This window comes from Neovison vison, chromosome 1, assembly GCF_020171115.1.
Source record: "Neovison vison isolate M4711 chromosome 1, ASM_NN_V1, whole genome shotgun sequence".
NCBI classification, from domain to species: domain Eukaryota; kingdom Metazoa; phylum Chordata; class Mammalia; order Carnivora; family Mustelidae; genus Neogale; species Neogale vison.
In genome coordinates this window covers 306,035,595-306,323,952 of record NC_058091.1, presented here as the reverse complement: position 1 = coordinate 306,323,952, position 288,358 = coordinate 306,035,595, and the positions used below count along the sequence as shown (strand labels likewise).

Below are 288,358 nucleotides of genomic sequence, written 5' to 3'. Positions count from 1 at the left end.
TTGCGTAAAGAGGTTCATACCATATACATATGCCTCTATGTATTTTTCAACTTGATAATATATTGTGGACCTCTTCCCGTGTCAGGACTCACAGACATACTCCATTACATATTTTTTCTTATGGTGTAGTATTCCACAATACGCGAGGACCAGCTCTGGCTTTGTTGTTGTGCTTGAATTATAAACAACAGCATAATGAATGTCCTGGTAAATGTATATATGAGTGTTTGTGCAAGTATAATGAAGAGTCCGACTCCATTTTTTGAGGTTTGGTTGCTGACGACTTTAAAGCCTCACATCACCCTCTTCTCTGGGGAAACGAAGAGTAAAGACCATGTTTCAGGGCACCCGGTGGTGCAGTCAGCTGAGCAGCCAACTCTTGGCTTCAGCCAAAATCATGGTCTCAGGGTTGTGAGATCAAGCCCTGAATGGGGCTCTGTGCTCAGTGGAGTGTCAATTTGAGATTCTCTCCCTCTGCCTCTGTCCCTCCCGCTCCATACTCTCTCTCTCTCAAATAAATAAATAAATCTTGGGCGGGGGGGAGACCATGCTTTCCCTTCCCCGGTGCTAGTAAGAAGTCCAAAACACGCACCTTCTGTCTCCTACACAAGCCCCCTCTCCCCAGTCCCACCCACTAACTACAATAAGAAGGAAGGCATGTGATATGGTGAGCGCTGTGAAATGTGTAAGCTTGACAATTCACAGCCACTGACTTCACTTTGCTCTCTCAATTCAGGAGTCTGCCCTGTTGTCCCTAGAAAGCCTGATTATGTGAGTAATAAATCTCTCAGTACATGTGTGGCATCCAGACATCTGAAACACATTTGGGTGGGTGGTTGAACATGTCCTTCCAGAGGGGAACCACAAGACAGTAAGTATTTACGTGGAACATATTTCTAGAAGTGGATTTCTAACACTGACAAGTTGTATAATGTCCCATTTTTCCACATCCTTAGTGTGTAATTAGGGTTTTTCATCGTTTGCATCTTGATAAGCCAAAAGGGAAAGTAAAGATAGAATTTAATTGCATTAATTTGTAATTCTCTGATTAGTAATGAGTTTGATATCCTTTTCATTTACTTCCTGGCCATTTGTGATTCTTATACAAAGTATTATTTGCATTCTGTTCTCATTTTTCTACATGTAGGAATACTTTATTAAGAATATTAATCTTTATCTGTGGTATATATTGCATGTGTTTTATCTCATCCTAATGTTACTCTTTTAACTCTGTTTATGGTATTTTTTCTGTAGACAATTTTTTTAAAATTTTATATAATTAAATCAATTAGCCCTTTTTGTTTTATCTTTCTGGTGCTCAGTCATGTTTAAGAAGGACTTCCACAAACTAAGATTATAAATTCGTCTCTCAAAGACAATCATCATATGCTCTCTCTGATAGGAGGAAGTTGAGAGGCAGGGCAGGGGTCTGTGGGGATGGGGAAGGAAAAAATGAAACAAGATGGGATTGGGAGGGAGACAAACCATAAGAGACTCTTAATCTCACAAAACAAACTGAGGGTTGCTGGGGGGAGAAGGGGTATGGAGAGGGTGGTTGGCTGATGGACATTGGGGAGGGCATGTGATATGGTGAGCGCTGTGAAATGTGTGAGCTTGACAATTCACAGACCTGTACCCCTGGGACAAATAATATATTATATGTCAATAAAAATAATCAATATAAATAAGCAAACATCTCTCTACATTTTCTTTTAGAATATTTGGAATTTCATTTTTTACATATATACATTTGAAACTAAAATGTAAATATCTGTGATATAATAGCTTAATTTCTTTCCTAATAAGTGCCTAGCTATCTTAAACCACTTATTAAATAATCTTAATTTTCTTTGCTAACTTGAAATATCAATTTTATCACATATAAAATTGCCATATTCCAAACACACACAATTTCTGTACTTTGTTTTCTTTAACCTATGTGACTATCTATTGCTTTCTTTGAAAATCTACCTTTATAATATAATCTTTAGGACATCCTTCCCATCCCCAGGATTTTTTTTTCAAATTTCCAAACTTTCTTGGCTATTCTTTACAATAAACTTTAGCATTAGTTTGTCAGATTCCATGCAAATTTCCTTAGTCTTTATTCTCGTATCATTGCCTTTTAAGATTAATTTTGAAAAAAATTAATATCATCATTATATCTAGTCTATCCCTCCAGGATCTAGAATAGATCTCCATTTATTTAGGTTCTCCACAATTTCTGCAATTAACTTACATATCCTAGATTTTAATAAATGCATATTTACACTTTACTGTCTCTGAATGCATAACCCATCACATGTATATGTTCATAGTAATATTTCTGTTTTTTCAAAGTGCCATAATTAAATTCTAGATAATCTGAGAGAGAGAGAAAGCCTGAGTAGGGGCAGGGGCAGATGGAAAGGGAGAAGCAGACTCTCCACTGGGCAGGGAGCCTGACATGGGGTCCTATCCCAGAACTCCAAAATCCTGCCCAAAGCAGAAGTCAGATGCTTAACTGACTGACCCACCCAGGCACTCCCATATATTCTTTATAATGCAGGCTTAACCTGCTATTTAAAAGAAGAATCTTATTTGCCCTTTGAAAGTTTCTTTGAACTGATGCCACAGGTGAGGTCTAGCCCTTAGGAAGTAATAACAAATCTAGTACGAAGTATTGGGAGGTTTCCTACATCTCACAATCCAGGAGTACAAAGGAATTAAATTGATAGCATTAACCCAGATATCTCAACCCCCTTGAAACTTCACTCCCAAGAATTTCTGGAGCTGGTCTCAACACTGTAGACATGAGTTAGTCCACTCAATTACACAGGATTTCCACTATCTCTACCATCTGCCTTTGTGGGACTCCATCCACAGTCTCCCTCCAGGACTGCCCTAGGTGCCCATGAGTTCCCAGAAACCAAACCTGTATGCCTGACAGTGAGCAGGGAGACTATGTTACCTTCTTGGGATGTAGTGGGTGAAATTACCTTTTCAAGAGGTTGAGATCGTATGTGTGAACAGGAACATATAGTGCGTCACTCAGTTCTAGTTCCATGCTTCCTTTTCTTTATGACCAGGCATTATTTTATCTAATAATTGCATTAAGTGCATACATGTTCCAGGAATTGGGCTAAGAAGTACAGATGCAAAAATGAATAAGACATAGGCTCTGAAGTCCAAAAGCTTATGGTCTAGTAAAAGCTGATGCCTGTGTCAGAAATTAAGTACAATATAGAAACAGACCAAATTGCTCAATTGTTTTTCAAATATTTGAAGAAATCATGTCATTTCAAATCATCATTGTCCATATTGTCTTGATGTAATATTTCTCTTGCATACATATCTCTCTTTTGGACCCTTGGGAAATACTACAAGCTATGGTACAATGCAACCTTCAAACTCAAATCTAGACTTGGGCTCCATTAATGCAGAAAAGAGAAAACAAGCCCATCCTGTTTGTCCAAAGCTCACCTCTTAAAGGCTTACCCTGCAATCAGGAATTGCCCAGAGAAAAGAAATAATAGTTAATATTTCCAAAATTTCTATGTTCTGATGCATATTTTCATTCTAAAATAACCTCTTTATTTCCATGCCCATTATTTGCTCGGGATATGGGTAAATGCTATTAAATGGAAAAACATAATAATAAAATGTGAATAATTAAAGAATATACCTTTCTGTAGTCACTTATACACTCTCTCTCTTTTAAGAAAACTGTTGATAACATATTAGGAAAAACATAAACAAAAAGACCCAGCAATCTTCTAGTATCCATTTCCACACATAAAGAGGTAAACAGGATAGCCTAGGCTCCCATTTTACCACTCTTCAAACCATGTTTAAGTGCTGACTCCAAATCTGCTGTTAACATGTTTTAAAGAACCGGTCTTTGCAGTTTAGTCTCTTGGCATGTGGCCTCTTCCAGATTCCTGAGATTCTAATTCCTAATCTGCAATGCAGCCTCTGAAGAACAATTGTCAAAGCTTCATACACACTGGAAAAGAGAGATTTTTCCATCTACTGCCAAATGAAAAATTCAATACCATGCCGAAATACATAGCAAAATCTTTTATTCACTAGAGGGCAAAAGTTGCTTTCAATACTTTATTTAAACTTACATATGTTATTACTGCTGGCACATAAAGTAACTCTCAAGCTTTCTAGATGTTTCCTTCTCTTCTTAGGGAAAAAAAAGGTCTATTAATTTTTTTCTCTCTTCCACAACAGCACCAGATTATAATTACACCAAACCTCCTTATGCTAGAACTAGGGGGAAAGAATGGGGGTGTTTACATGTTCAAATGAAAATCTTAAATCCTTCAAATTCTGCCACAATTCTGTACAATTTTTATTTCATATTCTAAAGTCCCCCATGACATATGTTACCTATGAATAATATTTTTAAACCCACATATGCCAAATATGCTGTTACTGTTCTCACATTATTAGCCAAGCAAAGTTCCTCACTAATTCTACATAACAAAATGTTCCCAACACTTGAAGACACTTGCAAAATTTCATAGTTTTACTTCTTTTTTACCTTGACGCTCACAACATTAATTTTTAATTTCCTTAGGGAAATCATGAAACCAAAAGCAGATTTAAGAAGCAAAATTTTGTAACACGTAATAGGTCTTTTAATCATTGCTCAAACAGGCTATTTTCATGCAATCTTTCCGTTCACTACTGCGTCAATGCATATTCCAAAGAAATGTTTTGCCTTCTCACTGGGTCTTTTTGCTGGCTGGTCTCATTTACATAACACTCCACAGTTTTTATTCCAGCCCATTTAGCCTCTAAAATTCCATGGAAACTCTAAGGGGACCATGGCTAAGTAAAGGTAAGATAAAGAACCAGACAGCTGGGACCCCCTCCTCTTTCTGCCACTCAACCTCCTCAAGCGGAGCCGCTTCTAACCCCTCTGAGCACCTCCTCCATGACGCCCAGTTTGGCTTTTCTCATCGGTCCATGTCTCTCTTCCTAATCCGCTGTCCTATTCCAACTTTTACCTCTTTACTCAATTCCTCTCCTTTTCTCCTCCCCTTTGAAGTGGAGGCACACAAAGAAGAAAGAGAGAAAATCAAATGTCTGTCCTAGGGCTATTCACTAAAGTTAATGGAGACTTTTTTTATTGTCCATTTGTTCCTTTTTCTCCCCCAATAGCTCTGAGTTTATATGCTGTTCGTTTTCTTGGGAGGAGGGAGTTGTTTTGGTTTGGTTTGGTTTGGTTTGGTCTCTCACTCTTTACTCACTATCCAGATCACTGAAAACTTGTCATATCTTCTCCTATCCCTGGAGGGTCACCTTTCATTATCTGTCCAGCAAATTCATGTGCTGGGATGAGGAGAAAGATGAGGCTAGGAAAGAAGACATGAGCCAGATGGTGAAGGTCCTTTCATACCAAGCCTCAGAGTCTGATTTTTATCTCAAAGACAATTATTTATGCTGAATAATTATAAAAGAAAATAGTATGGTCCCATGTTAGAATGTATTAAAACCGGTGCTACACAGAGTCTAAAAACACCATCCCTGAGGACACACAGATCTAGGTGTGCATTCCAGCCCCACTCTTGCTTATCCATGTATCTTGAACACATCTGAAGGGGTCTGATCTCTACTTCCTTCATTTATAAATGGCAACAGAACCTGCCAGGTTGTTCCGGGGATAAATGACAGAGGGAACTTAATTTAAAGCATCTAAAATACTACCCTGTGTGCTGCTGAGTCTCCACTTGCCCTCCCCCTCCCCCAGCTCCCATTCTTTCTCTTCCCTCGGCTGCTGGCTTTCTGCTCCAGAAGTCTGACCCTTAAAGACTCATCATCAGGGCTCCTTTGCTCTCTGCTTCTTAGCCAGTGGGAGGCACCAGCAGGAGAGGGAGGCGGAAAGACCGGGGCCGCTGCATCTCTTCTCTGTCCTTCCTACTTCCATTCTGGGGCTCCACCGGTGGCAGCATTCTCTCAACACCAAGGCTTTTTCCACTGCCCTAGTTCTTAGAGGACTCCAGGAGGATTCTTCCCTCCATTTGTCCTTCATAATTCTCCCTCTGCCTGGGTGGCCCAAATCCTCTTTCGGTTTCCTTAGCCTTGCCAGGGCTCTACAGTTCTCATTAAGATCTCTCTAGCTGATCACACTGAGCAGAATTCTGTTCCTTGACAGACTTCCAGCCGATGCACCTGGCTTGTAAAGTGCCAGTGACAACAACATTACAGAGAAGTCTCAAGTACCAAAGAGCAAAGCGAGAATGGCTTTTTTCCCATGTTCATATTCTCCAAATGGAAAGCAACATGATTATCTATTAGTAGCCGTATTAAATAGAGTGTTGATCCTTTTCTATTAGTATTATAAAGAATGGTGAGCCGTTGCTAAGCAGCTGGTATGAGCTTTGTTCTTCAAAACCCATTCCTTCTTTAATTCTGAATCTTAGAACTTTTTTTTTTTCCATGAAAAAGTGGAATAGCTCTATGTGGGGAGAGGAGAGTGTACATCTGCCATCACAGCTCTTTTTGGTGCCAAGTCCCTGCAGTGGGAAGACAGCAACCTGCTGTAGCTATTAATATTGCAGAAAGAAAACCTACAGTAGAAGGAATTTGCAGTCAAACACCCGAAAGTCAGAAGAAAAAAGTGAAGAAATCTTTAGCTATAGTAGTTCACCCATACTTTGCTGAGGTCTTAATTAAATCTTAGTCTAGATTTGGATTATTTTCACCAGGTTTTCACCAGAAAGACAATTTTTTATTTGGTAGCAAGGGAGGAAAAAAAAAAATTCTCTAAACCATTTATGAGCTTACACATTCAAGAAAAATTCTATTTCCCAAAATATTTTTAACCAAATGTAAGAGTAATAGAGCATTTTGTAAAATCAAGTATTGCCACTAATATAATGGCAGGATAAAGCACAAGATCTTCTTTCATATGAAAGCTGTCACCATGGAGAAGGATGGGCAATATGAATTTGTGACAATATTTTGGAGAGGCAGAGTACTTACGAATTATTTTTTAAGATCTTATGAATTTATTTTAGAGGGAGAAAGAGAGCATGTGCCCATGCAAGGGGGGAGGGAAGGAGAGGGAAAGGACCTCAAGCAGACCTCAAGCTGGGTGCAGAGCCCCACGTGGGGAGGGATCCTTCAACCCTGAGATCATGGCCTGAGCAGAAACTAAGAGTCAGATATTCAACCAACTGAGCCACCCAGGTGCCCCCTGCATGATGCTTAAAAATTCTGAAGATTGAAAAAAATTTGAGTAACCGGTTAATAATCAAGTAAACTGGTTAAAGCACAAAAGTGCAGCTACAGGCCAAGGAGATTCTTTTCTGTTATATCTAGTTTGTATTTTATAAGGAGGACTCACCATCTCAATAGCAAACCAGCATACCTTGTTTAAACAACAAAGCAACAACAGGGATAATCCTGATTGATCAACAGATTTGTAAACAATTAAATGAAGGGCTTCATCTTCACAATGCAGAGATTTGCCACTTTCCATAATGGGCTGCTTTCTATAATGTGTCCTCTTAGGTCATAATAGTGTTTTCTAGATCACTAATTACTTCAAAGATAAGTTTTGTTTTGAGATGAATGTTGACAAGATAGATACTGAAATACTGACTTTTGGAAGTTGCAACCAATAATAAGAAAGGCCACATGTAAGCCTTTCTGGAATTTAATAAAAATTTTGGTGAAAACAGGTTTCAAACAGCACACAAGGAGAAGGTCTCCTGTGCAATGTTCAGTACCACCAAAAACTTAAAGGAGTATTTAATTCAGATACTTTGAAAGAAAAGGGGGGGGCAGGCTTCCAGTACAAGAGAGCTGACGGATCATAAGCTTTCACCGCTCTTTGAAATCAGTATCCCACTGATGTAACTGAAATAAAACACAAAAGAGGCTAAATTAAAGCCAAATTAGAGAGGGCTTTACCAGCAAACCAAAACAAAGATTTCTCAGAGATTTCTCAACTGATGGAATCAAACTGATGACAAAGGCCCACAAAGAGAACCTAAAACACAGGATAAGATTGGACTAAGACAAAGAACATTTCCACAGAGAACCTGAGAGTAACTCCTATGGTCAAGGCGGACAGACAGAAGACTCTGGAATCGGAATGCCTGAATCCACATCCAGGCTCCAACACCTGCTGCCTGCCTCAGTGTTCCCAAATGAAGAACGCAAATGAGAGTAGTATCTACCTCATGAGCTATTGTGCAAGTTACGCAAGATAATGGAGATGAAGTGTTTCACAGACTGTCTGGCTTACAGGAAGTACTCAAGGATGAAGGACTTAACAAAAATGAGAATATGCAATATCAAAACCTAAGGGAGGCAGTTAAAAATAAACATCTCATTGTGTTTTTTAATAATGTATTTTATTTATCTCAGTGGTTCTTAGCCAGGGAGAGTTTTAAATGCCTTTATTATTCAAGAAGAAGGACTGAAATGCATAAACTAATTGCAGCAGATAGTGTGGGTTCTCTGCCCAGATCCTTAGGGATCCTTTATCAGCCATGAAGTGTGCTCTTCCTAATGACCTACACCTGTACACGTCTGCAGTGGGGTGCCCTTGGATGACTGCCTCCCCAGAGGTGCCTAGAGTTATGTCCCAGTTCCCACTGGCTTCACTGGAGCCAAAGACTGACAATAGTAGTCCCCCCTCTTATTTGCAGGCAGTATGTTCCAGGATACCCAGTGGATGCCTAAACTGTGGATAGTACTGAACCCTACACATACCATGTTTTTCCTACATGTACATACCTATGATAAAGTTTAATTTCTAAATTAGGCACAGTAAGAGAGTAACAGTAACTAATATAGTAAGAGAATGATTATAATAATAATTTACTATAATAAAAAATACATGAATATGGTGTTCTCTCTTTCTCTCAAAGTATCTCGCTATGATGTACTCACTCCTCTTCCTGGGATGGCGTATGATAAAATGCCTACCTGGTGAGATGAAGTGAGGTGAATGATGTAGGCACTGTGACATAGCATTAGGCTGCTACTGACCTTCTGATGATTTGTCAGAGGAGGATCATTGCCTCTGCACCAAGACTGACCACAGGTGACTGAACCGTGGACAGCAAAACCATGGATAAGGAGGGACCACATGTAATACTGGAACATGCAATATCAAAACCTAAGGGACCTGTCCTAAGTTAGGACAGGCTAATTCATGCTTCATTTATGCTGCAGAGGTTCCCCACCCCCCAGAATCAAGCTGAGTGGGATTAGACTTCAGTCTCTCCCTGCGACCCCACTCCCTCTAGGTTCTTGTGAGCACTTCTGGAACAAACAAACTTGACAGGAATCCCCATCTCGGGTTTTGCTTCTGGGGACCCAGCCTAAAGTACAAGCCTTCAGCTCAGAAACTTAGAACAAGTATCCCACCAAAACTAAACCAACATACAAATACAAGCCAATAATAAAATGAGAGTAGAAATTGTTTAAAAGAAGGGAAAATGTGAGCTCGAAAAATTGAACCAAGAATTTGAACTTTTGAGTACTTCTCAAATGGACCACTCTCTCCATTAGTCTTACAAATCATAGTGCTTTCGGTAAAAAAAAAAAATATATAGTTAATTTGGAACTCCAAACGGTTGATGTATTCTCATAAAAAGTCTTTATCCCTACAATAAAAGTTGTAAATGTATTCTTATATGTATATTGTTAGAATAAAATGGGTCCAAATATTGTATCTGTTGTTTGTGAACACTATTTCTTTTTTCAGTTAATCCCACTGAATTAGTGCGCTTCTATTCTACTCAAAAAAGACTTAAAAAAAAAAAAACATAAGAAAGGGAAATAACAAAGTATACACATACCTGCTTATTTGTGAAAGAATAAACCAGAAACCAATGTGACTGGTGACTGAGTGAAAACAGGGTGGAAAAAATGGGAGAATGGAGGTGGGATAAAATTCAAAGTGGGTAAAATTGTAAAGTGGGGTAACATCCTCTTGAGCATTCTGTTTTGCATAACTCTAACTTTTAAAACGATTTTCATGTTTCACAAGGTCAAAGATAAATTATTAAAATTGAGCAGAAAGTGTGTGTAGGGGTTGGGGTGGGAGGTGTGTTGGTACAGAGTCCAGGCAACTGGGCTTTGTCCTATAGGGTCCACCATGCCCGTGGGGAGGGGGAAGAACACAGTTCTGCTCCTAAAGTAGGCTGGGAACAGCCCACAGGGTCCTGTCCTATAGGATCCAAAGCTGAAACTTTGGATGGGGGGACAAGGCATCACGTCTTTGCTGCTCTTCACCTCAAATAGGGCAGGTAAAGTCAAAAAATGTTCTGTTCTGGGGAGGCGCCCAGGTGGCTCAGTGGGTTAAGCCTCTGCCTTTGGCTCAGGTGATCCCAGAGCCCTGGGATGGAGCCCCATGTCGGGCGCTCTGCGCTCTGTTCAGCTGGGAGCCTGCTTCCCCCTCTCTCTCTCTCTCTGCCTGCCTCTCTGCCTACTTGTAATCTCTGTCAAAAAAAAAAAGTTCTGTTCCAAAGGAATTTCTCTTCTTGGTCATCTGGCTATAAGGAATGGGCTCTTTCTGGGGCTTTTAATGTCATCTCCCATTGGCAATTCTGGCTTTCAGCTCTTTCTAGCACACAGGCATAGTTAAATAGGAAGCAAAAGAAAATTCAAAGAACTCACTGTCAGATCATTCTTGGGTCTAGAGATTCCCACCCGACGTTCCTACATTTTTCTACCCTATAGAGCCTTCTGATAGTTGTTTTGTTCATTTTAATCCAGGATTATTCATTGTTGCTAACAAGAAACAGGCTATAGGGTATACTTATCTTATATTACCTGGACCCAGAAGTCCAAAACTCCTGATTTTTTTTCCCCTTCAAAGTATCGTATTTCTGCTCTCTCTTATCTGGTTCTTTCTGGCCATGCTGTGGCCTCTAAATTAACTTTCCTGCTTCTTTTTTTTCTTAATAGAGCTTCCAAAGAATGATACTTAAACTCTATTATTCCCATGTCACTCGCTGAATGAAATTCTTCTCAAAACAAAACAGAAAAACAAACCTTTCTTTTATCAACTATTTGGATCCCCTGAAATACAGGATTTTAGGAAAAGTTAATGAATGCTTGATTTATTCCTTTATTTACCAGCTTTCAGAATAATGAGTTGTTCCTTAACATGCCTTAACAACCTCCAATGATGATCAATGAGGCTTTTATTTCAGGAGGGGGGCCAGAGAGCAATATGATGCCCTAGATTTTTAACCTATTTGAATTCATTGTATTTCAAGCCACTGAATTGAATCTTACTTCCAGCCTTTGTCATAATTATTCTTTTTTAAGATTTTATTTATTTATTTGACAAAGACAGACACAGTGAGAAAGTGAACATAAGCAGGCGGAGTGGGAAGGGGAGACGCAGGCTTCCCACTGAGCAGGGAGCCTGACGGGGGATTCAATCCCAGGACCCCAGGATCATGACCTGACCCAAAAGCAGGCACTTAAGGACTGAGCCACCCAGACACCCCATCATTATTCTTTTTGGTATACACATTGCCCTATTTTTGACTAGCAGGCATCCTTTCACGATGGCTTTATCCTGTGACACAAACCCCAGCAGTCCTTGATATCTTCCTTACTTCTCAATAAAACAAGAGGTTCTAGGCATATCTTGCACATTTTCTGGCCCCAAACCATCAATTATACATTTCCCCCGCAAGTTGTTCTAGTTAGCTTCAGTATGATATAGTATTTAGAAAATGGAGTCTAAGTGCTAGGAATGCTCATTGTTACTGAGTTGTTTGCAACTTCTATTTCTCTTCTCTGGAAACATACACATTGACAAAAATCATGAGTTAAGAGTGACATTTTTCATTTTATGATTGTATCTTTTTCTGATGACAAAATTATTAGATGCTAATGGCATTAATATAATTATATTTTTGCTTTATCATTGTATATATTTGTTTCAAAAAACAAAACTACTTTCCTTCTTCCTGTCTTCCTTTCCTCCTCTACTTAAGGATGGCCTTTAGGATTTTTAATTCATTTTTATTTGTAATTATGTAAAACATTTTCATGCTCCCAAAGTCAAAACTATTTCAAAAATAAAAAGATACATTTAGAGAAGTCTAGTTTCTTTCCACTGTCCTCTTTATTCTCTTTTCCTGTCTTAGTCTGCTCAGACTGCTATAACAAAACACCATAAACTGGATAGTTTAAAGAACAACCATTTATTTCTCACAGCCTCAGACGAGGCTGGAAGTCCAAGATCAAGGTGCCTTCTGCACTGGTGTCTGGTGAGAGCTCTTCTACCGGGTTCATAGGTGGCTATCTTCTCACTGTGTCCCCACATGGCTGGAGGGATAAGTGAATGCTCTGGGGTCTCTTTTTATAAGGGCACTAATCCTATTTATGAAGGTTCTACCTTTATGACCTAAGTAAGCACTTCCTAAAGGTCCACTTTCTTTCTTTTTTTTTTTTTAAGATTTTTTTAATTATTTATTTGACAGACAGAGATCACAAGTAGGCAGAGAGAGAGAGAAGAGGAAGCAGGCTACCTACGGAGCAGACAGCCTGATGTGGGGCTCGATCCCAGGACCCCGGGATCATGACCCGAGCCGAAGGCAGAGGCCTTAACCCACTGAGCCACCCAGGCGCCCCAAAGGTCCACTTTCTAATAGCATCACATTAAGGGTTAGGATTTCAATATATGAATTTTGGAAGAAAAAAATATTCAGTCCATAACAATCCCTCTCCTCAAACAGGTAACTGCCACTGTGTGGGTTTTGGCATGTTTCTCTCTCTCTCTCTCTCTCTCTCTCTATATATATATATATATATATATACACATATATATATATGTAGATGTTTTCCCCCCCTTTTCCTGAAATTAAAAGCAATATACTCTAGGGGCACCTGGCTGTCTCAGTCAGTAGAGCATGTGACTCTTGATCTTGGGGTCATGACTTTAGTCTCCATGCTGGGCACAGAGATTACTAAAAAAAAGCAATATACTCTATATACATAGTTTTTCTATACCATAATTTTTTTTCTACTGACCTATATATCCTGTAGACCATATATACCACTATGTGAAGATATTACTCATTCCTTTTACAGCTGCATTGTGTGCTTATTCAACTAGTCCATCAACTAGTCCTAATTATAGGACTAGTTAATAGAAATATGTGCTACTTTCAGGTGTACCTGCATGGCTCAGTGGGTTAAGCCTCTGCCTTCAGCTCAGGTCATGATCTCAGGGTCCTGGGATTAAGCCCCGCATCAGGCTCTCTGCTCAGCAGGGAGCGTGCTTCACCCTCTCTCTGCCTGCCTCTCTGCCTACTTGTGATGCTCTCTCTTGTCAAATAAGTAAATAAAATATTAAAAAAGAAATATGTGTTATTTTCAGTCTTTCACTCATGAATACTGCTGCAATAAATACTTTTCTCAGAGGTAAATTTGTGGTTTTTTTCCAGTGTATCTTCTGAGACACTGAATTCCACAGATATGAAATTGCTGGGTCAAAGGGTAAAGCCATATATGTACTTTTACTAGATATTGCCAAATTGCTCTCCATAAGATTGTCTATTGTTTCATTTCTACCAGCAATGTGTAAACATGCCCGTTTTTCATTTGCCTGCCAACAGAAGGTTTGTCAAAGTTGTAGAATTTGGTCAATCAATCTGATAAGTGAGAAATGGTATCACAGTATTAATTTATATTTTTATCCACCTTAAAATGAAAAAGTTGAGCATATTTTCATATTTAATGGCAACTTGCACTTCTTTGTCTATGGAACTTTGGTTCATATTTCTCGTTTATTTTTCGAAAATGGTGGTAGAGCATTTTCCTCTCAAGTTTTAGAAAAGCAGTATATATATGAGGGATATCAGCACATTTTCTGTGACTATAATATTTTTCCCAGTTTGTCACTTGTCCAAGATGTTCTTGAATGGAAAAAAAGCAAATGGTACAAAAGTGTGTAAAATATACTTCATTCAAAAAAACTTGTGTGGGGGCCCCCAGGTGGCTCAGTCAGTTAAGTAGCTGCCTTCAGCTCAGGTCATGATCTTGGGGTCCTAGAATCAAGCCCCACGTGGGGCTCCCTGCTGGGTGGGAGCCTGCTTCTCCCTCTCCTCCCTTCGTATGCTCTCTCTTGCTATCCGCTATCTCTCTCCCTCTCAAATAAATAAATAAAATCTAAAACAAAACAAAACAAAAAAACCCTCATGTATAGTTAGTCTATAGTTACTCTATTCATGTATGGTTAATCTATTCATGTATCTATCATTTATTCTATTCATATATATTCTATTCACATATTCTATTCATATATAATATATACCATACATTATTGTTATTTAACCCCTGACAGCTGGTTTCTCTTTTTTGTAATGCAAGTGCCTGACTTAAGTTTTGATAGTCAAGGCATCTATTTCAAAGAGGCATCCACTTCAAAAACAGCTAGGTGGAAAAAGCACATTGCCAGCCACAGGACTAAATCAAGAGCCACACCTCCTCCCCACCTGCTCGGCAACTTTCTTTTAGAGATCTTAGTTGGTTTCCATAACTGGTCATTTGGACTACTTATTTTTTCTCTTCTCACACTTGAAATTCCTGTTCCTCCATTTTAAATTCACCAATAAAGAGTAAACCCTTGAAACTCTAAACCCCCACCCTCAACCCCAATAGAAGCAGCTGCATGAGTTCCCAGTCCCATAAGTTCTCTCCATGACCTTGTTTTGTGGCCCCTAGGTGTGCCATGTAGTTTCAAAGACTTTTGAGTAATAAAGCTTTTTCTCCCCAGTGTTTCCTGATGGTTATTGCTGAGGGTGTCTTGCAATCATAAGAACCACAAGGGCCGGTCCAGTCACAAGTTGTTATCCATAGGCTGAGATCAGCATAAAATAATTATATATTATAGTACATAGTGTATCACATACACCATATACAATGTATACCATGATATATAGTACATTGTACATCCTATATTTAGAAGGATATACACTGACCTGATACTAGTGATTATCCTGGTGAATGGCAAAGGTAGTCAGAGAACAGAGGGAGAACCTCGATTTTCTACCATATTAGCGCTCTTTTGCTTGAATTTTTTCAATAAGCAAACATACATGTCTTTTATAGATTTTCAACCAAAAAGAGAGGAGAAAAAAATCCTTCGTTTCTAAGTTTTCTGGCAATACTTTGCCAATATCTAGTCTATTAATGTTGTTTGAGGAGAAAATTGTGCAAGTGAATTGCTTAGCATCCAAAGTCCGAAATAAAGAAATGATGTAAGAATTTCAAAAAAACAGAGGTCTCTTCTTGATCTTTATTCAACTGCTTAAAGAAAAGAAAATTATATTAATTGCTTTCCTGATACATTTGCCTTGATCCCATCTTTACAGAACACTGGAAACATCACTTCCTCGGTGTGTATTGTCTCTAATAGTTGCCTTCAGCAATGACTCTGAAATAGATTTTCATACAAAAGACCCAGTTCCTCTCTCCTAATTTGGTTTCATAAGACACAGAGGAGACAAGTAATTGTTCTAGTGATTTTATGAAGCTATGATATATTTTCTCAAATATGTAATTAAAATGTTTCCCTTTTATCTTGGTAAATAAGCCAGTCAACCAGCTCAATACAAATGATGAGAAATCCTAGTCTGTGATTTGGGTAAAAGCACATTAGTATTTCAAGACTTTATTTAATATCTGTCCATGGATACAGAATAACTAGGAATTACATAATACAATGTAATCTGTTTAGAATTTTGAAAAGAACTCGTAAATGTTCTAAAAATATAAGAGAAGTATAGATATGAAGCTTGAGGCATCATATCTACACAATGAATTGTCAATTCCTACAGCATTTCTTTCAGAGGTTATCAGCATTCTCTGTTGTATTTTCTGAGCTACTTTGCAAAGTTGGAATTGTTTTACAACATCAGCAACAAAATGACCAGGCTTTATCATGCATCAACTTGCATCACATTGATGCTTGTGAGCTTAACAAAAACTCAGTGAAAGACCTCATTAAGTTCTGCTACCTCCCTAATGTTTGCTCCAATGAGGGGGGTTTAAAATCACATCTGCACTTCCAGCATGGAAGGAACTGCATGAATCTGGCAGCCATTTCTACTAAAGGGTCACAGAGACCAGCTTCAGGGAACACACACTTGGTGTAACGCAGCATGTCAGTAATGGATTTGTGCTTCCTGGAGGGCTGGAGGAGCAGCTCTGTCAAGACACATACAAACCACAGATCAAACCACGCTGCCCTAATGTTTACCAGGAAATACTTGCCGTTGACAGAGCCACCAGACTTGCAGCTGGGACCCCAATTCTGTTATGTGAACATGACAAAAAAAAAGATACCTGAACAGTCCCAACCACTCCCTAAAAGCATTCTCCACACCGGTCATGTGCATTGCCTATGGCTCCACCATCATGATCTTTCCTCTAGTCTAGGACACAATACAGACACCCCTGGGAGAGAAGAGGTGGTGGGCATTCATCATCCCCTGGAGGTCAGTATGAAGCCTTGGCCTAAAAGCAGAGAATGTGGGTAGTCGGTACAGTTGATGTTCCACCCACACCCCGATCAGGCGGAAGACGGTGACGCTTTGAGTGTTGCCTGCTAATGGCTCACAGCTGCCCCTCCTGTAGACAGTCCTCAGTCTAATAGCAGTGGCCTTGCCGGAAAGGTTAGGCAGCCCTCACACCAGCTTGGGGAGCCCAGAGAGAATCACTAACTATACATGGTGCAAATGGCTGGCTCCCATACCTCAAGATGAAGTGAGCCTATGACGCAGGTCATGCTCCAGAGTCTCCAAGCCAACACCACATCCAACAGCATTTTCCCACACCTGGTCCTGCTTCCTCACTCTCCTTTTCCTGAGAGCTCAGTACATGACAGCCGTCAGTACGTGGCATGCATCTGAGTCCCTGGCTCTGCTTCTAGGAGCCCTGACTCAAGACACAGGGTGAGTCTTGGTGGAAGGAGAATGGAGAGGAATGTCCATGGCAAGAGGGGACATGACCAGTTAAGGAGCTATCAAGAGGCTTTTACCATGAGGCCTGAAGAAAGGTGCTGAGGAATGGACCCGTAAGATGGCAGAGAAGGGAGCTGGAGCAGAGGGAAAATTCGGCTGCCTCCTTCTCCTTGGGGCAGCCTCAGTGATCCCAGAGGAGAGCCATGTCATACAAAATGGTTTCAAGGACCAGAGAAGGTGCAGAGCCACAGAGAGTGGCAGGATTTACAAAGACCGTGAGGCGCCGCAGGCAGTGTGCACAGTCCACAAGAGTGAAGGGGCTGCCATTTGCGTTCCAAGTCCAATACATTTTGCTTCCACTGCAAATCTTTCTCCCCTGACTCATACTCCATCTTCCAGGGAAATTGCCTAGTGGCCTTCACCTCCCTAACAAACACTTTTTCCATGGATTGGCCCCTCTGGGATTGTGGTTACCATACAGAGAGTAAATCTGTTTCGCTTGCCATTCAAATCTGTACTTTGTATAAACCTGAATCTCTTTCATACTCTCCTGCCTTCACTTCATCTCCCAGGAGAAACATGCTGGAGGGCATGGCCATGGTGCAGGTGGATAATAACATACCTGGTGGCTCTTGACTTCCCTGTCTCTTGTCTTTGCCTTATCAGGCGTCTCCCAGAAAGGTGAAGAAACAAGGGAAATGGGAAATTTGAGTAAAACCTGAGTAAATTTCAATACATAAGTAGAAGAACTGGTCCAAGTTGGGCAATTTCCCTGGAGAGTTTGAGCAGGGGAACTGCTTAATGGGGAAAGCAATCAATGATTACCCTGAAGGTTAAAGTAAAATAATTGCAGAATAACAGAAATAAATGTATTCATCCCAAAGAACCCTTCCTAGATTCTTCCCTCGGGGTTCCTTCTAAAATCCTTGCTTATAGTTTATTAGCCTAGATGTACCTGACTTTACGAAAGAGAGAGAGAAAGACAAACAGATTTTAAAAATGTGAGTGAAGTGATCAAATTCTCTTCCAGGTACTGAAAAGTCATTCTTGAATTAAATCAAGAGACTGACAGCTTTGAAATGCAAATGATCACTCAATTTTAATTTACAGAGGTTCATTTTTCATCATTGGTTTGTGTGTTTCTATTTTCAGATGATAAACGTTTGTACAAATGCTGATTCCATGAGCCAGCTGGAGCTCAACATTCCAACATGGTTGTCCTTGCGGCTTTCTCCTGTTCTCACCCCATGGCCACAGTATCTTTCTGCATTACAAATACCATCATGTGTCTCTGGTACCTGAAAACCTTTCAGGGGCTTCCCACTTCTCACAGCACCAGATGGGTACCAGATACCTCCATAATCTTGCTTCACCTCTTAATTTCTGCTTCTCCAACCCCTCCACTTTCCCCCATATCATTCCCCAGATACCTGAAAAACACCAAGACCCCATGAAGCCTCACCTTGAACAGCTCCCTTCCATGCCTTTACTAACCACTCTGTTGTTTTCACTCAGCGATCCCGTTACTCCAACTAACAGGGCTGCAAGGACCTGTTCATATATTCTAGCCCCTTCTAGCCCCTCCTTAAAGGAGGAATTAGGTTTTGCAGTGGACTTTGTAGCCTCCGCCACAGTATGTGGCAATAGCTAGGTGTACAATAAACATCTGTTGAGTTAATTAATGCATTTCATATTAAATTGTAAAATATCTCCTTGTTTCAGGGCATCAACAGCAATACAGGATTAAATTCTATTTAACTTAATTAAGAGCAAAATTCAGGAAGGCCAACTTTCTGCCACATAGCCTTTCCATGCTAGAGCCTAAAGACTCAAATTTCCACCGAAAAAGTAAAAAGTAGAAACTTGACATTCTGGAATGATACATTGTTTGATGTTCAAAATCTTGCTGGAAAAAAAAAATCAAAGCTATAACATCAAAGCTTTAGCTCCTTAATTTCTAACAAATCACTGTGTTTTCAGTACTTCATCTTAATGGCAGTTTGATTTAACATATACTATAGTTCTCAAGATCAATCCTCAAGTATTTAAACCTGAAAGGAAATTTAGGGGGTATTCATTTTTAAAATGAAGAAATGGCGACAACTGATTTTAAGTGTCTCTATTCTATTTTAGGTTCTGTCTTTCTTTGTTGCAGGAATGTGAGGAGGCTTTGCCTTGTGGCTTTGGATTCAATAAATAATTGTTTTTGAAAGAATCTCACTGTCTGCTTGTGTAATTGCCCAACACAGAGTTTTCTGACAAAAATGGTGCCCAATAAAAAGACAGCTGGACAACACATTAAATCTATTCTCAAGTGCTACAATTTACTTCGATATGCATGATGAAATTCTAGCGAATTCAGAGTACTAAGCACTGCTCTTGAAGACACTAATGAGTCACATGTCAGTATGCCTGCTTCAGAAAATTCATGATGCTTAGTATCTCATGCTAGCTTAGAGAACTTAAGTAGAGACCTTAAATAGAAACTGTGATTATGTTCCTCAGTGTCTGTGGAACCATCACATGAATCCCTCACCACCTGTGATTAGCCTCGTAGTAGGGCTGTGATGAACATGTAGAAATATAAAATTAGACTTTGCACCAATACCACCAGTTACTATGACTTTGCAGAGACAAGTTCTCAAGAATAACATCAGAATAATAGTAGCTAAGATTTAATCACCACTTTTCCTACATACCAGCCACTGTACTGAAAGCTTTCATACTTTATCCCATTTAATCTCCTCAAAAATCCCATAGAGTAGATACTTTTAAATCCATACTTCCCCACTGAGGAAACCATGGCTTAGAGAGGCTGTATAGTTTACCTAAGCCTGGTTTTTTTTGGAATTTAGTTGAACAAATATGATGAGACAATAGAGGAACTCACAAAAATATAAAGGAGAAAATCTTACATTTTGAAAGTTATGAGGAAAAAAAAAATAAAGAGGAGAAAGAGGGAGAACAAATGTAGAACTGGTATTCCCAATATTACTTCTGACAAATCCCATGAAAGCTGCCAGGCTTCCCCCACTCAACCCAGGATGTAGGCAACCTACCATACACACTACTTAAAGAGGCTTCTAGGTTCTGGGAGAGGCTCAGTGTTGCCTGCACAAAATGCCTAACAGCAATCATGTACTTGTGTGCTGAGAGCATTCGATGAGCAATGTAGCCTTCCTAAAAACCAGGAGTACGTTAGGAAACAAGCCAAGCAAAGTCCCTATTCCAAGTAATCTCCTTTCTGGAAGGGTTAGGCCAGTGCTTGGCCCAGAATGTGTAAGCCTCTAGCTTATCCAATTTAGGGGGATCCTTTTAAAATAAGAGTACCAAAAGCTATTAATACAAAATTAGGAACAAATGTGAATATTAATTTAGAATGAAATAAATCTGCAACATTTAAAACCTAGCAAATACCATAAATCTTGAAAAATACATAACATTTTTTGAAAAACAGTGTAACATTTTAATTAATTTCCTACTTAATGCATAGCAGAGTATTTTTCCCTTACATTTTGACTGCATAATCTTTACTTTTCATATGACTTTTAAATATCTTTTCCTGTAAATAGAATAGGAAGATAACCTAGTCTTTCCTCTAGTGTGGCTGAAAATATTTGTGTTTGTATTTGATAGTTCAGCCAAAGTTTATTTCAGCTTCACAACTTAATATTGGGAATGACATTTTTAGTATTCTTGTCAATTTGGAGAAAACCTTTATCAAGCTTCTTTCACATATGAGCTGTTAGAGATAATTCTGCTACAGATGTTGTATGCTATGAACAGAAGGAATTCTGAAAATTTCCATATTGTGAGAGTACCATCAAAAAGAAGATACTATATGGTTTATCACTGGCCATAGTCCTGACAGGGGAGAACACTCATTTTAAAAGTTGATGAGAAGCAAATCTTCCTTTTAGAATTTTTCATGTTTGACAACTGGCATAACTTTCTACAAATTAGCCTCTTTCCTCTTTCTTCATACATTTCAAATCTTCGTACTGGGGGCCACAAGGACGTGTTTCTCTCAGGGTATGATATCTGGCCCTGAACCTCTGTGTGCCTATGCCAGGTAAGTCAGCACAAGGGGCTGTGGAAGTACTCGTGGAAGGCTCTCCTACACCAAGACACTAGAAATAACTTCATCCTCAGGGAATTTACCACATTCGCACATCCCTTTAAACTCAACTAAACCAATCTAGCTCAATCTCCGACATGCATTCGGACACTCCAACACAAGGTATCATGTGAGAAAATGTAGGGTGGGAAGAGACTCTATCCTTACTGATGATGGTTAAAGTATCTTATTTTGAACGACTTTACACATACTCCCCATATGAACACACTGTGGGACCCCTCCTAGGGCCTTGATAAAAAGCAGCTTGACTGGAAATTTAGTTAGCCCATGGGTTTGAGAAGAGGTTCTCAATAGGAGAGGAGGGTGGAATTCCCTCCTGGGGGCATTTGACAGGGACCTGAGACGTTCACTTTTGCTGGTCATAATGGAGAGGGGATAGGAGGGTGCTAATGGCACCTAGCAGGCTGAGGCCAGGGATGCTGCTAAACATCTTTCAGTGCACAGGAGAAACCCTCCAACCAAGAATCATCTATCCCTCGATGTAAACAGTACTGAGGTTGAAAAGCCCTAAGTTAGATTAATCAAACACAAGAAAAGAAATCAATGAACAAGATAATTCAAATAGAGATAAATACTGTAGATAAATACTGTAGAGGCATTAGGTTATACAGAATGTGGTGAGAAAGGTATCCCCAAAGAGGGAGAGGTGGCTTTTAAGCTGAATCTGAACAACACAGAGGGACCCAGGGTGAAAAGCCACAGAGGGAAAGCAGTATAGGCAGAGTGAAGGATTAGTGCATAAGCCCAAAGTGGTAATGAGCTTGGTGTGTCGTGAAACAGAGCAGACCGGTATAACTGGGTCCTAACAGGGAAATGATGCAATCCAAAAGTGCAGGGCCTTGGAGACCATGGCAAAAAATGCAAAAGGAAAGTAATCAAAGTGATCTGACTTACGTTGTAAAAGGCTATGCTGATGCTGTGTGGAAAATGGAGGACAGAAGGGCAACAAACTTTTCAGGGAGACAGATTAGCACTTTACTGCAGTGGTCTAGGCAAGTGAGGCTGGTGGCCTGGACCACGTGATACCAATGGAGAAGAAAGTGGTGGAGAGAAGAGGGGTTTATTTTGGAAGTTGAGCTTAAAGTTCTTGCTGAGGGATTAAATGTAAAGATGAAAAAGGATGCCCTAAAGAATGACCTAAAGGTGCTGTGGCTGAGCAACTGGATAGATGTTCTTGAGATTTTCTGAGATGGGGAAACAGAAATTTTGGAGGGTGGCAGAATCTAAAATTTCTATTTGGCCATTACACATTTGAAATGCCATTAGACATTCAAATGGGGATGTTAATGAGGCAGACAACTGGATGGTATTTAGAGCAATGAAAATTCCATCAGATATACAGGCTTAAAACTTACATTACAAAGAAACAAAAACAAAATTTACATTGCAACGAGCATTAACTATTATTTATTACATCTGACAAGTTTTCACCTGAAAGAATTTGAGCTGTGCTTAGCCAAAAACTATCAAATGACTCTGAAATTCCAAGGACTATATTCAGAGACAAAATATCTACCAAAAAATTGATAAGCACATTGCCAAAGACTTCATTCCCCTCTCAGGAATCAAGAAGCTAAAAATCCTGAAAACCCCCAAATATACACCCCTGGACCATATCCTTGCATTCCAAACCATTAAATCAAAGCAGTGACTCAACAGTATTCAGCATAATTGCCATTTTGAAAGATTTTCTTCATTCGCCAAGCCTGGGTCAATTCTATGTGTTTCCAAAATTACCAATGGAATTATTTAGAGCAATTCCACCTGCTATCAGGAAAAAAATGTAAATGTAGTGCTTACTACAACAACAGTAAAGCTGATGCTGGTGACTGTTAAGCAGAAAATGAGAAGATTCTGATCCATATAGTCCTGTAGGATTCAGACTCAAAGAGACCCCATCATTGTTAATATGTCACTTTCCAAAGTTACTTAAACTATGAGGCACACAGGAGATGGAAAGAGAGACCACAGAAAAGACAGGCAGGAGAGAGATTGTGAAGCAACACATATCACATCCAATCACATTCCACAGATGAGAACAAGCCATATGGTCATAACTACATTCAAGGAGACTGGGAAATGTAGTCTCAGGCCAATAGCCCACCTCCCAGCAGGAACCCTACACTACAGAATATAGATCTCTGGTGTAGACCTGTGCGTGTCTTCCACCCATTCACTTGTCTATGCCTACCTCTAAAGTGTAAGCTTCCTGAGTGAATGTCTTCCACCCATTTACTGGTCTGTTCCTACCTCCAGAGTGGAAGCTTCCTGAACATAAGACTATGCCTTATTCAGCATTATGTGCCCAGAAATCAGCCTAATCCCAAAGGAGGCATTGGTATATAGGTCCAAAGTATGGAGCCCAGTGATTACCTGAGCCCTAAATTACTATCCTATAGGCTCAGTATTGGATCTGTGGTTATAATTAAGACAAGGAAAAAATTACTGTCTATACCCTGAAATATCTAAAATGGCTGATCTCGGACTCATTCACCAGGAGCACTGACTCCAGCAGAAAACTTAAGGCTAATTAATGGCATTATTATGCATATTAAACTAAGAGTAAAGGGGTGACCAATGAAGAACCCAAGAAAGTGGAGTGGTTCCCAAACTATAAACACTAGTGCTCTTCTATGAATGGTGTCTTTGTGAAGCATGGCATGGCTTTCCCAAAGGGAAACTATCACATGACCTCTGTCATTCTACTCTTCCATGTAGCTTCTCTGTGCCTAAAAGCCTTGGCTGGAAGAAATGCCGGGTGGTCTGCACTGATTTTGACACCGAACACATTAAAGATGTGTAACATGAGACTGGATAGGCAGCATATCTCACCAGACACATCTGCTTTTCTATGTTAAGTAGCCAAGCAGTGCTCCCAAGAGTCCACACAGTCTTTGAAGAACCATTTCAGGTAAGAGGATCTTGTACGAAGATACTGCTTAGAACTGAAACCATGTGGTTCCATCCCAAAGCATACCTGCGTCTTAGTGACTGGCTTAATGTGAGTTGTCAGACATAATACAATCAAATAACAGGTTTCATTAAGTTAGGGTACCTGTGGGCAGAAACTTTAAGCGAACAGGAGAAGAAAGCAAATGTAAAGTCTTATTACCCTCAACCAAAAACGGTGCTGTGAGTTTAGGCAAACATTGAAGGGTGACTTGAAACACATTACTGAGTGAGATATGTGAAGTAGAAGTAGGCAGGCTTGGGCACAGAGAACTAGAAGTGATCCTGATTGAGCCTGCAAAATCAACAAGATAAAGAGCCTGGTCCCAGGACATTAAGTCACAGCCAACATCAGCATGAGTAGGTGGAGACTCAACAGATATGATGCTGCCAACATGATGCCACGGATTAGTATATAAAAATAACACATTATAATAAAAAAGGGCCCATCCATCCCTAAGGAGTTATGTAACTCCTCTGATCAAAGCCCTCCAATAGCTCACAACTCCACTCACATAAAAACCAAAGTGTTATCAAAGGATCTAAGGTCCTACAAGTCTGAGCTCATTTCCTTCCACTTGGACCACACCGGCCCCTTTGCTACTCTTTAAACTTGACAATCACACTCCCACCCTGGGCTTTGTTCTTTGCTTTTGTATTTTTTTTAAGTAAGCTCTACGCCCTGAGCATGGAACCTGAACTCACAGCCCTGAGATCAAGAGCCACACGCTTTACTGTCTGAGACATTCAGGTGCCCCTCTCACCCTGGGTTTTATAAGACCCGATCCCTCTGCTTATAAGGTTCTGCCACCAGAGGCCTGTGTGGGCTGCCTCTTTAATCCAGGTTTCCATTAAAGGTCACATTCCCCATGGGGTTCTCCCTGCCCACTCTACATTAAAACAACAGCTTCCCTCCATACATACCTCAGCACTGACCCTACTCTACTCTACTTGTTACCACCTGACATACTGCTAGTTTTCCTACAAATCTGTTTGTCTTCCTCCCTGCCTAGAATGTAAATCCTGGAGGAGAGAGACCTTGTTTTATTTACCTATAGAGCCCCACTGCAAGAACAGTGCCTACATTGGGATAAGAAATGTCTGCCAAATGCGCAGGGAGGGACTAGAGCCACTGGGTTTCAACTGGTTGTGAGAGTCACTTGTGAGTAGAAACAGAGTGGAGAACTATTCAAAATCAAAGTGCTTGTTAATTTTCATACTACTGTGGTTAGACATTGTTCCAGATATTATGCTAGGTGGGGCTTCCACAAATTCTATAAGGTAAGCATTACTGTATCTACATTAAAGATGTGAATATTAAGGTATAGAACAGATAAACAGTAAATGATAGAGCAGGACTAAGTCTCATGCCAGAATGACTCCATGGTAAGGAAATCTTTTTTTTTTTTTTAAGACTTTATTTATTTATTTGTACTGATTTTGTTTTATTTATTAAAACAAGCAAAGGGAGTGAGAGAGGGAGAAGCAGGCTTCCCTGACAAGCAGGGAGCCCAGTGCGGGACTCGGTCCCAGGACCCTGGGATCATGCCCTGAGCCAAAGGCAGACACTTATTAAAACCTACATAGATATACAGAAATTAAAATAAAAGGGCGAAGAGAGACACAGGGAGAGATCAACCCATTCTAGAACATAGAATGATATACAGCACCTGGTAGATCTGTAAAAGCTGATTTCCAAGAACCTGCAGAGAGGAGGAAACCAAAGATCAGAACGTCAGTTTGAGCCTGATAACCCGGAAAGGCTCAAGTATCAGAGCTGTCTGCTCTCCAGGGGATAAGGACAGGGCAAGGGGCTCAAGGCAAATGACTCAGTGGAGTGTCCGTATAAGGAGGCTCCCATACTGCCCTCTCGCAGCACAGCCTCCCACCGTGACTACCCTCCTCCAGCCTACCAGGAGGAATATTTTGTGGGAATACTGAACCAGAGGGGGCTTTAGACTGAAAAAACACCAGGAGAGAAGCGCTTTACTGACACCAAAAGAACAAGGTCAGGGAGTAATACAAAGGAAGATCTCCAGGTGCCTTCTCTCACTTGTCTCCCAGAGATGGCAGCCAGCTGAGGACTGTCTACTGAAAAGTCCAACAAGCACGGATTAATAGCCAGAAAAACCTCCGATCAACATGACTCACTCACATCCACAGAGCTTCAAATGGGATTTTTAGTACCTCAATCTTACTTATAAATAGACAGGTCAGGCCACCAGACAAGTGAGGGACATGACTGAGACCAACACAAATCAACATAAAAACTGAGAAGAAACAGATACAACATAAGATACAGAAGAAATATTCACTAAAGATTTAAAGAGTAAAAATATTCTTAAATATTCATAAAAATCAAGAAAATTCCCAGAAAAATGAGCTAGTTCACATGTGAAACTTGAAAAATATCATATATAAAAGAAACCCAAAACGCTCTTGGAAATTAATGATCATACAAATAGAATTACATACTAGAAAAAGTAGAAGGGAAAAGTGCCAAGAAAACATCATCAGATTAAAAAAAAAAAAAAGGTAGGAACAAAATCTGCCTAAGTTATAATATTTAAGAAAACAGAGACTATCAAATACATTTTAAAATATAATTTCCCAATTGAAAGGACATGACAAGTGCCAACCCAGTGAAAGAGAAGACCCACACCAAAACTTATCACCATGAAGGCCTAGAAAACCAAGGACAAAGATTGTCTAAGTTTCTGAGGGTTAGGGAGTTGGGGAAATTATTGCAATCAAAAAATTAGAAATCAGAGGGAAACTGAGTAACAAGCCTACAATTCCAAATCAACATGATTTCCAACCCAGAATTTTAGAACCAGACAGCTCCTAAACTGTAAAATCATTAAAAAAGACATGTTAGTTCTCAGGGGGGAAAAATGTATCTCTCAAATTTTTTTCTTCTATAACAAGACAAAAGATAATGTCCAAAACTGGTATATATGAGAACAGCAAGCATAAGCATTTTCTTTAGAAACAAAGAAATAAATGCCAGAAGGAATAAAGCACTACTGATTCAGAAATGGTTAGCCCTCTGAAGTGGAACTGGGGTTTGGGCAGGGACAGCTGTTTTTCATTAATCTCTTCCAGTACTATTTAACTTAATTAATCTTTATACTCATATTACAAAAACAAAAATGTTAATGACAAAATGGGCTTTCAGCAGTCAACTCTGCTGGATTTCTGACGAAACTAAGGTTTTAATTTTGGACTAAAACTATCCAGATATGGTTGACACATATAGAACTTGAGCATTTGTGCTACAGAAATTGGTCCCTGCTGAGAATGAAAGCATGGCTTTTTCTTCTTCTCAAAATGAGGCCCCAGGTCTCATCATCTGGAACAGATTCTGCATCATCTTTACTTTGACCCATGGTGAGAGGGCTCTGCCCAGCATAGTGTGACAACAGCAGAAATACCAGCTATATTCACTAAATCCTCTTGTGCTGACTTTTTATTCGTAACCACTGAGGACTCATAGAGGTTTCCTTTACCCAGTGAAATGAACAATAATTCTATAGCCCCTGGAAATTCTGATATGGAGACTACTCATACATCTGCACCCAACAGAGCTGCAAACTTAAAAGAGAACTATATGCTCCTTCTCATAGTTAACAAACGATAAGAAATCTACAGGAATTATTCTTCCATATGAGTGGTTGTACTGTATTTGACTTGCAATGGTTCTGCACCATGTGAGGAGATGGAGAGGGGTGGGGACACTTGAGTCTCTTTGGTATCTAACTGTAGCCATTGTTGAAAGTCTGCTTTCATGGTCACCTGTTTGTTTACTGTCACCTTGAGAGCCAGCAGAGGAGGAGGTGACAGTTTCTAAGACCCTGCTACATCACCATTTCTCTTTCCCTTGCTCTTAAGAATCCTGAGAAAACTTACACCTTTTATAGATATTAAAAACAGACATCTTTTCTGTCAGCTGCTCTCATAGGAAATGAGCTGGTTCCATGATCCCATCTCTTTGGAGAAGGAGAGATGGAAATCCTTTGGCTCCCCTTGGGCTGTCAGAACAAAAGGGGAAATGTGGCATACTACCAGCCTGCCATTGTTGAAGACTGAAAAGCACTGTGAATACAGGTGAAGAAACCCTTTCATCAGAATGAAATTGAGGCATTTCAATACGCTTTTTACCCTAAATTTCTTCCTCTTCCTAGAAGGTTGTAATCAAAACTATTATTTTATGAAAGAATTTAGAATCAAGTAAAAAGGTGTGAAAGAAGATAGCATTGATCAAACTCCTACCAAGATTAAAACACTTTACCCTCATTATCGCTCTTATCCTTAACAAAGACAGTCTATTATCACTAATTTAGAGAAAAGGAAACAGATTACCAGGTCAACTAAATCACCCTAGATTGCACCATCTAAGGGTAAATGGAGGACAGAACAAGCCCACCTTTGAAATATAAAAAAATGCAACTTTGTTCTTGTATCACCCTGCCCTTTTAAAATTTCCCTTTAAAATGGATGAAAAGTCAGGCAGACTCCCAAGACTTTGTTGGTCACTCTAAGGAAATTAAAGTCTTATAGCCAGTTGACAGTCACAATTTGGTAATCATATCTGATTGCTTTCCTAAGCAAGAAGCACAGAAGAAAAACCTCGACCTTCTCCTTTCCTGGCTGCTCTTTCCCCTTCTTCCTATCTACCAAGTGACCTACTACCTACACCATGCTACCTCTAGACTTCCTCTTGACCAGGAATAAGAAAGGAGGAGGGAACTTCCTACCTGCTGGCCTGTCCTATGCTTTCTACTAAGGACCTGGCGCATGAGAAAGCTGAGTCCATCTCCAGCATGCACCTTCAAAGACTTCCTGATATCTCCCAAAACCTGGGAGATGCATACCTTCCTCTTGGTGTTTCTTGGCCCTCCACCCTGGATTCTGCTGGTTCACTCTGTAGTAATACTCTGTCCACTCTAGTCTCATTATTCTTCAAAGAGGTCCTCTCAGAAAAAATGTGAAGTGATTCACCCTGGGACCACAGGGAAGACCCAAGAGAGCCCCTCTTCCATCAGTGCAGCCCTCAGAACACTTTGCCAGCCACTCTCTCTGGGACAAGAGATCTTTCAAGCAAGAGACAATCCAAAGCCACTGAGCCCAACTTCAGAAGAACTTCATGCCATTCAAGTGGTCATATTAAAGCCCTAAATAATCTTATTAATAGCTTATAGAATGAGAGTTGAGACTCACAGAACTCTAAGAACTTTCCTGAAAGGCATCCTTCTTTCAACTGTTCTCTTCTCCTTTTTCTTTTTTTAAAATCTTTTCATACCCTTCTTACAGGTGGTGAGTTTTGGGATTTGCAACTCTGGTTTCCATTAGAAATTTTCCTCTCTATATAGAAATTCCCTTTGGAAATTTTTTCCAGTATCTCTTGATGCTTCACTTAATAGGAAAAAAAACCTTCTATGACATGGGCAAAAGACTGAAACCAGGATTCAAACCTAGGCGTGGGAACTCCAAACCTGTTCTCTTTCCTGTAGGACCATAATGATCCTGGGAACTACACTGTCACTGAGGAGACCACAAGGACTCCTTATAACTGGCACAAATTTGCCAGCACAGTCTGTTTATTAACAGACAAATGTTCAAGGTATTTTAGATACAAAGGATAAAACAAGGTTGACATTTTAAGAAATATGAGTTTTTGGTAGACACAGAGACACATAATCTTTAAGGAAGTGTCAATGACCATAAAACAGTAAGACAACCAATATTCTTCATAGTAAATACACTAAACACAGCCTCATCAAATATAATCATCAATGGGCTCACGTACAGGAATTCTGAAATTCTGGTTATGTCATTTCATTAATTATGAGAATTTGAATATCCATTAGAGACCACCTTCAGCACCTTCATCTTATAGTGAGGAAATGAAGGCCCAGGCGAGTGAAAGATGGGTTCAATTAGCATGTGACAGAACCAGAACTAAGATTCAGAACTCAACATACTTATTCAATATCTTCATCTCTTTCACTCCACATTTGGTGTGGTTTCCCACCTATTTAAAAACAAGAACAAAAACCAAGGGATAGTAGATATGTTTTGAGAAGTCACATTTGCAGTAATGAGGCTCAATGAAATTCTAAATTATCATCTATATTTCCATTGAGTTTTGCATTATTAATATTATGCTGCCTTCTTAAGGTCAAGATACAAAAAAAAAAAAAGAGGTAACGAGGTAATACTTGCTAGATTTTTTTTCATATGTCACCTCTTCATTTTTATGCAAAAGCATCCCAAACTACTGCATTTGTCTATAAAGATAATTTCCCTAGGTGTTCTAAAAAATGAAGCTGAATGATCCAAAGTATCATTTATGCTCAGCATGACACACCAATATTCCACTATGCTTAGTTAAAAAATAAGCCTTTATTGCAGATTTTGTATTTTGGGCCTCGTTTACATATTTGTCTCCAATCTGTGAAATATTTGTCTAGTTAACATTGACATTTTCTGATGAAGCAATCTATTCTGAAAGCTAGACTAAAACATACAGGTGGGCCAAAATATGTGTTTTCAAAGGATTATTTAGATACAGGTGTCAATTCTATTGTATATGCTAGAATACTTACTATCCTGCTGCCAAACTTACTTGATTTCTCACTTCCTTGATGATTAAAGTGGCCACAGTAAAAAAGGGTCAGGAAATTAACAATTACATGCACGCACACACACACACACACACACACACATACATGTAAGCACATGCACATGTATATATATAATCAACATCCTTTAAATAAGAATGAGAAACCAGCAAAACTTTGTAATTACAGGAGAGCTTCTTACTATGAATGGGATAATGGGCTATATCTAAATACATATATTATTGTGCTTAGTAGGTGTGAAATAACTCTTCTAAGACAAATCATTGATAGTAAATGATTAAATAAGGGGAAGAGAGGTCTAGGGGAACCATATATTTAGCCTAATGTCTTTATTTTGTAGATAAGGAAAAATGAGACAGAAAGATATTAGAAAAGTTAGACCAAGTACACACAGAGTCAAAACTAGAGTCTTCTCCCTCAACCTGCATTGATATGTATTATCACTGAATTTAATAAAACATCAAGTACAGATAACAACCCACAAATTCTGTACCCATGGAATGTAACTTTTTAACTTTAATTCTACACTGTATTTAATTTCTATTCTAAATTTCCACTCTACCAGATGGTATAAACTAAATAGCAGCCAATTCAAGAACTTGCCCACGTCCCCAAGTCCCCAGAGTAGCATCTGTGTTCTGTAAGAGCTTTCACGATGCCAAACATGAGTGTGTGTGTATACAGTGCAGGGTTGTGAGCCCTGTTGGTCTTACTAATGTGGATTAAAACATCATTGTTCTGGGACGCCTGGGTGGCTCAGTTGGTTAAGCAGCTGCCTTCGGCTCAGGTCATGATCCCAGCGTCCTGGGATCGAGTCCCACATTGGGCTCCTTGCTCAGCAGGGAGCCTGCTTCTCCCTCTGCCTCTGCCTGCCATTCTGTCTGCCTGTGCTTGCTCTCTCCCCCTCTCTCTCTCTGATAAATTAAAAAAAAAAAAAAAAATCATTGTTCTGGTTGCTGGCCCAAGTTGGTCACTGTTATTCTTCTCCTGCTGACTGTGAGAACTCTCCCAGTCAAACTGCCTCTCAGCTGTTTGCAGGTCCATCTCTGTTAAAAGGAAAATACTGGGCTTCCATGTCTCTCTGAGAACCTGATTTAACCTTCTAAGGTTCTTCTGTCCCAACACCACACAACCATTTCTAGGCTTTTGTCCTTGTACCAGGGGATTCCTGAGATTCTGGGGTGTTGTCACCTCCCCAAGCTCCCCTTTAAAAAAAAGGGACATAGGCTCACCTCTGTTCCTGGGTTTTCCAAACCCATCTGGTGTCAGTACCACTACCACCTGTGGCCTGGGGTTAGAGGGCAGACTGAAACCAGGGGTTTGGGGGAGTTGAGCAATGAATTATAATGATACAAGCTGCATTTTAAAAGATCATTCTGACTGCTGTATAGAAAGTGGACTCTAAGGGACTAAAGGGAAATGGGAAAACATATAAGAAGGTTACCTGCTACTTATATAAAATAAACATGAATTACACCAGAGAAGTAGTGGAAAATAGCAAGGATATGATATGAGGGATAGGCTGGGCTAGCATAGATAGAATCGTGTAGGACAGGATAAAAAATACATTTTTGGAGCTGACCAAACATCTTGATAGATTAGACATACAATACAAATGGAAAAGAAGAATCTAGGATAAAATCCTAACATTTTGTGTGGTAGCATTGCTGAGGGAAAAAAAAAAAAAAAGTTTCCAGAAGAAAGAAATGGTCAACAGTGTCGAATGCTGCTAAGCAGTTCTGTACACGGTTGTACACAGGTCAGAAAACTGACCGTGGACCTAGAAGGATGGAGGGCATGTAATAATGACTTCAGAGGAATGGTTGGGTTGAAAAACTAATCAGAGTGGATTGAAGACACAGTAAGAGATGAGAACATACAGAGAACAAGTCATTACTGTTAAGGGAACAGAGAAATGAAGAGGTGGCAGAAAATGTGATGACAAAAATGTTTTAATGAAGACTGGCATATCTGTTAAAAAAAAAAGGGGGGGGGGCAATGAGCCAGTAAAAAGGAATACCTGTTGGGGAAAAGAGGTCTGGAAAGAGAGTAGGAGAGAGTGAAGAAGGCAAATGTGAGAGGGTAACAAAGTTCTTGAGAAATCAAGAGTTGACATGATCCAGAGCACATAACAAGTTTGATCTCAGGTAGAAGGCAGCATACCTGCAGGTCACTTCATTGCAAAAGGAAGTAAAGAACTGGTATTTACAAATCATATGGGTTAGTAAATTACGGATGGAAAGTTAACATTGTTCTTGTCCAACTAAATCCATTTCCTTTGTGAAGAATGAGAACACATCAGCTGAAAGGTTAGAGGATGGAGATAATAGAATTGAGAAAGGGAAAATATATGGGGTGGTTTTCTCAGAGAGTGTAAATTTTAAGTCTGAAATGTCCCTGAACATTACACAGCTGCCAAGGGCAAGCACCACTTTTGATGTTTAGAGAGAGTTGGGTACAATATATGTGGAGCTGAGAAAACCTTGACAGATCATCTATGTGGTTGTGAAAGTCCTGTGGAAAGATGAAGGAATGGACAGAGGAGGAGACAATAAGCCAGGTACTGAAGTCATCAATGAATGAGGCCAGCAGATGACAGAGACAAAAATCCTATACACCACACTTTAATGAATTAAGATTTCCAAAGGATAAAAAGAAAAAAAAAATTGAAAGCGGCAATAGAGAGCAAGGAGGACAGTGATCCCTCCATCAGATCCAGGGTACCTAAGGTGCCCAAAGAAATTACAGCCTTCTCAGAGACATGTCCTTGGAGGAGAGCCAATTTTCAGTCGGGGGGAAATGATGAAAGAAATTATCAGGAAAAAGGCTGTGCAAGAGAGCACAATGGGTGAGTTTGGGGAAGCGGAGAGGAGTATGAGCTAGGGCCAGATTCAGGGGTATACAGAGTAGTGAAAAAAAAAATGAATCTTGCAGTAACAGATGGTGTGAGAAGTAAACGCTTATAATGGTACTGAAACAAAAAATAAGTACTATTGTACAAATTCAATTGTTTTAAGGTAATTTCTAGATTAAACAAAGCAAACTAGAGCAAACCTGACCTATATTAATTAACCTATGTTAATCTCATCACTCTGATATTTATCCCATTATGTTGTGTGAACTATGAAGCTATGAATTTTTTAACTTATATGACACAAAAGTCCATTAATCATTAACATAGGATTATGTACAATTAAAGCCATATATTAACTTTTTAACATAATGTTCAATTAACTCATAACCTGGCCAAATAAGACAAAATGTGACAATGAGCATCCTGGAGATATTTAATCTCTGTCATAGGGATGAAGTTTAGAAAGAGTTAAATGGTTAAAAGCTTCCCTCAGGATGTAACTAAATCTTCCATTCACTCATAAGCAATAGAAAAAGCCTACAATTAGTACTTGTATTTATTTTCATTTATTTTATTTTAATTCCAGCTCTATATTTTAAAAATAAAGGGAAGAGAAGGGGAGATGAGCAAGGAGGGTAGAGAAGTGGGGAGGGGGGTTAGAACAGAGAAGAAAACAGAGGAAAAGGGAAGGACAAAAAGGAAAAAGACACAGAAAGGATGGTTAGAGAGGTATAGAGCCAGGAAAGGAGAACAGAGGAGAGAAGGGAAAGATGGAGCAGGACCAGAGGTAGGATGGCAGGGAAGGGGAAAGGAAGAGAAGGGAGGTGAGCAGGAGGTAGATCTTGGAATGGTTATTTCCTTACCAGAGAAATACTCATACCACTGCACAGAACTTTGATTAAAAGAGATGCACAGGGGTTAATAAAGCTTGGGTTTTCCTTTAATGTAAGAATTAAAGATGAACTGTGAGTACTTGGAGTAAACAAATATTGGAACTAGCTCTACTGGTAGCATTTAATTTGGCCAAAAGGGAAAACTGTAGGTCAAGCACAATGGGGAGACAGAAGAATATGCTCCAAAAGAAGGAACAACAACAACAAAACTCAGAAAAAGAACTAAATGAGAAAACAATATGCCTAATAAAAAGTAATTAATGTAAATTAATTAATTAATGTAAAGATACTGGGCTGGAGAAAAGAATGGAAAATGCAGTGAGACCCTCAATAAAGAAATAGAAAATATTACGTATTAAAAAGAACCAATCAGAACTGAAGAATACATAACTGAAATTAAAAAAAACACACACTAGAAGGAATCAACAGTAGATTAGAAGATGCAGAAGAATGTATCAGTGATCTTGAAGACTGGGTAATGGAAAGCACACAAGCTGAACAGCAAAAAGAGAAAAGAATTTTTAAAAAATAAAAATAGATTAAGAGATCTCTTGGACATCATGTAAACAAACACTTGTATTATAGGAGTCTCAAAAGAAGAGAGAGGGAAAAGTGTACAACACTTATTTTAAGACATACTAACTGAAAACTTCCCTAACCTAGGGAGGGAAATAGACATCCAAATCCAAAAAGCACAGAGAGCTCCAAACAAGGTGAAGGAGGTCCACACTATGGCATATAATAAATAAATGTCAAAGATTAAAGATAAAGAGAGAATCTTAAAAGCAACAAGAGAGAAACAAAAGTTACCTACAAGGGAAAACTTATATGTTTCTGCTGATTTTTCAGCAGAAACTTTGCAGCCCAGAAGAGAATGGCATGATATATTCAAAGTGCTGAAGGGGAAAAAACCTACAACAAGATTCTACCCTGCAAAGTTATCATTCAGATTTGAAGGAGAAATAGTTTCCCAGACAAGCAAAAGATAAAGGAGTTTATCACCACTAAATCAGCCTTACAATAAATGTTAAAGAGATTTCTTTAAGTGGAAAAGAAATGGTCATAAGAAAAATATGAATAAAAACATATAAAATGTGGGGCACCTCGGCAGCTCACTCAGTTGAGCATTCAACTCTTGATTTCAGCTTAGGGCTCAATCTCAGGGTCAGGATCAGTCTCTTCATTGGGGTGCATGCTCAAAAGGGAGTCCCTTGAGATTTTTCCTTCTGCCATTCCCCTCCTCTCTCTCGCTCTCATAAAGAAATCTTTTTTTTAAAAGATGCAAAATACGAGAGCATGTACATAAAATGTAGAAAAGGGGGTAAAAAGGGAAGAGAAGGGGAAAAAGAAAATGAAATTCTTTTCTTTTCTGTTTTTTTTTAATATGTTTAAATGTAAATGACCACCAAATAAATATGGAGTGCTATTTACTTAGGATGTTACATGTGAACCTCATGGTAACCACAAACCCAAAACCTATGCTAGATACACAAAAAATAAAGACAAGTAAAACACTACAGATACTCATCCATCACAAAGAAAGAGAGCAAAAGGAGAAAGGAACAAAGAACTACAAAAACAACCAGAAAACAAATTTTTAAAATGGCAACACATACTTATCAATAATTACTTGAAATGTAAATGGCCTAAATGCTCCAATCAAAGTACAGAATGGTGGAATGGATTTTAAAAAAAAATCCAAATCCAAAAATGCTGCCTACAAGAGACTCACCTCAAACCTAAAGATGCATACAGACTGAATGTGAAGGGATAGAAAAACATTCAACTCACAAATGGAAGTGAGAAAAAAAGCTGGTAAAGCAATATTTATATCAGACAAAATAGACTTTAAAACAAAGGCTGTAATGAGAGACAAAGAAGGGCACTGCATAATGATAAAGGGATCAATCCAACAAGAGGATATAACAATTGTAAATATCTATACACCCAAAATCGGAACATCTAAATGTATAAAGCAAGTATTAATGGACAAAAAGAGAGAAACTGATGGTAACACAATAACTGAAGGGGACCTTAACTTTTTACTCACATCAATGAACAGATTATCCAAATAGAAAATCAATAAGGAAACAATATCTTTGAATGACACACTGGATAGGATGGATACAACAGATATATACAGAACATTCTATCCAAAAACATCAGAATTCATAGTCTTTTCAAGTGCACATGGAATATTCTCCAGAATTGATCATATACCAGAACAAAACAAAGGCTCAATGAATTCAAGAAGACTGAAATCATACCATACAACTTGTCTAACCACAGTGGTATGGAACTAGAAATAAATCACAAGGGAAAATTAGAAAAAAACACAAACATGTAGAGACTAAACAACATGTTACTAAACAAACAGTGGGTCAATGATCAAAGAAAAAATTGGAGATAAATGAAAATGAAAACACAATGGCCCCCAATCTCTGGGACACACTTGAAAGAGTTCTAAAAGGGAAGTATGTAGCAATATAGGCCTACCCCAAAAAAACAATAAAAAACTCCAATAAACAATAAAACCTTACACCTAAAGAAAGGAAAAAAGAACACACAAAGCCCAAGGTTAGTAGAAGAAAGAAAATAATAAAGATCAGAGAAAAAATAAATGATGTAGAGACATAAAAAAAAATAGAAAAGAATCAATGAAACCAGGAGTTATTCCTTTGAAAAGAAAAAATTGACAAACCTTTCTTCAGACTCATCAAGAAAAAAATAGAAAAGATCCGAATAAATAAAATTAGAAACAAGAGAGAAGTAACAGCTGACACCACAGAAACACAAAGGACTATAAAAGCATACTTTGAAAAATTATATGCCAAAAAACTGGGCAACCTAAAGAAATGGATAAATTTCTAAACACATACAATCTTCCAAAACTGACCTAGAAAGTAACAGAAAATCTGAACAGACCAATTGCAAGCAGTGAAATTAAATCAGTAGTCAAAAAACTACCAAAAAAAAAAAAAAAAAGTCTAGGACCAAATGGATTCACTAATGAATTCTATCAGACACTTAAAAAAGAGTTAATACCTATTCTTCTTAAACAATTCCCAAAAACAGAAGAGAAAGAAAAGCTTCCAAATACATTCTACAAAACCAGCATTACCCTAATACCAAAACCAAAGACAGCACAAAAAAAGAGAACTACAGGCCTATATCCCTGATGAACATAGGTGTAAAAATCCTCAACAAAATATTAGCAAACTGTATACAACAAATACATTTAAAAGATCATTCACCTGGTTAAAATTAACAACTCAGGAAATGACAGATGCTGGTGAGGATGCACAGAAAGGGGAACCCTCCTACACTGTTGGTGGGAATGTAAGCTGGTGCAACCACTCTGGAAAACCACATGGAGGTTCCTCAAAAAGTTGAAAACAGAGCTACCTTATGACCCAGCAATCACACTAAGGGGTATTTACCCTAAAGATACAAACGTAGTGATCCAAAGGGGCACATGCACCCAAATGTTTATAGCATCAATGTCCACAATAGCCAAACTATGGAAAGAACCTAGATGTCCATCAACAGAAGAATGGATAAAGAAGATGTGGGAGATATATATATATATATATATATATATATGAATACTATACAGCCATCAAAAGAAATGAAATCTTGCCATTTGCAAGGACGTGGATTGAACTAGAGGGTATCATGCTTAGTGAAATAAGTCAATCAGAGAAAGACAACTATCATATGATCTCCCTGATATGAGGAAGTGGAGACGCAATGTGAGGGGTTTGGGGGTAGGAAAAGAATAAAATGAAACAAGATGGGATCAGGAGGGATACAAACCATCAGAGACTCTTAATCTCGCAAAACTAACTGAAGGTTGCTGGGGGGAGAGGGGTCAGGAGAGGGTGGTGGGGTTATGGACATTTGTGGGGGGAGGGGTGTGCTGCGGTGAGTGCTGTGAAGTGTGTAAACCTGGCAATTTACAGACCTGTATCCCTGAGGCTAAAAATACATTATATGTTTATAAAAAAAAGAAAAATTTTTTTAAAAAAAGATCATTCACCATGATCAGGCAGGTGGGATTTATTCCTGACATGGAAGGATGATTCAGTATTTGCAAATCAATCAATGTCATACACCACATCAAAATGAAGGATTAAAGTCATATGATCATCTCAATAGATGCTGAAAAAGAATGTGCTAAAATACAACAACCATTCACAATAAAACCTTTCAATAAAATGGGATTAGAGGGAGTATACCTCAACATAATAAAGGCCATATATAGAAAACCCAGAGCTAACATCATCCTCAATGGTGAAAAACAGAACTTCCATCTAAGTTCAGGAACAAGACAAGGATATCCACTCTCATCACTTTTATTAAACACAGTACTAGAAGTTATAGCCACAGCAATCAGACAATAAAAGGATGTAAGAGGTATCCACATTGGTAAAGAAGAATAAAAAGTCATTACTATCCACAGATGACATAATACTATACACAGAAAATTCTAAAGATTCCACCAAAAAACTACTAGAAGTAATAAATGAATCCAGTAAAGTGGCAGGATACAAAATTGATACCCCTAAATTGGTAGTATTTCTATTCACTAACAACAAAGTTGTAGGAAGAGAAATTTTAAAAACAACATAATTTACAACTACGCAAAAAGAATAAAATACCTAAGAATAAATTAACCAAAGAGGTATAAGATCTGTACTCCAAAAAATATAAAACATTGATGAAAGAAACTGAAGATGACACAAACAAATGGAAAGATATTTAATGCTGGAAGAATTTATATTTTCAAAATGTCCCTATTACCCAAAGCAATCCATAGATTCAATGCAATCCCTATCAAAATACCAACAGCATTTTTCTCAAAAGTAGAATAATACTAAAATTTGTATGCAACCACAGAAGACCTAGAATAAGCAGAGCAATCCTGAAAAAGAACAAAGCTGGAGGTATCACAATTCCAGATTTCAAGATATAATACACAGCTGCAGTAATCAAAAACAATATGATACTTGCTCAAAAAAAGACAAAGATCAACAGAACAGAATAGAGAGCAGAGACATAAACTCATATTCATATAGTCAATTTATCAAAGGAGGCAAGAATATACTCTGGGGAAAAGACAGTCTTTTCTGTCAGAATACTAGACAGCTACCTATAAGAGAATGAAACTGGACTACTTTCTAACACCATATACAAAAATAAATTCAAAATGGATTAAAAATATAAATGTGAAAATTGAAGCTATATAAATCCTAGAAGGGAACACAGGCAGTAATTTCTCTGATATCAGCTCTAGCCACATGTTTAAGATAAATCTCCTAAGGCAAGGGAAATAAAAGCAAAAATAAGCTATTGGACCACATCAAAATAAAAACTTTTGCACAGCAAAGGAAACAATCAAAAAAAAAAAAAAACCCTAATGAATGGGAGAAGAGATCTGCAAATGATATAACTAATAAGGGGTTAATATCCAAAATGTATAAGGAACCTATACAACTCAACACACACACACATACACACACGCACACACACACACACACACACACACACACAAAAGCAATCTGATTTCAAAATGGTCAGAGGACCTGAACAGACATTTTTCTAAAGATGACATACATAAGGCCAACAGATACATGAAAAGATGCTCAACATCATTAATCACCAAGGAAACACAAATCAAAACCAGAATGAGTTATCACCTCATACTCGTTACAGTAACTAAAATCAAGTCAAGAAAGAGCAAGGATTGGTGAAGTTGTGGAGAAAAAAGAACCCTTCTGCACCGTTTGTGGGATTGTAATCTGGTACAGCCACTGTGGAAAACAGTATGGAATTTCCTCAAAAAAATTAAAAAGAGAAGTACTGTATAATACAATAATTCCACTATGGGGTATTTACCCAGGGAAAACACTAACTTGAAAAGACAGGCACCCTTATGTTTACTGCAATATTATTTACACTAGCCAGACATGGAAGCAACTTGAGTGTTCATCAGTAGACAAACAGATAAGGAAAGTATGACATACATATCTATCCTTAGACACACACAAGGGAATATTATATGGCCATAAAAAGGGATGAGACAATGCCATTTGCAACAACATGAATAGACCTAGAAGGTATTATGCTAAATGAAATAAGTTATAGTTAGAAAGATAAATACCATATGATTCCACTTGTAAATAGGATCTTTTTAAAAAATGAATAAATGAACAAAAAGCAGAATCAGAAATAAATACAGAGTCAAATTGATGGTGGCCAGAGGGGAGGGAAGTAGGGGGTTGGGCAAAATGTGTGAAAGGGAGAGGGATATTTAGGCCTCCAGCTATGGAATGAGTAAGCCACGGGAATAAAAACCAGAAGGTAAGGAATACAGTCAATGATATTGTAACAGCAATGTAATGGGATGGGTGGTGGCTATACTTGTGGTGACCACAGCATAATATACAAACTTGTTAAAACACTAAGCTGTACACCTGAAACTATTGCAAAATTGTGTCAACTATACTCAAATTTTAAAAAAAAAACATACATTTAAAGCCCTTAAAAAAGAGTTGAACAAATTAGATCAAGAGAATACTTTAAAATGATGGCTTTATAGAAAATGTACATTCCCTGAGAACTTGTTTTCCATAAACTGCTAAATTCTTAGGGCATCATAGACAAGTTCTCCAATGCTTTCTGTCATTTCTTTTTTTTTCCCCCTTCATGTCATTTCATAGCATTATTTCCCACTTTTTTTTCAACTTCTAGTCACTTTTATTCCTTCTTTGTGAAATTTGTATTAGAAATACCTTAATTTTATAAAATTATAATAAGCCACATGAAAAGATGGACAAACAGTATAAACAGACATCATAGAAAAAGAAACACAAACTAGTGGTTGACAACATTAATTATCCTCCAACTTGTACAATTAAAAAAATTACACAAACTTTGCTGAATAATTCAGAGCAGACATAGGTGACAAAATTTATATTTTAAATTAAACTGACTGAGTACTTTTGTCATTTACAGTGTTACTTTCTCTTACTATAAAAACAGTGTATTTTATTACAGAATATTCAGATTAACAAAAAAAAATAAAGAACATCCATAACACCAGCCACTCGAAAGCATCCACTATGTACACCTGAAAGTGTCTTATACATTCCAATAATTGTTTCTACCAAAAAAAATACTGTTTTTACCAGATCACCTGGAGCCCCAGCTATTTATATTCAATGAATGCCAGCAACAATTTAGTCCATTAAATCTACAAATTGTTTTCTTGCTTCATCTTCAATCTGTAATTTCACGCTATTCTTGGAAGCATCAAGTCACTCTGATTCCTCTCCATGCACCCCCAGTATATAGGGCTGGCAGGAGAGCAGGCTGGGTGGTACCAGTTCATGAACCAGCTCTGGGGTGCTCCTGCAGGAGCTTTATCTCTAGAAATTTTAAACTTTTACTTAATTAGTAATTGTCGCCTTTAAGGATTTCAGTGTAGTTCCTAGCAGTAAAGACTCTTTGGAGAGGAGGGGAAAACCTTAGGATTTGTTTTTGTACTAGAGATAGACAGTAGAAGAAGTAGATAGATAGATAGATAGATAGATAGATAATAGAAGAAGCCTTCGCCTCCTACCATAGACCCAAAAACCAAAGGAAGTGAAAAATGAAGATATGGGGAACTAACAATAGAGTCAAGAATAGAGGCAAATTAAACAATAATAAGGATGAATTAGGATAAACTGGAAATGACCCGATGAAAGCCAAACTGTATTTAAATAATATGTGCTCACAGAAGACGATAAATAAGTGCCAACACCTTGATTCAGGCTTAGTCAAGCTTGGAGCTAGTATCCAAAGTCCAAACATGGAGCCCTGTGCTGGTCAAGTGGTTCTAGTCAAAGCTTTGTGAATATACTGCATGAACCAGCAGACTATGTGTGGCTGGGTGGCGAGATACTCATGGTGACGCTGTTTCCAAAATGTCCATGAAAATAACATCTCCTATTAGTTCCGTTTTCCAACCAAAGACAAACAGACTAAGTTGACTTAGTCACTTATTCATTCATTATAATTTCTGTGTTTTCAAGTACATGACTACTTTATGAGATAGCTCTGAGAGCACTTACATTTTAATTAAGACAAGAGCTTTACTATCTTACTGTACAACTTTAGCCCAATGAGACAATCAGTGGAGAATCCTTCAAGATCTAAATTTAGGGCAATGCAGTGCACTGGGTGTTGTTTGGAAATGTTGAATCACTATATTATACTCCTGCAACTAACATTACACTGTATGTTAACTAACTGGAATTTAAATAAAAACTCTAATAGATGGGCACATATTGCATGAAGCATGGGTGTGGTGCATAAACAATGAATCTTGGAACATTGAAAAAATAAAATTATATTTTTTAAAAAACTCTAAAAAATGAAAATAAATAAATAAGTCAATTATAGCAATGCATGATCCTGCAATCCCACTCCTGCTTATATATCCAAAGGAAATGAGAACAGGATCTGGAATAGATATCTGTACTCTCATGTTTACTGCATTATGCACAACAGCCAAGATATGGAAATAATTTAAGTGTCTGTCAACAGATGAAAGGATAAAGAACATGTCCTGTATAGAGAGACAATTCTGTAATATATATATTCTGTAACATATAGGAAGAAATATAATAATACATGCATTATACACACACACAGAGAAAAATTATTCAGCCATGAGAAGAAAATCCTGCCATCTGCAACAACATGGATGAAACTTGAGGGCATTACGCTGAGTGAAATAAATGTGACAGAGAACAATACTGTATGATATCACTTACATGTAGAATCTAGAAAAGGAGAACTCATAAAAACAGAGTAGAATGTTAGTTACCAGGGGCTGAGGAATGAAGATAAAGGGAAGATGTTGGTAAAAAGGTACAAACTTCTGGTTATAAAATGAGTAAGTTCTAGAGATTTAATATACAACATGGTGATTATAGTTAATAATATTGTATTATACACTTGAAAGTTGCTAAGAGAGTAGATCTTCAAGGTTCTCCCTACAAAAAAGATATAATAACTATGTGATGTGCTGAACATGTTAGCTAGCACTATGGTGGTAATTATTTCACAAAATACACATTGTACACCTTAAACTTACACAATGTTATATGTCAATTATATCTCAATAAAGCTGAAAACAATAAATTAATAAATTTGGGCAAAGCCATGTCCATTCATGATTGTTGTGGTGTCCAAGCCTAATCATCCCTAACGGCACATTAGCATCTTTGTATCATGCACCTTTCCTCTCTCACACTGACTACTACTCCTATAAGCCAGATAGCAAGTCTTTCTTTGCCCCACAACACTTGGCAAAATACCTGCCAGAAAACAGACTAATATCAGACGAATGTCAAGAAAACCAAACTATTCACTCTTCTACAAATGCTATGAGTATGGTACAATTTTTAGCTACTGACTGTAAAGGTAACTGAGATCTCCATGACAAAACCATGAACTAACCTGGACTGAAACATCCTAATGAATTTTAAATCATCAAAGGCATCCTATTTTTATCTTTCTTCCAAAACAGAGCTTGCGAGGCATTTACACAATTGAATAGACTTCTTATTTGCTTTTTCACATTGTTGGGTAAAAATGTGAATATAAGGTAATGGATTTCATTGATTTCTGTCAAGATGGGCAACAATTCATAGCATTAGTCTAGCCTTTCAGGAAGAAAGGTAAGAAAGCTGTTGTATCAAGCCTTCTTCCTTCTCAGCAAAATATTGGGAAAATATTACTCTGCATTGACTTTAAAAATGATGAGAGGTACATATCAGGATTCAAGCCACTAGTGGCTGAAGCCACTAGCAATACAGCTTGTACAAAGAGGGACTAAAAAGAACTCTCCCTTACCGGCTATTTCTAAGTAGACTGGGATGCTACAGGAAGTCCATCAACCAACTCCACGCAACTATTCTTGTTCACAAATGATTATCTGAAATTCCAGGGAAAAGATTCCCAAAGGCGGTTGCTGAAAGGCAGCAACACTGTGGGAACTGCCAGGAAGCAGTGCCCGAGGGACATCAGCTACCCCACCGTGTGGAGCACTCCCGGTAGTTTTAGACTCCGCTTAGACACCACTCCTTTCAGTCAAAGAACAGAAGTGCACTTCAGAGAGGATAATTCAGTTACTACTAGAAGATGATTATTATACTACTTTAGAGATCAGACAATTCAAGTTAAGAGGGAAAGGATTCCTGGGCCTTGTGGAAAGATTCTCAAAAATATATTCCAGTGGTGCAACATTAACCACAGCAGAAGGGGATTGTCACAAGTGCCAACACCTTGACTCAGGCTTAGTCAGGCTTGGAGCTAGTATCCAAAGTCCAAACATGGAGCCCTGTGCCGGTCAAGTGGTTCTAGTCAAAGCTCTGTGAATATACTACATGAACCGCAGACTATGTGTGGCTGGGTGGCGAGATACTCATGGTGACGCTGTTTCCAAAATGTCCATGAAAATAACATCTCCTATTAGTTCCGTTTTCCAACCAAAGACAAACAGAAAATCTGAAGTTCAATCAGGGCCAGAACTATATTTCTCTAAAAACAATACTTCAGGGGCACCTGGGTGGCTCAGTGGGTTAGGGCCTCTGCCTTCAGCTCAGATCATGATCCCAGGGTCCTGGGATGGAGCCCCACATGGGGCTCTCTGCTCAGCGGCAAGCCTGCTTCCTCCTCTCTCTCTGCCTGCCTCTCTGCCTACTTGTGATCTCTGTCTGTCAAATAAATAAATAATTTAAAAAAAAATAAAAACAATACTTCAAACTCAGCAAAATAGCAGAATCAGAAGTCCTCAGAATAATGCTCTCCTATGCATGACTCTTACCACTAAAAAACTACAGTTTGATAATTTTTCCAGTTTCCTGTACTCATTAGAGTAAAAGCCAGTGGAAATATACAGTCTCTTAATACACTTTGGAAAAAGGCAATCACACTAGAAAGTTTCATCCAAAGAGTCACACAGGTATTCCATGGAGTCACCTCCTGGGAAAGGATGGCCCAGACTTCTCCAAGCATAACACCCAGAGTTTAAAAAAAGACAGAGGTTGGGGGAGGAGGTGGAGTATAAGGACATTGTAGCTTTCACTGCTTTTTTCCCCAGGTCAAAATATCTGTGAGGATGGCGACTATACTTAATAATCCTGTATTATATCTTTGATAATGATGAGAGTAGATCTTAAAACTTCTCATCACACACACTAACTCTGTGCTGATGGATGTTAACAAGGCTTATTGTGATGGTCATTTCACTATATATACATATAACAAATCATTATGTTGTTCAAAAACTAATATATCATATGTCAATTTTATCTCAATAAAAAAATCTGTGATGACATATTCCTGGCAACTTGTACATGATTGATGCAACTTCTGTACTGAAGTATTCTACTCCCCTTCCCTTTCTGTAAACTTGGAAGGCAAGAGTTTTGAGTCAGCAGTTCTATTAGACACTAACTTCAGCCACTTCCTCAAGTTATGTGTGCATCTCTTGCCTCCTGGACTCTCTCCTCCAGGCCAACAAGTCCTTTGCCTTTTATTACCACAACAGCTTGCCCCATCAGCTTTGGCTGAAGTGTGTGCCCCCTGTGTGCTTCCAGGATTCAAACAACATGGCTTAGATGAGGCCACTGGTGATGTATATATAGCTTGTACAAAATAGGGAAATAAAAGGATGCCATCTCACAGGATGGACTTTGACATCCTTAATGGCCACAGGCAGAGTTGAACAATGCAACCCAAAGTACAAGGAAATGAACTCTCTGTTGAGTCAACTTTGAGCAATGGTCAGAAGGAAACAGGAGGGAACCAAAGCCTACCCCAGCATGGACTCCATGCTCTGTTCGCATGGGCTTCTTTGTCTTCTGGTGCTGAGGAAATGCACCTCCAGGCCCCGACTGTGTCTTTTCACAGCATTTTGTGATGCAGCAGCTGGTCTGGTAATGCATCCCTTCACATCTTTGCTTACTTTTCCCTCACTCTCACTGCCTCAGTGTTGCACCTCCTAAGTAATACATGAATACTTTAAATCCTTGCCTCAGACTTATTTTCTAAGAAACCAAGGGTAAAACTCAATCTATGAAGTTTCACTTAAACTTGATTTTTCAGTTATTTTGTTCACCCAAATTCTAGACTTAAAATATAACTAAGAGTAAGTTCAAATTAAGTGTGTCAAGTCCTTGGGGAAATACTGGGATATATATATATATATATATATATATATATATATATATACAAACTCACCAATTTTAAATTAAAGAAATATCCTTGGAAAGTTTATAATTAACTATCTTCCTTCAAGCACTCCAAACAGTGTTAATAAAGACTCACTCTCAAAAAATCGACAAAGCTAAAATCAAAGATCCATCTCTGAAACTGGGGTGAACAACCAAAAAATTGTCAAAGGTTATTACTTCTCTGCATCAACATTATAGAAATAGAGTATAGGTGACATGCACAATCCCCATTACAATGAACTTCATAGTCTTGACAAATTTATATCTTGGGGCCCAAAACCTGCACTTTTCTTACGTGGCTGGAATTTATATCCTCGGGCAGCTGGAGATAAAATAGCTATGTCCAAACTCTCTAAAATGAATTAGCAAACATAAACAACTGCTCTAAACACAGTTAAGAAGTTGAAAAATAACATGAATCCTCTGAACAAGTGACTCTTTGTACAAATTGTACAAATTGTGTAATTTTCTTTTGGAGGGTGATCAGGATACTTGAGAAGGAAGGAGATGATGAGAATCAGCTGTGCAGTGTTGGGCCCTGGGGATTCAGAGATGAATAATAAACAGTCCCTGCTTTTGATAGAGTCCGATAAAAGAAGAGAAGAGACAAATCAGAATTCAGAATTCATTGCAGTTAAGTATTGAAAGTAATACATTTCGTGTTATGGTAGCACAGATGGCAGTTGCTAATCCAACTTGGAGGAAGTCCGAGATATCAGTAGATGTTCTAGTTAACATGCTACTGTTAACTTGTTTGAGGTATGAATTTTCTCAAGGAAGGAAAGTAAGAGGTTTGGTTTGGGATATGTTGCCTTTGAGGTACCACATCCAGGTACAGACAAATGGAAAATCAGGCCTGATGTTCAGGAAATACTTCTAGTCTAAAGAAGGAGATGTGAGTAGGAAGGGTACAGACTAGCGTTGAATGCATACATGAGAACATCCAGGGACAGCATATCAAGAGAAGAGAGGGGTGGATTGGGAGGAGATCAGAGCCCGATTTTGGAACCCCCGCGAACACAGCTATTTAGGATGAACAGGGAATTAGAGAAAGAAAAGAGGGAAAAGTAGTCAAGATTTAGGAGGAAAACCAAAAACATACATTATCTCAAGTGAAAGTTGGAAAGTTTCAAAGAGAGAGAATGTGCTCAGCAGTTTCAATGCTGCTCCACTGTCCGCAGAAATAAGTGACCAGAGAAAAGTTACCGTTGGATTTGGCAGTGAGCAGGTCATGCTGAGAGGACTTTTTCAGCATCAGAACTGACCGAAGCCAAGTTGCAAATGGCTGAAAACAGAAAGGCAGGCAAGAGAGTGGAAAGGGAGATGAGTCACTCGTGTGAAACAGTGATACCACATCATCATGCTGGGTCGAAAAAGTAAACTGCATCAAATACAGCTGCTGTGTGTGTGACAGCTTGTTGTCTCTTCCCGGGCTCCGCATCACCTCAGCCCGTCTGGTCCCTCCTGCTGTCTGGTGTTCCTGGGTGCCCTCTGCTGGTTCCCACTTCAGTATCTTTAGGGGACCATTCTAGCTTCTGGGGCCAACGGGGATTTACACACTCAGCTCCCTTTTCATAGGCTTGAAGCAGGAGCACTGGGCTGGAGAACAGGACACAGGCACTCGTGGTCTGCCTCCAGTTTCCCAAGACAGTTTGCTGCTTCCTGCTTTGCCTCCTGTTGCCCTCCAGCTGCTGCCCCCTCCAGATGTTAAAAAACTGTGGCCACCATCACACTCTCCCTCTCCACAGCCCCCAGCCTGCTCCCCTTCCTGCAGGATGATGACAGGGCCCCTGACAAGAGAGGGACACACATGGGCCTCTACCAGGGACCGCGGAGGAGGAAGAAAGAACTTAGCTACAGGTGTCTAACCTCTGGTGTCGTTTCAGTTACTTTTCAGTATTATTATTCTCTAGTCCTTCATTTATCATCTACTAGCATTGTATCAAGTACCGTGATACGGAAACTAACTATTGCTTGGATAGAACAGAGAGACTTCATATATGGTAGGATATCATCCTCTACAAAACTGCCAGTTGTACGTCTCTGGCTGTCAAATCCATTTTCCACTCTTCCTCTAAGGAACTTCACTCCCCGGTTCCCCTTGGCACCTGGATTCCACATGACTGCAGCGAGGGAGAGGCCCCAGCCAAAGACCAGAGGGCAGAGGATAGAGCACGGGACTCTCTCCCTCTCTGGCTCTCTTCACGCAGTACCCCCAGCAGTGGCTGTGTCTTTCTTGTCACTGCAGATTCACCACGCCACTGCCATGGTTCTCTCTCCCTGAAGGTAAGCCTGGGTCTCAAGTTCTGGTCATACCACTGCCCCCCACTGTCTCTCCAGTCTTATGCGTGAGCACAGATCTCTGCTGTCACTAATCTTCAATGGATCAACTACCCCACTTGGCTTCTCAGATCTTCCACTACCCAAGAACAAATTCCCTAAATTAAACTCCTTTTGTTTAACCCTCTAGAATGGTTTCTGTCCTCTGATTAGACCATCACAGAGAAACCATCATAACCAGATGCAGAAAACATAGTTTTAAGAGGATTACTAGCAAATATAGAGGGAAATGTCTCTATTAGCCTTCATTATCACACTTCCCCACCCAACCCAAAGTGACAGAGAGTTCACAGTGTCCTCCCTAGTGAGAAAATGTAAATGGACTTAAAAGCAGGAAAACGTGAATTCAAGGAAAGACAACGCCATGAAGGACAGAAACACTGTGAAGTCAGGGCTCTCAGACAATGAGGGCTGGTGGTCCTAGATGCAAATTAGTTGAGGGAAAAGGGGGACATACCAGAGGCTGAGAGCTGTCAGAAAGGGAAAAGATGTCAAGATGAGATGCATAGGGAAAGGTGCAGAACAAAGTCAGAGGAACCGAGGTGATGAGACTCTGCTTAGTGAAGTTAAAATACCTGAGATCTGTGAGGTGAAAGGACACAGGGCTCCAGGGAGGGGCAGAGAGAAGGAAAGACTCTACTAGAAAATAAGGAAGGGGGTTAGTTTTGGTTTTTTTTTGTTTTTTTTTTTTTTTAACATCAAGAAGAAACAGCAAGTATACTAAATGGTTTAAGTTTCTGCAGATATAAGTGGACCAATGAAGCCTATGTTTAAACAACTTCACTCATGGAACCTTAAAAATAAAACAAAATAAAAACAAATTCCTGGACTCCCACTCCAGAATTACTGAAACGGACTGTCTAGGGGGTGAAGCTTTGACTCTGATTTTTAAAGAGCTCCCCACACAAAGCTGAGAGGCCCAGCTGAAAGGATTACCTGCAAGACCTCGTGGGCAGAACGAACACTAGCACAGTTGAATCATCTCCCAGCATGGAGTAGAGGGAAACTTCTTTAATAGAATTGAGGAAATCTGTCTGATACCAGAGATCCCAAGAATTAGAAGAAACATTTCACAATAAATGTTTCTGGATACTGTGGACAGTGATAATGGAAAGTTGTTTCCAGCAGACCTGGGTAAGCCTTCTGTTTGACCATTGCCTTGAGAGGAACCTGCCTCATTCCAGCCCAGAGTAAGAGTTTGGTATCTACGCATACTTCCTTGTTTAGGATGTACACGTCTATGGATCTCCTCCATTTCTTTTTCCTGCATTTGTGGTTTGGTCCTGAAAAATTTTACCCAACTTTCCTCACCATAACAGTTTCTTTTAATTCTCAGTTGGAAAGTTCTGGAACATTAACCAAAACAAAGAGGCTCTTTGAAAAATATTATTTTATAGAGCTATTTGCTGCACTTATTTTACACACAGAATGATGATTACTTCTCCGGGCTTTTTTTCCCCCTTCCTTTTTTTGTTTAGAGATAACTAGATAAGCAATTTTTAGAAAACAGTCACAGACACCCATTACTAAATGCCTAGCACATTCGGGGAAGCTTCAAGACCATTTGTAACACCACTGAAGACATTTTCAATAACTGGCACAATTTTGAAATGGAAATTGCTCTTGGTGTTAAATTTTAAAAGCAATTTTGTTTGGAAATATTAGTGCAGTCTACAAAGAAAAATCAAATCATACAGCTAAGGGGACTAACAGCCTTTGAAGCTTTAGCGGTAGACTGGAGATTTCTCGTTCTTTTCTTTGTGCTTGCTTTCCTTCCCTTCCTGTCTTCCTTCTTTCCTTTGTTCTGGTAGATATGAGGAACGCAGTAGTGAATAAAACACCTATTATATCGGCCTTTATGGAGCTATAGTCCAATGAGACAATTAGATAATAAGTAAAGAATTATATCCCAAAAAGTAGTTATAAATGTGAGTACATCTAAATGCAGGATTTTACATAGGGATGAGACGTTTCGGTGCCTTTCAGACGCATAGGAGAAGAGATAGGTACACGGGTGGTGAGAAGGTAAAAAGTGCAAAGACAGGTTGTGGTTAACAGATTACAGGCTGAAACTATCCTGATTCAACGCTATTTCCTTTGCATTATCATTTGAAATGGCCTAGATGAAATGTATTCTTTCAGGTAATAATCACTAAGTAGTTAACATAGCAGTAGTACATATGTGGTCTTCACTGGCCTGGTCTTTAGTGTGAGTGAAGGGGAAAGATGGGTATGTTCGAAATGGTTAAGTAAAAAGTCCTATGTAAATTCAAACCCAAGATGAGATCCGAGGCAGGGACTGATACCCGAGTCCGAAGGAGAAGATCAGGAGCCCCATGTACAGGGTTAGGAAAGGAGGAGGACATGGAGAGGAAAACGCATTCCGATGAGGGAACAACTGTGGGTTTCCCCAGCTGTCTGAAAGTGAAGCATTCTCACGAACCTTTCCTAAACCAAAATGGCATAAGGAAAGACGCAATTCCCATTAATTTAGATGGAAAAAGTTTGAGCATTCTCAGACCCCAAAAATCACCCCCTTTAGGTCTTTCTGATACCTTCGGTCACATCTTGCTAACGGACAGATGCACAAAATAAAAGGAGACAAAGCCCAGATGCTCGCAGTCACAGTTCAAAGCCCGGAGGCTGGAGGCCCGGACCCGGAAGGGGCCGCCTGCTCGCAGGTGCACTGCCTCCGCCAGGCTCGCTGCAAAACCAGCCAAAGCTGCGCGCCCTTGCCGCTTCCACCTCTCACCTTACGGGACAAGCCTCTTCGGATTTCTTACCCAAAACCAGTACGGTAGTCCCCCCACCCCTTACCGCGGGGAATACATTCAAAGACCCCAGTCAACACCCGAAGCCACAGATGGGACGGGACCTCCTGTATAGTACGTATTTTTCCCCAGACAGACGTCGGTGATCAAGTTTAACTTGTAAGTTGGGCACAGCAGATGAACAGCAGTAAAAGATTAACGTGCTGGACTCACCCTTCTTCTGGCGACGCCCCAGCCAGGAGATGCAGTGAGGGCGGTGACGGAGCCGCGAGCACCGAGCGTGGGTTCCCACTGACCTTCTGACGCTGCGTCAGGAGGCTCATCTGCTTCCGGGTCACGGTTGACAAGCAACGGAAATGATGGAAGCGAATCCCCAGATCCGGGGAGACTTCTAATGCAGGTCTTCTGTAAAATACAAGCGGCCTAAACAAACTTTCGAAAAGCGGGAATAACAGTTTACCAAAGCAAGTATCAGCAGAGAAAAAAGGCAGATCCTGGCGTAAATGGGGTGCTGTGAAGTCACTCAGGTCAGAGAGCCACTCAAGATACTGATCGAAGCCCACATCAGAGGGTGGGTCTATGTATATATGCTTATCAGTATATGCATATGTATACGTGTATAATAGACAAATATTTATTAATTAGTATGTAAGATGCAAAAATACTAAAAACTTTAGCTTAATCAGACTCATAGCATGAGAATAGGTAAGAAGTTGAGCCAAACTTTAGGGAATTTAGAAATTGAGAAGGTAAGAGTTTAAATAAAACTGGACAATTCCCCCCCTCCCAATACCCCTTTCTCTTGCAGCCTTCCAACCTTTCCCCACCTCTTGTTATTGTATTTCCCCAAAAAACTATTATTATCACCATAAATGGCCCAGACTATGACTCAAATCAGTTTTAAGGTATATAGAAAGTTGACTAGCAGTTCAAATTTTCTAATACCCAACTATCCCATTTTAAAGTAACCCTCAAGGAGGTGAACCATGAGAGACTATGGACTCTGTAAAACTATCTGAGGGTTTTGAAGGGGCAGGGGGCAGGAAGTTGGGGAACCAGGTGGTGGGTATTAGAGAGGGACGGATTGCATGGAGCACTGGGTGTGGTGCAAAAAACACTGAATACTGTTATGCTGAAAAGAAATTAAAAAAAATTTTTAAATAAATAAAAAATAAAGTAACCCTCAAAAAGAAGGGGAAAGTCTCATTACTGTGCATTAGTCCATTCAGGCTGCTGTAACAAACTACCATAGACAGGGTAGCTTAAACAACCAACATTAATTTCTCACAGTTCTGGAGGTTGGAAATCCCAGATCATGGGACCAACAGGTTCAGTGTCTGGTGAGAGCCTGGTTCCTGATTCCCAGATGCAAGTGCCCCCTACGTTTTCCAACGTGGAAGGTCCTAGCGAACTCTATGGCATCTCTTTCACAAAGACACTAATCCCATCAGGAGGGCTCCACCCTTAGAACCTAATTACCTCCCAAAGTCCCAACCACCTTGCAGGTTAGGATTCCAGTATATGAATTTAGGGGGAACACAAACATTATATACCTGAATTAAAATGAAAAAAAAAATGTATCTGCGTAGTATGATCAACATCAACTACAGTCACCAAATTAAGAATAAAGCATTAGAAATGCATCTATGTGTATTAAATACCCTTATCAAAGAAATAATCCATCATTAAGGAAAGTCTTTTACTATCATAGATAGAAATATGCTTTCTTTTTTGCTGGTGCATTTAAGTATTAGCTCTTTTGTAATTGTACACCTCCCAAGGCTACATAAAAAGTCTAATTATTCCAGAAGTAAATAAGACAGAAGGGTTTTCTTACACAAATGATTCTTGAAAATGACTTAAACTTCAGCACAGTTCCTTAATTATTCATTGTTCTTTGTTTCACTCATCAGCCCTTTTCTCTTTGTCTCACAATGAAGAGCTAACTTTCCAAAAGGGAAAGGAAAAAAAGCACTTTGGAAAAAGCACATAATTTCTCTGAGCATGGAGCTCCTCCTATGCAGAACGAGAGCCGCCCCGTTGGGGTATTGCCTGCCACCGTCAGGGGGCGCTCCAAGCAACTCAGTCTTCACAACTTGGAGGTGACCATCCTCCCATTACAGGTAAGGAAACTGCAGTTGAGCTACTTGCCCATCAACACAGGGGAAGGGAGGAGGACATGGGAAGGTTCAAGTTCAGGGACTTCAGCACCGTTTGTGCCATGTGGCATCGTCCTGTATAATCAACAAGTCAACCTCCTAGGATTCTTCTGCAGACCAAAACAGACAAATTACACGAAGCATTTATTACCTTTTAAAGGATTACGCAAAAGTAAGTTATCATTTTTATTTAAGTGAGTGATGAAATGAATATCCAAGGCTATTATGAATGAAATTACCTCAAGACCTTCACCCTTAAGTTGCCTGATTTGAGGGGCACCTGGGTGGCTCAGTCCGTTAAGCATCTGACTCTTGGTTTTGGCTCAGGTCCTGATCTCCGGGTCATGAGGTCAGGCCCTGCACTGGGCTCCACACTGAGCCGGGAGTCTACTTAAGATTTTCTGTCTTTTTCTCCCTCTGCCTCTCCCTGCTCACATGTTCTCTCTCCCTCTGTCTCAAAAATAAATTAATAATAAGTATAAAAATAAGAATAAGAATAAAATAAAAGTTGCCTGATTTGAGATGTCAAATGGGAGGGGAGCAAAAAAGATAGACTTTACATGTTTCACAATACTATAAAAGATTATTACTGACATTATATCTCACTATGAGTAAAATAAAGCCTTGAAAATATGCGATACCTTACAGCTTTGGTGGTCTGATTAAATCAGACATGAAAACAGTAATCTCTTTTGTGAGTAAGATTATATTGGGTCAGGCTATAAAATTTTTATTTTAACTCACTTCATATTTTAGGTCAGATATAAGTTACCTTTAATATATATTATCTGTCACTTCCTAAGAAATTTGAAATCATTTTTTCCTAATTCATTTGAAAAACTGTGTTGCAATGATCAAAACTAATCGTTCAATCTTGAATTTAGGTTTATTCTATCAATAAAGAAACATAGCCTTGTAATAAAGTTTGAAGTCCGGAATTGTGATGCCACCAACTTTGGCTTTGTTTTTCAATATCCCTTTGTCTATTCGAGGTCTTTTCTGGTTCCTATAAATTTTAAAATTATTTGTTCCATTGCTTTGAAAAAGATGGATGGTACTTTGATAGGAATTGCTGTCATCATCAAGACAGCATGGTACTGGCACAAAAACAGACACATAGACCAATGGAACAGAATAGAGAGCCCAGAAATAGACCCTCAACTCTATGGTCAACTAATCTTCAACAAAGCAGGAAAGAATGTCCAATGGAAAAAAGACAGCCTCTTCAATAAATGGTGTTGGGAAAATTGGACAGCCACGTGCAGAAAAATGAAATTGGACCATTTCCTTACACCACACACAAAAATAGATTCAAAATGGATTAAGGACCTCAATGTGAGAAAGGAATCCATCAAAATCCTTGAGGAGAACACAGGCAGCAACCTCTTCGACCTCAGCCGCAGCAACATCTTCCTAGGAACATCGCCAAAGGCAAGGGAAGCAAAGGCAAAAATGAACTTTTGGGATTTCATCAAGATCAAAAGCTTTTGCACAGCAAAGGAAACAGTGAACAAAACCAAAAGACAACTGACAGAATGGGAGAAGATATTTGCAAACGACATATCAGATAAAGGACTAGTGTCCAAAATCTATAAAGAACTTAGCAAACTCAACACCCAAAGAACAAATAATCCAATCAAGAAATGGGCAGAGGACATGAACAGACGTTTCTGCAAAGAAGACATCCAGATGGCCAACAGACACATGAAAAAGTGCTCCATATCACTCGGCATCAGGGAAATGCAAATCAAAACCACAATGAGATATCACCTCACACCAGTCAGAATGGCTAAAATCAACAAGTCAGGAAATGACAGATGCTGGCGAGGATGCGGAGAAAGGGGAACCCTCCTACACTGTTGGTGGGAATGCAAGCTGGTGCAACCACTCTGGAAAACAGCATGGAGGTTCCTCAAAATGTTGAAAATAGAACTGCCCTATGACCCAGCAATTGCACTACTGGGAATTTACCCTAAAGATACAAACGTAGTGATCCAAAGGGGCACGTGCACCCGAATGTTTATAGCAGCAATGTCCACAATAGCCAAACTACGGAAAGAACCTAGATGTCCATCAACAGATGAATGGATCAAGAAGATGTGGTATATATACACAATGGAATACTATGCAGCCATCAAAAGAAACGAAATCTTGCCATTTGCGACAACATGGATGGAACTAGAGCGTATCATGCTTAGCGAAATAAGTCAAGCGGAGAAAGACAAATATCATATGATCTCCCTGATATGAGGAAGTGGTGATGCAACATGGGGGCTTAAGTGGGTAGGAGAAGAATCCATGAAACAAGATGGGATAGGGAGGGAGACAAACCATAAGTGACTCTTAATCTCACGAAACAAACTGTGGGTTGCTGGGGGGAGGGGGGTTGGGAGAAGGGGGGTAGGGTTATGGACATTGGGGAGGGTATGTGCTTTTGGGTAAATTGGAAGGGGAGATGAACCATGAGAGACTATGGACTCTGAAAAACAATCTGAGGGGTTTGCAGTGGCGGGGGAGTGGGTGGTTGGGGTATCAGGTGGTGGGTATTATAGAGGGCACAGCTTGCATGGAGCACTGGGTGTGGTGAAAAAATAATGAATACTGTTTTTCTGAAAATAAATAAATTGAAAAAAAAAAAAAGAAACATAGCAACCACAAACTTTTACTTTTATTACCATTTCTTCTAACTTCAGTACTTTAAGAGATATTTCCAATTGTTTTTCTTTTTTTTTAATTTATTTTTTATTTTCAGCATAACAGTATTGATTATTTTTGCACCATACCCAGTGCTCCATGCAATCATGCCCTCTATAATACCCACCACCTGGTACCCCAACCTCCGACCCCCCGCCCCTTCAAAACCCTCAGATTGTCTTTCAGAGTCCATAGTCTCTCATGGTTCACCTCCCCTTCCAATTTCCCCCAACTCCCTTCTCCTCTCTAACTCCCCATGTCCTCCATGCTATTTGTTATGCTCCACAAATAAGTGAAACCGTATGATAATTGACTCTCTCTGCTTGACTTATTTCACTCAGCATAATCTCTTCCAGTCCCGTCCATGTTGCTACAAAAGTTGGGTATTCGTCCTTTCTGATGGAGGCATAATACTCCATAGTGTATAAGGACCTTAATCGATTTTATTTATTTGACAGACAGAGATCACAAGTAGGCAGAGAGGGAGGAAGGAAAGCAGGCTCCCCGCTAAGCAGAGAGTCCAATGCGGGGCTTGATCCCAGGACCCTGGGATCATGACCAGAGCCAAAGCCAGAGGTTTTAACCCACTGAGCCACCCAGGCATCCCTCAAATTGTTTTCCATCATTTACTTGTAATTGTGGCAGATGAGCCACACCCACCTAAAATATCATTGCATAACATTCATAAAAATAGAAATGTATGATACATAGTTAAATATTTATATGGATATATTAAAGTCACAAAACAAAATAAATGTTAGAAATTGTTCTATATCAATGTAAAGCATCATAGTTCTATTACTTTCAATCTTGGAAACAGTTTGACATCCATGAATCACTCATTCATGGATTTCAAAATAGTTTTATTCCTTATACTGTGTCATATTTTAGACATTTTATCTTCTTTTGCTATAACCTGCTTAAAGTCACCAAAGTAACTCGAACTTTGTTGAGTATTACTTTAATAAGCAAGAAGTTTGTGTGGCTAGTTGTGGAAAGTCTAATGGTATTCAATCAAAAGGACAAACAATACAATGTGGTAATATTGAAAGGTTCATGAAAGGTACATAATTACAAATCCTCTGGTGGTGTTGGTTCTTGGCTAAGTAATTTCATTTGTGGGTAAACCTCAGGTAAACTAGAAACATTGAAGAAACTGCAGAACCAGATTCCAACACAACAGTAATTATTTGAAAGGCTATAATATATAATTTTTTCGAGAACTAAATGATATTCTAATATTTATTATATTTAAGGATAAAGTAATAATTATAAGAAATTGACTGAATGGTATGTTTTAAGTACTTACTAAAGGCTTTATGCCCGTTATAGTTAGAAATAAAGAAAATTGATCAGTTGCACATACATGTGATTTACACAGAGTTAGGAAATGAAATGGGTCATTAGTAATCTGTGTTCAGTCTGGTGATGTTTGATGATATTTTATTCCAGGAAGCTAAGAATCCTCCTATTTGGCTTTTTCACTAAGGATAACAATGATTAATAGGAAAAGTGGACATGAAAGGCACGTTATTAATATTAGCCACTGCCTAAAACACTTCCAAAGCAAAATTCCTGGTGAAGCCCACACAGCTCAGGCTGAAACCTTACAAGGCCTTGATTTTCCTCCTTGCCTGGATTGCAGTGGAGCCCCCAGTGGTGGATGTAGTGAAGCACAGCAGGGAGAAGAAATAAAACAGACTCCAAGGGAACCACAAGTCACTTACTAATATCACAGAAGAGCTGCCAAAGAGGCAGAGACAAGCTATACCCATGTGAAATACCATAGAATAATGGTCATAAAAAAAGAAATGTGTAATACATATTTTAAAAATTAAAGCCATTTTCATTATGTTTTAATGTACAAATGACTCTTAATTTGGAAGAGTAAAGCAGCCAGAAATCATTCCATAGGGGTTCTGTCCTAGTTGGGGAAGTGTGATGAGTAACTTTATGTATCAACTGGGCCACACTTTGGTGCCCACTTCTTTGGTCAAATAGTCTAGATGTTGCTGTGATGTACTTTGTAGCTATGATTTTCATTTATAGTCAGTTGGTGTTAAAGCAGTGAGCGCCATCCAATCAACTGAAGGCCCTAAGTGCAAAAACTGAAGTTTCCCAAGAAGAAGGAATTCTGACTCAAACTTGTAACATAGAAACCCTGCTTGAGGGGCCCCTGAAACATCTGCCTTTAGCTCAGGTCATGATCTCAGGGGCCTGGGATCAAGCCCCACATCAGGCTCCCTACTCAGTGGGGAATCTGCTTCTCCTTCTCCTTCTGCCTCTCCCCCAGTTTTTGCATGCTCTCTCTCTCTTTCTTGCTCAGGCCCTGCAGATTTTGGACTTAAGACTACAACATAACCCAAATTTCCGTTCTACCTGTATTCCCTATAGATTTTGAACTTGTCAACTACACAGCCATGTAGGCCAATTCCTTTGAGTATATATCAATCAATCAATCTTTAAAGAGAAAGAGCAGAACTCTGAATTATGTGGAATGGTTAATTTTGTAAGGTACAGAAGGGGCATTTAAGAAATATTTAAATATTTAAAATATGTAAAAATATATTTTATAACCTATGGATGACATATTTATTTTCACCTGGTTAAAAAAAATTTGCTTAAAATGATCATATTTGTGACTGTAAAGGAATTCATAGTACATTCCCATTAGCAGAAATATTTCTAACTCACAATGCATTAAATTTGGTAATGTAAGAACAAATATGTATGAAAACTCAAAAGACAAAAATAATAAAGGTAAGTGATTATAATACAACCAAAAATCTCCTAAACTACTCCTAGATCAAAGAGGAAATTTACATCTCTAATTACAGAGATCTTTGAGAATGTGGTATATACCAAATGGATGTATTTGGCTTCACACTGAATGTGCCCCCCTAGTGTGGCAGTATTTGGCAGTGGGGCTTATGAGAGGTAACTGAATTGGAAGAGGTCTTGGGGATGGGACCCCATGAAGGGATTGGTGCCCATATTTGAATTGAAGAGACCAGAGCCCTTTCTTGAACTTATGCAAACACCATGAGAAAGTGGCTGTCTCCAAGCCAGGAAAAGGGCCCTCACCAGAATCTGACCGTGCTGCCACCCTGATCACATATTCTCAGCCTCCAAAACTGGGAGAAATAAGTATTTATTGTTTAAGCCACCCAGTCTATGGTATTTTGTTACCATACCAGTAATAACCCAGACTAAGACACAATCATCTTAATTTTCCTGCTGAAGTAAACCAACAAAGAGAAAGTGGCTGAGAAAATTGTATACCATTGTGGAAAAGTCAGGAGGCATTTTAATTTTGCATTGCAATGTCAAGAAATGATAACTTTTAAATAATGCAGTTAAAATGAGATTATGAGTAAGAAACAGTGTCAAACTCTTCCACCACTGGCCACGTCAGGAAGAGAGACCATTGAAGACAAACATCTACCCTGAATTGTTCCTGCAAAGAGAAATTACCTGGTCAAAAGTTAATTTTTCAGGAAAGAAAAATGCAAAATTGTACCTCTCATACAGGTGTAAAAACAAACACGTTATAGATTTTGTTTAACTCATTAATGAGGAAGCTGGAGAGGTGTCACAACCAGTTTCAGGAGTTAATATTACAATTCATTTACATGTGTACAGATAAGAATTCTTTCACATTGCTTCTAGTTACCTGCAACTCAAATAGTTATAACACAGCTCCCATAGAATCAGAACCATATGATGTCATATTTAGAAAATAAGTAGAGGGGCTCATGGGTGGTTCATTTGGTTAAGTGCCTGCCTTTGGCTCAGGTCATGATCTCAGGGTCCTGAGATCGAGCCCTGCATTGGGCTCCCTGGTCGTAAGAAGTCTGCTTCTCCCTCTGCCTCTCCCCCTAGTTTGTGCTCTCTTGCCCTCTCTCTCACAAATAAATAAAATATTTTTAAAAAGAAAACTAAGTAGATGCTCCAGCAAATCGTTTGTAGATGTTGAATTTAACAGCTCTGGTTATAGTGACTTCTATATAATATGAATCATATGCTACAGTAGATTTCTCTCATCCCTATTTAAAAGGTCATGATATTTATCCATTCAAGTTGAATGCGTTGATATTTATATTACAGGCTGAAGAGAAAACCAGAGCCCACTACAATGAGGCTCTTTATAATTTCTTTTTTTGAATAACAAGTTATCCTACATCCATCCTAAAAGTCTGCCCTACACCATATAAACTATACGGGAAAGCTGAGAAATCTTCAGACATGAAAAAAGACAAAAGAATGATAAAGAAAATTTATGTGGGAGCTGAACATCCTTCTCCTGTTCACTCTGGATTTAGCATTTTTTAAGAATCTGATATTTTTCCCCTCCACGTGCAAATTCTTAATGAGTGCGAGCAACAGCATTTGCTTCTTTTACTTGTCCTGGCCTGGATTTCTAGACATTTTAATATTTGCAATAAATTCCTTTAAATTGGAAGAGAGAGGTTTATACACATAGAAAAGGGTTCACAAAGGTCCAGACATCCTTGGTTACTTGTAACTATTCATGATTATATGTGGATAGTGGACTTACAGTTCTTCTTATTTTCTTATTTTTGCTTTATTTATTTCCCATGTTTTCTACAATGAAACTACCATGATTCAAATTGAGAATCAATAATTTTTATCTGAAAATTTTTAAAGGCCACTGGGAAATTTCTATATCTCTTAGAAGCTTATGTTTGTTTCATGTGAAGGTACTAGGCTGAAAGCCTTAGGCCAGACATTAATTGATGTACTACTCATTAAAGACCTGTATAGTTTATAATTCTAATAACTAGCTATACCCTTCTCATGCTCAGGGAACACAAGTCCCACTCACTCCACCTCCAAAAAAATGATGGGTGTGTTCCTTATGCACTTTCATCAGTTTCTTATAGTTATAGAATTAATCATCACCAACATCACCATCATAGCTAATTAATCACATTCTGTGTCTCAGACTCCATTCTAGCTAATTTATAGATAATTCACCAATCCTCATAACAATCCTACATGGTTTGTGCTAACATCAATCCCATTTCACAGATGAAAACATCAGTTTGGAGAGAGGTAAAGTTCCTTGCGCTAGATCACACAGCTAGGTAGTGCTGTAATTGAACTGGATACCAGATGAGCGACTCCAGATCCCACACCCCCAACTCCCAACCTCTCTGTATTGCTATTGTGTAAAGCAGATGAACAAAAAGAAGAGGTGGGAGCAGCACAAGCAACGTGAAGGTCACACACTTAGAAGCGAGCAGAAACAGGCAACATTCTCCTGCACGCTAAGGCTCCACTGATGACCTGTCCATCTTTCCTGGCATGAGTACCTGACAGTAGGCACCATATACCTTGACCTAGAGGTTTTCTGCTGGGTCATATTTATACATCAGACCAAATGGCACAGGGGTTAACAATGCTCTGAGTTTTTGAACAAAAACTTTATGTATGATATAGGCACACAGAATAAAAAGGTGGAGTCTATGATCAGGGAACACCCTGGGATTTTAGGGCACGTCTTGCCTTTACTCAACTACTATCTTCCTTCTAGCTCTGCTTGCCTTCTCCAACTTGAATGCCATTTTCAGTCACTTTACAACCTACCCAACCATGACCAACCACATCATCTTTCCACCATGCCCAACTTACCATTTACCGACCCCAGGAAAGCTGACCACGTTTCTTGTTTATTTCCCGCTCCTACTTCTGACCTGCCAGGAGTTATGAGAAACAGAATAAAGTCATGGCAACTGGCTTGATTAATCTCATTAATCAGATCTTTTTAAAATAATCTATATAATATGAATAATATACTATAGTAGATTTACTATATATACTATATACTATAGTGGAGTTCTCTCATCCCTATTTAAAAGGTCATGCTATTTATCTATTTTAGAAATGCTCACTACGTTTTCATTCAGTTCCTCATTATTTCCCTTTCCCATAGTAAGTAGCAGGTATCAGAGAACATTGCCCTCTCCCCACCTCCTTCCACCTTTACTTCCTCCTCCACACTCAGCGGATTGCCTGCATCCTGTTCTTAGAAGGTTAGGGCTGTCCAACTTGAGTCTCCTCCACTTCCATTCTAGCCACCACAAAATCTGTCTGGCATTCAATCTCTAGGTATTTTTGTCCCTGCTTTCAAGAAAAGCACATCAATCCCTTTGACTGCAACAGTCACCTCTAATTGAGCTCTTTGCCCATCATCTTTCTGTATTTCTTTACTTTACTCTTTATCCCTTTGCTCTTGGAAGTATGTATTGTCTCCCTCTTGACTTTTAAATTTGGCCATTTCCTGCTATTTAGGCCAAATAAGGGTTACTAGCTTTCTGGTTTTCTGTATCTGAACCTTAATATTTTTGCTCCAAGTCTTCCTCAGTCAACCAATTCTTTATCACATTCATTTATTCAATAAATATGGATGTGCACTCCTAGTATCCAACTCTATTCTAGTAAATAAAGTAGGCATAAATACCTGTCTCTTGACACTTACACTATAGGGGGGAAACAGGCAATAAAATGGACATAAAAGTAAAATATACCATATGTTAGATCATGCACGGAAGAAAACTAAATCAGGAAAAGGAGATCTAAAATATCAGGGGATAGGAGGTTGAAGTGATGGAGAGACTAAGGAAGAAGCACTGGGAAGGAGATTTTGAGTAAGAGCCTGAAGGATGGAAAAGAACTTGCTAGCAAACATTTAAGGCAGTGCTCCGGGTAGGGGGAGCAGCAAGTGCAAAGCCTTGAAGTTTGGTGTGTACATGATGTGCATAACGAAGAAGCCATGGGACTGGAATATAGGTTATGCAGGAGACAGTGGTAGGAGACAAGGTTAGGAAGATATAAGAGGAGGAAGAGGAAACCACATCAAATAGGGCACTATTGATCTACAGATCAGTGTAAGGTCCCACTTTGGCTCTGAAAGTCTGTTTCCTTTAGAATGGAGAGCTGACCCAAGGAAAGAGTGCATTCCCAAAATTGTGGGTTAGTTTTCTCATATATAACATCATGCAGTTCAGAGACAAAGAGTCCAGGACTGTCACAGTCGTAGGAACCCACGCTCCATTTATGTTTTTGTTCTGGTTTCATTAGCTTGTGACTTCTTTATATTCAAGACTACCTCATGGTAACGGAATGAATGCTGGAACTCCAGCCAATGCCTATATCCCATGCAAGGGCCACTCATAAGCCCTTTTTAAAGGCATTCTCAGAAACCTTCAAAGACATGTTCTGATATATCATTGGCCATCCCTACTTTATAAGAGAGGTTAGGAAGTGTTGAGTTTTAGCTAAATACATTGCCATCTCCCCAAATTAAGAGCGCATTAAAGGAGAGAGGAGAATGCGGTTGGAGTGGGCAACTAGCTGCCCTAGATAGTTAACATTTTTATAGCTTTTGATCGGAAAATGAAGAAGCTGGATAAATTTTTTAGAAGTGGAATTCTGAATTTGGCAGTTACTTTATTCACAAAATAAAGGTATGTAACAAAAATACTATTTAAAATAAGAAAGGAAACCAATATTTGAAGCAATTTCAGTGAGTATTTCATCAGTGGAAACATACTAAGGAAACTTGGAAAGCCCCCTTTTTTTTTTCTTTTTTTGGTGTGGGAATATAACTGAAAATATGACTCTCCAAGATAATTATGAGCAAAGAGGCACTCAAGAAGCCATGGATCTACTCTATGCTTACTATGGCAGAAAAACGTATTTCAGTTATGGGGAAACCATTCCACAAAATGCGGACCCTACTGGTATCCTCTGAAACACCGGTGTCCAGAAATCCTCAGGAGAGATTATGATGCTTGAATAGCATTCTGTGAACTTAAATGTTACACATTTGTGGGGTGTTAAAAACAGAGCTCAAGAGGAAAAAATAGATACAAGAGGTAAACTAAGTGTTCATAAAATTAAAATGTAGAGGCAATATTAAGAGAAAGTCATTGAGTATTTCTGCGGGCACGTTGAGTGGAGGAAGGAAAGAGAGAGATTTGCAATTTGAAGTGCTACCTTGACCAGAGAACTCATCCTTTCTAGGTTCCTTATTCCTGAGATCCTCTGTTGAGGTCATAAAATCCATGGAAGCCCTCATTGCTCCCATTTCCGGGTTAATGTATTTTATAAAACTCTTTCAAATCCGGGAAGGTGGTTTTCACTAAGACGGTACAACCTTCCAGCACAGGGGAAGCTTCGTTTCTGTCTTCAGGAAGCAGTAAACCCAGAGTCATTCTCTGTGGGCGCTAAATGAACATGAATTAATGATGAATGGAGGATACTTTGCCATCTGTTCAGCACTGATTCAAAATACACTGTTGTTGTTTAATTGGATTATTTTTAGGCTCCCAGTCTCAGCTGGGTGAACACTAATGGCTGGAACTGTGAGATGCCCAGGCAAATCATAACTCCCATTTTGAATTCCTTGTCTGGAAGGATGGCTAATTATTGAATGATAAGTACATCCGAATAGCAACGAAAGAAGGTCTTTTCTAACATTTGGTTTTCTGAAAGTGATAAAGCATCCCCTCTTCAGTAAAATAATTCAAGTCATGTATAACCAGTGACAGCCTGAAGGACTGGGAGCTAATGGAAGAAAGACAAGGAAAATGTATTTTTTTACAGGGGAAAAGAAAACAAATGGGATTTACATGCAGAGTAAATAGTAGGACATTGTCTTTTTTGCCATTAGCAGCCCTCCGCACACCCACCCACCGCACTCCCTAACCCCATCAGAGCTGCCGCGCGGCGCTACCCTGTGGAGGGAAGCCCTGGGATGCGCAGTGGGACCTCACAGAGGATTTCCGTTCAGTCATTTCATATTTACAATACAGTCGCCACTTCCTTGTGAAGGAGAAATTGAGCTGTTTTTAAAATTACCTAAGGCAAGAGGTTTCTGAGAGGTTACACGACTTTTTTTTTCAGACTTTCAAATTAGAATTAAGAATAAGAAGTAAAGGGGCGCCTGGGTGGCTCAGTGGGTTAAAGCCTCTGCCTTTGGCTCAGGTCATGATCTCAGGGTCCTGGGATCGAGCCCCACATCGGGCTCTCTGCTCAGCAGGGAGCCTGCTTCCTCCCCTCTCTCTCTCTGACTCTCTGCCTACTTGTGATCTCTGTCTGTCAAATAAATAAATAAATCTTTAAAAAAAAAAAGAATAAGAAGTAAAGATATTTACTTAGGTGAGCAAAGGAAGCTATGGTTTAATTTTAGTGTACTTTTTTCTTTTAGTTCATGCATTGCAGGCTAGAATAATCGATAGCCCCAAGTGTTTTATTTGCCCCGGTGAAGGACTTTATTAAAGGTGTGATTTTCCCTAGCTTGTTTTCAGCTGCTCCAACAACACAGCCATCTCAGATATCTCATGACGCAAGATATAAAAGACAATCACGATCGTGCTTCTAAGATGGATGGCCGGGCTGGCAGAGTGTATGGAGCACAGAGGTCAATTGTAAAGTATCATATTCCAGCTGCAGCACATGCCAGATACGTGACCTTAACCTCTAGAAGTTTCAGTTCTCCCTGAAGAAAAAAAAAAATGCCCATTTTAATAAAATCTAAATCACAAAGTTGTGTTGAGTATCACATTAAACGATACCTCTTAGGTATTTTGTACAGGGCCTGGTACTTCCCATGCTTTCTGTAGGTACATATAATATAGAACATGCTGACCACGCTTGCCCTAAGGGAAGCTTAACAGCTACCACTCATCCAGGCCCCTTCTGAAGAGTCATTTTCCCATGGATCCCATGATTTGAACCCAGGTCAAGGTGGATTTGACCAGAGCAGGGAGCCTAGTGCAAGGACAATTGATCTATGGGCTGATGAGAGGCCCACAAGGTAGCCTACTGCAAAATCTTTTCTCTACAGATATAACTGTAATTAACTGAACCAAGGGGGCAGAAATCCTCTTGGTCAAGAAGGAGATGTATGAACAGAATCCGATGATGTCTGGGGCAGAAGCTACATGACACATACGTGGGGAAATGCAGCAAAGGGACATGAAGCAACAGAACACACAGGTAAGCAGGAGCAAAAGGCAAGGAGTTTGAGCTGTGGCAGCAGAACTGGTAGGAGAGGCAGAGAGTGAAAGCATGAGTCGACATAGTGACCACAGGCAAGATAGACGCCTGTGACCCTGGGGGACAAAATATCCCAGTCCCTAGAGCCAGCAGCCTCTGGCTGGGTGCCTCCTGTCTGTGCCCAGGTAAGGGCCAAGAGGGTAGCAGGTGGCCCCAATGGATCAGAAACCAGGTCAGCTTCTACAGGGCACGAGGTCTGTGCTCAGCCTCTACTTCTCAATCCTCAGTCCCGGGGCTCCCACGCAGGCAGCAGTGCCAAAGTGCAGACACCTGCGTCTGACGCTAAAGCTGCCTGCTTTGTCCCCCAGGTGGACCTTGCCAAAGTCAGAAGGAAAAGCTACCCTTTCCACTCCTCCGAAACTACCTGGAAAATGCCGGCTGAAGTTTACCCTTTGTACCAGTCCCTTCACCGACTCTCTCGTTCTTCCCTGTTCCAGACCTTCCCTTCCTTGGCTCTTCTTACATCTGTGTGAGCTTTGCCGCAGCAAGCACCTCGTCCCCATGCTGTTCTCAGAGGGGCTGTTTTCTAGATTCTACTTCTAACCCTAATTAATAATCATCTCCTAAGCTAATAGCAGGGGGAGATTGAGTGTTTTTCTTCTACCAGACACTGGTCTGAGCCCTCCACGTGAATTAAACCATTTTATTCCCCACAACAGCTCAATCGGCTAGTAATGGAATAATCTTCATTTTATAGAGGAAGAAACTGAACGACAGTAATTCTAAGTAATTCGTTCAGCATCAGTCCCCTGACGCTTGTCAGTGTGGCTGTTTATGTTTGATTTGCTTCTCCCTATAGCATTGCAACAAAATCCGAATGCCCAGTTTAACATACATGTTGAAATAACATGGAACATCTATATCGGTTTCTTGAAGCATTTTTTTTAAAAGCCCAGCTAAAATTCCTTAATATATTTTTACATGCATGTGTCCTTAAATATTTTTCCTTTGGAAGCCAGAGTCAACACAAAGAGATTATTGTTTCCTGAAGCAGATTCATAAAGAACCACACTTGGGCCCAATACGAGCACGCTTGCTTTGGTTAGGAAACAGGGGCTCCGTGTGGTGTCAGAGACAGAGACAAGAGGAGAGCAAGAGGAGGGAAGGTCGGAGTGGTGGCTGGTGGCCAAATCATATAGAGCCTTGTAGGATGTGGCGAGGACCGTGGTAAAGCCAGCAACGTACCTGCAGTTCACAGGATATGAACAGGGGAAGGGCAGAACGTGGTCTGTGTTTTAGAATGATAGCCCTGGCTGTTGTTCGCAGGAAAAAAAAAAACAAACCCACAGTTGGAATGTGGCAGTAAAAGAAGGTAGACCAACCAGCAACCTGCTATAATTATCCAAACAATAAATGCTGGCAGCCCCAATTTGAGAAGAAGGGGGTCAGAGGGCAGAGAAGGCATGAGATTCTGGATATGTTTAGGAGGTGGCCGTCAGGATTTGCTGACGGACTGAACGTGACACGGGCATTTGTCTTCTGCTGCTGCACAAGGGATGACCACACAATTAGTAACTTAAAACGACAGTCATTTATCTCTCAGCTTCTGCGCATGGGGACAGCAGGCGTGGCTCGGATGAGCCCTGTCTTCTGGGCGGCACAAAGCCGAAATCAAGGTGTCCGGCAGGCTGTATTCCCATCTCAAGGCTCAACAAAGGAAGGACCCACATTAGAGCCTCCTCACGTTGTCAACAGAATCCCTTTCCTCGCAGCTGTCGAAATCGCCGCAGCCTGCTTCTCCAAGGCACCACAGACAGAAATCTCAGCTATTTAAATTCTCGGATTTCAGGAAATGTCTAGGTCCTTTAATAACAGACTCACCTGACAAGGTCAGGGCTAACCAAGATACTCTCCCCCTTTGACCAACCTAAAGTGGACTTATAGGGGATCTTCTCTTTTTATTTCTACCACATAACATGACATAATCACAGAAATTATATCCCATACACTATGCCATCTTCTATAGCATAGAAGCACATCATCGGGACACCCACAAGGGGAGGAGAGTGCACAAGGGTGTGCATACTAAGGTGCAGAAATCATGGAGGACACCCCAGGATATGTCTTTCCCCGCCCCCGAGAAAGTGTAAGAGAAAAAGAGGAGGTCTGGATGACTTCACATTTTTTGCCCAAGCAACTGGAAGAATGGGAGCGTTCAGGTACTAAAATAGAAAAGATAGGGTAGAAGGTTTGTTGGAGGACTGCAGAATGAAGAGTCTGCCTCCAGACATATTGTATTTGATATGTCTATTTGATATCCCCCTGGAGATGTCAGGGTGAGCATGTGCAAATTGCAGGTGACATGGGAAGACTGCATGATTGTCCAGGCGGAAACCAGCATGTGGCACCTGCCCGGCTGAATTTTGCACGGCACAGCTTCCTCGCCTTCCATCTCGATGGTTCTGAAATGGGATTGGCTCACTGCTCCATGGCTCAACACACTGGGTCTGCTCCCTCGTAAGAGATGAACGTAATAACAAGAACATATGATTCACCGCGGTGACGTCACAGGAAAGCAGACTGGATTTTCATATAAATACGGGGAACACTGCTGAACAAGTCTAGGGAAGCACTGCTAGTATTTGATCTAATGACTTGCATTTTTTCTATGAATCGGTAACTGGCCACCTCCCATGACCAATGCACACATTATTTCTTTCACTCAGAAATTTCGACCTCCACTACCACCATATAGTTCTGAAATGCGTGCTGAGTGGGACTACTCCCTGTCAAACATCCCTGCTTTGGTTGTTAAATGGGATGTTGTTCCAAAATATTAGATATTCGTTTCATAACTCTCCAAGAACAGTCTTTATCACCTCACTTCCCAGTTTCTTGAGGCTTACCTAATCATAGTCACATATGACCTGCTACTTAATGAGGTACGCATAATATCCAAATTTACTGATGAATATAGAAGCTCAAAGAAGTTAAAGGACTTCCTTAAGTCCCACATCTAGAAAGGATCAGGGAAATTCAAACTTGGGTCTAGAAAACCCCAAAGATCACGTTCTTTTTTAAATATCTGCATTTCTAAAACCGTGCTCTGTGTAGCTTGGAGGGTGAGGGGAGGAATAAGTCAAAGAATTGGAAACTTCTTCCTTCCTGTGTAGAGCAATTAGAAGTTAGGCGAATAGTCCTACAGAACAACTGTCTATATCATTTTCCCAATATATTTTCAATAAGTGAAATAAGCAGATTAATACATCTCCAAATCCCTATTTCCTCTTAAAATCACTATTGATCCTTCAATATCTAAGTTCAAATGACTCTCTAGTGAAGTCCCCAGACAAAATCAATAGCCTTCTCATAGTGTTCAAAACAGGAATCTATTTTAGTACCTTCCATATTTATTATAATTATTGCCCTTTCTGGCTGTCTCCCCAACCAGTCTAGGAGTGTCTTAAAGGTGGATGTCGTTTCTCCATCAGATTTATATCTTTGGCGCCTAGGACCATTCACCTAAGCCTAAAGGACGTTCAGGGACTATTGAATGAAGGAATAAAAGAATAAACAAATGAACGAGCAAGGGAATAAATGAATGTTTTATGACCCATCACTGTCACTGTGATTGCAAGAATATAATGCCTAGAAAAGAATGGCCCAAGATAGACTTCTCTTCTATTTGCTAAAGCCGACAACACACAAGTTAAATTGTAGATTCCAATTTTACGTCCTGGCATATGTATAACTTTAAATAATAAATAACAATGACTCTTATAATAATGGCTCTTATTAATAGAGTCCAGCTTCATTCTGGGCCAAACACTGTGTTATACTTCCTACATACATCATCAGTTTTGAGCCTGACAAAAGGAGGAAGAAGTGAGTACTCCTATCCCCATTTGCATATGCTGTAACTGGCATGAAACTATCCTGCAAAATTCACACCTTTAGCATTTCACACAGCCAGGATTTAAGCCCAGCCTGTCTGATTCTAAAGTTCACGCTCTTCCCCACGACTTTATAATACCCTTAAAAATGTTGCTAAATAAATCAAGGTCTGCAGTAATTCAATGTGGAAGAAAAAAATAAAACAGATCCAAAAGTGTATTGTTCTGCTTTAGTTTCTACGACTGTTCAGTGCTCCAGGGTGTGTATACCTTCGATAGCTAGTTTATTGGGGGACATTTAGAGTGACTCTGGAGAGTCTCTTTTATCACTGCAGCATCTCCGGTTGGCACCGGTTCCAGCTTGTCTGATGAAGCTGTTTCATCTGAGATTTCTTTGCATTTAATGTGCGTGTGTGTTTTACACTGTGTCCAACCATTCTGGTAGGAGCATATGGTTGGTTTTGTTAATTGGGCTTTTTGTTATGCTGTGTCTGCAAAGCTTCTTTTAATTTATATTCAAATGTTTGTCATCCTCTGGCAGTCTGTTTTGTGATGTCTGTGTTTGTTTTGTGACCCAGGACTGTAGCATGTTTTTCAAGCTGTGTCCTGGCACATTGTTTGAAGATGCCCACCATGTGCTGGCTTCGCGCTACAATATAATTCCTGCTCTGTTTCCCTAACGAGCCAGCGGAGTTGGCCCTTGGAGAGAGTAGGGGCGGGGTGGGGGAAGGGTGGTGTCACTGTTTCAGCCCATTCTAGGCAGCTACATTGTTAGGCATGATATAGATGCGACAACGGTTGGCCTGCTTATGAAATACACAATGCTAGATGGTTCCTGTAGCATCAAACATTCCTAAAATCCTATCCTTTGCCAGGCACTGTTCCCGGCTAGGCTCAGGAGATTCAGTAAAAGGTAAACTAGGGAAGCCACCAAGAATGGTACTGATCTGGGACGCCTGGGTGGTTCAGTGGGTTAAAGCCTCTGCCTTCAGCTCAGGTCATTATCCCAGGGTCCTGGGATCCAGTCCCTGCATTGGGCTCTCTGCTCAGCAGGGAGCCTGCTTCCTCCTCTCTCTCTCTCTCTCTCTCTCTCTCTCTCTCTCTGCCTGCCTTTCTGCCTACCTGTGATCTCTGTCTGTCAAATAAATAAATAAAATCTTTAAAAAAAAAAAAAAAAAGAATGGTACTGATCCCAGACTCTTGAGAACCTAACTGCCTGGGCTCAGATCCCAGTTCCACTGCTCACCAGCTGTGTGACCTTGGACAAGATACTTCACTTCTCTGTGCCTGAATTCTATCTATATGGTATGGAGAACAATATCTATTTCATAAAATCTGTGGAAATATTAATGAGCTAATCTTATAAAACACCTAGAATAATTCCTAATAATAATAATGCTAATAATGCTCAGTCCGCTGTCTACACGGAGATGTCCTGGGATGTAGAAACATTCAAGTGTTAACTATTTTTGCTATCATTGCTTTATATAATTTCTAATTAATATAGAGATCGAATTAGTGCAAGAGGCACTGGACATCAGAAATTAAAAGACCGGGATGCCTGGGTGGCTCAGTCGGTTAAGCTGCTGCCTTTGGCTCAGGTCATGATCCCAGGGTCCCGGGATAGAGTCCTACATGGGGCTCCTTGCTCAGCAAGGAGCCTGCTTCTCTCTTCACCTCTGCCTGCCACTCTGCCTACCTGTGCATGCTCTCTCTCTCTCTCTCTGTGACAAATAAATAAATAAAATCTTGAAAAAAATATATATTTAAAAAAAGAAATTAAAAGACCAAAGGAGTCCAACCAATATTTCTCAAACTGCACTCTGCAGAAAATTAATAAATTTAAGGAAAAAGGCTTCTGTGGTTAATATGAATAAGAAATGCTGAGTTAAACAGATGCCTATGAACTTCACAGAGCCTGTGTTAGGCGGATGTGGCTTGTGACTCTCCAAAACGAAAGCAAACACGCAGCCCCCAATCGTATTAAATACAGGCCCTTCATCCACACATGGGGTCTAGATGAAGGGGCTTGTCTAGTGTAACAGCCTAGTATTAAGGGACTAGTTTCCATAGAAAAATCTTTGGGAAGTTCTGATCTGAGGAAAAATGTGAACAGTCACAACTGGAAATTATAAGAAAGTTAAAGTTAAGGAGAGAAACCTTGTTCCTAACTGTTAAAGATCAAATTCTTGGAGATTTAAGTGCCAGTGCAGTAATGCAATTATGTGACACCACGCATGTGCACGCACACACGTACAGGGAACTTGTCCACAGCACAAAGCTTGGTATCACCATCAGAGACCAGCTCTTACAACATTTTTGGTACCTCATCCTTTATGAAATGATTTTTCTCAAAAGAGAAACCAAAGAGCCTCCAATCCCCCAGCAAGGGAGAGAGCTGAAATGCAGCTGGGATTTTGCTGACGACTGGCACTTCCGTGCTGCTCATGTGAAATTCTGAAGATGGAGAATACTGTCTCCCTCCCATTTTGCTTCTGAAAATGTAAAAATACACTAATTTGTTTGTGCTGTAATTTGTCACACGTATTTCTAATGGTGAACGACTTGGAGAAGACCAAGGGTAAAGAGGAGCCCCAAAGGAGGGGGATGGCCGAAGCCAGAAGGCAGTCATGTTGGGGCAACACCACTATACGGAAGCACTTCCTCCCAGCCTAAGGAAGCACTTCCTCCCAGCTTAAGGAACACTTATGTTTGACTCAAGAAGTTTTTACGGAAATATTTGACCAGTTTTAATGTGACTGTAATTCTTTAGCATGATTTCTACATTGTGCTAGATGGTAGGTGGGAAACGGTGGGTCTGACACAAGAGTCTCTTCGTGTCCTCATGGCTAATCACACAGGTGTTAAGTTAATTCGAAGCAAGGTAGCTCTGGGCTGAAGAGGTTCAGGAGCTGTAAAGACAAAGGGATGAGTCACTTAACTCCAGCCGGCTGGGGAAGAGGCGGAGTACTTCCAGGGGAAGTGGGAGTCGAGAGAGAACTGGAGTGAACAGGAGTCAGCAAGATGATAAAGCGTGGGTAAGAGATGAGTTTGACAACAGAGAAAAACCCAAAAACAAGAGAAAGAAGAGCAGAGCTGGGAAGCAGAAATCAGGTTACTATGGTTGCAGTGCAGAGTCCAAAGGAGCAGAGTGGTGAGAGATGAGAGGAGAGGTAAGTCAGGGGGCAGACAAATGACTTCACAAGTCAGGTTAAAGGGCCTGCAACTGCTCCTGAGGATTATAGGCAGCTATTGAACTCTTTAGAACTCTGTTCTAAACAGAGCAGGGACGTGATCAACTTGCCTTTCAGAAAGATAACTCCATCTGCTATGAGGAAAATCAGTTTGGTTAGGAACAATATTGATGGTCAGAAGACCACTTAGGAGTCAATATCTGTAAAGAAGGCAAGAAATAACAAGGGATGGAAAGATGTGAGAGGTGGAGGAGGTAAAATTTGTGACTGGCCGGATGTGGGAAATGAGGGAGGAAAATTCAGGATGGCTCAGTTTCTTGGGATGTGTGTGCCACTCATTGCTTTGGGAACAGAGAAGCAGAACAGGGTGGGGATAGTTAATTTAACTTTAGATATGTGGACTCTGAGATGCTCAGTCTGCTGTCTACACAGAGATGTCAAATGGCCAGTTGGATATGTGAATCTGGATTTCAGTTGTGAGTAGTCTATGCTGGAGATAGATGCAGGTGGTGTCATCATGGAGTAGATGCCTGGGGAGAGTATATGGAGAGAGGACCTCTAGGATAATTCTCTGGGAGACAACCAGAAGGCAAGGTACCCCCAGGGAAACTCAGAAGTCAAGGAAAGAATGGGGGAAGGAAAATCATCAAGAAAAATAGAGGCAGCCACCATCAATGCTAAGACATGACAAAGCTGAAGCCTGAGAAGCATTCTTCAAATGCAGAACCACCACCATTGTTTCAGCAGCACCGTGAGTATGCTGGAAAGGGGGTGAAGATGAGGAAGGGGGAGGAAAGTGTGCTCTTGAGGGCAAGTGATTTGATTGGGAACTGAAGGAGGATGCTAAGTCATGGAAGGACGTTTTCTCTTGGTACCATGTTCATCTAAAGAGAGGAAAGGGTTGGGTGTTTAAATTCTGATGAAAAGGAGTCAGTAGATAGGAAAAAATTATTTGGAACTATCAATTGAGTAAGGTCTCTGAAGAGGTAAGAAGGGATAGGAACCTGAGCTCACCAGTCCTTGGTTTTGTATTCATGCCCCCCAAAATCACAGGTATACATCTATCATATCACCGATCTTTGAGCCTTGTCAAGCTCCTTTGCAATAGCTGTGTATAGTGAACTCCATGCAGGCCGGAATTATGTCTGCCGTACTCATCACTGTATCCCTCACACCCATAGTAGTCAATCAGCACACATGTGATTTTTAGTATTTCCATAATGCAAATTTTCGGAAAGAAGACTTGGCATAAGGACTAGAGGCCACAGCATGTTCTTTCAAGGCCTTAATGTGTCTAAAATTTAGCAGTAGCTCAACAACATCCTTTTCTAACTGAAACCTTAAGACTTCATCAAAAGGCAGCATGGTTTAGCACATTGCAAGTCTGCTGCCTTTGGACCTAGCAGAACTGGGTTATTCAACTTACTAGTTACTAGTAATGGTGGACCTCAGACAAATTGTTCCACATCTCTTAACCTCAGTTTCTTGATCAGCAGAAGTGAGGAGGAAGATAGACCTGAAAGAGAAGGACAGGAGCTACAACAACCTCACAGAGCATCAGAAACTTCTACAGTTTGTTAGGGAGCAAATATTCAGAACAGATGTGTTCAGGGTTCAGTAAAGAAAAATCTCATGGAGCTCTGCCGGGTAGATATTTTTTTTGGAACTTGATTTGTTCATAACAAAGAATGATGTTTCATGTCAGCATTGAAATGGTACATGAGACTGTTTAAAACATGTGTTCTCTTAAGCTCCCTCATAGTAGACTGGTGGTCTACCCAGTCTAATAACACACAGCTTGCAATTAACAAAGCCAGGATTCAAGTATAGATCTAACTGAAAACTAGATCTCAAATCCCTCCCACAAACCTTTTAGGAAAATATAGACAATGCATGGAATAATGGACAAAAGACTAAAGAGGCACTTTGCCTCCCCCCGCCAAAAAAATCCAATAGGGTAATAAATGTATGCAGTGATACTCAACATCATTGATCATCAGGGAAATGAAAAGTAAATCCACAAGCAGATACTTCCAAACCCTGACAGAATCACTAAAACAGGAATTTCTGGATCAGCCAGGCATCTTATCTGCAGATCACAGGAGTCCTTTTGGAGTAACTGTTCAACCAGTATCTATAGTCTTATGTTGGAACGCAAAGATTTCCATGAACTGGAGGAAGGAATTTGAATTTGGTCTATGATGGAGCTCAGAGTTTGGCTTGACTTGGTTTGGTCCAATTTATCTATTTTTGCAAGTTACAGTGCAACACCTTTTGAAAAACTGATTTTTCTCCTTCATTTCTCAGTATTCCCTTTACAGTCTAGCTGCCAGCAGAGCAAATTCTATCTTTATTGCTATATATTTATATACTACATATTAATATTTGCATTTATATTCATTGGGTTCCTCAGTTACAACATGTACACTTTCTTGACCTATATTATATTTTAACATAAACTCACAAAAAGTAAAAAAAAAAAAAAAAAAAAAAAAAGACATGAATTTCCCATTCCCACTCTGCCTCTCTTCCCTTCATCTTCCTGTTTTTGTGTTCTGCCCTGCTCCACCTCCTAGCCCTGTGAACTGGTGGACACACTAGCTTTTACCTAAACCCTCCCCCAGAATGTGGATGCCCCGGAGTTTACACATCTCCCCCGAGAAAGCAGCTTTCATCTCCTACACCCACCCTCCCGCTTCCCACAGGAAACCCTTCTGGCTCTGCTGGACTTTCCCACACCCCTTATGGTGGTTCACTTTAGATTAGCCTTCTACACATTAGGTCTGTTTTTCTCTCATATGCTGTATACTTCAAAATGATGTCGATACAGGGTTGTGCTGTTTGTTTCAGGACTTTTCCATTTTTAAAAATTTTATATTTCAGGGGCGCCTGGGTGGCTCAGTGGGTTAAGCCGCTGCCTTTGGCTCGGGTCATGATCTCAGGGTCCTGGGATCGAGTCCCGCATCGGGCTCTCTGCTCAGCAGGGGGACTGCTTCCCTTCCTCTCTCTCTGCCTGCCTCTCTGCCTACTTGTGATCTCTCTCTGCCGAATAAATAAATAAAATCTTTAAAAAAAAAAATTTTTATATTTCAGAATGGGTTTTTTTATCACATGGGAGAGAAAGGAGTAGCGCTTTTTTTAAATCAAAAGTTTCTTTTGTTTCTTTCTTCCTTTCTTTTTCCTTTCTTTCCTTTTCTTTCTTTCTAGCTGTAGATACACTGAAATAACACCTTCCTCTGTACAGAGAAAAGTTCTTATAACTTACCTAAAAGTAGTTAGAAGCTAATATAAGAAGACCCCATGATTATTTTTAAGATTACTTTGCTGACACCTACTGGACAGGATCTCTTACACAAACATATAACACAAGTAAGGCAATCAAGAGTCCCTATTCTAATTATGATACATGAACTATTTTTTTCAAAGAATAAAATGGATGGGATTAACTGATTTTTAAACTCTTTGCATGGATCCAAGTTAAATTTTTTTCCAATTTATTTATTTTCAGAAAAACAGTATTCATTATTTTTTTACCACACCCAGTGCTCCATGCAAGCCGTGCCCTCTATAATACCCACCACCTGGTACCCCAACCTCCCACCCCTCCGCCACTTCAAACCCCTCAGATTGTTTTTCAGAGTCCATAGTCTCTCATGGTTCACCACCCCTTCCAATTTACCCAAAAGCACATAGTTAAATTTTTTATTCCCTTTCCTTCCTTTCTTTTCCTCTCCTCTCCTCTCTTCTTTCCTCTCCTCTCTCCTGCCTTCCCCTCCCTTCCCCCCTCCTCTCCTCTTTCCTTTCCTTTTCTTTCCTCTTCTTTCTTTCTTTTGACAGGGAATGGATAAAGGTCAATCATTTTCATCTTTTCAACTTGGAAAGAAATGATATCACTTTTCTTTAATACAATAATGTATTAAGAAAATCAGTACTTAACAAGCTATATCTAAATTGTAATAGCTGGTAGATCTTCCAGGTTAACAAAACAGATGAGATGAAAAAATATTTTGAAATTAATCCGCTGGTTTCCAACCAGAAGTTAATGTGCTCTCTTAAGGCATTTAATAAGGCCTTTTGAATCCCAAACAAACATTTATGAGCACTTGGAATTCCAAAGCAAACAAGAGTTTCATTTAATAGTTAATAGAGGTAATAAAGCTGTAATTCCTAGAGCTATAATTTTAAAGTTGTTAACAAATGTGTAGCCACAACAAAACTTAAAATTTATTTAAACATTTAATTTTTTAGTTGTACAGATAGTAGGGGGAGAGTCAAGAAATTGGAATTACAAGAAACATCAGAGTTGTGCCTAGAACCCAGAACCTGAATCCCAAGCCAGTGCTTCACGCAGTATCTACTCTATCCCTGGCCCTTAAATGTGGGCTATTTATCCTGTGAGAGCAACAATTTGCATTATATTATGGATCAACACCATTCCTTACTTCAATTCATTGATTAGATATTAACAATGGAGCAAATGATCTGGTGACAAATTTGGGGAAAGATGTGTTGATGCATAATCGATAACCACAAATTTAGTAGCTTAAAACAGCACCTACTAACTGTCTATAGTTTTCTATAGATATTTTCTGAGGTCAGAAGTCAAAACACAACTTAACTAGGTCTTCTGACTTAGTATCTTCTGAGGTTAAAGTCAAGATGTTAGCTGGCTATGGTCTCACCGGAGTTCAACTGGGGAAGGATCTGCTTCCACAATCTCTCAGGCTGTTGGTAGAGTTCGTTTCCTTATAGCTGTGGGACCAAAGGCCTCACTTGCTTATTTCATAGGTCAGAAAGTGCTCTCAGCTTCTAATGACTTCCTAGAGTTCCTTGTCATGTGGATTTCCCTAACAAGGTAGCCTCACTCCATGGAAGCTTGCTTCTTCAAAGCCAGCAAGACTCCACAAGACAGTGCTACAGTTTTATGAAAGACCACCACAGAATATATGGTGCTCATATAATCACAAACATCCCATCTCCTTTGCCACATTCCATTGGTTGGAATCAAATAATGTGTCCTAACTACATAAAAGAGAACACCAGGAGGCAGGGATCTTGGGGGGGCCACCCTAGAATCTTTACCCCACAAAAGAGATCTAAAAATACTAAACTCACATTTATATCCACCTTGCATTTTAAAACAGAAGAACACCCATATGTATAATTTTGCCTTGAAAATGTGAGTGTGTATCTAATGGAATATAAAACAACACTTAAGTGGTACAGCTTTTACCCTTCTACAAATGAAACAGCTCCAGTGAAGATTCCCAGAGTAAAGGGACCACTGGCCGGAAACCATCAAAAGGCCCAAGAATACTCCGGTCACTAAAATGGGGTTGTGAATGTTCTTCAGGGAGAGATGATAGATATGGAAGAGGAAAGCTTGTTTCAAAACAGCTACAAAATAGGAGGAAAAAAAAAGAGAACAAAATAAAATAAACCTCTTTGCATGAACCCTACAGACACATGACTGTTGTGAGCTCTAAAACTAATTCTTCCATAGGAAGTACAGCCAAATATACCAAGTATAGCACATTTTTCAACACCTATTTCAATTGTCTTGATTGCATTTTAAAATAACATACATTTGAGAAGCTTCTAATATGAGGCAGGCATTTACAATTTTGTCAAGTTATTTGTCCTCCATTAAATCTTGGAATTCATGGGCTTGGATTTGACTAGCACCATAGACAGCACTAGAACAGATGCGGGGAATGTTTTATTAACACAACGAAGCAATGCGCGGTTGTTTCCTATATTGAGAGAGTTTGGCTATAGCAATATGTGAAAGCAATTTTGCAGGCTCTAAAGATGAGTTACAACTAATTAAACATTGACTCAGCCATGTTAGCATACTGCCAGATTGGTAATGGGTATTCAATAAGTCTCATTTAATCTCCAAATAACCTTGTAAGTCACAGTATTACCCTTACTTTATAGATGAGGAAACCAATGCTTAGAAGTTAGGTAACCAGCCCAAGGTCAGGCAGATAATGAGTAGGAGTTCTCTAACTTTATACCTAGTGCTATTTCCATCATAAAATATCTACCTAATATTTGTATTTTAAATTAATTTTCTTATGTCCTAAAAGATCTAAAGGAAATATCTTTGCTTCCAACAGATATGATTTGTTGGAGTTGGTCAAAAAGCTTATACATACACCTATTTTAAGTTGAAGAATGTATGTGCTGCATATTTACACATTTTTTAAAATAATTCATGGATTTACAAAAATGAATGTATAAAAAACAAAAGGTCCTTGGCTATCCAAATGTGGCCATGATACTGGTCTGCTGGGACAGGAGATTTCAAGTTGAGCTCTTGGCTACTGGGATCTATAGATTGATTCCTTAGGGGCTGTGAGAGCTAATCCAGGGGGCTACCTAGAGAAGCTGTAGAGCTCTCATGACATGGGGTGCATTGTAACAAATAGTGGAGAGATCTGTCCTCTATTTGCTCTGTGTGTACAAATGGCAGTTTAGATTTCAAAAATAATATCCATTAAAATCAGTTGAGGAATGATAAATTACGCAATAGTTTCTGGGAAATGGGTTCGAAAGATAGCTCTATTTCACACCAAAAAAAATTCTTATCATATTAAATATAACTATAAAAACAGAAAAAATATTACAAACTTGTATCATGAAAAGGCTTTCTTAGCATATCACTTAGGTAAACAGTGCAGGGATACACACACACAAGCACACAAACTGTAGAGATATTCTATTGTTCTTTCTTGTCAGTGATCCTTCCTTCCTTTTTTTAGTAAGAAAAAACTTCTGAGGCTTTCAGGCACCATTTTTTCCTATTGCTCAGTGCCCATGACTTACCACCCTACCTTCCAGTTCTAGATCAAAACCAAACTGGCCCATCAGAGCCACGTGCTTCACATCACTTAACATTCATAGGCGTGTAATCTGTGTCAGCCCAGACAAAGTCTTCCAAAGGCTTTGTTGGAATTCTTGGGAGAAAAGACTCTCTCTTCAGGGTCTTGGGAACTGAAGATCTTGTAAGTCTGAATCTGCTAAAGGGGTGAAGGGAGAGGGGGAGGGGAGAAGAGTTCAAGCAGGAAAGACTGTAGGGAAAATGAAAGATGAGAGAGAAAAAGGGAAAGGCAATGATCAAGAATCCTCCCCATGCAACAAATCTTTAAAATAAATTGTTTTAGCCTTGAGATGGATTTGAACCCAAAAATTATTTTGAATTTTAGAACAGAAGGGAGTTACCAATTTTCAAGGGTTGAATTGCTTTAAATGGCTATATCCAATTTTGCTGTATTGGGAAGTCTGTCAAAATTAAAGCAGAAAAATGGCCTACTGATGGGAATGAAAAATACTTTCATTAAGAAAGGAAGCTGAGTGTGTGTGTTTTCCATTTTGTTGTATCCAATACAGGAGTTTCACTAAGAACTCTTCATTTCCCTTCATCACTCTTTATTGAAATTCATGGACTTTAACGGAACCTTAAGGATAATGTGGAGGATGTGATTTATTACTATTTAGAGAATTTTAATGATCAGAGAAACTGAGAGCTTATGTTAGCATAAAATACTTAACATCACATTCTGTAGTTACCAAAACAGATGCACAATTATGTCAACTAATTTCTACTTAATCCATTGTTGGAATAATTTATTTATGAAGATTAACTTGAATAGCATTGCAATCAGTAGGAGAACTGGAATGGGGGAAAGCATAAATAGCATAAATAAATAATGAAGTGAAATAAATAAATGAGAAGAAACTATAGAAACAAGTTAGTGCTATGTGTCCTCCCTTCATATGAGAGAAGGGTACAAAAGATCTCATGTGAAAATATCCCCTGAAATGTGGAATGGGCTGAGCTCCTGTTTCAGGGAATGCTTTATTTTACACCAACAAACCATTGTCGTCAAAAGATATTCTGTCCACATTGTGTCCCTTCCTTTTGCTAGTATTTGTGGAAGAATCCATTATTTTTTAGTCATTTTGTTTTAACACCTTCATTCAGGTAACTATTAAGGGCACACATTCTGCACTCTTCTCATGCCCAGGTGGAAGAACGTCCATTGAGATAAGCCCTCACTTGTCTCTTCTGCCCTCATTACTTCTTGAATAGCAGAGCAGTTGTCTAATACTGCCTGTGATTAAGTGGGGGAGTTGATTCTGGGATAACATTTGGCAAAGCTCTGTGGGGGCACAACAGAAGCCTCATTCTCCAACCAGTTTTATTTGCAAAAAGTTGAAACAATGATGTATCTTAAATTTCCTTCAGTCCAACTTTTGAATCAATCCATCAGTTGATACAGACAGAAATCAGACAAAGAGAGAAATTCAGTGTTGCCTTCTTGAATTCCAATTATTTTGTCCTTAGAGTTAGGGTCTAATACTATATTTAATTCAAAACCTCTCCTCTGTATTTACTCAGGCCTGACCCATTATCCACAAGCCTCCAGTGGGCTAAAGAGTGTGGTTCATTCTTTCACTCTTCTCCTCTACTCACTAGGCAATGTCCTCCTTCCTGACCTCTGTGATAGACCTCCTCAGCTCTCCTTCCTCACAGCCTACAGTTCCTTCATCTCAGGAAGCTTCTGCCTTGAGTGGATTCTTTCAAGATGGCTTGGGCCCACTCACCCACCATGAGAGGCAGTATGGCAGCCAGACTCACGGTATTTCATATGCCATTCACATGACCTTGAAAAAGTCTCAGTGACCCGTGTATAAAATGGGAAAGCTAAAATACCAGTATCATGTGGTTGCTTAAGGATTAAATGAGCTAATATACCTATTACTTTATACATACATACATACATACAGATATAGATATAAATCTAGATATAGCTATATTAAGGTATTCATTTGGAACAGAGTATGAAGAATTGCATACCAAAGTGTAAAAAGCAATGCAGATATTGGTGGTAAGTACTTAAGAAGAACCCATAGTTCCATGATAGTAAAACAAATAAAATGGACAAGCACAGAAGGTTAACAAAGCTAAGGAAAGATTGAAGGAGAATGCAAGGATCTCAACTCTGGGTGTTGGAAAGACTGTATGCACAGAAGAGATTGCAACCACTCAGGGAGCTATCAGAGCAGGATGTGGGATAAAGTATTCCCTAATCCACACAGAAAAGCATCAGCAAAGGGCAGAAGCCTTAGTGGTTCAAGAGGCTTACAAGGTTCTACATCTGACCAAACACTTACTAAAAAATAAGCTCTTTTGACCTAGAGACAAAATTTAGGAAGCTTAAATTAAAACTAAATGGCACTCCTTCCGGGTGATCTGGAAAACTGTGTGCATGCTCAAAACTGAACCCTCTCAGAGGTGACTAGAGAGGGAGGTTGCAAATGTCTAGACCTTGACAGAATGTGGAACAAAACTATAAAATCCCTAAACTGTGAACACTGTCTCCAAGCCACACAGACACGCAATGATAAAGCCTTACATATACATACAATCAGGAAATTCTAACTGGCTGAGGTGCTCAAGCGCAGCCTTCATCCAATGACTCAGGAGCTGGCTCAGGAACTACCCTAGGTAGCCACACTCGAAGACAAAAACAAGGAGGGGAAAAAAAACAACAACAACAACAACAACAAAGCAAACAACAAAGCAGGGACTTCAGAGCCTACATGCTCCTGAGCAAATAGACTGCACAGCATGCATTCAGCCAAGTCTCTAAACAAATAAACAAGTGACAAGACAAACAGCAAAAATAAGTCCTGTGGGGGAGATATGGAGTCAGTACCAAGATTTGTCACAATTTATTACCTAAAACTGTCTGGTTTTCAAGAAAAACATTATAAGGCATGCAAAGAAACAGGAAATTTAACCAATACCCAGAAAAAAAGAACAAACAATAGAAATTGCCTTTGAGGGGATCCAGATGTTGGACTTTAAAAGCAAAGCCTTCAAAGCAGCTATTGAACGTATGTTAAATCAATAAAGAAAACTCTATTTAAACAATTAAAGCAAGATATAAAAATTCATTAAGAAATTCATTGAGTAGAGAATACTAATAAGACAGAAATTGTTTAAAGAATCAAACAGAAATTATGGAGTTGAAAAACACAATGCTAAAATGAGGGGGAAAAATTACTAAAAGAGTGTGTATTCATTTGCTAGGGCTTCCTTAACAAGATGTCCCTGCATCTCCCTTTCCTTCTGCCTCTCCCCCTGCTTGTACTCTCTCTGTCTCTCTCTCAAATGAATAAATAAAATCTTAAAATATATATATATCAAAAACTGAGAAGCTTAAACAACGGAAGTTATTGTCCCACAGTTCTAGAGGTTAGAAGTCTGAGATCAGTGTGTCGACAGAGTTGGTTTCTTCTGAGGGTTATGAAGGAGAACTCTGCTCCATGCTTCTCTCCTAGATTCTGGTGGTTGGCTGGTGATTGGCTGGCAATCTGTTCCTTGACTTCTCCTGCATCACCTCAGTCCCTGCCTTCACTTTCACGTGGTGTTCTCTCTGTGGCATGTATCTATGTTCAAAAGTCCCCTCTTTATGAGGACTCCACATGTATTGGCTAAGGACCCACCCTATCGCACCATGACCTCATCTTAATTAATGACATCTACAACAAGCCTATTTCCACATAAGGTCATACTCTTTGCTACTGGAGGTTTAGGACTTTATACACACAATTCAACCTTTAACAGAGTGCAAAAACAAATTGATCTGATGGAAGAATCTGAAAACTTGAAAACAGATCAAAAGAGATGGTGAGATTTGAAGAACAAAGAGAAAAAAAAGAAATAGGAAAAATGAACAGAGCCTCAGAGAAAGGTGGGCATTAGCAAACAGGCCAACATATGCACAATGGAAGTACCAGAAGGAGAGGAGAAATCTATTCAAAGAAATAATGTCAGAAATCAATAAGAATTAGAGGGTTGGAGTGGTGAGTGAGAACGCTGATGGGAGGCAAGAAAGTAGGTGTGATAGAAATGTGACTAAAACGTGTTTATAGCAGCAATATCTGTTTGATTTTAATTTCTAATATATGCTGTACTTTGTTATTCTACCACCATATAACCCAACTCATCAGCAAAAATCTACTGTGCACAGCAAGCATAAGCCATAAGTGCTGGAAAAATTAAGGAAAAAACTACGAAGATGGAGAAGAAAGCACTGAGTACGGGTACTAAACAGAAGATCAAGAAATCAAAGCCAGAGTTGACTGAGCCGTAAGCAGCCAAGAATCATCCAATAAATTGCACGAAACTTTGGGCTTCACACTGCAAGTAAGATGATATTTAAGCCAGTTTTAAATGAATCTTCAGGGACAAAGAAAAACCAGCCAGGTTGCAATTCTTATTATAAATTCAAAAACGGATAATACAATTATTGCTCAAATTGTACTAAAAGGTTAATGGCTAAAGAACTTGGTCTTAGTTGCATTTTCTTAACTTGTTACACGGCTTTAAAATATATCTAAACAATGAGTTGTAGAGCATATAGACTCATATTGCTTGCCTCAGATAAATGTGTGCGTTCTTTTTCCTTTCAGGGTGATTTAATTCACATCACATTTTTGCATACCTAGGGGAATACAAGTAAGGTGAACTTTCAACTGTAATTTCTGCTGTAAGATCATTTCCCCATCTTTAATATGAATCTTCTCCGGTGGGGAAGGATTCCAAACTGTTTGGCTGTGGGCTCACTTCATAATACATCAAAGCCTCAGCTCTACCCCAGCATCAAGCCATTCCAGAAGGGACCTGTCATTCTCATCATCAGCAATGCCTCCAAAAATTGTGTACTCGTTTTGTTCAATGTGAACCCTTTGTATAAAAGATAAACACTTGAATGAAGACTCTGTGCATCTCCGATCTGAGAAAACTCTGAACTATAAGCAGCTGCATGTGAGTGAGGAGTGAGCTGAACTCATGGGAGTGTCTTCAACTGAAGAGTTTCATCACCAGGGATTTTATGTTTTTAATGACATGTACCATTGCAACTGTCTTCTTTTCCTCTATCACATGTAAAAACAGCCTTTTCCTTGAGTGAGTGATCCTAAGATTACTTTTCCTAGAGTTAATAAGCAACCTGTGGCTGAAACTCTGCAAGGCCAAAGCACGTCTAAGAAATGAGCCGTGTTGGCTCTTTGACCTGTGTGAACATGAAGGTCAAGGAGTAACCGACAGAGAAGCACTTGTGTCCAAGCTGACTTTCGGGGCAAGCTGATGAGGACTAGCTCAGATTAATGAAGGAGCTGTGGGACTGAATCCTGAGCTCCCAGGGAATGTCCATGAGCTTGAGAGCCAGGAGCCCTCCACCGTTTACTGGACGTTTCATCTTGGCCTGTGGCAAAGTGAGCTTCTTAGCCTCTTCATTTTCTCTTATGTAAAAGGAAGATATTACTTTTTAACCTCAGAGGGTTGTTCTGGGCTTAAATGAGACACTGTGGGTAAAACACCTATAGGCTGACTTGGCAGAGCGAGTTTTGGTCCTACTGTCATCCCCAATGAATAAAATAAGTCTATAATGCAATATTTACAAATAAGGATTGATAATTCTTCAAGAATATTTGTTTGAAGAACGGTGTTTTTGTTAATAAACATGATGTGGAGAATTCATGACCACAATTTTTGATGGAAGGAGGTCTGCAAGGAAAACCATTTTTTTTTAAGATTTTTTTTTTAATTTATCTATTCGACAGATGGCGATCACAAGTAGGCAGAGAGGCAGGCAGAGAGAGAGGGGAGAAAGCAGGCTCCCCAAGGAGCAGAGAGCCTGACGCGGGGCTCAATCCCAGGACCCTGGGATCATGACCTGAGCTGAAGGCAGAGGCTTTAACCCACTGAGCCACCCAGGCGCCCCAGGAAAACCATTTTTGAGCAAAGGACAGTGAAGGGAACACTCATGTCATCTAAGATGCATCCTAGCTCATATCACTTCCTGAGAAGTGATTCATTTAAATCAGTTAATACAAAGTTGCTGAGAGACAGAAAGTGCCCCAGAGCCCTTGTGTGTTCATAGACCACTGGCAAGATCCCACTCTCTTCTGTGCAGTGCCTGCCTGTCCTCTTTCTTATCTACGCAAATGAGCAGGAAGTAGATGGCAAGGGTTCCACTCTTGTTCCGATTCTAATTGGCATTTTCATTTCCTACAAAATAAGTCATTTCGTTAATCAACATGCAAGCAATTGACTAACTGCTCCTTTTAGCAGATCTATAGAATTTATCCAAGATGATACTATCCAGAAAAGCTTTTCTCAGGGAACCCAGTAGGACAGTATTGAGTAACTAACTAGCATAGAAAAGCCTGGAGTACACTAGAAACTCTAGGGACTTAAAGAGCTGCCAGAAAGTAGCTTTCCCTGTGTTTCTAATGAGTCAACAGCCACCGCTTGCTGTATGAAGAGGCAGGACATCAGGCAGGGTTAATGGTACCAGGTGCGAAAGGCAGATCTGGCCCAGATTATAGGGTCCACCCCTGCTGACTCAGTGGCTTTGAGCAAGTTACCCAAACTTTCTAAGTCTTGTGTTCATCATCTGTGAAACAGGTGCTGACAATAATACCTACAATAATGATGAGTGTTAAAGGCACTAATACAGAAAAGAACTTTGTCAAACCTTCATGTTCAAGCAAATCAATAGGAATCTTGCTAAAATGCAGATTCTGACCGAGCAGATGTGATCATGCATTCCTAACTGGCTCCCAGGTATTCGACTGCTGCTGGCACTACCATGATCTTTCTAGTAGCCAGTCTTTAAAGATGCTGTCTCCAGCTTGGCGCACTGTAAATATTCAGTGAGTTTTTACTTTATTGTTATGATTTTTATCCGTTAAAACCCCCTATCAAAGAGCCCTGCATACTGGTCTTCCTTTCAACTATGGAATGCCTCTGGAACTCTTAACCCTCAGGAACAGTGATGTTCAAGAAAAGTTTGTATACTCTAAAAGTAAAATAACACTGGGCAGTAGGCTGAATATTCCCACCCAACGACATTAGATCCTAAGACTTGGAACCTGTAAATGTTACTTTATAAGGAAAAAGGGTCTTTGAGATATATTTTCATAAGGCAAAGAGGCCTTGGGTCCATTTAGAATTCTGAAATGAGATTACCACGGCTTATCTAGGTGAGCTGTAAATCCCATTGCCAGTGTTCTTCTAAGGAAACGACTGAGAGAGATGAGACACACAGACAGAGGAAAAGGTAAGACAGAGGCAGAGTGGGGTGTCTGGGTGGCAGTTAAGCATCTGACTCTTGATTTCGGCTTAAGTCATGATCTCAGAGTCCTAAGATCAAGCCCTTTGTTGGCTCAGTGGAGACTCTGGTTGGGATTTTCTCTCTTCCTCTCCCTTTGCCCCTCCCCCTGCTCTCTCTCTCTCTCTCTCTCTCTCAAATAAAGAAATCTTTAAAAAAAAAAAAAAAAAAAAAAAAGAGGCAGGGAGTGGAGTAAGGTGGCCAGAAGCCGAGGGAAGCTAGAAGCCACCAAAGGCTGGAAGAGGCAGACAAGGATCCTCCCCAGAGCTTCCACTGGGAGCACAGCCCTGCCGGCACTCAGAGTTTGGACTTCCGGCCTCCAGAACTGTAGGGAATATATTTCCTTTGTTTTAAGCCACCACATTTGTAGTAGTTTGTTTCGGCCTTCATGGGAAATGAAAGTAACTGGTTTTAAGTAAATTGTTAATATATATACAAACGAGGCTGCAAACACCTCGAAAACTAAGCATTTTAACACAGCAAATTACTTTGTCTCTGCAGAAAGAAGGGTCCTGACTCTCACCGAAAGCATAAAGAGACTGAGGGCACATTAACACTGAGATTTTACTTTCAGAAACCAGAAAAACCCTATATTCTGCTCTTATGTAAAATGTAGAAAGTTTTAAAGAAAGTTGTCGCTGTTCTCACCATGAGAAAATGGTAAAGGCATAGATAGGTCAAAAAGAAAGGATAGAAAAACATAATCCACATAAGTCTGAGTGGGAATATTAATATCAAACAAAGAAACATCAGGAGAAGGAATATTAGCCACCTTAAAGAAAAACATTACATAATCATGGAGTCAACTCACTGCAAAGACACAGTGATCCTAAACGAGTACATATCTTTTTTTGGGGGGTGGAGACTTACAATATTTATTAGTACGAATCAGCGTGTGTTAAACCCCAAATAACACACACCTGGGTGATGCTGAGGGCAGTGCCTTACTATAGAACACAAGGTGGACAGGTCCTAATTGTCTGCAGCAGCATCTTCTATATGTGTGAGAACAGGGTCCAGCCCAGACAGAAGCCCTTCATAAAAACACAAGAAGAAGGAGCAGTTAATGCGACAGAGTGCTCACATTGGATCACTGGGTCCGCTTTCAACAAGGATGGCTGAAAAAGTAGACTCAATCCCGAATGGATCTGAATACAGCAAAGGTTGAAGACCTAACATGAACTTTGAGCCAACAGAAGGGCTGTGCCCCAGGGAGAACTGAATTCACCTGCGGAGGGAGGTTTGGATGACGGAAATAGTTCCCTTATGGTCAAGGACTGTGGTATGCGTAGGCTGAGGCCAAGCTCCTCTTGCGGGATTCCACTCGCTGCCATGCTTGCGGCCAGTCGAATTACAAGCTAGCTTATAAGCTAAACTCATATGTATTAAAAACAACTTCAAAATCCACTTAGAGATACACGCTGTCACGTAGGCGCCATTGGTACCATTGGGGAGCTTGCTAGACATGCAGAGCCTCGGGCCCCTCCCCAGCCCCACTGATTCTAATCTACATTGGTAACAAGGTCCCCCCGTGACTTGAGCGCATTTTAAAGTCTAAGAACACGGATAGCCTCGTGCCACACTTCTAATAAAGAATATATGCTCAGGTGGTGTATTTTCATAGCAGTTCTTCCCACAGGCACAAAAAAGAGGCTAACTCTGTGAGGGGATGGACACGTTGACCAACTTGATTGTGGTGATTGTTCCCAATGTGTACAAATACCAACTCATTAAGTTTCACACCTTAAAGAGACACAATTCTTAATTATCAATTAGTCCTCAACAAAGCTGAAAACAGTCAATTAAAACATATTTTGCCACAAACTCTCTAATAAATGTAAATAAAACCATTTAATAAACCTATAAACAATTCAGTCAAATAATTACAATTTCTTTAAATTTTTTAGAAAAGAATCTTTTTGCTTCTTGGGTTCATAGAGGATACAGAATTCAGCAACAATGTTTTATAATAAGGATTTGAAAGTTGGAGACTAAAATACAGTATTAACAGGAGAAACATCAGAGATGTCTGGGTGGCACAGTGGGTTAAGCGTCTGACTTTGGCTCAGGTCCTGCTCCCAGGGCCCAGGGATCAGGTCCCATGTCAGGCTCCCTGTTTAGCAGGGAGTCTGCTTCTCCCTCCGCCCCTCCCCCATTCATATTGATGTGTGTGCTCTCTCTCTCTGTCTCTCTGAAATAAACTAAAAATAAAAACATTTTAAAAATAGGGGAAACATTAAAAAAATGAGAAACATTCTAATATCATATTTTAAAGGTACTTTTAGCATTGCAACTCTCCAGTTACATAATTGCTCTAAGCTATTTGAGCCACAAACATTGGTGATGTTTGTGATCCTCATTGATGAGCATTAGTAGTCTGCAACCATTCATTCCTTCAACTAGTGGTTCTGGATCCAAGCTGCTTTAACAGGAGGCCCAGGCCCTTCCCCTAGATATTTTGATTTTAGTAGACTGTAGTAAAGCCCTGGCAACAACAGGTTTTTAAAGGTCCCGAAGTGACTCTACTATACCACAGGGCTAAAAAAAAAATACTTTAAGAAATTGAGGGATTTGTGGGTTTTTTTGAGAGACAGAAACAGCATGAGTGTGCATGTACACCAGTGGCGGGAGACCGAGGGAGAGAAAGAATCTTAAGCAGGTTCCACGCCCAGTACAGAGTCTGATAGGGACGCGTGATCTTCCAACCCTAAGATCACCACCTGAGCCAAAATCAAGAGGCAGACACTCAAACAACTGAGCCCTCTAGGTGCCCCACAAATTGAACTTTCTTTTAAATACACACACACACACACACACACACAATTAGTAACTGTGATTTCAACCCATGCATAACCCATGAACACTGTATGTGGCCTTATTAAAACTGACTCTTGCACAAGTAGTGGGGAAAACCTAATTACCTAATTGGCTTTCCAGGCAACTCTGTTTGTGATTACATTTGATATGAATGTTACGCGTATTAGCCTAAGTGAAGAAATACGTGAAGAAAGGTATTAACAGTAATCATAAGGCCTTACCAGAGCAGGGGCAGAGCTTCGCGCTGCACAATATGCCTTGGCTCTATCCACACGACACACAGCAAGGAACAGTAATGTAGAGCCCAGTGAAAAATGGCGTTTGGCATACAAATTAAAGACAGAACAAGGCTCCCGATCTTGGCCCCGTACGCGCCCAACATAAGCTCAAACTTGGAAACAATTAAGCTTGCCTATAAATCTGGAGCCTTGGGAAACTAAATGGAGTCTTAAATCAGAGAAGGTGCACAGAAGGCTAGGAAGAAGACTCATTAGCCAAATTCACACAGTAGTTTGATGAGTGTTCCTAAGAGGTGGGAGCTGATAGGACTTTTATAAAATCTCAGAGTCTACCCTTTGAGGCCCTGAAATTCTAATGTTAGAACATAATACCACTGGCATTTTGTAATGAAACCTTTGAAATCCAAGGGATAAAAAAAAAAAGCAAAATTTTAAAGGGCCATTTACTCGTTCATTGTCTTGATCACCAGAATTACTGCTAATAATTGCATTCTTTTTTTTTTTTTTACTTAATAATTGCATTCTAACAGTGTCTGTAAACAAATCTGACCCTCCTCCTAACCCACCACCCCACCCCACTCAGGGTACTTCATTCCACCCCAGGTTCCTTCCTTCACAATGAATCTCTATTTTTTCATGTCTTCTCATCCAGGTGAGAGAGTAGGATCCAGCCCATAAGTACTTTCTATCGGGCTGCTCTGCTGTATGGCCTTTCCAGCCTGATAAACAGAACCAGGAAAGGCCCTGTCGACAGATTGGGTCAACAACACATTCTGCTCTTGCCTGGGTCAAGTTCATTGGTTTTCACATGCAACACAGAATGGAACTTACCATTTAAGATAAATAAGAATGTGTTCATGGGTTCAGGGTCTTAGACAAGTTCCTTTCTGATTCTAAAGCTGACCTCGAGTTCTCTCCTCTTCTTCAACGTGGTGGTATATGCGGGTTCTTCAAATGCACATTCTGGATACGACAGATGTCAGTCAAATGACCAGAATGCATAAACTGCAAAAATTACCACAACTAAAAGCCAGAAAAATTACCAGCCTCATGTTTTCACAAGCTACTGATTTGTTTATTGGTCTTCCGAAGCATTTGCCCAATCTGGAGGACCATATTGTGAATAGAAGTAGACCATTTGTTTACCCTTAAGCGGTATTATTTTGATGGGCTGCTGAGGGCTTCCCATCAACGTCATCAGTTACACAATATAATTTTTAAAAATCACTCTGAGCACTTGCAAGAGAAAAGTATTTAAAATGTAAAAGCATTGGGAGATGGAGAGGAGAAGGGAGTTGGGGGGAATTGGAGGGGGAGACAAAGTATGAGAGACTGTGGACTTGGAGAAACAAACTGAGGGGTTTTGGGGGGTGGTGAGCCTGGTGGTGGGTACTAAGGAGGGCACGTTTTGCATGAAGCACTGGGTGTGGTGCATAAACAATGAATTCTGGAACACTGAAAAAATATAAAATTAATTTTAAAAATGAATAAAATAAAATGTAAAAGCAATTATGCACTTCAGCGGGGTCTGACATAGGAAAAACTATGTTGCAGAATCTGGGTGGGAGTGGAAATTCTATCTTCTAAGAGAAAACTGCTCATGTATATATTTTATTACTCTTATCATTACTAAAGATTTCTGTGCTGCAAAATATCTGTCAACTACATTATCAGCATATGGTAACATATCAATTTTTTTTGTAATTCTACACATTTGAGCGCAAGTTTTTCACTAATAAAGATATCGCCGATGCAGTGCATTTTGTATGTACTGGAGACTGCTGCAATCCATTTAACTACATAACACTTGTGATTTGCCTCATCCTGTCTCCTACTGTCGAATTCTTGACAAGACTTTTCCATCACAAATAGCGTTTAACACCAAGAAGTGCTTCTCACTCTAGTGACTTGGGAACACAGGATTTCCACGGGCCACTGCTCTGTAGCTGGCAGCCGTCAACCAAGGTTTGAAATTCCATTTAGGAAGCAGCCCTCCTCAGCCCTCCCACTCCAGGCTGGGTTTCCTGTCACCCTTCCTGTGCTCACTTCCTCTTATTAGGAAGCAAAAGAAGACTCCCCAGTACTGCCAGGTGGGAGAGGTTTTCCCTTGTCCTTCAGATCTAAACTGAGATGTCACCTCTCCAGAGCTGCCCTTCCTTAGGGCCGAGTCACATGAGGTCTCTGTAGGGAAACCACCCATGGTAGAGAGGTTGCTCAGGAACACCTGGGCTGTGGCTTTGCCACGTCCCGTGATGGGGACCTGGCTTTGCTGCTGCTGAATGGGTTCGATGCTTGCCAACGCTCTCTTTTTTTTTTTAAAAAAAAAGATTTTATTTATTTATTTGACAGAGAGAGATCACAAGTAGACGAAGAGGCAGGCAGAGAGTTAGAGGGAAGCAGGCTCCTTGCTGAGCAGAGAGCCCAACGCGGGACTCCATCCCAAGACCCCGAGATCATGACCTGAGCAGAAGGCAGCGGCTTAACCCACTGAGCCACCCAGGTGCCCCTTGCCAACACTCCCTTAAAGAGAAGCTCAGAGGAGACAGAAGTAAGTGGAAATCCCCACACATCAGGACAGTTCTGATGTAGCAAAGTGTTTTCTTTTGTCTCAATTCTGAGAGGACTTCATTTGCGTCAAGAGAGTCATCAATACCTGCCCCCTGCCCAGGAGAACCAGGGGACCAAAAAAAGCGTGTAATACCCAAGTTTTCGTGTCCAAGAGACCACCAAGGAGCCAACACCGATGCAATCACATGAGGGTTTATTTGACAAGCTTAAGCTTGGGCCCAAGTATACCCGACACAGCAGAATAGGGACTTGGACCCCGACGCTAGTTAAGGCAGAGGTTTTTATGGGTCATTACAAGAGGCTGGCGGGTGGGGAGTAGAAGTTTCAGACTTTTCTGCAGTAAGCTGATTAGCTGTTGCCGGGCTGTTTACAGGGTTAGGTACTTTCTTGGAAGTGTTTACAGTGTTAGTTATAGTGGTTTTTCCTGGAAGTGTTTACAGGATTAGGTATTCCTGTTACTAAAGCAGGGTGGGGGTCCCTGGAACTAAAGTAAAGTAGGGGAAAGTTCAGCCCTTGGTCACAGGGGCCTGAGATGGCTGCCGAAGTTAAGATGGCTGTACTTGTGCTAATGCTAAACTCGAGGTGGGATGGCCTTAATTTTCTAGGCCTCCACAAGTAGCTGCTTTGGCTCAGGGGATTCCTTGCTGCTGGTACACTTGGTGTCTTCTGTTAAACAAGGATGCTGTAGTGTGGCTTCTGCCTACTAATCCATGACACCTGAATGGCTGTGGTCTCCCTCGCTTCTAGCACCCTGCATTTTCCTTTGGAGTGCAGAACTCCAATCTCTATACGTCCCTCTATGAATCTCATACATGTGTCATACTATACATTCATACGTTGAGATCGTGTAAAGTTACATATCTGAATAGTCGCTTATTTTCTGTGTCTAGTCCTCTTACATGAAGTCCTTGAAGTCAGGGAATGTGGGCATTTTTTTTCCCACTGTTGTTCCTGACACACAGGAATCAGACACACTGAAGTAATTTTTTAAGTAAATCAATACTGAGATGATGACAAAGACTCAGCAATGATACCCGTACCCTCACTGCGTGTTGTCTTCTCCTCACACAAGCAGTTGGCGACTCTTCCCATCCCCGGGAAGAGTCAATGAGTTGGTTCTCTCTTGCCCCACACCCAATTCAGTAGAAGCCACGAACCTTCTGTGGGTGGGAGCTGCAGTGTGAGAGCTGGAGGTGGTGTGGAAAGGGGCATCATTGGCTCTTCACTTCTTCAGCGACATTCTTATTGAATTTGTCCCTAAAAATTTCTAGTTGTCTCCATGGTGTCCTTTCCCACTTTGGGTCTCAAAGACTTGTACTTACATACCAACAATTTTGTTTCACAAAATTAGATGAATTACGCATTTTCAACAAGTTAACTTGATAAGAAACCTCATTTTGAAAGCTTATTTCTGGACACTTAATGGCACTTGCTCCCTGGCTGAGAAATAGCAGTTATAATTTTGACATTCATTAACAGCTCTTTATTAATTCACGTCATTTCTACATCTTATTATTTGTTCTTCAAAATAAAATGATTGCTTTGCCACAATTCCCACAATCAACTAGTATATAGTAATTCAGACCAGCAGAAGCTGCTCAAATGAAAAGAGTATTGTCCAAGATGGGTGAGGTCCCATGAACCCTCCAGGCCTAGCTCTGACCATAATTAACATAAAATGAGAGGGACCCACACCTGCTTCCTTGCAGCCCCTCCTTCCTATAAAATGTTTTATCACCAGAAACGCAAAGTTAGACAGGAATTTAAGCAATCATTTGCAGACCACAGCTCTAATTTAATTCTGACCAAGTTTTCTAGTCAATAAGCTATAGATGAAGCAGTTTATAATTCACAACAGGATTTAAAATAAAAACATATGAAGAGTTCCACAGATAGTATTTTCTTAATTAATAAAAGACCCCCACACCAACTGACTTCTATTTTTTGCCTGGTCTTCCAATCATTACACCATTTCAAGTCAACCCGATATTTTCTGAGGTGTATCTTTCACCTCATACTACATGTTTACCATTTCCATGTTAAGAAAGCTTTGATCCTGTTTATCGTGGCTGCCTCACATCCCCTACTTCCGTAACTATAGACTTAGTACTGAACACGTAGGGTGCGCCCACTGTTTTCTGTTATTAAATACATTTTGATATATAAATTACTTCAGCCTCTTCAAATTGTTTTCTTGGTATAGATTTCCAGGAGAGAAGGTAAGACTCAAAGCATATGAACATTTTGATGGCTCTTTCTGTGCTTGGATATTTACTTATTTTACAAAAAGAACGGGTTGACTTCCACCGCTCTAGGAATCTCTAAGCATATCACTTTTACAAAGACCTCACCACAAGTCACTTCCAGCCTTCATATTTTTTATTATAACAAATATCAGTATCTCATTATTAATTATCAGTGGAGTTGAACATCATTCTATATGTTTACTCTCTAGGATTACATGAATTGTCTATTCATCGATTCACATCCTTAACCCAATCATCTACTTCCTTCCATTTTTTAAAAAGGTCTTCCCAAATGGCTGATTGAGCTGTGAAAACAAATCTCTTAACCTGACCTAAATGCAAAAGGCCATAGAAGCAAAATCGGCACAAACCTGCCTGTTCCCTTAGTGAACAGGGCTGTTTCCAGAACCACATTAGTGGAAGAATAATACGTTCAAGGAAATGTCTGCTTGACCTACCCTGTCTTTAGACCTGAATGCATTACTGTGGATTTGCAGGCCACAGTTCATTAGGGAGTTGTAAATTTTGCTTTTAAATCACCAAATAACTTTTCAATAAATACAAGGATTGGTCATTAAGGATGAAGCAGATTAAACGTGATTAAGCGTCCAACTAAGGAGCAGGGAAGACCTACACAGCTCATTAGCTGCGTGATCAACATTGTTCAGCGCTCACGGACAAATAAAGGTTAGGGTAATCCGGACCTGCATTTTCTGGAAGTTTTCGGGAAGGACACACCCCATGTTACTTGACATCGCAGAGAAGGGCAACCCCACGGAGCACCCAGTGTTCAGGGACCTGGGCTGTCCTGAGGTCCACAGCGGCGATGTAGTTCAAGTCTGTTCGAACTGGCTTCTTGTAAATGGGGCAGGAATAAAACCGAGGATCTCTTAAAGCTACAAAAAAATCCATAAAAAAAAACTTAGTGAATTTCAAAATTAGGCAGCCCCAACAGCACGCAGAGTCAAATCTGTGCATTTTAAAGATCATTCCAAAGTTTGGGTAGAATGAGAGAGATTCTTCCTGAGGTCAGCCCGTCCCTAGATGTGAGGCAGACATAACTGCACCTTTCCAGGGAGTATGACAAAACACCCAGACATCTTCAGGTTTATCCCTCTGGCCTCTTGTCCCCTGTCCTTGACGATAATCCCTGCCCACATGAAATGACAATGGACCTCCCACTGCTTCCTTTCCACCCGTCAGTTCAACATGGCCCCGCACTCTTCTCCTCTACGTCCTCACCCGATCTTATGCTTGGACAACACCCTCTCCATTTTTCTCTCAGGGCTTGCCTTTGACACAAGGCACCTGTCACTTTTAATCAGATGCCCAGCACCAAGGGTCACTAGTATTTCATTATATTAAGATTATGATTTCAAATCTCTGCCTTTGACCCTCTCTGCCATAGTCTAAAGGATATTCGAAATCACAGGACAGAGGATGCTCCCCACCCTTATCATGGGTTGTGAGTTCTCCATGTGTACAGAGGAAGAGAAGTGGCTGGGAAGAAGACAGCCATGGCACAGTTCAATTCCCTGAGATGCAATCTACCATTTTGGAGTAGATGAACACATGGAGTTTCCAAACTGCTTTTGCAACAAAGACAACTTCCACATATCCATCTTTCAAAGACCCTTGCTAATATATTCATCCCTAACCAAAGTTTCACATTCTCTCCAGTCTTGGAAACCCCATGATCAGGGACAGATCCACAGGTCTTACAGGTGGCACAAGGCTTTCGGAAAAAGAGTAAAAATTTACAAATACTAAATTGGGCTTTGGGAGTAGCCTCTGCATGGAGCAGCTTGGAACAGGAACTTGGTCAGCTTCTCCTTCACTCTACACTGTCCGCATACCTTATCTGCGCATCTCTGCATGTCCAACTCAGGAAGCAGTACTTTATTTTCTCTTCTCTTCCTAAACTGTTTCTGCACAAATGTGGTGTCTGCACCCATCCTTGTGCCCCTCTGGAAGACCAACATTGTACATAACCCTCAAATAAACATTCAGACCAAAGCAAGTTTAATGAAGAGGAGAACGCTGCTTTGGTGAATTCGTGTGATGCACACATGTGAAACTTGGAAACAGTAACTCTCAACGCTCTACGTGAGATGTTGACATATTGCTGAATTTATGTTCCAAAACTAACTTGCATGATAATTTATCTTTTTCTAACAAATTCCAAAAGCAAGTCACTCTCAAAAGTTAAGATCTCATTTTCTGACCCAGTAAAACCCTCTACCTGCTTTGCCATGTGTTTTTATACTCCACTGTAATTAATTTATTGGGAGAAATTAAACCCTTGAATATGATGATATTATACATTAGGTTTCAATATAAAGTAAATATTCTAAAGCAGTGATTCTTAACCAAGGATGATTTCATTCGTGGGGGACATTTGTACTATCTGGAGATAATTTTGGTTACCACAGCTGTGAGACCGCTACTGGCATCTAGTGGGCAGAGGCCAAAGATGCTGTCAATGTGCTATAATGGACAGGACAGCACCCCCTGCACCCCCCCAAAGGGTATCAATAATATCAAGGTCAGGGAACCCTGTTCTAAATTAAACTCATAGGTACTTTCAAACTATGGGTTTGCTTAATCCCATGAAATTAATCATGAGAGCAAATCTAAATTAATTTAACACCTAATTTTTAAATCTGGGTGTTGTTTTTTAAATTACCAGGAGACTATCACTCATAATAATTATTAGGCAAATATATCAAAAATTCTGATTAAACAAGTGAATCGCAGTGAATTCATGGAGTGTAGTTAATACTAATAGTACTGACTGATATCATCAAATCCTTTAATCCTGGGATCTGTAAATATATAATAAGTGTTAAATATTGTTCTTCTTGACGCAAATTTGACTAACGTTATAAATCTTGAAGGAACCCAGTATAGTCTCGCATTTGGCGCAAATGTAATTATAGTATGTATGTCATAATAAATATATGTAATTGTAATAATTACACCTTGGGAAGTATCGGACTACTTGGATTTTAAACCCAAAAACAAAGACAAACTGGGGGGTGGGGTGGGAAATAACATTCTTTTCAATAGACAGGTTAAAAAACAATCCTCTGAGATATTTATCCAATTTTGTTTATTTGAAGTTGTTGCAGAACTGAAGGTGCCCAAGCCACACAAGAGCAGGCAGCCAACTTCCGCAGCAGGATTAGAAGCTGCTGGAAGTGCCATTTCATGGTCAAAGTGCCGACAGACGCTAAACAACCACATCAACAGATGATTCAAAGCCATTAGCCCTAGTTAGACAAGTAACTTTGAAGACAAAAATAAATATTCTAGGTAGGGAAAGCAAATCAGCTAATCACGTGGAAAGCCTTAGGGTCCCAGAAGGAGGAGCCGAGACAAGAGGCTGTCTAAATCGGGGAGAGACTATGGTTTCGGATCTGAAAGGTTTAAACAGCTTGAGGGAATTTCACTTTCTAACTATGTCACTTCCCTCTCCAGCCTACACTTTTCATCCAGGTGCTAGTATATCACTGCATCATAACGTTCCTTCCGATATCCAAAACAACCAAGTTACATAGAGATTCCCTATATAACCTTTAAATCATTCCTTTGTTTAACTCCTCTTTGTGAATGACATTGAAGTGATTAAAAGGGGACTCTTAAATGTTTATTTTAATCCTGCAACAAACATGTGAGTTAACTTATTAATAACAGCAATAATAACAAAATGATTTATTGTATGTTAACTGGGTGCTAGCCACCTGTCAGTTTAATGCTCTTAACAGCCCTATGTGATGGGTACCATTATGAAATCCATTTTGCAGACGAGGAAACTGGAACACAGCAAGGTGAGCTATTCATCCAAGGTCACAAAGTTGTAGGTGATAGGAACCAAACCTGGCCAGAATGGGTCGAGAGCCTATGCCCTTAATCCCAGCAATAGTCAGAATGTAGTAAGTGTGTGTGCCGCTACATCTTAGCAGGAGGAGGTGAAAATGAACTGGAAATAACAATTAGATGTCTGACTTCAGCTTAAAGCATATTTGAGACTCCTTCAAAGTCACACAACTGGGGCGCCTGGGTGGCTCAGTGGGTTGGGCCTCGGCCTTCGGCTCAGGTCATGATCTCAGGGTCCTGGGATCAAGCCCCGCATTGGGCTCTCTGCTTGGTGGGGAGCCTGCTTGCCCCCCTCTCTCTGCCTGACTCTCTACCTACTTGTGATCCCTCTCTCTCTGTCAAATACATAAATAAAAAATCTTTAAAAAAATTTTTAAAAGCCACATGACTAATTACTGGAGTGATAAAATCAGAAGTACAAATCAAATATCCAGGCTCCTGGCTCACTGCCTTTTACCTGAGCCCATGTGCCCCGTCCCCCCCACCCCTCCAACCCTTGCCACCTGGCAGGGGAGGTGACCACATTTAGCCCTTTAGCCTGCAGCATGCAGAGAAGGCGGCCTCAGGAAGTGAGAGCTCTCATCCAGACGGGCAGACTCTGTGTCTACTTCACCATGTACCTGAGAAAAATAAACTCATGACTTCAAAATGCAAAGAAGCTGTCCTCATTTGTAATTTAGGCTTTGATTTGAAGCTTCAACCCAGACACCAGAGAGACTCCCTAAACGCATAGTCTGAAGTAGAACACAGGAGTTCCCAGAGGTGTGCATTCATCCCACATTCTGATACCAGCTTTGATAGCTGGAACCCCTAGGCCAGTTTCATCCATCTCCACCCCCTAACTTTCCCATCTGTAAAACAGGGATGATACAGCTTTCTGAGCTGTTGTAAATATTAAACAAATTAATATATGGGAAGGACCCCCCAAGCATAGCATAATACTTGAAATGCGACAGATGCCCAAAGTGTGTTAGATTTCTCCTTTCTCTCTCTCCACACACACACACACACACACATACACACGCGCGCGCACAAATCTACACCTACCTTTCTCCTTTTACTGAAAAAAATTCCCCAGATTCACCTTCCCCATGACTCTAAACGAGTCCCAGGTTTACAAACTGAAGGTGGCTTAAATTCCATGGGGCTCAGGAGTCAGGAGAACGCCACCTCCTGGTCCCCGCATGGGGCTATTCCCACCCCCAGCCCCATGACTGCACAGTGTTGGGTCAGGGTGCCTCACAGGGTGTTCTAGAAACACCCTCTTCCCCATTAGCTGTGAAGACCCTGAGATCCTTCTCACCCTACTGAGTACCCAAAGATACATATTAAGTCTTGCTTTGTCCCCCCAAGTTCCAGTTACCATTTTCCCATCACATTGTCTACAGCGCTGAAGTTCACTCTGTCTATATGGGGAAGCGTCACTCTATCTATACATAATCTATAGGGAGATAGAAATTTCCTATGTCTGCCTCTTTGCAACTTCCCTTGAGAGCAAAGGAGCTAGAGTTGATATGGGAGGTTTTGCCCTTTGGTGAATTTCATACTATTTGGGTGACGGTCTTATGATATCCTAAGCATTTGGGGACACACTATGCAATTTTTTAAACTTACAATAAATATCTAGATTTCTTTTTTAAAACAAACCAGTCTTATATGGAAAATTCAATGGTGAGTTATTTAAACTATTATTTAAACTAAAAGTTACCCTTCATGTCAACATAAAAACAATTCACTATAAGAATTTTAACCTTAAACTTTAAAGCTTTATTAACAAAGCTACACCCCTTTAGCTCAATTAGAGCCCTATTCAGTTATCAAAATTAAATGAAAATTAAGTTTATAGTATGAAAACAGCAATGGAATTTTAGCTTTTCATCACTAAAAAACACTTCTCTGACAACAAATCTATTTGGCAAAACAAGTTTCCACCAACTGCTACTGAAATCAAAAAAAAAAAAATGAGAGAAAGAAAAAGAAAAAAGAATGAAAGTTTTCCTTTTTTTTTTCAGTGCTTTGAAATTAGTCACTTTTTCCTTTGCTTATTCTATTTCCTCCCTTAACCTGCTGCTAATGAACCTCACCACTGACTAATTCCCAGCAGGGTGAGTATAGTTCTTCTATAAAAATGTGTTCTTAAATAATAAAGAACAGCCTGTATTATGAAATTATTATTTTATCGATACCATGCTGAGATGTTCAAAATCATGTTACAATGGATTTTTATAGTTTAGTCATAAGATATATACAAGTAACACCTAACTGAATATGAGGAAGATTTTATTTTGTTTTGTTTTATTTTATTTTATTTTATTTTTACTTTATAAGGGAAACATTTTTTGCAACGTGTTGACTGGGCCCAATGATATATTAAGCAAAATTTCTAAAATATTATCTTGGTTAAAAGAACACTTAATGACTATTTCTACAAAGTAACCACTGCCCCAGGTCTTCACACCACCCTAAGAGCCAATAAATCTGAAGCCTCAGGCAGCTTGCTTGCCTAGACTCAGCCAGACACATTTATCCTGTCAGATTCCCTTGGGGTACGTGGAGGACCTTCCTGTTTCTTTTCCGATGCGCCCTCTCTTCACAGACTCCTCTCCCTCCACGCACCTTCTTTCTGTTCCTCACTCACTGCAGAGCTACCTCACGCCTTTGCCTCTCACCTTTGCTCCTGGATATTCGCAGAGCTGCCTTCCGTCACCTGGATCTCAGCTCAATGTTCTCTCCTCAGCGAGCCTCTCCCCGAACCCCTAAACTATCCGTTCCCTGGCATGACACGAGTGTGTTTCCTTCATAGAAAAGAACTATCTGGAACCAGTATGTGCATTTAGAGTCGATTCTCATTATCATGGAACTTCAGTACGTAAAATCTCTAGGAACAGGGAATTAGCAACTATTAAACCATTGTTCCAAGGGTTTCCAAACAGAGGGCAGGTTTCCTACAAGCCTCTGGTCCCATTATGTTCATCAACCACTCACTACATAACCTTATTGTAGATGTGTTTTTGTTTAAAGGCACCTTTTTCATATACATTGTTGATTCATGAACATTGAACTCACGGCACTTAAAGTCACGCTTCAGTGAAGCTTGTGTTAGACACGTATTTTGTCCATGAGGCACATCACAGCCTTCTTCTGCCTGCAAATGACCATGTCTCATGCAGGGACTCGGGGGTTACAGACAGATTTTAGAGTACAGTGAATTCTGAAGTGCGGAATCCATGAGTAACAAGGACCAGCTGTGTCTGCTTCCTTTTTGCTGCCTGTCCCTCCTTGACACTGGGTTCCTTAAGAATGGGGATTCTGCCTGGTCTTTCTTCCCCGTTACGTCCCCAGCACCAGAGCAGAGCACACGGGCGGTCAATACCAGACAGATACTGGATGACCGACCTGGCTAGTGTATTTCCCTCTGCGAAGGAAAGTCTATCGCCCACTCCTCTCACACTCATTCTTAGCGTCAAAGTACACCTCGTTATCAAGTGCTTCGCAGCTCCCTGGGCGTTCTGAGTGTATCTCTATCTTAACATGTATCAAGTTCCATTTCAATTATTGATTTACTTGGCAGTCTCCCTAACTAGAGGGAATCCCTTCTGGCCTTGATCTGGTTCATCATTATCTTTGTGTCCTCTGCACCTAAGACAGTGGCTGGCCCATATCAGGCATCCAGCAAATATTGGCTTAAAAAATAAATATTCATGGTTTATAAACTCTCTTCCCTTGACCCATGTTCCCAAATGTGATATTTATCTAAGAGATGGGGATCCTAGAAGCTGTCTTTCAAAAAGAGATGGTCTATTCCTTACTTGTTTAAAGAAAAAACCTATTGTGTTTCTGTCATAAAATCAGTTTTTCCTTGAAATCCACTATCACGGCCCTCACCAAAGTGCATGGCTTACATGAATCATCTCACCACATACATGTATGTGTACATCAAATCGTCATGTTGTACACCTTAAGTATATGCAACTTTTATTAAAAAGATAAAATAAATTTTCTAAAAATGAGATGAACATTGAAGTCCCAGATGTGCTGAAAGGTGGTTATTGCTGAGGAGATATTAGCTGAGTGAGATGTAATAACAAAAGCCTCCAGAATACCTCAGGCCAATGATGGAAACCACTTTAGATCTTTTCAGTCTTACCACACAGAACTTTGTCAAAGTGCAGTAACGTTTGCTTCATACACATGCTATTATGTTCGTAGGCTGGAATATGCACCCAGGTTTTTACTATTAGCTACTGGATTCAGCCAAATGGCCCTGAATTCACTCTGGCTTTCACACCGTGGCTTAAATCTCCAAGCTGGTAGAGTCATCCCCTCCAGAGGGTCCTATGCTGTCCTGCCCAGAAAGCCTCCCTTGCACCACTCGTCCTACCTCATCTTATCAAACCTTCCGGGCCCTGTCCAGGCTCTGCTCCTAAGACCCAGCCCCTGACCACTTCTTCCCACTCCCATCTCCCCTCCTTTCCCATCCTCTGTTAACCATTCCAAACACTTGCTTCTTATCTCATCACCTAACATTCGTGGGTATCCCAATATATTTTTCCTGCTTTCGTAAATAGGCAAGAATGATCTAGATTCATGGCCTCCCCCGTAACACCCAAAAAAGTACCTAGCAATCAACAAGCACTCATTAAACGTGGGTGTGAATGTGAATGCTGATAAAATAGTAAAATCCTCATGCCATGATAATAAATATACGAGACCTTGTGTTTATAACATGATCCAATCTGATGCTAACCATCCCTAAACGCACAGGACAACTTACTGTTGTTTTCCGCGTAAATCCTTATGACAGGCATCAGCTCAAAGAGCACTTTTGGTTTTGATTCAATGAGCTTCATGTTCCTCTTGTCCCAACCAGCACCTTCCAGATACAAGCCGTGGACGTAGACACCCTCGTTGGGAGGGGCAGAAATGTCATCCTTCATCCACTTGGTGACTTCACTGCAAAGCACCATGTTGTCCAAGGCCCAGCCTTCATTGGCCCGCGTTATTTCCTGCTCAGGACAAGAACAAGAGCAAAGGACGAAGAGAGTGGTTAGAGGTTTATCTTAACATAAAGAGTGTAACAGGGATGAAAGGGTAACCCCCAATTACCCTAATTCAGAGGAAGTAGAATTGTACTTTTACAGTTACAAAGATGCTCTCATAAACAATACCCATCTCCTAATTCAACCACTGTATTTTACCAAAAAAAATCAAATTATATCAAATATAAAGATAACAAATAAATTCTTTGAAAGTCAAGTTAGCAGCCTGAGAACAAGCTGTTGGATTTCCTTTCAGGACAACGTAATTGCTGTTGGCACAAAGGGACAGCCATTCTCTGTCTCGTTATAGTCTTAAAACTATACTGACAGAAGAAAACCTTGTAAAAGAAAATCATAATAACACAACAGGTGTAAGTCGAAACTATTACCTGGCGCATTGCAGTTAAAAATCCTTGGGGGTTAAAAAAGCCTGTCATCCAGAAGCAGTGGGGTCGGCCGTTGAAAACCCAGGAGGTAAACTGGCAGTTTCTTTCTAGAAGTTCAGTAAACCAGAAACCCAACGTACTAGAAATCCATGATGCCTGAAATGCATACATTGAAATAATTAATTAATATAGGCTCCATTCTGCTGTGTGACTAGCTATGTGCACAGGAAAAAATGAAATACCAAATCACTTTTAGAACTTAAAAGTTCCTAAGACATGAATTTCCCTTGGGTTCTGACATTTAAGTTTTCAAATTATTCTTCCTCCTCCTGATTTTAAGATACGCTAGAATCAGCTCATCATCACATGAATTCCAGAACAATCTAGCACTCAGTATGCTCTTCAAGTACAAATATATTCACTACCAATTCTATTATAAAGCAGCTAAAATAGTTAACTGAATTAAATTTAGTAGGTCTCAACTATTTTTCCTTGGTTTACATTTTTTTCTCCTTAGGTTACATTTTTAACAGCTACACATAAAAGAGGGTTTCCATTTACATAAATGTGCTCATGGTCTCTTTAAAATATATTGTTATAAAAATAAAATATATTCTGTTGATGAAAAATGATAGAAGCCCTCCTCCTCTTCTCATTTTTAATGAGGCAAACAACAGTTATTTTCAGAAGTTCTTGTCCCTGAGAATGAACTTTTATTCCTCTGATGAAGGAGCAGAAATGGAAACACAGGTCCCTTACCACCAACAAATTAATTACATTCATTGTTTGTAATATTCTGCCTGAATTCACACGAGGAACTTCTGTTATTACAATTGGTATGGGTATGTCATTAGTGTGAGCAGCAACTCTACCAGTAGATATCTCCAAACCGTATTTTATATCATTTTACTGTAATTGGAATACCTTATGTATGAATAAATGTAGTGCCCCAACTGTGTAGATATACTGCTTGAATTTCAAATTCTTAAGAATTAATTTGCCTATAAAAAATGAGATTCCAAAGACTGACAATAAGTTGAGTAGAATAAAAAACTGTAAATAAAATCATAATTTCAAAATTAGGTAACTCATTCTATCCTATCTTTATAGGTGTGTTAACTGGAAAAGATGCGTTTATACTGACCTGGGGGCACAGGGAACCATTAATGCAAGGGCCTCCCCTGACAAGGATCCCTCCTCCAAAGCCTTCCAGGAGCTGACCAAGTTGGGTGAGCTGGTTTGGTGGGAAATGAACCTGCAAAGGCCACTCACTAGTGACCAGGCAGGTTCTCCCTCTGTCACTGGCAACAAGGACAATCAGTCCACACAGAAAACTCTCTGGCCTTGGGAATGAATTCATTGAAGGTGAGGAGAGGATGGAGTGTGGTCAAGGCTGATCTGGGCTTCTAGAGCCCAGGGTGAGATACCAGAGTCTCGATGCTAAACAGTCTCTTTCAGTTCTAACACTATCATGTCTCACCTTCCCATTTACCTGAGTAGCTTCCAGAAGGCCAAGACCAGTCACTGCATGACCCACTCCCATCTCCGGATGCTGCCCTCCCTGCACATGCCCCCGCCTGGCCCAGCCCCAGCTTTCCGTCCTCCCCAATGCTCCCACCATACACCCAGATCTTCACCGCACCCCCCACCAATGCATGAACTCTGGACAAAGTTACTCTGGTACTCCCTTTACTTCTCCAAGTAGACAAGCATTTGTCAAAAGTGTATCTGCCATGTAGCACAAGGACCAGCACACGATCAGTAAGCAGACTGTTACGTCCTTATCTTGTTACCTGAAGATATACATACTCACTTATCTATAGGCAAAGCCATGAAAAATGTGTGACTTTGGCAGTGTTTGTGTGTGTGTGTGTGTGTGTGTGTGTGTGTAGGAAAACTTCCTTCTACAAAGCTAACATCATGGGCTTTGAAGCTCAAGAGCCGGGGTTTAATTTCTGACCCTTGGACTTCTTAGGCATGGGATCTGGGAAAAGATTCAGTGTCTCCCAATCTCAAGTCCCTCAGCTGCAAGAAGAAGGCTATAAAATGCAAAAATTTAAATGAAATCATGCATGCAAATAGCCTAGTAGAGTGCCCCATACGTGGGAGATGCTAAGTAGTCTCCTTCCCGCACTAAATGCTACAATTCCAGACCTACTGGGGGATTACAGACCTACTGGGGGACCTGTCCCTAAAAAACAGAACCCTTCTAAGTAAACGACGCTCTCCTGCTTTCCACTTGCCAATCCGAACTACTGACAACAATAAAGTGAGGAAGTAGACCGGGAGCAGACGTAACCGTACTTTCTTCCACCGAGCAGGAATTCTGGCATCGAACATGCAGTTCAGCGCATCTCCCAGATCTTCGCTCATGATGATGGTGCCGTCGACAGCGAGTTTCAGCTCGGTCAGGGTGCTGCGGACCAGGGAGAGCAGCCTCTGCATTCTGTCTATCTCCTGCCTGAGGAAAATGTTCATCGGCTGGAACAGCCCCATCTTCTGCAGCCTCTCTCTCACCTGCCGTGGAGACAGTCGGCACGTGTTAAAAATGTGACAGCGGGGCGCCTGGGTGGCTCAGTGGGTTGGGCCGCTGCCTTTGGCTCAGGTCATGATCTCAGGGTCCTGGGATCGAGTCCCGCATCGGGCTCTCTGCTCAGCAGGGAGCCTGCTTCCCTCTCTCTCTCTCTCTGCCTGCCTCTCTGCTTGTGATCTCTCTGTCAAATAAATAAATAAAATCTTTTTTAAAAATCTGAAAAAAAAAAATGTGACAGCGACAGCTATTTATGTAACTGGCTCCCTGGGGCTGCTGAAAGGCCCCTGATTGTCCAATTCCACTAATGGCGAGCTTTTAATTTTTTTTTCACTGCCAGAAAACAAAGGAGAAACACAAAAGGACACATCTGTGGGTGGACCGGCTGACTTCCCGTCCCAGGCAGGAGAGAACAGGCAGCCATTCATTCCCAGAAGAAGACGAACGCATGACCACTATCACGCAGCCTTCCACACAGCAGTGGCGCTCGTCGGGAGATGCTCATGTACCTGCTGGCCTAAGACTGGCAAACACACACAGAGACACACAAAAAACAGATGTGTACATGCACACAACCATCCTGCTGGCTGCTTCAAAAGACTAGACTCCTATCTTCAGAGCTTCTGGTTTTTTCCATCAGAGCATCCATCCGATCGTCCCCCCACAGCCACCTACCCGATTCCATCCTACAAGTACTTATCGAGAGCGTCTTCTATGGATCAGCTATCCTGCTGGGCTGAGTTGCTTTATCCCAAGGCAACACAGACAAAGAAGGAGGCCCTCCTAAACCCCATTACTTGCCACGTTTATTTATGTAACTGCTATTCCATTTTTAGATATTTTTATTGCTTCATAAATATTTCAGCCACTGTTAGATATGAATGACCTCTCTCCCGATACTACAATGAGAGGTGCTTATGAAAGCTGATAATGGTATTGATTTTCTCCAAGCAAGTGATCAGTTTTCTCAAGGGGAAATTATTCCCTTGGTAATGGGTCCTTGAGTTCAGTGTACAGTACCAGAAACCAAAATGGTCTGCTTTGTGGAAAAATAATAAGATGTTAAAGAAACAAAATGCTGCAGGTTTCTCTTCTGAAAACCAGGTAAAGAAGAGCAAAATATAGAGGGCCAGGAGGTCCTGTGACAGAAGTGTTACAGGGTTAGTTCGGGGCATCTGCTAAAACTACATGGGAAGTTAGTCACTGGTGCTTTTATCTAAGATTTTAAAATGTTTTCAGGGTAAATCTTTTCACTAACATCTGCTAAACTGTCTAAAAAATGAACTTTCCTAATAATAAATTTGGCTTAGAAGACACTTATATATTAAAAAGACAAATCAATTTTCAAAACCTATAAAGCTGTAGAGTTACTGATATAACCTTCCCGAAATTAGGATGGCCTGAATTTTAAGATGTGCATTAAATTACACAATATTTTTTCATTGACCGGGTGCCTGATTCTCCAAATACATGACTTTCCTTTGAACAAATAACAATGTGAAGAAGCTCAAAGGAAAGTTCTAGAAAAGCAATCCTAACCCATCGGTATACACTTAGAACCTAGTCACGAATATGAACATTCTTGTCAGGGTTCTTTATTGTTTCTATTTCAAAATGATCACATTTATAGACTTAAAAACTTCTTTTCCTGGTTCTTCAGGAAGTGAGTTTTTGAATGTTTTTTTAGTTTCAGAAAAATCATTTTTTCCCTCCTTCCTTACTCTTCACTCCCACCAACCGAACAGATGCTTCCCACTGCTGACATCCAGTCAGAATGTCAACTCACTTCAAATGGGCTGTAGTCGGGGGGCAGCTTTTCCAGCATATCGTCGGCCAGCCGGGCCACCACAGCCTCCCGGGTCTCATCCCCTCCCCCGGAGCTGTCCTTGGGTTGGATGCTGAGGATGGTGTCCAGCACATCCTTGGCCAGCTTGCTCTGGTAAGTAATGTCGGCATTGGGATGCAGTCCGAACACCTCAGGGCTGTCGTAGGTAGGCAAGCTCTGAACAACAAGTACCCCACATTAGCCCACATTGCTGACATAAGCACCCCTTAGATTATACAGTCTTAGGAAAGAAATGTTCTTATTAAAATAAATCATGTAACACTGGGTGTCAACAATACTCGAATTTTAAAATGAATAAATAAATAAGTAAATAAATAACATCAAATACTATCCCACCACCACCAAAAAAATAAGTATTTACACAATATGTCTTATTTGTGTCAGGCTGCAATCTCAATAATTTCTCCAGAAAAGAGTCAAATGTTGACGTGAAAGAGGATGAACACTGAGAAACACGATAAGGTCAGGGGTCCTTATTGTCTCTACCTCCAGCAAATTTAATCAGAGACACTGTCTTGTTTTAGAAAATGTGAAATAGAAAGAGAGCTGTGGATTAGTATTTTGTTTTCTGAAGGTCTAATTTAAAACAATCTTTTAAACAAATGTGATATAACTAATGGTTTCTGTGCTTTAAGGTACCAGAAAATGATAGTTTTAAGGTACCAGAAAATGATAGTTTTAGCAACTATGGCCCAAAGAGGGCCCCAGGTGGGAACTGTACTCTCCCAGGGAGAAAGATGGAGATTGGAAAAGAGGAATACCGAGAGGGACCCAGTGCGAGAGAAAAGCAGACAGCAAGAGGCGACCAGAAGCAGCATAAGCAGGAGCAGACCACAGCTATTTGAAAGAAAAAAAAAAAGTACCTAAATTTGACATTGGTTTCAATGTGTGAATTGTGTCCTAAACTTCATTATTGTCTCGTATTTTTCCTGCAATCCCCTCCCTTATTTTATTCCTTTTTACATAATGTCTTCTCATGAACAACCTCAAGTTCATTGTGAAATGAAGTATATGTAAATAAATGCATGTACGGGCATATCTAAATTTATATCTTCACAGGCACTTTTGTATTCAGTGCTAATGATTTAAAGACATCTATAGAGCAGTTAAGACAAATGTATTTGTTGATCTGAATTAATACAAGTGTAGAGGTGGTAACGTACGATAAACTCATTACATTCATATATCACGGAACCTCTAAATGTACTGATAAATTGAGCCCTTTGGGGCCATTGGGTTTTAGTATGTTCACTCTGAGATGAATCTCAGATAGAGGCAAAGAGATTTCTTTTTGTTTTTTAAGATTGTATTTATTTATTTGACAGATAGAGCAAGAAAGCGAGAGGACACAAGCAGAGGGAGCAGCAGAGGGACAGGGAGAAGTAAGGGGCCAGATCCCAGGACCCCAGGATCACGACCTGAGACAAAGGCTTAACTGACTGAGCCACCCAGGAGTCCCAAAAGAGGTTTCTAAATAATGATCTAATGAGTTCAAGGTATAGAGACAGAAAATGTAGTTACCCTGAAACACAAATCAGATCTTTTCCTCAAATTTCCTGTCAAAATATACCAGATTCCCTCTTAGAGCAACACTTCCCAGCCAGGGACAATTTTGCCCCCCGGGGACATTTGGCATGTCTGGAGACATGGTTGGTTGTCACAACTGGATGTGGGATGCTGACATCTAGGGAGCAGAGGACAGGGTTGCTGCTAGCGCACTGACACAAGACAGCTCCCCACAGCCAAGAAGATTCCTGAAGATCCTCAGATTCTACCATCCGGCCAGGATTGAGAACCAGAGGTCTCAGGATGAGTCCACATGTGGCCTTCGCCCTGTTACCACAAGGAGCTGAGATCTCAAGAGTTCCGGGGTACTTACGTAACTTCCCTAGTTCAAAATCCATCCAGTCTGTCGTATCCCCAAAGAATATTCCTCACGAAGAATAAAAGAGAAGGAAGGGAGGGAATTCATACAAAACCCACACTCAAAACAAATACAAACATAGTAATCATTAGGTGATAGAAACATATGAAGAAAGCACTTACAGTGAGAGTATGTATCACCATTAAAATTTATTTTAAAAGCAGTTTTCAGTGCAAATAAATATCAAAATGGTCACTAGGCTGTAGACATGCGCTCTATGCATATAATTCTGAAGCGGACAAACCTGGATATATTGAAGATAGTTATCCACTGTGTTGCATTTCGGAATATTATACCCTTGGTAAAAGCTGAAATCTGATCCAAACATATTTTCACTGAACCAGACCTTAGCAAATGTGTTCAGCAACCTCTTATCGTAGTCGTCGGTGACTCTGCCTCCGTACTGAATCTCTCCTATCATGTAGCAGACAGTGGTCCAGGAGACGCCCTGCGGACATGGACAGAATCGTTGTGGAGAACTGATTACCTCGTTCATCCTGGTTTTCCCCACCAAGCAACAGCTGTGTATTTGTGGTCACCAAAGTCATTCATTCATTCTTCATCAGTCATGTTAAAAGTGCAGGAAGAAAATGACAAGGACAAACCTTGAGGATTACTCAAAGCTCCTGCACTTGATTTGAAATCGACCCCTTTGGTGCATTCCTATGCTTTCATATTTTAATTTCAACTTAAAAAAAGCAAGATTTGGGGAATACTGAGGCAGCTCCTTAAAAAACACATGCTTCAAAAGTGACCTAGACTTTCATTTTCGTTTTTTAGGATTCTAAAAAAACGAGGTTTCTCACCGCCCCCCAACCAATTCAACCCTTTTGCCTTGCATGTAATTTCAGCTCAGCTTTGAGAAATACAAAGATAAACAAAACTAGTTCCTTTTTTTTCATCTGAAATCCAGAGGCAAGTGTGACCCAGCTGGCACGACTTAAAGGTAGGACTATGCAAGCACAGAAGGCCATCACTGTCACAGGATCTGTCCCGAAGCTGGGCAAGTGTGTGAACAGCAGGCCCTGTGCCCACAGGAACTGACAGCACAGGGTGGCGCACACATGGTACCTTTTTGACATCCATGTCATCTAGGTGGTTTTGGATGAACTGCACGGTGGCGTTAAAGTCAGCCTGATTAAATTCATAGGGGATGTTCCATCCCAGGGGACCGAACTTCCTCCTCTCCTGGACCGTGGAGTGCAGGAAAGCCACTGCATAGAGCATGGGTTTCCACTGGGCTGCGGTGCTCACATCCAGCAGGTCCTGGCTCACACCTGTCACGGCCGGTGGGGCGAAAACCTGTAACGTCACTCACACCCCTTGACTTCTTATTACACTTATACGTTATTATTTTTGTAAATTTCTGATAGTAAAATTCATTTATCTTGAATTATTTTTATCACATTCATATGACAATTATAATTTAACTTTGGGTGTCCAGAGGGTGTTTCTCGCTGAAAAATCTGCGAAGAGACTGGGCAAGGAGGCTGGGGGCTGGTTAACTTAACTTAACATGGGTCAAGTTCCTGCCAGTCTGACAAGATATTGTGGGGATAAACTAGAGGTAGAAGAAGGATGGCAGTAAAATGAATACTATTACTAAAATACTAGTATTTCAAATGCTATTATTAAAATTATTTATTATTACTAGTAACCTAATATCATTTAATATAATACTATTATTAGTATTATAAATGCTACTACTAAAATTAGTATTATAAATTAGTATTATAAAATTAGTATTATAAATACTACTACTAAAACTAATATTACTAATTATTTATTATTGCTATTATTATCATTATTATTTGGAATCTGTACTCAAGTTGCAATGAACTTCAGTATATACTACTCACAATTTAATATCAATTAAGACAGTGTATCTAGAAGCCCACCACACCTGAGTATATTCCCCAAATTATGCTAAGTGAAATAAGTCAATCAGAGAAAGGCAATTATCATATGGTTTCACTTATTGGTGGAACATAAGGAATAGCATGGAGGACATTAGAAGAAGGAAGGGAAAAATGAAGGGGGGTAACTGGAATAGGAGACAAACCATGAGAGACTGCGGACTCTGAGAAACAAACTGAGGGTTTTAGAGGGGAGGGGGTTGGGGGGGATGGGTGAGCCTGGTGACAGGTATCAAGGAGGGCATGGATTCCATGGAGATTGGGTGTTATACATTAACAGTTAATCATGGAATATGACATCAAAAACTAATGATGTACTGTATGGAGACTAACAAAACATAATAAAAAATTATTATTATAATTATTATGTATTTATATTACATATATATAACTGTATATTTTTTACTTAGAATTTTTTTACCACACTCATCCTTCCCCATCTATTTATTCCCACATTATCTCGCAGCCTGACAAGCATTTGAGCCTTGTTAGCAACTCAATAAAAACTGTAGATTGTTCAGATGGCCTCATGAAACGCAGGCAGGTCATAACTTGAATTCAGCCTCTGCTTTTGCAAGAGGCTATTGGCCAACTTTAGGTAAGGAGCATGAAGGACCATAAATGACAAAATAATGTTAACATAGAAAGGCAGGTGTCTAGCTGGAGAAGAGCACAGGCCAAGGCAGAGCAATCCAGGGAATACAGGAAAAGTTCAAGGTAGATGACCATGAGCTCTGATGTCCTAAGGCCACCAGAACGTATTCCATGTGGGGCGTGACAAGGTGTTGTCCTCTCCTCATCGTGGTAAATAATAGTATAGTTCACTACAGCTCTATCCTGACTTATGGCTTTTGCAATTTCTTTAAGACAACAAATTTAAGCACAAAAAGTCCCCTTGACTCACCACCATATGTTCTTTTCAAGCCTGCCCGGAGGCCCTGTGGAGGCTCATTGGCAAATTTAATGGCCATCTGAAGGAGTGTAATGGGAAAGTTCTTATGAACTTCGGTGGTCATCCACAGGCGGAAAGCATCATGTACCATCTCGGTTTCTACAATAATGTCCATTAGCTCATCCATGAAATCGAGCCCCAGATGGCAGTTCTGCAGAAGTGCCCATCCTCCCTAAGTCAACAACAGTAAATGGAAATGAGACACCATTTCCTGTTGCACACAGAGATTTAAGTTAATATATTCTTCAGAAAGTAGGTAATCAAAATTTAACAGAGAAGCACACTAACCACTAAATTAGTCCAGGTCAAATCTACAGATAAAATGATGCTGAGTTGAGGTTAAGTGTGTCTTTTTCTTTTTCCATGCATTTGTCCCAAAGCATATTAGCATGCCAACTGATAATATATAGTAGGAGTCATGAAAATAACCAGAGTTGGTGCCAAAAGAGATAACATCACTGCCCTGTACAGGTGGTTGAGTGAAACATCCATTTACCTCAGCTTCCTCCCAGGTTCCATGAGAAGTACAAAGAAGGGACATTTTTAAAGGCATGAGCTTTTAAGAACAAGGACAGTGAGGGTGAAGACAATATCAGTAACATTTAAAACAGGAAAGCTAAATCCTCAACTGGCATTCAAGGAAAGCTGAGAAGTAACCTGATTTATGCCAGTCTAGGAACCTCACTGAAGACAGGTGAAAGAAAGGCTACCCACTCAATTTCGAGACCTATTCCATCCCTTCTCCCACGGAGTTCCCAAAACTCTGGGCAAGATGTCCACCACCTAGAAAGTGGGAGAATCTACATACTCTAAGAACAAGAGCCTTAGAAAATAAGACTTATCTTTTGTATAACACATAGTATGAGCCTAAGAATATTTCTTGTATAAAGCAATAGAGACAATATTTTAGATCATGTTGTAATAATTTACTCAATACCTAATCTATATAATATTTCTGATAGAATGATATCCAGATCATAATCTCGAGTTGTTTTCTTGACTCTGTAACTTTGGCTGGTTTTGATTTGACTAGTGCAGCCCGAGTTATTTCTCTTTCCGAGAAACAAACCAAGCACCAAATTTAAAATCTTGGTATAAAATGGATCACTGTGAAATTTCACATATCCCCTTCTATTTTCTTGAGGAGTATATAGCACTGCTGAATAAGTAAACTATTTTTTGTCCCTTGAAAAATTCAACTGGCACCGTTCACAATTCAAAAGAAAATTAGATATAAAACATAACAACCACAAAAAGGGTTGAGCCACTCTCTATCTCCCAGCATGCTGGGGAATCTGAGGTAAGAAGTGGGCTGTTTCAACTCTCTCCTGTAATCTGTTATCCATGGCTGCTTCTGTGGGGTTACCGTATTCTGTATTAAATGTTTTATGTTAAGGAGATCATCCACATTGCTAGTGTGTTGATTCTGTAGTCAGTTCATTCTGTCATAGTGCCCAAACCTTCCTTTTTTCTTTTATTAAGATTTTATTTTTTAAGTACTCTCTAAATCTACCATGAGCCTCGAACCCCTAACCCCAAGATCAAGTGTAGTGGCTCTACTGACTGAGTCAGCCAGGTGCCCTGCCTCCCATCTTTCTTACAAAACTTTAAAAAAACTAGTATCTTACAAAACTTTAAAAAAACTAGTATCTCTGAGAAGTTGTAAGCATGCTAATAATAAGATTTTTTTTCTTTTACTTGATTTACTAAACTCCTAAACAGAAAACATGAATAAACTGAAGGCTAAAATTATTCCATTTATACTCAATTTAGTTGCCTGAAACTGTAATTATTACTTATTTATTTTAAATTAGAGTTAAATAGGTGTCCTGTTATTGCAGGTGTTTTTGTTCTAAGCACAGTAACATGCAGAGGGAGAAACAGAGGAAGTGAAAAGAAGGGAGAGGAGAAAAAGGAGGAAGCCAAGAAGAAGGAGGGGAGAATGCGGGGAAGGCCAAAAGGAGGGAGAAGCCAGGGTAGAAGTCCACTAAGCCTTCATGTCAGACCAGACCTGGCATTCTTTTTAAGATTTTATTTATTTTATATATAGAGAGAGAGCATGAGCAGGAGGAAGGACAGAGGGATAGGGGGTAGAGAGAATTCAAGCAGACTCCACAGAGTCCAACATGGGGTTCAATCCAAAGACCCTGAGATCATGACCTGAGCCAAAATCTAGAGCTGAATGCTTAATCAACTGAGCCACCCAGGTGCCCCTTCCCAATCTGGCATTCTTAAGTATAGATGCATGTTTTCATCTCTGGATACACTTCAGTCCACCCCTGCCACCCTCCTAACTGCATAGCAAGTGCTCAAATAAGGCACACACATGTGAGCCTGCTTACAACCTCCAAGAAAACTAGGGGTGGGGTATATTGTACTTGGGAATAAAAGGGGTGCTAGGTAAATATGGAGGTTCTAGAACCCAATGGGCTCAGTTCTAGACCAGAGGAAAGAGACTAGACTGCAGCACAATAGTGAGGTTCTAGATTCATTGGCCAGGACCTAGAACACAGTGGTTTCGTGGTGGGCCTAGTGGTTGGAGGCTGAGAGTGGTGTGAAGATAGCTAGTCTGTCCTCAGCAGGGAGATTCCCTAGGGGGCACAGAAGGAGTTTTGAGATATGGCAGGGAGAGCTCAGACTCAGGGAAAGAGGAATAGGGTCCAATCTAAAAAAAAAAAAAAGACCAGAAAGGCATCTAGATCAAGACTGCATATTCTACAGTAGGAATATGAAGCCAAGTCATTCTGCCCCACTTGCCTGGCCAAACAGTGGAGGAAGAGGGAAACAGGGGCAAGGGTTCCTCCAGACAGAGTTGGACACTCCAGAGAAGGCTAGACTAAACACATGAATGTCCTGTCCTAGAGATGGAATTCTAGAGAAGAAATGGAAGGCCTTGTGCATTCAGTTAATTTAAGTCCCTGGAAGTGCCCCAGCTCTGGACTTGACTATCCTATTAGCAAGATTACCATGTGGTTTCCAGCACTTTATAGCTCCCCAGTGAGGTCTGAGCGTGGGTGGCATATTCTGCATGCTACAGAATTTGCAAGCCACAAAGGGCTCTAGGAGCCCCAGCCTGGAAGGCAATAAGCGAGGTTTCCTAAAATCTCTGGTACCACCACAGGGTAACAGCAGATTCCTGGCCTCTGGGGTCTGGGCTAAGCCTAGGGGACTCCAAGGCACAGATTATACATTCTGGAACTCAAAAAAGACATGCTATAGACAAGCTTGACAAGAAAGACAAGCAGAGCTGGAAGCATAGCTAAGGTCCTGGAGTGTATGGCACAGGGGGTAAGGCTGTAGACCTCCCCCTCACACTGAGGGTTTGGGATCTAGAGTGGGGCTTAACATTATGCAACTTGGTTGGGAAATAAGATGCTCTAGTTGGGTAAGTTTTCCATAAGTCAAGGCTCAGCAGAAAAAATTGTATGTTTTTCCATGAAAATTTTTCCAATGAATATTAACCTTTTCCCTGTTTGGTGAACATCACAAAGCACGTAAATTTAAACTCTTAATGATTCATTAAGTTCTTTTCTGCATTGCTATTCTTTAACTTGTAATAACAACATAACCTAAAAGTAGACATTTGGCCTCACATTCGCCATGGTCTGCTGTAAGAGCTTGCGTGCGTGGACCTCCTGGCCTTGGCCCATGGACACATAACGGGTTTCTATTTTTAATCTCTTCCCCAAGGCAATGATGGAATCCGTGGGATCCGAGCCCATAGACAGGAGACAGATGAGTGGTGTCCGTGGATCAGATTCCTCCCACGTTTTTTCCAAGTCCAGGATAACTCCTTCTGCATAGTGCTCTCCCATGGAGTCCATGATGTACTTGCGGGCCTGCCAAAAACAGTACAGGAGTCACCAAAACGGATCCTTACTCCTCCATGTGTTATGATGCAGGGTGGCTTCCAAAATTCATTTTGGTAGATTGCCAGTGATGTTCAGTAACTCTGCCAGGGAAATAGGACAAAGACATTTTCCTTACTGTATCTCTACTCTATAAAGACCACAGGGGCTGTGTGTTCTTTGCCAACACACAATCACACAGTTCAAGACCAGAACCCAAGTTGGCTGACCAGTTGTCTGGAACCTGTTTCTATACGCTGGCTACTTCATGGTACATAAGAAATTTAAAATATTAGGAAACTGTATTATTCAGGATGCTTTAAGGGAAATGTATATTCATTCTAATAATCAAATAAGCAGCACAATGCCTGGGATTTAATGGATACTTATCAATGGATAATTACTGAATAACTTCTTTTTTTTTCCAATTTATTTATTTTCAGAAAAACATTATTCATTATTTTTTCACCACACCCAGTGCTCCATGCAAGCCGTGCCCTCTATAATACCCACCACCTGGTACCCCAACCTCCCACCCCCCCGCCACTATTCCCTGTTTTTTAACGCTCGCTCTGGAGAGTGGAGGGGAGCACGTCCCACACACACTTTATTATAAGCCCAGCCTACTTACTCTATGGCTTGTTTGGGGAGGGCCTGAAGGAATCCACCTGAGCTGAATATTCAAGCTAAATTTTTCATTGTGGAGGCAGGACACAAAAGTCTTATTAGCAGTGACATTTCCATGACAGGAGGCCAGCAGATTAAAGGTCTTTGAGAAGATGGATCTTCTGGAGGCAGCATTCACATTTAAACCATATGAAAAATTCAGAGTTTTAAGCCAGTTCTTGCATCAAGATTCCTGAGACTTTCTGGGGTTATAACTGTAGATTTGGGAATACTGTGCCTCCCTCTTATCTACCTCTCCTGCCAGAATTCCACACTCTTCCTACTTTTTACGACTAACAAAATGGAGCATCCACATCATTTTTGAGTTAATATAAAAACGGTATGGAGGAGTAATACATTACCTTTACGTCATACCTATACGCTGACCTTAAAAACACGGCTTCCTCATTCACTCTTGTACCATTTAGACCAAAGAAGATTATTAAATCACTTAGCCCAAATGCACACCTCGCTACATTTGTTTACTTTTCCATTTGTCACATGGATATTGCCAGAAAATTCCATAGAAGCCTCCAATTCTGACTGGGATTAAAATATTCAATATTTCTTTAAATTTAAATGGAAATTCTCCTTAAAAATATTCTCCTAGGGGGCACCTGGCTGGCTCAGTTGGTGATGCATGTGACTCTTGGTCTCAGAGTTGTAGTACGTTCGAGCCCCACAATGGGTGTAGAGATTATTTACAAATAATAAAAACATCTTTAAAAAACATTCTTCTTTACAAACTTTTTACCTGGGCAATGGTTCTGTCAGGACACCAGGATCTAATAAGGAGAAGACGTCTAAAGCAGTCAAGAGATTTGTCATAGGCATTTGGAAGGGGCTCCTCCTCAGGGTTTTCCTTATCAAACCAAATTTTCCACATTTTCTCATTTCTTGATATCTGAAAATACCAGGGGATAAGAATTGCATCACAGCACAGGAAAACCTTTCAGTAATAGTTCACGGATATTTTTCATCAAATCTTCTGACTTTTCCAGACACATGTGAATGATATCCCTTGTTTTGCTTTTTTTTTTTAATTTTATATTCCACTACCAAAAAGTGTGACAGTCTAAAATCAAATGTGATTTTCTCTAAAGTCGGTCCACATTAATGCCAGTGTACAGTAGCTTTTGAAGTAGGGAGGGTCTTGGGTTGTTTAATTTCTTCTCATACCTTTGTGCTAACAAATTTATGAGGAATAAAGAAATCAATGAAAACTCATTTTCATTATTTTAAGGAAATCTGATTTGCTCCATGAAATCCTTTCATGATCAGGAACCCATTCACTCATTATTCACGTATGTTTCCTCATTTCCCAGGGCCACTCCTGGCACAAAAGAAGACATTTAATATATGTTTATTATTGAGCCAAAAGCCTTTTGGTCAATACTCCATTAATCTAGAGTAATTTGAAATATATGACTTAATATCATATCAAATGAGTAATGACACACATGCTTCCTTTAGGCAATTGATAAAGAGGAAGAGAACACAGTCCGTTATCCTTTGGAACTTAAAATCAGGGACAGCAGTCCATGGGCATTCATCTCTAAAACACAGCACAAACAAATAACGTCTGCAGATAAATATAATCCAATGTTCTCTGGTATATTCCCCTTGATTAAAGCCCCGGATATAGTTCTTGGAGGCCTAATCAAAGGGAAAAACGTGCCAGATCCACACTACAAAGTATTGTGTAAGAATAAAAAGTAAAAACCTCCCTCTGTCGTGAAAGACAACATGATGTGGAGGGACTTCAGGCCTAAGACAATCTCCAGAAGACGGCAACCTCAGGAACAGATACCAGTCGGAGAAAGGTCACTAGGAGTCATCTCATGGGGGAACACACTCGAGTGCATTAAAACCTCCCAAATGAAAGTTATTTTACACAAAAGAATGGGTTAAATTATACGGCAGAAATAATGCAGATCACCAGGCATAAAGCCAACACATACAGATAGAGATGAACAGTAAGTTTCTGGTCAAACGAAACCGGGAAAGTCAGGAACCAACATTAGCACGTTTTCTGGTCATAAAAAGCCTAAAGCTTGTGGGTACATAAAGCCACCTTGCTCTAGCGTGACTTCTCTCTGCTCATCTGATTCTCAAGAATCTGTTCCCTAGTTTGTCCCCATTCGGCTCTCCAGACCCAGCTTCCATGAGCCCAGCACGTAGACAATTCACCAGGAACTGGCTGGTTATGACCTGATAGTGACTTGGAAAAGGGGCCAAGGACTGGCAGCAGATTTATGCCCAGACACCTGGCTAAGGCCATATCATGGGAGCACAAGAGAGGAGGAAGAAGAGAAGAACAAGAGGCAAGAAAATCATCTCCAGCATTTAGAGGTCGGCTGTTCACGTTTCTTTTTGTTAATCTCCAGGAAGATGGCAAGACCCCTTCAACATGTCGAGTGATTTCATTAAATCTCAGTGTTCCCACTCATGGCTCTCCGGTCGGTGATACTGACAGAGGGCACTGGACGGCACCATTTCGACGTGGTAGTGTTTGCTTCATCAGAGTGCGAGTGGGTGGGGGGAAGGTCAGGCACCAGGGCAGGAGGGACAACATTAAACAACTTCTCTCTTCCACAAGGACCGCAGCTACTTGTGAGTCAGGGAGCTGCTCCCCGCGACGCTGCTGGAAACTTATTCAAAGCCCAAGTTACCTGATCAAGGATGTCTGAAAACTGTCTGAGTTTGCTGAGTTCCACCAGATTCAGCCAGGTCATGTCCAGGATCCATTTAGCTGGTTTAGGAGGACAAGCTTTAAGGTCCAAGGAGGCACCTCCTTTAAAATCAAACACAGAAAGTTACTAGATTGTTCTTTCTTTACTCTAAAACAACATATTTATATACAAAAGCTTTTTATGAAATATTTTTTTAAGATTTTATTTATTTATTTGACAAACAGAGATCACAAGTAGGCAGAGAGGCAGGCAGAGAGAGAGGAGAAAGCAGGCCCCCCGATGAGCAGAAAGCCCGATGCAGTGCTCCATCCCAGGACCCTGAGATCATGACAGAGACACAGGCTTTAACCCACTGAGCCACCCAGGTACCCCAACTTTTTCTTACACTTTTTATTTTAATTATTTACCACCTTGACATTTTTTAAAGGTTTTATTATTCTGAGAGAGACAGACAGAGTATGCACGAGCAGGGGGAGGGGCAGAGGGAGAAGCAGACTCCGCACCAAGCAGAGAGCCCGACACAGGGCTGGATCCCAGGACCCTGCAATCATGACCTGACCCAAAGTCTGACACTTAGGGATGCTGGAGTGACTCAGTCTGTTAAGCATCTGCCTTCTGCTCAGGTCATGATCCCAGCATCCTGGGATCAAGTCCCATGCGGGCTCCTTCCTCCGGGGGGAGCCTGCTTCTCCGTCTGCCTGAAGCTCCCTCTGCTTGCACGTTCTCTCTCTCTCTCTCTTTCAAAGAAATAAAATCTTTAAAAAAAAAAAAAGTCCAACACTTAACCCACCGAGCCCCCTGGGCATGCATTACCTTGTCATTTTTTAGGCTCAGAAATATGTCATAGTAATGAACAAGCTTTAAAATCAAATAAAGGAATTGATGATTTTAGAAGAATCAGAAGCACAGGTATGGAGCAGGGGGCTACTGGATTCTGTCCTAGCTCTGTGTGGTCAAGGTCTAGGTCAAGGCAGCTCATCACCTGGGTTCCTGTTTCCAACTAGGTAACAAGGATTAAAGAAGCCTGGGTGTTGTGATGGTGACAGAATGAGAGAAAATATGTATGTAAAGCACATGAGACAGGACCAAGACCACAGCAGAGGGTCACTAAAGGAGCAGCTGTTGTCGACATTGGCACAAGCTCTTTCAAGGAGAGAGTTTATCTAGAAACGTCAGCAGCACCCACGTGTTTAAAGGGTTCTTGTCTATGAATCAATATATTATTTATATCCATTTGAGCACACCCAAGCATCCTGCACTGTGTCACTTATTTTTGGTCAGTCCAACCACAGCAAACATTTCCACTGGGTAATGACTCTTACTTCGTAGCTGCTGACTTACCTAAGCTCACATAACTCATATAACTCCCACGACACCATAAAATAAACGACACCTTAAAATGTTATTGTTGCCCATCTCAGAAGAACTAAATGTGTAAACAATCATATTTTAAGTCAAAGAAATATTATATGATGAAATATATTGTTTAATAAACACCACTATTAAAATATTTCAAGGAAAACATGCTCTAAGTATAATACTTAAAAGGATATAACCAATTCATTTGGCTAACGTTAAAATCCTTTTTTGAACACAGCAGGTCAAGAACAAATAATAACACTCCAGATATTTATTAAGCCAATCTCCACTTTATCCAGGTGCCATGGACCCCACTAAATTATTACCTTTTGGCCAAATCCATCTTAGTATATTTCCAACAAGGTAAAAGTATGGCCTTGAAGCAATTTTGATAAGATTATTAAGTCACCAAATCAAAACAGATTGCTTCAATGGCAGAGAGCAGTTAAAGACCTGAGGACAATGGCATTGTGTTGAAATATGTCATACCAATTTCCATGGAAACTGTCCATTTTCCAACAAACTCAAAAGAATAAGACAGTCACCAGAGAGTTAGGGAAAGCCATTTACAGGAAGGAAAGGGTGGTCCTTGCAACCAAAGCATTATTCATGCTTAGCAGAGGGTAACTGTGGCATGAATATTTTTCCTGCCTCAAAAGTGTACAATGGGCCACAGAGGATGATGGTATTGGGTTGGGGGCAGAGATATTCCTGGATGATACGGCACCAGATTAAATGTACTTCTGATGAATGAACAACTGGAATAGGTACAATTCAAAATAAATTCTCCAGGTGATTGAGAGTTATGCCATTGCCTTCATTCTGTGAACCCTTACTCTGGGAAGAAGTAAGTTTTAATTTATACCATAACACTTTGTAAAAAAAAATGATACGTTCTTACAACAAAAAATTTCTACAAGTGATATCACACAATCATCAAGTGGTATAGGTGAGGCAGATTTAGAAAGTCATCTGGGCTGATCCTGTTCCACCTTAGAGATGAGAAAATTAAAAGACCAGTATCCAAACATTGTCGCTCTCTAAATAACATTTTCAAAGAAATGACTTTAAAGATCTTGCAGAAGAAGTTCCCCCACTGGGTCCTTCTCGCCAACATCTCAGCCCCTCATTGAGCAATCTTGTGACATAGCTGCCTTGCAAAGCTTCCTCCAACTCTGTTGCATAAAGCAGGGTCACAAAACTGTTGAATGCCAAAACCCTGTAAAAACCAGTGCAGCCTATGTGAGCCTCAGATTAATAAAAAAAATAAAATAAAATACTACAGATAATATAACAATGCCTATCGTTTGCTGAACATATCCTACATGCCGTCGTTTACACAAATTGTGTGACTTCTCAATAATCTGCTGGTGTAGACTTGACCATCCTTGTTTTATAGCAGAGGAGACAGGAGCCTGAAAAGTTTGAAGAACGTGCTTGAGACACTCATTAAGAAATTAGCAAAGCCACTACTTTCTCTTAGAGTCATCCTAACCCTAAATCCCACGTCTGCTATCATCACATCAAATGGCAACACATTTCCCAGTATTTCAACCAGACTTGGATGCATTTTATGAGGAAATGCACTTCATGCCTGGATGGAGATGTCAGGGACAATTCGTAACAGGAAACCTCCATCAGCTGGTGCAGTCAATGACACTGTGAGTCGGCTATTTGAAGGGCTCAGTGAAGAAGTCAACCCCTACACCTACGCATCTCCCTAAGGGATGCCTCCCCAAATCATTCACCATCCATGTGCTCTGATTTAGAAAATCTGGAAAATAAAGAGATCTAAGGAGCCAGAGTTCAAGAGCTGGAGACAAAGAATAGAGAGAGAGAAAAAGAGAAAAATTGTCTGTAAATCATACATTCCTAAGTTCAAGTCTCACCAAATGAGTCTTGGTTGTTTCTATAAGATATGTATGCAAATGTATATTTATACAAACACGAATACGCATTTGTTCACATTGGACATAGACCTACACCGCCCAGGGCACAACAGGTGCAGAGCCACCCCCCTTCCCTCCTGCCCCTTCAGGCTTGTCTTCAAGTTCCTCTGCAGCCCCACTCTCCAGGGGAACGTGCAAATCTCTCCCCACCCACCGTAGAGAAAATTATGTCTCCTCTGTAAAGATAAACCTTTGCTTAGAAAGATACAGTAAATAAAGCCATTTAGACCCAGCAACATTGCCACTAGTTTTTGTCCAGATAGTCAAGAATGTGACAACAAATGTGTTTCCTAGCCTTCCCTGGGCTGTAGTGTGCGGTGGGCACAAGGGACCTGCCTGTGAGGGTGCTTCAACAGATTCAGAAAAAACACCCAGAGGATGAGCTCCACAACTGTCCCGCCCGCGGCTTCTGCCTCTGTCACACCAGGCTTGCCCCCATTGCTTGATGCCCATTCCTCACCTTTTGACACTCTCCGTCTGCCTGTCCCCAGGGCCAGTGCCCCGCCCCCTCCAGGCCTTTGTTCACCTGTCCATCTCTCAGGGAGGCCTACCCCGTTAGGTATCCCACTAAATACTCCATTCCAATATTTTAACTGCCCCCACCAGCTCTGCATACACTGTTCACTCCCCATCTCCCTTATCAAGCTCTGTTTCTTTTCCCCATCGTGCCTAGTAGCTTCCCACATACTACATAATTTATTGTTTCGTGATGTACCTAGTGTCTAGTCTGTGACTCAGCACACAGGAGGCTCTCAATAAATATTTATGCAATAAATGAACAAATAAAATATTGCACATATATGCAACCTTCAGTGAAATGCAAGACAACCGTTAGAGGAAAAAAAAAAAAAAAAAAAGTGCTGCTCTGCACCTTCAAGGAATTCCTACATCCGGACCTTTCGATTGTTATACTGACCTTTAACGAGGGTGAGAAACTCTTCATGCTTGACTCGGTTCCTCTGGATGTCGATCTTCAGGGTGAGCAGCAAGGTGAACAGGAACTTGTGTTCTTCATACAAGCCCCGGGCCGCATACTTATGAACCTCATAGGTCATATGCTCAATGATATTAGCAATCCTCTTGCTCGTAATTGGGCTTTTGACAGACCTGGTGGAGGGAACCAGACTTAAATCAGGCTTATCCCACTCCCCTTTTCCATTGCCCATAAAAATGTCTTAAGCGGAGAACAGGTAACTTTGGAGGGCCAGTTCTTTTTTACGCATAAGAATAAGCATCCTAAATCGAAAATAACAAGCATTCTCTCAACATAAAATAACACAACAGAATCCGCAATGTTGTCTAAATCAATTTTACCCGCAGGGTATTATCACTCACAACAAGGTCTTGGGAATTCTCTTGTTTAACAGAAATAGATGAAACCCAAGGAATCAATCCATGGATGAAGAGTTGGTAGAGCTGTCTCTGAGCATAAGAGGATTTATGAGAATGATGTGTTAACATGCTGGTAATTACACTCGGCTTAGATTTAAAAAAAAAAAAAAAAGACTCAGTAGCAAAAGGAAAAGAAGTTATAAGGTCATCATTGGAGCCCGCATATAGAAAATTCAGCCTGGTTTCCTGAGTATAGACATACCTGGCTAAGGAAAGGTCAAACAAGCCAAGAAACTGGCCAAGTGAGGTCTGATACATTTCATTGACCAAGCGCATCTCAGTGATGAGGAAATACAGAATGCTGCCTCGCGTCGCCACTGAAAAACAAAGAAGGTTGCATGCGCTCGGGTTGGACAGCGAATGACCGGTGCACAGACCAGCTTAAACTCTAAATGAAAACAGGTCTTATTTTTGTTTTATCCATGACTATCTACCAGCACTGGGAGTCTGGAGCAAAGCTCATGATGTATAAATTAATTCTTATTCATAAGCTTTGTGTAAGCAGTCTGTTGTTGGTGTTTATCAAGTGGAATTTTCCATGTTAGAACTTCCAGATCCCTTATAAACATACCTCACTCTCTTTTCTCATTGGCAGAAAAGGCAATTGATGGGAAAGCAAAAACTGTAACAGCCGGCAAATTGTGTAGGCATCTTATGCACCTCATGTCTATGCTCCGTGAGGAAGCCCCAATCACGTGTGGCCTCAGGTTGGCAAAACAAGGCATGGCAATGATGACTCTCCACCAGCACATGATACCGCTCTGATTATTCCTCCAAGAAGAATGATATATTTCTAAAGGAAACAATGCTTTCCGCAGGTCCCTCTTGTAACCCGTAAACAACACTGATTTGCAAATTTATGAGGAAGACTCCAGCACTCCGGTGAGACCAAAGAGCTACTTTCCTAATACAAAGACTGCAAACAGAATACTGGCTGATTGCTACCAAATGATAAAAAACTAGTGAACAGCCCATAAATGCTGCACTAACTCCTCAGATTTCAAAACAGTTGTCAGACGTTCTTTCAAAATCCTCCCTCTTTACTTTCTAAGTGTAAAGAATTTGCCAGCTCACAGGAACGGTAAGCACCTAGAAAATGTACACCATTGCAAATTTTTTTCATCTCAGTTTTACCGAATGCCTCCCAAAGTGATGCCACAAAACGTGAATGGCCACCCTGCCTCGTGCCACCATTTTCATTAATGTCCTTCGTTCCTTTAATTTCTCCGATGGTCGGTTTTTTTCTCACTTCATTTTCCTGTGACATTTGTCTTTCATTACCAGACTTACCAGGTCTGTATTCCTCCCGGGCTGAGTTAATTTGAATTTCTGTCTCGGCCGAAATTTCCAGCTTCTGTGTCACCTCTTCCGCGGTCTTTTTTGTGTTACTCAGCACAACTATGAGACTCTCGTCTTCCACCAGGGACCCCCGGGTACTCGTCAGCCGGTAAAGCAAATTATCTTCTAGCTCTTTCATCCTTCTTTTGTTTGCAGTTACCTCCTCCACGAGATGAGTTCTCTCTTTCTCCAGTTCCTGTGAATTTGCATAAAGATATTTTCTTCCTTAATTAACAACTATTGTTTGGCCATTCCTGAAAAAGTTAACCTATGGGGCTGCCTTCCTCCACTGTAGTTCTCATACTGGACTGCTGAAAATACATCAGATTAAGAAGAGGAGGAGAATGAATGGAAGAAGGAAGAATGGATGGCCAATAACAAGAAATTTGCTAAAAACACTAACAACAACCCTAGACCATCTATCTATTTCCTAAAGTCAAATCATTTTAAGTGACTTCTGGAATTATATGTAAGCTTGTTTTGAAGGTGAAAAATAGTTGAGAATATATTGGAATATATTCGAAGACGCGTATCGATCTCTCGGATTAAATACATTTTCTTCTGTTTAGTTTTTGTTTATAAGAGCTCTGTTGTTGTCTGAATGTGATTATTGTCAACTCGCTGGTTGAAATGGTATCCAATCCCCCGAAAAGCAAGTGTCCAAAAAACTTAGGCAAACAATCCACATGGCTGCTGTAAGTATCTTTAAATGGGAAACTGTTTTTGGTCTGGAAAGGTGCTATTCTCTCCAAGAGAAGGAAAGTTCTAGATCTTTCCTGAAAGATCTTTTTAAACAGCTGGGGAGAGAACGGTTTTGGAAGGTCATTGTCCTTACCGGCTACTTCTTCGTCATTGTGGTTTGGAGAGGGAGAGTCTGTGGAACAGAAGGAAGAAAAGGAGGAACTGGGGAGGGTGGAGAACTAGGCCATGGCCATGACACAGAACAAGGCAGCACAAAGCCCAGTGGCTGTAACTGAAAACCACAGATCTAACATAAAGGTGGTAGTAACAAAACTGCATGAAGACAAAGAACAAAGGCCACTGGCCACTGCGTTATGTTCTAGCCAACTAATCACCGTTGACTCAACAGTTATGATGGGTAGAACCCTACCAGGCTTTGACCAAAATCTCAGAACTTGCTTAACTCTTGGAGACAAAGCAACTCCAGCACAACCTGCCTTTATCACCTTTGCTTCCTTTTACTGGATTACATTGAAAAGCTTCCTTCATGGTTATTTTCATTTCACTTATTCACCAGGTAAGAATCTCAAATTTGAGAAAATGTAAAAAACAAACAAACCAACAACAACAAAAAAAACGAGTACAGAAAGTGACATCTAAGACAACTGCAAAATTCCTCTCCATAAGCTACTGTTAAAAAGGAGAACTTACGCTACAGTTACACTAAGGAATAAAGTAATAAAGTTTAAGGGAAAAATTCAAGTATTTTTATTGTCATATTCCCACATTTCCCACACTATCACTATCATGTCTGAGTTCCTAAATATCTATCTAAATATCCTAAGTATCAGTCTAAATATCCTCACCTCTTGAAGAAGACGGGTAAGGGAAAGAACGTAAAGCTGTAGGAAGAATGATGGTTTTGACATCAGGAAGACATGTGCTTGAATCGCAGCCCCCGGAGATCTATCAGCTAAACGGTGTTGGCCATGTTATATAACCCTCGAGCCTCAGTTTCCCTATGCGTGAGATGGATATAGAAACAGCTCAGACGGGCGCCTGGGTGGCTCAGTGGATTAAGCCACTGCCTTTGGCTCAGGTCATGATCTCAGGGTCCTGGGATCGAGCCCCGCATCGGGCTCTCTGCTCAGCAGGGAGCCTGCTTCCTCCTCTCTCTCTCTCTCTGCCTGCCTCTCTGCCTACTTGTGATCTCTCTCTGTCAAATAAATAAATAAAATCTTTAAAAAAAAAAGAAAGAAAGAAATAGCTCAGACAGTGATCGTCAGGATATAACTAGTAAAGCAGCTACAATAGAAACTGAATCACGATAACTGCTCAAAAGACATCTCTCTCCCTTTTCTCCCCTTCTTCGACTCTTCCCAAGCATGGATTTTTCAGAAGCATTATAATAGTTATTGGGAAAATAAGCAGTATGGAAAATAAAATTATAGGTTGGCACAAAATAAACCCTACTTCAGAATTTCACAAATCATTATAATAGCCTAATAAAGTGGCTGAAATGGGACAAAAGAGAACTTTCCAATCTTGTACTTATCTTAGAGATGCGTGGTCTCGTGTCTGCTGGGGCGAGAACATGGGCTGTCAAATCCCAAACTGTACCGAGTCTTACGGATTCTTCCAGCACCGTAGTTTTCCTCCATCTATGGGTTCCAAACCAATAGCCAAGGCCCTGGTTTAGCCTTTAGTTACTCCTCAGGGACTAGTCTAACTACAACTGGTCTCCCTTCTGACCCTCTTCTCTGTCATCACACCCTTTCCTGCTCCTAGACCTTTGGGGATCTCTCTCAGCTGTTTTGAAAGATCCAACATTCTCAACATAGTTAACAAGACATTACAACCTACACTTCCAATCTCATCTCCACCTGAGAACTACAGAATCAGTACTAAAATCCTAACCCCATGTTACTCACGAAAACTGTTAAATCACAAAATAAACAGTTAATATAATGTATACAAAGGGGCAAATCATCCAGTTCCTGATTTTAAAAATAGCAAGTAAAAGCTTGAACACTATTCAGATGGTTGGAGTCAGTTCAGTATCATTGTTAACACCAACAAATCTGTCAATTAAAGTAACTGCCTGTATTCCTAAAGGATTAAAATGAGGTTAAGAAGTACATTTCTCCCAAAGTCTGAAACTGATAAAATAATATCCCCTAAAGTAAACAGTATAATTTAAAGCAACTGGGAATTATGAAAGCAATCTGTATACTAAATAGTGGGTAAATAGCCAATCACTACAATGGGACAAGAGTTATGGAAAAAAAGAAAGTAATCTCTGAAGGTAAACAGAAAAGCTATTTGCTTCTCTTTTCCTTTTCTTTTTTTTTTTTTTTTTTAAGATTTTATTTACTTGACAGAGATCGAGCATGAGCAGAGCGTAAGAGCAGTGGGGGGAGGAAGAAGCTCACGCCCCACTGAGCAGGGAGCCCCAAGCAAGGCTTAGGGCTCGATCCTAGGATCTGAGGACCCTGAGATCACCACCTGAGCAGAAGGCCGATGCTTAACCAACTGAGCCACCCATGCACCCCCGCAACTTGTTTTTCACTCAGGATTTTAAAACAGAAAACCTATTTTGGAATAAGGTTTTCAGTGTATGCTCACGTGTATGGCTGATTTAAACATCGTTCTGTTGAACTATGACTTCAGGTCCCCCAAACTATAAGAAGATAGTTCTTTTTGAAATTAATAATAAGGAGCAAAATTGATCAAAATCATTTTGTCTATAAGCATTTTCCCATCAAAGGGATAACCTCAACACATACACACACACACACACACATAAACATTTGTGTTATGTATTCTATTTACTAAGGCTGCCATTTAAATTTTTTATAGAAACTGTGATAATATGAAAAGTATCCCCAAAGTGAGTAAGAAAGTACAGTAGTGATTCAGAACAATATCAGGAAACATACTATTTATTAATCAAAGTATCAAAAATTAAGTAGCTCAACGAAGATGCAAATGACAACTAAAAATATTTGTGTACCTAAACTGCATCTGTCACTATGGTTTTGAAATCAGTAAAAGGAAACAGGTGACAGCCTTTCAGTTCTAAGAGATCACCAGGATTTCATCCAAGGATCCTTCCCTTTTGTACCTTACATGGCAATTAAAATAGAAAGATTGAACAATAGCATTCAGATTTATTTTTTCTCGATACCGATGAGCTGGTGATAACGACATCTGTTTAAGGATCCTCATTAAATTATTTCTTCTGTTGGATCCACCAAGTTTGGGTGCTTCCACCCCTAAAGGAAATCACACATCTGTTGGCTCCTTTGGGATTCTGAACAAGGTGACCCCTGAGGCCTTGTGTTGTGTGAACAATAGAAGCTATTAATCTAGATTAGTATTTTTCCCCTAATAGTATATAGCTCTCTTTGAGTTTCTGTCTTGTTCTCTGGGATCAAGGTAAGAGTGAACCTAAGGGAAAAAAAATTTTAAGGACAGTTCCTAGAGAACTACTGGTTTGCTGCCTGTTTAAAATGGTCTTGATACCTCGCCTTCTGGTGACAACAGCAGGCTGCCTACATCTACTCACAGGTACATCAGGTCAACAATTGAATATGGCCTTGATGTGACCTTGAACAGCTCACACATTTAAAACGACTGCTTTGCAGCACACAGAAAATGTAGAATCATTAAAAATCTGCCTTCCCTGCATTCCTGTGCTCTGGGGTTTGCATCTGTTTCTGAAAGGAAACAGACCCGACAGCCAGCGGTCTATACAGCAGAGCACCAACGAGACCAGATCCCATGTGATAACAAGGCTCCTCACTGCCAGTGTCTCCAAGACACTGGACAGCTGGTGAAAGTATGGATTCAGAGAAAAACAGCCTTTCCCTGGCATCATAAGTCATTGTTCCCAGCCACCTTTCAGAAGAACCAACAGACCGGTAAAGGTTGGATTCATCCTGACTGCAGAGAACCCACACCTGGTTTCAGCTCATGCGTTAGGGAATATCTTAGATGCTTTCCAACACCAGCTTCTTAAGCAGGGTCGTCCCTGCTTTCAATACCCACCCTCGGCTCTGAACAGCATGTTATACTGATGGAGTATACACAGTAATCACCTAAGAAGAGATCATAGTCAGAGAGACTGCATTGTCACGGAAGTCAAAGGAACACTTTTTGAACCTATAAGGCTCTTTGCAAATGAGTTACTCAATTTCCAGAAAGCACCAGAGATCAACTCAGACCCCCTTGCCACCATCCAGGCTAAGGCGATTTAGCAATGTGAGTGAATTCGGGAGCGTGGTGGGAACACGAGATGCTACAAAAGAAAAGGCGGCTTGCAGGTTGTATATTACTGAAAAGCCTTGGAAAGTAAGTTCAACAGCTCACTTCATGCATGAGACCTTGTGTTAGAGGGAAGAAAACACAGGTTACGTATTGTCTAATCATGTGTTTCAGGGTAAGAAGACCCTCTAATATTCTAAGAGAGTAAGGGTCCCATTCATATGGCCATACTTTTCCCAAGAATTACCTACTCGGAGCCTGGAATGGATTCTGATCATGAGACAACAGCAAAGGAGTAGTTTTCTCAAGACACTCAAGGCACTTTTCTGGGGGGGTAAGAAAAAGCCCAGCCTGGGATCCACATCGGCTTTTCAAGGCTGTTGAAAGCCTTTTCAAAGGAGTTTAAAGTACCCCTCGCATCCTGTTAAACTTCTGTTTGAACAATTATGGCTTCAGTGCTGGAGCTGTTTTGCTGCAAATAAAATCTGTCAGAACAAATTATTTCTTCCAAGGAAACTATATTCATCTCAGCTGAATGTAAGAAAACCAAAGACAAGCCTATGTTTCAAACTGCTGCTGGGACTCCTTATCTGCTGGAAGCCAACACCACAGGTGAAAGCAGAGCCTAACACAAGGGTAATGGCCACTGCCCCAAAGACTCTTGGGGATTCCTTGCTCGACATTGCATGTGGCGGATGAAGAATCCCAGTCCTTCCTAAGTAAGGATATGGCAGTGCTAGGCTTCCTCAACCAGCTCGACTCTGACTCACAAAATAAAGAAGCGCATATTCTGAAGGCTGCTATTACTTCAGGAGCAAGTCTGTGGTAGGAACTCTGGCCTCAGTTCCTGGCATTCTGAGGTCACTAACTACGTGAATCTACAAAGTCAGATTTAATGCTCCTAATAAAACTTCTAACCATAGAACTCTATGATTCATGCACTATAAACTAAAAAATAAAAAGAGACTACCCATAAAAAAGGAAAGGAGGGAGGGGGAAAAGTGGTGAAGAAGCAAGAGATAAACATATAGAAGGTCTCCCAAGACCAAGCATGAAGCACACACACAAAAAAATGTTTTTTCAAAATCATAGGAAGGACAAATTCCAAAGATTTTGCCAAAGGTTTTAACCTAAATAAATCTTGAGTCAGTCTAAAAGGGGGCTATAAAATAAAGTAGACTTCTCGTTGCTCCTGGAGAAAATCAATAGCAACTCTTAGAGTTCATGCAGTTCTACCAAACAGTCTTATTAAAATCCTCTAGACTTCTTTAAGACTCACATGTTCCCTAGAGGCAACAGTGACTCAAAACAAGGAGGTTTATAAATTATTGGCTATTTTTTATCGATCATTAAGTTATTCCACCAAATAGAAGTAGAGAAAACAGATACATGACCAAGCCAGAGCCTCCAGAAGGTGCTCAGGGAGGTTCCAGAGTCACAAATGTCTGTCCCGTCACAACATACATGCAGCTCTCTCATATAGGCAACAAGTAAGACTTGAGAATGTTGTCTGTTAGCTGTTTTTAATCCCAGGGGTTTGAAGTCACTAGTCTTAATTTTATACTCCAGAAGCATAATAATGAATTGAATGAAAGCAAAACCTAGCTGTATCCTAGAAACCTAAAAGTTAACAGGCAAACAGAACTCACGACCATGCAAACTCTTCAGAAAAATGAAGCAATGTAAGACCAGAATAATGATGCTGGGCATGAGACTGATATTCTCATAGTCCCGTCATTATGCTCCACAAAATCAATGGATATATATGATTTATGAGACAGATGAAACACAGAGGGTAATCGGTTAGTAATTACCCAAGACACCTGGGAATGAATAATGGAAAAAAAAACACAGGAATAAAAGGCAGGGGGGCCTTAATCTTATGAAAACTTTTATCATATTATTTTCGTCAATGAAAGAATCACAACACAATGCCGAAAAGGAGGTGGTCACACTTCACTCACCTGCTTCTCTGTGAGGATGACTCTCCCCAGTAACTGATCTTCCAGACCTTTCATGGTGACAGTGAAGTCAATGATAGAGGTCCGAGCACTTATTTCGGGGGTGTAGGCTGGGTTGGGCAGTTTGGTGGTGATGTAGAGTCTGAAACCATCCATCACGTCTACTTCCTTATCACCAACTTTCACCTTTATTATAAAAATAAAGTCAAAAGTAATAAAACAGGCATACACCTTCCTGTGTCCTTTTCTGCACAGGATCAAACATTGCTTTAAGTAATTATATAACTGGAGATCTCTGTATACTGAAAAAGAATTCATCATTAGGCATTCACAGGGCTTCAAACCATTAGGATGAAAGAAAGAAAGGTGGGTAGAAAGGAGGGAGGGAGGGAGGAAGTTCAATGTATGCCAGTCTATACCATAAATTAGAATTTAGCATCAAAATTGGTGTGATCGCAAAGAAGTAAGATGGATAACCCATCCAAAATTTGGTTCAGAGATCAAGACTGATGACATCACATATGTACCAAAGGGTATAAAAATGTTTATTACTCACATAATGAGATTTCTGGAGAGATTAAAGTAGGTCCCCAACCAGTCCCAAAAACTGATTGAGAGAGTAAGGAAAAGTAGCTGTCTTCGGGTTTTATGGTGATTAGGAGGTTGGGCTGGGATAAAGGTTCCCACACAGGGCATCAATAGAGGATTGTATGGTTTGATTTTCCCACCATTGTCAAAGGCAAAAGCTCCACATTTTCTTGTCAGCTTGCCCAGATTTGAGAGAGGAGGGGAGGGTGAAGGTCATGATGGGTTTTGAAAGACGTCCCCACAGTCAATCATCAAAATGGAGTCAGGTTCTGTCACACAAAAGAAGTAGTTATTTCTAAAAGGACTGTTCTTAAAAACTTTAATCCGAACTAAGGAAGTGTAGAAAAGAAAAGCAAATGTCTCTTCCAATGACTTAAATTTCAGTTGTTGCCTAATGAGAAAATTTCATCTATGTCTATGTCACATTTACCTGGCCTCGTGCTAATGGTTCCGCACATTATTATCAATAGGTTTAACCTACCTTAAATGTAGACCCAGTCTTAATGAAGTTCCTCTCCAAAACATTATCCAGCGCTGGATCTAGTTCCTCCCCAACATCTTCAATAAGCAAGGGCCTTCCAAGAGAAAGACTGTCCTCCAGATGGTTTCTGAAATACTTGTGATTGAGAGATGTGATCTAGAAACAAGACCCAAAGGTTGCTGTTGATAATATCACCATGTCACGCACACAGAGAACGGACATTAAATGGCACCTGGGCATTCTATCACGGGACACAAATACGGAGATCTTTAGAGAACCTTATCTGGACCCATAGAGAGTGAGACTGTACTGCAAGCTTAAACTGTTTCCATCCTTTTCTTTTATAAACTGTCATTCCCCAGGGCAACCTGTCTTCTCATCACCATCACTTTTGTGACAAATAATAATGGGATAACCATGAAGAGTCCTAGTACAGCGCTACACACATGGTGTGGTACAACTCCACACTGCTCTGTTCATCAAGGAAGGATTTAGGCTCTAACAGGGGAATCTGAAACCTTCAAAAGATGGCATTAGTAGAGATCCATACAAATGTAAACACAATTATTAGAAAAGATTTTAATATTAGAGTTTAGACTTGCATCTGTTACTGCTCTATCAAGGATTGCAATAGCTACTATTTTCAATTATTTCTTACTTCTCAGACTCTTGTTCATCTGTGGCAATAAAACCTCTCGGTAGCATGAATGGACTCAAACACAAGTTACCTGGAGTTCGTACTGGCTTTCTTTGTTTTTAATCCAGATCTTCCCTTGAGTCTGTGGGTCAATTAACAAAGGATAGCGAGATGCCTTTGTGACAATGATTCCGTTCTGAATGGACAGGTCATCATTTGGCAGACCTTGGAGGTTCCATTCACTAATAGTGGGAGCATCAATTAACATCTCGTTGAGATTTAGGTTGTCTCCAAATGGGATTTCCCGGACTTTCATTTCCTTCTGCCAGTCATTGAGCAGCCGACTGCGAAACTCTTGGTTAAATGGACCAGAATAAGATAGAAAAGCTGTAGCCAACAACACATCCCCTAAAACAGAAAACAGAATGCCCCTGAAATACTTTATAATCAGCCTTGTAGATGTGCAGAATATTAAATATATTCTACAGGCAAAACCACTCTTTTAAACTAACTTCCAGAAACCAGACCTTGACCACGTGTTGCTATGTCTTGGTGAATAAGCAGTAGATCATCGTTAAACAGGTCCAAATGGTCCACCTGACAGGCAAGTAACACCTGACAGGCATCAACAACTAGGTTATTTTGATTCTTGCTGGATGTGAGAGTATGAATTTGGAGCTTAAGGGATACAAATCCTGAGAAGACAGAGCCTCCATTCCAAGTGACCCTGATCAATAAGACCATTGACTCACAGGAAAATTTGAAAGTGACCCTTTGAAGGGCAATAGCACATCTATCTAATAAGGACTGCACAGATGCCAGACCGGTATTCATCCTTCTGAAACATCTGGACACACACACACAGGAATTTGAAGGACTAGAGGGTTCGTTTGTATTCTGACAAAAGTTTGTTTCCTAACGCCCTAACAGAGTCAACACATAATCTGATTAATACAGGAATTTACATACCTACAAGTCTTTTTGTTTGTGCAGCAAACTCTTTGCTTTGTTCTGTCCATCTTTCTTTTTCTCCCGCCAAGCCCCCGATCAGCGCGGAGGCCGTCTGCATCTTCCGCCTGCAGCGCTCCGCGTCCTCAAGCAAGGTCTAAAAAAGGGCCAGAATCAGAAGAAAACTCTGTTCAGAAAAATATGGCCTCTGGCTGAGGAATATAATTTTAAACCATTATATATTATCTGCCCTTCTGAGACCTGTGAGCCATTTATCTCACAGGAAGCATAAAATTCAATTCCTGTGTGCCTGTGTTAGCCAAAGCCCAGCTTTTAAACCTTTACATGGGGTCCTGAGCCCACAGGTCACACTCTCCCCGGGTGTTAATAAGTAAGAGATAATAGAAATTTGCGTCATTTATGACTTCCTTATAAAGAAAAATAGAGACAAAATACAAGCATACTTACTAATACATCGCACAAGAAAAAGTAAAATACATATCCTACTTGAAAATCAGGAATATTTCTCCTGTTAAAGTTCTCGCATCATTAATGCTTCATGTAAGTGCACATCTCCTCTGACTTGAAGTGAAACTTTATATTAATCTTCAGATTGTGCTATTCTGAGGTTTGCTCACAGATCCCGGGGACACCTGACTCAGCAGGTCCCTTTCTGGTGCTCTGTGCATCAGTAAAAGACCTTGAACCAGAATTTCACATGCTGTTGCCACTCAAGTCTCCATTCTTAAAAACAAATGGTCCTCCTCCTTCTTAAGACCACTGCTAACACTACTTGTAAAAATGTGTATGTATGAAATAACAGTGGGGACAGATAAAGATTTAGCTATAGGACCAGTCACTGGAAATTCATTTATAACATATATGTATGTTACACATAATATATAATTATGTTATATATGCTAAATGTCTAATGATAGAGAAACATTTAAATAAATTATGGTGGAATAAGAATACTCTGAAGCCATTAAAATTTTCTTATAAAGATTTTTATAATCAAGAAAATATTCAATTACTAAGTTAAAAATTTAATTTATAAACAGTATGCATTGAATTATGTTATGTATTTAAATGTTATATTTTACATATATTTTTAAAATATATGTAAAGCAAGGAAGATGTTCAGATGGGAAATGAAAAAGAGCAAATACTTTTAGTGTTCATTTCCAGGATTCTCTATGCGTATATTCCATAAAGAACATGAGTTGCTTCTGTAATAATAACACAACACAGTGTTTTTCAAAAGCAAGATACGTATTCTAGTTTGATCTCTGAGATTCTATTCTACTGTTCCCTTTCCCCCAGAGTTATTGCAGGAAACCTAAAAGCCCAGCTGAGGTGTACCCCCACATCTATGTTGCCCATATTTGTTTATTTGTTTCTCCCCAAGAAGAAAGATGCCAGCTAGGAAGTGTGATCCTACAGATCACTTATTTCTGCCTACCTTTGAAACTAACTTTTCATGTAAAAGATAATTTTAAGATTAAGTTGTCTTCCCCAAATTCCCCATCCCACTCACAAATAAGAAAACGGCCAGGACCCTCTTCTCTGGCATTTTCTTTCTGGGAGCCCATGCTCATTTAGGGGATGGGAACAGCAAGAAGGGAGAGGAGCGGACATCAGAGAGTACGGAAGCCAGGAGCAGCTCTTCCCTCCAAGCCTGGCTGGAGCGATGAGCGGACTTCCCTGGGTTCCTCGGGCGGGGCCCCAGCCCACTCTCTGTTGATGCTCCTGGGGGGTAACCAGCCATCCTAAAGGCCTAGGGAAGTGGACCCCACAAAGGCACCACCCTGTGCAGAGAGGAGTGGGGCACACACTCCTTCAGCGAACAGCAGAGACCTGGGGCTGGAGGTTATGGGTCCCACCATGGTGAACTGTGGATTCAAGGCCCCCCTCCAACATTCTCTAAGTCCATAAGCACCCGGGACTTGCATGGCGCTCATGGAGGGGGAAGGAGCCACAGAATGACTGAAGGTCATCTTCACTCCAGCATGGGGGAGGCAGGTAGACTCACAGCCAGATTTTGTGTTTTTTAACTTAAAAAAATTTGACATTTGTCAAAACAAGTTTTAAAGTCAGAGCCATGCCTTCACAGTAGCACTTCTTGTATGGTCCTAACAAGCAGGAGATGCTCAAATCCAAAAGAGCATATTGAATGAACTGATGCAAAAATATTCCAACTGAAACAGAACAACACGGGACCTAAAATATTTCCAATGTATTCAGTAGCACCTCCAAATGGATGAGAGTGTCCCCGTGGCAAATAATTATCACACTTTCACCACAGTTTCCGAAGTAGATTTTCTCTTTATGTGATGATGATAGGTGAATCCCAAAAGCATAATAAACAAACCCAAATAGGTGATGTACAATTACTTCTCTAAAATTTCTAAAAGTCTCTTCTTTTGCTTTCAGGAGTGGAAGTATCACACATTCTCACATAGTAAAATTTGAGCATTCATCTAAGTTCCCTTGTTGGGACTCCTGTAAGAGACTGGACTACCAGAGCGGGAACCACAACCTTGACCAGTGAAGATCGAGAGCCGGCAGGAGGAAGGGAACAGAGTCTTTCCTTTATCTCTTATTTACCAAACACGGATTTACCAGAGCCAGATACAGACTTTGTAGGGCCAGAAGCTAACATATCTGTCCGCTTCAAGAAAATCATTAGAGATTCATAAATACAAAACACCAAGGTGAATGTGTGTTTAGACTGAGAGGGGAAAAAACACTACAAAGTCTTGGTGTTGGGGCGCCTGCGTGGCTCAGTGGGTTAAAGCCTCTGCCTTGGGCTCAGGTCATGATCCCGGGGTCCTGGGATTGAGCCCTGCATGAGGATATCTGCTCAGCAGAGAGCCTGCTTTCCCCTCTCTCTCTGCCTGCTTCTCTACCTACTTGTGATCTCTGTCAAATAAATAAATAAAATCTTAAAAAAAAAAAAGTCTTGATGTCTTAGAAACTCAGGTACCTTTCGTCTGAAATTTCTAGGCATTTTATCCAAATGCTTATATGCAAATACTTGCCAACCATAACCGGGTGTCCCTCTCACCTTCAGCTCCCAGAATCCCCAGCGCCTAGGACCCTGTGCACATGAGAAGCTCTGAATCTTAAGCTACATTAGTTGTGTGTTAAAGCTGTCTAAATTTCCAGAAGGAAAGAAGTCCGTATGGAGCTGGAATTAATAGAAACAAGATAAAGAACCTATTGCCCAGTGAACCAGAAGTGTCTGAACCCAAATTCTGAAAGGTTCTATAGCTGCTATTTGCAGCCTAGGTTGAGAAGACCATAGACGGTCATTGTCATCAGATGCAACAATGTGGCCATAACACTGGTCCAGCAGAGAAGCCTGAAGTGGACACCAGAAGACCAAGATCTACTTCTGACTGCCCAGCCCTACAACTAGGAGCTGTCCTCTGGACCTCAGCTCCTTTCTCCAAAATGACAATTTAAAAAGCCATCTTGCTTACCTTGCAAGATCAATTTAAAGCTTAAATGAAATGAAGAGGGAAGACATGATTTGAAAAACAGAAAGTGCTCCACAAGGGGCTGTTTTCACCACCATCCATGAGAAGACTCAGAATGTTTATGTTCCAGAACAGACTCCCATCTTGGTTGACCATCCTGACCTCTCACCAAGGTCCTCAGGGCTTAGTGAAGGATGAAGTGTTGTTTATGTACTATGTATACATTGAATCAATCCCTGCTGGGAACCAAACCCTTGGAGAAAGAAAGGAGCAAAGGAAGGGTTTATGGTAGCCATATTAACATATGACCGTCCCTTCGGTGCTGAGGAGTTACCTGCTTCTCGGTCATGGCCTGTTCATACTCAGCCTGCACCACATCGAGCTCTGCACGCTTGTCATCCAGCTCAGCCTGGGCCTTCTGCAGATCTTGCATGGCCAAGACGTAACGATTCTCCTGTATCACCAAGTTGGCCTGCACAGGACATACCCGGGGTGAATGAGGGACCAGGAACAACCAACCAATCAGCCAGCATTTCTTCTGAGATCTCAGCCATGCTCATACCTGTTCTCTGCTCTACCCCTAGAGTCTTGGCATTAAGTCAAGACCAAATTTCAGTGTGGACTTGACATAAATGTTTATAAGCAGAAAATTATAATTCATTTGAAGTTAGCACATCTTTTCTGTCAAGTGGCAGATAATAAATAGTTTAGATGTCTTGGGCCGAGGGGCAAAATTGAGGGTATTATTCAGGCACTTACTTAAAAACCATTTAAAAATGTAAAAATTCTTCTTATTTCACAAGCTGTACACACAGAGGTTGTGAGCTAGATTTGGCCTGCTGGCCGGAGTTTGCCAGTGCTTAGATCAGAGCATTGCGGTATTAAAAGCACATAGGTACTTTACAGAACATTGTAAGATTATTGTAGGAAAAGAAAAAAATGAATATTGAGAACCATCTGCCGAGTAAGACTCATCACTATTGATGAGGATGTTAAAACTAGATAAAAAATGGAACCTAATTATTCACTGAATGTAAAATATAGATTTTCTGAACCATGATGATCTCGATGTCTTTCTTGTAGTCTAGTCTTCCTATATTGCTTGCCTTCCATAAAAGAATTGGTACCTTGAGCTGTGACTAATTAAAAATATTTATTTTTAAGGAAGCTACTAAATTTGACTCAAAAGCAATATTCAAAAGCAATATTAGCAAAAGAGGAGATATAGAAATCAGTTCTTGCTTACAGGAATTTAGATGCTTTAAACAATTTTTTGGAATCAAATTTTTCCTTTTTAAGTCTCTAAGATGTTAAAATTGACTTTCATGGGGGGTAATCCACTATTAGGGCCACCTTCTCTCTGGGGTGTTTCAGAAGAAAAGATTATCTTGAAAAAAAATTTTTTTTTTAAAGATTTTATTTATTTATTTGAGAGAGAGAGACAGTGAGAGAGCGCATGAGCGAGGAGAAGGTCAGAGAGCGAAGCAGACTCCCCATGGAGCTGGGAGCCTGATGTGGGACTCGATCCCGGGACTCCAGGATCACGCCCTGAGCCGGAGGCAGTCGTCCAACCAACTGCGCCACCCAGGTGTCCCGAAAATTTTTTTTTAAATAAGTTATTTTCCTGTCTGAAAACCTCAGGCTCCCAAATTTTGGAAGAATAACTCTTTAAGGGAAACCCCAAGTTCTATAACTTACTAGGACCAATGACAGGCAAAAGTGTGGCTTAACAACTACACTTTAAAAAGGATCTAACTCTTGGGACATTTTCTTCTCTGGTCTGCTGTAAACCACACCTGTGGCTGTGGCATAAATATAAAAGAAAAGCAAGGTAACAATGCCCAACAACTCTCTAAAGCAACACACTGATGTCAAACCGTCACAGCTCCAGAGATTTTGAATATTTTCTAGAATTTTCTAAATTGGGAAAATTTTTCATGAAGATCTCAAAAGTTGCCAACCAAAAGGCATAGAATCCTTCAAGTCTAGCGGCTCGCCTTGGGAGCTGTGGGCCTCCATGCAGATAGCTTACATTCTGTAAGATTCAGTTTATCCATGACGATGCTGAAGATCTACCTCCTGTGATGTGTGTGAGAGAGGATTAAATAAGACAATGCATGTAAACACCCACCACTGGTGTTTGGCATAGAGCAAGAATCCAATAAATAACAGATGTTGTTGTCCAAGTTGAGTATTTAAGGCTCTATTGTTATAAACATCCTGTTTCTGTGAATGGATATTTACTGGTTTTCATGGTTTCCAAGGAGAAATCTCATTATAATTAACTTGAACAGTGTCTAAATTGCTATTAGTTGGTATTTAAGTTCATTCTCTACTAGATGTCACTTGGCCCGTTGACAGGGGTGTTCTCCGGACGAAGGAGAAGAGCCCCTCAGGGTCCTCGTCACTGCTTAGTGTTGAGGAGGTTCCAGCTGGAGTGTAAGGAGTGTCCTTAATCTGTCTTCACTCAGAAGCAGGGAAGCCCCTCTGGGAACACGCAAAATCAGAGGCCTTGATCAGGGTTGTTGCATACGTTAGCAGAGTTGCCCAGTGATAATCTGCACTCCCTCCATCTTCGCCTTCTCTGAAGCAGTGACTGTGTAGGTTCTAACTGCACTTCTGTTCACGACAGAACATTCAGAAGGACCTGATGCACTCAAGGCTCCCGGGGCCTGGGAGCTCATAAGTCATTAGGAGGTCACTTCCGGGACTGACTTCTCAGAAAGAGAAACAGAGGATCTAGGAGCAGATAAAACATTCCCCCTTCTGACAGTGTTCCCTTCACTTCCTACTGCACGATCAAGGGTGTCGTAGGACCAGGTGGAGGCTAAAATGTCATAGAATAGGGGAGGGGATTTCCTTGTTCTTATGTAACCCTTGTTCAGAATGGTCATTATTTAGCATTGATTTTGGCTCATTTTATTTATAATAGTTATAGTGACATAAAAGCTGTCCGTCATGAATTCAACAGTAATTCCCTTAAAAACACTGTATGCTCACTCACTGGAAAAATTTGCAAAGGAGGTCCTGCATGTTTCATTTGATAAGGCTGTTCCAATTCAGCCAGTATCAGAAGGCCCATTTTGGAGCTATGCTGGAGTCTCCAATGGTCCCAAAATTCATAATGTTGACAGCATGACATCAATCATTAGTTCTGAAATTCCCTAAACCAAATGAGCCTTTGTTCTTTAAGTTGCTTTAAGACCCCAAGGGGCTTTAGCCACTGAATAAATGACCCTGGTATGGTAATAGAAAACGAAATGGGACTTGCGAGTCAATCCCTATCTTCTTTCCACTCTAAATTATTTGTATCATGTTTATTAAGTTCCTCACATAGTTTATAAGCATTAGTGGATTTCAGTTGATGCTTGAGAGAGATCGGACTCTTACAAAAGCAAAATAATCAAACAGGCCACATGTGCCCTCTTTGAGACATCGGTATTCCATTTTCAAAGCAAGTATTTGCCTCTCTGTCTGCTGAAGACAGTCACTGATGGCAGGGGACAGGGCACGGGTGTGCATATGAAGCCTAGAAATGCAATTACTCAAAGGGAAACAAGCCTACTCTCCAATTACATTAAAGAACAGATGACATTCAATGTCCTTCCTGAGCGGGAAAGGAGAAGAGTGGGAGTACTGTGTCATACCTTACAACCAAGACCAGCCACCAGCTGTGTGTTGATCTTCCTCAGTCATAAGATTCCCTGGCAGGAGATCTGGGATGTTATTGGGGGGTTCTATGCTATTGTTTTCTATGTGTCTTTTTCCAAGTTGCCATTGTGGAGGGAGAATATCCAGCAGCCCACAGTGGACTTGGCATCCTTGCTGAGAGTCCATGCTTAAAAGCTTGCACAACTCAGCCTGGAGTGGTTATTATGGAGAAGAGAAACATCCTTGGCCTTTCTGTCACTCACTCTCCCCATGGACTTGAATGCAACCACTCCAGAGGCCAAAGGCTCCTGTGCTACATGGAAAGACAAGACGAGCTGACCTCAAGGGCTCTCACAGGCATGTAACATGTGGTTCTACATAGGAGGCTCACCTTCAGAGGCAAGACTTCTCTGTTGATAGAAAAGAAGGAAGCCATGGCTTTGGTCCAGGAACAGAGACCAGCTACGTTCCCACACACACGCTTAGCAGTTTCAATGTTGTAGTCTGTCATTTCAAAGTAAGGATTCAGAAATTCTATCACTTCTTCATTGATTGTGTCTTTGGGGAATTGCTATGAAAGAAAAGAGTAAAATTAAGTCAAAATACCTACTTCCATAAAGTCATACTCCCATGATGCTTACAATGCAACTGCAATTATTGAACAACCAAGAAAGGATGAATGACACCATATTCTGTTGATATCTCAGGATATGGAGCCAAAGTCCTGAGAGTGAAAACAAGAGTGAGCAGTGACAGCGAAGAAGTCAGAGCAAACTTTAGCTTCTGTGAACAAGAGATACCAAGCCCCAGTAAATGTTCTGGGATCCAGGGAAAGAGTAAATTATTTAGGTGATGAATACTAATATGGTTACTAAAATTTCCAAAGCAATAACATTTTCATGTCATTAATCCTAAATAGGTGAATTGTAAGCCCATAAAATCAATAATGGAAAACTAACATAGTCAGGTATACTCAGCCTAAGGATAAAATCTATTTAGCATTTAGCAGCAACTAAATGCTTAATACATTCAAAGAGAGATTCTATTAAACTCATCTGAATTACAAAGTAACAACCTGGACATTAGGTCTTGAGGGCAATGAATTAATTTTTAATCATAAAATTATCCAGAATGTGGGAGAACTGGTATCTTCTGAAGCAATAAAACTGAAAAAAAGTAGCAGAAGTGGATTACGAATGCTTTCTTACGTCAAGAGACAACTGCCCAACCAACGAACCTGGACCTTTCTCAAGAGGTATTTGCGCCTCTCAAAGAAGATGACTAGATCTTCTCCAGGTAGACTGGAATGCAGTGCCTACATAAAAGCTTTCACAGAACATCCATGAGGTAGGGTGCAACCCACACTCTCATTCAGACATCTTCCACTACAAGTTTCTTTGATGACACTTGAGAAATAGTGAAGCCAGAAGAAGAGCCAGAAGAATATTTGGGAGCCATGGAAGGGTGGTGGTGATGGCAAATGGCAAGGGAACTTCCAAGACCAGGGGCTCTGCCACCAGGTACATAGACCAGGAGTCTCAAGTCACCTGCCAGGATCCTCTGTGCAGTCCAATTCCATCGTCATATTTTTCTGTGAAAGCTTCTTAAGTCTTCTCTGTCACCTAGCTCCCTCAGTCAGAGTTCATCACAACCTTCCCTCCATACAAACAGCATGTTATTCCTTCCTGGTGCTACTGACATCCCAGAGCCCCATATTTTAATTATCTGGGGAAGGCCTGCACGGCCACCAGTTCATAAGCTGCTCACCACCACGGCTTCTGGAAGGTACCTCACAAGATGGCCCAGCCACACAGCACTTGGGCAATGTGGCATTGGAAACTGAGTGAAAGGCAGTGCTAAGGTCACTTAGTGCTTGGGAAATAGGCGTGACTTTGGTATTCCCAGGTACTTATGGCAAGATCCAAGTATGAAAGATAAAACAATAAAACTTGTAGAAGAAAACACAGAACCATTTATTCTTCCTTAGAGGCAAAGATTTCCCAAACACAACCCAGAAAGCACGATTAAGGAAAACTGAAAAACTGGATTATGTTAAACTTAAGAATGTCTGTGAATCAAAGGACACACTTAACAGAATGAATAACTAAGGGAGAAAGTGCAACAAGGTATTTGCAAGTTACTCATGTTTTATAGAAAGTAATTCTACCCATTAATAAAAAATTAAATGAGACAAGAGACCTAAACAGGCAGTTGAGGGAAGAATTCCCAAAAGGCTCATGAACTGATGAAAGAGTCTCAATGTCATTACTCCCCAGGGAAACACAAACTAAATGCACAATAATAAGACATTACTACAAACCCATCAGAATAGAAAAAAACAAAAAATAGTTAAGATATAGAACAACTTAGAATCACCTAAAATCAACAAGTCAGGAAACAAACAGATGTTGGTGAGGTGTGGAGAAAGGGGAACCCTCTTACACTGGTAGAAATGCAAACTGGTACAGCCACTCTGGAAAACAGTATGGAGGTTCCTCAAAAAGTTAAAAATAGAGCTACCCTATGACCCAGCAATTGCATGACTAGGTATTTATCCGGTATATATACACAATGGAATATTACTCAACCATCGAAAAGAACTAAATCTTGGGGTAGTTGGGTGGCTCAGTCGGTAAGTGTCTGGCTTCAGCTCATGTCAGGGGCCTGGGATCAAGCCCTCCATCAGGCTTCCTGATCAGTGCAGAGTCTGCTTCTCCCTTTCTCTCTCCCTCTGCCTCTCCCCTGTTTGTGCTCGCTCTCTCTCAAATAAATAAAATTTTTAAAAAAAAATTTTTAAAGAGTGAATTCTTGCCATTTGAAATGATATGGGTAAAACTAGAAGGTATTACACTAAGCAATCAAAGAAAGACAAAAATCATATGATTTCACTTATATGTGGAATATAAGAAACAAAACACCTGAACATAGGGGAGGGGAAGGAAAAATAAAATAAGATGAAAACGGAGAAGGAGATAGACCATAAGAGAGTCTTAACTCTAGGAAACAACTGACGGTTGCTGAAGGGGCGTGGGGGATGGGGGAACTGGGTGCTGGACATTAAGGAGGGCACGTGATGTGATGAGGACTGGTGTTAGGTGAAACTGATGAAGCATGGACTTCTACCCCGAAACTAACAATATACTATATGTTAACTAAATATAATTTAACAACAAAAAAAAACTTTTTTAAAGGCATAGAACAACTTAAACTCTGCTCACAGGTCTGTAAACTGACACAGCTACTTTTGAAAATTCTTTGGCACTACCTATGAAGCTGCTTAAATGTATACAAATGGTAGTTACACTGTGGTGAGCATACCACAATGTACAGAGTTGTCCAATCAGTTTTTCGTATACCTGAAATTCATGTTAACATTATGTGTTAATGATACTTCAATCAAAAAAATTTACAGGATTAAAGAATGTATAACCTAAGACCCAGAAATCCCATTCCTGAGTACAAAGCCAACTGAAATGCAGATACACACACTGAATGACCGATAGGCCAATATTCATAGTAGCTTTATTTATAATAGCCCCAAACCAGTAACAACCCAGAAACGCATCAACAGTACAATGGACAAATAAACTAAAACATATGATAGCATTTCACATTGTGCTGGTTCATACAAACTCATGAGGAACCATTCCTAAATTCTCAGGAATTTTATAAACTGTGTGTTAAATAGAACAGTTATTAAAAATATATTATATATACTTACACTTGAAAAAATTTCATTTAAAATAAAAATAATGCATAGTCAAAGTAATCACTGTCTATCATTTAACTGCATTTTACCCCCTATTTTTTCATGTCATTTATATCCATTTTACCTATATGGGGGTACATTGCTACTATTCTACTATGTACCTCTCCATTCAACAAGACCATTTTGGTAGCTTGAAATTGGCCACTGTGGGCATATTTACGCCACAGAAATTAACAAACACTACAAACTGGACTTTTTACTCTTTTTTTTTCTTTTTTTCTCCCCCAAGAAACAGTCATTTTAAATAATTACCACATACTGCTGCTTCAGATACTGAACAACCATACAGCAATGAAAAAAGAATGAAACATTATCCTTGCAAAATAAGAATGAATCTCAAAGACTTGTTGAATAAAAGGGATCAAAACAAAATAGGTCACATGACATGATATCATATCTATAAATTTCAAAATGAACAAAATTAATTATCAGGATAAAGAGCAGAATAATGGTTATCTTAGGGGAAGTTACTGACTGGTTTGGAACACAAGAGAGATTTCTGGGGCCTGGAAATACAAATCTTGATTTCAGGGCCCATTAACAAGTATAAACACATGTAAATATTTATTAATCCATATACTTAAAATATGTACATTTTATCATATGTAAATTCTACATTAAAATTAAAAATGTACAAATTACCCCCAAAAAAATCACTATTGAGACTTGCAACATATAAATATGCATACATTTGTATCCATATGCATATAATATATGCACATATGCATTGCTTTCTTAATATGATTATTTTTAAGATTTTATTTACTTGAGAGAGAACGAGGATGAGGAGAAAGAGAGCATGAGAGGAGAGAGGTCAGCGGGAGAAGCAGACTCCCTGCAGAGCAGGAAGCCCAATGTGGGACTCGATCCCGGGACTCTAGGATCATGACCCGAGCTGAAGTCAGTCACTTAACCAACTGAGTCACCTAGGCACCCCTTAATATGATTTTTTAAGCTTTTATTGAAATATAACACTGATGATGCTTTAATATGCCTAAAATCTGTCAGACAAGGCTCTAACGCTTGTTTTTAAAGCTTTAAAGTCTTGGTTTTGAAAGAGAAAATTCTATTCTGAAAAAATACTTAAGTATGTGTTCAATATATGTATGTAGAATATTATTCAGGCTTGAAAAAGGAAATCCTGCCATTTGTGGAGGACACTATGCAAAACAAAGTAATCGAGGCACAGAAAGACAAATCTTACACTGTCTCACTTATATATAGAATCTAAAATCGTCAAACTCCTAGAAGCAGGGAGTAAAATGGTGGTTGCCAATGGTGAGGGAAGGGGAAATGGGAAGATATTGGTGAAGGGGTTAGAAAGTACCAAGTTACAAGAAGAGTAAGTCCTGGAGACTTCATGCGTGGCAATATGAATACAGTTAACAACATTACATACTCCAAATTTTCTAAGTGTTCTCACCCCAAAATAAGAAAATGGTGACCGTCAGGTCATGGAAACCTTAGCTGGCAATTATTTCACAATATATACAAATCTCCAAATATCAAGTTGTACACCTTTATATAGAGAATTTTTTCTCTTTTCTTTTTTTTTTTTTTTTTTTTTTGAGAGAGAGAGCGCACATGAGTGAAGAGGGGTGGTGAGGGAGGAGCAGAGGAAGGAGGACAGAGAATCCCAAGCAGGCTCCACAACCCTCAGATCATGACCTGAGCTGAAATCAGGAGTCCAACACTAACCAACTGAGCCACCCAGGAAATCCTTCCATTCAGAAAACTTTTATATATGCTATATAAATCTATATTCTCTCTCCAACTCTTTAAGAGAATTTTGGAGGTAGCCAATCACTAATGCCGACCCAGCGGCTGTATCAAAGATAAGGACTGGGGATTAGCAGTCTGGATGGCAAAGGTGGCTAGGAGACACACAGGGAAACTTGGTGTATGTAAGTTTGGAAACTTTGTTTTATACATTTGTAAAATAAGTTACTAGATCACTATAGTAAACTTTTATATGTCATTATACCTCAAGAAAGATAGCAAAAAACTGAGTAAGTAAAATATGTAAATTTTTTTAGTTAAAAGTAAAAAAAAAAAGTAAAAATCTGTAAATTTTTTTCTGAAATTTGTTCTACTAAAGGACTCAGACACTCTAATGAAGTCTCACTCAGCCCATCATTGCTGAACTACCAACCTGTAAGTTCTGTAAGAAGTTTCCTGCCGTCATGAGTTTTAAAGATTCCTGCCAAGACGGAATTGTACAGCTTTTTTCCAGGTCAATTTTCACTGCATTGACTTTCCTTTGAAACAGGAGCAGCACACAGTCCATGATCCTCATGATGAGGTGAGGGGGTCGGCCCAGCGTGCGGACAGTGGCGATGTCTGAAGGCTTGATGGTCTGCGGGACGACAGGAGGTCATCATCTCACCTCAGATAAGACAGTGTGGACCAACTTTTCATCTTTAAATGCTACTTGGGTGGAGGAAAACAAGCATTTTTGGGGTTAGATGCCAAATCACAAGGCTTAAATGCATAGTTAATCCCCAAGAAATGCCATGTCCCCAAAAGTTCAAACTTTTACAATTCAACTGGCAGCAAGAGGAGAAGACACAGTGAGGGAAATGTCGGTGAGCAGCTAAGAAACTGTGACTTCTCTAAAATTACACACACCACTTTGTGTCAGAAAAAAAATGAGTATAATCTGAAAGAAAAAGAATACTCAGCACTTACAGAGCTATGAGGAATTCTCAACCAGGAAAACTCCCGGCTGGTGCCGTGCTTTTTACTCATTAGTTATGTAGGTCAAGAATCTGCCTCTCTCTTTAGCAACCCAGACTTGTAACGGTGGACTAACCCTCGCAGGTAGCCCCGGGGCTGACAGATTGAATAATTAGAGATTTCTGAGCTGGGAAATGACCTTTAACTTATGGAACTGAAGCAATACGATTTCACTAAGTCAGAAAAGTCCTGTCGCATTTCTAGTATGGAGATTCTAAAAGATTAAATTATTTAATAGTCACATAGAATGATTGTGATTGTTAATAACTGCTCTATCTCTTAGCCTCTTTATGGAATAAGTATTGGAAAAATATGAACTATGAGAATCTAAAAAAGCCTTATTTCTAGGACAAATAGTGTACAATCATTCCTTCCAGATCTTATTTGCGTGTGCCTACCCCCCATCAAATGAAGGTGACCAATGACCTTCTTATCAAAGCTACTAATCTTTTCTCTGATGATTAAGAAAAAATAATGAAGATGAAAACCACTGAACTTGTTAATTAGAAATGTAACTACTTTGAAAATGTTTGTTTCAAGATTAGTTTTTGCGAACACAAGATGACTGGAAGTGAAGGAGAATTTGTGTTCAAGAGCTGGCAATGGCAGATAGCTATTGACAGGAGATGTGTGCCTAGAAAAAAAAGGAGAGAGATACAGCAGCCAGTGGAGAAAGTAGGGTCGAATAAACGTTGTGTAAGCTGTAAGAGCTGGACATGCTTATTTTACTTTAGCTTTAAAAGGGAGCCTTCTCAAACAGAATTGAGCTCAATTATGTTAGGTGCCTAGGTAAAAGGAGGTGGAGGAAAAGGGATATCTAAAGTCCAACCTATTTCAGCTAAGTATTGGATTCCGCTTTTACTCTGCAGGCAAAGCAATATGATTGCCACAGAATTTCCTAGATATCCTTGCAATATAATAGTTATTTAACATCTGGAGGTATTTTGTATGATTGCATGGAGTCAGATTAGCTTTGAGATAGGATGAGAAACAATCTTTGCTATTACCTTATTTGTTGTACAGATTTATGTGACCTGATGCCAAAAAGTTAGCTTGACTGGGTCTGGAACTTCTTAGAATATGTTGGTAGTACCATATTTTAGGATTTCAAAAGCTCACAAAAAAGCAATAAAATGGAGGCAGAACCAATAAAGGAAATTGTTGAAAATCTCTCCAATACACTTTATCATGTCACCCCTGTTTCCACCCATTTCAGCACTAAAAATTAATTATATAATGCAGAATATCTTAGTGGTTGAGAATATGAAATTAGAAGGATAAAGGAAAATATTTTATAATATCAAAAGGATGACAAGTTTTTTTTAAATCCTGGGAAAATGTACACATTTAAGCATGATCTAAGGGCCATATGATCTGTTTCTATGATGTCATTAGGTATGGAGATTTCTTTACACTATCAATATATTCTCTCTGTTGATCAGAGACTCTTGGTCTGAAGCCAAGATGTCCCAAAAAGGGGAGTGTATGGAGATCAGGATCTTGAAGAGATATCTGCACTCCCATGTTCACTGCAACATTATTTATAAGAGCCAAGACCTAGAAGAAAGCTAAGGGTCCACCAGCTGGTGAGTGGATAAAGAAATGTGAGACACATGTTTATACACAGTGTGTGTGTGTGTGTGTGTGTGTGTGTGTGTGTGTGTGAGTGCCTATGTACAATGGAATATATTCAATCTTAAAAAAAAAAAAAAAAAAGGAAAGAAAATCCTGCCATTTGAGACAAGGATAGACCTAGGGGCCATTTTGCCAAATAAGTTAAAACAAATACTGTATGATCCCATTTATATGGAATATAAAACAGTCAAGATTCATAGAAGCAGAGAGCAGAATGGCAATCGTCAGGGCCTAGTGGGAAGAGGAAAAGGGAAGCTGATGGCCAAAGGGTACAGATTCTCAGTTATTCAAAATAAAAAAGCTCCGGATATCTACTACAGAGCACACTGCCTGTGGTTCATACTGTATCATATATTTCAAATTTGTCGGGAGGCTAGACTTTAGATACTAAGCTAAATGTCTTTGACACATAAAATAATAGCAACATTAAAGGGAGCGGGGGAAACTTTGGGAAGTAGTGGACATGCCAGTGGATTTGAAGGTGGGGATGGTTTCACAGGTACACACTCACCCCCAAACGCCCCAAGGTATATACGCTATACATGTCTGGCTTTTTACACACCAATTGTATGTCGATAAACTGGTCTTAAAAAACGGGTCATGGGGAGATGAGGAGGCCACCAACCTGAGCGACTGCAGACCTCCCGGAGCTCCGGAGATCAAGAAGCCCAGTTTAGCCAGCGTGAGGACAAAGGAAAAATAAGTGAAGACATACCCCGGTAAGAGTAGTGTGGAAAGTTGGAGAGATACAGGAGAAGGCTATCGCTTCATTGTCTCAAAAGAGTAGAAATTCATATTTGTCTATTGTTCAGGAAACTTAAAGACTCAACTTGGGTCAAAAAGACTGAGAAGTGGGGCACATGGGTGGCTCAGTAGGTTAAAGCCTCTGCCTTCAACTTGGGTCATGATCCCAGGGTCCTGGAATCAAGCCCCGCATTGGGCTCTCTGCTCAGCAGAGAGTCTGCTTTCCCTTCTCTCTCTGCCTGCTGCTCTACCTACTTGTGATCTCTGTCAAATAAATAAATAAAATCTTAAAAAAAAAAAAAGACTGAGAAGTGTTTCAGGAAGGGGTTAAAAAATTACATTATCAAGTAATGATGGATGCTCAGTTGAGGTTCTAGAACCTGAATGAGCAGTGGACAGAGCAGCAGGCTTCACCTCTCCAGCTGTCTCCTGGAACCAATAACAGAGGGCCACAGAGGATTAAGACTGAAGTAAAAGCCATCTTAAGTTGAGTCCCAAGAAATCTTACATTGAGTCTTCAACTCAACCAGCCCCTTAAGGTGTGGCCCATTTCACCAAACTCATCATATGTTCTCAGAATCCAACCTTCTCTAATTTCCCCATTTCTGTTCTTGCCGCACAATTGTGCTGAATAATTGTCCGAGGCCGTTCAAAACCCGCCATGCACGAGCTCCTGACATCAGCAGTTCCGCATCTGGATAATTCACAGATAAACTCAGGACACACCGCATCTCACAGACCTGCTCCAGTGTCCTCAGTGAATGAGGAGGGAAACGTTATCTTAGAAATTTCATGGGACATTCTCAACGCCGTGTGCCTTATTGTTGACAGAGTGGAAACGAGAACCCGGACTCCTGACCGTCAACGTAGGATGCTGCCCAGCATTCATGAATGAAGAAAATGAGACGGGAAATAGCAAGTGAAAAATCTCTAAAGGGCTAATAACACCTCCCTGCAGAAAACACTCCTTGGAATCTTTTCAGTAGGTCTGAAGCAGATGAGCATTTCCTTGCTGTTACTCATCTTTTCTTCGTCCTCGTCCCTCATCTCTGGCACTACATGTGACATCGGCCACACGGCCCAGATTTACCTGCAAGGCTGCTTCTGCTTCTTCTAAAGCTGGTTTTGCCGCTTCCAGTTTCTCTTCGGCAATGGCCTTATCTTTAGAGATGCCGTCCACAATTGCCTGGGCCTTGTCCTTCACTTTCTGTACCTCAGCCTTGACCTTTTCGGCAGCCTGCGCCTTCATTGTCACTTCTTTTAAGACCTAATTCAATATAAAACAAAACAAATCTTGTCAAACATACCTTGTCAAGGTGAAACTGTACACTTGCCCTTGATCTGTTGATTTTGTCCACTTCTAGGAGATTTCATGGAAAATGAAGAGTACTGTATTCTATTGGAAATAATGTATCCTTTCATGGATACAATATAGTGAAGATGTGTACATTGTTAATATTTATTACCAGGAATGTAAACCTGGTAATACACCTTGCAGTATGGTCCAAGCAGGAGGGCCCACACACCGTGTCAGCTTTCTCATTGGCCACTTGGAGCTCCTTTTCTTTCACTTCCAGTTCTTTGCTCAGGGCTGCAACAGACTCTGAGGCTTCTTTTAGCTTTTCCAATCCAGTATTCATTCTAGGATTAAACATCCAAGCAAGCCATGTTAAAATGTGTGATATTTGGCCACATTTTTCAAGCACAGATCCATTAATATGGACAGTAATGGTCATATTTGAAGAATGGGTGTGTCTGCAAGTAACAAATCCCAGAGGGCTTGACAAAAAGAAAATGCACCCAGGGTTGATGCTGGACTGAGCCCATGTGCATGTTTTTTCATAGACCGCGTGTGGGAGCATGAACTCGTTACAACCCTGTGGAACATGAAGAATGGGTCCAGAAGCTGTATCATGAAGGATACATGCTTAATGAAGTTTAATTCAATGCCAATAGACTTCAAATGTTTGAAGCCCTATCACAGAAGAAGGAAAATAAATAATTTATATATATTTTTAAAAGACAAATTAAATTAAAAGAAGAAAGATTTGAGATCAAGGAAGAAACCAATCTGAAGTCATCGGAACAAGCCTGTGAAGGGACCACTCACTGTCTGGACCTGAGATAATGGGCCCTCAAAGACCAGAGCTCTCAGAGTCAGCCAGTCCAATCTCCCACCCGGGGCACCTTATAGAGCAGCGCTGGCTGGTCCTGGCCATACACAGAAGAAGCTGGAAGTGTTCAGAAAAAAACAGGCATAGCAGTGAGACCTGGAATAGGCTTCAGTGAAGTAGGGTATTCAGTGCAGTGAATACGCAGTGGACGTCAGCATCAGTCAGACTCTCCTATCCTAGACGCCGTAAAGGATGGGAGGAGAAGGACGAGAGGAGGGAGGCAGGAAGCATCGCTACCATATGTCCCTCGGTGTTATAAAAACTGGTAGGCCACATAAACACCGGGCAAGAATAAAGCTCCTAGCAATCACGGAATAATCCTTAGAATAGGCCTGAGGAGCGGGTATCTCGGCCTCAGCACAAATGGCTTTGGGGCTGGCCGATTCTTTGCCGTGGAGGGCTGTCCCGCGTACCATAGGATGTTCAGCAACATCCCTGACCTCCCTCATTTGATGCTGGTAGCACCCCTCCCAGCCCCTAGTGCCTAAGCTGTAACAAACACAAATGCTTCTAGTCATTGCACAATGCTCACTAGCAGCAAATATGCTGCCCGTCGAGAGGCACTGTTGTAAAATCACCTTGTATCTGACCTTCACACTTACCTATTGGCCAGAGTCTGCACTTCCACATGCTTTTCTCTGTATGTGCACTTATATCCCTGAATAAAGGAGAGGTACGACTTGGGAGTCACGTGAGTAGAGCGTCGGAATCTCTGGAAATAGTCAACACACTTCTCAGCTACCCCATCCTGGAAGGAGCCCATGCACTGGACCACCTCCTTCTTGGTTTCCGAACCGCAGTCAATGTCATAGGAGGACAGGAAGTGTTCGGACACTAGAAAGAATAACGATGGCAGCATGTGAAATATGAACGTGAATCATCATTTTAAGAGTTAACTAATTATGCTTGAAAGATTTAGATATTTCTCGGGACTGCAGACCATTTTAGTAGCTCCAGCTAGGTAGGTATCTGTTGACATTTTTGGCTCCGGACCTACGACTTCAACAATTTTATTTTCCCTTTCATATACAAAACTATCACAGCACTCAAGCCTGTCATCGGTCTTTGTTTTCTGGTACTTATGCAAAGAAGTCTCTTCTCTCTGGCTGCGGGTTCTGCCCAGGGGCCAGACTATTCTATACTGTTCTATACAGAAGGGCCAAGGGGCACAAATAACTCAGAAATCAGTGCCCACTGGGTACTCATATTTAACAAACCCATTTATTTTTAAATGCAGAACCTGACATACCCTTAATTCCCCCAGGCCGGGACTGCATTTGGTATGTGGAATGTTTGTCACGAAATTTTTATATGTCTGGGCCACCTTGTTCTCAAAGGTGGCAGCCAGCCACCTGCAGTCACTTCAAATTCACAGTGCCCTTTAAAACTGTTTGGGTAAAAACCTCCTGTTGGAGACCGTTATCTTCCCAACAGCACCAATCATGAGACCAATTCTAAGGCAGCATTTCCTATTACAGGAAAAGGCCGTAAAGTCAGAGCTCATCAATCACCTCGTATACATCAGCATCTGCTGCCCTCTCACCCCGTGATGGGCCATGACGTGAGACTCTAGTACGAAGCTTGGTCTCAACCCTAAAGAACTGACAAAAGTGACGCATGACACAGTTAAGAATTATTATAACCATCTTTACATAGCTTGGAAAAATTTGTCTATGGATTTGCTTGAAAAGTACTTAGAGTATTAAATAATGTACATAAGGGTTGCAGATAGAAAGATGACCAATAAAAAGGGAAGGAAAGAGAAGGAATCAAGTAAACCTGATAGGTGAGAGTTGGCGAAGATATAAAAAATGATCAGTAATCACTCGCTAAATTAATTTATTAATGCAGTCATCACGGAGCAGTATTTACATCTATGTAAATAATGGGTACCCTCTACCAGCTTGGTTATAAACATAGTTTACCATATACAGTGAAAGGCAATAAATCAAGACTCAGAAGTCATATTTTCTCATGAGTTAAGCAGCCTCTACAAAGAATATTTGAAATTCCAGGAGGTTTAAGTCTAGGCACTGGAAACATCGAAACAATCCTTGCTTATGATGACATTTTTGTAGGTATTCAGTCCAACAGTTGCAATATTCATCATGTACTACACACGATACTAAGTGCTTTACTCGGCATTATGCTGTATCCTCAGCGAAGTTCCCACTTCCTGAAATCCCCCCTTGATTTTACCATGTAATGATTTTTTTCCCTTTTTCTATGAACAGAGGATATCAAGAATGGTGACTTATTTCTTTATATAGCAAGTAATCTTTTTATCTCTCTAAAAAGTCAAAGAGAATACAAATAGGGTGGATTCAAAGTATATTTTCCCAAAGACCCCAATCTCTGATGCAAGAAAGGTTATGAAAAGAATCAGATTTCAGACTTCCAGACTTTCATTTAGAATGGCCCACACTTGCTAAGACTCAAGCAAGAGGCCTTGGAAAACCCATCCAAGGTCATCTTCATTATCCAATCACCAAAGCAGCAATGCCAGTTTGGGGGCCCACTTTCAGACTGATGCTTGAGGTTGGTGTGGGTTATATTTGGTCATATATGTTCATATCACCTGATGGGAATGAGGTAGGGTATGTGTGGGACAGAGAAGAGAATGCTGGGCTCCATCACTGAATTGTGGTGTCCTCGGATTTCTACTTCATTTAGATTAGAAGAACTAAAGTCACAAAGTGAAAAAGGCACCGTTGGTTGCCTTTCCAGTAGCCATCCTCTCTCTTTGCTACTAAAAGAATCTCTCTTTTGCTCAGGGTAACAGTCTGCCCAACTAAAATCCTTCGATTCCCCGGACTCTCTTATAAGTAGGGGTGACTCAGTTCAGGCCAATGACATGCAGACAAAAGTTCTGGAGGAAGAATGTTGCCCTGAAATAAAAGGCAAACTTCACGAGGCATTGACAGACATGATGCTCGGGGACGCGGCAGCCACTTTGTGCCTGTAGGAGTAAGAGCCACATCCCGAGGATGATAGCGAGGTGGAAGGAGTAAGCGTGCCCCAAAGGTACCATCCTAGACTGCACAGCTCTGCATTCTCTTGGTCGCAGGAAAAAGGGAGAGGCCAAAAAAAAAGGACTTGTTTGAGCAATAACTTCTCTGGTTTTCTCTTACAGCCAAACACATCTTAACCGATACAGTCAGAGGGTAAGCAAGTCTAATCTTGGCAAATCCTAAATCACAGAACCATATCAGTTAATCCTTGCAACATCCCTAAGTAATGAATTTTAATATGTACCTCTTGTAGATAAGAATAATGAGGCTTAGAGAAGTTTACTTACAGATGGCAGATGTGCAATTCTAACCCAAGGGTGATGGACTCCAAAGTCCATGTCACCTTGATGCAGAAATTCAAAGAGAAATTTAAAGAGAACCAAACTATGTAGTCTAAGGAAACATGTTTAGTTGAAGCCAATTAAAAGTTCAAAAACGTTTATTGACTACTGTGCTTCATAAATAAAATATGCTAATTTTTCTGGGAAACCACGGGTACTATTGTGGTTAGTGTTACTTTTTGAGGGGTGTATTAGGTGTCCTTGCCTCTTTTACGCTCTCTTGCTAGTGGCCAGCAGGGACAGAAACAGGGGAGGCTAACTCATAAGACCAAAATCTTGAATATTATTTATCAAGTAGTAATCTTCAAAGGAAGCCATTTTATTTACATAATTTAAATGGCCTACCTTCAAAAAAATATGCCATATAAGTGTTATTGACTTTGCTTGAGACTTCAAGTGAAGATGGTCTATTTTCATAACAATGGACAGGTTTAAAATGTAATCTAGAAGAACATTAAAAATTGTCTTTTACCCTTAGAGAAATCTAAATGAAGTTTATGGATTTAGTAGTAACATTAGAATCACAGAATATCATTAAGAAACACAGGACTATCATCTTAACAATGCTGGAATTAAAAGACAAAACCTAATAAAAAATGAAATACAAAAGGAGAATCAAAATGCCTCAGCTGATAGAAACCTCTGCCCTTCGGTCCTCCCCCCGCCAAAAAAATTAAAATGTAATACAACACTACAAATTGATGCCAATATCCTTAAACAAGCCTCTGAAAGAGGAGAAACTGCTTTAAATCAGAAATTCAAAATTAGGGATGCTGGGGTGGCTCAGACAATTAAGAGTCTGGCTTCGGCTCAGGTAATGATCCCAAGGTCCTGCTCTCCCCCTGCTTGTGCTCTCTCTGACAAATAAATAGAATCTTAAAAAAAAAGAAATTCAAAATTAAAAAGAAACTGACCAAATAATGTACCAAGAAGAAATGCAAAAAGAATCGATTAAACTCAGGAAATAAAAAATAAAAGACAAAACCAGCTTAGAAATGAAGACTAAAATATGGGGCACCTGGGTGGCTCAGTGGGTTAAGCCTCTGCCTTCGGCTCAGGTCATGATCTCAGGTTCCTGGATCGAGCCCCATATCCAGTTCTCTGCTTCCTGTTCCCCGCCACCCCCTGCCTGACTCTCTGCCTACTTGTGATTTCTCTGTCAAATAAATAAATAAAATCTTAACAAAAAAAAAAAAAGAAAAGAAAGAAATGAGGATGAAAATAAAAGTAACCAAGGAAGGGACAAAGAAGGGGAGTGGAGAAGAAATACAAGACAGGACCACCAGAATGAAGATAAGACACTTAGAAATAATTAATTCAAAACAACTCCATATATAGCTTTAAAAAAGGGGGGAGGGATGCCAAAATGGAGATTATTAAGTGGTAGAAAAGACATGATTTTATAACATTAAACAAAGCGTATTTTTCTTTAAATGCTTCATCAAGAGACTTAGTCAATTTAAATTCACATATATAAAAACCTTACATTTTTTCCAACAGCACTTTAGTTACTAAATACTACAAAATCTAGGATTAACTTTCTGAGCATCTTTAATTTTTTTAAGATTTTATTTATTTGAGAGAGAGAGAGAGCACAAGTGAGGGGACATGGGGATGGGGCAGAGGCAGAGTGAGAAGCAGACTCCCTGCTTAGCAGGAAGCCCAGTTGCCTGGGATCATGACCTGAGCCAAAGGCAGACTCTTAACTGACTGAGACACCCAGAAACCCCCTTAGCATCTTTTAATGAAAAAAATACTCTATTCAATAACAACAATTCAAACAAGAAATTAAGAAAAAAATCTAGTTTAGAATTGCATCAAAAAGAACAAAATACATAGGAATAAACTCCACCAAAGAAGATGAAAGACCTGTACACTAGAACAATAAAATACTCATGAAAGAGATTAAACACAAACATATGGAAAGATATCACATATTTAGAATTATAATTTTTTAAATATCCATACTGTCCAAAACAATCTACAGATTCAGTAAAATCCCTATCAAAATTCCAATGACATTTTTTGCAGAAATATAGAAAACAATCCTAAAATTCATATGGAACAACAGAAAACCCCCAAATGGCCAAAGCAATTTTGAGCAAGAACAAAGCTGGAGGCATCACATTTCCTGACTTCAAAATATCTTACAAGGTTCTACTAATCAAAACAGTATGATATTGGCATTAAAAATAGACCTATACAAATGAAATGGAAGAAAGTCCAGAAATAAACCCATATATATGTGGGCAACTGATTTGTAACAAGGCTGCCAAGAATACATACAATGCAGAAAGGACAGTCTCTTTAATAAATGGTGCTGGGGGGTGCCTGGGTGGCTCAGTGGGTTAAAGCCTCTGCCTTCAGCTCAGGTCATGATCTCAGGATCCTGGGATCCACCCCTGCATCGCATCGGGCTCTCTGCTAAGCAGGGAGCCTGCTTCCTCCTCTCTCTCTCTGCCTGCCTCTCTGCCTACCTGTGATCTCTCTGCCAAATAAATAAATAAAATCTTTTAAAAAATAAATAAATAAATGGTGCTGGGGGCACCTGGGTATCTATAGACAAAAGAATGAAATTGGGCTCTTGTCCAACACCATATATAAAAGTCAACTCAAAAATCAGTTAACGACCTAAACATAAGACCTGAAGCCGTAAAACTCCCAGAAAAAAACACAACAGGTAAACACTCCCTGACATAGATCTTGGCAATGACTTTTGGATAGGACACCAAAGCATAGGTAACAGAAACAAAAACAAATGGGACTACATCAAACTAAAAAAACCTTCTGCATGGCAAAGGAAACAACTAAATGAATAAGTAACTTACAGAATGAGAGAAAATATTTGCAAACCATACCTCTGATAAAAGGTTAATATGCAAAATAAAGAACTACAACTCACTAACAAAAACCTAATAAAAATGGGTGAAGGAACTGAAAAGAGATTTTTCCAGAGAAGACATACAAATCGCCAACAGGTATATGAAAAAGTGCTTAACATCAATAGTTATCAGGGAGATGCAACTCAAAATTACACACTAGTCACAATGATGTTATCAAAAACAAACCAAAAAAACCCAAAAGATAAGTGTTGGCAAAGCTGTGGGGAAAAGGGAACCAAGGTGCGCTATTAGTGGGAATGCAAGCTGGTAAAGCCTCATGGAAAACAGTGTGGACCTTCCTCAAAAACTTAAAAATAGAGGGGTGCCTGCGTGGTGCAGCCGGTTAAGCATCCGACCTGGTTTTTGCGCCAGTTGTGATCTCAGGGTCATGAGACTGAGCCCTCTCTCGGCTCCCCACTCAGCTCAGAGTCTGCTTGAGTTTCTCTCTCCCTCTCCCTCTGCTCCTCCCCATCCTCTCTCAAATAAATAAATAAATCTTAAAAAAAAAATGTAGGTGGGGCCCCAGGTGACTCAGTCAGTTAAGCATCCAACTCCTGACTTTGGTTCAGGTCATGACCTCACAGTTGTGGGATCAAGCCCTGTGTGGGGCTCTGTGCTCAGCATGGAGTCTGCTCGAAATTCTCCCTCCCTCCCTCTCCCTCTGTCTCTGCCCCACTCCCTGCTCCCATGCATGTTCCCACTCGCTTGCTCTCTCTCTCTCTCTCCCTCCCTTTCCCGCTCCAAACAACTAAATAAAATCTGAACAAAAAATTAAAATTAAAAAATAAAATAAAAAATAGAATTACCATAGGATCCAACAATCTTACTTCCAGGCACATAACCAAAGGAAATAATATCACTATCTCAAACAGACGTCTGCACTATCCAGTTCACTTCAGCATTATTTACAGTTGCCAAGATGTGGGAACAACCTAAATGTTTGTTGATATACAATTGGATATACATTCAATGGAATATTATTTGGCTTAAAAAAAAAAAAGAAGAAGGAAATCCTGCCATTTGCAACAACAAGGATGATCCTGGAAAGCATTATGCAAAGTGAAGCAAGCAAGACACAGAAGGGCAAATACTACACGATACTATTTATAGGAGAAATCTGAAATTGTCAGACTCATAGAAACAGAAAGTAGACCTCTGACTGCCACGGGTAAGGGGAGGAGGTATCACTCCTCTCTCCTCCGAGTCAAAAAGTTAAAAATACAGTGTTTCGGTTATTCAAAATGACTAAGTTCTAGAGGTCTAGTGTAAAGCAAGATGTCTGTAGCTAACAATACTGTTTGTAAACTTAAAATTAGCTATAACAGATCTTGGGCTGTGTTCTTATCACAAAATAATAACAATAATAATTGAAGAAATCAGGAGGAAACTTTTGGAGGTGATGGATATGTTTATGACATAGATTACAACGAGGGCCCCATGGGTACACACTTACTTCAAAACTTATCAAGTTGTGTATTTTAATTATGCATACTATTTTGTATATCATTCATACCTTAATAAGCTGGTTTAAAAACAAAACTAAAATCTATCTTAAATTCTAAATTAATTAATATTATTAATCTTAGAAATTTATAATAATTTAGTACTTGTACGGAAAATATTCAGTAGAATCTAAATATACTAACACAAACAAAATTGTATATTTCCTTTACTGATATGGCTGAATATAATAATTTAATTTAAAATCAGCATCCTGAAGACAACTTAAATAAGGTTGGTTCTAGAAACCTTGTTACTAATTTTCCAAAAAGAATAAGTAACACTTAAATCCCTAAGTATATTAAGTATTTCTAGTACCCACAGATGATATTCTTTCAAAATAACATTAGCCAGGTTCCAGGTTAATGTTAGGTGTATAAATGTATAGATTTTATATTTCTTACATAAAGGAGCTATGTTTCATATTTTACAATTATTTCACCCACTACTGTAACTAGCACAGTAAACATTCATCAGACTAGACTGGAGATATAACCACAAAAGATTAAAGGTTATCAAAGGTTTAAGAACATTTCAAAACCGAGATGCATGATATAAAATACTATAGATACAGGAGGTCCATGAAGGGGTCGGTGGGGGGAGAACTAAATATTCCTAAGGAAACAAAGAAAGAGTGAAGGATGTGATGAGTTCTAATTAAGCTTTGGAATGTAGATAAACAAAGGAGATGGAAGAGAATATTCTTGATCTAAGTGGGCTAATGTGTGGAGGATGAGGATGATTTAAGTGCATTCAGGGTCACCTGGGCAGCTCAGTCAGTTAAGAACCCAACTCCTAATTTTAGCTCAGGTCATGATCTCAGGGTTGTGAGATCCAGCCCTGGTCAGGCTCTGCAGTGGGTGTGGAGTCTGCTTAAGATTGTCTCTCTCTCCCCCTCTGCCCCTCCCCACTGTGTGCTCCCTCTCTCTCTCTCTCTCTCTCTCTCTCTCAGAAAGAAAGAAAGAAAAGAAGAAAGAAAGAAAATAAGGGAGGAAGGGAAGGAAGGAAGAAGGGATGGAGGGCAGGTTCAGAGCACAAACAAAAGAGGTATATCTGGGGGGGAAAAGAGAGGGAGGGTTCATGTTTGGTTAGAGAAGACTGGAAGTAAGTCATGGCCGTACTATAGAAGGACAAGGAATTTCAACAGACTGACTCATTCATACTACAACCATCAGACACTGGTAGCGGCCCCGATTGTGACTGAAAAACAGGTAGTCCTTGACCTCATGGACCTTTTAGTTGAGCCAGACAAATCAGCATTAATCAAATACATACACAACTAAGTATATAAAGAGCAAACTGTGGTTAGTCCCAGAAGGAAAAGCACAGAGTGCTAAAAAGTGTTAACATGGAAACAGGCTCTGTAGGAAGAGAGGGAAATGGGATGGCTCCCCTGAGGAAGGGATATTTGGCTGAGCCAGGATCATCCGAACAAAGGGAGGAGGGTCCCAGTCAGATGGAGGAGGAGGACGTCACATGGGAAGAAAATGCAGCCTGTTCAATGATCAGGAAGAACAGAGCAGGGGTAAAAAATCAACGTCAAGGGAAGCTGGGGGAGGCGGGTGGGGCCACTTTTCCCAGACTTAAGGTCAGGCTAGAGACCATGGCCTTTTTCCCAGGAGCAAGGGATGGTCATAGAAGTAGAAAGCAATGTGGTTGTGGTTGTGTTTTCATCACTCTTCTGTCAGCAATGTGAGCTGGCTGGCAGACAGCAGAAACTGGAAGAGAGGTCATCAGAGCTATTGAGGTTTTCCAGGTGAGTGACAATGACAGCTTGGCCTAGGAAGTCTGCCTGCGAGAGGGAAAGCGCTAGAGACAATCCCCCAATATTTAAAAGATAGGGTCGATGAGACTTGGAGATCAAGCAGACTTGAGAGCTGGAGGAGGCCCAGATGTTCAAGACAAAGCTCTGATTGTGTAGTTTGGTGGATGATGTCGTGATCCTGGGCGAAGGACCAGAGGAGAGGAAGTTCGGTGTCAGGCACTTGCAGAAGCAGTCTGTGAAACCCCCCTGAGAATGTATCTAGCAGGACCAGCCAAGTGCATAGATTTCAAGCCAAAAGACAGGCCAGACTGGAGAGAAAAGCTGATGGGGCCCATCACCCAGGAGGCTAAGGATGAGCTCGCCTGGGAAGAAGACTGGAGGGAAGAAAGGAGTCTGCCTTGCCCTCCCTGTGCCTGGTCCAGAAGTAGCCTGGAACTCAATAAATACGATCTCAATAAACAAACAGGGAGAGGCAGGACACTTGCTAGGAGACAAGGACATAGAAACCAAAGTCTCCCTGACCTCCATGTGATGCTGGCTTGGGTTGATACAATGAGATTTTATTTTTTTTATTTTTATTTTATCTTATTTTTTACAATGAAATTTTAAAGAAAGGGGCAGATTTGTGAGAAATTAATGAAGGGAAGATCAATAAGGTCTTTGTCTTTTAATAGAAGAGATGATTGAAATAGACCTCACAGGAAGGGCTCTGTATGTAAATTAAATCATCTTAATTATGGTGTATTACAATGTTTGTCACCTGAAATTGTTATTTTATTGTTTGTAATAATGCCTTACATGATACTCCACAAAGTACTTCTACACTAATTATCATTGTTCATAATTAATTTTAATATAGCTCTGAAATTCTGTCATTTTGTGCTCTGCATTTATATCCTATTTCAAAGAATTTTTAAGTTTTACCTTTAGTTGTACTCACATTTTAATAGGACTTAAAATTATAAGTCACTGGCCTTTTCTCAAACTTCATAAGACAAAAGAGAAAACTATATATGTATATTTCAAATATGTTTAAATATTCTGTGTTTAAAAGCTACAGATTGGGAGACCATGATTGTCAACAGCAGTATGTAGAGAAGAGAATGTCTCTAGAGGCTAAGAATAGATCCATATACATAATAGAGCCAGGTTCGGCCCCAGTATTGATCTTTAGGCTTCTTACATCTCTGACAATCTCCTCAGCTTCACTGTCCCCAATGTCTCCATCTACCGAAGGCAAGAGATGGGCTAATCAGTTGTTCTCATGGTAGGTTCCATGGACCTGGAGAGCCAGATGTGGATATAGCACAGAAGTGGGTTAAGGGGACAGGTTCCAGAACTCTTCCTCACCTCCACTTTTTCTTATTTTATCTATTAGGGCCATTTTACTGAGAAATGGGACTCTAATTCTTATTAAAACATAATGAGACAAGAAGTCTGAAAACCACTGCCATTAACCAGGGCACCCCCTGAGGGTCTGATACAATTGATCACGGGAGACTCCTAAACATCCCTACCGTCTAAAATACCCACAAGTAACCTCTCACCGAAAGCTGAAAACCACAAACTTAATGATCTCTAAATCTCCTCTACCACATCTATGTTCAATTTCATTTAGAGTGAGAGAGACATTCGTGTTCTGCAAGACGGATGATCATGGACAGAACTGGAAGCAGTCAAGGACCCAAGTCACAGAACAGTCTAACATCCCCTTTCAAGGACAGAAGCCAGCAAGAGCATTGCCAGGTAAGGTGTTCTTCTTTGAGGTCCAGCCCTGCAGCCACAAGAACAAAATGTCCAAGAGACAATCGGCTTTAACTACCCTGAGGTTGACCAACCCACTCTGAAAAGAACACAAATGCTATCAAAGTAATTAAAACTTTAGTGCCTCCTTGGGACATCCTGGAACACGTCTGAGTATCCAACTGAGACAAAGCTTGCTGGCATCCCTGAAAAGACTACGGTCACTGGAAATTAACTCAAGGGAGTAGGAGATTGAAGACCAGTGTCTGAAAAAACAAAACAAAACAAACAAACAAACAAAAAACAGTGTCTGATAACCACACTCTGGGAAAAATTAGCTACCTCATTTTTGCACCTTTGGTAATGAGCACCATCTTTCAAAAGTCCTCAAATATTGGACAAAGTGAATGTGGGCTCAGTCCAGATAATAGCATAGAAAGTAAATTCACATACACACACATGCACACACACACACACACACACACACACACACACACTGTTAACCAAAAACTCTAACAAAAGTTTCCACAACACTAACCAGCAACTAAGGCATCCTTCGGCCACTGGCTGAACCAGTCAATAGTGCATCCTGAAATAAGGGCGGGGAACTTCAATGCTCGGTTTCGAAATTTCTCCCCCACAGGTGAAAAGCAGAGCACAATGTGAAGGTTCTGCCGGACCCGACTCATGAAGTAGTCATGCAGGTTCTCGTTGGTAGGTGGGCGCCTGGGGTATTCCTTTTTCATGACAGATAGGAGATCACTATGAATTTCATCAATTTCATCACGAGCAAATAGGTTGGAGACCTTCAAAAGAAATGCAGACATTCAAGTTCAGGACAGACAAATGAAAAGAGATCAAAATACATAGCTTAGCTATGATACATATAATAGCTTTCCTCCATTTCTCCTTTAGAAAATTAACCAAAGTCTTCATGATACAAACAAATGGAAAGGTATTCCACACTTATAGGTTAAAAGAATTAATACTGTTAAAATGTCCATCCTTCCCAAAGTAGTGTATAGATTCAATGCAATCCCTATCAAAATACCAATAGTATTCTTCGCAGAACTAGAACAGATTATCCGAAAATTTGTATGGAACCACAAAAGACCCCCAAATAACCAAAGCAATCTTGAAAAAGAGAAATAAAGCTGGAGATATCACAATCCCTTATCTTAAGATTTACTACAGAGTTATAATAATCAAAACAGTATGGTGCTGACACAAAAACAGAACTAGAGATCAATGGAACAGAATAGAGGGCACAGAGATAAACCCACACTTACATGTTCAATTAATCTATGACAGAGGAATCGAGAATATATAATGGGGAAAGACCATCTTTTTAATAAATGGTGCTGAAAAAACTGAACAGCTACATGCAAAAGAATGATAGTGGACCACTATCTCATACCATACACAAAAGTAAACTAAAAATGGATTAGAGACCTAAATGTAAGGCCTGAAACCATAAAACTCCTAGAAGAAACATGACAGTAATTTCTCTATCATCAGTCATAGAAACATTTTTTTCTAGATGTGTCTGTCTTCTCAGGCAAGGGAAACAAAAGCAAAAATAACCTCTGGGGACTACAACAAATTAACAGGCTTTTGCAAATCCTTTTTTAAAAAAGACTAGCCAAAGTCCTCAAGATAAGATACCCCATATTTTAAATACACAAATCGTACACAAATGATTCTATCACTTTCATGGCTTTTTAAAGGGGTAAAAGGACATACCAAAAATCCAATCAGCTGTTTTATTCTCTAAACCCCAACAGAAAAAGCAATTCTTCCTGCCACTGATTTCCTAAACCCTAATAATGGAAGGAAATAGCTCTAAAGTTGGAGATAATCTGAAGAGTCAAAATGCATGAAGATTAATGAGCTCCTACCTCACCCGATGACAAAACGTTGTTCATGTATTCCAAAAATGACTCATCCTTAATCTCATTGTCTGTAAAGATGAAAGTGATTCCTTTGCCTTGCTGCCCCGCCGTTCTATACAAAATCTTCAAGTCTTCCACCAGATTTGATGTGTTGTATGATCTAAAGAGAAATTGTCATTGTGTCATTAGCTAAACTATTCTGATGGGGAGAAAGATCCTTACAACAATGCTTTATGCCATTCGGTTAATCAAAAGAAATACGGATGTTGTTTCATCAGATAAGAATTTTATTGTATGTGAATGTTACTTGTCCATTATAATTCCTTACAAAGATGAAACTGATTTTTTAAAAATTTCTTTCATTTTCTAATAGCTATTCCTTGGAGAGTAATAGAAATACATCTTGGTAAAATTTTGAGTACTTCACCATTCACAAAAGTTAAGAGCTATTTTTTCCATTGAGGCATACCCGACATATAACATTATCTTAGTTTCAGGTACACACCATAGTATTTTCGTACTTGTATATATTGCAAAATGATCACAAATAAGTCTGGCTAACAACAAGCCAAGTAACTTTATATTTACCTGCAAATATGAAACTGGCTTTTAATTCCAGATTTCATTAGCTGTTATAATTAATTTTTTACATGCAAGATAAAAATCTAGAGTAAAAAGTCAACCTGAAACCAAAATATCATTTTTACCACAACTAAATGTCAACCGAATGGGTATGTTTCATTTTGAAAATATTTGTTGGTAAGGCTAACACAAGAGTCAAATTGGAATGCTTATTATGTACCTGTCTGCAGCTGGTTTTTTTTTTTTAAGTTTTTTTCTTTAATTTGTCAGAGAGAGAGAGAGCGCACAAGCACGTGGAGTGGCAAGCAGAGCAGGCAGAAGCAGGGTCCCTGCTGAGCAAGGAGCCCGATGCGAGACTCGATCCCAGGACCTGGGATCATGACCTGATCCGAAGGCAGATGCTTACCCGACTGAGCCACCCAGGTGTCCCTGCAACTGGTATTTTAGAAGATACCTCATAAATTAATCTAAATTAAATCATATCAGGCCTTAATTATATAGGCTGAGGAGAATGCTCTAATTCAAATGGTGCCCTCTTGGGGCGCTTGGCTGGCTCAGTTGAAAGAGCGTATGACTCTAGATTTCAAGGTTGTAAGTTTGAGCCCCATGCTAGGTATAGAGGCTACTTTAAAATAAAACCTTTTAGGGTGCCTGGGTGGCTCAGTGGGTTGAAGCCTCTGCCTTTGGCTCTTGTCATGATCCCAGGGTCCTGGGATTGAGTCCCATATTGGGGTCTCTGCTCAGCAGGGAGCCTGCTTCTTTCTCTCTCTCTCTGCCTACTTGTGATCTCTCTTTCTCTGCCAAATAAATAAATAAAATCTTTTAAAAAAATAAATAAGATAAAATCTTTTTAAAAGGTAAAATAAAATAAAATATTTTTTTAAAAATGGTGGCCTCTCATCCCCCAAAACAATTTCATTGCATCTTTGAGTTCCCTGTAAGAATTTTCTGAGCAATCAGTCTACTGTAATATAACAGCTGGAAACATGAAATATCACACTCTAAATCTTCTTTCACTGTCAAAAGCAATTCTTTAGTGGAAATCAGCCTGCAGTACTGAAATATTAGAGAGGTCCCAAAACAGAGTAGCTCATTACCACCAAAAGTAAAAATAAAGATATTCCAATCCTGGAGATTCAGACTTACTGAAACATTATTTCAATTTTCTGACATTAAATAAACTCAGAGTTCAGAGCACAAGAGCAAATGGCCTTCTGATTTTTTAAAGCTACTATTTAACTCTATACTCTGTGCTTTTTGATCATCTAAAACCTAAATCCTAGATCCAGAAAACCCTCACAATGCACCAGTATTTTAAGAAAATGTCTGCAGAAATGCTATCTGAGAGATTAGAAAAGAATTTCAAAGATGCAGTCCCCCATAGAGAGAGAGAAAGGAAAAAACCTCACCTCAGCTCTTCCTGACCTGGGAAAACTTTCAACCCAGTCTGTAGATCAAGGACCCACTGCCTCAAATAATGGCCTCAGCCCTCTAACGCAGGGCTGTGCTTCCCAAATGGGAGGTTCTTGCTTCCTGATTCTTGGCCACATAGCGATTCGCCGGCTTGGGCAGTAAGAAGGTCTCTTGAAGGTGTGAGAAGGCAAAGGAGTTGGCCCTCCTCTTCATCAGTAATGGTGATGACTAAGACCCTTATGACATGCAGAGAAACTAACTGATCACTGAGAGAGGAGCCGAAAGACATTTTTCCTGAGGCAGTATGGTACGGTGAAGGTCAAGCCAAACCAGAAACCAGAAATACTGTGGTCAATTCCCAGGCAGGTGTGGGATTTCAGATAAGTGATAGCCTCTGAGTCTCGGCTGTAAGATAGGCTAATATTACTATATGCCTTGCTAACTGACAAAGTTCCTTCGAAGACCAAACTAGCCTATGCATATAAAAGTGCTTTGAAAACTGTAATACAAATATTAAGAACAAAAATGTCAGAGTCCAGTCTCTTCCCTGCATGGGTTATCTTTTACCTAACTCAACTGCTATTATACACAAGGCAATGAGAATTATGTCTCTCTGTCCTAGTACTTGAAAAACAAAGAGCAACCTTTTGGATTTATTCTCCAAGCAGAAGCCCATAATTCTGACCAAATGAAAAGTGTGACAACCCAGACAATGAGATCTTAAATGTGGCGTTAATAGTTACCAGTTGTCCTAGCGGGTATCTACGGGCCTCCATCAGGAACAGACGGAGGGATGCTTTACCTGACTGGGCCAACCCAAAGCTCCACAGCACGGCCAAGAGGCAAGACTTCCTGCTCCCACCCACAAGTTAACCTCTAATAATTCTCAGCCCAACTAAACTTTCCAAACTGGCTTCTTGCCTCTCATCTTGATTAATCCTGAAATTCTGTTCAGCCCCTCTGGGTCACCTCTGTGTATCTCCCCATGCTGAGAGAGATTCACTTCCTAGTTTTACCCACACTACACACTTATGACCAAGGACGCCCAAGGTTTCCGACCTTGATGAGTTGTACACATCAGTCAGCTAGCTTCCCAAGCCAGAACTAGGACGCACCAAGTTCAAAAATTCAACTTCCTGGTGATCCTGAGTCTGTCCTTTTTCCTCCGTCCTCACCACTCCCACTCCTGACCCATCATCTCTTGCCTTGTAACTCTTTCCACTTAGCTCCTCCCATCCGTATTCTGTACATACAAACCCACAGGCCCTTCCTATCAGTAATTCATTAATGGTTCCCTGTCGCTTTAGGATCAAGTCCCTATTCCTTATCATACCTTCAGCAGCCTCCACTTCTATCCCTTTCCCACTTGCTATCTCACACCGCACACCCCGCCATATTTAACTTCTTCGAGGGCCTCAGTGTGACTTCATGTGTGCTGACTCTTTTGCCAGGGACACTCGGCAACTCACCTCTTCTCTGAGACAATTCCTATTCATACTTGGGTCTCAGTTTGTACATCTTTTCCTCCAGGAAGCCTTTTCTGACCATCCCCCACTAAGTTAGGGGTCCCTCCCCCATGTTACAGCAGGAGCTGGGTGGTCTTCATTGATTCTCTTCCAGTAGACAGCACCTGAGTAGGACACCTTCCTGAATGAACTGCTCCGCTGCCTGACCTCCTTGACTATTGGAAGCTCTGCGATGACACGAGCCAGCTTTACCTTGGTCACCATGAACTCCCCAGCACCTAGCCAGTGCCTGACACATGGCTGGTGTCCAAGAACTCTTTCTAAATATGTGAATGAGTGAATCAATATAAATTTTCCATCTACTTTTCTAGTTTATTAACATTCTGAAGTAACATTTAGGAGGGATAAATTTCTTCTGAAATACACCACAAGGAACACATGTAATATTCATGTCATGCATAACATAAACACAAGGAGGCATCTATTCATTACAATGAGAGAGGTTGAAATACTTCAAAAGCAAATTATTAATGTGAAAATTTCATAATCTATAATAAAAATTGAAAGGAGATGATGATAAGTCAACATTTAGGAAGGAAAGTGATTGATTCCTCATGTATAAGAAAAATGCATTTTTTAGTTCAAGTGGCCTCTGAAAACCTGCTATCAAAATCCATTTCAGGTTAATTAAAGTGAAAGCATGGTACCTGGTCAGAGTGATCTGGAAGGAAGTATAGCCGGCAATGAACGAAGCCAACCTCGTGAGGCTCTGCTTCCCTGATCCGCCCACTCCGACCAGGAGGGCATTTCCCCGGGGCGTGCCAATGACGCGCGAGATCTAGAATGTGCAGTAGAAAAGGGACATATCATTGTTCAATGCACAAATATTCCACTTTTTTCCTAGATAAGCATTTGGGAAGACATAAGTGTCTCAGCATGGGCATGGAGAGATACATTGGCTGGACGAAGGAGGCTATTTCTGAAAGAGAATGCTGTTTGAAGAGGGTGTGTTTTGGGGGGTGCCTTTGGGAAACTAGAGGAGACCAGTACTGAAAAGTCAACCCAAGCTACCCCTATGGCCTGTTCTGGGTTTTAAAGGAGAGAAATAAAGAGGACGTGGAGGTTTCCTTTTAGTCTCCCAACCTAATGCAGTGGGACAGGAAAGAGACTGAAATTTCAAGGCAATGTGTATTCTTGGAATACAGAACACACAGTTAATGAGAATATCCTCAACATTTGAAAAATGGCAGAGAGCTCAAATTGAAGGGAAGAAAATTCCCAAAGTGTAGCATAGGTGATGGAGTTTTTTAAAAGAAGAGGAGGAGGAACAGGAAGAAAACAGGCATAAACACCGTCCCATTATTTGGCACAGACAGTGAGACCTAAGGAATTGCCCAAGAAGTGAATATGGGTGGGCGAGTCAGTTGCCCCAGACTAGCTCAAGTTCCCCTCATGGCAGCAGTCCATGTTTCTTTCGCTTTATTGCAATGACTTCTTCTACCACCAGCTTCTAACGCCCACCTAGAGGAGATTCAGTATAGGATTCTCCTTGATGCTTGCTTCTCCATACTCCATACATGATAACTATTTCTCTTCCCCTCCTAGCTGCAGTTTGAGCCTGGGGAATTACCGTGATACCCCCTTGTCTGCAAACTGATGACAGAGTGTGAGACAGGGCTGAAAAAGTCACTTCTCTGCAGCTGGCGGAAACTCCCTGGGGTAACCCGGGCTCCGTATTCTGCCAGTGGATTGCTAAACATCCCCTGGGAAGGGCTATACTTTCCTCTTTTGGGGACATCTCCTATTTTCTTCTTATTGAGGTTAAATAAAATGTTGGGACTACGCTTGTCTTTTAGATTATTTCCCCCAGCTTAGCGTGAGCATGGGAAATGGAGACCATTTTCTTGTCTCTGCTGTGGACCTGAGAGCCTGTGGACTAGGTGGGGGATGCCCCCGTGGCATTCCTATTCGGCAAGCCCTCGTGATTCTCTGTAAAGTTGTTGCAGGCAGGATAGGAACGGTACTGGCAAAAATGATTTTGCCAATATCTGTTTGTATTATTTCCCTGGTATTCCTTCAAGAGGCCTAGATATGGAAGGTAAGGAGCTATCAAAAACCACATGAGAATCTTCTGTGTCTTTCCTTAATGAACATTTTTCAAAATATAAGGTTTTTGTCATAACCATTTCCTTTCAGTGGTGTTGGTGAATATGGTAAGGGTTTAAATAATTGTTGTTAATTAATTAGGTATTGGGAACCTTCACCCCACATCTTTTCCTGAAACTAGAACTAGGTCTTATATTAAAATTTTCCATTCCCAGTCTCTAGCACACAGTAAATGCTTAAACCCTCTACAACAAATAAACATAAATATGAACAAACAAGTAGGAGGGTTTAAAAGAGACTCAAATCTCATAATCTAATTACAAACTAAAATTAAATGAGAAAACACAATTGAGTAAAACCTTTAAACGGGACTCTTTAGTCTTACTCTATGCAGATTGTGAGACAAAAATATTCTTCAATTCTTTTAGCAAATATTTTAAAAATTAATACTGCCCATCCTGCCCCACAGGTGCGCACATGCTAGCAGAGGAGGGAGACATATTAAAGGAAATGTGAGGATTCACAGTCCACAGTGAATGTGGAAACACGTAAGAACGGTAGTGAAGGAAACAGTGCTGCTGGTAGAGGCCAAGTCTTGGGTGTGGAGCTGGAGAGTGATCTGGATCTTGGAATAACTTGAAATCAAGAAGGGGGCATGCCAGGCAGGAGCTGAGCTACATTTCAGGAAGAAATGATGGGCTATAGAAAGTCTCAGAATAGGCAAAAGGGCTGAAGTGTCCCCATAGAAATGGAACTCCAGTACTAGGTACAGAAATATCAGGAGACGAGGCAGCAAAGGGTGCTTTAGCGCCACACTGGGGATGGGGTTAAATTCCAAACCAATCTATCTAGTATCTCAAGTGTGCCTATTCTCCACTTGTGAATACTGAGGTGACTAAATTGGGTGCCCATGTTCACAGAGCTCATTGCCCAGTAAGGAAGAGAAACACACACACCGACAAATTTCACATGAGTCAGCGCATAGGTGAAGTGCTCTGGAAACAGGGTGTGCTTCATCAAGGATAGCTGATTTTTCTGGATTACATGCTAAGCAGAGTAGAAGCCACTGGCCAGAGTGTTACACAGGGGCTATACCATGAAAAGCCACATGCACCATGGTTTGAATCTTTACCAAAGATGCAAAAGAGCTACCACAGAGGTGCTCTGTGTTTTGAAAGAAAATCTTTATTTTAATAAAAAAAGGAACCAAGAAATATGTCTGGTCTCATATCACACTCTGTATTGCTGCAGTTTTCATCTTAATTCTGTCTGTTGGCTTCTGTCATGTCTTGTGACTAAGTCACACATTTCAAGGTTCACATTCACACAACACAGTTGGGATGTACTGTCCCAGGAAACAGAAGAATAGAAGAGAGGGTCAGCCTAGGAGAACATGAGGAATGCAATCAATACCTTACTCAAAAACTCCAGTCACGAATTCCTCACCTGATTCCAGAGCAGACACAAGAGGCTAAGAGGGAAGTTGAGGGAAAGCAGTCAAAGACCCTATGCTAAGTCCTATGCGCCTCAAATGTCATGTCCCCACATTTTGAAGAAATGGTCATCACTTCATGGTCTGTTCATGAAACACAGAAACAAGAGAGTTCCAGAGAACTTCCTCAAACATAAGACTAACATAAAGTCTCATCTTTAATCTGAGCAATTATGAAATCCTAGGCCAATCAGATTTGTCTCCAAAAGACATTAGTTATAAAGTTGCCTTTGGTATTATTTATTTTCTTTTCTTTCTTCTTCCTCTTAATCATTAAATATGACAGAATCATTATTTATATTTGGAAGAACATTTGTGCTCACAATTCAGTAGAGATGTTTCAGACTCTGAGAACTGAGAATGTCCAACCATATGCCCTGGTGGGGGAGACTCAATCTACAACAGTCACTCTGTCTTCCTCCGTCTCCCTGACATACTCCAGCCTTCCCCACCCTATTCTACTTTCAGAGTGAGGATCGACTAGATGAACTTTAGCTTCAGTAATTATCAGAGGTGACACTGTGTAATTATGAGATTTTTTTCCTTATGAATAAACCCAAGTAATGGAACACAGCCTCTTTCTAAAAGGATGTAGCCTGAAAAAGTAACTGACATCAAGAGAGTGAGAATATCAACAACAGATTTAAAATGGCATTATCCACAGATAAATTAAGTCATATAAGTTATCAGATAAATAACATATTTTACTTCCAACCTTTGAGAGTCAACTATGCTATGAATAGATACTGGAATGATTCCTGTGACAAAGTAGAAAGGAAAATGTACTTTCCTGGTAGACTTCATTCTAACAGAATTTTCATCCAACTCAAACTCAATCGTTTATGAATTCTTTTTAAATTATCATTCCTAACTGTGGTAAAATATATATAACATGGGGGGTGGGAGGTTGGGGTACCAGGTGGTGGGTATTATAGAGGGCACGGCTTGCATGGAGCACTGGGTGTGGTGAAAAAAATAATGAATAATGTTTTTCTGAAAATAAATAAATTGAAAAAAATATATATATATAACACAAAATTTACTGTCTTTTTTTTTCCAATTTATTTATTTTCAGAAAAACAGTATTCATTATTTTTTCACCCTTAACTACTAAGTGCATGGTTCAGTGGGATTACGGGATTGAGCACATTTACAGTGCTGTGTGAGCACCACTACCAACCACCTCCAGAACTCTTCTCATCTTGCAAAACTGAAACTCTGGACCATAAACACTCCCCATTCTCCCTACCTCCAAGCCCCAGGCAACCACCATTTGACTTGCTGTCTCTATGATTTTGACTAGACTAAGTACCTCCAATAAGTGGAATCCTAACAGTATTTATCCTTTTGTGACTGGCTTCTTTCACTGAGCATAATGTCTTCAAAGTTCACACACAATCTTTACAGCTTTCTTTTGCATAATGCAAAAATATAAGTCGACTTTTTGCCTGTGCTTTGAACTCATACGTCAACTGCATTCATTCATTCAATGTGGTGAAAACACTGAGCCGGAAGCCATATGGCAACACTGGATAAAATTATATCACACATGGATAGTATCCATGCTCTGATATTCCGGCTGATTTTCAGCCTACAGGTGTGACACGGTGCATTCCGTTTGGAAATGAAATTGGAATATGGCATTGAGTTTATTTGCAAATTGAATATTCTTCCAGGAGATGAAAGAGGAGAGAAAAGAAAACTCTGGTGTGAAGCCAAGCATCCATCACTTTGGGGAGGGGTTACTGGGTGTGGCCACTGACCTTGACTAAGTGAACCATGGCATCCTGGAAGAAGACCAAATCCATGCCCATGCCACGGACGCTCTCATTATACAGCTGCAGGAACATATTCAAACGCTCTTTCAGGTGATCAAAAGATTCAATTCGCTCATAAATTTTGGGCATTTCAGTATCGGCCTCCTCCGGCGTTTCACCTAGGTTGGGGCAAAACAATTTGCTTTCTTCAAATCACTGGGCTTTTCTAGTTCCTTCAACCTAAATTAATATACTCATAACTCAACATTTTCACATGCGATACTGATTTCATCTGAATGCCATACTATATGTTTTTAGAAAAGAAAAGAAAGCAGGGGCACCTAGGTGGCTAGTCAGTTGAGCGTTTGACTCCTGATTTCAGCTCAGGTCATGATCTCAAGGTCCTGGGACAGAGTCCCAGTGGGCTCCATGGTCAATGGGAAGTCTGCTTGAGATTCTCTCTCTCCCTCTGCCTTGCCCCCACTTGCATGCCCTCCTCCCTCCCCCCCCCTCAAATAAATAAATAAATAATATTTTTTAAAAAAGAAAGTAAGTAAACAACAGTAAAAGCATTGGATTTCTTGTGATCCTACCTAGTCTTAGTTCTTTACAGTCTAGAAAGGGCCAATTTCATATAATGTTATATATATTGAATTTAATCCAAATCTATATTTGAATATTGGCATTTCAAGGAAGTTTCCAGAGGTATTCGCTTAATGGTCAAAATGAAGATCAAAAAAGTAGGGATTCAATGTCAAAATCAGCTAAAGCGGTCAAGACTTAAAAGATTTTTCAATAAGAAAAAAAGAAAAAGGTCATTGCATTTACTTAGGAAATTCTTATGAATCAGGAATTTTTTTAAAGATTTTTTTTTTTTTTTTTTTATTTGACAGAGGGAGAGATCACAAGTAGGCAGAGAGGGATTTCAGGCTAGTTGTGAAGACAAAAGTAAATTTGGGGAATGGAGGGAGAGGGCTGAGAGAAAACAGAATAGTGATTTCCTAAATAAACATAGTGAATTATGTCACTGGGGTAAGATGTATTAAAATCAATCTACTTTTTTTTAAGGTTTTTATTCATTTATTTGACAGAGACAGACACAGCGAGGAAGGGAACATAAGCAGGGGGTATGGGAGAGGAAGAACCAGGCTTCCCAGTGAGCAGGGATCCTGATCCAGGGCTCGATCCAAGGATCCTGGGATCATGACCTGAGCTGAAGGCAGCGGCTTAACCAACTGAGCCACCCAGGTACCCCAAAATCAATATGCTTTTCTAAAAAAAAATTAGAAACACCTAATATACCAGTGTAATGCTCTTCGATCTTTGACTACAAAGCATAATGCCAAAAGAAAAGCTAAACTGGGCATAGAGAAGTTCACCAGCAGTTAACATTAGTAATAGGAAAAAAGTGATTCATGAGTTGAATACACCAATAACAGCTTAGGAATTCGCTGGGTACTAGAGGAGGGAGTGGCTCTTCCAAACTTCGCAGTACATAATCATTTTCCATTGACCCTGTCCTGATATAATAGCACATTAACCTTATTATGACAAAGCAAGAAAACTGATTTAACATAATCATGAAGATTGGCTTATTTGCAAAGCTCTCTCTAATTGAATTTCAATAGTCACTTCGGTGTTTCATAAATATTCAACTCAAGCTTCGAGAAACCAAGTGCTTGGAAGTCAAAAAAGGTTATGTGTTTGCCTCCAATGCAACTGCCCCACAAAAAAAGCACTTGTGCTTTGCTCCTCGAAAACCATCATCTAATTATTTAGCCTTCTGAATTAAAGGAAATAAAATACATAAATTCTAATTTTTTATCCTTGTGAATTAGAGGAAATGAGATACATAAATTCTAATTTTAAATGCTCTTACACTTACAGGATTTTTGTATGTGTGTGACCTCGTTTAAAATAAAATGTGTCAGCTTCTTTCTGTAGAAGGATCCCTCCAACTGCACAGCCAGCAGGAATTCTCCTTTTGCAACAGTTGCTCGGAAACTTTTGATAAATCATATACAACCTTACCAAACTAGAAAGGCGCTGCTGATCATTTTCAACCATATACGAGATATCAATAGCATATAATTAAATATGTCTTTTTAAATATGGAAATTAACTTAAAATTCACCCTCAGTATTAAAAGGGGTAATTAAACGAAAGAAAATAGTCTACTTAAGCTCAGTTATTTCTGAGGGAAAGAAGTAAATGGAGCACTACTTCTTTTCCTAAGAAGAAAAGTAACATACATCTTCGTTTTTCATAGAACCATAACCACGGAAGCTTCTGTCCACATGGCCTCTTTCCAATTATAGTCAATGGTCTTCTCAGATATCCGAGGTTTATCTATTTTCAAACAGTCAGGCTGACCTGAATAATAATTATCATTATTTTTGCTACCTTTCATTTGGCAGACTGCCAAGCCACTCTCCAGAGAACATTTCATTTATTCCCCACAGTGCCCTAGGGGGCATATATTAATATTTGCATTTTCATAAATGAGGAGAATGAGGTTCAAGAAAGTTCAGAGACTCGCCCAGTCTACCACTATGTGGTAGATCCCTTCCTCAAACCTACCACTGTGTGACCGCTCTAAGTCCTGGGCACTTTCTTCTGCCCTGTCTTGTCTCCCAATTCTACCTCAATAGGAAAGACTAATATGCATAAAAAATAGTTAACCTCTGAACTCAGTAAGTATCCGCTTGGTCTCTATTTACTGAGCGTATACTATGTCCCTGGCTTGTTTCAGTGAAGCTTACTAGAGAGAAATTCAACACGCCTAAACTGAACCTTCTGTCTTCAGGGATCCCTTTGGTGAATTTTAAATGCCACTCAATAGTTTACCTGTAGCTTCAGGTGCGTCCCTCAAGAAATTCACAAAATAAGCATCCGTTCCACAATCCACCAAGAGTTTTTTCTCTTCACCAAGCTCCGCCTCCACCAGACCGGCTAACGCCTTGTCAAACCAGGTCACGTCTCTGGACACTGTGAAACGATCAGCTATAACACGTTTACACTCGTGCTTCCACAGCTGTAACAGTACCTGCCGAAAGCATAATTAAAACGTGTTACTGGTTTCTATTTGCCACAGTTGGGAATCAAGTTGACAGAATTACAGAGCACCATCCTTCCTGATCTAAGACGTTATATTTTAAAAACCTGACGTTAAAACATACTTAACTTCATTTCATATTGGTCTCATTCAAGTATATCAAATAGAGAGTAATGTCTATTCATTTTCAGTCTTTAAATTAAAATGAAAACATCCCTTGACAAATTACTAAAACCACTCTGATTAACCAACAGGGTAATATTTTATGTGAAAGTCTTAAGTCTGTGATAAATGAGTCTATTTGGATAAGACACCTATATTCATGTGGCCAGAGCATAATATAAAATATAGTATATAAACAACTCTCATGTACACAATGGAGATATTACAAAGGTATATTTACTTAACACAATGTGAAGGAAGTTTGTGGCAAAAATCTGGATTATCTGAACAATGCAATCACCTACTCTCCAGAATCCAAGCTTCAAAGTTAACTGGAAGTTGAGGAAATTAATTGCTCTACCAACCCTTTGTGTGGCAAGCTCATTGGAGTTGAAAGACTGGTGGAAATTTCTTAACTTGCTGGCACTCTGCAAGTTAGGAGGTTTTTTAAACCTTTCGATTACTAATGATAAAGTGTTATTTGGTTACCAAAATATAAAAGGAACTTAGCAAAATATATTCAATGATTGCTGGAACTATTTATGGTAATTTAAAGTAAGCATCAAAAATGGCTACTCAAGAAAATAATATTTGGGACATGCATTCTATATTACCATTAATTTTGTTAATAAATTTCAGGGGAAAAAAATCAAGATAAAATGTTCCCTGCTGGTAAAATGACTCTCTGTTCTCTGTAACAAGGAGCGTGAGTTTTCCCTGGAAGAATTGTCTTGGAGTCAGCCACTGTCGTTCCCTGCTTTGTGATCATCTGGGGCAAAGTTGGGGTTTTTTTATAGTCACTACTTGGTATGCCTAGTGACAGTCTGGTGGATATGTCAACTCTCCCTGTGTGTTTATGTGGACAAGCCCTAAAACCTACTTGTTTAACCACCTCCTCCATTCCATGTAAATCTTCTAGAGAAGCCGACGTTACCTATTGCCTGAGCACAACGGCCAAGCTTTGGGGGGAAAAATACTGGATTTTTCCGTAAGTTTCCTAGTCTGAAGAGAATTCTTTTAATGCTAGGAACTTTAATACTCAAGTGTGTGAATAAATGCTGATTTTTCAGCCAAATGAACTCTTTCTACTTTTTTGCCTCTTTTCAATTATACCAAGAGACGTAATTCTTTTAGTGCATCTAGTTACTTAGAAAGGAAAGATTGAGGATGATGAACAATAAAATGGTCTCTTCAACTTTGAATGTTTATAAAGATAGCTACTTTTTTAAAGTTAAAAATGTCAAGTTTAAACTATGAAGACTATTATATAATAAAATCAATAGTGGTTCTTTCTGTTATTTAGTATAAGGAAAATAGCTTATAATGGGAAAATAAGATCAATTGCTTCTTTTATTCCATTCATTAGAAAATAACTGTGTATTCTTTTTCCTTAAACATAAATTAACTTAATAGAATTTTTAAAAGAAATTCTGACGTACTTTCTCCTTATTTATATCAGTTGAAAACAACCCAAAAAATTAATATCCATGCTAAAACATCCCAAAATATCTCATCATTCCACAAAAATTACGTTATGAATAGTATTTAGGACATAGAATAAATAACAATGCCATTTGTTTCCCTATGTATCACTCACATCGGGTTCCGTGATAACCTCCGAGGTGGTGTTCAGCATACCCTGCCAGATCCTGGAAAGATCTCGAAGGTTAAATATGTAATGGAATTTTGCTGGTGTAGGGAGCATTTTAATCTTGGTCATCTGCCACAGTCGGCGTGTCAGGGGAACCAATTTCATCACTAAATCTCTCACTTCTTCTGAGAAACCCCTCTGAGCACAGTAGTAGCCTCTCCCAATAACACCTGAAAGAGGAGCAAAGTCATTAACATTTTGAGTGATGGTTCAAGACAGTGAAATTAAAATGAAAACCATTATAATGTAGAGTTAGCACAAATATTATACACATTTTAATAGATGGCCACATAGCAGAGAAATTTATATTAATGTTCTCTTTTTTTAATCTAAAAAAATAGATACAGGTGCAAGCCAGTTAGCATTTGACTACTGGCAGGTTGATTAAGAATTACCACTGAAAGCCCTAGCTGAACAAATTCAATATTATTAAGTGAGTGATGATAAATATATAAAGTTGCCTTACAAAGACATAAGAGACAGGGAGGTCTCATGAACCCTAAGATTTCTCCATTCTGTTGTTGCCTATCCATGCATTATAAAATATTTTAATTTACTTTATATGTAAAACTTTCTAGGTAAAAAGAAGAATAATTAAAATTGATAATAGTCATTTTTTCTGGTCCGTTGTACTTTTCCCAGGTTTAGATCATTCACATATCATTTGGCTTCCAAACTTTTGCCCACTGCCGCAATTGAAGGCAAATACTTCCACACTCCAGTAGCTCGGGGTGCTGAGATGACATTTTAGTCTGCCAGAAATTAATTAGGGTAATCCTAATAAGTTTTCTCTCAGCAGCAGTTTCAGAAGTGGTAAATTAATACCTAACACCATGTGTACAAAATTTTACACTCTTTTTCTGCAAAGTGTTAACTACAAAATCAACTATAAACTCTTTTCTTTTTCTTTTACTTATTTGACAGAGAGAGAGATCACAAGTAGGCAGAGAAGCAGGCAGAGAGAGAGCGAAGCAGGCTCCCTGCTGAACAGAGAGCTGCATGTGAGGCTCAACCCCAGGAATCTGAGATCATGACCTGAGCCAAAGGCAGAGGCTTAACCCACTGAGCTACCTAGGTGCCCCTATAAACTCTTTCATTTCTTAAACTATCATAGTTATCTACTGGGCCAGTGTTTCTTCAATGATATTATTTCTGAAATACTACCTAATTAATCAACCAATAACCTGATTTCAATCCTATAAATTACTCTGAGATCAAACTCTGGCTAATCTCTGCTATAGGCAAAATTATTTCTTTGGCCAAAATCATTATGTGGGTTGGTTAAAGTACACAAACTTTTGGAATGGTATCCCATCAATCCAGACCTCATACAGGTATATCCATGAGGAAACAATCTCATCATCTCCTTGTTCATTTAATGTTTTCTTCCTTGCCTAAGGCAGCAACAGTTACTTTAAGAACAAAGATAGAAAAGATCTGCCTATGCACCCAATTCAGGATATAATAAATCCTTATAGAAACAAAATCCTGATATTAACACAACTGGTAGGGCACCTAGGTGGCTCAGTAGGTTAAAACATCTGTCTGCCTTTGGCTCAGGTCATGATCTCAGGATCCTGGGATCGAGCCCCACATCAGGCTCTCCACTCAGCAGGGAGCCTGCTTCCCCTCCTGCCCCAGCCTGCCTCTCAGCCTACTTGTGATCTCTCTCTCTCTCTGTCAAATAAATAAATAAAATCTTTTAAAAATTAAAAATAAAAATAAACACAACTGGTGAGTGATAAGGGTAAAGACTAAGAAGCCACCCAATGCCCCTTCTGTGTTGACCTCTGGGTGCATATTTTCTGATTGGAATGCAAGCAGATGTTCTTGCTTCCCCAAGCCCCCTTGACACCATTTTACCAAAGATCTTGTCCATGGAAGCATCAGAAGGCAACGTGCAGTTAAATATAGAGAACTGCCTCTTCAGTCTTTGTGGTATATCATTCCGTCCACCCCCAGGATGGATCATGGCTGCCAAAAACTGGATGTCCACGATGCTGGTAAACTCCCCGGGCTTCTCTAGGTTATAAAATCCATTCTGTTCCATCAGCTGTCGTACTATCTCATTAGTAACCTAAGAAAGACAACTTTCAGAATTAAAAGGTCACTCCTTTACATCCCAGAAACTAGCTCCTTGAGTGTTTCCAGATAATGAAATTTATTAGAATTGAGGAACTGCATATTGAAAAAGTGAGAAAATATTTACTCCTCAAGGCATAAATCAGTGTTGAATTGAAATGAACCACGGGATGGAATAAATATACCTGATCTCCCCACTCATTGATTATTGGCATATTCACATCATCAATAAAAACAGTCATCTTCTTTCCTGCAGGAGGGCCATATGTTGTACCCATGCGTTTATCCACATAGCTCTCTATTGTCTTCTGTAAAACAAGAAAGCCAACAGAAAGATCTGTGAAAATATCCTCTAAGGCACGGTAAATGATTTTTAAAATCTAGGAACACTGGAATTGATGTGAATTACTCACAAACACCCCAAACCTCTTTTTAGTTCTGGAAACCAAAACATGAAGTACCTAAATTATCTTGCCATAATGTTAACCTTTGAACACCTGCTTTAATTTAGGAGTTAATGGAATTCTAACTAGTGTATATTTTAGTGGGATGGGACTCCTTGGTCCCATTTCTACAGATTTTTACCTTATTGTTCCTGTGTTGATGACACTGTATCCCCCAACCTCATTATTCAAAAAATAATTTAGCCCTTCCACCAGTTTCCCTGCACTGCCCAAGAAGCTTCTTGGGTCTGTGCTCTGAGCCAGACAGCCTGCCACCCCTGGAAGACTGCTTGCTCTCCACTGAGAAGGCTGCCAGTGGCTTCTGTAGCCAAACACAATCCAGATTCAGGACTTTGGGGCAGACAGAATCACAGGGAATCCCCTGCCCTCTCAGCCCCTGAGACAAAACTGCAAACTACACCATGTGCATCTCTCTCATTGCTTCATTCTCAGCTTAGGTGGTAAAGAAGACTACACTGTGCTCTATTAAAAATAAAAACAAATCTTCCCTAGCAATATGAAAAAGAACTTGACAATTGATTAAACTAATGTAACGTTACAGGTCAACTATTCCTCAATTTAAAGAAAAACTGATGGAAGGAGTGTTGGAAGAGGTAAGGGGGAAGATGGGGAGATAGAATCAATGTACCGGATCTCCCCATTCATTGGTTGATCCAGAATATTGATCACGGGATGATCATTTCCATAAGAAGACCATGTGGCTTGGAAATCAACCATCATTCAAAATGCATGAACTGAGTAACCAGAGCTAGGACCACAAAGAAAACAGAAAAGACTTCACATGTTCTCATGCTCTAGAAACTTGGTCTTAAAGGCCTCATTCCATTCCTACTACTGTAGTAATCTACTGATTGACGATTTTAAGTCCTGTTAAAGGTGATGTATAAATGTAGGAGAAAGCAGGGGTTTATTGCAATAAAATACATTCTCCTCCTATCCAAAAAAAGTTTAGTTATTTCATGATAAAGAGCAAATCAGCTAAGAATGACTTTAATAATCCAAGATACAACCACAAAATAAGGCCAACATATAAGCAAAAATCTATATATTTGTCCTTGGAAACCTTTGCAGTTGGTAATTTGAAGTTGTAATTTTCCATCACCATTTTAATGAATAATGGCAAGAGACATAAAAGTTTTTCACCATTTCCAAATATAAAGATATACAAATATATCACAACTCATTCAATTACAAAATAAATCTCTCATGACAACAGTGCAATGGCAAAAAGAATTTCCTATTCCCCAACATAAAAGCAAACTGTTTAAAGTAATGTACTAGGCTAAATTTAGCTCTGCTTTTCAATGAATTTAAATGCATAAGGCAATTAATAATCTCCTGACACCTCCCTATGGCAAGCCAGAACCTTCCAGACATTCCCTTGTCTGTTAATGAGAACTCACAGGCACATGAAGATTTTATGTCTCAGGGGCCATCTGGGAGCTAAAAGGCCATAGGTGGGATAATATGAAGTAATAGCCCCATATGTGCACTTGCTTTCCCTTCATTGTAACCCTATTTCTTTTTCCAAATAAAAGGGAAATTACTAGTAAACTATATATGTCATAAAAGAGCTGAGTTGACAAAAGCAAAAACAAGGGAGGGGTGAAATGAAATAGCCTTGTGACCCTGGAATTGAGACCTTTCTGTTTTGAGAACTGCTACCCATTAATGCGTAATTTGAAGTTTGGGGACACCTCCTAAAGGCCTGAAATACAATAACTGCGGCTTCTACTCCATCACTTATCTACTGGGAAATGTTCAGGAAAACCACCCTACATGACTGGTCTCTCCAGCTGGATTTCCCCACATGAATGATCCACAGCATCACAAAATCAACATAGCTTTTTTTTTTTAAATTTTTAAAGATTTATCTAATCACAAAAGCAATATATCTAAACATAAATGCCTCCTACCCCAAAATCTGCACTCCCTGCTAAGTGCCCATTTGAGGGAATGGCACCAACGACCCAAATGTCCCATCCAACATCAATACATCCCTTCTCTTAAAATTTCAATATTGCTATCGAATGTATCTCCTCCCTGACCAGTGATATGCCTGAGGACTGTTACTTGTCCTGGGAATTCATGGGAATTAATGTCACAACCCTCTTAAGTGGCCCTCCCCCCAATGGTGCCTCCTCCAATAAGTCCTGGGAACTTCTTTAAAAAACATATACACTGTCTATATCGTGTGATTTACAATTTTACCCAGAATTTTCTGTCTCCCCTCCCCAAAAAAATCCATCTAAAGAACCACTGCTAATCTTTGTAGTGTTCTGCCACCCACGCTCTCCCTGATCTCCTTCATCAGGGGGAGATCACCAACCACCGTTTTGGTTAGATAACCGCAGTCCAGTTAACAAAAATAGGTATATTTGTTTATCTGCGTATTGTCTGCCTCTCCCCCTAGAATGTGAAAAGGGAGGGCACCTTGTTTATCTTGTTCATCACCACATCCTCCATGTCTAGAAAGGCATGTGGCACACTGTACCTATTTATAAATGTTTGATACAGGGACACTCACTCAAAGAAGTATCCGACTCTGGTTTTGGTTCAGATCATGATCTCAGGGTCATGACATCAAACCCCGAGTCAGGCTCCATGCTCAGTGTGGAGTCTGCTTGAGATTCTCTCTCTCTCTGCACTTGCCCCTGCTTGCACACTCTCTCTCTCTTTTTCTTTTTCTTTCTCTCTCCCTCTCTGAAATAAATAAATCTTTAAAACCATATATTTGATACATAGAAAAGGAAGAAAAGAAACCTGGGGGCCATCTGTGACCTCCTTCTCTCTCTTCTGTTCCTCTCTTTTAACCACGTGTTGCCAGCCCACAATGGTTGTGCTTCCTGATCACAACTTGAATTCATCTCACGCTGGTTCCATTCCGCCCTTTGTTACTTGGTCCAGCCCAACCTTCCTCTCCTCCTGGGTCTCTCCGAGGACACTCATATCTCTTCCATCTTTTCCTCCACTCTGCAGCCAGAATGAACCTTCTGAAGGGCAGTGTGACCCCACGCAACTCCACTGGTTCCCCAGGAGTGACTTACAAGGAACTCCATGATGTCTCCACTTATGCGTCCAGTCTCTCCTCTAAACCCTCCTCCGTCTCTTTGTCCTGGCCCCTTGTAGTCTTCATTCATTCATATTCAGTTAACAATAACACACACACCATAAAGTGATGCTCAGCTCACCGGCTAATGTACATTAAGATTAAGAGATCCTTATTTACAAATTCCTAGAGTAGTCATTTCTGGGCCAAAAAATCTCTCTCACGATTAGCCTCAGCCAAACGCAATTTGTCAAATATTGATTCAGATGCATGATGGTCCATAAATGTCGTTTCTCTCAACCCAGCTCTTGATTAATAAAATTGAGGTCTCTAGCAAGGACCTGAACTAAGGGCGGTTTATGCTCTTCTCTGAGAATAAACAAAAACTTTACTCTGAAATCAGGGAATAGTAGTCCATGTGGTATCATCTTAAGCAATTCATGGAACCGAGAAAAGATTCTGATCTTCTTGTCTATCTATCTCACACTCAACTAGCATATCAAGGTTAACCCAAGTAGTGACAGTGGCATTTTAAGAAATGAAAATTTGAGAGTTAGAAATCCAGACAGACACAGGAAGGCAGATACGGCAAGCTGCCCTTGTCCACTCTAAGCTGGGACTCCCTAAAACCAGAGATAACCAATTTTCTGAGTTAATTTCTTGGTAAACAATTCAGCCTATATAATTCCTTAAAAAATATATCATATTGATATAATATAAATATGGAATTTCTTCAAGTAATGTCAACTCTTTCATTACATTGATTTCTATAATCCTCTAAAGGAACTACTCCTTTCCCCCTCTGGGTCTACAATACTTAGATTATACCATAACTAGCATTTATCACATCCGTTATACTTGATTGTATATATGTCTGTTTCCCCAACCACACAGAAGGAGGAACACTGCATTGGAAAGGATATTGATGGGTCATGTGCAGTTGTGGAGGTTGTATACTGCCCAGTTTGGGGGGCTTACTATTCACACCACTATCACTGTGAATAAGACATATCACAGATCTGTATAAGCTGCATGGTCACAAGTGGAAATGTATATAAACATATTTAAATAACAAATACTTATATTGTGTGTGTGTGTGTGTGTGTGTGTGTGTGAGTATTCACAAGAGAGTATTATCCATAAATGATATATGTAAAAGCACCTGATGAGCTTAATGCATTATAAAAATGAAAGGTATTTTATTATTATTTTAGGTATCCCTATATATCAGCATTTAAATCATTTTCATACATAGGGACGCCTGGGTGGCTCAGTTGGTTGGACGACTGCCTCGGCTCAGGGCGTGATCCTGGAGTCCCGGGATCGAGTCCCACATCAGGCTCCCAGCTCCATGGGGAGTCTGCTTCGCTCTCTGACCTTCTCCTCGCTCATGCTCTCTCTCACTGTCTCTCTCTCTCAAATAAATAAATAAAATCTTTAAAAAAAATCATTTTCATACATATTACACCCAATTAAATTGAAATATTTTGAGATACAAATGTAAAAAGTAAGCTAGAAAGATATTATAAGAAAATACTGGACATTTGTATAACCTGGTACCCCGACCTCCCACCCCCCCGCCCCTTCAAAACCCTCAGATTTACTATAGCACCAAGAACCATAAGATACCTGGGAATAAACCTAACCAAAGAGGTAAAGGATCTGTACTCGAGGAACTACAGAACACTCATGAAAGAAACTGAAGAAGACACAAATAGATCAGCTCATCAGGTGCTTTTACATATATCATTTATGGATAATACTCTCTTGGATCGGAAGAATAAACATTGTTAAAATGTCTATACTGCCTAGAGCAATCTATACTTTTAATGCCATTCCGATCAAAATTCCACCAGCATTCTTCAAAGAGCTGGAGCAAATAATCCTAAAATTTGTATGGAATCAGAAGAGACCCCAAATCACTAAGGATATGTTGAAAAACAAAAATAAAGCTGGCAGCATCACGTTACCTGATTTCAAGCTTTATTACAAAGCTGCGATCACCAAGACAGCATGGTACTGGCATAAAAACAGACGCATAGACCAGTGGAACAGAGTAGAGAGCCCAGATATGGACCCTCAACTCTACGGTCAATTAATCTTCGACAAAACAGGAAAAAATATACAGTGGAAAAAAGACAGTCTCTTCAATAAATGGTGCTGGGAAAACTGGACAGCTATATGTAGAAGAATGAAACTCGACCATTCTCTTACACCGTACACAAAGATAAACTCAAAATGGATAAAAGACCTCAACGCGAGACAGGAATCCATCAGAATCCTAGAGGAGAGCATAGGCAGTAATCTCTTCGATATCAGCCACAGCAACTTCTTTCAAGATACGTCTCCAAAGGCAAAGGAAACAAAAGCGAAAATAAACTTTTGGGACTTCATTAAAATCAAAAGCTTCTGCACAGCAAAGGAAACAGTCAAAAAAACAAAGAGGCAACCCACGGAATGGGAGAAGATATTTGCAAATGACAGTACAGATAAAAGGTTGATATCCAGGATCTATAATGAACACCTCAAACTCAACACACACGAAACAGGCAAACATATCAAAAAATGGGCAGAAGATATGAACAGACACTTCTCCAATGAAGACATACAAATGGCTATCAGACACATGAAAAAATGTTCATCATCATTAGCCCTCAGGGAGATTCAAATTAAAACCACATTGAGATATCACCTTACACCAGTTAGAATGGCCAAAATTAACAAAACAGGAAACAGCATGTGTTGGAGAGGATGTGGAGAAAGGGGAACCCTCTTACACTGTTGGTGGGAATGCAAGTTGGTGCAGCCTCTTTGGAGAACTGTGTGGAGATTCCTCAAGAAATTAAAAATAGAGCTTCCCTATGACCCTGCAATTGTACTCCTGGGTATTTACCCCAAAGATACAGATGTCGTGAAAAGAAGGGCCATCTGTACCCCAATGTTTATAGCAGCAATGGCCATGGTCACCAAACTATGGAAAGAACCAAGATGCCCTTCAATGGATGAATGGATAAGGAAGATGTGGTCCATATACACTATGGAGTATTATGCCTCCATCAGAAAGGATGAATACCCAACTTTGGTAGCAACATGGATGGGGCTGGAAGAGATTATGCTGAGTGAAATAAGTCAAGCAGAGAAAGTCAATTATCATATAGTTTCACTTATTTGTGGAGCATAACAAATAGCATGGAGGACAAGGGGTGTTAGAGAGGAGAAGGGAGTTGGGGTAAATTGGATAGGGAGGTGAACCACGAGAGACTATGGACTCTGAAAAACAATCTGAGGGGTTTGAAGTGGCAGGGGGGTGGGAGGTTGGGGTACCAGGTGGTGGGTATTATAGAGGGCACGGATTGCATGGAGCACTGGGTGTGGTGAAAAAATAATGAATACTTTTTTTCTAAAAATAAATAAATTGAAAAAAAAAAAGAAAAAAAAAGACATCTACTGCCTAAGTAAGATCTTCCCCTTGTATTATAAGTTACTAAAACCAAATGAAAACAGTCTTCCATGAATAAAGTTTAAAATGCTCAACAGCACGTCATTAAAAAAGTAAAATATCTAAAGCAACGTGAAAATACAGTAACACATAAATAGAAGCTAAAAATAAAACAAGAGCACTAAGTGATAAATCAGTGTTTTTTGAATATTAATGTGGATAAAGAAGAGCCATTGGAAGGAGACATGGGGTGAACTGGAAAAGCACAGTAAAATGTATGGGAACCCGGTCTCTCACCAGGCTCTGGTACCAGCTAACTGTGTGAACACAAAGAAGGACTTGATCTCCCTCCACCTGACTGCACTAACAGTAACAGTAAAACCTGACATTTTTAGAGAGCTTTACCATGGAAAAATAATTTCACGTATAATCTCTTATGATTCTTCTTTGGAAACTAGTCTTCAAACTATGCTCTAAGGAGTCAAAAGAATTCTGTGCAATCGTGGGGCCCCTGGAGGAAGCAAGGATAAAGATGGGAAGGATTTCAGGAGCCTAGCTCCAATGCCACCAAAGCAAATCTGTGGTTATCTGTTTTATAGCTTAGTCTTCTGCAAAAGATTTCATTTGGAAAAGTGGTTCTAAGAAAAAAAATGTGGAACTCCTTTTGAGGCTCTATGATTCTCACTTTTTTTTTTAATGAGAATGCTATGCAACCATTTATAAAATGGTTATATTCAAAACACTTTAAGATTATTTTTAGAAAAGATAAACCTTTTCAGAAATTCTGTAAAGAAACTTTCTTCTTACCTTTCTGTATTGTTTACATTTTTAAAGATATGTATAGGTTACTTTCAAAAACAGGAGGAAAACCCTTAAAATGATATTTGTTTTGAAAAAAATTGAGATCTCTCTCTTAAAAGACTGATTGAATTCCCTTAGCCAAAACAATAAGGTGACCATACAATTTTTGCCCAAACTACTCACTTTTGATAGTGACGGGGATGCCATTATTAGTCCAAGGCAATGGAAGTAACCTAGACTTTCCCAGACAAAGAGGGACATACTGTCAGTCATCCTACTGATGAAAGATGAGAACGTGACCCCATGGGAAAAACAAAAGAAACCCAAATGAAAAAACTGTCAAAAAACAGACGTGTGTCCTTGACTGGACTACAGGCCATCATCGTCCCACAGACATGCCAGGATGCCCAGTATCTGTCTTCTCATATACAACCTCAGTTTCATTTGGATCTGGATAAGCTAGAGATCTCGAGATAAACGCTCATCTCTATCAGAACTCACCCCAGCATGAACGGCTGAGAAAAGTTAATTCCAGCAGTTTGCCTAATTGGAAGCTCTCTAAAATTAATGAGTCTAGCTTAGTAGAAAGCTGGCTACTCAGCAGTCCAAAGAGGCACGAAACAGAGTACATGATCCTACAATGCTTCCGAGCAGAACTGTCAATGCACCCTTCACACTGTGTAGAAGGGAACAGGGCTAATGTACTTGCGAATCAGATAATGGGATCCTAAAGAACACAGATGTTTGTGTTTTGAAAGCCTACTTTATTATTGTCCTAATTACTATATTTCAAAGTGGTATGACTTCCAGAAATTTATTATATAGTTTAGGAGTTTTTGTATTAACAAAAAAGTTGCTTTCTACATAAAATATACCTTTTTCCAGGAAATTAATAAATGTCTCATGTTAAAGAGATACACCCTACAGATCTTCACCACCTTAACGGAGTAAACAATACCAGAGCTACTAATAAAAATATAGTGACAAGGTCTTGTTACACACTAAATAATTTGGCTGGCCTTTGTCCCTGGTTCCTAGGAGGGAGCCTTTAAACACCATCAATTTCCTAAGTAACGGGATTTTCTTTGTTATTCATGGCGGGTTTCTCAGACTACTCTTGCCAGAAAGACCAACCAAGTGATTGGGGGTTGGGGATTTGAACCATGTGCTATCAGCTGACCTTTTAGGAAGGGAGGGGACTTGGGGACTGAGTTCAATCACATGGCCAATGATTCAATCCATCATGCCTATGTAATGAAACCCAGTAAAAACTCTGGAGATTGTGTTCCAGGTGAGCCTCCTGGTTGGGGATACACACTGATGGGCCTGGAGGACAATGCATTCTGAGGACACAGAACGGTTACAGTTGGGACCCCCTGCCAACCAATGACTTGCTGCATCTCTTCTTTTGCCTGGTCCTGATTCATATCTTTTGTAATAAAACCATAATCATTAGCACAGCACTTTCCTAAATCCTGAGAGTCATTCTGGTGAATTATGGAAACCGCGAGTCGTCGGAATCCCTGAATCTCTAGCCAGTTCTTCAGAAGTGCTGGTGGCCTGGAAACCCAGACACGTGACAGATACCTGAAGTGAGAGAGGGCTTGTCGGGGCTGAACCCCTCACCTGTGAAGTCTTTAGTAGGTCCAGGCAGTTACTGCCAGGATTGCACTACATTGCTAAAGACATAATCTAGTCTCAAGAAACGTGAATAGTTAAATAATTACCCCACATAATGGGGAAAAAAAGTCACACTTTGATTTAAGGTTTTAAAACCTGCATTGACCAATAAAGTTAAAATTATAACCTTAAGAGGATGTTCTCCTAAAGTAAAACGAATAAAAGTTCTTTTAATGTAAAACAATATTGAGGGAAAGTGGCTAATGTTAGTAACAAAGGAATGTGTAAAATGTTAGCATCCTGCCAGCTTAGGGTAATTTAATGTGCTATTCCCCAAACACAAAAATACCACAGCTGAGTCTTTGCAATCTGTGGCTGACCTTCCATTCACACCTTCCTTCCCATCACCACCCTGTCAATGGCATTCATCTGCTAGAAGGCCAGCCGGTATTGGAAATTGCATCTCTAACAGAGGAGCATAATATAGTTGACAGTCTTATTTAGAAACTTAATCAATGGTCTTAGTTTTTTGGCACTCCACAGTCACCAATCACATTAAACGATACAAAGTCATGATTTAGCCATGCCGTCAACAATTTTCACAGCTCTTTGATATTTTAATTCCAACAGCTAAAAGAACAACAAAGTTAGACAAGAGCCAAGTTCTTTGGGTTGGGATTCTCCTAAAAATTTCCCTTCCATTTTCAATGTTAAGAAATGTGTTCTTTTTGTAAATGTGTTATTAATGTTCTAGCAGATATGAGAGATGATTTGAAAACAACTGAAGCATGAGGGGACACACAGGATTCCCTCCCCAGAGTCAGGAGGTCTTAGACAACTTGGAAATAAGAGCAAACAACCAGACCACCGCTGCAAACCCAGGTCATTCTTGGCAGTTCCACTGACAAAAGCAAAGGAAATTTGTGAGAATTTTTTTTCTGTTACTCCCCAATGATATGATAGGGTAAAATTGTCAATGCGATAACTCTTGAGATTTATTCCTGCAATACTGATAGGAGCTTCTGTCAAATGTTCAGTCAGGGAACAACAAGATGAATTGGAAATACCAGAACCAGAGATTGGAAGACTGGAAGACTGGAAGACTGTGGATCATGAGGATGTGAATTATGCAGAGGTCTACAAGAAGAACAAAGAGAAGAAAGGAGATATGGAAAGTATTTCTTTAGCCACACCAACAGCCCTTGATTCAATAGAGACCCATCAAAGACGACCCATGTGTCTAGCCTAAAGCCTAGAATAATACTATCGCCCACAGAAAAGCAGGTATTAGGGACAGCAGGCAAGTTTGGATGCAGGAATAAATGATACTCCTTTTAGTTTAGGATTTTACATGTTCATAGGATTTGCTAGATATTTTAAACACTACTGAGGCTTTTAACACCTTAGATAAGCTTCTTACATCTCCACAATTTACAATTATACAGCATAATCCGATGAGGGAGACATTCTACTGCAGGTGAAGAATGGAGGGTATACGCAGGGGATTTATCACCACTGGGAAAGTGCAGATGAAGGTCACGGGCACACAGAATAGTGAGGAGAGCTGAGCTACCACAGCTGATCACACATTTGGTCTTCATGGTGACACCAAAGAGCCAGTACCTGAAACATCAGTGGGGTGGTTGCAGAAGAAAAATTCAGACTCTTGATCATGTGACTTTCAGAATCATACTTTGACATAAACCCTTTGATAATGACTGTTTTGGCTGTTCCTTGTTCACCAATCAGCAGCACAGCCTGAAAGAGACGTTGAGAAAGAAATCCAAGGAGTGCAATACAATGAGTATGAGCTCAACCGTGGGCTCCCCCCAACGCCCCAAACCCCCATGTTGAGGCCCTCACACCCGGTACTTCAGAATGTGACTGTATCTGGAAATAGGATCTTCAAAGAGATGATCAGGTGACAATGAGGCCATTCGGGTGGGCCCTCGTTCAATCTAACTGGGATCCAGGGAAGAGGAGGAAATCCAGATGCACATACACAAAGAAACAGCACGGGGGGAATCACACGGGCAAAAAGCATGGGACACAGTGGAAAGACAGCCACCTGCAAGCCAAGGACAGAGGCCACAGCAGAAATCAAACTGTCGGCACCTTCCGTCTTGGGCTCCAGACCTCCAGAACTGGGGGGAAAGGAATGTCTGCTGTTTAAACCCCTCAGCCTGTGGTGGTTTGTGACGGTGGCCCCAGCAAACTAACACAGTCATCAGAAGAGAAGGATTTCTCCTTGGAAAAAACAAGTCAAAGTCGGCTTTCTCTCAACTAGTATGTGAGAAATAATTACTTGATCATGCGTGGGAACTACTCCCCTCTTAGCACTAATAATAAAAGAATATACTAATTTGGGTAATACTTACACTTACTTGAACAGCAAACCAAACACCTCAAGAGACATTTTAAAATATGCTACTGTCAATGAAAGTTAGGGAGCCGTACCTTGCCCTGTTTGGCGATGGTTTTAATTAGAAAGTCGGTCCTCACGTTGTCGACATTGGGCACCAGGATGGAGCCATATTCTGGGGTGACGTCAGACGGATACACATACTCCTCAGTACACGTGCTCCAGTGCCTCCATTCACCTGAGACGAGCAAAGAACACGCGCGTCTTCATGCCTACGAACCCCTGAATTCTGACCTAGAACAGGCAGACGTCCCTGACGTCTCATGAAGGTTTCAAAAACTCTCCATAGACTGAAGATCATTAGAACCATAGGTCTAAGTGGTAGTTAAATGTGTTAGCCAAGTCAAAATTTCCCAAGGAACAATTCCAAAGTGGTATTATTAGGAAATGTTAAGAAGAATCCTGGAATTTTCTTTTTAAATATGTCAGTCTTCAATAATGTCTATATAAACAAGAAGAAAGCAGGGATAGTAGTATGTGCCTAAAGCCATTTAAAATATCTAATCTCACAAGTTTTCATTACATTTTTTAAAAAGATTTTATTTATTTGACAGAGAGGGAGACGGCAAGAGAGGGAACACAAGTCGGGGAAGTGGGAGAGGGAGAGAGAAGCTCCCTGCCGAGCAGGGTCCTGGGATCATGACCTGACCCAAAGGCAGACACATAGTGACTGAGCCACCCAGGTGCCCCACATTATACACTTTTTTTGTTTTTTTACATAATATACTTTCCTAATTATAAACCGAAAATAGAAGATATATAAATAGTGTGTATGTGTGTATGCATGCGTGTGTGTGTATGTGTGTGTGTGTATGTATACATATATACACTTAGTAGTATGTACTTTATATATATGTAGGCACATTAAATAAACTAGACGAATATATGAATAGATATATAGATATGCATGTACAGATGAACACACATATTTGTAAAAATATACTTCATATTTTGTAATTTTTATGTAACTGCTGATTATACACATGACTGAAACAGATCTGATTTAGAGATTTTTCTCTAATTTGTTTTTTTTTAAAGATTGACTTATCCATTTTAGAAAGAGAGAGTTAGCATGACTTGGGGGATAGGGCAGAGGGACAGGGAGAGAGAGAATCCTCAAGCAGACTCCCCGCTGAGCGAGGAGCGAGCTAGGGGCTGGATCCCAGGACCCTGAGATCATGACTTGAGCTGAAATCAAGAGGCAGATGCTTAACCCACTGAGCCACCCAGGCACCCCCTTAGTTTGTTTTTACTTCATTAAAAGTTCAGTAAACAATATACTTAACAAGGGGATTTGTGCATTTGGAACACAAGTGAAATATTTCAAAAAAGAAACAATTAGGTTTCTTCACACATGAAAATTTCCATTTCAATTTTATAGCCAAGTGTTTTAACTGACATTTAGAAAAATAAAATTTATGTAAATATTAGCCTGTGGGGGAAAAAAACTGTTCCCATGTGTTGTGTATGAGGCCACGGAAGCAAGGACACTCACCAGTGGATGAGACATAATAGTCAAACATGGTGTCCTCTGTCCCCTGCGGAGGTGGCAAATCCAAGGTCAGCCCTTCCTGAGAGCGCAGCCAGTGCTCCACCCGGCGCCGGCCCTCCGGCTCCAGCAGGGCGCCGATGCTCCACATCAGGGAAAAGACGTACAGTCTCCCCAGGTGCTCGGGGGTCACCTCCACACCTTGCTCCTGAGCATGAAAGAAAAATTTTGTTTTAATGCTTGATTCTCCAACTAACATTTTACTTTGAGGTTTCAATGAAAATAACAAATATGTAAAATGGACAACAGTTTTCTCCAAGATAAGAACAGGGGAAAGATGAATGAAACGGGGAACAAATACAGAATGGATCTCGAGGAATACCAAGCCAGTCTCCACAATAAATCTGGATGCTTATTAGATGACAGTGAACTTGCCACTAAATTACAGAGCAATGGCTTCCTTGGTGAAAAAAGAAATGAGAAAAATGCAGAAGATGCATGTGCGTGTTTAAAACATCCCCCAACCACGGGTCTAACAGAGCCAATTTCAAATATTGTACTCTCTGCACAACATGGCTCTAAGAGAGAAATTTCTAGAAAGTTGAACAACTTACCTTTGGAGGGATCAGCCCTTGAAGCATGTTAATGCTCTGCATGATTACAAAAGCCTCAAGTATCTCCATCTTGTATTCTAAGTTCTGGATACTGAAGCGATAGAGGTCAGAGAAAGACTTGCTGTAGAGCTGACGAAGAATTTCAGCTTCTTGAGGTGAGCGTTTCTTAAGGAAACCCTGTTCATTTACAGATTAATGCATTAATAAGTTTATTAGCACACCAAGAGAATGTCCACTTGGAACAATAATTTTTTAAATATTAATTAATGTTAATAGGGCATACAGGATGTCAGGCCTTGCTAACCATGCTTTCATTCATTAGATTGTTTAGTGCTCAAGATAACGCTATGAGGTAGGCGTTATTCTTACCTTCTTTTACAGATGAGAAAACCAAGACCCAAAGAATTCAAGTAATGTGTCCAGGATCCCATAGCTGGTGGGTATCAAGGCCAGCATTTAGACACACACGTTCTGTTACCTCCCTATACAAGTGCTCAGGTGAAGAGGGAGAAAAAGTCTTAAGCTCTTAATTAAAATATTCTAGAACAAAATAAGGAGGCATTTATAGGGAAATAATTTAAGAAAAGAAAAAGGAATAAAAGAACAAAGGAAATCCACATCCACATTGTTTTAAATGGGGAGAAGGATTTATCAAGTTAGTTGTTTCCTTTTATGTCTTCTAACTTAATAACCAATGTAGAAAAATATCCAAGAATACTCCAGAAAATGGAGAAATGAGTCATTTAATGAACCCACTATTAGAAAGGTGTGTGTGATTTCTACCAAAATACCACTGACACAAAATATTCTCTGAAGCTGAAGCAAGTTCCTTCAGCCTCTAGAGATCGGCTCATTCTTAGACACAGAAGCAATAAAATGTTGATTCCAAATTATTCATCAGTTCATGAATTTACCAGGGTTCCACAGCCACAAAAACAGAAAGTAGTACTTTAAGTTGATGGAACCAAAAACAATGTCATAACACAGGGTCAAGTTATCAGCTTAGCTCCCAGGAGCGAGATTCCCGCCCGTCTGCCTCTAACAACTTCCTCGGAGCTGCCTTGGATCACTTTCAACACTTCCAGTCTGATTCTTTGTCAGTCTTGCTTCTTGCTAAGCGTTCGTGAAAAGAAACTGCATTATTTAAGGTGATCACTGGGTGTTATAAGCAAATAATGAATCATTGAACACTTCATCAAAAAAAAAAAAGCAAAATAAACTTTCAAAATTGGAGTCACAGAAAAATAAATAAATAAATAAGTACATATAAACAACTAGGTAAGGGGCACGTGGGTGGCTTAGTCAGTTGTGTATCCGACTGTTGATCTCAGCTCAGGTTTTGATCTCAGGGATGTGAGTTCAAGCCCTATGTTGGGCTCCACGCTGAGTATGGAGCCTGCTTTAAAAAAAAAAAAAATACCCCTTCAGTAAGTGTAGCTTTTTTTTTTTTTAAAGATTTTACTTATTTGACAGACAGAGATCATAAGTAGGCAGAGAGGCAGGCAGAGAGGGGGAAGCAGACTCCCCGCTGAGCTGAGAGCCCGACTTGGGGCTCGACCCCAGCACCCTGAGATCATGACCTGAGCCGAAAGCAGAGGCCCAACCCACTGAGCCACCCAGGTGCCCCCTGTAAGTGTAGCTTTAATGTAGAAACCTTATTCAGCCTCAACATAGAACATAATAGAAGCTGACTGCATAAATAGAAAAGTCTAAATATTCATTAGCTACTCATATAAAGTATTCTTTAAAAGCCTTTGTGAATGTGAATATTTGGGAAAAATCACAGAAATACTTTTCTACTTGGAACTTGCTGCTGTAACTGTAGTTACCAAATCTGGACCTATTATGGTGCTTTTAAAAACAAAAGCAAAATCAAACAAATTCCTGAACCTCCCCCCACTACATTCCCCCACCCTGAGATTCTAATTTGGTAGAACTGGGGTATGACCCCTTCAGCTGTATTTTAAAGAACTGTCGATGATGATTATTCTTGCAAAGCCAGGGGTCAGAACCCTTGCCCTGTAGTCTCCTTAATGGGCAGATAATTTAATTGTGAAATCTGAAATCTTTAGAAGCATGTTTAGTGACATATCCAATTATACATAAGTATCATTTTTCTCTATAATCCCCTCTTTTCTCATATCTTCACATTTTACCAAACCTTAACCATTTTACAACCCAGGTTTCTGTAAATTTTGAGAAGATATTATTAAAAGCTAATATATATTCATAGAGAAAGAGAAGCACAAAACAATGACAATATAAAGCAAACATCTACTTAATTAAATTATGATTTTGTAAGTTTTCAATCAAAATCTTCTCCAAAAAAAATTATTTAAATAAAATAATAAATTTCACCAACAATGTCAAAAAAGATTTCACATCTGTCTTATCTAATAAGCATTTTGCCTTATAACATTTAAAATATCTAAGTGTGCAAGGCATTTAACTATAATCTGATTATAATCAATATACTCTAGAATGTATTGGTGATAAGAAAATAATATACCTTTTCATGAACTGGAGATACTATCCAAAATATTATTTCCAAGAACAAACCAAAAACCAATGACTACTAGATCTCAAAGAAGTTGCTTGTATGTAATTTTTCCCTTAGATCGAATTTTAATAAATTGTTTTCTTCAAGCTGATATTCTAAGATGATCGCTCCCAAACTTTATATGACTGAGTATTTTTTAAAATGTCAAATTAAATTTTACTTATTCACAGTTTGGCGGGATTATTGATTCAGCGATGGCTGGCAATAACTCCACAACCCACAGTGGAAATCATAGGTCTACAGAGATGAGAAGATCCCTGCAGACACCAGAATGCTAAAGGAAGCTGTAAGGGACAGTCAGGGTTCCAACGTTCTGAAGCAGACAAGGAGCTGCCACAAACAACAGCGATGGGATGCGACAACACCACAGGTCTGCAGAAAAATTAGCATGTGCTCTACAGGAATGCGCTCTACAGGAATGCACTCTACAGGAACGTGCTCTACACAAATGCTAAAGATCCATTTTTCCTCTCTCAGTGCACAAAAGAGACTCCTCCACTCATACCTCAAGAATAGGACTCCAATCGAGGATAGATGAACTCATGAAAACCATTCCATTTCTTGAGACAGTAGCAGGTGAAGCATTGTCAATGTTATGGGGTTCAAAAATGATCTTGCAGTTGGGAGCCATGGGAATCCGATCGCCATTCGCAAGGGTTAGAGTTTTGTTATCATCCAAAACAGAATTCAGATTTTCAATCCAAATGGCATCAACTGGACCATCAAGAACTATCCAGATATGCTCACCTAGAATAGTCCACCAAAGGTGGGGGGGAAGCATACATACACAGATATACGTAGACCCATAACTATTATACTTGAAGAAGTACTATAACTTAATGTAATTGTCATTAAACTTTGATAGACATGATTATCTTATTTTATCCCATAGGACTTTTCCAGTTCTTTATATACCAATTGTGAAAGCACATAATCAAAGCAAACAGCCATTTGTTCATTGAATAAATATTCATTGAGCACTTCTTATATATCAGCACTGTTCTAGAGTCTGGGGATATCATGGTAAATAAGACAATGTCTTGCTTTCACAAAGCTTACATTCTAAGAGATAGAGATGATAATCAAACCAATAAGCAAAGAAATATGCAAGATAAGAAAAATTAAGAAGGACAAGAAGATGGGGCATTGCTTTAGATAAGGTAGTCAATAAAATATTTCAGGAGAATGAATTGATGGAAAGATCTAGAGGTAGAATCTTCCAGGTAGTAGGAATAGCAAGTGCAAAGGTCTCAAAGTGAGTGAAAGCATATGGTGTCCCAGGAAGAGCAAGAAGTTGAACCTAGTAAGCAAGAAGAGATGAAGGAGTAGAATGTGAGTACAGTCAGAAGGACTGCAGAACCACAGAATCAACTCTTGCTTGCATGTCTTACATTGGAGATGTCCCACAGACATCCCATAGTGTCATTGAGCTAGAGGTCCAAGGGAGAGGTCAGGGTTGAAGATGAACATGTAGAAGCCACCGGCTTAGAGATGACATTTAAAACCATAGACTGGGTATGGCTTTTTCTAGATAGTAAAAGTAGACAGAAACGGGAGGTCTGAGGACAGAGCCACTTCGATGTTCAGACTTCTGGTAGTGTCTCCTTTGCTGGCTTCTCTCCCTGCCAGACCCCTCATGAGGCAGAAGTAGAAGGAGAGCCAACAGATAAAGTTTCCCTGAATCCAAGCAAGGGAAGAGTTTCAAGAAGGGGAGTAATCAACCATGCCAGGTACTATGAGAGCCAGACTAGCCTGAGAACTGATCATTTATATCTGAGTGGCCTTGAAAGAGTCGTTTTTGGAGGACCACTGGGGACAAAATCTAATGGGAGCCATGTATGGAGATATTTGGAAATTAAAAAAGTGACAAGCATCAGCAGAATGGTCAATGACAAGGCCATGATAAATTGAAGTATTTGGTTTAATAGTTCCTCTTACTCACCTAGTCTCTAGTTTCTCTTTATTGACACCATGATCAAGTTTGCAACTCTAGTTTTTATTTACTGTGTAAGACCTATAATATATTCAATGCCAAATCAACTGCTCTGAAAAATCTTCATTATGCTCATTGGACTTGAATTTAAGTAAAATGATAACCTAAACACCAAGGTCACTTAGAAAAAGCATGTTGCCCTCTTTAAGGAGGGAAAAAACCACCTCTCTGAGCTCCCATTCTTGGGAGCACTGGGCACTGGATCTGTGTTTACACGGGACTATTGAAACAAGGTCAGAAACAAAATTTGATTTCCAGTAAAGCAATAATTCCAAATATGAGCACACTTTTGAAATCCCAGATTTTAGGTTGATGAGCTCCATTCCCTGAGAACTTGGATGTCATCACATTAAACATTTATCAGTAGAAAGTGTTCCTGAAAAAATAGCTCCAGTATCTTGTCCTTCTCCTGGATCCTTCTTTCTCTCTTCAAGTGCATTCACTACGCCTTTCTCCTCCTTATTCGGGAGTGAGAAAGCATGATGAGAGCAGAGTTAATGTCACCTCTTCCATCTGAGCTTATGTTCGAGGAACAATGGACTCAATTTCCAGACTCCATAAGTAAGCGAAAATTCAGAGTGAACCAATAGCCTTTAACAAGTTGGCTCACAGGACAACCAAACACCAGGGTATACCTAATCAGAATAATTTCTTAATTCAATATAAACTTCATTTTTGGTATATGTAATCTTCCCAAAGGAGACCCTTTCCTCCTGTGATTTTATAGGAGAATCGGTCTTCTAAAAATAGCCTAGACTTAAATAAAAGTAACATTTTTAAAAGAGTCAGTGAAATAGTTATAGTAAAATCACTTTATTCAACACCATCAATTTTCCTTAACAGCTTTTTCTTTCTCTTTTATTCTAAGATACCACAAGGAAACGGAAATATTTATTTAAAAGGAAAATAATTCCCCTTGTAACAACAACAAAGATAAAAGGTGGGAGAGGGGGATTTAAAATACCCTAATCAAATATACTGATTCAGGAATTCTTAGTCTCGGCTCAGATATTATATGGAGAACATGTTCTACTAATTCTAAATAGGGACCAAGGGTTTTATTTAGAAGGACATGTCAAAAATAACATTCATCTTCTACCTTTCTTAGCCCTCAGTGTTTTCCTCCAAAGGGTTGAAAATATCCCATCAGTCCAGTCGTTTGTGGCCACGTCAAGCCGACCAAACATCTGTGGAGCCGTAATCGCTTTGGGATTCATCCTCAGTTCCCGGTGTGGCTTTCCACAATCTGTACCGAGTAAATCCAGATTTTAAATGACACATGTAGAGTGAACCATCCTTAGGTAACACTGAACTAATCTGCAATGTACCATCAGCGGGTGTTCAAAATACGGAAAGGCAAACTTACACAGAGAATATATGTCTTACTGCATTCCAAGTTATCATAATTAACACTGTCATATTTTATGGACTAGAATACTTTTGTTTTTATCCTTATATAGGAGAAAATTACAGGAAACACAAGGGAGGAAAGATACCATGTTGGCACTAATGAACAAATTAATATGACCTGGAAATCTTTCAAATTTCACAACTCAGAAATCTTCTGATTTATTGTATACCAGATTAAGTCTGGTCCCAGAAATGTCACCCAGAAGATGCCTCATTCTCTCCATTACTGGCTTCGATTTGCTGAGATGTGTTCTTGTTCATTTGGGACAAGTCCATTAAACTAATCCTGCAAGAATTGAGGACTTCTTCTCTGTGGCTGACCTCAGAAAAATGTCTTTGATCCTCCAAACCTTAAAACTACTCTGAATGCACCCACTGTACATAAGGGACTGTGGTTAATAAGCAGAAAGGTGAAGAATAAGGCTTAAAGTAAAAATCATAAAAATGGATGCTAAAATATTACATATCACATGAAAGATTGGTGAACACAGGCAAGCATACATACCCATGCACTCTGAAAAAGGTGTTAAAAACCCTTTAAAACTGGGGCACCTGGATGGCTCAACCAGTTAAGCGTTCAGCTCTTGATTTCAGCTCAGATCATGATATCAGGGTCAGGAGATCAAGTCCCACATGAGCTCTGAGGGGTTACCCACTCAGTGGGGAGTCTGCTTCTCTCCCTCTGTTCCAACCCCACCTCCTGCCCCCTACCCTGATCTCTCACTCTCTCATCCTCGCTCTCCCTCTCTTAGATAAACAAATAAATCTTTAAAAAATATTAAAACCAGGGCTCCTGGGTGTCTCAGTGGGTTAAGCCTCTGCTTTCAGCTCAGGTCATGGTCTCAGGGTCCTGGGATCATGCCCCACATCAGGCTCTCTGCTCAGTGGGGAGCCTGCTTCTCTGCCTGTTTGTGATCGCACTCTCTCTCTCTCTCTGTCAAACAAATAAATAAAATCTTTTTAAAAATAAATAAATAAATAATTAAAAAATAAAAATATTTAAACCTATTTAGAAAGTTAAACCATAGTTCTCCTTTTTTTTTTTTTTAAAGATTTCTACTTATTTATTTGACAGAGAGCGAGAGAAAGTACACAAGCAGGGGAAAGGCAGACGGAGAGAGAGAAGCAGGCTCCCTGATGAGCAAGGAGCTGAGCTGGATTTGGGACTTGACCCCAGGACCCTGGGATCATGACCTTCGCTGACGGCAGACGTTAAACCAATTGAGTCACCCAGGCACCACTTCAGTTCTCCTTTTTTTTTTTTTTTTAAGATTTTATTTATTTATTTGACAGAGATCACAAGTATATAGAGAGGCAGACAGAGAGAGAGGAGGAAGCATGTTCCCTGCTGAGAAGAGAACTTGATGCAGGGCTCGATCCCACAACTCTGAGACCAAGACCTGACCTGAAGGCAGAGGCTTTAACCCACGGAGCCACCCGCACCCCTAATTCTCCTTTTTGAAATCACAAAAAGACTCAGAGAAATTATCTGCAATACTTTATGATGTTGAAGTTAAACTGAGTCACAATTCAGTTTTTTCAATAAATGATATCCATAAGACAGGCAAAACTGTTTTTTAAGCTAATCACACTTTATAAAAGGCCAGCAAACTCTCAAACAGTGTGACAGTGTCATAGGTAAAAACTGGATTTGGTCTGTTGCCCATATAAGAAAAACTGTCAAAAATTATTCCATTATGGTAGTAGGTAGAATTGCATCATTTTAATTTAAAATATCCAATGGAAATAAGACGGTCTGTTCCATAAGTGGTCCTGAGAAAACTAGACAGCTATATACAGAAGAATGAAACTCGACCATTCTCTTACACCATATACAAAGATAAACTCAAAACAGATGAAAGACCTCAATGTGAACAGGAATCCATCAAAATCCTAAAGGAGAACATAGGCAATAACCTATTTGACATCGGCCACAGCAACTTCTTTCAAGACATGTCTCCAAAGGCAAGAGAAACAAAAACGAAAATGAATTTTTGGGACTTCATCAAGAAAAAAAGCTTCTGCACAGCAAAGCAAATAGTCAACAAAACAAAGAGGCAACCCAAGAAATGGGAGAAGATACTTGCAAATGACTCTACAAACAAAGGGCTGATATCCAAGATCTATAAAGATCTTCTCAAACTCAACACACACAAAACAGATACTCACATCAAAAATGGGCAGAAGACATGAAGAGACACTTCTCCAAAGAAGACATACAAATGGCTAACAGACACATGAAAAAATGTTCATCATCATTAGCCATCAGGGAGATTCAAATCAAAACCACATTGAGATATCACTTTACACCAGTTAGAATAGCAAAAAGTTGACAAAGCAAGAAACAACAAATGTTGGAGAGGCTGTGGAGAAAAGGGAACCCTCTTACACTGTTGATGGGAATACAAACTGGGGCAGTCACTCTGGAAAACAATGTGGAGGTTCCTCAAAAAATCAAAAATAGAGCTTCCCTATGACTCAGCAATTGTACTACTGGGCATTTACCCCACAGATAGAGATGGAGTGAAAAGAGGGGCCATATATACCCCAATGTTCATAGCACAATGTCCACTGTTACCAAACTGTGGGTAGAGGGGACACCACTGGCATTTGTGGGAGAAGCTGTCCAATAGCCACACCTGTACCAGGGGAAGGCCAAAGGGATGAGGCGCTGGGTTCCAGTAGCTTCTGTTACACCTCCCCTACTCCCACACACACACAAATTACATTTATCCATACCAAAGCAATTTCTGGGTATGCCATGCTCTCTCCAGTTCCCCCTATATGCATTGGCTCTTCATTCTGCTAAGAAGGCCTTTTAACCAAATGCTACTCAACCTAGCACATGCTCTGTAAGCCTTCCTATAATTCCTTAGAAAAGCTTCTGATCTCCTTTGCCTCTGCTCACAACATAATTGTCCAAACCTCCTCATAGCAATTCTGTGTTGACTAATAACTATCTGTGTTACTCCACTAAGCTGTAAGTTCCTTGAAGACACAGCCTTTTGTTTTCATGCCTGCTTTCCCATTTCTGCTACCAAAACTAGCAGGACCTCAAACATTAGAGAAATTTGATGAATCAGGAAACAAATATATGTGGGTCTAGTATAAGTTCAACCCAATTACCTTCTTGATCTTTGGGATAATGAATGGTTTCAGCAAGAAAAAATGCATTGCTTAAAATAATGACTATTTTCCCTACATATTAAAACCAAGAATAGGTTAATCAACAGCTAATGATTAATTCATCTTTGCAAAGAACGTCTCCAAAACCAGTGATACCATATGGGTTACATAATTATACATAATGTATCACTATTGTTTAATATTTAGTACTCCGTTGTTCAAGCCATTTTACCAGGTGCATTTGTACTTTATTGTAAACAGAAGGCAGCAACATACCAACAAGAAAGTATTATTAGGCATAATTTGAGAGAACACATCATTTCAAAGCACTATAAAAATCCCCAGACACAATCTTAACAGCACGTGAAAAGCACATGATAAGTCCTGCAGGTCTGAGTTCTCAGTTTAGGCAAGGTGAGTGATAGCGGGAAGCACAGTTCTTTCTCAATGTGGAGACTCCCTGGTGTAGTATTGATGTACAAAATTCCCTGGCCCCATCGCTGAGGATACCTAGACTACATCCAAAGTGTGCAGGAAGCTAGAGCAATATAGAACAGTCTCCACAACCACCAACTCAAGATTGGTGCACTGGGGCTGCATGGGCTTCCTGGAAACCCAGCCAGGCACCTTTTCCCTGTGGGACCATGCCTGCGCATTCCAACGGCCAGAGTTCTGTGCAATTTTGGAACCCAAATCTGCCATGGCCAAGAGCTGCCGACACAGTACTTTCAGTATGAGAGATATCAATGTCCAATCAGGAAAGAGAAGAATAATCACAAATGTGGCAATGCCTGTTATCTTTAGATGACCTAGCGCTAGGTAGGAACTTAGCTATCTAAGGCTTAGGGAGATCTGGAAATTAAATGCCTTCATTTAACTTCACCACAAAAACATCTGATTCTAGGTAGGAAATTAGTTTGTGATTAGGATGATTTTAGGAATTGAAATTGCCATGATTTTTTGTGTACGGGGAGGTTATATTAAGTCGTACTGGAAAGTGTGGCAAATTATAATGAAAAAAGTCTGGGCTTTTCATTAGTGGATCCTGACATTAATTCCAAATCCTACCACTTACCGTCTTTGCAACACAAAGCATTTCTGAATTTGAGCCTTGAATTTTTGTACAAAATGGGATGGTAATAGCCACATCTCAAGATCATTGTGAAATTAAATGGCATGAGTAAAACATACAATGCAATATGTAAAGTCACTGTTCAGGAATTTTTTCACACAACATTATTCCCAGAAGCCAAGATATGGAAACAATTTAAATGTCCATTAATAGATGAATGGATTTAAAAAATGTGGTGTGTGTGTGTGTATATATATATAAACATATATTTATTTTTATATATGTATATTTATTTATTTATTACTCAATCATGAGCTAGAAAGACATCCTGTCACTTGCAATCAACATGGATGGACCTTGAGAACATCATGCTAAATGAATTAAGTCAGACAGGGAAAGACAAATACTTTGTAATATCACTTATATATAGAATCTATGTAATATCACTTATATATAGAATCTAAAAAAATCAAATTCTGAAAAAGAGATTGTAGAATGGTGGTCACCACTATTTGAGGTATAGGGAAATGGGGAGATATTGGGCAATGGGTACAAACTTCCAGCTAAAGGATCAATAGGTATGGGGGTCTAATGTACATTATAGCCTACTGTAGTAGAGTGATTGTAGCTAATTATACTGTATCATATACTTGAATGTTGCTAGAAGAGTAGATCTTAAATGTTCTCACCACAAAAAAGAAATGGTCCTATGTGATAAGATGGGGGTCAAATCTCATGGTGGTAATCATTTGCATCATACAAATGTTCCAAGTCAATACACTGTACACACTAAACATGATGTTATAAGCCAATTACATCTCAATAAAGCTGAAAAAGCTTTTTCCCTTCTAGTTCATTATTATGTTATCTCTAAAATGTACCCAATAATCAGTAAAGCAGCATTCTCTCCTATACAAATATATTAATGTGTCTGACTTTTGTGTACCTCTTGGAATATTCAAATGGGTCACAACTATTTAAATGTGTCTCCCAGAGCAATGGGGCGTGGCCACCCCCTTACCGGCCATGGCTTTCATCAAGGTGTGGATGCAGGTGGTCTTTCCTGCTCCACTGGGCCCCAGGGCCATCATCCCATGCCGCACTCTCTGCGTCTCAAACAGCTGGATGACTTTGAGTTTCCAAGGAGGATGGTTGATTAAACCAGCTTCTTCAACCTGAAAACATAAAAGCCCCACATTGGGCCACATCAACAGCAACTGGGACTTACCATTGTGCTCAAGATAAGCACAGACACTGAGTGGGGGTGGGGAGAGGAATGGGGGTTCTTATTTAATGGGCATGGAGTCTCAGTTCGGGAAGGTGAGAGAAGTTCTAAAGATGGATGGTGATGATGTTTTGCACAATAATGTGAATGTACTTAATGCCACTGAAAAATACATTTAAAAATGGTTAAATGGTAAATTTTATGTTATGGATTTTACCACACAAAAAGATATATTGCTGGGGTCCCTGGAAGGCTCAGTCAGTGTAACGCCTGATCTCAGGCTTGTCAGTTCGACCCCCAAGTGTGGCATGGAGTTAATTTAAAATAGAAAATTTTCATATATATTGCATAAAAATATATATATACAAAGACAAAGAGCAAATTGAACACTCAAAATGTTATCCCAAGCCAATAAGAAACATCTGCATTTGCCTTCAACAATTGAATACATTTATATTAATATATCCTTGAATATATGCCTAGGAACAACTTAAGAATAAAGACTCAAATGTCAATATGCATTTTGAATCTTTAATTTAAAATGTGATATTTAGTAACTGAAAAACTTTGCAGCATACCAAGTTGACTGATATTCCATAGAAAATTCCAACTGTCTATAAATCTACTGGGTAGTTTTAATCTGTACAACACATACGTGAAAGTTAACATGCCAAACGCTATTCTAAGTTCTATATTCGTAACAACACTAGAAGATTTGTCCTATCGATATCTTTCTTTTACGGAGAAGGAAACTGAGGCACAGAGGGACCTAGCAATTTCCCCAAGATTATTACTTATAAAGTTAGAGTGGGGATGTGAGCCCAGGAAACTCGTACTATCATGCTATGCTTAAACACACTATGAACGATGCTTTTATTTTTACTTAAATAATTGTTGGATAATAATCATGTATCATTTTATGCTATATATCTGTGCTTTTCAAATTGTTCATATGCTACGAATTATGCTGTTAGTCACCCTATACGTTACTTATACTAAGTTTTTAAGACAATGCTACAATTAATTCAGCCATATGATGAAGAAACCATTTGCAAAATGAATCATCACTCTTACCTGATCAGGAGATTAAGATTTTTTTTTTAAGATTTTATTTCTTTATTTTAGGGGGTGAGCAGAGGGTGAAGGGAAAGACAGAATCTCAAGCAGACTCTTCCTGAACACAGGCCCACGCAGGGCTCTGTCTCAGGACCCTAAGATCATGACCTGAGCCAAAATCAAGAGTCAGACGCCTAACTGGGCCACCCACGGGCTCTGGAGATGAAGATTTTTATATACTTATTTTTAAAAGGAAAATATCCATCAAATTCCATTAGATTGAATTCTAAAATTCTAAATTCTAAATTCCATGAGAATGGATTCTAAATCCATTAGATTTGATTTTTGTTAACAAATATCTTCAAAGAATTCAAATGTGTTTTATAAATATGAGCTAATAGCCACTTCTATAAAACCTTTTTTTTCCCCCCAAACTCTTCCTTGTAGGAAAAGATACAGAAGCACAGGGTTTACATGGTTCATTTTCACTCCTAGGAAAACTATAAGAAAGCAAAGCTCTATCAAGTGTCATGGGAAATCCAGACCCGTAATGATACATATAACGTGGTAGACCCCTCCAGGGCCCCAGGAAGAAATTGCAAGTGATGCTGGGCCTGGGAAAAAAGAATGACAGGTGAGGAACCTCATGAGATCATTGTGTATGACTCTCAGGGGCAAGAGTCAGAGATCAAGGCCACGTGGAAACACCAGGGCCACAGAAAAAGCCAAGCTGGGCCAGGCAAGGCAGCTAGCTGAGCCCCACTCCTCCCGCTCCCTCGTCATATTTCTTTCGGAATCTGGTGTGGAACAGTTTCCATCAATAATGGGACCCTGGGCACATGGCCAGCTAAACATGTGGCTGTGGGATGGTGGAGGACTCCCTGGCTGGAGGAGCTCCGTCAGTGGTGAGGAAAAGCCTGTCCTGAAACACTGGCCACAGCCCTGGGGGCTGTTCTTGGAACCCACAGAGCTGGAATATATGAGCGCCACCTGACGCCCATGGAATTCCAACAGGAGGGACGTAGGCCTGGATGCCCTGAAAAATGTATTACCTGTCTACTAATCGCCATTTCCAGTTCAGGGTAACCTGCTTTGTCCAGAAGAATATTTGGGAAGAGATCTTCAATCAAACTCAAAAATAAGGGTTCATCCTCATCAATCTAAAAGAGAAAAGAAACGGAAACTGGATCAACTATTTTTGCACGATGTACAGATAAACTGAAAATGCTGAACATACCAAATTATTTTATCAAAACTATTAATAAATAAAATACCATCTTCATTGAAGTTGAGAAATATTTTCTCATGCTACCCGTAAGTTAGTTATTTATAGAAAGGGGGGAGAGAAAAGGGAGGAAGAAGAGGAAAATGGAAGGAAGTAGATGAAGGAAAAATTTGCCTACAGAACAACCTCCCCATAAAATAACCAGTTTGGAGAGTTACTATATAACCTACAAGTTTCTAATTTGAATTTTAAAAAGTAATTTAAAAAGTAATTTAAATAAGAGACAGTAACAAATTCATGAATTGGAATTTGCCTCACACTTTTATTTTGAAATAAAAATATATCATTCTGTCACCTGTGCATAGATTTGCTGATATTGAACAAAGGATTTTCAGTCTCTACTGTGAAATGAAAGAGTGTGAAATTATTACACATTTGTTAAATTTACATATAATTTCCTGCTGGGCTCTACAGACTTTAAAGAAGGTGAGATTTTAGCTCTAAAATCCAAAAGTATTTCAAGGTATTTGGAAACTTAACATGTGGATTTTTAAAAATCCATTTCAATTCTATGGAAGTAGGCGTATGTTATACTAGATACGAGTTACTGCAAAAATAACTTCCGAAAAAGTCTAATTTAAAGTTATGCTCTCCAGCGCTTTTAGCTGATAATTAAACATTTTAAATGAGTATTTTAAATAAATATTTCTAAATCTCATTTGTGCTTAGTTAGCTGATATTTAAGTGGGTGGAACTTTTCCATCTGTGAATCTTACCAGTTTGGAAAGATTCATGTCTCGTAGAACGCGCATGACGATCGTTGATTCCGTATCTGTGGGGTTGGCTCTTTTGGCTGCTCCCAGTGTTCGCAGAACTGACAGAATGTTCCGCAGACCAAAATCATAATGTACCTGAAGCACATGAGGTACACAGGGCTTATTTTCAACATTAACTTATGCGTGAAAACTATACATTTGACAAAAGGCCTATTCACAATAATGAACAAACTGTAATTTTCCTTTAGAAAAAAATTGTACAGCTGGTGGAGCAATAAATTTTTATCAATATATTTTTGGAGCAAATAGAGAATATCCAAAAGAGTCCTCTCATATATGACCATTAATTTAAGCTCTTAGGTCAGAACTAATAAATATATTTTGACAGGGAGAAAGGAATAAATTTCCTCTTGGAGTATACGCGTCCTCCTGAGCTTCTTCTTAATCAGTCATCCATAGAAAAATTTCCTCATATATCTAAAGCTAAAATTCTGAAAGAGGAGTATATATATTTATATATGATGGGGAAAAGACAAAGGTATTAAGGAAGAAGAAAAGTAGCTACATTCTAGGATTACATACAACTGGGAAATAAGGACAAATCAGAAAGCCAAGCCCCCAGCTTTGTTATTCCCTTAATATATATTTATAAAAGCTCAATAACACCAAATTTCATCACATGTAAATTGAATAATTAAAACCCAATTATCCAACCACTATAAACTTTTTAAAATATTTATTTATTTATTGAGCTAGTATGAGCGGGGAGAGGGCCAGAGGGAGAAGAAGAGAGAGAATCTCCAGCTGACTCCAAGCTGAGCACAAAGACAGATTCAGGGCTTGATCCCATGACCCTGAGATCATGACCTGAGCTGAAATCAAGAGTCAGACCCTCAATCAACTGGGTTACCCTGGTATCACATATTACCAACCACTATAGAAAACAGTATGGCCGTTGCTCAAAAAATTGAAAATAGAACTACCATATGATCCAGAAATCCCACTTCTAAGTATATACCCAAATAATCGAAAGCAGGAGCTCAAAGAGATATTTGTACACCCATGTTCATAGCAGTAGCAGTCACTGTAGCCTAGCGGTGGAAGCAACTCGAATGCCCATGGATGGATGAATGGAAGAAAAAATGTGGCATAGCCATACAGTGGAATGCCATTCAGTCATAAAAAGGAACTCCGTCACCCGCAATACCACAAATGAACCTTGAGGCTCATGCTAAGCAAATAAGCCAGTCAAAAAAAGACAAATGCTGTATGATCCCCCTTACGTGAGGTATCTCATGTAAAATACAAAGCAGTAAAATACATAAAAACAAGAAGTAAAGGGGGAGGTATCTGGGGCTGAGGGTAAGAATAAGAGAGGAATCGCTGTTTAATGGGTTTAGAGTTTTGCAAAAGGAAAAAGTTATGGAGATTAGTTTCATAGCATCGTGAATACACCTTTTTTTAAACATTTTATTTATTTGTCAGAGAGACAGAGAATGCACAAGTAGGGGGAGTAGCAGGGAGAGGGAGAAGCAGGCTCCCGCTGACTAAGGAGCCTGATGCTGGGCTCCATCCCAGGATCCTGGGATCATGACCTGAGCCGAAGGCAGAGGCTTAACCCACTGAGCCACTCAAGTGTCCCACATTGTCAATACACTTAACACTACTGAATTGTACACTTAAAGATGGTTAAGGTGGCAAAGTTAATATTATGTATGTTTTATCACGTGAAAAAATAACAATGATTATTTGCTAAGGTGACTGGAGTTGTATGCATCACTTCATACCCACCAATGGGGGGATGGAGCCCAGAAAAATATTCAGATGGAGTTCCTACTTTCAAGGAGTTTAAATTCTAATAGAAGTACCATGATAAAAAAGTAAGCAAATTCACCAAAAAGTAACAATGACTTGAAAGTGCTGGTGTGTGGAATTAATTAAGGAAAACTTCTCAGAACTGGACTCACTTAATGTGTGGTCATGAGGTGAGATTCACAGGATGTTCACCCAGAGATCAATCAGCACGGGGCCAACTGTTTTGGGTGCGTAGACTCATTTTGTCAGACAATGACCCGGTGAGCAGGGGGCATGACGGAAAGAGAAAGGCGATAGTAGAGAAGAAGACCAGAGTCGGTGATGTGGGAGTTTTCTACAAGCAAGAAACAGTGTGGAGGGGCGCCTGGGTGGCTCAGCAGGTTAAACCTCTGCCTTCAGCTCAGGTCATGGTCCCAGGGTCCTGGGATCAAACCCCGCAGGGAACTCTCTGCTCAGCAGGGACCCTGCTTCCCGCTCTCTCTTGCCTGCCTCTGTGCCTACTTGTGATCTCTGTCTGCAAATAAATAAATAAAATCTTTTTTAAAAAAACGAAAGAAAGAAAGAAAGAAACAGCATGGAAAAACACTTGACAGAGGAAGAAGAAGAATGGGTACGTAAAGGCTGCAGAAGCAGAAGAAACCAAGAATATTTTTAGAGAAAATATAATTTAATGGAGGCTGGGCGTATAAAAAAATAGAAGTTGGGAATGAAGGAGAGTGAAGAGAAGGATCAAAGTTATGTATGTCAGGAAGTTTTATTCATGTTATAGTTTTACGCTTATTTTAGTGTTTTATTATTTAGCATGTGCTTTTGGCAATTTTTATTTATATGTCCTAACAATCTGTGCCATGATCCCCACTTCCTGGTGTGATCTTTTCCCCTTGAGTGTGGTAGGACCTGTGATTTGCTTTAACCAATACAATACAGTAAAGGTGACAGGTCATATGTGATTGTGTATATATGATTCTGTGGTCACATTACTTAAGATCTGTGATGGCTGATTTTATGTGTCAATCTGAGTGCGCCCCAGGAGGTCCAGGTAGCTGATCGAACATTATCTGTGAATGTGTCTCTAAATGAGTTTCTGGAAGGGATTAGCATTGAACTGGTGGGTTGAGTAAAGAAGATGGCCCTCCCCAGTGTGGGTGGGCACCACCCCATCGATGGAGACCTGAATAGAACAAAAAGGCAGAGGAGGTTGGATTCACTCTCTCTGCTCTACTGCTGGGCTGGGATATCAACCTTCTCCTGTCCTCAGGGCTCCCGGTTGTCTGGCCTTCAGACTTGGACTAGAATCTACACCATCATCCCTTCAAACTACACCCCCAATTTCCTGGTTTCCAGCTTACAGACAATAGATCATGGGACCTCTCTACCTACATACGTGTGTGACCTAATACCTTATAATGAATTTCTTTGTAGGTATAAATGAATGTATCATATTGGTTCTGTTTCTCCGGAGAATCCCAATACAGGACTGCTGCAGCCATCTTGCTGGAACCTCTTCTCCTCACGGACGTTGAGAGGGCAAGCAGCCATGTGGCAGGCAGCAGCGTGCAGCCTGTGGGGACCAGTGGCGCGGCCTCGTCCAGCTGACAGCCGGCAAGAAGCTGAAACCCCCAGTCTTCCAACCTCGAGAACAGAATTCTGCCAACAACTGCAGTGAGCATAAAAGTAAGTCCTCCCCCAGTCATGAACGGGCCCAAGACTTGATTGAAGCCTTGTTACGCTCTAAGCAGAGGACCCAGCCAAGCTGGACCAGGACTCCTGACCCACAGAAAACATGAAATAATAAATTATGTGTTGTTTTAAGCTGGCAAGTTTATGGGACTGTTGTCAAACAGCAACAGATAACTCCGACAAAAGTAATGTAAGATTAGTTTCATGCCTCGTAATTAAAAACTGCATCAGAAACTGCTACTCTAAACAGTGCAGGAGGGCACCTGGGGGGCTCGGTCAGTTAAGCGTCTGCCTTCGGCCCAGGTCATGATCCCAGGGTCCTAGGATGGAGCCTCCTGGCGGGGCCCCTACTCACCCAGGAGCCTGCTTCTCCCTCTGCCTCTCCCTCCTCCCTGCTCACGCTCTCTCTTTCTCAAATAAATAAATAAAATCTTTTAAAAAAAATTACAGTAGATGAATCACTAAACTCTCCCTCTGAAACTAATAATACACTATATGTTAATTGAATTTAAATTATAAAAATGAGAAATAAATTTTTTAAAAAGTGACAGTAGATAAAATAGACTATTATTAGCAAGGCATGGCCGCTACATGAGCGACTTGGAAGTGAGAAGAGCAATGACTAAGAGGTTCCTGAAAACCATGAGGACACACAGCACATATTATGATTAATGTACCAGTGGGATAAAGAGCAAATCTTCATATTTATAATTCTTTGGCTCTTCAATCAGTTCCAAAAGTACTTACCTCATTTCTTACGCCGCAAATATTAATTTATTTAAGAGCATTTAAAAAAACTATGCATATAAAATTAATTTTGTAATGATAAGACTTTCAACTTCGTATCACTAACGTAATCTGCAGACAGCCCTAGCCTACAATTTTTCAAAACGAGCAAATTTCACAGAAGAGAAGAACTAAGGGGGCTAAGTGCGGAGAGCCCCCCAGCACCTCACACCTGCTTAGAAAGCTGCTCCTCGCACAGCTTGTAGAGTGTGAAGAACTTCCGGGCCAGAACAACGTTGTCGATGAAGCCACAACTAGCCAGCTTCACCCTTATGATAATCTGCCGGTCGGGCACCATCATGGCCACGGAGCGGAAGTTAATCTTCAGGTTCTCGGGGAGCTCCTGCCGCCCAGCATAGCCAGGATTCTACACGGGAAATAAACACCAGGGGTGAACGTCACGGTCACGGGGCAGCACACACCCACTGTATGCCAGAAACAGATCCATCGAGCACAGGCAGCCAATCTGGGCTGATCACTGGAGAACGCACTTACATATCTTACTCCCCTTTTAACCGGAGAGACGACATCACAGGTTATTACGACGAGCTTTGTTTAACACCCAAGGCTTTCACACAGGAGTTAAAAATACCGTCCCAATTTCCGTCCATGGAAACGAAGGGCCCTGAGACCCGGGCGAGGCATGAAAGCTGCGATAAGACTGACATTCAGCAGCTCTCCCTGTGGCTCCTTACCATGGTCAGGAAAAGTCCAAATTCAGGGTTCATAGTCACATTATCTCCATCGGTAAAAATAAAAGACTTTTTCCGCTCCTTTTTACATGTCAGAATAATGGAAATTTGCTGGGCTGCCACGGACAGAACTGGTAAATCGATACGGTTAAATTCATCAAAACAACCCCAGGATCCAGACTGTGCCAGTCCTTCGGAGGAAAATTAAATAGAAAATCCAATTAGTATATAATTTCAAAAAGCCGGGGGAAAGGGCATTTTGCAGCTGCCAAGACAAGCCAGAGATAAGTCTGTTCAAAAAAAAACCTGGAACAAACAGACTATGCACAGGGTGCCCCCAACATGATTCACCATGTGGCACTTCATCTGGAAGCGGCCAACCTGCGGGGGTGAAGGCGAGTGAGGAGGACAACAACACCGTGAGGTTCAGTTTCCGAAAAGTTGCACAAAGTTGAAAAATGACCCTGCACTGTAGCCAATGGTTGAAGAAAAGAAATCTTAACAAGATATTCCACCCTAGCTTAAATTTTTCATCAAGTAAAAACTATAACCATCACCTTTAAAAATCCGTCCAAGGCCTCGGAAGTCCATCTGGTCAGAACAATTGAAAACCACAACATACTTCCCAAGACATCGTCCCATATCTTTCGTCGTCTCTGTTTTCCCGGTTCCTGCAGGTCCGGCCGGAGCTCCTCCCATGCTCATTCCCAGAGCCTGAGCCAACGTGATGTAACACCTGCAGGAAAAGGGACATCACTAGAACTACCCCGCCAGCACCCGGAAGGCACTGCGGAGACGCCACAGCAAAATGAAACCCACGCCAGATGTAAAAAGGGAAAACTCGAGCCACTGTCCCTACATAATATTTCCCGAACTGCATCTTAATATATGCTTTTCTTACCGATATAAACATGTGTAGAGGAAAAAGGAGGGGATGGCCTATGGCCAAGTAAGTTTGAAAATTCCTAAAAAGGTCCAATGGGCTTTCTCAGGATAATGTATAGTGAGATTCTCCAAGCGTGAAAAATAGTACATAGCATTTTCAAAACTTACTTGGCAAATTTTCACAAAAACCTACCAACCTTTAAAGAATGGTATTCTATAGAACAGACTGGACACCATTTGATTAATTGCTTTTTGGGTGGTACAGTCAGTTAAGCATTTGACTCTTGGTTTTGGCTCAGGTCATGATCTCAGGTTCGTGAGATGGAGCCCTGCGTGGGGCTCTGTGTTCATCGTGGAGTCTGTTTGGGATTCCCTCTTGCCCTCTCCTGCTGCCCCTACCCGCTTCAAATAATCTTTAAAAAAAAAAAAAAGATTAATCCCCTTTTGAATCTAATGAATAATTTGAGGTATAGGGGGCATGATATTTGATATCTGAATCACACATTGCTAAATAATCACATCTTTGATCTATTTCTGGGAACAACTACTGTCCTGACACACACCTTCTACTGTCTCTTACTGCATGATATTAACAGAAGATTCTGGAAGAAAATACAAGAGTGCCTGGGAAGGAGAAAACTAATCTGATACTCACTGATGAGTTACTCGATCCCCCAGCATCCCACTGGTTGTCAAAGGAAGTCTATAAAGTAATGCAGTTTAGGGCTTTCTTGTGGCTGAGCTCTGTAAAGTATTCATCTGGACTCGAAAAATATTTCAAAGGATATAAAGTTATCATCCAGCATGAAGGGTGGAAATAAACCGTGAGCACATCAACTGGAGGTCCTCTAGAGTCGGTATTTTAACAGAAGTAGGCTCCTAAAATAGGCTAGTCAATGGCTGAGCCCTGAAAGTACACAGAGCCCGGAGAGGGAGAAGACAAGGTAAACTCAGGAGGACGCCCAAGTTCACTTTGATTTTGCCTTTTAATTCAAGGTTTTCTTTCTCGTCTTGCCCTTCCGCTATCCCTGGCAGAGCCGTCTCAGTAATAATAGTTCACGTGATGGGCTCCACCTACAAGATCTCACGTAAGCCCGGAACGGAGAACCCTGCAGGGAAGCTACTGTTGTTTTTCCCATTTTGCAGACGAAGGGAAAGGTTTCCAGAGATGGGACTCCTTTCCTCAGGATTGTGGCGGCAGAGCTGAGACTCGAGCTTACCTGTCTGGTGACAAGCCCTAACACTGCCGGGTTCTAGAACATGTCCACCCCGCCAGGTAAGGAATAAATCTCCAGGAACTCTGGCCACCCACTACTTCGTCTTGCAAACCCTTTTTACAACTGGGATCATCTGGGTCTATATTTGAACTGAAGTACCGGCAAGTTGTTAAAGTGCCTTGAAGGCATCCTACTTACATGAAAAATAAGTGGGCAAGCCAGGTGCTTGATCCCTTCCTTCCTCCGCTGGGTGAGGCTTCAGCCCAGCTGCTAGGCTGGCCCCCAGACTCCTCTAGGACTTGCCTTTCAGAGACAAGCATGGATCTTCATGTCCACATTCATGTGATGCTCCCGAGTATTCTAGATGTATGTGCACCTCTCCTCCTCTTTCCTACTTTCCTTTCCAGTCTCTTGGCTGATTTAAAAAATGTCATCATTCAGGAAAAGGATTTGGACTTTTATGTGCTTAGTGGTTTTCTGCAGCTTTCTATCTCCCCAGCAGACTGCCCTAAGCTCTCTGCTCTCAGGAACGGGGTCTAGTTCATACTTGTACCTTCAACTATTTCCCTAAACCTGGCACCTAGTACTCCACCAACTCTTATTAAATAAATGTCTTATGCCAGCCCAGCTGTACAGTCTTAATTGGCTCCTCCTCTCCCAGCAGCTACTGGAATTAGAGATGCACAATGTGGGGGCACCCGGTTTACTCAGTTGATAGAGCATGTGCCTATTAATCTCAGGGTTGTGAGTTCACACCCCAAGTTAGACATGCAGCCTACTTTTAAAAAATAAATAAAATAAAATAAAGAATTAATATTCTTTAATAAAGAATAAATAAATAGAATAAATAAAGAATAAATATTCTAAAGAATATTTTTTATTTATAAATAAAATAAAGAATGCACCTATAGTTGCATTCCTTCCTATCTATCAAGAAATTTAAGAAAAAGAGAGAGAGAGATGTAGAATTTGACTATCACATTAAACCAACAATGGCCAGCCCCATGATCCAGGTCTTATGATGGAATTCAATTTAACCAAATCAACCACAAAAACCAACATTCATAGTGTTTTCAGCTCCTATTCTTAAAGAATATTGATTCCCAAATGCTAAAAACCTCCTAAGGCAAGGAGACGGACATCAGGAACTTATTTTTCTTTGTTCCTTTTCTTTGGTTTGGTTATAGACTCTGATTATAGAACATGCTTAAGGAGAAACAAAAGGAAACATTGATAAAGAACATGTTATTGATGATTAAAAGAAACCATAGTCATAGCAACAACAATAATGACTAACATTTACTGGGTGCCAGGCCTGGGTACCTACATCCATCACCTCTAGTCCACACGGTAATTCCAAAAGGAGGGAATCAGAGAGGTTAGGTGTCTTGGCCAAGACCACACAGCTGTGGAGTGCAGAGTCCAGGGCTCAACATGAGAGTGTGACTCACAGGAGCCGTGAGAATACTTGAGACAAAGGCGCGGGTTGCTTAGACCTACCTACATTTCTTATCAAGCAGACAAGAAGCTTCTACCGGCATTTGATTGCTGCTGCCCTCTGCCTGAGTGATGGGGCAGCAAAGATGACTTCTGTCTTCTCTGCTTGTGCCCAGAGTGGAAGGAAGGAGTAGTCATGAGAAACGCCATGAGCTTTCTTTCAGAGAAAGGTGCTGTATGTTCTTAGCAAATTAGAACAACTATTTTATCATCTGGAATATCAGCAGCTCCATCCACCTGACGGTGAACTTCCCAGAGACTAAAGCTGCCAACATTGTTGAACTGCCTCAGGGCAATCGGGGAAAGACTGACAAGTCGATCGATGCCTCTGGTCTTTGACTTTGTAAGTATTAATTTTAGTGAGGGTTCTTCTGTAAAAGCTCAGCAAAGCTCGCCGTGGAGTCCCAGGGTTCAACAACAACAACAACAACAAAATGGTAACTCACTTCTCCCATCATCACGATAAATAAAGAAAAATAAGCAAATGAACAGTTAGGGGGAGACAGACTGAGACAAACTTACAGATACTCACTTTGCTTTTAAAGTTATCCAGTTCTTTTGATACAGTGAACACAATGAAAGAATGAAGGTGCAGAGAAGTTTGTACAGTCTGATACTTATATGTGAAAATTTAAAAAGAATCTTAACACACAAGCATTAGACATTTCCAGGAAGAAAGGAAATAAACTGTTTTTAAAAAAACAGGGGAAACTTTACTCTCATACTTCCAATTGTATGTTCTTCTGTCCTATTTAAATTTTTCACCACAAAGATGTGACTCTGAAAATAAACATTTCTCGCATTGATTCGGGAAATGCTTCTTCAGCACCTGTAATGCGACAGCACTATTCTAGAAATAGTAAATAAATCACGGAAAGTCCATGCTGGCTCTTCAGCGGACATCCCAAAGGAAGGAAACAAGTTATTTAAAAATAGGAAACAGAAAAAATAAAGCTGGCGGGGAGGGCGAGGGATGTGGGGGTCACTGCTTCAGGAAGGGGGTATGACGACAGCTCTGGGACGTCATGTGAGCAGAGCCCAGGAGGCGGCGAGGACACCAGCTCTGCCGGTACTGACGGGAGAAAGAATTCAGCTCAAGGGGACAGCAAGTGCAAAGGCTCTGAAGCAAGGGTGCACTGCTCAAGGACCAGCCAAGGAACAAGCGGCTGAAGCTGAATGAGGAAAAAGAAACAGAAATGCAGCCAGAGTCAGCTCATGCCAGCCCCTGCGGACCAGCATGAGGACACTGGCGTTCATTTTGGGTGAGAGAGAAAGACAGTGGGGGGACTGAGGCAAAGGGGGGACAGAATATGACTTATGTCCCAGTGTCTGACTTGAGAGTAGACTCTGCGGGGCGGGGGGGGGGGGTGTGGCGGAAGCAGGGAGACAAGTTAAAAGCCTACCGCAATAATCCCGGCTAGAGATTATGGTGGCTTGGAACAGCATGACAACAGCATCACATCCTGGATGATTTCTGGAAATGGCGCTGAGCGAGCTTCATGATTGATGGGCTGAGGAAGCAAGAGAAAAAGGAAGGCACCAAGGATGCTCCAAGGATTTCGGCTTGAGCCACCGAAGGATGGATTCGTCGTTTGTTAGGATGGGGAAGACTACAGGAAGGCAGGTTTGCCGGGGCAAGATCAGACGTGGTAAGTGTAAATTCCCTGCACCTCTCCAAGTGAACATGTAGCACAGGCAAGTGGGTGTATGTGTCTGGAGTTCAGGCGAGAGGCCCCGGTTGGGTGCAGACTGGGGAGTCCACATCTGCATGACACCCAAAGCCACATGAGATCACCGGAGCAGGGAACGCAGGTGGACAGAGTCCTGGCGTGTTCTACATTTAGACCAGGAAGATAGAGAGGAACCAGAAGAAGGGATATGAAGGTGGCGTGTTCTACATTTAGACCAGGAGGATAGAGAGGAACCAGAAGAAGGGGTATGAAGGGACCACCGGAAGAGTGCAGATGACCGGAAGAGCACGAAGAGCCAGGAGAGCGTGGTGTCCGAGAAGTGTGTGGAGAAAGTGGATCAAAAAGAGAGTGTGTTTCTGACGGGCCGGGAAAGGTGAGAATGAGTAATGCCCAGTGCATGGGGCGACCCGAAGACCTGCGTGGCATCTGCCCAGAGCCAGGAGAGAGCGTGAGAGGCAGCATAACCTCCCCCCGGCAGAGAGATCCACGTTCTCATCCCTGAAGCCTGTAATAGGTTCCGTCGAATGACTCAGGGACTTTGCAGCTATAATGTCGAAGGCCTCGTGAGAGATGATCCCGGACTACCTGTTGGGCCCAATCTAATCTCACGAGTCCTTCGGAGGTGAGGTGGGAGGCAGAAGACTGGGTCAGACACAGGACTGAAGCCAGAGAGAAAGTCGACGCACAAACTGGTCTCAACCCACCGCTGCGGACTGTGAAGATGGAAGACAGGATGGTGAACCGAGGGACGCTGGAGCCTCCCAAAGCTGGCAACAGCCCTCAGCTGATGGTCAGCAAGAAAACCTGGCTGGGGGCCCTCCACTGCCAAGAAAGGAGTTTTGCCAATGACCTAAAACATAGGAAGTGGGTTCTGCCTTGCAGACACCAGGAGGGAGCACAGCCCTGCGGGTACCTGATGTCAGCCCAGAAAGACACAGGTCAGATGTAACACGCAGACCGTAGAATCAGCCATTTCTGTTGTTCGACCTTCCAAATTTGTGGTGAGCCCCTATGGGATCAATGGAAAATGACAGAGAGCCGAACCGGAGTGAATTCAAAATAAAATAGGTGAAGAGGAACAGGTGTTTCTGAGGCGTTTTGACAGACGCACAGAAATGGGAAGAAACCCTGAGGGTTCGCTGTAGGATTTTCTTTCTGATAGCAGTTACAGCGGATTTGTATGTTGGTGAGAACGATCCAGCTGGAAATGAAAACCGATGATGTTCCCAGAGAGAAAACCTCTGTCGGTGGAGACGTAGGCTGTGGAGGATGGCACAGAACGTACACCCGGAGAGCTGACTGCACAAGGGCAGACACTGGGTCGGCAGACGCACAAGAGGGGTGTGAGGGCACAGTCTCTCCTGAGACAGCACCTTCCCCCTCAAACAGGAAAAGTGGTCTTCACCAGAGAGTCTTCACCAGAGAGGGAGAGTGCCGGGGGAGGGGGGGGTTGAGGAGGCAAAAGGTGGGAAATCACTGCCCGAGCCACAGATGTTTCAAGGGATTTGCCACATCTGGTGATCAGCCATCCCTGCACTTCAAAACAGAGACAAACACTCCCAGAGGACAGCCAAGTACATCCAGCATAAACCATCTTCAACGCAGGCATACGAAGGACTAGAAAGAGGACGGCGAGGAGGAGAGTGAAGATAAAATCTCTCCGTTGAAAGCCAGCATTGCACTTAGCATCACAAACAAGCAGGAGGAACAAGCTTCTCGGGAGGAACAGGGGTATGATGTCAAACTTTTATGTTTGGTCTGATACTTTTCATCTAACGGCCCAGAGATTCACTTCATGAAAATGAATGAGATTCAGCTTCAGCTTCTACTTGGGCCAAATCCTGATTTTAGCACTCAGCCATTTTGTCCAAAACAGGCATCCACTGCTTCCCTGAGCACAGTGTCTGCACAATTAGCGGATGCCCTGAAGTTTGAAAGGGACTAGGGAGTTACAGAGCTGTGGAAGGACTCTCGCAGGCTGCCTAGCTCATCTCACGGACGAGGACACTGATCACGGAAAGGTGTGACGCATCTCTGGCTAGCACAGCTGCTAACGTAACAGGCAGAGGACAGAGAAGAGCGCCAGATGTCCAGGCCACCATCCTCCCCATTCCTTTTCTCCTGCATTGATACGCAATTTCATTCCTGCTAAAACACCATCTTAATTCTTTGTAATAACAGTAGGTGCCACCGTCCCCAAAGCAGCCCTCAAGGCCATTTGTGATTTGTACCTATTGACACGTGGCAATTAATTCCTTTCCTTGCCCATTTGATATCCATTGAGGTCCTTTAAACGTGGACCCTCTAAGACTGAAGGTAAAGGAAGCAAAGCGTTTCAGCCACAAACCTAAATCCCAAGCAACGATCCGTGGGTACAGCTAAAAATATTGAATTTCTAAGACTCTGGTAAGAGACATTAAGCTGAAGTCCCCGGAGGAAGTCACAAGAATAAAAATGTTGGGGAGGGGACAGAGGGAGAGAGGTTGTGGAATCCCAGAATCCTTCCATCACCTGTCTGTGAGTGGAGTTATGACAAGCCTGTCAGTGCAGCCTAAAAATTCATTCTGGTATATGAAAGCCACATCTGTGATGTGGATCATCATCTTGTCAGAATCTTCGTTAAAATAAAATCTGCACTGTTTCAGCCACTCGAAGTCTGTAGGGCTCTTGATATGCATGTGACACTGAAATGCAAAAGATCCACGTTAACGCTGAGATGAGAACCGCGTATAAAGTATGCACGTTAGCACTCCTGTAGATCCTAATGGGATGCAAATGAAACCCAGAGACAACCCCACTGGTTCGGAGACTTCAACAACATCACCAACCAGCCCGTTCATTCACTGATCAGCAGAAAGGACACTTTAGAAGTAACAGGAATAGAAAAATTCAAGAGAAATCCCTAATTGTGCCCACCAATTTAAGTAGCGGGATGTATTTTCATAGTAAGATACTCATTTCTCACATTGCACGTTTCTGCAATGCTCTTACTGCAGCCCTGCATAGCCATGAAAGGCACAATCTACAAAAACCATGTTTTGGCATACAATCAAACAATCTCATTGGGGAAAAGGCATCTCTTATGATTATGACAAAGTACACTGTTGGGTTTTTCCCCTAATCCATTCATTATTTTTCCTAGGATTTGCAGCAGGCCAAAGGGCCCAACATCTAAATGGTAGGTTATTGTCCAGCAATGTTTTTGCCTGAATTTTTTAACCAAAATTTTAGGCCCTTTTAATCGTTTTCTTTGACAAATAATAAATGCAAAATTATCCAGACCCCTTTATTTCTCAGAGAAGCAAGTGCTGTGCTTAACTGTTAAGAGAGGAGATTAGACCACAGCAGCTTGAAAGAGCTTCTTCCCAGTACATCCGAATCAATCTTTTATGATCTTTTTTACATAATGGGGTAAGACACGATCCAGCAAATTACTAGGAAAATAAGAGTTTCTTGCCTCTTATCTAGTGTTCTACTTTAGAGTAGAGGACAAATTTCATTTCTTTTCACACTTCCTGTTTTCTATAGCTACTAAACTCTGTTTGCTCCTCTGTCCTCTCCTTAAAGGTAAAACTCTGCATGTCACCTGAATGTCACCAACCATATTAGGAAAGGCCACTGGCAATCAATGACATAAAAGGTAGCAAAACTTGTTCAAGATAGGATTTATCAAAAGCCTTGGAGGAAGCACAAAGCCACTCTTCAGCAGTGTTACTCATTTTTCTGTAACAAAAAATTGGTAATCCTTACCTACTAACTATAGGAGCAGAAGACAAATGAAAGGTTTTCTGGGATGCTACCTGGCAGTTTAGTGTTAACAGTGATCACATAAAGAATTTTAAAAAGAAAGTTGAATTGCTCAATAACATCTTAGCAGTTATCATCAAAATGGGATTGAAAAAGAAAATCTGAGCAATGATGTCTCATCATGACGGTGACCCTTTGCCTGACTCTTCTGTTTGCCTGACCTTTTCTTTGAATTCATTCAAACCAATTCCCACGAGTAAACACAGATAACGCCCAGTATTTGCTTTTCTGTATATGCCATAGCATTTATAAAGCATTTACCAGGCCATCAAAGATATCCCTTTGGTGCACGTGAATAGTAATCAAAGTCTCATATTTGACCCGTTCCATGGAACTCAGATCCTTTGTTGTGATGCCTATCAATGTGTTCAGTAGCTCCAGAAAAGACTGATTGGTTTTCTGCATGATTCTTTTATCAAACTTGGCATTTCTGAGGGCTTCTTCTGAATCCCGTGTCCATATCATTTGAATTCCCAATAATCCAACCTTTTGGGAAAAAAAAAAAAGGCTTTATGAGTGTGTGTGGCATATTAATATATTTAAATAGAAGTTAAAATACCATGGATAATGGTGATTATTATGAAAATATAAGGCCATCCTTGATTGCATCAACTTGATTCATGGTTTGGAAACCTATGGAAATTCTATTCATACCATCCACCTGGTGATTACATACATAGACACTCATGAGGTGTCCACAATGTTTTCCTTATAATTTTAAATCATTTACTGTTAAATTCATATTTCCTTGCTAGATACACTTCAAGTTACTAGAGGGAAAGAATATGTCTTAAACCTGTTTTCCTTGAACTAACACAAGGTCTACACATGGTGAATACTCAGAAAAATCTTTACTGATCATAATGGCTAAGAAAACATTTTCTCCATTTTCATGCTAAAATCCATTTCTTGTCTTTCCAGTAAACCATACACTCAGTACTTTTTTGTAATTTATTTATTAAAGATATTCAGCAGGAGAAAAAAACCTTTTAAGTTAAAAAAAAAGAAAGAAAACATATATAAAAAACATGTAAGACAATATATGTGTTTGTACATATGACATATATATAACCAAATAATCTGTAGCTGAAACCTTTAAGCTTATCCACATTAAAAAAAAATCCTTGTGAAAATCTTAATTCTGGTCCAGTCTTAAATTATAGCCAGTTGTGTAGCTTACAACAGACAATGTATGAGATCTCAAATGACTATTCTGTAGAAAATACTTTCCAATTTCAATACACTGACCTGAGCGGGGAAGGAAGAAAGAAATTCAATCAGCTGGAAACCTGTTTCTTGAATATTTGCAGCTGCCTGGCGAATCACAAGATGCAAGGAGGCCTGAGACTCCTCCAGGAGAGAATTAAGCCAAACTTCCACATTACCCTCTGCCATCACAGGTTTATCCAATTCAATGGTCTCACCCTCTCGAGAGGAGATTGACAGAATGCGATCATAGATCTATGGTAGAAGCCAAAAAAAAATAAAAAATAAAAACAAACCAGCCATATTCATATAAAGAATGAATACCTCTGCAGCTCTCTTGGCAATGTTATCCTTCCCGAAGGAAGTTAAGCTATGGATTGTAAAATAAAAGGCAAAAGATGATATAAAATCAATTTCAAGCCAACAAAAAGAAGGTGCCCGTGAAATCTAGAAGGGAATACTAAGTCAGTTCCAAACAGTCTATACCTGAGAGGGGAAAGCTTGTTTTCTAAGAGAAATACTCAGTACGAAGGTGATGATCAAAAGACGTCTAGTTTCCCCAAATGAGACGGGACACCGTAAGAGCCTGTCATCCACACCACAAGGTTACCAAGTCGACATTCACAATGTCGGGGTCAGTATGATCCATGCAAACACCTTATCAGGGAAGCCCAGTCCTGTAGGAAATGCTGTGCTCCTTACGAGAGCTCCCGGCAGCACAGAACACTTTCTGATTCAAACCCAGCTCCTCGACTGGTCTTCTCACACCAGCCCCCACGCAGTATGGCCTCTTGAGAATAGAATCCTGTTTACTAAAATATGGGCTCAAATGGTGCTCTGCCACCCGTTGACCATGCAATGATGGGGACACAGCTCTGAGACTAATTCCCGCTTCTCACTAGTCCATTAGAAACCATGCCTGTCCCGCTTCCCCACCCACTTCACAGGCTGATGACGAGTACATCAAATACGGCAAACTATAGAGTAAATACGAATGTTTGTTGTCAGTATCATTCTTTGCTAAGTGGAATATCCTTCCCTTGAGTTCCGAGTTAGGACCATATTAATAAACCCTCCCTAGTTGTAAATAGACATGATCTACCAAGAAGCTCATAAGACAGAAGTTCCATGGCCTGTCATTTAAACAGTCCCTTTTCAATTCCTAAATATAAATTTGTATTTGTCATTTTATAAGAGTGAGGACCCACAAAAACAGGATCTGCCCCTGGTTGTAGAGACATTATGGTTAAGAACAAAGGACAAAAAAAGCAATGCTATTAAGTCAGGAAACAACAGATGCTGGCAAGGATGCAGAGAAAGGGGAACCCTCCTACACTATTGGTGGGAATGCAAACTGGTGCAGCCACTCTGGAAAACAGCATGGAGGTTCCTCAGAAAGTTGAAGATAGAGCTACCCTAAAACACAGCAATTGCACTGCTATGTATTTACCCTAAAAATACAAATATAGTGATCAAAAGAGTCACATGCATCCAAATGTTTATAGAAGTAATGTCCACAGTAGCCAAACTATGGAAAGAGTCTAGATGTCCATCAACAGATGAATGGATAAAGAAGATGTGGTATATATATATATACAATGGAATACTATGCAGCCATGAAAAGAAAAGAAATCTTGCCATTTGCAACGACATGGATGGAACTAGAAGGTACTATGCTAAGCTAAATAAGTCAATCAGAGAAAGAGAATTATCATATGATCTTCCTGATGTGAAGAATTTGAGAGGAAAAGTAGGGGGTTTGTGGGGTAGGGAGGAAAAAATGAAACAAGATGGGATCAGGAGGGAGACAAACCATAAGAGACTCTTAATCTCACAAAACAAACTGAGGGTTGCCGGGGGGAAGGGGAATAGGGAGAGGGTTGTTGGGTGATAGACACTGGGGAGGGTATGTGCTATGGTGAGTGCTGTGAAGTGTATAAGCCTTACGCTTCACAGACCTGTACCCTGGGGGTAATAATACATTATATGTTAATAAAAAAAATTTTAAAGCGATGCTATTTATTTTAAGAAGTAATTTCTATGAACGGTGGCTAAAAATTAGGAAGTTTAATTTGACCTCACTGTACAATGAGACCATGAGAAGCTTCCCTCTGTAACCTTGAAGTCCTAGCCCAAGTGGATTTGAGCAAAACATCAGGGAGAAATTCCTGTGTAATTCAGTACATCTTTAAAGACACATATCCAGCAAATCTACAAAAAAAAAAAAAACGTGATTTTCAATCACTAAGTCCACCCTGTCCTCCCTTCCTCTCTGCCCGTCCTCCTTCTCAAGGCTTTGTCGTAGCAGCTCAGTCTTTCCATCCTTACTGTGCTATCATTTCCAATACTAGTTTCCATGTCCCCCCTTCTATTCGCCGTGACACTGAGCCAGAGAATATTTCTGAAATATAGGTCAGGTCACTTCCCTATGTAAAAACCTCCCGTGCCTTCTGTCACGTTCAGGATGAAATGGGATTCTGTAGTGTGGTGCACTTGGCCTTTTGGAATTTGGTCCATATCTCCTTCTTCCCTTTTCCCCTTGCTCACCACTGCCTCTTCTGGGTTAAACTGTGCAACCCCAAAAAAATGTTTAAGTCCTAAGCCCCAGTACCTGTGAATGGGACCTTATCTGGAAATAGGGTCTTTGTAGAAGTCATCAAGTAAGATGAATGTGGCCCTACTCCAGGAACTGGTGTTCTTATAAGTGGAAGGAAACTAAGACACAGACACACAAGGAAAACATCATGGGAAGACAAAAGCAGATGCCAACGTGACAGGTGTCTAAGCAAAGAAACATCCAGGGTTGTCAAGTGCCACCAGAACGTAGGAGAGAAGCATGGAATAAATTCTCCTACAGAGCCTCCAGTAGGAACCAACCCCACTGGCACCTTAGATCAGACTTCCAGCCTCCAGAACTGTGAGAGAATAGGGGGTATAGCTCAGTGGTAGAGCATTTGACTGCAGAACTGTGAGAGAATATATTTCTGTTGTCAATCCAGAGCAACCCTAGCAAACTAGTACAGTTCCTCACAGTTCTGACACCCCAGTTGCCCCACCTTCGGACCCCCGTGCCTGCCCTTCCTTCTGAATGGTCCATGTTCCGCTTCCCCACCTGCCGGGCTGTGTTTCACTTCAAATCATCAGTTGAAGCACCATGTTCTTTGCAGGAGGCCTTCCCTTACACTACCAGACGAAGGCCTCCAACAGCATCCCCATGCTCTCTGTGCACAACACAAGCGCAGCCAATCGATAATTATCAACCATTAAATTGCCAAATGTCTGATGAATGCTGTATTGCATAAAAATGCCTTCAGTGTTGATTATGATCAATTCTCCCTTAGAACCCCAGGACGCGCACCATGCCTGACACGTACCCACGGGCGTGAACTTACAGGACTGGTGTTTGACTGTTTGTGATGCAACAGGCCCACCACCGCAGCGACTGCGGTCTAGAAAGACCCCACACGAGCACAGCTCGTCCTCCGTATTCCCATGTTACGCACGCCATCTGGCACACAGAGGCTGCTCAGTAAGAGCAAACCACACGCCAGGATGAATAAATGAGGGTTTACAAGGAAGCCCCAGGGGACGAGAGAACACACTGTCAAACCAGAGGGGTCACTGTCTCAGGGAACTGTGGGCAACAGGCAGCATCCCCGGGCAGCTGTGCAAATGGCAACATCCTCACATTGAATGGCTTCTCTTAGGTTCCCTGCAACTCCATGATTCTAGAAACTTCTTGCAAGTGTTTAAAAAAAAAAAGGTTTTAATCAAGCATGATGAGAAAGAGGAACTACGATCATGACAAAAATGTCTGAAAGCTGATAAAACAATCCAATCACCGAGGTAATTCTGTTGAGCGAAGGCATTATTCTCTGAACAATTGCTTTCTTTGGTTTGTCGAATTTCTAAACACCTAGCTTAGCACGCAAAACCACTAATGCTACACACAGTGCATTCCTAATCACGTTTAAACTAGTTGTTACTCAAATTTACACTTTGGAGATTAAGACATCACACAGTTCTGAAGACAAATGGGGCCCAGAAGTTTGCTTTTCATCACGGGTTGAGAGCGTGAACAGGCGGGGAGGTCACCCTTTGTACCGACCAGAGAGCTACTTCATAAAGACAGTGCAAGTTTAAGAGATGGCAAGAGCTGGCCAGCAGTTCGAAGTAGGCAAACCTTTTCGTGGAACTTGACGGTTTTGATGTTGTCGAACACGTTCAGCAAATGGGCCTGTATAGTGTGTGTGTCTGACGCCTGCCCCAGGATCTCCAAGAGCGCAGGGTCTGAGACGAAGAAGAACCGAGGAAAGCACAGCCGTTTTTTCTCCAAGTACCTGTGTGGGGAGAGGCAAAGAGATACTGTATAAGCACACACAGCAGGCCTTTCTAGAAATAAATTAATCTGGGTGGGGAAAGATCTTGAGACAATCTCATTTACCCATATTCTGTTCAATGTCTTGTTTTGTTTTATTCCTCCTCTTGCCAAGTAGCATTCCATATTTGGAAAGGAAATTTTTTTTTACAGGATTAATAGGTGAATTTCTTCAGCTTTCACAAGGGTAAGGTATACATTTGACTTCATCTGGAAAACTGTACTTTCTTGGTGGAGGACGGGAGCAATTACACACCAGGAGTTTAGGGGGCGTTAGATTTGTTTGCAAGCACAGTGCCGTGTCAGCAAAAGGCTGCATCTCATTCTTGGATTGCATCTTAAAGAATGCAATGAATCCATCACCAAAACAGAAGTAAAATCCAGCTCTGAATAAACCATATGAAGAGGTTCTAGTGCTGCTCCCTGCTCCAGGATGTACTGAAACCCAGGGAATGTTTCTGTCATTGCCCTGCTTTCAACTGTGCTTTCATTTCTCTATTTATTTTACAGCGACCCTTTGTGCTATGGATATAATTTTTCTGTTATTTTCATATCCGTACCACTGTAACTTTATTTCCTTGCATACTTCTATATAATTATTCCAGTTTTCATTGTAATTCCTTACATTGTAAAATCTTACCAGAAATCCTTTTTAAACTTTCATCTTTTTTTTAAATTTCTGTTCCTTCCTTGTCATGTGTATTATTGTTTCATTCCTGTGTAAAATCATGGGGGAAATGTTCTTAGTGCATACAGGCAGAGTCTTTTCTAGGAAGGTAGAGTTTTTACTAAGGACAGTGTAGACCAGAAGCCAAGCCAGCTGCACCCTCTAGACCACACTTGGCCGGCCACCCTTAGTCTAATGCTAGACATGTGTGTCATTGCGTAGGAGGCCCAGCATGAGGGCAGGAGCCAAACTCTGTAGGACAAAAGAGAGGACTTTTTTCAGAGGCTGAAAGAAGCAAAGAAAGGAAGGAGACAGAAGGGTAGATTGTGGAAGTGACGTGCCTCTAAAGTGACAGAAATGGACAAGCTTTGCGTGCGATGTAATCTTCCTCCTCAACGCTCATGAAATACTCAGTAAAATACAATCGTTTTGGCAATTTGGATTTATTCACTTTGGGCATGTGAAAAAAAATACAAAGTCTGGCCTCAGAGAGGGGGCAGAATAAGACCGCCCAAGAGTCTCTGTTTCCAACCTCCTCATTTTCCTAAAGTCTTACTTTTATGCTCAGAGTGTTTCATGTTGTTTGTTTTAGCTTTCCTTTCCTTACCCTGCAAAGGCGAATTTTATTTTAAATATCCCAATCTATCTTATTCGTAGAAGCTTAATCTTTATTCTTTATTGAGATAAAGAAAATAGGGAATTCCTTATTCTTTATTCTTATTGGTAAGAGTAAAAACATTCTTACCAATTCATCCCCTTTACTTGCTGTCCCCTTCACAGTAACCTAGTCTGATTCTGATGAGGAATCAGGTAATGTTGTCTCTTCAGTGAGACAAGACTGAAAGGAGACACATGAAACGTGACAACAAAACCTCTGTGACAGAGTAGACAAGACAATTTATTCCGGACTCAGAAGTCCCTTCCGATTGCTGCAGACCCTCATCAGCTGGGAAGGGTTCTTTTGTGTAAACATTAATATTCCAGTGTTTATACCAGGAATATGTGCTTTGTCCCATAACCCTTCGGGAACCAAAAGTCATGAAAAGCTCAGTAAAAACTATGAATAATTTTAGAGTAAACTTATTCCTCCAAGGAGTTATAAAACAATGTCAAAGAGAGCATGATAAAAAAAAAAGAATGAAAAAGAAAAGAGGAAATAAGGAGTGTGTTTGCATGCATGAGTGTGTATATACAGTGGAGGGTGGGAGAGAAGGAAGCAAAGCAACAAATTCAGCTGCAGAAAGACCAGTGATATGACTCCTCAGAAAGCTTCTCAGGGGCAACTGAGTCCTGCATGATGTCCTAGTGATTCATGCCCCTCAACCGTTCCAACATGAAGAGCTCTGAGAGCATGGAAGCTTTCTAATCCTTTTCTTCTTTCCCTCTGGCCTGAGTCCGGTGGTAGACTGCATGGCCATCAAGCTAGATCTCTAGCCAAGAACCTTTAGAGGCGCTGCAACATGGCTGGTCGTGCTAATCATTATGGTTAAAAAGAACGGTACATGATCAACCATTCGAAAACAAAAGTCCTTTCGTCAAATGTCCTTCAACAGTCACTTGCTTTCATTCAACAATTTTATAAAATGCATCAAATCCTTCATACCTGAGATTCTATTTTTTCTAAAAATCTATTTTGGAGGATTCACTTGCAAGTAGTTTTGTTGTATATTAAAACTAGTATAATATTGTATGTCAATTATACTTCAGTAAGAATAAAATATAAATGAAAGCATGTGTAGTTAACTGTTTTTATAATATTACTATCTAACATATTTCTGCTCACAAGACTTGATCTTGACTAGCCAAAGGAAAAGAAAAGAAAAATATCTGTTGCTCCTGGAATTCACCCAACCTGCTTCCTATACCTGTGTGTGTGTGTGTGTGTGTGTGTGTGTACACCACAGATGTATGAAGCCTCATTTCTATATAATCTTGACTACGTGTGTACATTACACAGTTCATATTGTTCTTGGTTGCGTATAATGAAATATTTTGTCTCTTCAGATGCTTTTCCAAGAAGGAAATCAGAAAAGTAGGTGTATTAATTTTAAAAAGCAAAAACTTTATGAGAATGTTTGCAAGATCTTGTTCCAGTAATGGAAGAAGCCCTAAGTCCCCTTATTCCAAAACATGAGGTGCTGAGCTACCAGTTTTATCTGTACAACAACATCAGACATGAACTAAGTTTCAGCAAAAGAAAATCAATATTCCTAATGCTGTCTAGTCCCTCTAGTCCCGTTCATCTCTGGGATGCTAAGGCAGGTTTCCCAGGGCCAATTAACTTACCCAGTGAGGGATTTCTGGCACATTTCCAACTGGTCCAGCAAATGTGGTAACAGCTGCCCCATGGTCTCATCCCCAACACAACACTGAATGACATTTGGCATTTCATGGGCCCGAGTCATAATCTTCACCCAAGATTTATCGATGTTGGAAAAGCGCTTGGCTTCCTACAGAATAAGGTGACAACACACACTTGGACACATCTGTGATCTCAAGGTCATAGCATCTCACAGACCTTCCACTGAGACCAGATTTCTGACCAGTCTGGATACCCCAACTGTACATGCCTGAAAAGTCACATGTGTTCTATTACAACTCTCCTTCTGCACCATCCCACCCCCTTCCTTAAAGAAGATACCCCCATTATGTTAACTAAAAGAAGACAGATACAAAAATGAAAATACAATATGAGACAGCCTGGGAGGGAAGAGCACTCCCAAGCATTTTTGACAGTTATCTCTAAATAAAGTGAATTTTATGTTTTTCAAGTTTTCTATTCTGAGAACTGAATTGTTTTTATATCTAGGAAATAAGGCAAACATTTAAAAATAAGATACAAAATTAGGGGATGCCTGGATGGCTTAGTCAATTAAGCATCTGACTCTTGGTTTAAGCTCAGGTCATGATCTCAGAGTCCTCGGATCAAGCCCCACATCAAGCCTCACATTGAGCCCCACATCAGGCTCCCTGTTTAGCAGGGAGTCTGCTTCTCCCTCTTCCTCTGCCCCTAACCCCGCTCTTGCTCTCTCTCAAATAAATAAAGTCTTTTAAAAAAAAAAAAAAAAGACTCCCTCTGCCCCTCCCCACCTGTGTGCACTCTATCTCTCAAATAAATAAATCTTTAATAAATAAATAAATAAATAAAACAAAATTAATTACAGTATAACCCTCATAGATTTTTTTAGAAGAAAAAAGTGGAAAATATGGAGATTAATTTGAAAGAGTAGAAATAATTTTTGTTTTCTTCCCTTAAACTTCCTATAATTTACCAATAAGTATGTAATATCAAATAGGAGACCCAGACACCCCACCCAGCTCCTTCAATATTGTATGTGACAAGTTTCCACTATTAAGTCCAATTTGAGATTCACCTCCCCCCAGCAAGAAGAAACTCTTGCCCAAATATAAAAGCAAAACTAAATACAAATACTTAAAATTTCAGTGTGTGGAAACATTTCAGTGGTAGGTAAAAAATACATAGGCCAACAGATCTGTCCTCTATAACGACATTGAAAACTTGTCACGGGAAAGGTAGGAAGGCCGAGCACAGAGAGCGTTCAACATAATTGTGCTTCTAAAACCCAAGCATATTGTTAAAACATTGCAATTTTGCAAACAATTTAAGGTAATTGAATAAGAATCCTTGAGATTTGGTAGAAATGTTTTTTTTTATAAAAATCTCAAAATACTACCCTCCATTTTCCCCGTGAGATGATTTAATTTGGTAACAATCCTGAGAAGTCCTTTTTTTGTTCTGGAGATTTTTCCTGCCTGTTTCCACCTCCCAGTTTTCCGGTGCAGATATAATTGGGTATACCGTTCAGCATGGTTGTTTTAAACTGTCAGTAATAGCAGAAGAAATTATCCTACCATTGTCGAGATAACAATTCCATAATTCTACACTGTTCCAAATTCTACCTTCAAATTACCTGAAGAAACGTATCAATTATGCAGGCATCTGTCCTTTGTTTTCTTAACCCTCCGCTTCCTACAAAATGGCCCAATTCTCTAGCAATTGCATCCCTTCTTCTCCACAACGGCTCTTTAAAAAACAGTTCCAAGGCAACAACAAAAAGATTGAGGGGGGTGTGGCTCAAGAGAGGTTGAGCTATCATTGCATTTTTAAAGGAATTATTAGCTATTAGACAGTTCTCTAAGCTAAACCTCTGATGAAATCCTAAGGACAATATCCAAACCTTGGGCAGCTGCTTAGCAATATCTCCTCCAACAAAGACAGCCTCTAGGTAAATCCACAAGTTCTGCACCATCATCCAGTTCTCAATGATGTCTGTTGAGTTGGAAAGGCACTGCACCCACTTTTGAATCTGGGCCTTGAATGGCATATTGTACCTAAAATGGAAAATACGTTCAGCATTTGGGTGGTAATTTTTTTTTTTAGTGTTTTCTTTTTATTGTTCTTTTCAAACTGAAAGATTTTTTTTTAATCCTAATCTTTACCCATTTCTTTAGGACTTTATGTTGCTGGCTGTTTAAAGTTTTATTTATTTAAGTAATCTCTTCATCCAACGTGAGGCTTGAACTCACAACCCTGAGATCAAGAGCCGCGTGCTCTTCAGATTGAGCCGGCCAGCTGCCCCCTGTTCCTGGCTTTTAAAATGATGCTACCAAGTGACAAATTCATCACTATTTATTGTACATTGCTCAACTTGTTAGCAACTTAGACTTGACTCCACCCAACTTCCAGAGAAATAAAATGCGAGTCAGTGTTGCTACAGCCAAGAGCATAATATTCTTTCTGCTGACCTTCTGCGCCCATTCCAGGAACTCTCTGGCTTTGCATTTAAATGGAGTAATTACAGAGACGCTAGTGGAGACCAAACAACTAATTCAATTTTCAAATATGACAACCTCTGCGATCTCTCTAACCTCCCCTTTTCTGGGTCTCTTTCCAACTTCCCACTCACTCATATCCACCCACTCATGATTGTGTGTGTGTGCGTGTGTGTGTGTGTGCGCACATGCAAGTGTGCATGTTAGGGCTTACACATCTGTACGTGTACACTCCGAAAGCCACTTTTTATAGTTCACCTATAGCTCCCCTTTTTCTTTCTTGAGACAGAAACTGACGTGGTCTTGCAATGTCTTTTATCCTTCTCTTTGGATACAGAAATCCATTTCTCCCTGGACACAGAGCTGCCCAGTTACAGTACAGAATTTCCCAGCCTCCTCTGCGGCAGCGTGCAGTCCCAGGACTAAGTTCCACATCAGTAGTTCTTAACCTCAGCTGCAGTCTGGGATCATCCAGCAGACCTTAAAAATGACTCATGCCTCCCGGACCCCACCTCCAGGAGACTCTCATTCGACCAGTCTGAGATGTGGCCCAGGCACTGGGATGGAAGTTCCCTAGGTGTGTCCAGCTTGTAGCCAACTCTGAGAACCACTGTTCTGGAGGAGCAGTCGCAGCACGGGACAGAAGGGGAATTACGGTAGAGAAGGACCACACTTGGACGAGACAGAAAAGTAAGCCAGACAAGGCCTAGGTCCCTGATGATGAGGTGGAGCTTCTCATCAACCTTAGAGATTCCTTTATGTGAGAGACACGCAAACCTCAGTCTGACGCACGCAATGTCTTGTGTGGTGCCTCTATTATTTGCAGATAAAATTCTAAATGATTCCACTGCCTATTACTGTTCTCCCTCTTCTTCTCCCTTTTGACACTCCTATTCCAACAGACTATGGACTTGAAGTCTTCTCAAATATGAGTCATATTTGTGAATAAAATTTTCATTCCCATAGTCTTAATTGTTAAATAAACTGTTTTAATACTGCACATTCTCGGGGGAGTATTTATGTTTTTCATTACAATGCAGTTCACGGAGATCTTTGTTTTATTCACTCTTCTTTCCATAGCACCTAGAAGAGCACAGGGCACACGTAGGTGTCCAACAAACTTGTACTGCATATGTGTTCCTCACACAACTCTTGTCTGTGACTTCAATGTCATTGTAAGGAGAGTTGACCGATCCTCACATAAATAATTTTTACTTAATTTATAAGTCTACATTTTCTACCTCCCTAAGGAGTGCTATTTTCCATCCATCCTTTATCTTACTTAGGTATGAATCACAACCGAATTCATTAAAACTCTCAAATCCTGAGCAGTTCAGAGTCAAGATTACCAATGGACTAAATCTCTAAGATCTAATTGTATACTCCAGATTACTCACTTCAAACACTCAAGTGAACCAAGTAAATATGGAGAGAAATTTTTATGCAAACAGTATTAAGGGGTTATTAATCCTTACATTAAAATTACTGAAACACATGTATACACAGAGTAGAGTGATATTTGAAAGACAGAATGCAAAAAACTCATATCTCAATGATACCCACATGATACCCTATCACCAAATATTTGAGAAGATGCTAGAGAACAAGAAATTATTTCCGACAGAGCAAAGGCAGGCAATGAACCAAGGAAACATTCAGTTCATGAGTCTAACACTCCTGTGTCCAAAGCGTGAAGGCTTTGCTGGGAAGTGTCAGGTAGAAATGTTAGACTAGTATCTGACTGAGCTGTTTTACTTCTCTTTATGAATTAAATTCCTTCTCCATCTTAATCTGTCATCTCATTAAAGTATGGACACAACTAAGAGTTTCTAGTCCACATATGTTGGCACAATGATTTCCCAAGTAGATGATTATTCTGAAAATCAGCCTAATTTCCCCTGGACTCTGGAGCCGGTCGAGCTGTCAGCTGTGCGGCGAGGCTTGTCAGCAGCAAAGCTGAAAAGTTCCGCAAGATCCGAGTGGCTAATTACATGTTGTGTTATTTTGTCCAGTTGACGGTCTCGGACACATCCCACAAACAGGAGATAATGAAATAAAAACGGGATTATACATGCTGTGGCAGAGGAGAAAATTACAACAAGGATTTTTAACATTTAAATGATATGGGGGCTAAGGCTGCCTCTTAAAAATGAATTTCCCTTAAAAGTGTTTGTTACGATGTTTCCCGACTCTCAGGGGAGCGACGGATGGACTTCTTACCTGTTGCTCAGTAGGGAGCCCAGCAGCATCAAGCTGTCCTCCATGCTGGCGATGATTTCTGCGGTGCTGTCTCCCCGTAAGAGGAGCTCTCCACGGGCTTTAAAGCTGCCAAAGGTGAATGCTTTGCTGTCCCACTCATTCATCACCTGCTTCAGCTTCTGCTCAATGTCCCTCTCTTTCACTGCACTGATGCAGATGTCCTATTAAAATTGCAAGCTCCCGTTGGATTACACGCAAGTCACACATCCTTCGTCAACAGTCCAGATTCAGCAAAGGTCCTGACCTCACTATTTGCCTCGTACGTTCCTATACTTTTTTTCCAGCTATAAAATGCAATATAAGAAATGGAGCATGTGTATGAAGATATACAATTAGGGAAAGAGACGAAGATGGAGCTATTACTAAACAACAGAACCTTAAGTTGGAAAACTTCCCATCAAACTCTACCAGAAAGAAAGATGACAGAAAAGACACGCAACAATGGAATGCTATTCAGCCATGAGAAAGGACATCCTGCCATTGGCAACAACATAGACAGAACTTGAGGGCATTAGGCTGAGACAAGTCAGACAGAGACAAATACTCTATGATATCCCTTACATGTGGAATCCAAAAACACCAAACTCAAAAAAGAACCAAGGAGAATGGTAGTTACCAGAGGCTGGGGGAGGAGCAATAGGACAGATGTTTTTTGTTTTGTTTTGTTTTTAAAGATTTTATTTATTTGATAGAGAGAGATCACAAGTAGGCAGAAAGGCAGGCAAAGAGGGAGAGAGGAGGAAGCAGGCTCACCGCTGAGCAGAAAGCCCGATGCGGGGCTCCATCCCAGGACTCTGAGATCATGACCTGAGCTGAAGGCAGAGGCTTTAACCCACTGAGCCACCCAGGCATCCCAATAGGACAGATGTTTAAGGGTACATACTTGCAACCAGTAGATGAATAAGGCCTGGAGATCCAATACATAGGACAGGGATTATAGAGAACAAAACTCTATTGCAAATACTAAACTTCCTAATAGACTAGAGCTTAACTGCTACCACTGCTAGACAAAATGGTAACTATGTGGTCAAGAGAGGTGTTAGCTAATGGCACAGTGACAATCATGCAGCAATATCAGTGTATCTACTCAATGCATTATATACCTTAAACTTAAACGCTGGTATATGTCAATTATATCTCCATTTGGATAAAAGCAGATCATGTAAAATCCTTTTAAATTTTGAAACTCTAATCAAAGACTCAAAGTTTACTGTGTATCTGACTTAACTCTAGAGCCAAACCGATGCAGTATGAGAGGAGGAATTAACAGAAACCTGACTATCCCAGGCTCCTCTGCAGCCACATTTATTTCTGGACTATGAGCCAAGCCCTGTCCTTGCCCTCTTCTCCTCTCATGCTGCACTCCCTTTCTGGGTGAGCTTATCTATGCCTATAGCCTGTAACCTTTTGTGTCTCCATTTAAGACCCATATCCATTTGCCGACTGGGCCTCTGTACTTGGATCTATCAAGAGAATCCCAAACACAGTCTGTAAAATATCAGATTCATGCCCTAAGTTCTCTGCACCTTGTCATCCAACTGATCCCCTTCCAATAATTTCCCATCTCACTGATTAGCACACTCATCCACTGAGATTTCTCAGCAGGAAATCTAGGGTTCCTCCTTAACCCTTCCCCTTTTTTCTCCTACCATGTTCCCCCGCTCACCAATTCTACCCAGCTTTGCCTTCTAAATATCTTCTCAATCTTCTCTCTCCTCTCCAGCTTCACTGTCTTCCCTCTCATCCAAGATACCATTATCTCTTGTCTGAGATATTCTTATAACCCTCAGTTGACTGTCCCATCATTCCCAGTAGCCCTCCCCCAACCCTTTCTCCATGCATTTACCACAGCGATCTTTACAAAATGCAAACCCAACCATGTCATCTCTGCTCAAAATATGTCTCCCAGATGGCTCCCCATGGGCCCAAAGACCAAATTATGCTGGCAATCTTCTGGTTTCCCAAACACACCTCAGACCTTTTACACATGCTGTCTTACCTGCCTGACACTGACTTCTGGCACTTTCCAAACCTCTCCCTGCCCTACCATGCAAGCACATGGACACATACTCCCCAGCAGTCATGGACATGCACCCCAGCATTGCCTGCTTTAACACTCCCCACCCCCATAGAGCTTATTATTATAGTCTCTCCTAGTGCAGATACTTTTACTTCAATGGTATTTACCCCATCTTGTAACTATACGTTTATTTGGATAATTATTTCACTACACAAATTATTTAATGATCTGTGAATGCAGGAATGTATCCTTATGTTCCCAGCACTTAACACAGAACCTGTCATGAAAACATTTGTTGAAGGAAGGAAGAGCTGAATGCACTGAAAAGCATTTTAATTGACTTAATATGGTTTCCTGGTCCAACATTCTGTAATGTAGGAACACCATCAAAATAAACCCTATGGGGGAGCCTGGGTGGCTCAGTGGGTTAAAGCCTCTGCTTTCGGCTCAGGTCATGATCCCAGGGTCCTGGGATCGAGCCCCACATCGGGCTCTCTGCTTGGCAGGGAGCCTGCTTCCTCCTTTCTCTCTGCCTGCCTCTCTGCCTACTTGTGATCTCTCTCTGTCAAATAAATAAATAAAATCTTAAAAAAAAAAATAAACCCTATGGGACCTTCCAATCCCCCACTGTATCATACTTTCTATCAACTGTACCTCTATTTCTTCCTTGTATTTCAGAAGAGGTGCCTCCATGATATTTCTCAATCTAAAGGCTTCATTCCCCACATCCAGACTATGCCCAGTGAGAGCAGCTATCCTTTCCCAGTGCCTCTCCATCATAGCCTTACTGGCCATGTGCTCCAGGAGTGGGCAACATTCACTGAAGTCATCAATGGTCTTCTTCAGATCCAAGAAAGCCTGCCAGTCCTTCAAAGCTCGGGGTAGCTTCCGACACCTGCGAAGTGAACACCATGAGCAGTTATTCAAAGATGAGCCTGGTTGTATCTCATCCAAGACTCTCTCCTAGCATTTCTATCAAAAACAGTCATTTTGAATATTATCGCATTTTCAAATCTCATGACTGAGAGGATATCTGTTAATATAACAAACCTATACATTATAGAAGATCGTTCCTCCCAATGAGGAAAGATTTTTTTCAATTTTCTCATAAAAATTAACTAGAAAAAAAAAGGCATTATTTTAAAGGATAGAGGTGCCTCCCAATTCAACTCAATTCTACTAACAGGTATTAAGAGCCTTCTAAGTACAAAGCACAACAGAGTGTATCAGGCTGTCAATCAAAAAAAAAAAAAAAGTAACAAATAACCCTCTATTTTCATTGGGTTCAACACTTAAAAGAATAAAGAAAAATCAGAGCGCTCCTGTTTTTATTATAGGAAGTCATCTCACATAAACTTCAAATGTTGGTAAGTGTAACATAAATAGAGATCATCTCCCTCCAAGATGCAGAAAAGCCCTGGACCAGACCCATCCAGGTTTAAATGATGTGCTTGTCTCACCGCGCACACACAGGGGTAATTAATAAATAGTGTCTGACAGGGGTGATGTCAACAGACAACAGCAAGGCAGCTCGAGATGTGCTTGCAAAACATCTGGGGGTGAGAAGAGAACTTGACAGCCTATCAAAAAAGAAAGCATTTGAGATTCAATAGCTCTGGGCGTGCTAAACATTTAATTTCTCACCTGTTCTGGAACTCTGAAAGCTCGCTGTTGATTTTTTCAATATTCACTTCTGACCAAAGGATATCATGATAGCTATTTACAGTTTCTATGACGGTGTTGTATAGAGTATATATTTTCTGTAGAAGATTTAATTGCTTCTTTATTTCAAGAAGCTGAGGATACTGAGTAACCGGCAGCCCAAAAAGCTCCTCTCCTCCGGTATAGGAGATATATTTCCGATAGATATTATCAAATTGATTCTAAAGAAAACATAAGAGGAAACTCAACGAGACGACTGACACATGAATAAACATGTAAATTTCAAAAGCTTGGCAAAGAAGCAAACATGTATGATCTCTGAGCACAGACAAGTAAGAATAGTAAATAACTACAGCTAATTACATAGAAACTATCTCCAATTATAATCATCCCAAATCACTTTTTAAAAAGTATTCCACAATAGGCCTTTCTATATTAAGGGGGGAAATGCATGTGTCCAAAACACCTTAAGGCTTTGGTTGTTTAGGAGGCCATAGAAACGAGAAAGATTACCTGAAACATGATAAGCCTATCACTGGCTTCCTGGGGTTTCAAGCCACTGGCCATTGGACCATTCTGAAACAAAAAGTTAAATATAAAATAGAATGAAGTGTTGCCTATGGGTTTTTTGTGCGTCAAAGTTAGCTTTCATGCATGTCACATCATTGACAGGAAACTTCATTTTTTAATGGTAGAAAAAAACTCAGGAAAGTGTCTCATTTGGAAATATTTTCAAGTCTAAAAAAATCACAACTTCCAAATAATACCATGACAAATACCACAACTTCTAAATTTCAAGAAATTTTGAAAATTAAAAACTAATATTATTCATTTCTTAGGTCACACAGGCAAAGAAATGTCAATAAGCACTTGATAAGAAGCCCATATGTCTGGTTTTCAATTAAAACCCTAATGTGTTTTTACCATTCTCATATCTATTTGCAAAGTGACCTATAATCTTAACATTCCCAACAGGTTTTCCTACATTAAACACCTACAATGGGTAGATTTCTGCACTTCTTCATCCATGAAGTTAGTCCATGGATCCAATCTCATAACTCCACAAACTTTGTGGTTTGGTGTGTTTTTCCTATATAGTAGACACAAACTGTACTCTTTACGCTACATATTTCCTTTCTGTAGTATATTATAATTGGCTAGAAATGTGTCTTATTATACAGCTTATTCCCAGTAGGAGAGTTGGCACTAAAACTCTTGAATGACTAAAACATGAACTCCATCTGTCTTGTTCACTGTCTTCAGCACCAAGGACAGTGCCTGGCACATGCGTGAAACTCTGCAGTATTTGTAGAACCAAGGAAAGCTATAGGTCTGTTTTAACTATATGTGAATAGCATTTGTCTACACAAGTTTAGAAAGTTATCAGACAACCTCAGGAACAGAACAATGATACAACATGGACAGCACTTTTTAAATTCTCATTTTTTAGACTGCTCTCATTAAAATAAAATTCCCACTCCTAGGGAATTTCATTAAACTTGACATAAATCTTTGAACATTTTGCATGCTCTGTTCGCTCTTCCCCAAAAACACAAACAGAAAAAGCTGGAGTTGTACCAAATCATAGTCCAGGTAGAACTGGTGACAGTCCTGGAGGAAGACCTCCACGGTGCTGATAAGCTCCTTCCGGAAACCAGGCTGCAGTGAGACTAATTCATTCTGAACTTCTCTGGCACGTGCCAGAAGCTTCTCCCAAGAATAACGCAGAGTATCAACTTTGTCCATCTCTTCCTTTGCTATCAGAAGCCCGTATTTGTTAAGCAGGGCATAGGATTCCTACACAAAAGAAGGAAAATTTAATTTCTGCCAGTTGGACGCACAAACACACTCATTTAAAACATTAAGATGGAAAAGACCAGAATGCTCGGGAAACTGCCCCAAAAGTTCTTCAATTCCTCTTGCAAATGATAAAAGCTTAAATGAGCAACTGAGCCCCTATGCTTCAGTTTCCTCATCTGTAAATTGGGAGAATTCCCTGACTGCCTCACAGGATTTTTGCAAATATCAAAAAACAGCATTTTAAATGAATTTCAAACACTATAAAAACTATAAATCATTATACAAATAAAAGGTATTTTACTTAGACCCCTAAATTGTATTTCAAGATTTCAAAATTATATCAAGTAAATAAAAAATATAAATTAATCCAACTGCTATTAATGAGGATAATAAAATAAATCAGGGTTTTAACTCTATCCAATTTCATTGTGTTGGCAAGAGGTTCCAATATTAAGACACAAGAAGGAACCTGTGCATCAAAGCCTGAGCCAAGTCATTGCCCTCAAGATGCAAAACCCTAAACTACTCTCTTGGCAAAAGATTAAAACTGGTTTTCGTGAGAAAGGGTTTTCCCTAAGTATCCCTGCCCTACTCTGCCCCCATTAGCTCTCCCTATACAGGTAGAATGAAGAGCTAATCATTACTTTGAGGAAGAGACTGCTGATTTGGTCAAACCTAGCCCAGTGTCTTTTTCCCCCTTTCTTCTTCTTCCTTGAATGCATCCCTATGGTCTGTACCCTAGGACCCTTAAAGTAAAGCAGGGTAACAGAGGGACCTGCAGCTTTCCAATTCTGCCTCTGATGTGGGAGTTTCTTCAACAATTCTGTTGATATGATGTCCACAAGCCCATTGTGCATGTGTGTGGATTTGGGTGGTAATGGGAATATGGGAGTTGTACACTAAGTCACATCTTCTTCCAAATACTTCTATCAGGAATAAAGGTTGTATTTTGATCTTGACAACAGTTAGGTGTTTGTTTGATCTTTTCTATAGTTTTCTCTGAATTCACAGAAAGGGGCAAACTGGGGTGTCAGTTAATTTGCCTCCCCCTTCAAACCCCCAGCAATGCTCCTGGTTATACCCAAAGCAGGGACTCTTTACCCTATGTTTCAATACCCAAAAAGGGCACAGTGGACCATATTGTTGGTCCCAACACAGCAACGGTGCAAACACATGGTCATCTGACTCATTTTCATACTAATTTGAAATTTTCCAAAATTCAAATAGGGATGCAGAAAATGTGAGACTAGTATATAATCCTCACCATCAGAATTTAAGTCCAGACATTTAAGTTATGGTGTGATAAAGAGATTTTTTTTATTTATTTTAATGCTATAATCATATTGGTCTCATTTAAAAAGAATACCACAGTAACCATTCCTGGGAAAACATATTCATATAGAAGAGAAAATATGACACAGTAAATCTACCAAAGTAATGTGTAACACTAATCTGCATTGCTTCTTTGACCCTCAGTTTCCTTATGTTAAAGTAGGTGTTTGGTAAGGATTAAATGAGACTATACAAAATAAATACATGAACAGACATGGTTAGCACCTGTAGGGACCAAGAGCAGCCTATTCCAAAATGTGCCACTTTGCTACATTTATTATTTTAAAGAGGAGTCACTTAAGAATCAGCTAATCCAAAACCAGCTGGCCCCTGTCCCAATTTGTCTCCAGAAAGCAGAAAATCAATCTTCTGTGTGAAAGGTACCCACTCTGAACCAGGAGGTAAAGAGACATCCTAATCACCAAAATAGGATGGTTAGAGCTGAAAAAACTATGTAAACAACCCTTGTCACTTCTTACTGGTTTACTACCACAGATCAAATTCCATTTAGAATTCCTTACTAATTGAAGCTCCCAAAGTGAAGTTTTCTTTGATCTGTCAATTCCTCACAGATTTATTGTCTCTTTGCCTAAAAAGCATAAAAACTGCCTGTCTTGCTCATTTTTTTTTAGTAATTTCATTACTAAATAATTTCATTACTAGTAATTTCATTATTGGGCCTTTGCATATAAATAATAAAACTTTGGGTTTTCTCCTGATGATGTCTCGCATCAATTTAATTCTAAAATCAGCTAGAACACCAAGAAGTGTAGAGGATGAATTTTTCCTCCCCCACAGCTCCATCCAGGTCCTGTTAACCAGCTGGTATTCCCATCACAGCTGCTAGGAGTGCTGTCTTGGAGATCATAGCTGCCTCTTTCCCTGCAAAATTGTTCTCCACTAAATGGGAGCCTCCTCAGGGGAAAATTATGGTCAATGATGAATTGACTTGTGGCTATAAAGGGCAGTCTTCCTTCCCTCAAGGTAGGACTAACTGTGCAATATATCTCATGCTCTAGAGTACCCCATGGGATCAAGCAGAAATCAGTCTACAGCTAGTATCACACTCTCACTTAGCTACCCCTTGTGCAGAAATCCCCATCCCAGGCTCTACACTTAGGAAGCTTAGATGTCACATAAAGGACCAGAACTGACCCACAGAAGGTATCCTATAAAGTTAGATATCATCATCATTACCAAAACTGTTCTTCAGTTAGATATCTATTTGTAAGTACAGTCCAGACCTAGACAATACTTCAGTTAATATCACTCAACATGTGAAGATAATTCCAAAATGAGCAAATGATTATCAGTTACCTCAATAGGTCCTACTTCAAAGTCAATGGAGATTTGCTGCTCCCTGATTTCTTTCAGTGCCGCCATAGTAATCCGAATATCATCTAGGTCTTTAATCTGACGATTCAGTTTCTTATTGAATTCTTCAACAAGTGTAAAAATGTTTTCCATCTCACTCCTGTATTTTTTGTTACAGTGACGGCCGATGAAAACCATCCAGGCCTTTGTCTCAGTAGTCAGAGTGAACTTCAAGTCAGCTATAAAACCCAAATGTCCACAGATCAGTTTGAAAAATCTGAACCAGTAGGAAAAGACAGAGTGCTGTTGTTCACCAATAATAAATACCTTGCAATTTACCTTGTAGTACATAAGAGAATCAAACTGAAAAAAAAAAGATTTTCCTACTCATTATGTATTCATTCATTTTATAAAGCTTGTCTTACAACAATTTGGAACATTATTTCGAAATACTAAAGAAAAAAGTACATTATCAAAACCATTGGAGATAAGCCTCAAATGTTTATCATTATTTATTAAAGGAAGGGTGAATTTTGATTCCAAATACAACATGCACGCCCTCTTTCTCTGAATTAGCATTTATTTTCAAGGTTTAGTAGCAATGTGTTCAAAATAGTACAGAATATATAATTATGCAGAAGGGAATTAAAAACAAATCTACAAATTGGTCTTAAACTTAAAGCCCATAAAAGGAAAGTCAATCTTAAAGATAGCTAGACTCTCTGGAATACTAATCTAGGTAAAGAGACAGAACAATACTGTTGAATTTTTATGAGAGAAAATGAACCAACCTGTGTACAGAGCAACAGCACCCACACAGATGCACTCCGGCTCAGCATTAATTTCCTGCTCTAGCTTTTGGAAATAGAGAATCTGAGATTCAAATTCAGAGAGCAAGGGGTTTTTCGTAATAAACATCATAACCATTTCTTCTTTCTCTTTTTGCCAAATATGATTGTAACGTTTAAAGCAATCCATAGATGTAATAACTTCCTAGAATACAAATAACACATTTGTGTTGAGAGGAAAGATGTGGAAATGGATGTATACATGAATGTTGGTCAACTGCTGTTGGTTCCCACAGGTCTGTTACAATCCTTAATTAGTGAGCTGTGTGAGTAGTTAGAAATGCCACAGAACTGGAACTAGGTACATCATGGACACAGTAAATCAAGAGCAGCAATGACAAAACTATTAGCTTTCCTAGCCAAAAGGAGAGGGGGATCGTTTCTAGAAACTGGAAAAAGAAAGTCCCTGAAGACTCTTTTGGATGAGCGCCTCTTGACTGGAGCTGGCCTTCTGTTCAGAAACCACAGTTGGGAATCATGCCACACCAAGGGTGCTATGGGAAAAATCTGCGGTCTGAGGTCACTCTCGTCCCCTCCCTCTTTTCCACACTACCACCAACATCAGACCTCCCCCATGACTCTCTCATTGGTCAAATTGGAAGACTCAATGGAAATCTATTAAGCTGTTCCCCAAGGGCAGAGGGCAGAGATAAGGTCTGGAGAGGCAAACAGAATATATCCAGCATCAAACTCCACTGGAAGGTTGCACAGAATCACATAAAATGTATACACCCATTGGATTAGGACTGGCATCTCTACAATATTAAATCTTCCCATCCAGGAACATAGTATATATTTCCAAATATTCTAATTTTTTAATTACTTGTTAACTGTTACAGGAATCTTCATAGAGACTCCACATACTCTTTATCATGTATGTTCCTAGGTATTTTTCAATGAAAAGTTCATTGTAAACAGGAGCTTTTTCCACTATTTTTATAACTGACTATGGATGGCATATAAGTTTTAAAAATTCATTTTTTTTATTTTTTTAAAGATTTTATTTATTTATTTGACAGAGGGAGAGATCACAATTAGGCACAGCAGCAGGCAGAGAGAGGAAGGGAAGCAGGCTCCCCACTGAACAGAGAGCCGGATACGGGGCTCGATCCCAGGACCCTGAGATCATGACCAGAGCCGAAGACAGAGGCTTTGACCCACTGAGCCACCCAGGTGCCCCCAAATTTCATTTTTTAATAAACAGTCCTCTTTGCTATAAAGTGTGCCTCTGTGAGATGAACCGGCTCCCTCACATTAGGTAACCAGAGAAGAGGCCGACGTAATGAAGAGGTCACATCAAATGCTATTTTTTCCAGCACTTTGTTCTGTACCAGCTAAAGCAGCAGCCAAGGAGGGGCACAATCTTGTGAGCCACGGTCCTTACACCACGTTTTCCTTTGGGGCCAATTTGGTCACCACTTCATTTCAACAATATCCTTTGCACAGTCCAACATGGTCTTTCTATATCGTATCCTTGTTTCCGTAACAGCATCTTCAAGTCTTTCTCAAACCTACCCGTTCACCAAGTTTCTTTCACTTTCTGATAATGAAGTTCTTTACTCACTCTACCCTTATTAAATGGGTGGATATTTTACTGGGACTGTCATAGTTTTGTAACTACAGTGATTAACAAAATTTCCTGGTTTCGACGATCTGCCTCAAACCTGGTTTTCCTCATAATCCATGTTAAATTAAACGTGCAACCTTGCACAAGAGGATTTTCAGGAATACACTCATTGTATTACAGCAGAGATGCCTACAATTTCAATTAACAACTAACTTAACTCTCATTGAGCCTTTTTTTTTCCAAATTAGCCTTGCAGATTTACATAACAGAAAATCATTATCTATAAATAATCATTGCTAATGTTTATACCTGTTGGGAATCAACTTTTCCTACTGACTTACAATTTCAGAGTTACATCTACATGAGAAAAAATTTTCTAAACTGAGATGGAATTAAAAATGCCATTACTGGGACACCTGGGTGGCTCCCTCAGTTAAGCATCTGCCTTCAGCTCAGGTCACAGTCCCAGAGCCCTGGGTTCGAGCCCCGCATCAGGCTCCCTGCTCAGTAGAGGAGTCTCCGTCTCTCTCTCCTGCTCCCCCTGCTTGTGCTCTCTCTGTGTCAAATAAATAAATAAATCTTTTTTTAAATGCCATTATTTGCAAAAAACATGACATTATTGACAGCATTCTCAATGGCCCAATCACTTCAGCAAATTTTACCTATAAGAAAACCAAGCAGCTTCACCCCACCATTCCCCACAGGCCGCTAAAATGTCTCTCCCAGCTTCAGGTTTAACCGCTACGGAGACGTCTCACTCATGAAAACACACAAAGCTAAGCTGCCACTACTTATCCCCACCAAACCAGTCCCCTGGCCCAGGCCGAGATGTTGGCGTTCATACCCAGGAAGAAGTGCCAAGCATGGGGACTTCACAAGCATATGATGTCTTGGCAAATGAATTACAGATTATCAAAGATGCCTGAATATGGGTAGAAATTCCAGAAGCCTGAGTTCTTTCAAATTTCTCTAATCTTTATAATATTACGAATATAGCCTAACTAAATAAGTTTTGGACTCTCACTTATCTTTTCTCACAGTGTCACTTGTTAGTAAATCGGAAGTTTTTAAAGTGGCGGTACCCACTCTATGTTAACAATACTGGAATTATAATAAAAACTTAATTTCAAAAGTTCTAAAAAAATAAAAAATAAAATAAAGTGGAGGTACCCTGGCGCTTTAAGGAAGAATTGCCTGCACTGCATGTGTACAGCTGTTCTGCTGATTTTTCCTGCCAAGGTTATTTCGATGGTTCAGTCCTGCTCATCCTTTCAAGGCAGGCAGGGCTGTAAGTTGATGGCCAGCTTATAGATCTGCTGAAAGTAGGTCAGATTTACATTCTGATCCAATCAGCTGTGGCAAGAAGAAAAGGGCTGGGATCATGGGATTTTCCCTGGTTGAGGCAGAATCACCCAGAAGGGTCCTGGGCTGCAGGGGAATGGCCACGTCTGGTACGATGCCTAAGTGTATATTTACTCTTCCGGAAGCAATTCATCCATCTCGTCAACCCAGAAAAAGTTCTTTGAGTTATTCTAAGTGCCTAAGGTTTGCACTTCCTTCATATAATAGAAAAGTCAATGCAACAGAAATAACACAAAGATAACCATTTTGTTGCCAGCAGTATGCTAATTTCGACTGCTATGACTTACCCTGCGATTTTCATAATCACGGCTGCTTATATTCAGTGAAAGTAATGAGCTTCATTATTGATTTATCTTATTGTATTTCCCATGATTACTGCAACATTCAAAAATATATCTGAATGTTTCTTATCATCATAGACTACTTACCTTTATCATTTCTGTGGAGCTTGATAAAGTCAGCGCTAGATAAATATTTGTTAAATTGAATTATGTGAACACTGTCCCTAGGGCAAAATTAAATATAGGATCAATGATATATTAAAAAGGGAAAATTGAAAATGCATGCATGTAAAAGCTTCCAGTTCCCTCAGGAACACACTGAAATTAAACTTAATAATATTTCTTCACATGGTTACAGCAATGACAGCTTTTCAAAATGTTTCCAAACAAACGAAGCTCATTCTCTCTGAACTGACTAACAGAAAAGATGTATTTGCTGAGTGACAACCATTCCCTCACTACTGAGAGTCATTTTTAAAGAGTCAACAGGTCTTGGAGGGAACGTGAATATAGACTGTTTTGAAGTAGAAATTGACTTCAGGGTTTTGAACCCTTCTAACAAGAACTGATTCGCCTGAATAAAAACAGGGCAGCTAGGAGAAGAGCAGGATGGAAGAAAAGTTTAACCTGAATTTATACCCCTGTTGAATATAAGTTTGTACCAACAGCACTACTATTTGCTCTGTCCTCTGTATTATCTTATTTCCACGTGGCAACACACATAAATTTTCAGCTGATGGTTTATGAGATTTACCTGACTATAAACATCTGAAAACCTGACTATAAATCGTACTAGGTTTCAGATGATACTAGTCACTACTGGTACCACCGAGTCTCTGAAAGGGAATCGCAACACCAGTTTTCTTTGAAACATACCAAAATGTTTAACAATTAGGTCTATGTGTACTAAATCAGTGAATACATAGGTTTACCGCATTAGACAGAACACTGTTTGAAATGTAGGAATAATCGCTCTTTTTCAGTTTGCAATCTAGGAAGAAAAATCTTAAGTTAAAACGAACATTTGCTGACCACATTCCAGGTTCCGTAGCTTCCCCCCGCTGCCAGCCCTGAAGACACAGTGGTTAATCCCCAGGCTGTGTGTAGGACAAGCTTGTGACCTTTGACCGCACACAGGCACACACTGCAAAGCACAGGGCTCTGACGGCAAGCCCTCTTGACATACCTTTTTGGTGGAGTTGATGATTGTGCTCAGCACGGAGACTAATTTCACAATCTCTTTGTTGTCGGACACATTCTTATAATAGTTCCTGGTTTGTACGGGAATGGGTAAGTTTACAGAGGCGACCTCAAAGGTATCTAAAAGCAAAAAAACAGCAAAAGAGAGAGAGGAAGAGAAAAGTTTATCTCAACAGCAAAGAGAATATGCTTTAACACTGAGGGGATTTCTGAAAGGAAGACACTTCTGTAAAGGGAGGACCTCTGACAGTCTCCTTCTTTGCAAAAGCAACTGAAAATGGGGAACATTTGTCAATATCAGCTTTTCAGAACTCTGGACATTAACCAAAGCTGGTAACAAGCCAAGTGGTGCTTCTTTATTCAAGAAAAAATGCTAAAATCGGGGTAACAATGGTGAGTTTTGAGGTGTTTTACTTCCTTAGGCCCACGGCCCCTCCCTGGCAATGTGGTAGCCTTGAGAAACACAGCCACAACCTAGACAACCTAGCAGTCACCGAGGGGCCAGACTGCACTGGGACAATTGTCCCTCTTTGACCTTTGGGAGGTTCTCTGGAAAAGACCCATTCAGAGTTTACTGTTACTTGACCTGACAGAACTCACTGAGTAAGGGCAGGAAAGAATCCCTATCACCAAGGCATTTGTTAGAAAACATCAGCAACAATTAACTTCACAGACGACTGTGACATTGATATTAGCTGAGCCAAACAAGAGGCTGACCAAAAAAATTAAAGATCTGGGGAATGAGAGATCCACAAAGGGCACTGGAAAGCCTTGACTTATCCCCTGGGGCTCTAGAAAGTCATGCGTCTTTTACAGAGCTATCCACATGCCCAGGAAAGCCCTAAAATGCCCCAGTCTTTTCCTTGGGCCTTTCACAATCAAGTAAAGAAAAGCTAAGGCAGTGTTGAAAACTTCCTGAGTATTCAGGGTGCTCCAGCACCCATACAGCTCCCAGGCAAAGGGTGTAAGCCTTAGCAGTCGAAAGGATTAGAAAGTCTCTGCGCAATCGTTAGCTGACCTTCAAACTAACCAGCCAGAGCCCACAGCAGTGCATACCACAGGAAAGACCATCTTACAGAATTAGTCCAGGAAAGTCAATACAGTCAGTAATGGAACAGTAACAACAGACTCTTGGGGCGGGGTGGGGGTAGGGGGTAAAACAAGCAGATTTTCAGAGCTGCCACACTATATTCTTTAAAACACCAAATTTGGGGAGGCACCTGGGTGACTCAGTGGGTTAAAACCTCTACCTTCGGCTCAGGTCATGATCTCAGGGTCCTGGGATTGAGCCCCGCATCGGGCTCTCTGCTCAACGGGGAGCCTGTTTCCCCCCTCTCTCTGCCTGACTCTCTGCCTATTTGTGATCTCTGTCAAATAAATAAATAAAATCTTTTTTAAAAATACCAAATTTGGGGGGCACCTAGGTGGCTCCATCAGTTAAGCATCTGCCTTCAGCTCAGGTCATGATCTCAGGGTCCTGGAATAGAGCCCCACTTTGGGCTCCGTGCTCCATGAAAAGCCTGCTTCTCCCTCTCCCTCTGCTACTCTCCCTGCTCCTGTGTGCCTTCTCTCTCTCTCTCTCTCTCTCTCTCTCTCTCTCACACACACACACACACACACACACACAAATAAATAAAATCCTTATAAATAAATATCAAGTTTTCAACAAAAATAAAACCAGTAAGCCATGCAAAGATAAAGAAAAGCGGTGCCCACACGTAATAACAGCATTCAATAAAACTATACATGAGAAAACCCAACGATGGAAATTACTAGGCAAAATTTCTATCAGCTTTTATAAAATGTTCAGAGAATGAATGAAAACCCGTTCTAAAGAATTAAAGGAGAGTGTGAGAATTGTGTCTCACAAAATAGGGAATACTGGTAATGAAACAGGAAAACAAGAGTCAACTGCAAATTCTGAAGTGGAGAACATAAATGGAATTCTCGAGAGGACCTCAACAGATTTGTCACTGGAAAAAAAAAATTAGTAACCTTGAAGATAATTTAAGATAGAAGATAAAGTTATTGATTTGAGGTATTTCTTCTTTTGTAAATTTCCCGCTAAGTGCTGCTTTAACTGCATTTCATAAATTTTGACAATTTCTCTTTTTAACTCTCTTTTGTCATGACAAAAATATATATACAGCTTCTCATTAAACATTTTTTTCTTTGCAATCTCAGATATAACTCATGACTGAGCATAGTTTGAGCTTAGAAAATTCTGAATTTTAAACTATTCTAGGACATAAAGCTATGTTTCCAAATAACATAAAAATTGAAATGAACACAATAACATATGCTTTTTCGGGTTAAATAAATAATTCCGTAAGTTGTGGGCAAAGTTGCTTTGAGCTATTTTTATCCTCCTCAGTAACAGACAATTTTAAAGAGAAACCTGCTTCAGTTTCTTCTCATGGTTCGTTGATTTATCATACAGGGAGATAAAGAAAAATTGAAAATTACATGGGTCTGCCTTTTGCAGAGTTGCCTTAGAGTTTGCAGGACTAAGGGCAACATTTAATGTCATTCGCGACTTGGATAGCATATGTTCTCTAATTTTACAGACTACAAATGAAAACCATGAGATATACAGCAAAAATCACATGTCAGCACAACAGGACACATAATGGGTTAAGATGCAAAATGTGTCTTAAATCTCAGAAAATATTCATTATGAGGATGACAAGTTTCTCTTTAAACTGTGAGACTGAAGTCCTTCTTCTCCCCCTGTTCCTAGCATTACATTGGACCAGAAATCAGTGAGGCACCACATCTGGGACATAGACACTAAAGAAACACAATTCATCATGGAGTCATTAAAACACATGGATTTTTATATTACATTAATTTAAAATAGGCTCATAAATTAATATTCCAATCAACACTGATTTACGAATTGCATGGAGGGAAAAATCCATTTGAGGTCCTTCGACATTGCTTTTCAACGAGTGGTTCAAAAGAACCAAAGGAACATTCACCTTGAGGTCCGTTTTCTCCCATTTCAACATCAGAATCACTGTCTTCATTATTCTGCAAAGCAGCCATTTTTCTCTCCTGCATCTTTTTCTACAAAGTAAAAGGATATTTTTCAGCTCGGTCCCATCCATAAAAGCGGCACCTTCCATATGCAATGATGCCTTCACCCCACACCCACCTTGGACAGCAGCTCGCTGCTCCACTGTCTAACCCCCTTGGTGACACTGACGATGCAGTCCACGGCTTTATTCAGTGTCTGCTGTATGTCCTCCAGGGCAGGGACCATGGCAATGTTGGGAATGGCCAGAGTGATGCCTGCCCGGAAAATGGGCAGGCTGTTCTGCTTCAGCCTAGATGCACTCTTACTGTCTGGGTTAACACAAAAGAGGGAAGGCTTACAACTTTTTTTATTTAAAGTGGGATTTATTTCCTTTTAAGCCAGGAAAATTTAAAGCACCTGGAACAACACATAGGACATACATTATCAGACAAATATTTGGGGGATGAATGAAAGCGACGGAGGAACTCATTTTGTTCAATGTAACGCAGTTCAGTGGAACTCGACAGAGTTTCTGCTGATCTAAAACACCTCAAATGAGGCTGTCCACACACCAGCCTCCCAACGAATTAGTTACATGTGGAGTAAGGAAGCAAGGCATGAAGAACAACAAGAGCTGTCAGAAGAAGCCAACCTCAGAACAAAAAACCAGTTTGGAATTTCACATAAAACATATGCCTTTTCTACCACAGTGTGTATAACCCAAACTGGGAGCAGTTAAAGACTGAAGATGAAATAAAGTGTAACTCACTATCTATATCCAAGGGGCTTTTCAAGTTGCATATAGGTATAACTATTGGTATAGGAATAAATACATAAATGTGTGTGTGTCTGTCTGTCTGTCTGTCCACATGCATGCATGTGCATGTAACTTTATATAGTTGAAAATACCTTCAATATATAAAGTTGGAGAAGACGTGTGATTTAATATTCAGCACATCAACCAATATATCCCTTTGTTAGATAAAAGCACTATCTTCTGTTCCATGCTACCAATCAAAAATCTCTTCAATGTATCCACTTTTATTCCACTTTTAATTAAATATTAGGGACACTTCCCCTTAAATGCCAATATTCAAAACAAATAGGGTTTATTACCCTATCATTTTGCAATTTGAATTAATAATGTATTTTCATTTTTAATTGAAAATTTAATTTCAGAATGTCTCTAGATTTGATGGATTTTTGTGGCTCATCTGGGAGACGCAACACCCATTTCTGAATTTTGCTGTTGAGAAAATGATTGTATTAAGAAGGAACAAACCAGCTGGAAAGTAATAAATTGACACAAAAGTAGTAAAGAAATGTTCTGCTTTGGAGAGTACGGATTAATAAGATCTACTTCACAGGAAGTGTTGGGATAATCAGCGTTCTTACAAGGAAGCTCTCAATAAATGATGGATTTTTAAAAATTATTTAAAAATAACAGGAACACACACACACACACACACAAGCAACAACCTGGGCTGCCAGTAGGCAAACTGCATGGAATTATTACCCCGGAAGTTTGTCGTGTTGGAGGAATGAATACGCCTGCGGATGGCCTCTAGTGTGTTCCTTGTAACTTTCAGAAGCGCATCCATGTTCTGGTGGTTGAAATGGGAAAGCAGCCCACAGGCTTCCTCCTCTAACATCTCAGTCTCCTTCTTCTTTCTCAGGATTGTCGCCAAAGGCAGGAGGCCTGCCGGGGCCTTGCGGGATGGTGTTGAGGTGTCTGACTTTCCTTCTTCTCTCTTTGCTACTACAAGATGAGAAGATTGAGAGAGATGGAGAAAGAAAGAGCCATCTACTGCAATTAAAGAGAAGAAAACTAAGATAATTATTTGCAAGTTGAATAATACTTAAATTTCAGGTTTCCTAGAAGGTGAGTCCATCAAAGAACAGGAAGAAGAAATTGGGGCACGTGATGGGCTGATGAAGGCCTCTCCTACTCAGTGTGAGGAAACAGGAGGAGAGACAGGAGCTATGGTTGTAAAGGCAAGACCAGACCACAGGGACCTGGGTTCTGATGCTCTCTCTCCTCCACCAGTAGCCATATAGCCTTGGGAGAATCACTTTCCTTCTTGCCTCTCAGTGTCCTCATCTGTTCTACAGAAGCTCTGCTTTAGTACAGGTAGAGGTTCTCCGATGGTGATTCCAACCCATCAACCATCCTACTCTATCAATAAGGTACATGTGTGTAGTTTAACCAAAAATAAAGGGGTGAATGACAATATGCCCAGAATCATAATTTCAGATTTATAAATATCCTTATAAAATGAGGAGAGTATTTACAGAAGGGTGAATTTAATCACTACATAGAAAGTGAAATTTTAGTTTTCAGTAACGTCCTAGAAAAATAAGACCCTTCCATGACCCCATCTCTTACCTGAACTTTCGTTTTTTGAGTCAGCACCATTCATATTAGACACTACATCACTTTCTTCTTTGGATAGAACTTCTACATCCAGCAACATATTTATTAGCTCATTCACTGCTTCCTCCACTAATGAGCTTTTAAAATTTAGTATCTGAGCACCCTTTACACAAAGGTCCTATCAAAAGAAAAAGAACATGGTGTCATATCTGTCTAGCTCTTGAGACCACAGCAATAACAATAGTAATGTCATAGATTCAGCTTCTAGATGGGATTTTGGCCTCCAACGATGCTTGGCCACACCCCTCACATGAACCTGGGCCAGGCATCCCGTAAAGGAACACATCAAAGATAGGGATTCTACTGAACAGCACAGACAGACCAAAATGACACTTACTTCTCCAACAGTGGGGAAAATACCTCTGAAAGTTTATCAGCAGCCTCTCTTTCCATGAAGTGTCCTTTATTTCACATCAGTCTGCTCTAGCCAGCCTTCCTTCTCTCCTCACCTTTGGCAACAAGCCACAGTCAGCCCCTAATTAATTTCAGATTCCTCTCCCCTCCCAGGAGAGTCCTTTTTTTTTTCAAGAATGATATTTAACAAATATAAACTAATATGACTGGGACACTGGAATCAATTCTGTACAGACAGACAGATAAATAATGGATGGATGGATGGACGGATGGATGGATGAATGGATGGATGGACGGATGGATGGAGATAGAGACAGATGATACAGACAGTCAGCAATTTACCACGTGGCTGGACAGTAAGCCCGTGTGAGAATGGATTCTCTTAGTTGGCCACAGCCCCCAGTTCCTTCCCAAGCCCCACCATCACTCATCTTGAGACTCCTCTCATGTGCTCATGGACCATCTACTCCAAACGTCAGCTTCATGGCTCATTTACCTCCTCATCACCAATGACTTTCACCTCTACTCTACTGCTGCAGGGCACATGGTGTTTTGATACCATTGACATAGGAACATTCTGATGTGTCCCGAAACAAACTATTAAACTTCCTTATCATCAAATAAAATATAAAGCAAGTTGGGAACGTCACTCCCAACTCAGAACTTCACCCAACTACCAAACTCCATCCCTAGCCTTGAGACCATCAGGAAAAAAAGGTGGGTTGGAGACTGGGTAAGAGATGGGATAGAGTTAGCACCATCCAATAATAAGTATAGACTCTGGCACCAAAATTCCTGGGTTCAAATCCTAGCTCTGCATGATTTGGGAAATCCTTGGTTTCCAATCTGAAAAGTGGTGACTAAGGTAGAACCTACCTAAGCTGTTGGGAATATTCCATAAGATAATGTACATAAAATACTAGAACAGAGACTGGTAAGTACTCAGAAAGTATTTGTTTTGTCAGCAAATCATACATAATCACAAGACCTACATTTGCCCAGGTTTGTTCATCTCTGTTCAAGGAACAGAAACCAGTTCCTTGTCCTCTGAGAGGCCGCTCTATGTGTTTTAAAATCTGTATCATAAATCCCTCACTCTACACACTGTTTCCTAATGACTTGGTTTCTCAGTTCAACCATTCTTTTGCAAATACCCTTACTTCTATCACTCCCTCAGCCTTCCACTGCCCCACTCAGGAGAAGCCCAAACCACATGAACCAGGTAAGCAACCCTCTCCACCTGCATACACAAGTCAAGGCAATGCAGGTATTGTACTGGGAATTCGTGCTCCCCAAATTCAGTCAGGCCCCCAACATACCCCAGAATGATTCTACATGACTTTAGTCATGTTCCTCTACTGGCCCCCATATCAGCTGTATCCTCAAATCCTTGTATCCCCAAATCTTTACACCATCCTCTCCCACATACTCAGCTAATAGCCTTGATTTCTACAGCACAAAGCAAATGACACAGGGACTCACCCAACTCCCTGACCCCGTGCCCTCACCCTGAAGACAAACTGGCTTCTATCATTAATCCCTTTTCAGTGAATACAGTACTTCCCCTTCTCCCTAAGAATTATCACATAACCTGAGTTCTAAATCACGGACTCCTCTGCTTCCCCAGATACCATGCTTACTAACCATTCCTTTTCTCCTTCCTCCTTCCCCCTCAGCATAAGAACATAAGAGATGAACCTCAATGAAACATCTCTCTCTTCCTCCAACTATCATAACAAGTTTCTGCCTCAGGGCCTTTGCACTTACTGTTCCCTTTGCCTGGACTTCTCTTCCCCAAAGTTATTCACATGGCTTGCTCTTTCACTTCCTCTGCTCAAATGTGATCCCAGAAGTCAGCCCTGTCCATCAACATAAATCACAACTCTCTGTCAGTTATGCCTTTTCTTCATTACCCTCTTAATTTTTCTCCATTGAGCTTATTACCACCTGATTTATTGTTGGTTTTTTGCCATTTTTGTTTATTTGCTCTTCTGTATCCTACACTTGACAAGGGCTCCATGAAAGCAGGAATTTCATCTGTTTTGTTCACAGCTGTATCCCCAAGCAGTGGTTTGCATAGAAGCACCATAAAAATTGTTGAAGAATAAATGAATTATAAAAAGTAAACAAATTCAAGGGAAAGCAGTCACTTAATTGGTAATCGCTGATTTTGGTAATCAAAATGCAAATTAAAATTAGGTTCTATGATTTTGCTACTTAAACTAAAATTAATAAATTAGAATTTCTGATTATTTATTACAATAAATTTACTATAGTTTATTTATAACAAATTTGTTGTTTTATTATATACCTCATTATAAAATCTTTATTACAATTCATTACAATTACAATAAAACAGTATCTGTTGGAAGATAGTGAAATTGGTACTATCATATTGCTGAGGGCATTGTAAGTTGATGTCATCCTTTTGAAAAGCAATTTGGCTACAAATATTAAGAGCTATTAAATGAACACACATTCTTTGATGCAATAATTTTACTTTGAAGGAAGAAATACTCCCAGAGGGGAAAAACATGGTACATATAAATATATTCATTATAGCTCTTGGCAAAAACAGCAAAACTTTGGAAACCATCCAAATGTCCAGCAATGAGGAACGAGTAAGTAAATTAAGGTACATAAGCTCAATAGAATATTCTGAAGGCATCATTGAAAAGGTTGACTATGAAAGCCACATAGCAACATGAAAAATATTTCTTGAAAAGATGTTAAGTGGGAGAGAAAAACACTATTTGCAACTTTATTAAGAGGCATATAACTAGGCAATACACCAAAATCATAACAGCGGCGGTCTAACTGATAAAAATCCTACTTCTTTCCATTTTTAAAAATATTCTAAAAATTGGGCTTACATTGAAAAGGAACACTTTTATGAAATAATACTAAGAATAGGGGTAATATTAAAACCATGGACCCCAGTTTTGCCCAGAGGGCAAGATCATGACAGGTGAGCAGGGGAGGTGGAGATTTGGGGGTCTGGACAGAGTTTGTAAATCTGAATAAAGGAGGAAATGGGAATTTCTAAAATGTAGACATTAAATTTTGATTATCTAACAGTAATTTAATGTAAACTGAAGATGACTGCATATCCAGAAAAGGGTTATCGGGACAGGCCTGACTCTGCATGCCAGGTTGGTCTCTGGCTGGCGTCGGGGGCCTGGATGTCACGAAGGTTCCCACTCTGCCTTACCCAGCTGTCCAAAGAGTGCAGCTACTCCTGCTAACCTGTCTTCCTTCTGGGTATCTGGAATTTGGGTGCATCCTAGGCAGAGGGTGCCTCTGTGGCCAGACCCTTTGGAAACCCCAGGCACTGAGTTTCCCCGGGGCTTCCCTGTGCAGAAATGTTGCAAACATGTTGCTGCATTTTTGTTGCTGGGGCGAGAGTAAACTCTCTGTGGCCCCTCATGATAGGGGGACAGTATAAGGAAGCTTACACAAGCAGTCCTCCAAACTCCCGCCTCTTTCCCCTTAGGGTCTGACTATCTTTACCACATCCCTGTAGTAAATCTCAATCCTCAGTGCAACTAAATGCTGGGTTCCAGGAGTCTTTCTTACAAATCTTATGTCTTACGTCTTATCTTAAAGATTAATCTAAGATTAAATGTTATCTTGGGGGCGCCTAGGTGGCTCAGTGGGTTAAAGCCTCTGCCTTCGGCCCAGGTCATGATCCCAGGGTCCTGGAATCAAGCCCTGCATCGGGCTCTCTGCTCAGCGGGGAGCCTGCTTCCTCCTCTCTCTCTCTGCCTGCCTCTCTGCCTACTTGTGATCTCTCTGTCAGGTAAATAAATAAAATCTTTTAAAAAAATGTTATCTTAAATCTTAATCTACCATTCTCATAAATCATCCTTCTAGTGGTGATGTCTTGGGGACTCCTGACATGCCAAATTAAAACCATCCCTGATGGGGCACCTGGGTGGCTCAGTGGGTTAAAGCCTCTGCCTTCGGCTCAGGTCATGGTCTCAGGGTCCTGGGATCAAGCCCCGCATCGGGCTCTCTGCTCAGTGGGGAGCCTGCTTCTCTGTCTCTCTCTCTGCCTGACTCTCTGCCTACTTGTGATCTCTCTCTCTGTCAAATAAAATCTTTAAAAAAAAAAAAAAAAAACCATCCCTGATGAATTCTTGTACTCAGGATGCCCATCAGGAACACTGCAAATGAGGATGCCAAAATGACATTCCCAAAAGGCTGCTTCACGGAGAGAGCATGGTTTCTAGGATCTTAATCCCAGCATAGGGGAGAAAGGGTTCCTTTCGCAAAAAAAGTTTGAGAAATAGTGGGCCAAAGAAAATTAAATGGGCTCTTTATGTAAGAGACTTTCTGACAGCCTTTATTTTAACTGTTAATATACAGGAAGGGTCCAGCCTTTACCCTGAGCAGTTTGAACACAGACGCAGCCTTCCTAGTATCCTGGCAGTGGCTGCAGGACTGTGTACCGTAGAACACCAGTTTGGGAAGTGGTGTTCTCCAGAAATGTTTAAAGAAGAAATGCTGTCCCAAAGAGATTTAACACAAATGTCTTATTAATTAACACTAGCCTACTGGAAACTTCAACAAAATAGCTCAATTCTTCAAAAAATATGGAAAACGAGAAATGTGTCTCGTGGCAATTTCTCTCCTACTGATATGAAAAGAAACGGTCTGTTCCTCATGTCTAGGTGATGCCTTAGATACGTTCCTCTTCGGTTTCAAATTACTGTCAGAAGGCTCAGCATTGGATCACATCTATCACAAACCAATCATAGACAGAAAAAAAGTGTAACTTATGCATCAAAAAATGCCCTTTATTTAAAAAATTTTAATAAAGGGGTGCTTGGGTTGGTTAAGCTTCCAACTCTTGATTTTGGCTCAGGTCATGGCTCTGTGCTGGGTGTGGATCCTGCTCAAGATTCTCTTTCTCCCTCTCCCTCTGCCCCTCCCCCACCCCCACTCTCTCCAAAAAAAAAAAAAAATTTTTTAACAAAAACATCAATTTCCTAATCACCTTTGTCATTTGGAGGAACTCTGCACAGGTAAGTGGCTCCTCCTGGGGGAGCTGGCAAAGCGCCGTGCTGCTCATTTCTTCCAGAACGGCATCAATGCGGAACTCCATCAGATCGTTGACCCTGTCAAGCAGCAATTCCAGGTCCTCTTTGGAAAGAATAAAAGAGATTAAGCATTTTGTTTAAAAAAAAAAAAATGCACACGACTGGGGGGTCTGGGAGGCAGTTGGCTAAGCCTCCATCTTGGTTTTAGTTCAGGTGGTGATCTCAGAGTCATGAGATCCAGCTCCACATCAGGCTGTGCTTGAGATTCTCTCTCTCTTTCTCTCTCTCTCTCAACTAAATAAATAAACCTTTTTAAAAAAAATCCACCTGACCAAACTGCAGTAGTGAAATCAGGATTAAAGTCACTCCAGCCCATTTCTCACTTGAGTTTCCGCACACTGTTCTTCGTCTAACCAGCTTCCTTCCTGCTCGGGCTCTATCCACCTGCCACATTCTGACTCCGACTTGAAGAACTCACTTCAACGCAACACCACCAGGAGGCTTCCTGGGAATCTGTGCTTAATTCCAGCAGCACCCCTCCCTCTGCCCCGGCACTGACCCCAGAGCATCCCTCCATCACCGCATGTACCATACTGCCTCCTCATCGACTCATCACAGGTCTTTCCTTCTGGAATTCCCCTTTGTCATCCTTGATTCCTCAACACAGCCTATTCCACAGAAGGCAGCCAACAGATGATCTTTTTTTAAGATTTTACTTTTAAGTGATCTCTACACCCAACATGGGGTTCAAACTTAACAACCCCGAGACCAAGAGTCACCGAATCTACAGACAGAGCCAGCCAGGTACCCCAACAGATACTATTGAAGTGAAATTTCTTCAATTTTTCCTTTACAGTTACTATCATAAGGTACCTTTTTTAGAATTGTGCTGAAGTAATACTGAACACTAAGTTCCATGGACAGAAAGGTCAATTCTAGAGGAAATTAACACTTTTACATCAAAAGTCAGAACGATGGGTAATAAAGCTCCAGCTAAGGGATGATACCATTTCAACGGATACCGTAGAATGAGTTCTCTTTCATTCTGATACGGCTTTTGTCTGGGGAATGAAGTTAAAATTGAATCCATGTTATATACTCATAATGTGTCAAAGACATAAAACACTCCCTTAAATAAATACCTTTTCTTCCTCAAGAATAAGGCCCTAGAAGTTTTCAATTATCTCTAAGATAATACCAAGATACGAAAAAGTTCTGCCTGTTAAGGTTTCCTACTAAAAGAGAGCCAGACTTCTATGTGAGCATGCGTGCACAACATAATTCTTCACTCTTCTGATTCTTGAAAGCTCCTTCAAGGACATCTGTGACCCACCACACCCCCACAAGATGTCCACATCCTAATCCCCCACAAATGCTACCTGATATGGCAATGGGGACTTTGCAGATGTGAGATGTAGAGACCATGCCTAATTATCTAGGTGGGAATTATCTACACTCAGTGGGGCCACTGCGGCCAAAAGGGTCCTTGTAAGAGGGAGGTAGCAGAGTTGGAGTCAGACAGAAGACAATTTACCCATGAAAGCAAAGAAACAGAGATTTGAGAATAATATGTTGCTAGCTTTGAGGATGGAGTGACCATGAGTCCAAAGGATGTAGACGGCCTCTGGACACTGGAAAAGATTCTCCTCTAAAGCCCCCAGAAGGAACTATCTCTGCTGACACCTTGATTTTTAACTCCCAAAGAGCCATTTTAGACTTATAACCTCCATCTTGGATCTTTCACTTAAATCACAAAAAGAAAACAAAATCAGAGAACTAAGGAGAACTTTAGAAACTAGCTCCTGTCTCCAACTAACATTATAATAAAACATCCAAGTGTAAACATTCTAATCCTAATATTCTCTAGGGAGAATAGTATTGAAGTCTACCTTGGTAGCCTATTCTAATTTGGTTTGGAAAACTCTATGACGTTTTTATGCCTTCCATAAATACCTCCTTCTAGAATGTTAGCCTATTTCCTCCTGTTTTAGTTCCCAGGGAAATGTATTTTGGGAAGACTATTGGTTTAGAGGCAAGAGAGCTGTATTCCAAACTCATCCTTTCTGCTTACATCTCTGTCACATCAGAAGTCACTCGGCATCTCCAGATCAGTTTTCCAACTTTAAATTGCCCATCTTATTTAAAGACTAGTGTCCAATAATAATAATAGTTTTTAAATGTAGTTAATCTCTGGGGATAAAATTAAATAGTGAATATACACAGTTTCTAGGAAATCAACAAGTTCATGTATTTTGATAAAATTCCCTTGGGAACACTTTAAGAATAACCCTCCCATTGTATTATTTACATCACAGTTCTCTAGAAGAAATTATACAGTAGACAATAAGAACTCAGCCTTACAAAATGAGAAATAATAACCATTCAGACAGACTTACTGATCTTTGCAAAAGTGTTTTTTAAGTACATCTCAATGTTCAGTGAGGTCCAGGTAAGGGCAGCCAGGCCAGGCCGGAGAGCTTCGTCCACTTTAGCCAAATGAGGGGCCATCAGCGGCTCTACGGTGGGAGGCACTTTTGACTTCACTCTCTGATATTCAGCCAGCATCATCTGTAATGAAATGGAGGTTAAATGATCAATTAATATCACACTTTCAATATCTTGGGTTTTTTGGTCCAAAAGGATGGCCTCTATTTAGGGTCCAGCTATAGGGCTCCAAGAGCAGCCTGGCAGCTCCAGGGGCAAAAACAAAACAAGAATAGAAGATGATTATGCTGAGTGAAATAAGTCAAGCAGAGAGAGTCAATTATCACATGGTTTCACTTATTTGTGGAGCATAACAAATAGCATGGAGGACATGGGGAGTTAGAGAGAAGGGGGTTGGGGTAAATTGGAAGGGGAGGTGAACCATGAGAGACTATGGACTCTGAAAAACAATCTGAGGGGTTTGAAGTGGCGGGGAGGTGGGAGGTTGGGATACCAGGTGGTGGGTATTATAGAGGGCACGGATTGCATGGAGCACTGGGTGTAGTGAAAAAATAATGAATACTGTTTTTCTGAAAATAAATAAATGAAAAAAATAAAGAAGAAGAAGAAGCCACTTGATGTAATGAAAAAAAAAAAAAAAAGGAATGGAAGATGAGAAATTGCTCCCTAAACATAAATTCCTAATCCAATAAAAAACAGCTGAGGGACGCCTGGGTGGCTTAGTTGGTTAAGCAGCTGCCTTCAGCTCAGGTCATGATCCCAGCGTCCTGGGATCGAGTCCCACATCGGGCTCCTTGCTCGGCAGGGAGCCTGCTTCTCCCTCTGCCTCTGCCTGCCATTCTGGTGCTCACTCTCTCTCCCTCTCTCTCTGACAAATAAATAAATAAAATCTTTAAAAAAAAAAAAATACAGCTGAAGAAGAGGGAAAAAAGAACTTAAGAGTATGAGTTTCGCACCCCTTACCCAGTCCAAAGGGGGAGAAAAGTTCTAAGGTCAAGTGAGTTTCCTAAACCAAGTTACCAGTGCCTTAGCCTGTGCATCACGAGGCTCATTCCTTCAGCTTTGCACGTGGGCACCCTGCTCTGCCTGCTCTTCTGGGCACTTCCTGGGACCATACTCGTCACCTGAAGTGTTGGGGTCACCAGAAGTCCGCCTGAGCCACTGCTGAAATCAAAGGCCAAGTTTTGATGTAAGACCCAAAGCATAAAAGGAGTCAGGAGCCAGCGTTTTTGTGAGCAAATGTCATGGCTTTAGGTATCACACATACGCCAAAGACAACCAAATTCACGTCTCAGCCCATATCTCACTCCTAAAGTCTAGATTCATATATGGCGAAAGAGTATTTAGTATCTCCAACTGAATATAAAAGACATTTCAAACTTAGCATCTCCAAACCTTCTCTGCCCGCAGCACTCTCCACCGGCGGCTCCTGTCTTTCACAACCACAGGCAATGCATCAGGAGATCTTGTTTGCTCCATATTCAAGAGATCTGTGTCTGACCTGGTCTGACCTGCTTACCATAGGCTCTGCTCTCACTGCCACTAACTCTCCTCTAAATGATTTCCGTGGTCTACCATTGTGTCCCTGCTTCCATCAATGCCCTACAGTCTACGCTCAGTTTAGTGGTAAGAGAGATCCTTTCAAAATGTAAATCAGACTATTAACCCCATTGCTTACAGGGCCACATGCCTTCCCATCACATTTAGGGCTACAAGTTCTTCTGTGAGGCTGCAAAGATCTGGGCTCCATTACGTCTCTGATCTCATCTGTAATCACGCCTCATCCCTTACCTACGCCTGCCCTACCATCTTCCTTGCTGGTCCCTAGCTTCAGGGACTTTGCATCCCCTTCAAATAATTACTCAAATGCCTTCTTCTCAATTAGGCCTATCCTGAATATCTATTTAAGTTTGTAAGTTTGTAAACCATCACCAAAAACCACCTACACACTCTATCTCTTAGCCCTGCTCTATTTTTTGCGTATACCTATCAGCTTCTGATAGACTATGTAACTTACATATTTGCAATGTCCGTGGTTTATTTGCTGTCTAAGCCAACTAGAATATAAGGACAAGAGTTTCTGTAAGAACAAGAAATTTTGTGTGTTTTGTCCAATGTGCCTCAAACAGTACCTGGCACATAGAAAATGATCAATCAATATTTCCCTCATTTATTAATTAACTATTATCAGGAACATTTGTGACTGGAAACTCATGGATTCTGTTCCTACACTGAAGTTTATGGGTTGTATAATATTGAGCTGTGTCGGTATTTTTTTCATATGTTATCATTTTAAATAAGACTAAAAGTGCTTCCAGCCTACCTCTTTTGGTAATGTTCATATTAATAGTAATTAATTATAAGAAAGTAACTTTAACACACTTATCAAATACAATTTTTTTCAAGTTCGTATTTGTAATGTGCATGTTGATATTACTTTGTCATTAGATCAATGGTTACCCAAGCGTTTTCCCTGAAATACTAGCCCTAAGACATTCTGTAAGAAAAATGGCCCCTGGATGAAAAAGTTTGGAAAACACTGTACACACTATCTGCCTTCTTGGACAATCTCAATTAATATTAATGATTCTGAGAAAACTACAAGAAGGAAGTAAGAAGCCCAGTGGATTTTTGTGAATTTTATTAAACCCAACACAATCCTTTCTTCATACAATTCTTTTCCACAATTTCTCTATATCCTTTCAATGTCCATGAAAGCCACTTTGGAAACACCTACCTTGGTGGTTCTATTAGTACCTACTGACACGTGCTGAAGCATATCCACGGTTAGCTTTTTTCAATGTCCATCCCTTATTCTACCCGGGAAGCACATCAGCAGACCTTCTACTTCTCCCCTTAATCTTTTTTAACCCCATGAGATATTATTCATTTTATAGGTGAGAAACTGAGGCTTAGAAGAGTAAAATAATTTCCCAAAGATAATGATTTGTATCCAGATCAAATTGGCTTTAGAAGGTATACTCGTAACTATTAGTCTAGGCAGGCTCATTTCTTTTTGAACTACATTCCAAGGAGAAGATGAAGAAAACAATCTCTCAGCTACTTTGGTATATCCGCGGGAGCCTGACGGTTCTATTAAATAGTCCACACAATAATTCTGCAACAGCGGAGGTGGTCCCCCAAACGTGCCAAAATATCTGTTCTTACCAGCTTGGATAGGGACATTTCACTCTTTCAACCTCCAAGATATAATAATGTCAATTAGATGACAATTTACTTGCTCAAATTGTCATTTATGTGACATTTTAACATTTTAAAATGTTTTTTGGACCCTCCTTCCCTCATGGTGTAAGATCTGTGTCCTCTCCTTGAATCTGGGAAGACTTATGGAGCCCATGTGATTACAACAAAAGTGGTGCTAAGACCTATGAGGCTCTCCTAAAAGCCATGCACTTTCCCCTGTGTGTACTGCAATGCCCTCTTTTAGGACCCTGACCCTGAATGAACACACAAGAAATTCTACTACCCTGAGATTCCATCCTGAAAGACCACACAAAGATGCTCCCGTCCTTAATCCCAACTGAGTGAAACTTCCAGTTTTACCCACCAAAGAACCAGACATGAGAATGAGGTCACTTTGGACCTTCCAGATCACACACTTGCAAGCCAAACTAAATAACCTTAGTCAATGCCACAAGGAACAGACAAATCACCTAGTCAAGGCTTGCTTAATTCTTTATCTACAAAATTATGAAATCTAATGAAAGCATTGTTTTAAGCCACTATATTTTGAGGTTGGTTGTCACCTGAACAGAATACTGAAGTAATCATTCTGTGAACAAAATTATTTTTAGCAACTTTATATTCTGATAAATATTATTTCTTAGTAAAAAAATACTGGTTTCCTAACAGGCAAGAAAAGACTAAAGGGGAATCTCAACATGCTGACCCGTATTTGATGGTGCCACATTTGAGGAACGTTGGTCCACTGGCAATATCAGTTTTTTAATATAACATGAAGGAGTAGAAAACAATAGACTCCAGGTCTGGTTCAGGTTCTACTTCTGCCAGTTATTAGATATAAAACCCTGGCTAAGTCATTTAACTACTCTGAGTCATGGTTTTGTCATAAGATAATATACAATAGTATTCTATCCCAATTATCTACCATGGCTAAGATAACATGGAATAATGAATAATTAAAATGTAAAGCGTTACGCAAAGGCATGGCTTCACTGGCCTCACCCTATGAGGTTATCCACCATAAGATGGCAACGAGGGTTTCCACGTCAAACATCACAGCGACATCTCTGCACTCATCTTGCCGTCCTTCAAGCTGCCTTTGTCCCTGGGGATCATCCTCTCCTGCATGAGGACTTTCTTACCCTCTCCTCCCACCTCAATGACCAATCCTTAATTTGCTTGCATAATCATCCTCCTCTACCAGACTTGTTAATACTGAGACAACCCAGAGTTTCGCCGAGACCCTCTACTCTTCTTTACCTCTATTCTCTTCCTTGGCAATTTCACCCAGGACCATGACTAAATACCAACTATGTTTCAAGTTTATTTTTTTTTAGTAATCTCTGTACCCAAGGTGGGGCTCAAACGCATAACCCCACGATCAAGAGTTGTATGCTCATGGGATGTCTGGGTGGCTCAGTTGGTTGAGCATCTGACTTTGGCTTCGGGCCAGGTCCTGAACTCCTGGATCACAGGATCGGGTCCCATCTCAGGCTCCATGCTCAGCAGGAATCTGTTTGGATATTCTTTTTCTCAGCCCTTTCCCCCTCTCTTGCTCTCTCTCTCTCTTTCCTTCTCTGTCTCAAATAAATAATCTTAAAAAAGAGAGAGAGAGTTGCACAGACTTCTGACTGAGCCAGCCAGGTGCCCCTAAATACCAACTATATTTTTAAAACTCTCAAACTGGGGCACCTGGGTGGCTCAGATGGTTGTGTCTGCCTTCAGCTCAGGTCATGATCCCAGGGTCCTGGGATCAAGTCCTGCATCAGGCTCTCTGCTCAGCAGGGAGTTTGCTTCTCGCTCTGCCTCTGCCCCCCTCTCTTTCTCGAATAAATAAAATCTTAAAAATAAAAAATAAAATTAAACTCTCAAACTATGCCTTCCACTTTGACTTCTCCACTCAACTCCAGACTTAACATATCTATCTGCCTGGATAACACCAGGCAGCTCTAAAAATCATCTGATGCTTCAGATGGAAATTATTGATTCCCTCCTGTCTTCCAAAATACAGTAGACCCAGTCTTTGCCATCTCTAAATGGAACTTTCATTCTGGGCCACTGCACATTGTACAGAAAAATGACCTACACAGTAATACATAATCACCTTACTTTAGTAAACCTGTTGAATCGCTCACACCAAAAACAAAGGAATCATCCTTGAGTTCCCTCATAACCTGCTATTGGCATTATTCTCTGATCCACTGATCTACTCGGCTGCCACCCTATTTTAATCCACCTTTATCTCCAATCTGAGCCACTACATCAGCCTGCACGCCGCCTTCACTCTGACACTCTGGTCCCCCTAACATCTGTTCTCTACCAGGAACAAGAACAAATTTTATTACTTTAAAAAAAAAAAAAGCATCCTCCCTCTTTCTTCTGCTTCAATTCCTACAATGGCTTCCTGGTGCATTCACTATAAAAACACCCTGATTTTATGAGATCATTGACGACCTGGCCCTTGTTGACCATACCGTCTCATTCCCTCAGTCTCCTGTCCGGCCATCCTGGGTACTTGCTGCCCCTCAACAGTGACACACCATTACATTTTTGTTTTTAATACAAACTGGGGCTAGCCAGAAAGGAGGGGAAAAAATTAAAGTACCGTACCTTCATGTTACTGAAGTTCTTTTTGTATACATCTCGTTTCTGGAACAGGGCGGCTGCAAATGGTGAAACTTCTAGACCCATCTGTGACATACACTCTGTTTCTCTAAACAAGGTTAATATCTGAGGGTCAAAGTTGACGAACAATTCCCCTGTACGTGGAGCCTTCACCAATAAAGACGCCTTGAGTCCTCTGTGAATTTCCTCAATCTGTGAGAAGAAATCAACATTTTTACTAGTAGAAAGTTCAATGCCTACACAGGGTATCTAGCTCAGCCATTTCTGGGAACAATGACCAGTAAGTATTGTTTCATAGATGGATTCTTCTCAAATTAAAGACAACACTCTTCTTCTAAGGTCACTTTCAGAAAAAGGCCTTCAAGCTCTTGGCAGTGAGGCCATGCAGTCAATCTGACAGAACAGCTGTGTTGTGACTCTCTCACCCCCAACAGGTAAGTAGACACGAAAATAGTGATGGCTTCTCAAAAGCCATTTAGCTCTGTGGTACCTTCATGCCTACTCTGTTATTTTTCCTAATACAAGTTTCATAAAATCTACTAAACTCCGTTTTCAGTTATCTAGAAAAACAGTGAATATCACGATGGAGACATGTCTGTTACAGGCTTAGGCACCAAAAACTGAACCAGGAAAATGAGACACCATTTTAGAGGCCTTGTCAATCTGAATTTTATCCTCCAAAATACTTCCTGTCGATCTACAAAGAGATACAAGTGTTGGAAGGGTATGAAATACAATTTGACAAACCTAGTATAACCAAAGAAAACTTAAGACTTCACTTAACAAAGACATACTAGTATTCACTGACCCATTATAGATCTTAATGGATAGAAAAAAATCAGAAATCCTAATCAACTAGGTAAAAGAACCAATAAACAGGATCTTCTTTCTCACTTAGGAGTCTGCAAGTTAAATAAAAATGAGTTTCTGTTACCTGGCTTATGATTATTTTTTCAAAATTGATCATTATTTTTCTCCATGGATATACTATACTCTGATTATCTACATTCAATCAAGCCTGCCTTAGGATCTACCCACAAATCCAACTTCCTACAGGAATGAAGCTGTCCAGTGTTAGCAGAGGGGTCCCCACTTCTGACAGTGAAGACGTCTTGGAAGAATGCACATGTAGAGACTCACCTGCTGAAGCCATGCCCTGTGGTACAGAACCTCGAACTCCAGGAGCACTCTGGCTACCCTGTTGTAACTACGAATCACGGGCTTGGCTTCAGGCGTCTGGAGAACAGTCGGGTGCTGCTGGAAAAGCTGCATTGGTTGCTGAATCCTGTGGAAGAGCTGACGGGCCCACAGAATCTTGCCGGCGATGGGAGGCTGATCTCGAGCCAAAGGAGGATCACATTTCTGCTTTGTGTACAGCTTGGAGATCATGTCAATGTCAGCCCCATAGTTCTCAAGAATACGCCGGTATTTGTCATCAATACCAAGATTAGGTATGTTCAATCTGATATTTTTTAAAAAATGAATGTTTTGAACTAATGAGCAGATACCTAGCAAGCTTCTTTATTAGAGTTATTTTAAAACTTATGGTAATGGAGGGGCGCCTGGGTGGCGCAGTCGGTTAAGTGTCCGACTCCTGGTTTCGGCTCAGGTCATGATCAAGGTCACAAGATCAAGCCCTGCACTGGGCTCCATGCTCAGCACAGAGTCTGTTGTGCCTCTCCCTCTATTCCTTCCCCCCACTCACTCACTCTTGTTCTCTCTCAAATAAATAAATAAATAAAACCTTTTAAAAATATAAGGTAGTGGAAAAGAATGAGGTATTTATTTGGCATTTTAAATAAACCAAAATAGCATCAATCCATCCATTATATCTCAATAAAGTGGTTTTAAAAAGTAGGACTGGGGTGCCTGACTGGCTCAGGCAGTAGAGTATATGACACTTGATCTCAGAGTTGTGAGTTCCAAGCCCCATGTTAGGCATAGAGCTTACTTTAAAAAAAAAAAAAAAAAAGTGTTAATCCTTAAAATCTAGGCAAAACCATTAACCCAGTAAGAATTTTTTCAAATTACCTAAACATTAATATGATAAGCAGTCACAAGGTACTTCAAAGCTAATAGGAAATAAAACAAATTCTTAATTGGGACGCCTGGGTGGCTCAGTTGGTTGGGCAGCTGCCTTCGACTCAGGTCATGATCCCGGTGTCCTGGGATCGAGTCCCACGTCAGGCTCCTTGCTCTGCGGGGAGCCTGCTTCTCCCTCTGCCTCTGCCTGCCACTCTGTCTGCCTGTGCTCGCTCTTGCTCTCTCTGACAAATAAATAAATAAAATCTAAAAAAACAAAAAACAAAAAAAACAAATTCTTAATCATCTTTAGAACTTAAAAACTGAGACCTTGTTATGCAGAATGACAAGAAGGGATTTTCTTTCTATCAGAATATGAAAAAATAATAATAATGAGATAAACTAAACTGTGTTCATATGACCCCCATTTTAGAAGACAAAACAGAATTTGTTTCAAATTTTTACCTTTCAAATTTCTTTAACATACTTAGAGCTTGATTTGTGTTTTGAATTGTTTCAAATGTAACATCCATGAACTTCTGCAACTCATCCTAAAATGGAATAAAGTCTGATTGTAAATAGTGAATCTGCATTGAGAAATGCCCTGTTCATAAAAAAAAAAAAAAATTTAGAGTACACCTTTTATATCAAAGTGAAATTGACATACAATGTCACATCAGTTTCAGGTACAACACGTTGATGTGACAACCCTACACATTACTCAGTGCTCAACACATCAGTGTAGCCACCATCTGTCACCATAAATTATTACAATATTATAGAGAAAAAAGTCTTATTGAGCAGCAAGACAAAAGAGCGCCCCATCCTCTATGAACACATACAATACAGGACAAAATACAACAGAAAACTTAATATTCACCTGAGCTTGAAAGATACATGCCCAGAAGCCAGAACAAAGTGGGACTTGAAAGCCAGAGCAGTCACGGGAGCTGGAGCTGGCACCATGGCAGGCTCCATGGGCCTGGGGGTTAGCACTGGGGTTTTATCACAGGGTGGGCAGAGAAATTGTGGGGTCTTAACACTCTCAAGAGATCCCTGCAGAAAGCCAGGGACCTTTAAATGCAGCCCAGCCCAAGCAGTGATTCTGTCTGCAAGGTGGGGAAAGCAGCAAGGGGGCTTGCCAACTGCCCTGTGAATGGATGAAACAGGCCATCATGATCCTATATTTCCTCCATAAAGGGCCACGCAGCCACTATTTTCAGCTTTCACAGCAGGTACCTTTCACAACTACTCATCCTCCACTATATGCAGAGGCAGCCATATATAATTCATAAAAAAGACACAGAGCAAGATTTAGCCCTTGGGCATAGTTTGCTGACCTCTGCCCTAGAGCAAATGAAATCCTGTGTCTGTGCCGCACTTGGGAGAGGAGTCTGAGTTTAGACTCTGCATGACATGGGAGGGTCTAACCTAAGAAATTAATATAACAGGTAGTCTGGGGTGCCAAAACCACTGGGGCCCCAGCAGAAGGAAAGCAAAAAGCTAATCTATGGAAACACGTCCATAGCCCGGACCATAAGACCAGTAGAGAAAAACTGGTAAATAACTCCTGAGAATTTCAAAAGGAATGACTTAAATATATCAAAGTTTTAAGAAATACCTCTTTCATACAACCCTCAAACCAATTTTCCAAAATGATCTTCACTATGGTTGTCTTGAGGACCTCACACATCTTATACTATTGTATAATTTTGTCCAAAAATAAAATTGCATCAAAAAATGAAGCATGTGATTACTTCTTTGTTCACTGTAAGACTCAGTACAGTTGTCATTAAAATCTAAACTGAGGGGACACCTGGGTGGTTCAATGGGTTAAGCCTCTGCCTTCGGCTCAGGTCATGATCTCAGGGTCCTGGGATCGAGCCCCACATCAGGATCTCTGCCCAGCACGGAGCCTGCTTCCCCCTCTCTCTGCCTGCCTCTCTGTCTACTTGTGATCTCTGTCTGTCAAATAAATAAATAAAATCTTTTTTAAAAAATCTAAACTGAGTTAATCAGAGACAGAAAAATTATTTCATTATTTTCTGGAACATGACAAAGTTTCAATCAATCTTTTTTTTTTTTTTTGTCAATTTTACCAGACAGAAGTTTTGAGCCTCTACCATTGTAAAGGAATCATTAACTTATGTAGTGATAAAACCAGGAAGCCAGTTTCATATGCGGTGAAAATTAGTACCAAGATGAGCATGATAGTACACAAGTAACTTGGCAAGACAACCAGTTAGAAATATCCAGGACACCACTGGAAACACTCAACATTTGAAGAGACATTGCTACCTGAGGAAGTAGGAATGCACATTGCCCCAGTCAGCAGAGCCCCAGAGTTGAAGGATCACTAGACTTATGACAATACATTTTTGCTCTCTGTACTTCTCATTACTCCCGCTGAAACTATATATAGGATAGATATATAGATATATATAGATATAGATATAGATATATTGACTGACTGATGTTATTTCTGCAAAGACCACATCCTAAGACTCAGAAATTGTCTTGCACTAAAGGACAGTAGAGTTATCCTACCTAAATAAACCCTCAAATGTTGCCCCACATTCACAGAAAAAAATTGCATATAAACAACTAGAACAAGTGCAATGTTTCCATTCCCTCCCTCGAACTTCAGACACCAGCAACTTTATTGAACCCTAACACCTGTACCTGGTTTTCCTTGTTTTTCTGCCCTGTGGCTTCACAAAGGCCTGTGCTAAGCTCTGTATGAACATCTAAGACACTGAATTCGTCTTCTTTCCCCTCGTCCTTGGGTCCTCTCTTAGTCTTGTGGAGTCTGGTCTTGGGATCTTCACACTACTCCTTTTATTAGTTCTGGGCTCTCAGATCCTGCTCAGTTTTTTCTCCTCTCAGCTTGACATCTCAACAGCTCATACTTTACTAAATACTGCCTTATCTGCCTGCTGGAGTAAGTATGCTTCTAGACTTCCAACACTCTCCTAGTTCCAAGGTACTCCTTCTCTTTGACCAATCAGCACCAGCAGGAACCCTCAACCTCGATAGGATTCCGGGCTCTGATCCCCTGGACAGTAGAGTGCTGGACACAGCCCCGATCTAAACCACTCATCCACCCCTACCCCACCCTCTAAGCTCTCTAAGCCCTATCTTGTATACACCACAGTTACTGGTTCCCTCCATCCCTTGTCTCCAAATTTCACCACCTCTGCCCTTAACTCCAACCAGAGCTATGGAAAGATCAGTGTTTTCACCCTGATTTTATAGAGATAAGGGCTGAATTCATGAAAGTGGATGAGTAATTTAAAGGAGAAAGGGGCTGACTAAGAGAAAGAGAATGGAGGGGCACCTGGCTGGCTCAGTCGGTGGAGCGTAGGACTCTTGATCTCAGGGTGGTGAGTTCAAGCCCCACACTGGGTGTAGAGATTACCTAAAAATAAAAATCTTTAAAGAAGAAGAAGAAGAATCAGAAGCAGCAGCAGCAGCAGCAGCAGCACCTGGGTGGCTCAGAAGGTTAAGCACTGTACTCTTGATTTTGACTCAGGTCGTAATCTTGGGGTCATGAGATCAAGCCCTGAATTGGGCCCCGTGCTCAGCGGGGAGTCTACTTCTCTCTCTCTCTCTCTCTCTCTCCCTCTGCCCCTCCCCCCAGTGTGTGTACTCTCTCTCTCAAATAACTGACTAAATCTTTTAAAAAAAGAGAGAGAGAGAGAGAGAGAATGGACAAAGCAACAAAGAAGTCAAAGGAACATTGGTTATCCAACCAAAGAGACATGATGACCATGTTCGAGGTGTAAGACGAGGTAAACAATAGTGCTGACTTTAAAAAATAAAAGATTAGCGAGAATAGGAACTAGCATCTGTAACTAATGCCTTAAAACCAGGCTGTAGGGCATGTATAAAATTGTATTCTTGGTATTATACGAAGTGGGCACAGTCTTGAAAAGGTCTCCCCACTCCCCTCACAATCCTCATCCATGCACTTGGACAACGTATAGTTCTAGCGTCAGGTATAGCCTCCTTTCTGAAGCCTTTGCTAATCCAAGCCAAGCAAAGGGTGGACGAGGCTCCCATCCTACCCTCACCGGCTGTTGCAATGATTCTCTCCTGTGTTACAGCTTGTCCTCCCTGTAAGTTCCCTTAGGACTTCTTTGGAATATGTCCTTTTATCTTTGAATCTTCACTTCCGTGACAAGGTCAGAATATTATACTGTTATAGTTGGTCATTTTAGCCACTATTCACCCTATTTTAGGCACTATTCGCCCTTTTAGTATGACGGGCTCATTATTCGAACATATATGTACGTTTTAGTCATATCACATGTCTGCCTCTGTCTGACTGCCAGCTCTGAGGGCAAATCCACATGACTTATTTCTGTCCTCGTTACCCACAGCATAGAAGCACAATGCCTAACTGATATGCAGTAAATATTTGTTTAATTGCAGCAAATCTAGTTGCTATTAATTCATGACTCACACAATAATTTGGCAAACATTCTTTGCTCTCCAGGTATGTGAGGTGCCCTCGAGACAGAAACAGGAATGAAGACAATTCCCGCCCTCAAGGTGTTTACCGTCCCCCTCTATCCCACATCCAAGCCGCAAATGAACTACCACGTGATCCGAAACTGCTGGAAGTGCAGAGGGAGCAGAGAATCCAGACTGCCACTGCCCATCGGTCTCCAAAGAGATCAATTTCCACTGTCCTTGGGCCCTTGTGTGGCTCAGCTGGGGTTAAGTCTCTGCCTTCGGTTCAGGTCATGATTCCAGGGTCCTGGGATTAAGCCCCAAGTCAAACTCTGTGCTCAGCAGGGAGTCTGCTTCTCCCCCTCCCTCTGCCCTTCTGCCTGCTTAAGCTCTCCCACTCTCTCTTACTCTCTCTCTCTGTCAAATAAATAAATAAAATCTTAAAAAAATAAAAAAATCCGATATCCTTATGTCTGAATCAGGCTCCAAAAGAGGTGACTGCATAAGTTATCATAGGCACTGTATCTCCCCATCAACTGAAACGTTTCTTCCAACATAATAGTTAAAAACTTGAATCCTCAAGCCAGACTCCCTGGATTTAATCTTGACTCTCCCAATTGTTATCCCGTGACTTTGGGCAAGTCACATAACCTCTCAGCACCCACTTTATAGGATTATTGTGAGTATTACATGGTCGACACCCATAAAGTGCTAGGACAATACCTAACATACAGAATTAGCTCATTCTATTATAATTCCTTTTACCACTGAACCCACCCCCTCAGACCTCTTTTTTCTTCAAGTGCAGAAATTGACTTCAAATCAAAAATTTTGGGAAAGAAGTAATAGAATGGCCACTTTCCTTTCATATCAGAAAGGCGTGCACTTAGCACTTCACGAGGATGAAAAGAATTTTGAATATGAACTATGGTAGGCAGCCACGGGGTCATCTTCCCTTCAACCTCCTGGATCTTCCTCCTCTAATGACAAACATTCCCAACCCCCCCCCCAACCCAAAGGTCCCAATCCCCCTACTTTCACCACAGAACCCACAGGTGACAGGTCCAGAGCTAGACACTTGACTAGAATTGGCCAACCCAACCCCTTCCTTAGGGATTTGAAGCTGGGGCTGGTTCTAATATATATTCTCAGAAGTTGCTAATGGGCATTCATTGCTCATATGGACTGGAAGTCAAGATGGTTGGTCTATGGTGAGTAGGGGTGGGGCTAGGGGGAGAAGGAAAAGAGAAAGAGGCTGCAGACCAAAAGGGACCCAGGTGGGGTCCTGGTACCACTGTTTCTAAGGTCAGCTGCAACCCTGCCTCTGCAATCTACCAGACAGCTGGTCAGAATCATAGCTATAAAGTAACAAACAAATGGAAACAAATTTCTATATTCTAATAACCCCACATTTCAACAGAAGATGAAAGTTAATTTTCTAAGAACTAAGATGGAAGACATGCAGAAGTCTGTGATTACAGATCATTATCCAAAGCTATATTTATGACCCTTTAATCCATGAAAAAGAGCCTTCAATTATTAATGTGAAATTACAAAATGCAGACTGAGGTTACAGTCGGTCACCTCTGTGACGAAGACGCCTCTCCCTTCTGAATGGTTAATGATTAGCAGCATTATACAGAATGGAAAAAATAAACACACAACTGTCAACGGGAATTTTATTACATGACTTACATGAAGGTCATTAGTCTGCTTGCAAAACTCTTCATAATCCTGGTCAAAATCCATCTTCCGCTGGTCTAAGAAATTATAATCCTTTTTCTTTATGGTAGCAACCATACTCTGAAATGTTATGAGAGAAGTAAGACAATATTTCAATATTCCTGCATTATTTAATTAAATACAACCTTTAAATGTAGAACCTGTATAATCATTCCCCAAAAATCAACTTAAAAGGAGCCTTATTTCTTTAATTATTTGCATTGCTTCATGCTTATCAGAGACAATATAATGTTGCCTAGTGCCTTCAAAGAAATCATTTAGAAAGCATTTTCATGAGGTTTTACGTATTCCTAAAGAAAAATAGAAAGTAAAACCACATCTGAAAACTAGGAGAGATGTTTTCTCTAAGAATTTCTTACTAATGACCTCTAAAATTTTTTTTAAATCCCAAAGTAGAATTTACTAAAACATTTTTCATTGAAAAGTTTAAGTCTTCTCAGAAAATAAATAACATAAACAGAACCCAAACAGCCTAGGAAGAAAATACTTGTAATATCTAGAGATGAAAAACTGTCTTCCGGGCCTCACATGCCTTAAATAAAACATCAAACCACAATCTGCCATTTAAAGACTATCCAGAATTAACTGCTGCTTCCTCCCACCCTGCAAAGCCACAGTCTGTGACTACAAAAGTACAAACCTGGCAACTCATCTCCTTGAGAATACTATTATCCTACGTTTTGTTTGCTCAGAATAATGAGCTATCGAGCTCTATGATCATTCTTAACCAAGTACTAAGCCATTCCCAAACTCAGGTGCCCACATTGTTGACACAGGCATATAATTTTTATGAAGGAAGTTGAGCCTCCTTCCATCATCTCTTCTTCAAAGTCATTTCCATTTAAACATCAATTCAAATCTCTCAGTAGACAAAGTGTATAAACTGTGTAACTTCTTGAATCAAGCTTACTAATTAGAACCTACCCTTTGCATGCTGTATAGCTACAAAATTAGTTCCATGAAGACACTGTATCCATATATAGCCACTCATCATGTTATGTGCCCTGTATATAAATGGTCACTTAAGAGTATTAAGTTAATAAACTGATTAATCATGACCTAAAACCAACTCGATCTACTAAATCATGAACCTGGCAGATACTTAGTGCACCCCTATTACACACTAGTGAACTCTGAAGACACAGGAAGGAACGGAACAAACAACTCTGCCCTCAGAGGACGTCCATCCTTGGTGGCAGAGGGGGGGTCAGAATCCATGTAAAGCACAAAGAATTTCACACCATGATAATTTCACACCGTGGAAAAATGAGCAATGAGACATGGAGTGATTGAGAGGAACAGAGGTCAAGGAAAACTCAACAGAGAGGATCATTTAAATGAAAATCTAGAAGCCAAGAAAGAATAACCATGTGAAGATCCAGAGGCAGAACTTTCCAGAAAAAAAAAGTTCTATAAGCCCTAAGGTGACTGAACTGAACTGATCTGTGTCTGGAGAACATCAAAGTACAAAGGCAGGCAAGGAGGCGGGAGGCATGGACAGGACCCTGATAGGCAGGCAAGGAGCCTTGAGTTTCACCTCCATGGTCACCATTTTGAACTTCTGACACTGGTCCCAACACAAAAATCTCACCTGATGCTTTCATGCACCGTCTGCATTTTATGTCACTACCCTCTGGAATATCCATTTCACCATATCTCACTTTAGAGTTTCAAAGCTATTTCTCTTCCCACTATTTTTTCAGGTTAGAACAGTCTTTATCTGCATTTAGATGTATAGTTCAACTTCTCCCTCAAAAAATAAACTTTGACATATGCTCCAAAGTTATTTTTTCATTAAGAATAGAAAATAAATAAATTCCAAACTGAAAAGTAAATGAACACATCCTGTCTCTGTCTTGCAAAACCGTGGTTTCAGATACAGATTACCCACCCGGCAGATAACACCCAGCCCGCCTAAAACGTTTCCTGCTGTATAACAAAGGTCTTTTTTCTTTTTTTCCTAAAATCTGGTCTACTCAGGAAATGAAAAAGATTCCTGATATTAGCCTAAATTGTTAGAGGACAAAAACCAACCTGTGGCAGTAAATGTTATGATCCTTTTCAAATGCAAGTACAAAAAAAAAAAAATTGAGCTTTTCATATTCCTGTCCCCAAACAAGAGAGACTTGACTATATCTAGACTAAGAATCTAAAACCCATTTTGTTTGTAAATTGTTTTTTTTCTAAATCCTCAAAACAGTATTAGATCATTGTGCCCACTTTAAAAACCAAGATATACCTTTATATGATAAAGCAGTTAAAAATCAAAATAATTGGGAGCAGTCGAGCTAAATTAAAATCTGGTCCCTTTATTTGGTTGACATAGTTCCAAATAAAATGCTAAGTGCGGCCACAATTGGATACACTCAGAACCTGGTGTTAGGTAGTGCCTGACACACAGTACATGCTTCATTAAATATTTCTTGCATGAATAAATGAAATAATAAGTTATAGTCAAACATTTTTCTTGTGCTACTAATGAAAATGCTCTTACTAATGATGATTAATTTTAGAGTATTGAGAGGTCATTCTCGAAATCACATACCTGAAAAGAACATATTAGCACCATTACACAATTCTCAAATAGATTTAATTTCTTTATTGTTCAAGGGCCATGAGCTTCCATCTAACATTACAGATGGATTATTTGAGTCATTCTAAATATAGATATTTGCACAAAATATTAAAGTTTTAGTTATGGATGAGGGTAGCAAATTTAGTTTAAGGTAGAGAACCTGGGCCGGGCCGGGGCGGGGCGGGGGTGGGGGTGGGGGAGGGGCCCTGACTGGTTCAGTTGGTGGAGTACAGGACTCTTGATCTCTGGGTCATGAAGTTCAGTCTCATGGTGGGTGTAGAGATAACTTTTAAAAATAAACCAAAATCTTTTGAGCCAAGATCTGGGTGGCTCAGTGGGTTAAGCATCTGCCATCAGCTCAGGTCATGATCCCAGGGTCCTGGGATCAAGCCCCAGAACAGGGCTCCCTGCTCAGCAAGGAGTCTGCCTCTCCCTCTCCCTCTGAGCCTCTCCCACTCTTTCTCTCTCAAATAAATAAATAATTTTTTTAAAATTAAAAAAAAAAAAAACTTTAAAAAAATAATAAAAAAGAAAGAAAGACGAGAACCTGGTATTTAGTGACCATGTCTTCCAGCCCTTCAATTTTAGAATCTTGCAGGACTGAATATGTCCGGAAGGTTGTAAAAATGTCTATTATCTTGGCGAGACGTCGGTGGAAAGTTTCAAATTTTCCAAAAATATACATCTCACTAAATTCAAATTGCTTTTCACTTGGGTCTTGTTTAAGCTTTTGTTTCGTCTTGTGAAAGCAGTGCTGGTATTCCTTAAAATTAAAAATCAAAATATTAGGCAGGAAACATAACAGAGGTACCAACCTTATTCTCTTAAGTGGAGACAGCCACAAATTTAGAGCAGAATTACAAACCCTTCAAGGTTCATGCCTTCGTGTGTACCCATTTTTCAACTGGGAATGTCATCGTTTCCCAAATCCCAGTCTAACAAATTCCTAATGATTCTTGATCTAACTCAATGGCAGAGCCTTTCCACTTGGTCACTCCAGCCAACAGTAGCCTCACTCCATGCCTAGCTCCCCATTCGTCCTAAGAAACTGAAGAAACTACCGCATCTTTGCATCTCTTCTACTGAGTATGGCGTCGGGACATAAGAGGCCCCCCAAACAGTAGAGTAGGTGAATAAATTGTGAGAGCAGATTTGCTAACAATTTTCTTAACAATAAAAGAATTACTGTTTTTACGAAAAGAATGAGTTTTGAGCAACCAATGATATGGTAACTGCCAAGTGATTTAAGATGCATCGGCAAAAACAACACACAAATGATAAAACATTACCTAAATATGTTATTAAGCTGACCATTACCTCCTTAAGCTTAATTGCGGATAATATTTTCTCCACCACGACATCCTGTGGCTGGCTCCAGATGGAAGCAGTTCCATTGTTGGTAATATAGGATTTACACGCAGATATCATCTGATTAGTCACCTGGAATGTCCCAATAAAATGGCATTAAGTACACAAAACAATCATCAGTCACCAGCTGGGCTAGAGGGTCCTTGACTCCTCTACGTCTCCGAGTATAGTCTGTGAACTTGACATTAGGTTTGCTTTTTTCCATCACAACTATGATCCAGCACCAAGATTTTTTCACCCCAGCCTTAAGGAGGTATAAATGACAAACAAAAATGGTATGTACTTAAGATTCACAACATGATGCCTGATATCTATGAATATCAGGCATCATGTTGTGAATCTTAAATATATACTTAAGTATATATTTAATATATATATACTTATATTTATATACTTAAATATATATTCATAGACAGAGTGAAATGATTGCCACAATCAAGTTAACATATCTACCCCTTCACAATTACTGTATGTTGAAAAGACTTAATTAAGATCTGCTCTCTTAGAGACTGCTGAGTACACAATACAGTAGTATTAACTATAGTCCCCATGCTGTGCATTAGACCCCCAGAACTTATTCATCTTTTTTTTAATTTTTTTAAAATATTTTTATTTATTTATTTCACAGACAGAGATCTCAAGTAGGCAGAGCAGCAGGCAGAGAGAGAGGAGGGGAAGCAGGCTCCCTGCCGAGCAGAGAGCCCGATGCAGGGCTCGATCCCAGAACCCTGGGATCATGACCTGAGCCGAAGGCAGAGGCTTTAACCCACTGAGCCACCCAGGTGCCTCAGAACTTATTCATCTTATAACTGAAAGTTGTACCTTTTGACCAGTATCTCCCCATTTCCCACGCTCTCTGGCCCCTGGCCACTATCCTTCTACTCTCTGCTTCTATTTGTTTGACTTTGTTAGGTTCCAGTATGTACTGTCGAAATCACTCATCGAATCACAGAGTTGGAAGCACTACCGCAAATCAACAGTTCGGGCCCCCTCATGGGTACAGGGTGAACACCTTAACCAGCCAGGAAGGGATTCACTTCCCTATCTGTTAAGGGTTTTCCCAGTCTCCTTAGGTAGCCTGCTAGAACATGTCACGCACAGTCTCCAAGAGCCATGAGAAGGCCTGTCCGCCCTGGTCATTTCATGACACCAGGAGCTGGAGCAGAAATGTCAGAAGGAGAAGCAGCGGAGAGCCAAGCTGACATCCGTTTCCACTCACGTTTTATCCATCCCTCCAAACTGTAAAAAACTTCTTCAGAATTTTCCTATGACTATTTCTTAACAGATTAAAAGGAAAATCAGACGACCAAACAGTATACGCAGAAAGACATGATGTCTGGGACGTGTATGCAAAGGTCGGCAGTGGGCATAAACCATGGACGGCGTGTGGCAGAACCTGGGGGACCGGTACCTGGGGGGCTGTGTACCATTCTCTTTCCTTTTGTACCTGCCTCAAATTTTCCATAGGGAAAAGTTTTTCAAAATTAGATAAATGATGATTTCACAATTTTGTTCACAAACAGGCCTTGTGGATAAGATGCATAAAGCCCGACGTGCTGACACAGACCGAGTTTTGAGTCTCCTACTCCAGGGAATATCCCTCATGACCATAACAAGTCCTTCTAACGTGGAAAGAAGTGCGGCAAGAAGCTCGTGGATTTCCCTCCTTTTTCTACCCAAGTGCCTGACTGAGCGCAGAAGAAAGGGAGCCTCCCGTCCAGTTCTTGAAGGGGACGTTCCCCTTCCCAGCAAGACCTGTGCCTCCTACTATGTTAACATTCGCAACACAAGCCCAGATGAGGCGAAAATGCCTCTGTCTTCATACAACACTTAAAATTTTCACCTTGGGAATGAAAGTCATTTACTTCTCAGAGACTGTTCAAAATGGGAAAAACAACAGCGCTCACCATAAACAGTTACGAGTTAGGACATAAGGTTTAAAGATCGTTATGTTTTTTGGCAGAATCATTATAATTGCTTTATGGATTACTGAAACATTGCAAGTAGCTTTCATTATCATGATTACTGTTCTAATAACACCAAGTAAACAACTGTGGCATCAGATAAATTTGGAAAAGTGGCACATAAATATAAAGCAGGAGAAAGCCAGTTAAATATAGTTTTTCTTAATTAAAATTTACCCAATAGGAATAAATAATGTTGCTAAATAACATAGGGAAAGAAATTCAAAGAGAATCTTTATTTTTTCATTTTATTATATAAATAACACCATATTTATTATCTTTGGAAATAATGCCTTATGATTTGTGAGAGTCAGCCTCGCAAATACACTTAAGTTGTATCTCTATTGAAAGATTAAAATTTTTTCTTTCACTGTAGGATACATACACGCTGAATTATGCCAATGTAATATTTTCTAATTATTAAAAAATTAACCATTGCCAAAAATATGTATGTTACCACAGACAGACTCTATGCTATGCACTCACCTTTACAAACAGAGATGTGATCTTCTCAGAGGTGTTATAGTAATGAGAGATACTATAGATCATTTTAATTGCATTTATAAGTGTAGGAATAGCATCAATCATGGATATCTGAAAGACATCACAAAAGTTTTCAAAGAAACAAGTATTAAATTCAGCAAAATTCTAATACTCTAACCATTCAATCTTCAATAGAATAAAATTAGCTAAGAGGCTTTTTTAATTTTTAAAATATTAACTAACACTACTAACTAGTTACTAACAAACTACTATTAAACATTTACTAATGAACTACTTACTAGCAAACGCTAAATTAACACTATTACCACTCCCACTAACATATTGACATTTCACATAAATGTACTCAAGGGTAGTTTTATTTGTATTACTTAGTCAGATGCAGTTAATCAACTTTTGTTTCAATGCAAGAAACATTAACTTTCTGTTAATGATAAGGTTAATGGTGAATGTGTAATAAATAAAAGAAGGCGCTCCTAAAGTTTAAAGATAAAACACCAGCCAATAACGCTTCCCACACTTCTTTGAATATCATCCAGAATATCAATTACAATACTTAATGGAAACTGGAATATACAATAAAGGTTTTTAAAAATAGTATTTCTTATCCATCATAGACAGATAGACAGATCAAGATAGACATGAATACAGCTGACCCTTGAATACAGCTGACCCAGGGGTTAGGGGCACCAACCCCCATGTAGTTGAAAATTCAGGCATAACTTCTGACTCCCCAAAAACTTAACTACTAATAGCCTACTGTTGACCAGAAGTCTTACCAATAACATAAAAAGTTGATTAACACATATTTTGTTTTTTACGTGTATTATATACTATATTATTACAATAAAGTACACCAGAGAAAAGAAAACAGTTAAGTAAGATAAACTATATTTACAGCTCTGTACTGTGTTTATTGAAAAAAATCCACACATAAGTGGACCTGCAAAATCCAAACCCATGTTGCTCGAGGGTCAACTGTATACATATATAATTTTCTTGAGAGTAAAAAGAGGTTTCAAAGACTTTTCCAACAGACTGTAATATTAATGAACGAAACTCCACACTCAAATCAGCCAAGGCAAAAGGGTCATTAGTAGACTAAGCAAGTAGAGACCTTTAACTCACAGGGTCATTACCGTACAAGGGGTCACAGCATTTTTCAAGTGTGTACAGGTATTTGACATTGTCCTTGGCTTCATTCGCTGCATCAGTGACTCGAATATCCATCTCCCGCCACGTCTGAGGCAAGACAGGAAAGCACTGTTAATGCATTGACTACA

At 40.2% G+C, this 288,358-nt stretch overlaps 1 protein-coding gene across 1 annotated transcript; it reads right to left on the bottom strand.

Moving 5' to 3' along the window:
• Positions 1 to 95,467: 95,467 nt before the first annotated feature.
• Positions 95,468 to 264,359, bottom strand: DNAH5 (dynein axonemal heavy chain 5). Its single transcript, XM_044233758.1, has 63 exons — positions 264,131 to 264,359; positions 258,730 to 258,895; positions 257,860 to 258,102; positions 256,482 to 256,672; positions 256,306 to 256,393; positions 253,311 to 253,444; positions 248,858 to 249,059; positions 248,070 to 248,305; positions 245,199 to 245,417; positions 244,134 to 244,196; positions 243,603 to 243,841; positions 242,613 to 242,853; positions 239,900 to 240,099; positions 237,085 to 237,238; positions 235,172 to 235,335; positions 232,024 to 232,180; positions 227,883 to 228,095; positions 226,896 to 227,120; positions 225,339 to 225,511; positions 218,095 to 218,273; positions 217,541 to 217,728; positions 217,018 to 217,212; positions 212,565 to 212,699; positions 211,616 to 211,723; positions 209,304 to 209,457; positions 203,774 to 203,920; positions 201,187 to 201,428; positions 198,122 to 198,298; positions 197,514 to 197,715; positions 196,054 to 196,196; positions 195,220 to 195,354; positions 184,409 to 184,531; positions 184,005 to 184,218; positions 182,088 to 182,311; positions 180,121 to 180,319; positions 177,280 to 177,452; positions 172,626 to 172,756; positions 168,464 to 168,617; positions 167,104 to 167,371; positions 155,926 to 156,157; positions 154,676 to 154,790; positions 154,240 to 154,416; positions 150,187 to 150,390; positions 144,657 to 144,836; positions 140,949 to 141,086; positions 137,154 to 137,289; positions 136,276 to 136,592; positions 135,548 to 135,703; positions 134,482 to 134,664; positions 127,523 to 127,766; positions 126,435 to 126,549; positions 125,757 to 125,947; positions 121,512 to 121,633; positions 119,594 to 119,743; positions 117,919 to 118,164; positions 114,278 to 114,497; positions 112,529 to 112,734; positions 111,702 to 111,905; positions 109,474 to 109,689; positions 107,462 to 107,674; positions 105,161 to 105,313; positions 104,507 to 104,738; positions 95,468 to 96,749 (listed from the first exon to the last, which is right to left on the bottom strand). The coding sequence occupies exons 1-63, from the start codon at positions 264,236 to 264,238 to the stop codon at positions 96,598 to 96,600; spliced, it is 11,409 nt and encodes a 3,802-aa protein (XP_044089693.1). The 5' UTR covers positions 264,239 to 264,359; the 3' UTR covers positions 95,468 to 96,597.
• Between the last annotated feature and the right edge of the window lie 23,999 nt (positions 264,360 to 288,358).

Bases quoted from the DNA above. Each gene is read 5' to 3' on its own strand.
- DNAH5 (XM_044233758.1), bottom strand. From the start codon at position 264,238: ATGGAGTTCCGCATTGATGCCGTTCTGGAAGAAATGAGCAGCACGGCG. The intron at 253,445-256,305 runs GTGAATGTTCCT...TTTTGCTTTTAG, and splicing joins GGGAGAAAACGGACCTCAAG to ATACCTTTGAGGTCGCCTCT. The intron at 107,675-109,473 runs GTGAGTTGACAT...TCTCCACGGCAG, and splicing joins CCGACTACAGCCCATTTGAA to GTGAGAGAGAGGCTGCAGAA.